This window comes from Mustela erminea, chromosome 6 (genome assembly GCF_009829155.1).
Source record: "Mustela erminea isolate mMusErm1 chromosome 6, mMusErm1.Pri, whole genome shotgun sequence".
Taxonomy (NCBI): Eukaryota; Metazoa; Chordata; class Mammalia; order Carnivora; family Mustelidae; genus Mustela; species Mustela erminea.
Window position 1 is genome coordinate 7882712 of NC_045619.1, and position 255718 is coordinate 8138429.

Genomic DNA, 255718 nt, shown 5'->3' on the forward strand with positions numbered 1-255718 from the left:
GAAGAAGCCAGAGCTTGTAACATACTCATTATTTTCATTAAAAAGGGAAATTCAGGGGCGCCTGGGTGGCTCAGTGGGTTAAGCCGCTGCCTTCGGCTCAGGTCATGATCCCAGGGTCCTGGGATCGAGTCCCGTATCGGGCTCTCTGCTCAGCAGGGAGCCTGCTTCCCTCTCTCTCTCTGCCTGCCTCTCTGCCTGCTTCTGATCTCTCGCTGTCAAATAAATAAATAAAATCTTAAAAAAATAATAATAATAATAAAAAGGGAAATTCACATGTTTTATGTTAGAGGGCCTCAAAAAACTCCACAAATTTCACTGAAGCAGTTTTATAGTTGAAAAGCAGTCACCTCCCAGGAGTGAGGTGGTACAGCCAGCTGGCACACAGCCCCCGGACTGCAGGGTGGGGAACACTTGGCTGAAAGTTGTTAAATTAAGTTTTGCCTAAGGTCATTTGCATTTTCATAGTGAATCAAAGGGCTTTATGATAGCTTCTAAGTGAAGTGTTTTAGAAAGAGGCAAACCAATTATTGTTTTTTTCAAAAACACACGCAAAGAAAAACTGACTGTAGTCCCTTCTAGCGCTGGCTTCAGTTCTTTGCCAGTTAACTTAAGAAGAGACCCTGTTTAGAAAGAAAGGCTTTCACAAGTCACATTTCTTTGGTTAAGTTTTTATTTAGAGTAAAATCGTGAGATGGACGAGTAAGATGTATTCCATAATCCAAACGTATTTATTGCAGACTTTCCACATCTTTAGTTCTCTACTGAGTGCTATGAGGAAGGGATTCAAAAGAAGTATGAAATAGCCCATAAAGAGCAAAACCATAAAATTGGGTCACTTAATACTAGCTTTGGGTACCACTTAAGAAATGACTTCATTCATTCATTCAATAAATAAACTTGTTCCTTGCCAAAACATGCCACGTGTCTTTTTTTTGTTTTTTTGGGTTTTTTTTTTAAGATTTTATTTGAGAGTGAGAAATCACAGAGGGAGAGGGAGAAGCAGACTCTCCACTGAGCAGAAGCCCAGTATGGGGCTCCATCCGAGGACCATGAGATCATGATCTGAGCCCAAGGCAGATGCTTAACTGACTGAGCCACCTAGGTGCCTTGCCAGGTGTTTTTTCTAAAAGCCAAGGTTTCCAGGATAAGTGTGATATGGTCCCTGCTCATAGGCGCTCACAGTCTAGTGTGAAAGCCAGAAAATGACAGATAATTGTAACACACCGAAATAAACTCCAGAACTGTATGGGAAGGTCAAGGGAACTTTTCCTTTGCACTTGAAAGAGAAGGTGGCATTTGAACCGAATCTTAACTTACTAGACGAAGAAGAGGAAGATCATTCTTCTTACGGTTACAGAAGTAACTGAGCTTGGAAAGGTTTCCTGAAAGATCCGCTGACTGCAGGTATAAGCCCTAGGAAAGGGGAAGGAAACTGATGTTTCTTGATGCCCACTATGTAATAGGCATTAAGCTGGGCTTTTAATGTTACCACTTCATTAGTCCTATGAAGTAGATTTTACCTCCACTTTAGGACAGGAAAACTGAGGCTCATTATAGTTAAATGATTTGTCTAATGTTACACGGTTAGTGGCGGAGCCAGGACTTGAATTTCTGACATTAAAGTATGTATGCTCTTTTCTTTTTAACACTGTAAAAATAAACATGAATGAGGTGGGATAGTTCCTTCTATATATGTCATTTTACTATATCAGTTACAAATTACTTTCTGTGAAATAAATGTTCATATTTGATTTAGAGTTGCTAGAACTTGTATAATACAAGCTATCAAATGGTATTTCTTTTATAAGTTTGAGGTTTGCTAAAAAGTGTGGTTCATGGAAGCATTTAATGGAAGACATTGATACATATAGATTCTGTATGGGGCTCTTAACAAAGCTGTTAAACAGGTATGGACTGCCCTTGAGACAGTAGCTTAAATATTTAAGTGTATAAAGTGGTGTGCAGATATATGGCCAATAAAATAGAAAATGAAAGGGATAAAATGGTTTTGAGTAATTTTTATGAAAGGGGAAATTAGAATTTTGAAGTCATTAACAGAGATTGTTATATCTAGAGAGACCACTGTGGACTATAAGCTCCACAAAGGCAATTTGTTTCTTTTATTCTCAGCTCAAAGAGCAATTTTTGGGGGATGCCCGTGTGGCTCAGTTGATTAAGCATCTGCCTTCGGCTCAGGTCATGATCCCAGGGTCCTTGGGATAGAGTCCTGCATTGGCCTCTGCCAATGCCTGCTTCTTCTTCTGTCTGCTGCTTCCCCTGCTTGTGCTCTCTCTCTTTGACAAATAAATAAATGAAATCTTAAAAAAAAAAAAAAAAAGCAGTTTTGGGAACATGGTAGATGCTCAGTAAATATTTGTTGAATAAAAGATGAATGTGAGTATATATTTACAGTGAGCAGTGTGTTTATGTAGATGCTCGTGTTGGTAGAATTGGTTGACATAGGAACATTTTCATCTGCTGAGAAAAAACTTTAGTCGGGAGGTTATATTTCAGAAAGTCTTTGAAAGGAAAGAGGGAAGGCTGACAGATTACGGATGAAGTGGCACAGGCATACACCATATAGGTAGTTTATAAATGGTTATCCTTTGGAAGAAAAGAACATTGAACAAAGGGAGTGGCCCATTGGCAGCGTTCGAATAGAGACACTATTTATTGATAAGGCTTTAATGAGTTTTCAGAGTCAAGGAAACAATCTCTGCTCTTGAACTTACAGTTTTAGAGACTAGATGTTAGCTATCTATTACTGTGTAACGTGTTACCCCAAAAATTAGTGTTTGAGATAAGAGTAAACATTTATTATTCCTCATGGTTTCTGTGAATCAGGAATTTGGGAGCAGCTTGAGCAATGGTTCAGTCTCAGAGACTCTCAAGAGATTGCAGTAATATGGCATCTGGAGTTGCAGTTATCTGAAGGGAGACAGGCTAGTGGATCGTCTTCTAAGGTGGCTACTCAGATTGTTGGCAAGTTGGTGTAGGCTGGTGGTGGGAGGTCTCCGTTCTTCTCCATGTGGGACTCTCCATAGATCTACTTGAATACCCTCATGGCCTGACAGGTGGCTTCCCCCAAAGCAAGTAATCCAAGCGACCAAGGTGCATTGTCCTTTATGACCTAGCTTCAGAGGTCACATACCATCATTTCTCCAGTATTCTATTGGTCACATATTGTGGGAAGGGATTACATAGGGGTGTGAATAAGAGGAGGTGAGAATCGTTAGGGGCCATCTTGGAGGCTGGCTACCACAGTGGGTAGCATAGAACTAGAAGTGGTGGAGGGAGGTACAAAGTGCTGAGGGAGGGGAGAGAAGGATTCAGGTGAGGGAAAGCTTACTTTTGGGAAAATGAGAGGAAAGATTTAAGTCTTTTAACAGATATTCGTAGGTATTTATTGGGTGTTCACTGTGTGCCTTCAACATGGTAGGCTAATATGTGGGAGTGAATTGGGGCTGTATGAAATGTTTTAAGTAGTCTAGGGCAGCTTTGGTACTAAGGACAAACACTTGATCTCTGTGTGTGAAGGTGCAGTAATTTTTCTGATACTGTGGAGAACACTAACTTGTCAGAGTGATAGAGGAGCAGTTAAGAGCATAAATACTAGAGTGAGACTTCCTGCCCTACCTCTGCCACATGCTGGCTGTGTGACCTTGGGTGTGTGACTCTGGCAGTCTTAACCACATCTTCTTGGTAACTCACAATAAAATGGGGATAATAATAGTGGCTGCTTTATACTGCTGCTATAAAGATTAAATAAGTTAAAAATTTGCCGAGTCCTTGGAACAGGTTCACATGCATCATCATTACCACCATGATTGTTCATTTTGGGCAGTAGTGTAGAACTGGCTGTGGGTGGATGAGGTTCGACTCAGAGATGAGTGAATGTGAAATGATGTCGTATTCAGAGGCTTTTAAATGTCAATCATTTAAATATAATCATTAAAAAAATTTTTTTTAATTTTTAAAATTTAAAATTTTAAAATTTTAAAATTTTTAAAATTTTTAATATCATTTAAATGTAATCATTTGCTGCTTCAGCATCAGTTTTTCCAGTTGGAGTACTTATGTTTAGATAATTTTTATTTCACAAATTGAGTGAACCAGTGATTTCATTTAGCTGAACTCCACAGGTACACCACCTCGGGAGATGCACAGTTGCCTGTGAGAGGTATCTTGCATTCTCTTGTTGTCCCTCTAAATTACTGGGCCCTCTGTCTGCAGAATGGGTTTAGCCAGAAGCAATACTTAACGGTGCAACTTCACAAGAGCTTAGTGGTGGAACCAGGACCCATAGTAAAATACCAGAGTGAGCACTTTTGTGACTGAGTCACAAAAGAATCCTGAGACTGATACTTAACACTCAGTCTGTCACCTCTGTGAAGAGGGAAGATCATTGAACCCCATGTTTTTGCAGGTGTTAAAGCAGGAGTTGGGTGCTCTGCCAGGGTGCCTTAGGTGGAGCTAATTGCCCAAGTTGCCTTCAGTTCTGTGGTTCAGGGACTCCAGTCCAACTCTCATTGTTTAGTTGAACAAAGGTGCTGAGATATTAAGTGGTTTGAGACTCCACAACATTCTAGCAGCTGAGCCTGGGCACTTCTTCACCCTGTGTTTAAGGTTGGCTCACATAGTCATGATCTGCAGAATCTTTGGAAGATTGAGCATTGTGAAAATGCCTTTCCTTCAGATACTGTATTTTTATTTAGTGGTATTATCGGATTTGTTTGCTTTCCTAGTAACTTTTATTCATATGCCATTTGCTGTTTATATGAGTCCTGGTAACAAGTAATTTGGGTAGCTCATTTTGAAATGTGGAATGTATACTCTGTTACTGAATTCGAAGACAGGTGGGCAACTTACAGGTCTTTGACCTCTAAAATTATGAGTGGGAATTATGGGTAACTTGAAAAAAATTAAAAACGCCGTAGTATGAGGGAGTAAAATAACTAGTGAAGTAACATGTCAAGTTTGAGGGCATGAGCAGAACTAGGTACTGGCAGTTATCAGCTGTGTAACCATAGGTTCACCACTTAACCTTCTTGTGACTGGTTTTTTTCATCTATAAGCTGGGGTTAAGGATTCTTACAACATGAGGTGGTTATAGGGATCGTGGAGTCACAGTGGACTTGTTGTGCTACCTCATTAATTTTCACACCAGCTCTGTGAAGTAATAGCTCCATTTTGTAGATGAGGAGAGAGAAGCTTGGAGAGATTCACTAATTTAGGAAGATTTCAATCAGGGTTTGAACCAAGTTCTGTCTCTTTCTCTCTCTCTCTTTTTTTTTAAAGTAGGCTCCATGCGCTATGTGGGGCTTGAATTCTCAACCCTGAGATCAGGAGTCACATGCTCCACCAAATGAGCCGGCCAGGCATCCCCGTAGGTCTGTTACTGAATTAAAAGATACTAATTCCCTATGATAATGTGTATGAAGTGCCTAACTTTGCCTTCAGTAAATGTCTGTTCCTGTTCACTTTCTTTTGCATAGTTTGTGAAAATGTTACTATGCTGAGAATCCTTTACGGTAATAATCAAGGTGTTGCAGCTTTCAAAGTGTTCTTTGCAGTATTCCTTATATGTATCTTGTTGCTGTTCCTGAAATAGAAAGCTATAATAGTGATTTCACATCCAAAATTGCTCAATAAATACTAAATAAGGACATACCATAGTGTCCAAATTCTAAACATATTTTGTCAGTGTTTCAGTTATCTTTATAACTGTAAATGGCATAAGTGATGCCAAAGTCTCCTAATTGTGGTTAATTTGTACATATTTTCACAACCACAAAATTTATAGGAACTTGGAAAGTTGTCCTTTCCTCATATTTTAGGACACACCATGTTGCATTTTGGTTTGTGAGTGGTGTTAACGATTTCATGGTGAAACTGGTTTTATCATCGACTTTATATTTTGTTATATGATGATTGTATTTTTTTGTAAGATTATTTTCATTTATTTATTTATTTACTTATATATTTCATTAAGTAAGTTCTACACCCAACATGGGATTCGAACTCGTAACCCAGAGATCGAGTCACATGCTCTACCGACTGAGCCAGCCAGGTGCCTCTGTATGATGGATGTACTTAAAAGTAGTCTTTTAAAATTTGCTTTATATTGATGGGCTTGCCTTTCAAAACAATTTAGAAATCAAAGGTAAGGACCATTTTCTTTCTTATCTCTGTTTCTTGGGATAATCATTTTTTATGGAAAATCAACTGGACTAAAGCTTCCGTTTACGAGCTTTTCACTCTTTAATATTCCAGGTTAATGCCCTAAGGTGGCAAGGGAGGCAAAGATGTCATGGTATTTTAAATTCCCCATTTTGTAGATTCAGTGGATCATTTCTTTCTTTTTTTTTTTTAAGATTTTATTAAAAATCTTTTTCTTATTTAAAAGATTATTTATTTATTTATTTATTTGTCAGAGAGAGAGAGAGAGAAAGCGTGTGCACAAGTAGGCAGAGCAGCAGGCAGAGGTGGGGAGAGAGAAATAGGTTCCGTGCTGAGCAAGGAGCCCCAAGCAGAGCTCCATCCCAGGACCCTGGGATCATGACCTGAGCCAAAGGCAGCTGCTTAACCGACTGAGCCACCCAGGCGTCCCTCAGTGGATCACTTCACATTCTGGTTGACATTTCCCTTCTGTTCAGATTTTTTTTTTTTTTTTTTTTGCAAGAGAAGATGGGGGAAGACCTGGAAGGATGGAAATAGGAAACCAGGAGTACAATGAAGATCATGGATTAGTGATTTGACTTGAAATTAAATAAATTTGAAGCTTCCCTTTAATGCAGTAGAACATCATAGGATGGTGTGGCTCATTTTTGTAATATCTGTCATGAATCTTTGTATACATTGAGTAAAATCATTATTTAGTCATTTTCCTAAGTCACTCTGTAGCATGATCAACCTTTTTTTTTTTTTTTTAACCCCTTTCACTTTTACCTAAAGCTGATTCTGAAGGTGAGCCTGGCAGAAACAATTTGTATGAAAATTTGGACGTGGTATTCATGACATTTTACTTTCAATATGTTTAATAACCTGTTGGATGCCTGAATAAAACTGAGTTAATTATAGTGTAATCTTTTGTTCTATTTGGAGAGTGTTAAGGGACTTTTGAATACCCTCCAAAATTCACCTTCATCAAGTGAGCTTAGAAGGCTCTTTCTAGAACAAGGATCCTCAAAACTTTACCTTTATGACTTTCTATTTCTTCTGGCCACTTCGTTTTCTTTTGAAAAAGCATAGTAGATTTTTCCTACTGTTTAGAGATAGCAGGGATGAGTTTGGAGTTGAATGCACCTGTTTTCAATTTGGCTCTACTGCTTGCTGGCTATGTGATCTTGGGCAAGGGAATTAATCTTTCCAAATCTGTTTCCTCATAGTTTAGTTGTATGAGGTAAATAAGTTACATAGAAAGCATTTAACACATAATAGGCATTTTGTGCATGTTAATTTTCATAACATCCAGAACTTTTCTTTTGTAGCAGTAGCTACAATTAGAGCTAAATAATTGTGTAATTTTTAATGTTTTCTTAATAAGCTTCATGAGGCCAGGGACCATGTCTCTCTCTTCATTGCTATTTTGTCAGCATTTAACATCATGCTTGGCACAGCATATAACAGATGCTCAGTAAATACTTGTTGAATGAGTGGAAGTGACCCCCCCCGCCCCGTCCTCCCTTGCCTTAAAGGACAGTGTCCTGAACTTAGTTCCTTTGGCCCAGTTGAGAATTAACCAACTTTTTCCTTGATACTTGGTCCATTAACAACTGGAGCTAGGTAAAGGGGAAGGTAATGAACAGATGAATGACAACCACAGCATAATAATATTCAAAGTAAATATGATACTCTAAGATCCTCGTACTTTGGATTTTCTAACCTTTATAATCTGATGTCCAGTCCCAAATTCTACCAGAACAGTTTCCAGTGAGGCCACAACTGACTTGCATGTTGGTGAGCCAGTGGGTTGTCCCTAGCTTAGTAAAATGGTTACTCTTATAGTTATTCAGGGAAGTACCTTGGCATCATTTTCTCTTCCTTTTCCATTCCATCAGTGAATCCTACTAGTTCTGTCTGCTAAATATATCCATATCTGATCACTTCTCACCATCTTCATTGTAATCATCCTTGTCCAACCCATCGGATTAGTTTGCCGTGGCTGGTTACTATAACAAATCACCACAGACTTGGTGGCTTAAAACAGCCCAGATTTATTCTTTTAGAGTTCTGAAGCCTAGATGTCTGAAATCAGTTTCATTGGGCCAAAATTAGGATGTCAGCAGGAGAGCTGCCTTTCTTCTGGATGCTTTAGGAGAGAGTAAGTTCCTCAGCTCTTCGGTTTCTGGTGGCTGCCAGCATTCCTTGGTTTGTGGCAGTATCACTTCAGTCTGCAAGTGCAGCATCTTCAGGTCTCTGTGTGCATCTCTTTCACCTCTGTGTTTGTCACATCTCTCTCTGCCTCCTTTTTTTTTTTTTTTTTTAAAGATTTTATTTATTTGTTTGACAGACAGAGATCACAAGTAGGCAGAGAGGCAGGCAGAGAGAGCCTGATGCAGGGCTGGATCCTAGGACCCTGGGACCATGACCTGAGCCACAGGCAGAGGCTTTAACCCACTGAGCCACCCAGGCACCCCTCTCTGCCTCCTTTTTATAAAGATACATGATTGCATTAGGGCTCACCCAGATAAGCCAGGGTAATCTCCCCATTTTAAGATCCTTAATTTAATCACTGCAAAGATCCCTGCCCTTGTTTTATTTGTTTGTTTGTGTGGGTTTTTTTTTTGCTATTTAAGGTGACATTCACAAGTTCCAGGGTTTAGGATGTGGAAAATGTGGGTATGTTTAGGGTGCCATTTTTCAGTCTTCCCACAGTCTGTCCTTTGGCCCCCAAAGATTCACATTTGTCCCGTATGCAAAGTACATTCATCCCTTTCCAACATTCCCCCAAATCCTAATCCACTGTAGCGTCAGCTCAAGCTTAGGATCTCATCTACATGTCATCAGCTCAGAAGTGCAAAATCTCATTTGTATAAATTCTCCAGATTAAGTATATGTGAGACTCTGTGGGTATGATCCATCTTGGGGAAGAATCCTTTCCCCATCTTGGGGGAAAATCTAGTTTCTGTGAAACTAGAAAACAAGTTATATGAGATAGATATATATATATATATATATATATATATATATATGATGTGTTATATATGTGGTGGGACAGGTAAAGACATTCCTGTTACAAAAAAAGAGAAAATGCAAGGAATAAGTGTGTCAGTAGTCCCAAGCAGTTTCAAGGATCCGGCAGGGAAAATTTCATTACGTTTCAAAGCCTGGGAGGAAACCTGTGTGGCTTTAGACTCCATGCCCAGGGCCCACGGCTCTGGCTTCTGGGCTCAAGGCTCAGCTCTAGTTTTCTTCTTTTTTTCCCTTACTTTTTTTTTTTTCTTTAAGATTTTATTTAGTTGACAGAGATCACAAGTAGGCAGAGAGGCAGGCAGAGAGAGAGGAAGGGAAACAGGCTCCCCGCTGAGCAGAGAGCCCGTCGTGGGGTTCCATCCCAGGACCCTGGGATCATGACCTGAGATGAAGGCAGAGGCTTAACCCACTGAGCCACCCAGGCGCCCCTTCCTTTACTTTCTTAAATTGAGTTATAATTGAAAAATAACATTATTAGTTTCAGGTATACATTGTAATGATTTGATATTTGTTTATATTGCAAAATGATCACAGTAAGTTTAGTTAACATCTGTCACCATTTATAGATAAAATTTTTTTCTTCAAGATTTGCTCTCAGCAACATCCAGATATGCAATACAGTATTATTAACGAGAGTCACCATGCTGACATTACGTCCCCATGACTTATTTTTGTAACTGGAAATTTATACCTTTCGACCCTCTTCACTTTTCTGTGGCTGAAAGGTGTTTATGTATACCACACTTTTTTTATCCGTTCATCCCTTCGTGGATATTTAGGTTGTTTTCATCTCTGGCTATTGTATGTGATGCTTGCATTGAACATGAGGTTGCATAGGTTTTTTCGAATTAGTGTTTTTGTTTTCTTTGGATAAATACCCGGAAGTGGTAGTTCATGTGATAGTGCTATTTTTAATTTTTTGAGGAATCTCCTTCATACTGTATTCCATCCTGGTTGTGTAAATTTACACTCCCACCAACATTGCACAGGTGTTCCCTTTTCCCCATATCCAAACAACACTTGTTATTTTTTTGTCCTTTACTTAAAGTCAGCTGATTATGAACATTAATCACATCCGCAAAATATCTACAAATATCTTCACAGAAACACTTAGTGTTTGAATAACTGGAGATGGTAGCTTAATCAAGTGACCCATAAAACTGATCGTCACATAATCACTATTATTTCTTGCTTGGATTACTACAGTAGCTTCCCCTGAACGGAATTCCCTGTTTCTGTTTTGAATTTTTTTTTTTTTTTGATCTGCTGTCCACATAGATTATAGATCTTATGATCTGTTTTCCAGAGTCGGTTTCATGATCTACCACTCAACCACCAGCCAGAAATCTGGATTTTTTAAAATTGTAGATTTTCTCTATTTTATATTAGCAATGAATTTAAAATTTAAGTTTCTTGGGGCACATGGTGGTGCAGTTGGTTAAGCATACAACTCTTGGCTTTGGCTCAGGTCATGATCTTGGGTCATGAGATGGAGGCCATCCGTCAGGCTTTGTGCTCAGTGCAGAGCCTGCTTGAGATTCTCTTTCCCCTTTACCTTCCCCATTCATTATCTCTCTCTTTCTAAAATTGATAAATCTTTTAGAAAGTTTCTTAGGAACAAATTTAGTTAAATATATGTAAGATCTTTAGACTGAAAATCACAAAACATTGCTGAGAGAAGTTAAAGAATACTTAAATATTTGGAAATACATCACGTTCATGGTTTGAAAGACTCAGTAATGTAAAGTTGTCCTGTCTTCCCAAAATAATCTATAAAGATTCAGTGTGTTCACAATCAAAGTCTCAGCAGAATTTTTTTTGTAGAAATTGACACCCTGGGGATGCCTGGGTGGCTCAATTGGTTGGGTGGCTGCCTTGGGCTCAGGTCATGATCCCAGCGTCCTGGGATTGAGTCCCCCATCAGACTCCTTGCTCGGCAGGGAGCCTGCTTCTCTGTCTATCTCTGCCTGCCTCTCTGTCTGCCTGTGCTCGCTTGCTCGCTCTCTCTTTCTGACAAATAAATAAATAAAATCTTTAAAAAAAAAAGAAAAGAAATTGACACTCTGAATCTAAAATTCACATGGAAATGTAAAGGATCTGGAATATCCAAAATAATTTAGAAGTGGAAGAACAAACTTGGAGGAATTAAATTACCTGATTTCAAGACATTGTAAGGCCAGAATAATCAAGATGGTGTGGTATTAGTGTAAAAATAGATATGTGGATCATTGAAATATAGTAGGAAGTGCTGAAATAGACACATATGGTCATTTGATTTTCAACAGTGTTAAATGTAATTCAGTAGAGGAAAGGATAGTCTTTTAAACAAATATTGCTGGAAAAATTGGATATTTGTTTGTAAAGAAGTGAATCTCAGTTCCTGTCTTACACTATACACACAAATTAACTTGAAATGGCTCATAGCCCTAAACATACAAACTAAAACCATAAAACTTACAGAAAAAATTATGAGAAGATATTTGTGACCCTGGGATAGGCAAAGATTTTTTAGGAAACAAAAATACTATGGAAGAAAAAATTGGTAATCAGACCTGTCAAAAGTAAAATCTCTGTTCTTTAGAAGACACTGTAAGAAAATGAAAAAGTGAGCCACAGACTGGGAGGAAGTATTTATACACACACGTGTATGCACATGTATATATAATTTCATATATATATGTATATATGAATATCTATACATATATCTATAGATACATTCATCAAAGAATTTATATTTAAAATATGTAAAAAAAAACCTTTAAAACTCAAAATATGAGAAATTACCCAGTTAAGAATGAACAAAAGATCTGAATAGATATTTCATAGAAGGAAATATATTTGAATGTCCAAAAGAATGTGAAAAGATGCTCAACATCATTAGGGAAATACAAATTAAAACTACATGCCATGCCATGCTATTTCACAACCACTGGAATAGATAAAATTTAAAAATATGGATAATTCCAAGTATTGGTGAGGTTGTGAAACAACTGGAATTCCTGTATGTTGTTAATGAGAGTGTGAAGTAGTACAACTGGTCAGTTTTTTGTAAAGTCAAATACATACTCACCATGCAGCCTTGCAGTCCTGTCCCTTGGTGTTTATTACCCAGGAGAAATGAAAACATATATTCCCAGCAAGATCATGTGACTGTACATGGCAGTTTTGTTCATAATGGCCAAAAATTGGAAACCACCCAAATATTATCAACAGGTGAAAAAAATTGGAAACCACCCAAATATTATCAACAGGTGAATAGGTAAACTGTGAGTAGACAGTGAATTAAAGATACATACAACAATGTGAATGAATCTCAAAAAGTATGTTGGGAGAAAGACTCATTTATATCAGTTTCTTTTTTTTTTTTTTAAGATTTTATTTATTTGACAGTGAGACAGTGAGAGAGGGAATACAAACAAGGGAAGCGGGAGAGGGAGAAGCAAACTTTCCGTGGAACAGGGAACCTGATGCGGGGCTCGATCCCAGGACGCTGGAATCATGACCTGAGCCGAAGACAGATGCATAACGACTGAGCCACCCAGGTGCCCCTATATCAGTTTCATTTTTTAAATAAAATTTTAAAAGATTTATTTAACTATTAGTCTACGAGTAGGAGGAGCAGAGGGAGAGGGAGAGAGAATCCCAAGCCGACACCATGCTGAGGGTAGAACCTGAAGCAGGGCTTGATCCTGCAACCCTGAGACCATGACCCGAGCAGTCGGATGCTTAGTTGACTGTGCCACCCGTATTGGTTTCATTTATATGTTGTTTCATTTATATGATGTTCTAGAATAGGCAAAACTAATTTAGGGTAATAGAAATTAGATCAGTGGTTGCTTATGGCTGGAACGGAGTGGGGTGGGGAAGATGGGCTACAAAAAGACAGGAGTGATGGGAATTTTTCTTGATTGGGAGTGGCGATCACACAAGAATGTGCATTTGTCAGAACTCATTGAACTGTACACTTAAAATGGGTGCACTTTATTGTAAGTAAATTATACATCAAAGTTGACTTAAAAAAATACTGTGGTCAGCATTCTGTGGACTAAACCCAAGGTGTTTGTATGCCAAATTTCACTGAGGTCAGCCAGTATCTAACATCTGATATATACACTCCCCAACACATGTGCACACTACAAAAACGCCTGGCCCATAATAGGTCTTCAGATTTCTGTTGACTGAGTGGGTGGACGAATAATTGCAGCACCATACAAGAAAATAACCCATTCTTCATCCTCCTGTGGTTTTCTAGCTTCATTCATTTTACGGAGTTAATTTGGCTTCTCCTGGCAGTAGTACCTTGAGTACAAATGAGGTTATTCATTCATTCAAATAGTTGCTGAGCATCTACCATATGTAAAATCCTGTCTAAGTAAAGTAATTGCTAACTCTGAAGAATTACACAAATGTCCCTTGATTATATGAGTGAAATTAACATTCAATTTAAAAAACAAAGGCTGGGTAAGTTCTTCTTGCTTAGAATTTGTTTCAGCTACCGCTTCTTTGTCTTGTGGATTTACACTGCTGTGGAAAATAGCATGGGCTTAATAATAGACTCTCTTCGTTATAACTTCTTAAATGAGATAAAGGAAAACATTTCAGAATGTCATTCTGGTATAGCTATAGAAATGGCAAATTTCTTCCTTTCTGATTTAGAGTCTGTAAGGGATGAGTGACAATTTCGTTGCTAGAACCATGTTGTTTGTTCTTAGTCTGTAGTTATGTGCTGTCTTCATCAAACTTGATTTTGAAGATATTTATAGGTCACGAAGCAGAATTATTACATATTTTTTCAATCAGAACTTTAAGAAGACTGGTAATCATTCTGTATTGATAATTGTTACTTTCTTGACTGTGATCAGACTGCCCTGAATATTCTGGACAGCTTTCTTCCTCCTAATTCTCCAAACTGTGTCCTGGCCCTCTTTTTTTTTTTTTTTTTAACAGTGGTTGGAAAATTTTTTTTTTTTTTTAAAGTTTATTTGTTTAAGTAATCTCTGTACCCAACGTGGGCCTCAAACTCATAGCCCTGAGATGAAGAGCCCTTACTGAGCCAGCCAGGAGCCCCCCATCCTTGCCGATTTTTAAAGTTAGCCTCAGGCTTAACTGCTTTACAAAACAACTCTCCTTGATTAATACAATGAGTCATCTGACCTCCAAGTTGTTTTCAGACTTTCCTCTCCTCATAATACTCTTTTCCAACTTTTCTTTTTTCAGTGTCACATTTCTTTTTTTCATTAAGACCTTTTCTTCCCGTTAATATTATTGTTTGTTGAGTGATAGTAGCTGCACCTGATACTGTTTTCTTTTCCATGTTACCTATTGTAAGAGCTGTACCAAGTGAGTTTAGTTAAAGAAGATGGATGATAAATTCTAGCGTGAAGCTGAATATGTAGTGCTTCGTTCATAATGGATGGAAGTGTAGTGCTTTAGATAACTGTGGACCCACGTCTTCTCTCCTTCATTTTTCCTTGGCACGTTCCCCTAAAAAGGAAGCCAGGGAGAGTAAGAGTTGCTTCTATCTGATAATACCCCAGAAACTTAAGAGGAGGCAGTTCCCATAGAAGCAATCTGAGTCCAATTCCAGAGCTTAATGAACCGCCTTTACCTGTACAGCAGTCAGAGAGTATGTCTCTGTGCTGAGACATCAGGGCGACTTGAGAGAAATTTAACAAGAACCTAAACATGAGGAAAAAAGAAGTGCCTATTTGGAATTGCATATGTGTATAATCTTGGTAGTTTATTTTAATTGGAAAGAATCTGTTATCCTCATCCATAACATTCCTCTGATTTCTCTGACAGAATGGTTTCTTTTTAAGCCCAAGCTAGAATTAATAGCAAACTAAAGAAGGACATTTGTTTATCTGCCATTCTGAATATCCTATTTCAAATACCTCTTATCTTTGGTGGGTTCACAATCTTATTTAGTCATTTTCATTATTCCCAAGATTAACTATACTTTCATTTTACATTCCTGCCTGCAGTGCACGAAGGTTCCAACTTTTCCACATCCTTACCAGCCCTGGTTATTTTGTGTGTGGGGTTTTTGTTGTTGTTGTTGTTTGTTTGTTTGATTTCTGGATAGTAGATCTCTTGATGGGTGTGAGGTGATAGTCTTGTAGATGTTTAGTGATTTCATGTATGATGGGTAGCATAGTGTTGTCTCTGTTGATATTATCACGTGACTGTTTTTTCCCACAACAATTATCACTCATGCCTGAAGTGGTTATTACTGTTATTATTTTTACTTGTTACCATAAACTCCGTAATGGCAGAGACCTTGTCCATTTTCATCACTAGTATCCCTAGGGCTGAGATAATGCCTGATACGTTACACTTCCTTGGTGAGTACTTGATGAATGAATGAAAGAGTGAATAATGGAAGTAGACATGGTGGAGTGGCTAGAATCAAAGATGCGGCATCAGACAGACTTGGGTTTGAATTCTTATTTGCTTGTGTATAAAATAGGCTTGATAATGCCTTCCTCACAGGATTGTGGTGAGATTAAATGAGATCACACATGTAAAACCCTTAGTATAGCACCTGGCACATTGTAATTATCTGATGAGTGGTGGCTAATATTATTAGATATTATTATTAGAGAGAGGTCAGCTGGCCAGCAGGGCATCAGTGGAGTTGGGGTTTAAAGATCCTCATTCAGTCAGTGATAAGTTACATAATACTGAAATAAGTTGTCTAATCTCTCTGGTCTGAGTTTTTTTTGTCTGTAAAATAAGAGCATTAAGTTAGATGACCCTTAAGGGCCCTCCCTTAATTTTCATTTGATCCTTACTGTTGTGACTGTATTCATTCCAGCAATCACTACCACTTTATTTATTTTAAAAATTCAGTTCTTTCTTTTTTTTTTTTTTTGAGATTTTATTTATTTATTTGAGAGAGAGAGAAACAGTAAGAGGGCACACAAGCAGGGGGAGTGAGGAGGGAGAAACAGGTTTCCTGCTGAGCAGAGAGCCTGATGCAGGGCTTGATCCCAGGACCCTGGGATCATGACCTGAGCCAAAGGCAGATGCTTAACTACTGAGCCACTCAGGCACCCTCACTACCACTTTATAGTATCCAACTTTAACTATAGATCATTAATTCCAGAATCTGAATCTCAGAAGCATCTAAATAATAGAATTAACTTAAAAGAACTTTTTATTATTTTAGAGGGGAAGAGGGACAGAGGGAGAGGCAGAAAATCCTAAGCAGGCTCCATGCCCAGCATAGAGCCCAAAGTGGGCTCTTGATCTCATGACTCTGCTGTGATCATGACCTGAGCCAAAATCAAGAGTCAGACACTTAACTGACTGAGCCACCCAAGCACCCCCACAACAATTTTTTTTTGAAGAAAAGATCATTTCATTTCAAAAATTAAATCGTTGAAATAGTTGAAGAATAAGTTGCTGAGTGAGAGAATAGTTGCTGTAGTGAAAAGGTGTTTAGTAATGATTTAATATGCCAGGTTGTGTATGACCACTCAATGGGCATGGAAGTGGAGAAATGCGGATTCTAATGAAGATTGCAATGATAGTTTGGTGGTTTGCTGAGTTGTGTTGTACTCATTTACTGGAGAGACTTAGTTTGAAGATACCTTTCTGTCCATTTGCTGTGGTGCTGATTGATGGAGGAAATAAAATAATCCTAAGACTTCCGACTTCTGAGATGTGGCTGGTTGTGTCCCTGCTCTTAGCAAATGTGGGACCAGATAGGCAAATTCAGTCTGTCTGAGTTTGAGAGAAAGAACATTTCACCAATTTGCTAAACTAAGTAAGATACATGGCTACATCCCGCAGTTAGTATTACTATTTTTTATACAAATAACTTGGAGCAGAGAGTAGAAGAAACTAGTTTTTAATAAGTATCTGTTTGCTAGCCACTGCTAGGTGCTTTCATTTATGCTGTCTTTGTTTTTGTTGATAGAATGGTTGTTTTTATTATGTACATGCTACTCCTTGTCACTAACGGCAGTCACTTATAGTCTTTCCTGGAATTGGGAATGGTCCTTGTGTATGATTCTCCCTATAGCTTTTGTTAGGGACTCATTGTGGTTACTGCAGCCTGAGAAAGTATACACTGCCTTTAAGGAGGAGCTCCTTCGGCTTCATTAAGAGCAAATAACTTGGGGTGCCTGGCTGGCTTGGTTGAAAGAGCAGGCGACTCTTGATCTCAGGGTGGTGAGTTTGAGCCCCATGTTGGGCATAGAGATTACTTAAAATCTTGGGGCATCTGGGTGGCTTAGTTGTTAAGCGGCTGCCTTCATCTCAGGTCATGGTCTCAGGGTCCTGGGATGGAGCCCCAGATTGGGCTCCCTGCTCAGCAGGGAGCCTGCTTCTCCCTCTGTCCCTCCCTCTGCTTGTGCTTGCTCTCTCCCTGTGAAATAAATAAATTTTTAAAAACCTTAAAAAAAAGATTACTTAAAATCTTAAAAAAAAAAATAAAAAGAGCAAATAACCATGATAGCTTGCCACAAACACCCTTATCTCTTTGGAGGTGTTTTCTGGTGGTATGTCTCCAAGTAGGAATCCTTTTTTTTTTTAATCTTTTTTTCCCCCCAAGATTTTATTTATTTATTTGACACAGAGATCGAGAGACAGTGAGAGAGGGAACACAGGCAGAGGGAGTGGGAGAGGGAGAAGCACGCTTCTCACTGAGCAGGGAGAATGATTCCAGGTAGGAATCTTACATGCTTTCCCCACTGAAAGATGTCACAGTTGATGGTTAGGCCTCCAAATGAAACACATACATGTACATATATGTATATAAACTTATTTTATCTATTAGTACATTGGTCATGTGATAGAATTTCTGTAATTTAGATCTTTATTTATAGATTTGTTTAATGGAAAAAGTATGGATCATTGGAAGCCACTTAACATTGGGTGACCAGGTATGAGCGTCAACTTCTCTGGGCCCGTGTCCTCATCAACAAAAGGGGGATGTACTCATCTTGTAGGGATGTTATCCAGATTGAGGGAAATCATGTGAAGAAATCTCCTGGGTATTTTACAGATGTTAATACTGCCTCTCACTTCTTACATTCTGACTTTTAAATAACTGGGTAAAAGATCTTGGCGCCTGACTTAGTTTGTTAGTGCTTTTATTAAGATTGTTAGCCACATGCCCCAGGGATTGACAGTGGAATTTATTTTTCTTTGCTTATCAATTGCAAATGCTATTAGCGGTGTATTCTTGTTCAGACTTTGGAATGAGAAAACTTTTTTAAAGCAGAATTAAGTGGATTTGCTTCAGGTGGCTTTCTAAGATCTGGCAAATTTGGATAGGAAAATTAGAATTGCTTTCATAGTAGAGTTCCTACGTGGAACATAGTTTGCACTGAGAAGAAAGGTTGTACAATTACATACATTCCTTATCAGATGTTTGGTAACGCGTATTTTTGCCTGAAACACTGGAGGAAGTCCCTGCTCCCTTCCTTTCAGTCCAGAAGCTGATTGTGGAATAGGAGATGAATAAATGAAAATTAATCTGACTTTGGCAATTGAAGAATGAGAAGAATGCTAACCCCAAGGCATCTGGGCTTGTTTCTGTTTTCCGGAGATCTCAGAGGTTATGACCCATTAGTTGTAAGCATTAAAAAAACCCAAACATCCCCCCCCCCCCGCCCCCCGCCAACTTGTAGGTGAAGCCTGGACTGAGTAGCAATTTAATAAAGATTTTAGGTTGGTAATGGAATTGTAGAGGTGATTTCCACTGGCCAAAATTTGATGTTTTGGTTTTACTCATCTACAGTTCTTGGTAAAGATTATTATTCTTTTTCTATCCCTTCTCCCCAGAGTGGCAGGAATGATCTTAAAAACATAAGCTGAGGGCACCTGGGTGGCTCAGTCAGTGAAGTGGCTGCCTTCAGCTCAGGTCATGATCCAGGGGTCTTGGGATCAAGTCCCCACGTTGACTTCCCTGCTCAGTGGGGAGTTTGCTTCTCTCTCTACCCGTCCCCCTTGCTCGAGCTCTCCCTCTCTCTCTCTCTCTCACTATCTCAAATAAATAAAATCTTTAAAGCAAAACAAAACAAAACAAAAAAAACAAGCTGAATCACATCACTTCACTGCCTAGAACCCTCCCCTCAGATGGTTTCCTGTTGCATTTAGAATAAAACCCAGATTTCTTCTCACTACCTACATTGTATGCATGCTTTATCTATACTGCTCTCACCACTTCTTTGATAGACATTTCCCCTTCAGTCACTTCCATTATCATCAGCTGGTTTTACTTTCATTCTTTCAACTTTCTTTACCACCATATCTAAAAAATACATTCTGCCCACAAAGTCCCTCCTTTGTTTCCTTTATAACTTAGAGAAATTTATAATTACAGTTGACCCTTGAACAGTGGTGGCTTAGGGGCACTGAGCCCTGTGCAGTTGAAAATCCACATGTAAGTCCCCCCCCTTCCCCATATTTTGTCACATTAAAAATCTTTTTAATCTAAGTTTTTAATCTACCTGAAGTTTATTTTGTAAGTTGGGGTTCTAAATGAACTTTTCCCCCATGTAGATATCCAGTTGCCCTAACACGGTTTAGTCCATCTTGTCCCGACTGGTTTTGGAATGCCATTTCTTTCTTTCTTTTCTTTTCATTAACACATATGTAAGTTTTAACTCCCCCCAAACTTAATAGCCTCTTGACCAGAAGCCTTGCTGATAATATAGCCTTACTGATAATATACAGCCTTACTGGTAACATGTATTTTATATGTTACATGTTTTAACTATTATGTTTATACAATAAACTAAACTAGAGAGAAGAATATCTTCTATTTTTCTATTATTCTTCTATTTTCTTCTATATTTTCTAAGAAAATCATAAGAGAAAATCTGTTTATGGTACAGTACATTATTTATTTTAAAAATCTATGTACAAGGGACCTGTGCAATTCAAACCCATGTTGTTCAAGGTCCAACTATAGTTTTCTGCTTGATGGCTTGCTTACTTATTTGTTTTTGTCTTCCTGTGCTCCAAGATTATAAATAACCCCATGTAGATAGAAACCACGTTTTATCCTTTTTATCTAGCACATGCCGACACATGCTGGGTATTTAATAAATATCTGTTGAGGTAATGACTTATTTGATAAACTTCTGCTTTATAGAAAGATTCTTTAGCTCATAAAGGAACAGGCATTTACTTGTTGATCTGACAATCTATAAAATGATAAAGGTCAACATGGGCAAAAAAATGATTTGGTGCTTTTTTTTTTTTTTTTTTTAAAGTAATGTCTGCATCCAACACGGGGCTTGAACTCACATCGCCAAGATCAAGAGCTGCATGCTCTACTGACTAAGCCAGCCAGGTGCCCCAAATAATTTGTTTCTTTGGGTTATCTTTCACAGTTAGTTAAGATGGTCCTTGGGAAGCTTTTCCTGATTGATCAGGGTTGGATTAGATCTCCCTGTTGTTTGGGCTAGGACGCCATGTGTTTGCCTTTTAATTACAAAATTATAAAAAACCTACTAGGTTCCCTGAGGGAGGGAGAATTCAGTTTATCATTTTATCCTTAGCCCTCAGATTGGTGCTTGGCACATGGTAGTTGTGCTCAATAAATACTGGTTTGGTGAGAAATAAGTGTTAAAATTAGGTGTTTCTTAAGAAAAGAAAAATTTTTACACTGGTAGCTTATGGAGCTCATTGGTCCCAAGACTTTGTTCTTTGTTTTTCATGTATCATGATGTAGGGTTTTTTTTTTTTAATATTTTATTTATTTATTTATTTGACACAGAGAGAGAGATCACAAGTAGGCAGAGAGGCAGGCAGAGAGGGGGAAGCAGGCTCCCCGCTGAGCAGAGAGCCCGATGCGGGGCTCGATCCCAGGACCCTGAGATCATGACCTGAGCCGAAGGCAGCGGCTTAACCCACTGAGCCACCCAGGCGCCTAATGGCATAGGTTTTTAAAAGATCTTTATTATGGAAAATTTCAAACACATTAAAAAAAAAGAATAATAAAATGAACCATCACCATGTGCCTATCATCTAGCTCCAACAGTTATCAACATATGACCATTCTTGTTTAACCTTGCTCCCCCTTCCTCTGCAGTATTTTAAAACAGATTGCAGACATGATATCATTTCATCTGTAAATACTTCAGAAGGGTATAATCACTTTAAGAACTAGTTAACTCTTGGAAAAACTTGATACAAAAATTCCATTTGTCTCCTTGAATCTAATTGTAGATGCCAGCTGGTGAATTTCCATGTGTTAAACCACTCCCAAGGCTTGACTCACTATTGAAAGCATACACACTTCATTGTAATTGCTTGAGATAGCAGTAGTTTGTTAGAGTATGTTATCATGGTTGTTTCTATTTGGGTAGAGAGAGGTTACCAATAAGTAAAAACTCATATGTCAGAGCTAAGTTGGGAGATGTATAAAATCAGATGATATTTTCTGACCATTGTGCATTACAGGCCTTTGAGATTTTGTCTGGAAAATGAAAATGAAATATGGTTTGTGGATATATAGAGTAAATTCCAGTAGTTCTTTGTGAGTGAATTTCCAAGAGTCGCATTTAGCAGTAAAATGAAAAGGGTGTCAGAAGACTCAGAGCAAGAAAGACTCCTAAGCCTTAGAAGGTTGAGGGTTTAGAACTTGGGCCAGAGGAAAAGTCACACGGCATTGGAAGTGGTTATGGTTAGTTTTATTCCGGAAGTTAAAGTTGTGGCCTAGACCTCTGTAAATAGCCTATTTAAAAGACATTTCCTTTGGGAAGAGAGGCATTCTTTTCTTTTAGAAAATATTTTAAAGGATTAAGTACTATCTTGTAAAATTTGAAGATTGGCACTGAGTGAATGGTTGGACTAGAACAGTGTTTTCTCAAGATCCCAGTTTTTTGTGGAAAAGAAATGAAGTGGGGATGGAAAAGCTCATAAGCACCTTTAACTATTTAACTGGTCACATGAGAGAACAAGACTGATTCTAAGAGTTGCAAGACCCAGCCCTGTTAGGACTGCATGCAGCCTTGCTTCCTCCTTAGCTTGAATCACCACATGAGTCTTTTGGTAGGAGATGGAGGAGGTGGGGATCATCCCAAGTTAATTCGTGGCAATTTATTTTGAAAATCCATTCTTTTATTCTTGTCTTTTACTCCCATAACAGTTAGGTAATTTCTCTATTAAAGTACTTAGTACACAGTGCTTTGACTAGGGATTTTGTCATACTCATCTGTGTATCCGTAGCATCTAGCACATGGTCACTTGGAAAATATTTGTTGACACATGATGATCCCTTTTTCCAGCCTTGAGATGGTATGGTTTTGTGATTTCTCCAGTGGCCTAGACCAGAAAAATATGGGAGTAATGCTGTTGTGATGTAGGCTTCTCTCTGAATTGTTTTTCTTCCTAAATGGTGTTTGTTCTCAGACTCTTAGCCATTCTCTTCTTCTGGGACCTTCCAGGGAACCAGAAGGAGAGACGAATTTGTGTTTAGAGTAAGCAGACTGTGTCAGACTGTAGTTGGTATGTTAGGATCCCTGGAATCCTCCAGTCGCAGTCAGGATGCAGAATTCCGTGTTGATAACAGATGCCAACAGCTCATTCTCTCGTTATTCTTCCTCATTTACTGAGATTTGACCCCATTTCTGTGAGGTGGAGTGGATTTCAGTCTTGATCTTCAAGCTTTAAAGAGTGTGGCCATTGGGAATTAATTGGCGTAAAACGATGAGTATTTATTTTTTCATGTGTGTGGTAACTGCTGAAAATAATTTGCTGTAAAACTGTAGGATCAACATCAAATTAAACCTATGGTTCATTATCTAATACAGGATAGTAAAAGAAATGTTAAAAAACCATTATTTCATCAACCTGTGTTTGTTGGTTGGAAAGTTGGAAGCTGTCTCAGACTCAACATATACAAAACTAAGATGATTCATTTTCCTTCTCTACTTTTCCCTGTCTTGTTTTATGTCACATCTACTCTTTTAGTTGTTCTGGCCAAAACTTTGGACCCTATATTTCTCTTATACGCCATATGCAGTCTGCCAGGAAAACTTATGGGGCCTGTGTACAAAATATATCCAGATCAACAACTTCTTACCGTTGCTCTTGCTACCACTGTGGTCTAAGCCACTGTCCTCTCTTGCCCAGATTATTGTAGCATTTCCTGATTGATTTCCCAGCTTCTACTCTTCCCTTTATTTTCATCCCAGCAACCTGAATCATTATACCTGAGTGAGAAATGTCTCTGTTCAGAAACCCTGCAGTGGCTCTCCATTCCACTCCTGAGGAACTACCCCTAAGGCCTTATTTGATCTGGTCTTCTAGTAACCTTTCTGACCTTACCGACTGCATCCCCTCGTTCACTCTGCTGCAGCCACCGTTGCTTTCTTGCTGTTCCTTTGAACAGGACAGTCCTGCTTCTGCCTTAGGGCCTTTGTGTTGGCTGTTCCTGTCTCTTCCTCTAGATAGCCGTGTGGCTAACTCTCATCACTGTCAAATCTTGCTGCTTTTGTCACTTTCTCAGTGAGGCCTACCCTAGTCATCTTATGTAAACGTTGTAGCTCCTTTGCCTCAGACACTTCTGATTCCCTTTATTGTGACCTTTTTTCCCTAAAACATTCATTATATTTTAAGATCTGTATGCTTCCTTTTTTTTCCTTGAGAGTGAGTTTCATGTATTCATTTTGTTTATCTATAAGCTCTGCTTAAATGCTGGTAGACTTAGACAAAACTTCGGTTATTTATAGACCTGTCATGTTCAAGCATCCCAAAGAGTGCTGAACCTAAAACCAAGGAAAAGAAAAGCAAGTGCCTTAGATAGTCAAGAAAGAATTTTTGAGCATTGTTGACAATTCCTGAGAAGACTTAAAGTGCCAAAAGTGCTGGCAGTAGTTGGTTCTTCTACAAGTTGAAGAAGTGTGTTGATGGTGCTGGCATTGTCTGGTTATAAACAGTTCAACATTTTTTGAGATGCAGTGGTGAAAGGATATGCAAGGAAGGCAGAGAAAGCAGAGTAGAGTATAGTGGTGGTCACAGTGGACTAGATTTGAAGTGAGAGAGCAGTGAATGAGTGGTAGACTCTTTTTTTTTTTTTTTTTGACAGACAGAAATCACAAGGAGGTGGAGAGGCAGGCAGAATGAGGGAGAGAAGGAAGCAGGTTCCCTGCTGAGCAGAGAGCCCAATGTGGGGCTTGATCCCAGGACCCTGGGATCATGACCTGAGCCACCCAGGCACCCCATGATGGGTAGACTCTTGAGAACCATGATGGAGGGCAGCCAGATAAGACACATCTTTGTGGAATGGAGATGGACCAGTGCCATAGGAACCTCTTCACATACAAAATGCTTTAAAGCCATAGGCAGAAGGACCCTTTCCTTTGAATATAAATGAAAACCACAATAAGAGACTGCTTGGGGGCGCCTGGGTGGCTCAGTGGGTTAAGCCGCTGCCTTTGGCTCGGGTCGTGATCCCAGGGTCCTGGGATCAAGTCCCGCATCGGGCTCTCTGCTCGGCGGGGAGCCTGCTTCTTCCTCTCTCTCTTTCAGCCTGCCTCTCTGCCTACTTGTGATCTCTGTCTGTCAAATAAATAAATAAAATCTTTAAAAAAAAAAAAAAAAAAAAAAAAAAAAAAAGAGACTGCTTGGCACTTGTTAGGATAGCTATTATCAAAAAAACTGCAAAGAGAAACTGGAAATTTTATGCATCTCTGGTGAGAATATACAATGGTACAGCCACTGTGGAAAACAATTTTGTGGTTCCTCAGAAAGTAAAATATAAAATTGCCATAGGATCCAACAATTCTGCTCGTAAGTAATACTCAAAGGAATTGAAAGAAGGGACTTACACAGGTACTCATACGCTAGTGTTCACAGCAGCATTATTCCTAAGAGCCAAAAGATGGAAAACGAAATGTCCCTCCACTGATGAATGGATAAATGAAATGTGGTAATGTACATACAGTAGACTTTAGCCTTAAAAAGGACATTGTCGGGGCGCCTGGGTGGCTCAGTGGGTCAAGCCTCTGCCTTCGGCTCAGGTCGTGATCCCAGGGTCCTGGGATTGAGCTCCACATTGGGCTCTCTGCTTGGCGGGGAGCCTGCCTCCCCCTCCCCCTCTGCCTGCCTCTCTGCCTACCTGTGATCTCTCTCTCTCTCTCTCTCTGTCAAAAAAATAAATAAAATCTTAAGAAAAAAAAAAAGGACATTATTTATTTTTTTAAAAAATTTTATTTTTTTGTCAGAACGCAAGTAGGGGAAGCAGCCGGCAGAAGGAGAAGCAGGCTCCCCGCTGAGCAAGGATCCTGATGTGGATTACCAGGACCCTGGCATTACCAGGACCCTGGCATTACCAGGACCCTGGCAGTCCCAGGACCCTGGCATTACCACCCGAGCCACAGGCCGACTCTTAACTGACTGAGCCACCTAGGTGTCCCAAAAAGGAAATTCTGGTACATGTTACAACATGAATGAATCTTAAAGACATTATGTTAGGTGAAAGATTCTGGATACAAAGGGACAGATGGGGCGCCTGGGTGGCTCAGTGGGTTAAAGCCTCTACCTTTGGCTCAGGTCATGATCTCAGGGTCCTGGAATTGAGCCCCGCATCAGGCTTTCTGCTCAGTGGGAAGCCTGTTTCCCTTCCTCTCTCTCTGCCTGTCTCTCTCTACTTGTGATGTCTGTCTGTCAAATAAATAAAATCTAAAAAAAAAATTCAAAGGGACAAATATTGTATAATTCCTCTTACACTTAGAATAGGCAATGCATAGACAGAAAGTAGAATAGAGGGAGGGGAAATGGGGAATTCCTGTCTAATGGGTATAGTTTCTGTTTTGGATGATGAACCATTCTGGAGATGGATAGTGGTGATGGTTGCACAATATTGTGAAGGCACTTAATGCCACTGAATTGTACACTTGAAAATGGTTAAAATGGCAAATTTCATGTGAAGTATATTTTAACACCCCCCCCCACTCCGCCCAAGAAGCCCTCTCCTTTAGGTGTAGCTATGTATACACGTGGGTAGGAGTATGCATAGGGAGGGCACAGATAGGCTGTGCCACACTGAAGGCAGGTGTCCCCGTATAGATGCTCAGACTTCCCTGATGGTGGAGATGTGCTCTTTCTGGTAATGCAGTAACCAGCTCAGTCATCTGATTCCTTCTCCTGCAGTCGCATCTGTAAGCATAGGAGAGTCATTCAGTCATTAAGAAAATGTTACATTTTATAAGAAACTCGATGGGGCACCTGGGTGGCTCAGTCCTTAAGCATCTGTCTGCCTTGGGCTTAGGTCATGACCCCAGGCTCATGGGATCCAGCCCCGCATAGGGCTCCCTGCTTGGGAGAGCCTGCTTCTCCCTCTGCCACTCCCCCTGCTTGTGTTGCCTCTCTTGCTGTCTCCCTCTCTCTGTCAAATACATAAAACAAAACAAAACAAAACTTGAAATTGTTTCTGGAAAGGAGTACTGGAAGGCTGGGGTGGGAAAGAAGCCTATTTTTTACTATATACCTTATTGTGTGTTTAATTTTTTCAAAATTTGATAGAGAGAAAGACCACAAGCTGGGGGGATGGCAGGCTGACAGAGAGGGAGAAAGAAGCAGGCTCGCTGCTGAGCTTGCAGGGCTCAACCCCAGGACCCTGGGATCATGACCTGAGCCAAAGGCAGGGGGCTTAACTGACTGAGCCACCCAGGCGTCCCTGTGTTTAATTTTTTTTTAAATCATAGTTATATATTAACAGTTTTTGAAAATTAAAATAATCTATTGTTGGGGCGCCCTAAATATTAATTGTTCTTTAAACTCTCTTTCCAGGTTAAATTGATTACTGGAAAGGAAAGCTTTTTGGTGGATGTGAAAGGGAACAGAATACTTTGCTGCTTGGAGGTTTCTAGTTTCTTCTAGAGGAGCTTATGGATACTTCAACAGTGATCTTTTTTGACTGTCTCCTTTTGAGACTCTCTAATAGCTCCAGCCTGGGCTAGACTCTGAGGGGCTGTGTGGGCTGACCTTTCTGACTCCTCCACTTCCTCCAGGAGGCCCAGTCTACTTATTGCTCTTTGTAACTGGAAGAAAGACTTAAGCAGGGAAATGAGCAGAATGAGATTGAATTTTTTCTGGTAGGTGTTCAGTTTGAGAAGGTAGGAGGTAGGTGACCACACCTTGTTAAGGCTGCTGGCTTAAACACTGCGCTTCACTGATTTAATTAGGAATTGTTTATTCTCTTCTGTTTTTGATATTGGAATCAAACCTTTATATTGATTTTCTTTCCTCTTTCTTTATTTCCTTTTTTCCTCTTTCATCCCATTTTTTGCTTTCTTTTTAATTCTTTGCATCTTTTGCTCCCCAAATGAGGCAGTAGCCTTCTTTCAGGTGAACTGCTTGTTTGAAAGAAGATTCTGAATTTTGTGAAATTATTTATTTTTGTGTGTATGAAGTTTATATTTTAGAAGATGAGGACGATCTCATCTTACTTAGATTGTAAAAATTATTCTCATTTCCTTTGGAATGTAAGGGAAACTTTTTAAAGCTGCATTTCCAGTGGAGATTCTCTGTGAGCGTGTTTTGAGCCAAAAGCCTTGAAAATAACTGTTAGAATTTTCTAATGCCTCAATTTTTAAGGAGCAGCCTTTCCAGAACATCAGGGCACATACATCTAATTTTTAAATTTTTTTCAAAAGTTAGGGAAAGTATAGGTATTTACATTTTTTCTTGTGTTGTAATTTCCAGAACATTTTCTATCTTCATAAAGCATTGTGTTGTGTAGTATGTAGTAGGATAAATACACTGGGCTAGTGATCAGATTTGGGCCCAAGTGTTTCTGTTATCAAGTCACTGAACCTCTTCTAGTCTGGTTTCTCAACTGAGAATAAAGGGATTGGATGTGTGGGCTTCCACGGTCTGATTATAAAGTTTTAGTCATTCTAGGTTTTATTGGCATTTCTCTAAAGCCAGTAATATAAAAGATTAGAAGAACTTTGCTTATAAAACTGTTCACATGAAAACTCATTTCAGTGTAACATAAGACTTGGTTTCTAAAGGGGATGACTGAAACAACGTTTTTATAAGATGGTCTCGTGTAGAAATCAGTTTCAGAATACATTCTCTGGCAACATTGATCTAAAAATCCTGGATCTCATTTTGATATTAATAATTGTAAGTAATTTGTCATTATCTTTTATCATCTTTTTCTTCATCTATTTTTAAAAGATAACCCATCACTCTGTAGGAGTTGACATTTTCTGTTATGGCTTCCCTTGAAATACTACTGCTTTCATCTTTCTCCCTTAAGTGTCTTTTCCTGAGAGTGCAGGATTGAGTTCATACCTTTGCATAATGATTTAGGGAGTATTTTAAGCTTGGCATGTTAAAACCTGGCTGACTTCATTAATATGTGGGCAAACCAGCACATTAGAACATTTTTAAAGTTCCAAGCCACACGTTGTGCTTTAAGTGAACTTGGGCATGTATAAAAATTAATATTTAAGCATTGAATAGCACAGACATTCGAATTGCCCGTTGTCCTGGGTGACTGATTTTCAGTAAGGCTCTTGCTTGCCCTGCACATTTCTTCTATGCTTTAAACAGTGCCAAGAGCAGAGCCAGTAGAGGGTTTATTCCTTTGGCGCTCTGCTACTCCCTGCTTTCGGCAGGCAGAAAGGCTGCTGTTTTACATCTTAAACTCCTACCATATGGAAAGTTTCTATAAATAAATCATGGATTTATGATTGGACTTCTAAATCTGTACCTCTACGATCCATGACTAAAGCCAATATGAACACCTACTTAAACATACAGACTGCGAATGAAACTGGCGCTATTTCAGTGAGTATGGTCTCCGGCCACAATATCTAAATTATCAATTCAGTTAATTTCTTCTGGCTCAGTTGGCATGAATGGGACCTCATTTTGTTGTCAAGCAAAAACTAGTGAGCTCGGTAGTTTTTAGTGAATCCACTTTGACTTTTTGTACCTGAGTTGTTAGCATAATTATGTGGCAGATGTATTCATGAAAATGTAAAAGTGCATTAGATTTTGACACACTGAATCATTTAAATGTATTAAAGGAGCTGACATTTTAGAGGAATCCTATTTTTATTTATTTTGTAAACAGTCAGTTGGTATTTCCGTCAACAAGAATATAATGGGCACCTGTTATATGCCAGACACTTGTTAGGTCTTAGGGAACACTGAGTTATATGAAAGATGGTTTCTGTTCGGACATGTAAGAGAAAAGGAAAAAAGGAAACCTGGGGACCATAAAATATTTTATTGCTCTAATGGAAAGATGGACAAATGCCATGTGAGTGTGGTAGAGAGGCGAGTAGATTAACTCTGGGGACTTGGAAAAGGCTTTAGAAAAATATTTCAATTGGATCTTTAATAATTAAAATTATTTCCAAGTGGCTATATTGTATTGAGTGCCTACCATATACTAAGATTAGTTGATGTTACTTACCAGGGAAAAGTGGGGAAGAACATTTTATTATGTAGTAGGAAAACATTAGGACTATCAAAGATTGTCCCAGAAGTAAGAAGTTTGGTATTAGCTAATGGGACAGGGGAGGGAGATGAGTGGCTGGGTGGGATCAGACTATGACAGATCTCAGATACACGGTGTCTGTCCTTGCCACCGTGTTTTTTATATCATTTCCTTGCCTGAAAAGCCTTTCTCCTCTGCTGCTATACCTGTTTTTAAAGGTCCAGCTTTTATGTGAAGCTTTCCTCCCCTTTTTTCAAAGCTTATTATTTTTACTGAATGATTGTACAAAAGGATGTACCTCAAAAGGGCATTCTATTTCTTGAAGCATTTCTTCTATTATAGTCTGATCTTCCCAACTAGTTTCTCCTAAGGGTCAGAGGATGAATCCTCTTTAGAACACTATGGGGACTCAAGGAATACGTAATAAATGGATGAATATGAAACATTTCTAGATATGTCAACCATTGAAACAGCCCAGCTGCAGTAGTTGAGATCACCTGTGTTTATTTAAAAGCCATTTTTTAACACCAGTAAGAGCAATTTTCAGAGGTATAGGTCAGTTGCAATTTGGATGTAAAATGACTTAATAAGAGTAATTATCTCATAGGGTTGTTGAGGATTAAATTAGTATTTTTAAGTGCTTAGAACAGTGGCGTAGCATATATAGTAAGTGCTCAGTCAAATGTTAGCTACTGTTTAACTCCACCTATTTGGGCCTTTTTGCCAGTGACAGAGCTCAACCACTGTTGTAGGCATGAAGAAGATAGGAGATAAACAGCTTTATACCTTTGAAACCAAATGCCCTTTAGGAACTTCAAGAACTGCTTATATTGCATGAACTTTTATTTTTCTCTTTGTGTTTTAGTGATCGAGGGGTATGGTTGGCATGGAATTGAATTTCATCTGTCTGTGGGAGTTGTAAACAAGGTAGGTCCCAGGTTTATTTGCTTTTTCCTGCTCCTTGCCTAAGCTGTTTTGTTAGTATTTTCAATTCTACTGAGCTAGAATAAATCATAGCCCCATGATGGGCTGTCTTTGTTGATTATCTAATGTTGTAGACTATGTCTAGTGTCTTTTCAGAATTTATTGAATGCCGAGAAACAGCACAACCAGTTAAAAATTTGGGGGATTATAGAACAGAACCATGAATTCACACACATGCATGTACAAACCATGATTCAATCGTTGGGAGGCCAGAAGTTCTTGTATTATAGCCATTATGTAAACCACCTTGGGGTAATGGCTAGTGACAGGCTAGCTAATTCTTCTGGTTACTCTGACACTCAGTAGCTTATGTGAATGGTAGACTAAACGCAACAAAAGGCCTGTTTTGACAGTAGCCAGGCAATCATGGCAATTATAAATTTTGTTACTGATGACAGAATCTGTCTATCTGCACCCACTAGAGTTTGATTTGACACATTATGCTTGTGTTCCTAGCTTCAGCTCTGTGCTAAACAAAAATACACCAGATATGGCTTGGGCTCCTATATCTGTCTTGTGTCATATGCCCACAAAAAAGCTATAGATGGCAGCTTCACACAGCTCTGCAAACCTATTTCTGTCAGAACATTTCCTGTCAAAGTAAGGTAGGGCTAGTTCACATAGTTCTAGTTTCCTGTAAGGTAGGGCTAGTTCACATAGTTCTAGTTTCCTGTGGTCTTAGGTATGTGGAGATCCCATTGCTCATTGGTGCAGGAAACTTGGATCACTCAGAGAGTGAACTTGATAGCCAAAAATAATAATAATAATAATAATAATGACACTACTCCCTACAACCCTCCCAACCAGGAATCCTGTGAACTTGAATATAAGGTTCTGTGGGTTGATGACAGCCTTGGACTCTTGCACCTAAAACAGCAAAAGTTCTTGAGACAACTTGCAAGAATAGCAATCATAAATACATTGCCATAAGGAAAGACAGTCGAGTTACCATTTTCTTTTTTTAAGTAATCTTTATGTCCAGTGTATGGCTTGAACTCACAGCCCCGAGATCAAGAGTTGCATGCTCTTGATCAGGTGCCTCACTGAGCTACTTTTCTGTAGCAAAGGGAACCATGGTCTTTGGAATTGACACTACTGCCTAGGCAGCAAGGTAGGGAGGTTTGATGAAAGTTTAACTTCTGCAGATGATTTCCCTTCATTATCATGTAGAGACCTGAATGTTGGGTCTGGTCTGGGTGGTCACTCAGGAGATTCTCTTCTGTTTTCCTGCTTTTTTTTTTGGGTAGTAATAAACAGGAACTATTTCATGGAAATACTGTAAGAATTAATGGAAAGGAAAGAAACTAAAATTTACTGACCTCCTACTAAGGATTAGGCATACTACTGTAAATGCTATTAGGCATGCTATTTTCACACTATGTTCTTTTATTGAAATATATAAAGTTCATTGATGTTATACTTTTTCAAGTGTGAGTGTTTATAACCTCATTGATATCACCACCTTGAGCTATTTTGACCTTTATTGTAGCCATTTAGAGGAAAGCGAGTTAGATATTGGTACAAATGTTGCTTCATTTATGTTATTTATGTCTTAATTATGTCATTTATGTCTGCTAGAACCTTCTTTTGTGAAGAAGAAAAAAAAGAAAATGCCTACACGGATTAGGGGAATTTTTTGTTTTTGTTTTTATCTAGAAAATAAAAACAGACTTGCTACTGATTTAGCCAAAGGCAGAAAGGAGACTAGCAGGTCTGAAATTAGAGACACCTGTGCTGTTTTGGGAAGTTGAGACTTTTGACCCAGGCTTTGCTGATGTTGATGCAGGGGAGGTCAGAGTAGGTTAATATTTTCATAGCTCAAAGCAAATGTGAATTGTGGTTGTTTATAGGTGCAGTTTCGCTTGATCTCTGTAGTTGCACGTGGGTAAGTAAAATACAGCGCTGCTATCTCCGGCAGCTTCTGCAAAAGCCCCTGAACCAATGCAAATTATTATTCTTCAGAAATACCAAAAAATCCCCCATTTGGATGTTTTGCTGGCTGAGGGAATTGACTGTTGTCATCTTACTGGTAAAGAAATTGTCTTACATTCTTTTAAGATGATTCTAGATTTGATTTTCTGCTTTTAAATTTCCTCTTGAAATTCTGTTCTGATAGGAGGTACCATCTCTACATCTCACACCTATGCAAGGGCGTGGGATTAGAATAAATTGTTACCTCTCTCCTAGGTGAGAGGACGTTAAGTCGGAGTTTTCCTTCCCGATTCCACATTGAACGTCTCCCAATCTATTGTCTTTTTACTCTTAAGACGGTAAGCTTTTGTGGTCTTAGCAAGGTTTATAGTGAGTAACCCAGTGACACAATACTGTCCTTTATTGGGCTAAAATGGAAACATTAGTATTTCTGAATCTGTGCAGTTTTCATTTTTATTTTCCTGTCTGTAGAATGAATTATTGTACTTTTTCTCCTCACTGCTTTCTTTCTTCAGTCAGAAACTCTAATTCCCCCTTCTTGCTTCAGCAAACAAATACCAGTTTTTAAGAAACAGCTTTATTGGGGCACCTGGGTGGCTCAGTGGGTTAATGCCTCTGCCTTCGGCTCAGGTCATGATCCCAGGGTCCTGGGATCGAGCCCCGCATCGGGCTCTCTGCTCAGCCAGGAGCCTGCTTCCTCCTCTCTCTGCCTGCCTCTCTGCTTACTTGTGATCTCTCTCTGTCAAATAAATAAATAAAATCTTTAAAAAAAAAAAAAAAAGAAACAGCTTTATTGATACGTAATCTATATACTGCAAAATTTGCCTGTTGGAAGTGTACAAGTCAATGATTTTTAGTAAATTTGTAGAGTTGTGCAACCATCGCTACACTCCAGTGTTACAGTCCCAGGTCCCCCAAAAGATCTCCGTCAGATTCTTAATTGTAGGAAACAAACTGAGGGTTGCTGGAGGGAAGGGGGATGGGGAATTGAGTAACTGGGCGATAGACATTACGGAGGGGATGTGATGTAATGGGCAGTGGGTATTACGGAAAATTGGTGAATCACTGATCTCTAGCTCTGAAGCTGATAATACACTATATGTTAATTGATTGAATTTTTAAAAAGTTTCTTATTATCGGTCACACATTTACCCTTTTGTTATTTTTATTCCTTTTTTTCTTTTTAACCACTTTTTGAAAGTGTAACCTTTCTTAAAGAGTGGCTTTAGCTTTTATTTGAAGTGTTGTCCCCCCCCCCCCCCCCCCGCAAAGACACTATTCTATAACACTTCAGGCCTTTCAATAAAAGGTTTTATATTGGGGCACCTGGGTGGCTCAATCGGTTAAGTGTCTGCCTTTGGCTCAGGTCATGATCTAAGGGTCCTGGGATTGTGCCCTGCATCGGCCTCCTTGCTCAGCGGGGAGGCTGCTTTCCTTCTCTACTGCTTGTGCTCTCTCTTGCATGTGCTCGCTCTTTCAGTCTCTCAAATAAATAAACAAAATCTTTTTTTTTTTTAAAGGTTTTGTTTATTTGACACAGAGAGACACAGTGAGAGAGAGAACCCAAGCAGGAAGAGTGAGAGAGGGAGAAGCAGGCTTTCTGCTGGACTCTGGGATCATGACCTGAGCCAAAGGCAGATGCTTAACTACTGAGCCACCCAGGAGTCCCATAAATTAAAAAAAATCTTTAAAAAAAGTAAAATGCTAGAATATTGCCATTCATTCATTCATTCATTCATTCATATTAACATATAATGTATTATTTGCCCCAGGGGTACACGTATGTGAATCATCAGACTTACACATTTCATACCACTCACCATAGCACATACCCTCCCCAATGTCCATAACCCCACCATCCTACACCTACCCCCCACCCTGCCCCCAGCAACCCTCAGTTTGTTTTGTGAGATTAAGAGTCTCTTATGGTCTGTCTCCCTCCTGATCCCATCTTGTTTCATTTTTTCTTTCCCTACCCCCCACAACTCACAAATTCCTCATATCAGGGAGATCATATGATAATTGTCTTTCTCTGATTGACTTATTCCGCTCAGCATAATACCCTCTGGTTACATGCATGTCATTGCAAATGATTGCCAGGCATTTATATATTAAACAACCCAATAGATACTAGTTACTTTTTTGTGTTACTATTAGGCCTAGAGATATTAAGTCTGTGAAGATATGGCTCCTTCCCTCAGGGTGTTATAATCTACCTGAAGAAACAAACAAGAATCAATGTCCAGAGAACAGCGTGATAAGCATTATGGTAAAAGTATTGTAACAGCACAGAGAAGGAGTATTTAAATTAAATAAAGGGGGGCACCTGGGTGGCTCAGTCAGTTAAGCATCTGCCTTTGGCTCAGGTCATGATTGCAGGGTCCTGGGATCTAGGCCTGCATCTGGCTCCCTGCTCAGCGGGGAGTCTGCTTCTGCTTCTCCCTCTGCCCCTCGCCCTTGCTTGTGCACATGCTCTCTCTTTCTCTCTCAAATAAATAAATAAAATGTTAAAATTAATTAATTAAAGGTAATAAAGTTTATCACTAATGGAACCAGAGCTGATTTCTAAAGAATAAGTAGTTATATTCCATTCAAAGAGAGTGATAAACCATTCGAGACAATGGTAGAAGCATGAAAACCTTAATGGGCAAAAGCATGACATCATTTGAGGTTAAGTGAATAAGAATAAAAAGCATGGCATGAAAATCTTAAAGGAAGGCAGGAGCCAGATCATAAATGGCCTATGTGATAAGCTGAGTTTGGATTTTTTCCTGAAAGCTACAAGGAGCCACTGAAAACACAGAAATAGAGATAAGATGTGATTAAATCTCCATGTCAGAAATATCACTTGGATAGCAAAGTGAGAGACCAATTAAAGAGGTGACAAGTCCAACTAGAATTCTACTGCAGTCGTACAGAGGGATAAAATAGAGGCTTCAACACTTAGATATATAACTAAGAACTACAAAAACATGCATCCACACAAAAACTTGCACACAAATGGTCATAGCAGCATTATTCATAAGAGCTAAAGAGTAAAAACAAGCCAAATGTCCATTAACTGATACATGAATTTTTAAAATGTGGTTTATCCATACAATCAAATATTATTCGTCCTTAAAAAGGAATGAAGTTCTGACACCTGCTACAGCACAGATGAGCCTTGAAAACATTAGACTGAGTTAAAGAAGCCACTCATAAAAGGGCACTTATTGTATGATTCCTTTTATATGAAATGTCTAGAACAGGCAAATCCATAGAGACAGAAAGCTCTAGAGGGAAGCCAGCTGCTATGTCTTGACAAACTCAAGCAGTCCTATGTAGAGGTCTGTGTGGTAAGGAACTGAGCCTCCAACAATGGCCAGTGAGAAATCATGGCCTGCTGCCAACAGCCGTGTGGGTAAGCTTAGAAGCGGATCCTCTAGCCCCAGGCAGGCCTTCAGATAGCCTGAGCCCCCAGAAACATGACAGCCTTATAGCCAGAATCACTCAGTTAACCTGCTCCCATATTCCTGAGCCACAGAAACCATATGAGATAATGTTTATTGTTGTTTTAAGCTGCTGAGTTTTAGAATAGTTTACTATGCTGAAATAGAGAACTGATTCTCCAATAAAACTTTTAAAAGTTTGGGGTACATGGCTGGGTCAATCAGATCATTTCACTCTCGATCTCAGGGTTAAAGTTTAACCCCCATGCTGAGTGTAGAGATTATTTAAAAATAAAATCTTAAAAAACAACAACAACTTTTCAAAGTTCAGGTGTACTAGAATATCATTTACCTTATTTACCATGTGCAGAGCAGAATTCTCCAGTGAACAAATATCTAATCTATATATACAAAGAGAAATAACCAGATAAACGATTCCCTTTAAAAACAAATAATAGGGGCACCTGGGTGGCTCAGTGGGTTAAGCTTCTGCCTTTGTCTCAGGTCATGTTCTCGGACTTCTGGGATCAAGTCCCACATTGGGCTCTCTGTTCAGCGGGGAGCCTGCTTCCCCCCTCCCCTAGTTGTGATTCTGTCTCTCTCTCTCTCTGTCAAATAAATAAATAAAAATCTTTAAAATAAATAAATAAACACAATAAATAAGCAAGAAATAAAAGAGCTTTTTAAAATTTTTATTTTTTTTAAGATTTTACTTATTTGAGAGAGAGAGAGCACAAGCTTGGGGGGAAAGGTTGGGGGCAGGGGAACGGCAGGAGAGGGAGAAGCAGACTCCCCTTTGAGCTGACTGAGCCACCCAGGTGCCCCATTTGTTATGTCATCTTCATAACAACCCTTTAAATTAGGTGTTGTTATTATCTTCCCTTTAAAAATGAAGATGTCAAAGCACAGAGAGATTGAGTAATTTGCTAAAATATACGCAGATAGCAAATGGTAGAGCTGGGATTTGGTAATGCTGGAACTTGAACCTGCACACGCTGATTCCAGAGTCTGTGTTCCTATTTCTACTGCTGTGCTGCTGCCATAGAGTCTGACACATAGATATTTAATAAATATTGGTGGGTGAGTGAAAACCCAGTTTCTGCGCACAGAGCCTTGCTTACTTGGTTCTTGCCAACAGGGTGTTTGTCCTGGGGGTTACAAGGACAGGAAGATAGAGATCGGAGTCACAGTGGTCTGAATTCCTATCCTGCTTCATGACTTCTGCTTCTTAACTCCTTTCTCTGCTTTTCTTACTTTTACCAAAGATTTATTTATTTATTTTAGAGAGAGGAAGAGAGAGCACAGAGTGTGGGGCAGAAGGAGAGGGGGAAAGAGAGAATCTGAAGCAGACTCCCTGCTGAGCACGGAGCCCAACGCAGGGCTTAATCTCCCTGAGTGAGATCACGGCCCAATCTGAAACCAAGAGAAACTGAGTCTGGTGCTAAAATGACTGCACCACCTAGGTGCCTCATGAAAAAGAATGATTCTCTTATTCTGCCTTAATCCTTAGGTAATATTCGTTAAGATTCCTAAGTTTTGTGTCTGGGAGTATTTTCTGCCCCAACCTTTTATTTTGATGACATTTAAATGTTCAGAAAAGTGTTAAGAATGGTACAGTGGTTACCCATATACCCTTTTGACTAAATTGATCAGTTTTGGACATGTTGCCACATTTTTGTGTTCTCTTTCCACACACACACGTGCAGGCATGTTTATATTTTGCTGAAACATGTAAGGGTCACTTGCAGATATCATGACACTTTATTCCTAAATATTTTGGCATCCATTTCCAAAGAATAAAGAGATTTCTCCTACACAACCACATAGAGTTTTATACTCCGGAGCTTAAGTGTTGACATATCATCTCATATACCATCTCTAATATGTATTTTCTTGGTTTGAATAATGTCTTTTAGTTGTCCTGGCTCATACCCCAAGACAGTTCCTAAAGCCCGATTTTAGGAAGGAAGATGTCTTTCATGACATTGACATTTTAAGAGATGAGTTGTTTTGTAGACTATCCTTCAATTTGAATATATCTTTTTCCTCTTGGTTGCTTCAGGGTAAGTATTGTGGGCAGGATGTTTTGTCTTTTCTTAATGCTAAACATCAGGAGGCCCACAATGGTAGTTTCATTAATGGTGATGTTAAATTCACATTTGGTTAAATTCCTGTCTGCCAGATTTGCCCATTGTGTAGGTGCCTTTTTCCCTTTGTAATATATAATTGATTAGAGTAATACTGATTTTTCTTTTAAAGATTTTATTTATTTGACAGACAGAGATGACAAGTAGGCAGAGAGGCAGGCAGAGAGAGAGAGGGGGAAGCAGGCTCCCTGCTGAGCAGAGAACCGGATGTGGGGCTCTATCTCAGGACTCTGAGACCATGACCTGAGCCGAAGGCAGAGGCTTTAACCCACTGAGCCACCCAGGCGCCTCAGAGTAATACTGTTTTTAAAATACCTTTTGTACAGAAGTACCATGTGGTTATCACAATAGAAATGACACCTAAGCAGTAAACTAAATAGGCTAATGGTGTTTAAAAGTTTAGTATTATGTGCAAGGTGATATGTATGAAATGGAGTTCACAGTTCATTTAATTTGAGCTTTTTTGTAATATGAACAACTAAGTGAGGAGTTTAAATACTGTTGCTGAAGAGCCTTGGGATGAAAATCTAGTTTTTTTGGGTCATAGGAATTTTTGCTGATAACCTTTTCATAGTTTTCAGACAGATTATTTCCTGCTTTTATTTATTTTATTTTTCCCATTTATTATTTTTATTTATTTATTTTTTAGGTGGGGGAGGGGCAAAGGAAGAAAAAATCTGAGACCGATTCCTTGCTTAGCACAGAGCAGGGCTCAGTCCCCTGACCCTAAGATCATGACCTGAGTGGAAATCAAGAGTTGGACACTCAGCTGACTGAGCCACCCAAGCACCCCTCTTTTTGCTTTTAAAATCTCTTCCTCCCACCTTCTTCTTCTTTTTTTTTTTTTAAAGATTTTATTTATTTATTTGACAGACAGAGATCACAAGTAGGCAGAGAGGCAGGCAGAGAGAGAGAGAGAGAGGAGGAAGCAGGCTCCCCGCAGAGCAGAGAGCCAGATGTGGGGCTCGATCCCAGGTCCCTGGGATCATGACCTGAGCTGAAGGCAGAGGCTTTAACCCACTGAGCCACCCAGGCGCCCCTTCCTCCCATCTTCTTATGTGTCCTTTGAAACAATACAGCTCTTTTTTTTTTTTTAATATTTTATTTATTTATTTGAGAGAGAGACAGTGAGAGAGAGCATGAGCGAGGAGAAGGTCAGAGGGAGAAGCAGACTCCCCGTGGAGCTGGGAGCCCGATGTGGGACTCGATTCCGGGACTCCGGGATCATGACCCGAGCCCGAAGGCAGTCGTCCAACCAACTGAGCCACCCAGGTGCCCCAACAATACAGCTCTTAAGGAGAGCTCTGGAGTTAATCTGGGTTTGAACCCTGGCTCAGCCATTTAATCACTAGGTGATCTTGAACAGGTTATTTAACTTCTCTGTACCTCAGTATTCTCCTCTGTGTACTGTGGAAAATAATAATGCCCTTGTAAGCTTGCTGTAAGGATAGAATAAGCAGTGGCTACTGTTTCTGGTCACAAGTATTTAGTAAGTATTAGATATTCTTTTCAACCTGATTAAACTTGTCAGGTATTACTCAGTGACTTTTCCTTTAAATCTGTGCACTAGACATGTAGACATGAACATATACATGTACTTATAGACTTTGTTCAAGGAAATGATCTTAGACATTTCTTCTAGAATTCTCTCTATCCTGTCCTTTCTTTGTGAAACTTGAGGGAAAGGAGATAAACATTTAACTTAGAATACTTGTAGAATCCATATGTTAACCTTTTATTTCTTAAATGTTTACATTTGCTGTATACCATTTTAAAAATAACACCCAAAGGACTGCCTGTGCTAGGAAAAAAAAAAAGTAAATATTCTCTCTACTTTAGACCATATGATCTTTTTTTTTTTTTTTTTAAAGATTTTATTTATTTATTTGAGAGAGAAACAGTGAGAGAGAGCATGAGCGAGGAGAAGGTAAGAGAGCGAAGCAGACTCCCCATGGAGCTGGGAGCCCGATGCGGGACTCGATCCCGGGACTCCGGGATCATGACCTGAGCCGAAGGCAGTCGTCCAACCAACTGAGCCACCCAGGCGTCCCTAGACCATATGATCTTAATGCTGCCTTGGAAATGGTTAAATTCAAGGCATTGATAGCTGACTGACATCTCTACCCTGAATTGGAGGCCACAGTTCATTATGGGACAATCTAAGGAGATACTCCAAGGAGGGTATCAGCTAAATTTTTCAGGGGTTCTTAATGGCAGAGGTGCCGTTATCTCCAGAGAGTATTTGGAAAAGTATGGGGGCATTTTTGGTTGTTGCAGTGACTATAGAGGAGTGAGGATACACCACTAGCATTTAGTGGTCAGGGGTCAAGGGTAATAGCCCAAAACAAAGAATTATCTACCCCACATGCCAATAAGATTGCTCAGAGAGTGAACTACTCAAACCCAAAGACTTGGTGAATTGGTAGATACAGTTTTATTTTATCTGTTGTTAAGAAAAGATTATTGCTTAAGGCAGGAAGTTTTCTGAAGGAATATTTCAGAGCTATAGTATATACTTTGTATTCTTCAAGGAGAATTAGGTCATATTTTCTCATTTGGGAGAGTAAGGTATTTTCCTGAAAAATCAGAAAGTAAGTATACATTGGTGGTGTTTATTCCCTAACATTAGGAGTAGTTGAATGCTTAAAATTGTGTGGTGGGGGCGCCTGGGTGGCTCAGTGGGTTAAGCCGCTGCCTTCGGCTCAGGTCATGATCTCAGGGTCCTGGGATTGAGTCCCGCATCGGGCTTTCTGCTCAGCAGGGAACCTGCTTCCCTCTCTCTTTCTCTGCCTGCCTCTCTGTCTACTTGTGATCTCTCTCTGTCAAATAAATAAATAAAATCTTAAAAAAAAAAAAATTGTGTGGTGGTTAAAGAAAATTGGTGTTCTATTTCTTTAGTAATCTGTGTATCTCCATGATTGGTAGAAATAACATAATTTATGCCTGGCATTCCAGTGATGCTTAAATATTGCTTGCACTGTTCTCTTTCTTTCTTTTTTTTTTCCCTCCAAAGACCAAATGATGTATTTTTTTGGCAGATCAATAAGATTATAGTAGGAATGTAATTAAACTTGTTGTAGCTTGTTTTACTTGAGCCTAATGAAGGACTTTCACAGAGATTTTAGGGAAGATAAGTATTCTCAGCTTCTAGTCAAAGTTTCTCAAGCTTTTTTGGGATGTAACTCATAATTAGAGACATATTTTATATCGGTACCCAATTGTATGCATAAGTATATAGATAGCTGTAACAAAAGTTTTATGAAATAATACCCTTACTACATGTGGTGCAATCTGATAGTTTTAACTTTATTTAATTGCAAAATGTTGATCTTAGCCTATTAAATTGATTATGTGACCAAGATATTACAAATTATAATTTGAAAAATACTGTTTTAAGATATATGTTCATAAGATTCTAACCCAAGCTTTAAAATATATCCCATTTGTTACTGTTTGTTTTTCTTTTTAAAATTATGTTTTATTATGATAACATTTAAGATGAGATCTGCCCTCTTAATAGATTTTTAAGTGTACAACACAGTAATGTTATCTATATGCACAATGTTGTACAGCAGAACGTATTCATCTTGCATAACTGAAATTTTATACCCATTGATTAGCAGCTTCCACTTTAATCTTCTCCTTATAGCCCCTTGGCAACCATTATTTTATTCTTCTATGAATTTGACAATTTTTTAAAAAAAGATTTTATTTATTTGACAGACAGATCACAAGTAGACAGAGAGGCAGGCAGAGAGAGAGATTGGGGAAACAGGTTCCCTGCTGAGCAGAGAGCCCGAAGCGGGGCGCGGGGCTCAATCCCAGGACCCTGAGATCATGACCTGAGCCGAAGGCAAAGGCTTTAACCCACTGAGCCACCCAGGCACCCCAAGAATTTGACATTTTTTTTTTTAAAAGTTTATTTAAAAATAAACTGGTCGCCTGGGTGGCTCAGTCGGTTAAGCATTTGCCTTTGGCTCAGGTCACGACCCCAGAGTCCTGGGACTGAGCCCCGTGTCAGGCCCTCTGCTCGGCAAAGAGTTTGCTTCTCCTTCTGCCATGCTCTCTCCCTCTCTCTCTTTCTCTTTCTCTCTCTCTCAAAAAAAAAAAGTTTATTTTTTTAGTAACTACACCCAATGTGGGGCTTGAATTTATGATCCCCAGATCAAGAGGCACATGCTCTTAGCCAGTCAGGAGCCCAAATTTGACAATTTTAGATACCTCAAATAAGTGAAACCATGGTATTTGTGGTGGTATTTATCTTCTGTGACTGACTGGCTTATTTTCCTTAGCATAAACTCTGCAGGGTCCATCTGTGTCATTGCATATTACAGGATTCCCTTCTTTTTTTAAGACCGAATAATATTCCATTGTGTGTATATACCACTTTTTAAATCCACTAATCTGTAGATTGTTTCCACATCTTGCCTATTGTGAACAGTGCTGCATTGACATGGTAGTGCTGCTACCTCTTCAAAATCCTGACTTCTGTTATTTTGGAAAGATACCCAGAAGTGGGATTGCTGGATCATATAGAAGTTTTTTGTTTTTTTTTTTTAAGATTTCATTTATTTATTTGACAGACAGAGATCACAAGTAGGCAGAGAGGCAGGCAGAGAGAGAGGAAGAGAAGCAGGCTCCCTGCTGAGCAGAGAGCCCAACACGGGGCTTGATCCCAGGACCCTAGGATCATGACCTGAGCTGAAAGCAGAGGCTTTAACCCACTGAACCATCCAGGCGCCCCCATATAAGTTTTATTTTTAATTTTTTTTTTAAAATTTTTTGAGAAAATTCCATGCTGTTTTCATGATGGCTACCATTTTGCGATCCCACCAATAGTGTAGAAATGTTCCAGCTTCTCTGTATCCTTGTCAACATTTGTGTCTTTTGTATTTTTGATAATAGACATCCCTACAGGTATGAGGTGATAACTCATTGTGGTTTTATGCTGTTCTTTGGAGAACTGTCTATTCAAGTCCTTTGCCTATTTTTAAATTGGGTTATTAGTATTTGAGTTGTAGGAATTCCCAATATATTTGGAGATTAACCACTTACCAGATATGTGATTTATAGATACATTATTCTCATTCTGTAGCTTGCCCTTTTCCTCTATTAATTGTTTCCTTTGCTGTGCAGAAGCTTTTTAGTTTGGTATATAGTCCCATTGGTCTGTTTTTGTTTTTGGTACCTGTGCTTTGGTATCATGTCTGTGAAGTCATTGCCACGACTCATATCATGAAGCTGTTCCCCTATGTCATCTTCTAGGAGTTTTACAGTTTCAGGTGTGTTACATTTAAGTCTTTTTTTTTTTTTTTTTAAGATTTTATTTATTTATTTGACAGAGACAAAGCAAGAGAGGGAACACAATACAAGCAAGGTGAGTGGGAGAGAGAGAAGCAGGCTTCCTGTGGAGCAGGGAGCCTGATGCGGGGCTAGATCCCAGGACCTGGGGATTGTGACCTGAGCCGAAGGCAGACGCTTAATGACTGAGCCATCAAGGCACCCCTTGTTGAGAACTTTTATCATGAAAGAGTATTGGATTTCATCAGATGCTTTTTCTGCATCTATTGAGATGATCATTTTTTTTTTTTAAGACTTATTTTTAGAGAGAGAGAGAGCGGGTGCCTGTATGTGAACAGAGGGAGGGGCAGAAGGAGAGGGAAAAAGCAGACTCCTCGCTGATTAGAGAGCCTGACATGGGACTGGATCCCAGGACCCTGAGAACATGAACTGAGTCAAAATCAAGAGTTGGATGCTCTGACTGAGCCACCCAGGCACTCCGAGACGATCATGTGGTTTTTACCTTTCATTCTATTAATGTAGTCCATCATATTAAATAGTTTGCATATGTTGAACCATCTTTACATCACAGGGATAAACAAGTCTGACTGTTGCTGACTATCTCCTCCACTACTGCCCTTGGCTGAGCCACCCTCACCTCTCTCTCAGACTTCTTCGGTAGGATTCTTATTGTACTCCTGGTTTCCTCTCATGCTTTGTTCCCACCCAGCTCTGTCCTTTCTGTTCTAAATGATGGTTTAAAAATGCTGTCTGTTGTTTTCTTGTTAAAAATCGAGCCTATGTGATTTAAAAAAGTTTATAGAATATTGTAATAAAAATTTAAAAATCAAAAGTTAAAGTAATAATCCTTGACCTCAGATATCTAGAACAAGTTATACCATGGGACTCCCTTGCTCAGTAGTATTGAGGCCTGAACAGAATCTCTCATCACTGTTTCATTTGCTATCCGTATAATCCTGCTGGATTCATTGTAATTCCCGTGCATTGCCTGGTCTGTTTTATTGAGCTACTCTTCCCTTTCAGATTGGCAGAAATGATAACAGGTCTGGATTTTATTGTAACTTTTTTTTTTTTTTGGTAAGCCAGTATGAGGAAAGATTTGGCATTTTAAAAGACTGGGGCTCCTGGCTGGCTCAATTGGAAGAACATGCAACTCTTGATCTCAGGGTCATGAGTTCCAGCCCCACATTGGGTGTAGAGATTCTTAATTAAATAAACTTAAAAAAAAAGACAAAAGAGGGGTGCCTGGGTGGCTTAGTGGGTTAAAGCCTCTGCCTTTAGCTCAGGTCATGATCTCAGGGTCCTGGGATCGAGCTCCACATCAGGCTCTCTGCTCAGCAGGGAGCCTGCTTCCTCCTCTCTCTCTCTCTGCCTGCCTCTCTGCCTACTTTTGATCTCTGTCTGTCAAATAAATTAAAAAAAAAAAAAGACTAAAAAAAAAATAAAGGGCTTAAAAAAAAAAAGACAGTGTGCTGAACCAAACAGCCCAGAGTCTTCCTTACCTATTCTGTTATTTACAGAAAAGGAATGTGCTAATGTGGAAATCCTGAATTGGAAATCAGGAGGCCAGGGTTTTCCTCTTGCCTTTGCCCCTAATTTGCTGACATTGAGGAAATTGTTTATAACTCTTCCGGGCTTTTACTTTCTTCATCATCTGAAATCATTGGATACTCTAGGTTTCCTCAAACCCTAAAATTCAGCAATTCTGCCATCTTTTTGACAGGGTTTTGAAACAAAGGAAGTCTTCTTTATCTATTTTACCATGCTGATGTTCTCCTATCTGTTGTAATCCAAATACCTAGAAAAAGGAAAATAAATTTTAATCTGTCATACTCAGCTATTATGATAAGTAACTCCAGAATCATGATTATAAAAATAGTCTGGGCATATAATAAAGTACTATGCAGATGACAGATGATTACATATCACCATGGTGAAAAATGTAGATAAGCAATCCCTTCCTGCGTACTTTCTGTGAACTGCTCTATGGTCGCAATGTTAAGGTCCACTTCAGAGAGCTTCTGGGACTTTACTGTGCTTTCCTTGAGTTGCAAGACTAGTTCCTTGCAGTAGTCTCTTCGTATTATATTTTGTGCCTAGAGTGTGTGTAATTCAGCCAGCGGTAGTACGGCTGAGGAATTCATTGCTTTGGGCATTGGAAGCCTTCCTCTTTCATCCCAAAGCAGTTTTTGCAGGAAAATTAGGCACCAGAAAAGACAAGATTACCAACGTTATGGCTGTCTTTTTTGTGAGCTGGGCCCCTGGTGTCATGTAGGGAGCTGTGGTTTCCTTATTGCACATTTTGTTCTTCCCTAGACATTGTAGCTCGTTTTCTGAGATACTGGTGAGCTGTCTTGTGACTGTGTTTGCTTTCAGGTTACTGGGAGCACTGGTAGACATCTGTTCAAATCCTGTGAAAATAGGCAAAACAAGGCTCTGGTGTTTTAATCGGGTGAGTTGTTCAGTGGCCCTTAGACTCTTCAGGCTCTTTTGCAGCACTATTTCTTAAAGGCATTTTTTTTTTTTTTTTTTAAATCTCATTTGGTAAAAGAGATAGAACATATGTCCTAAACTCTCTGAGCTGCCTCAGTCCAGCGAGGCATTGGGCATGGCAGTGCGTTGTGTTCAGCTCACGCCTTTGTACGAGTGGCCCGATTACCGTCAGCGTTTCTCGAGAAAAAGAATAGTGATGTGCACACAGTGGCAGTGTAACTAATGAACTGAATTTGGGGCAAGTATAATTGTAATAGCAAAGGAGGTAATGGTGTTCATATGTTGATAGGTAGGTTTTACCCCTGATTTTAGAACAAATTGTGCCTTTTCCTCAGGGAGTCTAAGTTATTAGACAGCCTCCCTAGTAAAGAAAGGTGTGTGTATAATAGTTAAAAGTGTTAGTCAGTGGCTAATTGAAGGAAGTGACCCAAAGAAGTTTCTTAAGACTATGAATAAGAATATATCGATGAATTTCTGTACAGAAAGTAGATGAGTGGTTGCTGGAGCTAGAAGAGGGGGATAATGGAGAGTGACTACTCACAGGCATGGAGTTTCTTTTAGGCTAATGAAAATGTTCTGGAATTAGGTAGTGGTGGAACTTTGTGACTATACCAAAACCCACTGAAATGTACACTTTAAAATGTAGAATTAATGGTATGTGAATTATATCCCCCCCAAACTGTTATTTTAAAAAGATAGGACCAAATTATTTGTCTCAGTAAGATATTTACCTCCTTTGTTCAGTAGAAGAATATGAAAAAATTTTAAAAAGATTTTTAATTTTTAAGTAATCTCTCTACTCAACATGGGGCTTGAACTTACTGACTGAACAAGCCAGGAGCCCCAGAACAGTATGAAAATCTGAAACATGGAATGTCCCCCCACTGCCGATTATTTATTTATTTATTTGCGTGAGAGGGAACAAGCAAATGAGAGAGAGCCCAAACGTGGGAAGAGGCAGTGGGAGAGGGACAAACAGACTCCCACTGAGCAATTTGCTATACCCAACTCAAGGCTTGATTCATGACCTGAGCTGAAGGCAGATGCTTAACCGACTGAGCCACCCAGTGTCCCTGGGATGCATTTATTAAAGATAGTCTATATTATCATTTTCCTAGGCTCATGCCAACTTGAAAATCATAATTATAAAGAAAAAATTTTGTTTTGTTGAAAGACTGAGTGTGAAATTTAAAATTCTATAGTATATGTCTTTATGGGTGAACACAAGAGGAAGAAATTGTATATTACATATTGGATATCTATAATCTAGAAATAGAAATATGACAAAGAGAAAGCCCATTTGTCTAATAAAACTATAAAAATTGTGTCATTCTTAAATAACAAGATACTATTTCTTTTTCTTTTTAATTTTTTAAAATTGATTTTATTTATTTATTTGACAGAGATCACAAGCAGGCAGAGAGGCAGGCGGGGGCGGGCAGGCTCCCCACTGAGCAAAAAGCCCAAGGCGGGGCTTGATCCCAGGACCCCGGGACCATGTCCTGAGCCGAAAGCAGAGGCTTTAACCCACTGAACCACCCAGGTGCCCCCGAGATACTATTTCAAACAATTCAATTTGTGCAAATTTCATCAAGTCTAATAGTATCAATTGTTAAGGCTGTGGGGAAGAGAAACCCTAATACACTGTTGAAGGGTGTCTAATTTTTGGCAAGATTTTGTGAGGTATATATACCCTACGGTGGAGCCTTGAATTTTTTTTTTTTTAAGATTATATTTATTTATTTGAGAGAGATACAGAGATAGCGAGACAGAGCACAAGCGAGGAGGAGAGGGAGAAGCAGTCTTCCCCCTGAGCAGGGAGCCCGATGCAGGTCTCAATCCCAGGACCCTGGGATCATGACCTAAGCCGAAGGCAGACATTTAACTGACTGAGTCACCCAGGTGCCCCGTGCCTTGGATTTATACAACAGGAAATATGCACTAGCATTTTTTATTTCAGTTATGTATTTTTTTAAAAGATTAATTAATTTATTTATTTGACAGAGAGAGAGATCAAGATCACAAATAGCAGCAGGCAGGGGCGGGGGAAGCAGGCTCCCTGCCGAGCAGAGAGCCGGATGTGGGGCTCGATCCCAAGACCCTGAGATCATGACCTGAGCTGAAGGCAGAGGCTTAACCCACTGAGACACAGGCACCCCTTCAGTTATATTTGTAAGAGGAAAAATTTGGAAACTGTCCCAACTGTAGAGGAATGGATAAGTAAGCAGTAGTATTTTAATGCAGTGTATTACTGTAACAGAATGGACAAATGAGATTTTTGTGTGTCTACACAGATAAATCCTGGAAACTGTCGAGGAAAAAATAAGTTACAAGAAATTGAATGTGATACCCCTTCTGAATGTTAAAAACAAAATAGTGCTGTGTTGTCTATGGATCCATACATGTATGCTGCAAAATACTACTTTTGAAGATTTATTTGCACGAGCTGGAGGGGTTGAGGGAGAGGGAGAGAGAATTCCAAGCAGACCCTGTGCTGCGCACATAGCCTGGTGTGGGGCTTGATCCAGGACCCTGAGATTGCCATCTGAGCCAAAACCAAGAATTGGATCCTCAACTACTGTGCCACCCAGGCACTCCTGCAAAATTATTTATGAAAACCCATGGATTAGAAGAAGATACATTAATTTCAGTAGGAATTTTACTTCTGAAAGGGGAGAGAAGATAGTGGAATGAGCAAGGAAATCAACTAACTTGCAATTTTCTGTTTCATAAAAAAACTGAAGCAAAAATGGCAGTATGTTTTAATTGTTACATTTGGATTATGTATCATTTCACTTTTCTGAATTTTAGACTCATAATTAAAAATGAAAAAGAAAAGTGGGAACATTGTATGGCATTGGCTTTTAAAAAACCAATCAGCTTATACATGTTTCCTCAGATATTTTCATATTTACTGTCATAGAAATAATTCATCCTAAAGGTCATGAACATTAGTTTTTGAAGAAGTGCAGTGTAAGTGCTGTGGATTATATCATATTTTTATTTTAAAATCTTCACATCCCTATTTTTTCTTGGTTGAAAAACGCTTGATCAGTGCAAGAACACATTATTGTGTTATTGACATAATTGAGTTCTTATTAAATGTACACAGGTTTTTTGTTTGTTTGTTTTTAAAGATGTTATTTATTTATTTGAAAGAGAGAGGCACAGTGAGAGAGGGAACACAAGCACGGGGAGTGGGAGAGGGAGAAGCAGGCTTCCCGCTGAGCCTGCTCTACTGAGCCACTGAGGCACCCCCCACATAGGTTTTTATGTTTTATAGTTAGGACCTGGCTTTTCCTCTGTGCGAGCCCCGTGTCTTTTGGTTGGTGGTGTGAGACTGCTGCCTGCAAGTGTGCCCTTAAATTCTCTCACACACTTTGATTCTAAAGAAGGCTGTGTACTAGTATGGTGTTGGCAGGCAGTTACAAATTGTTTGATGACTTAAAGGTTTATTGCTACTAATATTTTTAATAAACATTTATTGTTTATAATAAAGTGTAAATTACCATATGGAAGTGTGCTTTTTGAAGAGCTTCTTGGAGTAGAACTTTTTAGAACTGAACAATGGAATGAAGGGTGGTATTTGTTTTAGCTACTCATCTTAAATCTTAGCACAAGATTTGCATGTCTTTATAAAAGTTGGGGATTCTTTAGTATTTATCTTTTAAAGAGAAGACTTGGTTCTGAATATTCTCCCAAATACTGTCAGTTTCCTTTCTGTCATTCTTAGAGGAAAGAATGTTACTAGGATCTCTTCTGTTTACTATGGAAAATGTTCCCTTCCTAGGTTCCTTGTTTCCCAAGAAGTGATTGAGTCTTTGTATTTTAGATTGAGTTTTCAAGTTAGACTTTCCTCTAGAGCAGGTTTTTTTTTTTTTAATTATAGTATAATTGGCATTAGTACTATATTAGCTTCAGGTGCACAGCATAATGAGTTGATAATTTACAAATGTTGTAAAATGATCAGTATAGAGCGCCTGGGTGGCTCAGTCGTTAAGCGTCTGCTTTTGGCTCAGGTCGTGATCCTAGTGTCCTGGGATCAAAACCCACATTGGGCTTCCTGCTCCATGTGAAGCCTGCTTCTGCCACCCCCATCCCCTGCTTGTCTCTCACTGCGTCTTTCTCTGTTAAATAAATAAAATCTTTTTTTAAAAAAATCACTACAGTAAGTCTAGATAACATCCGTGACCATACATAGTTACAGTATTTTCTCTTGTGGTGAGAACTTTTAAGATTTACTCTCTTAATAACTTTCAAATATATAATACAGTATTATTTTTTTTTAAAGATTTTATTTATTTATTTGATAGAGATCACAAGCAGGGAGAGCAACAGAGAGAGAGGGAAGAGGGAAGCAGGCTCCCCGCTGAGCAAAGAGCCCCATGTGGGGCTCGATCCCAGGACCCTGGGATCATGACCTGAGCCGAGGGCAGAGGCTTTAACCCACTGAGCCACTCAGGCACCCCTATAATACAGTATTATTAACCGTAGTTACCATACTATACATTACATCCCATGACTTATTTTATAACTGGAGGTTTGTGCTTTTTTGACCCCTTATTAACTCATTTGGCCCACCTCTCCATCTCGGGCAGCCACCAGTTTGTTTTCTGTATCTATGAGCTCCTTAAAAAAAAAAATTTTTTTTTTTAAAGTAGGCTCCACACTGAACATGGGTCTTGAACTCATGACCCTGAGATCAAGACCTGAGCTGAGATCAAGAGTCAGCTGCTCAACTGACTGAGCCACCCAGGTGCACCTCTCCTTTTAAAATTAAAAAAAAAAAGTTTCTCTCTTTCTCTCAAATAAATAAAATCTTTAAAAAATAAATTAAAAAAAACTTTTTAGATTCCACCTATGAGTGATATCGTATGATATTTGTCTTCCTCTGTCTTATTTCACTTAGTATAATGCTCTCAAGGTCCATCCATGTTGTTGCAAATGACAAGATTTCATTCTTTTTTATGGCTGAATAATATTCGTGTGTGTGTGTGTCACATGTTCTTTATTTATCCATTGATGGACACTTAGGTGTTTCTTTGTCTTGGCTATTTCAGATAATGCTGCAGTGAACATGGACATGCATATATCTTTTTGAGTTAGTGTTTTCATTTTCTTTGAATAAATACCCAGAAGTAGAATTGTTGGATCATATGGTAATTCTATTTTTAATTTTTTAAGGAACCTCCATAGTGTTTTCCCTAGTGGCTGCACCAGTTTATATTCTCACCAACAGTGCCCAGGCATTCCCTCTTCTCCACATCCTTGCCAACACTTGTTTTCTTCTTGTCTTTTAAAAAAATTTTTTTTAGATTTTATGTATTTATTTGACAGAGAGAGAGAGAGAGGTCACAAGTAGGCAGAGAGGCAGGCAGAGAAAGAGAGGGAAGCTCTCTGCTGAGCAGAGAGCCCGATGTGGGGCTCGATCCCAGGAACCCAGAGATCAAGACCTGAGTTGGAGGCAGAGGCTTAACCCACTGAGCTGCCAGGCGCCCTTGCATTTTTTTTTTTTTTTTTTTTTTAATGCACCTGTTGGCTCTCTGTATGTCTTCTTTGGAAAAATGTCTATTTAGCTTCTCTGCCCATTTTTTTTTTAAAGATTTTTATTTATTTATTTGACAGAGACAGCGAGAGAGGGAACACAAGCAGGGGGAGTGAGAGAGGGAAAAGCAGGCTCCCCACTGAGGAGGGAGCCAGATGCAGGGCTCAATCCCAGGATGGTGGGATCATGACCTGAGCTAAAGGCAGCCATTTTAACGATTGAGCCACCCAGGTGCCCCTCTTCCCATTTTTAAAAAAAGATTTTATTTATTCATTTGAGAGAGTGAGGGAGAGTGTGAGGGAGAGGGAGGGGGAATCTGAAGCAGACTTCACACTGAGTTCAGACAGAGCTAGATGTGTGGCTTGATCCTCAATGGTGAGATCACGACATGAGCCAAAACCAAGAGTTGGGTGCTCAACTGACAGCACCACTCAGGCTTCCCCTCTCTGACCATTTTTTGTTCTTTTTTTTTTTTTTTTTTTTTTGAGCTGGTTGAGGTTTTAACATATTTTGGGTACTAACCCCTTGTAAAATATATGATTTGCAGTGATTTCCTCCCTTTCAATAGCTTGCCTTTTCATTGTATTAATGGGTTCCTTTGCTGTGCAGAAGCTTTTTCTCTTGATATAGTTCCACATGTTTGTTTTTGCTCTTACTGCCTTTGTTTTTGCTGTCAAATCCAAAAAAAAAAAATTGTCAAGACTGATGTCAAGGAGTTCACTGCCTTGTGTTTTCTTCCAGGAGTTTTATGGTTTCAGGTCTTAATTCAAGTTGATTCCATTTTTGAGTAAATTTGTGTATATGATGTAAAATAGTGGTCCAGTTTCATTCATTTGTATGTGGCTATCTGGTTTTCCCAGTACCATTTATTGAAGAGGCTTTTCTTTCCACACTGTATGTTGTTGGCTCCTTTAGAGCAGTGTTTTGGGGCTAGGGTATGTGGGTGGGTGGGGGGTGGTAGTACTATTGAAAAGATCATGAACTTTGAGCAGAGTTTTTCCAGGGCTGTAACTGAAAAGAAATCAGTTTTAGGTCGAACAGGGATTTTCTGTCTCCGTTCTTTCCTTTTCTGTCTAGGTTTTGAAGGCATGTCAGAAATGGGTAATTTCTGATGTCTAGAAATGACATTTCTAATGTCTAATTTCCCTGGAGGTGTGTAGAAGTGTTTCCATAAACATGCCATGTTGGGGCCAAGGTGGTATTTTATTTATGCATGCATTTTCCTGCATATAGTCATTATCAACTGAAATGGCTAATGTCTGCTGTGTACATAACATTCTTTAAGGATGTTCTCTCTCTCACTCCAAAATCAGGTCCTTCAAGTTGGAACCATACTCATGTCCAGGATGTTTGTGCTTCTCGCTGTTGTGTTCTGTTTCATTATGATTTTAATGGTGACAGCAAACAAACTACTTTAGTTGACTGTTATATTGGAGTTTTTTTTTTCCAAGTAGACAATTAAAGATACACTTGATGAATTAAAGGTAGGGATCTGTTGGTGTGCACGGAAAATTTATGTAATCTCCTCGAGCCCCATTTTTGGAATAATTTGAAGTTGCAGCCAAATCCTGATTTGGGAACATAGTTCTCTTCTTAAAGGAGTAATCTAAGGAATTCCGGATTAATACCATCATTTAGAATCTCTTGGATTGTTCCACTGAAAGGCGGGGAAAGTAAGTTTATGGTATAGATGGAAAACTTTAATACCATAAGAGGTTTATCAACATTCACCCAAAAGTTACAGAGATCCATAACTTATCAAAGAGTACCTTGGGGTTTTTTTTCTTATTTTTTAAAGATTTTGTTTATTTTAGAGAGAGCACGAGTGGGAAGAGGGGCTGAGGGAGAGAAAAAGGGAGATTCCCAAGCAGAATCTCCACGGAACATAGAGCCTGACATGCGGCTCAGTGCCAGGACCCTAAGATCATGACCTGAGCTGAATTCAAGACTCAGATGCTTAGCCGACCGACTGAGCCACCCTGGCGCCCCTTTTTTCTTTTTTTAAAATTACGTTTCTATATGTTGCCAGGATACTATATAAGAATTATACAAAAGAGTATCACTGGATTATAATATACTTAAATTAGAAAAAATTGCTTAAAAATAATTGTTGAGTTCTTACTCTGTGTCACCATTGTTATGAGTACTTCTCATGTGTTATCTAATCCTCACTGTAACTGTGAGAGTTATTATCCCCATGAGGAGTAATAATTAAACTAAGGTCACACAGTCTGGTAAGTAGTAGTGTAGGCATGTAAAATCAGGCTCTTTCACTAAAGTACTTAGGCTCTTCTTCACCATAGTGGCTTAATAAAGTTACCATAGATTGTTTATATCACCTGGAGAACAATTAATTTTAAAAATCGGACTAATTTTTTGGGGCGCCTGGGTGGCTCAGTGGGTTAAGCCACTGCCTTCGGCTCAGGTCATGATCTCAGGGTCCAGGGATCGAGTCCCGCATCGGGCTCTCTGCTCAGCAGGGAGCCTGCTTCCTCCTCTCTCTCTCTGCCTGCCTCTCTGCCTACTTGTGATCTCTCTCTGTCAAATAAATAAATAAAATCTTAAAAAAAAAATCGGACTAATTTTTTTTAAAGAGTAGGCATTTATTTTTTAATTTTAATTTTAATTTATTTTTAAAAAGATTTTATTTATTTATTTGACAGAGATCACAAGCAGGCAGAGAGGCAGGCAGAGAAAGGGGAGGAAGCAGGCTCCCCGTGGTGCAGAGAGCCCAATGCGGGGCTCCATCCCAGGAACCTGAGATCATGACCTGAGCTGAAGACAGAGGCTTTAACCAACACTGAGCCACCCAGGCGCCCCCCAAAATTGGACTAATTTTAAAGAGGAATACTTTTGCAGTTTACTGTAAGGTGAACATAGTATTTTTGTGAAAAATATCTGGATATATCTCCAAGTATCTTAATCAAGCATTTAAGTTTCATCTTAGAACTTGGACGTATATAGATCTGTATGAGGTAACTTAAGGGAAATTAATTATGAGGGAAATTAAGTTCTACCAATGTTCACTGAGCAACTGAGCATCTTCTGTGTACAAGGAACTGTAGTAGCTGGTTGGGAGCAAGATGGAGAGGGGAACTAACATTTACTGAACGCCTGTTATATTTCAGACGGTTTTAGATGACTTTATATCTTCATTTCATTAATCCATACAGTAATTAATCTAGATAGGTATTCTCATTTTAGGAAACTTAGTTATAGAGAATTTAAACTCTTATAACCCAAATGGCAGTTGTAGAATTTGAACCCAAGTCTGCCTGACAAAAAGACTGTGCTCCTTTTCTTACTCATCTGTGTTTTCTTTTTTAAAGATTTTTATTTATTTGACAAGGAAAGAGAGATCACGAGTAGACAGGCAGGCAGAGAGAGAGGGGGAAGCAGATTCCCTGCTGAGCAGGGAGCCTGATGCGGGGCTTGGTCCCAGAACCCTGAGACCATGACCCTAACCAAAGGCAGAGGCTTAACCCACTGAGCCACCCAGGCGCCCCTCATCTGTGCTTTCTTTTGTGTAAATTTAAGGTGTGTTCCCTGTTCCCTGTTCCCTGTTTCTAGGAGTGTATAATCTAGTCCAAGGGTTCACAAAGAGGATTCTGTATGTAGATGGACTGGTGGAAGTCCCTGGTTTAACTTGCAGAAAGTCACAAGTTCAAAATGATTTTTATAATAATACTAAGATGTATATACTAAGATGTTCATTTTACTGTGTTCATATATGTACTGATGATGCAAAAGCCATGGTGGGAAAACTTGCTAGTACCTTAACATGAATTGAGGGAGTGGCACCAGACTGCACTTAAGAGTCATTGGATTTTTTTACCGTCTTGTGCCTGTAGTGTGGAAAAAAAGCAGTTTCACTTACAGATGTCCTTGATGCAGCAGTAAAAACTTTTATGAAATTTGGACCCTCTAGTGTACATGTCTTTTAAAAAATTGAGATGTAAGTTACACATACACATAAATCACACATTATACACATTCTTTTCCTTTTTAAGATTTTACTTTTAAGTAATCTCTACACCCAGTGTGGGGCTTGAACTTAAAACCCAGTGATCAAGAGTCACATGCTTTACTGACTCAGGCGACCTGGTACATTTTTAAAAACATACAGTTCAGTGGTTTTTATCATATTACGAGGTTGTGTAGCTGTTACTACTATGCTGTTCCAGAACTTTTTTTTTTTAAGATTTTATTTATTTATTTGATAAATAATTGGGCAGTGGTTTAACCAGGTGTTTTGCCATTGCATAACAAGGACCACTAGCTTTTCAGTCTTCAGTTGTGAGTGCTCACACTTTCTATTTTATGAAGCAGTGCCACATATGTTACATTGTTTCTCATGAAGCATCTCATTCATAGCACCAGATTCTGTATTAGGATTATATCCAACCATTTGTGACCCTCCCCCGAAAGTAGAATAGTAGTGGTTTTAAACATGATACAAGTTTATTTTTTTCTTTTGTAAAGGGAGTCCAGAGGTGGACTGGTGGGGTGCTCTCTAATGTTAAGGAACCATCTTCTTCCTATTTTCTCTATTTGCCTTGCCATTCTCAAATGTGGCTTCTTTCTCATAATCTAGTACAGCTGCTTGTTCCAGCACCACATCCATGTTCTAGTCAGCAGGAAGGATGAGGGGCCAAAGAATATTACATGTTTTCTCTAAGGACATTTCCTGGAAATCACACTTAATACTTTCACTCTTACTGTCCCATTAGTTTAAACTCAGTCACATGGCCTTGCTGTAGGAGTGGCTGGGAATTGCAGTCTTTATTCTGGCATGCACTTAGCTAAAGCTCAGGTGATCGGCTGCTAGAAAGGGGAAAGTGGCTATTGGGTAACAACCTCCAGTGCCTACCACAATCATTCAGGTAAGATTCTTTTACTTCCTGATTATTGGCAGTTTCTGATATTTAAGAGTGCTCATAATTCTCTTCTCATTGTATTCTTCTTTTCATGTCATCTAAGACTTCTGAGTTACTATATTCAGATGATTTCTTCTCTTTGAGATACAAATCACCAGTGTGCTTTCTTTTCTCCTTGATTGATTTAGAACCTTGCTATTTTAAGATACGCCAAAGAAGGTTTTCATGCTGGTGTGCATCTACCTTTTCTTTTTCTGCTACCCACACTGTGCATGTTGCCCGTACAGATGCCTTCAAAATGTGCAGCACTGACTGCTGCTGCTGTATGTCTTAGCATTTTATAAATTCTCCAAAAATTGCTTTTTCATGTAGTTGTAATGTGGAAACTCCTGCAGTCCTTTGGAGAAAACTTTTGTTATTACTTGCTTTGCTTGGGAAATGAATCTTCTTGTGTCTACTCTCTCTCCTTTATTTTAAAGCTTTAAATATAATTGTATTGAAGTTAAAATTGTATTTAGTTATGTTTTATATTTTACTCCATCAGAAATTCTCAGCACATTTTTAGAAATAACAATTGGCTGAGAGTAATACACTTTGAAGCAAGAGGCTATTTGGAAGGGAAGATTAATGACCTATGACTTGAGAACTGTTTTTGTTTTTGTTTTTTCTTAATTTTCAAGTTTTGTTTATGGGGGGGGGGGAATCTGAAGCAGACTCTGTACTGAGTACAGAGCCCAAGGTGGGACTTGATCCCACAGCCTTGAGATCATGACCTGAGCCAAAACCGAGAGCCAGACACACTGAGCTACCCAGGCTCCTCTTAAGAGCTGTTTTTATTTAAGTTTTGCTGAGATTCATTAGGTTTGCAGAGATTTTACCTTGACTGAAATATTTTTAGGACTGTGAGAATCTAAAAATTCATTTTTATTTTTTTTTAAGTAGGCTCCACCCCTAGCGTGGAGCCCAGTGCCAGGCTTGCGCTCCTGACCCTGAGATAAAGACCTGAGTTGAGATCAAGAGTCAGGCACTTAGGGATGCCTGGGTGGCTCAGTGGGTTGAGCCTCTGCCTTTGGCTCAGGTTATGATCTCAGAGTCCTGGGATTGAGCCCTGCACTGGGCTCTTTGCTTAGCGGGGAGCCTGCTTCTCCCCTCTCTCTGCCTGCCTCTCTGCCTACTTGTGATCTCTCTTTCTGTCAAATAAACAAATAAAATCTTTAAAAAAAAAAAAAAAGAGAGAGATACTTAACTGACCAAACTACCCAGGTGCCTCCTAAAGTGCATTTTAAAGCATAATCTCTGCACCGTAGACCATGAATGTAATATAATGAGTCCGTGCTTTTGTATGGTAATGGATCTTGCTTTTATTATTTTTTTAAGATTTTATTTATTTGTTTGACAGAGATCACAAGTAGGCAGAGAGGCAGGCAGAGAGAGAGAGAGAGGGGGGAGGAGCCAGGCTCCCTGCGGAGCAGAGAGCCCAATGTGGGGCTTGATCCCAGGACCCCGGGACCATGACCTGAGCCGAAGGCAGAGGTCTTAACCCACTGAGCCACCCAGGCGTCCCTAGAGTAGATTAATTTAATTAATAAGGATGCTTTTATAATTATTCAGAAAAATAATTGATTAGTATGCTGGTGATACACGTTGGTATTTGGAGTTCTGAGCTGCTTTCATAGGAATGTGCATTGTCCTAAGGGTCCCTCACTGTGGCACCAGCATATGCCTAGGAGCTGTAGCCTGGCCTCTTCTGCTTAGCCCACAGACATGCTAGTCTTAAGTATACATTTTCTCAGAGTGAGGGTTTCTGTGTTTGGATTTTCCTAAAAATTGTAACAGTTTCTGGATTTCTTTTCTGTGGCAAGCTAGTTCAGTTCCAGTGTTAAGAAAAATTTGGAGGTGCCTAGGTGGCTCATTCGGTGTATCATCCCACTCTTGGTTTCAGCTCCGGTCATGACCTTAGGTTGTGACATGGAGCCCCATGTTGGGCTCCGTGCTCTCTCCCTCTTCTTCTGACCCTCCCCCCACTTGCATGCCCACTCTCTTGCTCTATCTTAGTAAATAAGTAAATAATAAATAAAATCTTTTAAAAATATTTGATAGAGGGTTCAGGAAAGTGTTCATGGCTCCTTTTACAAAGAGGAAGTATATCGATTTATGGGGGTAGAGCACATTGGGAAACCCAAGGATATGAGGCTCTGGCACTGGAAAATAGGGCTTCTCTTCAAACACTCTATTGTAGTGTGGAAACAAAGCACAATACTGTAAATGTCTTTCCTTTCCCCCAACTGCTGCATGTCTTCTTCCTAGGTGAGGTTTGTCTCAACAAGTTTTTCATTCCAAAGTTAGTATGTTCAAAAATAACTACAATTGACGCTTGAAAGCACAGGTTTGAACTGTGCAAGTTCACTTACATGTGGATTTTTTTATAAATACAATACGTACTCTGTTTTCCTTGTGATTTTCACAATATTTTCTTTAACTTTATTGTAAGAATACAGTATAGAAAATATATAAAATATGAGTTAATCACCTATTTATGTTATCCAGAAGGCTTCTGGTTAAGAGGCTATTTAGTAGTTGAGTTTTTGGAAAATCAGAAGTTTTATGCAGATTTTCAGCTATGTAGAGGATGGCACCCCAAGCCCCTGCATCGTTCAACAGTCAGTTGTAGCTTTTTTTCCACATTATTCATACCTGAACAGGATAACTACGGCAATTTTCTACATTGTGGCCTGGCAATGTTTCACGTTGTCCTGGTTTATTGGAGTATGTTTTTGTTGCAAGAGTGGAAGTGACCAAAGAGTTCCTAGCTTGGAAAAAAAAAATTCCTGGCCTGTCTCATGATGAATTACATGATGTTGAAGGTGACTGCACAAGATACATTCAGATCCTATTTAAATGTATTCTGGTCTTTTATACGTAGCCTGTAGACTCATAAACACATCATCACATCATCCGCCATCCATCTGTTCCCCTTACAGAAGCAGTCTCTAAAATACAATTCCACATTTAAAGATGGGAGTGCAGTTGAACACCACAGAAGTGGGATTAGGAATTGTAAGGAAAGCTGTAGTGTTGGAATATAACAAATTACCTTGTCAAAATAGTGCTTTCAATTTCAAGCAGACATTTTGTGGTGAAGGGGCAGTTTGGATTAGGGATTAAGGCATACTGTCAAATTTCTGTTAAATGTTTCCAATAAAATACCACCTTGTAGTTAAACTCTTTGTACTTTTCAAAGTAACTTCCAGAAGACCCTTTAAGATAATAGGACGGGATGACAATTTAAATTTTTTAAAAAATTTATTTATTTGACAGAGAGATCACAAGTAGGCAGAGACGCAGACAGAGAGAGAAAGAGAGAGAGAGAGAGAGAGGAAGAAGCAGGCTCCCTGCTGAGCAGAGAGCCTGATGCAGGGCTCAATCCCAGGACCCTGAGATCATGAACTGAGCCGAAGGCAGAGGCTCAACCCACTGAGCCACCCAGGCGCCCCGACAATTTAATTTTTGTTCAGAGTTATATGCTCAAGGTCATATCAGCAAACTCAGTAATAAGACATTTTTGTTTGTTTATTTGTTTTAAAGATTTTATTTATTTATTTGACAGAGAGAGAGACAGTGGGAGAGGGAACACAATCAGGGGAGTGATGAGAGACAGAGCACAAGCAGGGGGAGTGGATGGGAGAGGGAGAAGCAGGCTTCCCGCTGAGCAGGGAGCCAGATGCGGGGCTTGATCCCAGGACCCCACGATCATGACCCGAGCCAAAGGCAGACGCCTAATGACTGAGCCACCCAGGTGCCCCAGTAATACAATATTTTAAGATACAGATCACATGTCATAACTTTTCCCAAAAATATTATTGCAGTAATTACTAGGGGGCCCAGCAAAATGGTAAATCATATACCAAGTTCAAAGTTGGGCAGCAGGCTAAGGTTTTCTTTTTCTTTTCTTTTTAAAGATTTATTTATTTGAGAGAGAGAGAGCATGCATGCCTGTGGGTGAGGAGGGGCAAAGGGAGAGGGAGAGATAATCCCAAGCAGACTCCAAGCTGAATGGGGAGCCCCATGTGGAGCTAGATCTCAGGACCCCAAGGTCGCGACCTGAGCTGAAACCAAGAGTCCGGTGCTTCACCTGCTGTACCAACCAGGTACCCTCAGGCTATGGTTTTCTACACAGCCACCAAAGTGATCTTTTAAAAATAGACTGCTGGTCCTGTCACTTTATTACTTAGAAAAAACCTCCCAGTGTCATCCAGTTTTTTGAAGACTGTATTTCTGCCTCCCACTCTGCTTGCTGGCCATGCTGGTCTTTCCTTGAAGATGCCAAGCTCATTCCCACCTCTTGGCCTTTGAACTTATTTCCTCTGCATGGCAAGCTGCCGCTTATCAAAATCCGGGAGTGCCAGATTGTGTGGTGGCTAGGGGCATAGGTTCTGAAACCCCTTGCCTACTTTCAAGTTATGTGACTTCTCAGTGCCTTCATTTCTTCAACTGTTAAAAATTGGTTGAGAAAAGTAAATCCATCTTGGTGTTTTAAAAATTGAATATATACACATGAAGTGTCTCACTTAGAGTAAGTGCTCATTAAGTGTGGGCTATTAATAAGTCACCTCATATAACTCCCTCCTCAGTGAAACCTGTCTTGACCATTTCATCAAAATTAGCCATCCTGGCCCCTACACTTGATACTTAGTTATCTCAAATTATTCTGTTGTATATTTATTGCACATATTCTACTTATCTTTTTTTTTTTTTTTTAATTTCTGCTGCTTCCAGCTGGTAAGTTCATGTCCCTTCATAAAAGCCCTTGAGCCTACTTGTGTCTTTAAGTTTGGGGACAGCTGGTTGTCCCTCTGCATTATAGAGTTACAGCTTTATTGAGCTTCTTCTAAAATAGTATGAGTAGAAAGTACTGATACATAATTAGATACTCAGCTGTATATGATAATTTTAGTAGTCAGAGGGATGGTCTAAGACTCAGAGTAGGCAATCTGAGACTAGAAATTCCTGAGTTACCAAGGGTATCAGGTGTGCTGGCAATTTATTGTTCCCTTATATCTGTACCTCTTCCTCTTACTCTTACTCTCCCTACTTTTTTTTCTTTTGTTCTCTTCCTATTCTTGTATCCTTTTCTGTTTCTCTCATCCTACTTTCATTTCCATGTTTTCCTTCCCATGTGCCTAATGGAAGCTCACATATGTTTCCATTACAGATTTACCCTGCTATCTGGAAGTAGAGTGTTCTATGAAACCTTTTGTAAGCTGAAATAGCATATAATGAAGAAACAATTAATTTATATAGGAACATTTTTTTAGCATTCCCAGACCCCAAAAATAATGTTGCTTAGGCTTTTCTGACACCTTAGGACACATTTTACCAATGGATGCACAAAATAAATTGTGGTAAAGTACGGAAGTGCTCAGACAGAGTTCTAGCTGTGGTGGCTGGATGCTGAGATGCCCAGTGTGGTCCCAGGGAAGGAACTTGGTGTGCTGTTCTCGCCACTTGAGTATGGGCTGCCTGGAAAACAAACGCTGAGCGCTATTTTCAGTTTTCACCTTTTTCCTAAAAGCAACATTCCTCTTCAGATTTCTTTTGGTCAGCAAAAACAGGAACTAATGTAGGTCTTTTGTGAAAGCAGGTGTCATAATGCAAACTTATGAAAGCTGGGAGATAACCCTTATTTGGGTTTGGCTCCTGAACCCAGCATCCAGAATCAAATTCGGCATCTCCTCATATAAAATTCCTCTCCTTTCTTCCCTCTTAGCAGTCACTCTGGCTTAAAACTATGAAGTCCTATTTAACACCTTCCTTTCCTTCACCCTCTGCAACCAAACACAAACATATCCTGTCACATATAAATTCTATCTTATTCATTCCACATGAATTCAACAAAGATCTGAGTTCCTGCTCTGTGCCAAGTATGAAGTAGCTTTGGAACTTTTCCCCTAGTCTTGTGTTCCTTTTTTTCAACCTAGTGTTTATCTCACTGCCACATTAATTCTCTAAAGCAGATTTGATGATGTTAAACCCAGCTTGCTGGTCCAGGTACATCTCCTATAACTTGTACTTGAACTGGACTGCCCTTCTAGAACATAAGTACACACTTTCTCACATGATGTTCCTATTTATGCTGTTCTGTCTCCTGGGATAACATAAGCTCTCTGAGGACAGGAGCTTTGTTTTATTCACTGTAGTATCTCTACAACCCAGAATAATACCTGCCACATAGTACAGACTCAGTAGATATTTGTTGAAAAAATAAATGGTTTAAAAAAAAAGTAAATGAAAATTAAGTGAAACCTGTCAATCCTATTCATTTTTTATGGTTATTCTCAAATATTACCTCTCTTAGGAAGCCTTTTCTGATCTTCTGTATATTTCTATTTAAACATGAATAACCACCTGTGACAAAACTTTCTTCCCTCTTTTCTTTTTTTTTTTTTTTTTTTTTAAGATTTATGTATTTTATTAGAGAGAGAGAAATAGTGAAAGAGAGAGCATGAGAGGGGAGGAGAGGAAGAAGTAAACTCCCCGCTGAGCAGGAAACCCAATGCAGGGCTTGATCCCAGGACCCTGGAATCATGACCTGAGCCAAAGGCAGACTCTCAGCTGACCGAGCCACCCAGGTGCCCCTCTTCCCTCTTTTTTCTATATTAGTGCTGATTTTGATCGTGTATGTGATGTGGTTTCTGTAAGGATAATATGGTCAGTAAATTAACAAATATTTATTGAGTTCCTGTTCTGTGTCAAATATCCTATCTGGGTACTTGAGTTAAAAAAGGCAAAGGAACCAAATTTCTTTGCTCAATAAATTTACCGTCTAGTGGAGGATCAATCCATTATAATAGTAGTAAAAGTAAGCAGTAACAGTAGCGAGCCTGGGATCTGGGAAGCTGATCTGTAAGAGGGGGATGGATAATAGGGAGATGAGGGAGATGAGGGTAGATTGTGGAGGAAGAAACAATATAGATGGTCACACGTAGAGAGCAGCATAGCAGGTACATATGGTTGGAGCTTGAGAGAAGTGGTGAGAAGTGAAGCAACTACTGTTGCTTGTACTGTTTCAATGGTATATTGTTACCATTATCCATTTTGTTGGGAGAAGAAGGAAAACTTGGATGACTGATTCCCTATAGAATGACCAGGTGGAGCTGAAAAGGTGAAGTGAGCAAAGGCCATAGCTTCGTGGAGCTTCCTGGAAAAAATTACTTGGGAGATAAAACTTCTGTAGCTTGGAATGTCTACTCACACTTGATTGATAGGCTGTATAAGCAATTCTCATTTGAAAGTACATTTTTCTTTTCAGAATTTGAAGGCATACTCTACTATCTGTTTCCAGTATTAATGTCATCTGTTATATCTCCCAGTTTTGTGGCTTAAAGAATTTGGGCAGGACTTAGCTTGGGGATTCTTCTGCTCCACATGGTATTAACTTGGGTCCACATGGTGGCATTCAGCAAATGACTGGGCTTGCCTGGACAGACCAAGAGTATAAATGCCTGATACCTTGGTGGGCATGTCTATAAAGCTAGTCTCAACTGGATCCCTGTTCCTTTTAGGATAGTCTTTAGACTTTTTTTTTTTTAAGATTAGAAAAACATTAAAATTTTTTTTTTAAAATATTTTATTTTTAAGTAATCTCTATATCCAATGTAGGGCTTGAACTCACTACCCCGAGATCAAGAGTTGTGTACTCTACTGACTGAGCCAGCTGGGGTGCCCCTTGACTTATTATGGTCTCTCCAACAGAGTAGTTAGACTTCTGTATGGGGACATAGGGCTCCAAGAGACCAAGAAAAAAGCTAGTCGTTTCTCAGAAGTCTGTATCTGGAACTGGCTTAGCATCACTTCACTGTACTCTGTTGGTGAAAGCAGTTAGGCCAGCTCACTTTCAGTGTAGGGAAAATAGACCTTTTTCTGCCAACGGGACAATGTCAGAGAATTCACAGCCACACCACTCTTCCGTGTGTGCCTTCTCCTGTTTTTAGGCAGATGTTGTATTTTTCTGTTTCTTGTATTCCTTGGTTTTAGATGATTTCTATGATGAAGAGGGAACAGAAAGGCCTTATACTGCCATCCCTAGATGTCTGAGTAGTTTTTAAGACATCTGAAGATGATGGGGGTGATAGTGACAGAGATAAGGGCAAGATTGATACTTTCCTCACTCCCTGTAGGACCCAGGGCAGTGCCTAGTTCATACATAGTATGCTGTCAGAGAGTACATGTTCTTGAATTCCTTTGTGTCAAATTCATCTGTATAAATGTATATATATGTCTGCTAAGATTTTGGTTTCTCTATTATTGAAGATAAATCAAGGAAAATAACCTATCCATCTAAAAGGAATTCATTAATTGATTGAAAACAGCTTTAAAAAAATTTTTTTTGACAGAGAGATCACAAGTAGGCAGAGAGGCAGGCAGAGAGATGGAGGCGGGGGTGGTGGGGGAGCAGGCTCCCTGCTGAGCAGAGATCCCGACGTGGGGCTTGATCCCAGGACCCTGAGATCATGACCTGAGTTCAGGGCAGAGGCTTAACCCTCTAAGCCACCAGGCGCCCCTGAAAACAGTTTTTATACAGAAAAATTTTTTTCAGGAGAACCATATCATTTAGTTGCATGAAATGAACTCTGTCATAGGTCATACTTTTTAAAAATCCTGCTAATACATACTTATTTAGAGTTACCAGCTGTCTGCCTGAGCTCTTCCATTTCTCTAACACATTTTGTGCTGTTGCTTCTAGTTACATATGCCACTGGGCACCAGCAGAAGGCATGCAGCCCCAAAAGGGGGTGGGGTGGAGAAAAGATGAGGCAGCATCAGGACAGCAAGAGAGTGAAACAGATGGGTTGTGGGAGATGACCCTGCCCCCATGTTGTTTTTGTTCTGTCTGCTACTGATCGTATGCGAGTCAGCAGCCAAGAAATTGGAGTTGGTGATCCTATGATGTAAAAGAAAGTTTGATCTCGGACTGAGTGGAATTATAAATTTACAACACCAAAACATGGCGCGGATTTTTTTCCTTTTGGTTATTATTATTATTATTATTATTTTTAATTTCTTTATTTGACAGACAGAGATCACAAGTAGGCAGAGAGGAGGAAGCAGGCTCCCTGCTGAGCAGAGAGCCCATGTGGGGCTCGATCCCAGGACCCCGGGATCATGACCTGAGCCGAAGGCAGAAGCTTTAACCCAGGCACCCCGTCCTTTTGGTCATTTTAATTACTTTTCCTCTGAGACATTTCAGAAAGTATTTTGTTTGAGATACAACTTTTACATTTTCCTAAATAACATAATACATATAGTCTAAGATAAATATTATGCTTTTAGATTCTTTTTCTTGCAGGTTATACAGTAAATAAAATTTTAGGAGTATTTAGGAATTGGTAGAGGAGACATTTTAATCCATAGTGACTGTACCTCCACACTTTTGGATATTGTGTCTAGATTGTCAGAGTTTACTAGGACTTTCCTCTGTGGGCTGTTTAAAAATGAGTAGAAGTAATATGTTTGCTAGAGAAATAAATCTTCTATATATGTATATATTTTATGCTAAATATTCTTTTCTTTTGTCAGTGCTTGATTTTGACTTTTGTTTGGCTTATTTTCTAAGGTCTAGATTGAGGACATGTTGCTTTATGTCTTACCAGGTCTTCACTTTGTTCTATGCAATAACCTTATTTTTTTTTTTTTTAAAGCATTATAAGCATGTTGTCAAGCATACACAAATGCAGAGAGAATGATAGTTTAGTAAGTCCCCATGTACCTAGTCAGTACTCTGCCTTAGCGGCTACCAGCATTGCCACTCTTGTTTCACCTACCTCCCCATCCCGTGGCCCATGATTTTATGGAAGAATTTTGTTGTAATGCAGTTTAATAATGGTATTTTAAAAGTATATATCCTGGAGGCACCTGGGTAGCTCAGTGGGTTGAAGCTTCTGCCTTCAGCTCAGGTCATGATCCCGGAGTCCTGGGATTGAGCCCTACATCGGGCTCTCCGCTTCTCGGGGAGCCTGCTTCCTCCTCTCTCTCTGCCTTCCTCTCTCTCTGCCTGCCTCTCTGCCTACTTGTGATCTCTGTCTGTCAAATAAATAAATAAAATCTTTAAAAAAAAAAAGTATATATCCTGAAGCTTTTGAAATCATTGAAATAGTAATTACTGAAAACATTAGTAGACCACCATAGCATGTAATAACTTACCCAATAAAACTATGTGGTGAAGTATATGTATGAAAATTTAAAGTGATCTCCAAGCCCTTAGTGATTCCATAAATATGGAACTTAATCAGTTACTAAGCTATTAAAATAAATTCTGAATGGAATAAAGCAGTTTTTCAGATTTTCTCAATAAAGTGTTTTTCGGATTGCTTTTTCTTTCATTCCAGACATTGACAGGCACAAACATAACTGCATCACTACAGAATTTGACATGCCTTTCTTTAATCTGTTAAATAAAATAAATAAATAAGTATTTTAAGATTTTATTTATTTGAGAACGTGAACAGGAGCAGGGGGAGGGGTAGAAGAAGAGGGAGAAACGGACTCCCTATGGAGCAAGGAGCCTGATGTGGGCTCAATCCCAGGACCCTGGGATCATGACCTGAGCTGAAGGCAGACGCTTAACCGACTGAGCCATGCAGACGTCCCTAAAAATGTATGTATTCTAAGAAAATTACTTTATAAGCTCAGTTTTTCCCTTCATGCCTAACACTAGACCTGGGTTGACTTTTTTAGGGGGCCATTTTCCACACTTCAGTTTTTTTTAATATTTTCTGCAAGTACTGGTTATGTGCATTAAGTGCATGCCAGAATTACAGACTGATGCAGTTTAAATTCAGGCTTCATTTAAAAAAAAGCTTGGTATTCTCTGATAGATCTTTATTGTCCCTTGAGTAGTAACATGCATAAATATTGAATCTCTGAATGTCAGCAATCATCATCATCTAATCCAAAGTAATAGGAGGAAGGTTGTTCTGAATTAGTGAGACCTAAATTAAAGAATAGATGTTTTATTCTTTCAAGCTCAGTGAATAATATGAATTAGCCTAGTAAATTACTTTTTTAGGAGAGATCTTGACAGACCATTTTGAAATAATTGTGGTAAAATACATATAACATTAAATGTACCATCTTACCCATTTTTAAGTGTACTGCTCAGTAGTGTTACATAAATTCACATTGTTGTACAACAGATCTTTAGAACTTTATCTTGCGGGTGCCTGGGTGGCTCAGTGGGTTAAGCCGCTGCCTTCGGCTCAGGTAATGATCTCAGGGTCCTGGGATGGAGCCCCACATCGGGCTCTCTGCTCAGCAGGGAGCCTGCTTCCTCCTCTCTCTCTCTCTCTGCCTGCCTCTCTGCCTACTTGTGATCTCTCTCTCTGTCAAATAAATAAATAAATAATCTTTAAAAAACAAAAAAAGAACTTTATCTTGCAAAGGACTGAGACTCTATATCCAGTAAGTACTAGTATCAGACCTTTTTTAATGAACTGATAACTCATCTGAAATAAAAAATACTTATGTACGTAATAGCGTTCAATATGTTCATTTCCTTTGTAATCAGGGAAGAATTATACATAATGAAGCAGTATTTTAGTTCATCTTTTTTAAAAAATACATCACTTGCTAAAGAAGGTTTTTTTTTTTTTTAAGATTTTATTTATTTATTAGAGAGAGAGCATGAGCAGGGGGAGGAGCAGCGGGGGAAGGAGAAGCAGGCTTCCCGCTGAGCAGGGAGTCTGAAGCGGGGCTCAGTCCCAGGACCCCGGGATCATGACCCAGGCTGAAGGCAGACGCTTAATGACTGAGCCACCCATGTGCCCCAGTTTTTCTCTTAAAACTGCTGGCACTCTTTTATTCTATCATCCCTTCCCAAAAAGAAGTGTAAAATTTTGCTTAGTTCTCAAGTTATAGTGCCCCAGATATTAGTTAAGTCTGAAATCATGGGGTTTTGCTCTTTGGTGAAGAACTTTTTATATGAAACTATGATTCTAGCCCAGAAATTTAACAGGAGTTCCTGCCCTTGAGTTCCAAGCATTATTTTTAATGTTTCGTATCTTTCGTGCATTCTTCCTTATACCATTCAGATTTTCCTCAAGACCTCCCTGTCTTGGTCCCCAGATTATCTTTAGGTATCTTTCATTTGCTTCTGTCTTTGTTCAGACAAGTATATTTGTATGTATGTATTAATGCATATATATATTATTTTTTAAGGTAGTTTATAATTTTTTTTAAGTGAACTCTGTCCATAACATGGGACTTGAACTCATGACCCCAAGATTAAGAGTTGCATGCTCTACCTACTGAGCCAGCCAGGTGCCTCCAGCAAGTATTTATTGAGTGCTAGTTAATATGCAAATACCGTTTTATAAGGTCTGTCATACGCAGTTGTTACCATCTCCGCTAAATTTCATTAGTTTTCTAATGAGCGGTATGAACTCTTAATGAGGAATAACTTCATAATTTTCCCTAGTTTTATTGAGATAGAATTGACATGCAGCACTGTGTAAGTTTAAAGTGTACCGCATAATGATTTGACTTACATATACTGTGGAATGGTTACAACCATAAGTTTGGTTTTAACATCCATCATCTCATATAGATACAAAAACATTCTCATTGTGATGAGAACTTTCAGGATTTACTCTCAACAACTGTCGGGTAATGAGAACTTTTAGGATTTACTCTCAACAACTGTCGGGTACACCATACAGCAGTGTTAACTGTAGTCGTCGTGTTGTATACTACATCTCTAGTACTTCTTTCATCGGAAGTTTGTACTTTTGACCACCTTCATCCAGTGCCTTGTAACCATAAATCTTAAGCGAGATCATACGTTGTCTTCTTCTGTCTGACTTACTTCACTTAGCATAATGCCTTTGAGGTTCATCCATGTTGTTGCAAATGGCAGGATTTCCTTCTTTCCTTATGGCTGAACCGTGTTGTATATTACCAATTGTTTATACAAACCCTGTTACTGTATATGAACCTCCTTTTCCTCTGTCTTAGGGCTGAAGGTTTGATACTGTCCTACTTTAGTTTAGGACTCACTTATGAGTTCTTGTTTTTTAAAAGAACACACGTCTCATGGCATCTGGGTGGCTCAGTGGGTTAAAGCCTCTGCCTTTAGCTCAGGTTGTGATCCCAGGGTCCTGGGATCGAACCCCGCATTGGGCTCTCTGCTCAGCAGGAGCCTGCTTCCCTTTCTCTCTCTGCCTGCCTCTCTGCCTACTTGTGATCTCTGTCTGTCAAATAAATAAATAAATAAATAATCTACCAAAAAAAAAAAAAAGAACACGTCTCAGTGACATCATCCATGTGCGTGTGTGTGCATGGGTGAGCACATGTGCGTGTGTATCAGGGCGAGAAGGGTATTGAGGCCTGAGGCCTGCAGTCCTAAGGAGTTTGGGTCTCAAAGGATCCTTGCATATCACTTTAAGTCAAAAAAGTCTGCTGTTAAGGAAAGCAGGCATGCTCTTTCAGAGTCTTTTGCAAAGAGTACTGAGCCAGATGGACTAATCACGTATAACACTTTTTCCCCTAGTGCACACAGAGACACAGCTTAAATGGTTAAGTCACAGGCAAGATGGGAAAAAATTCTTTGAAGATTAGATTCTGAATTTGCTTAGACATTTGCTGTTTTATAATTCCTAAAATTGTTCAAACCCTAAAAAAATCATTTTCCATTGTTTGCCCCTTCTACCGCTTAGAACATTAAGTTCCTGGTATTGAATCCCTAATATTTTTTCTCTTGAACTTGCCTCATTCGTCTTCTTCCAGCCTTTTTGGAGTAGAGTCCTTCTCAATATCTTCACTCTTCTTAATGTCAGTCCCCCATCTTCATTGCTGTAATCTGGATCTTTTCCAGTTTATCTTATACTTATGAGGTGTATCAGTCAGAACTACGGCCATGTTTGGGCACACTGTAGCCTTATATGAAGATAGGATGTGATGGTCTTTTTATTTTTTAGGATTTTTTTTTAAGATTTTATTTATTTGACAGAGATCACAAGTAGGTAGAGAAGCAGGCAGAGAGAGAGAGAAAGGGAAGCAGGCTCCCTGCTGAGGAGAGAGCCCAATGCGGGGCTCGATCCCAGGACCCTGAGACCATGACCTGAGCCAAAGGCAGAGGCTTAACCCACTGAGCCACCCAGGTGCCCCTATTTTTTAGTTTTAGTTTTTAATGCCTTTCTTCATTTCATAGTTTTCTAGTATTTTATTGGTTTCCTCATCTCCAAATTAAAGTGTTCACTGATGTCTGCAGGGAGCTCCTAGGTCCTTTTTCTAGATGAAGAACTATAGGTTTTTGGGATGCCTGGGTTGCTCAGGCAGTTAAGCGTCTTCTTCAGCTCAGGTCATGATCCTGGGTTCTGGGATCCAGTCCTTGCTTGGTGGGGAGCCTGCTTCTGCCTCTCCCTCTGCTCCTCCCCCAGGCTTGTGCTCTCTCTCTCTCTGACAAATAAATAAATAAAATCTTAAAAAAAAAAAGAACTATAGGTTTTTCAATATACAAACAATATATATGTGTTTTAGTGAAAATTTGGAAACGAAAGAAAGTAAAAAAGAAAGAAAATTGTTCATAGTCCAGTCAAGACCCATTTTGTGTTTTTGTTGTGTTTCCCTATTATCTCTTTTTCCTCTGGATGATATTTTTATATATGAGTATGCATTTTCATATCTTTTCCTACATATTAGTCAGCATTTTCCACACTTTAAATGCTTTATAAAATTTTTTCTTAACTGCATAGTAGGATTCAGTGAATGAATAAGTTCCTAATTCACTTAACCATTAGTCCATGCTATGGTTTAATGAAAAGATGCTATTGAAAAGACTTTCGGGGCACCTGGGTGGCTCAGTGGGTTAAAGCCTCGGCCTTCGGCTCAGGTCATGATCTCAGGGTCCTGGGATTGAGCCCCGCATTGGGTTCTCTGCTTAGCGGGGAGCCTGCTTCCCCCCCCCCCCCACCTATTTGTGATCTCTGTCTGCCAAACAAATAAATAAAGAAAAGAAAAAAGAAAAGACTTTCATGTTATAATGTATTCTATATCATTTTTAAAGATCTCATTCTTACATTGCCAGCTGTTTAATAACACATTTCTGGATATTATGATTAAATACTCATGTAAGTTAAAATATTTGGACAAATATTTATCATCAAACATACATCTCTATATTTTTTTATGAAATCTAATGGCTTGGACATTGTTTGTTTCTTCCAAATAAGCTATACACTCAGTGGGGGGCTTGAACTCACAACCCCAAGATCACTTGCTGTACCATCTGAGCCAACCAGTCGCCCCGGGGATTGTTTTCTTAAAGAAATTTTCTCCCCTAGATAATGTTGGTACACTATAAGACTTTAATACCTTTTGGATACTCATTAAAAGGATTATTTCTCAAGGTACTTCCCCTTGGTAGTTGGAGGATAACATCTATTCCGTAACTATTTCTGCTTGGTCACTGTTTCCTTTTATCCCATTAGAGGTTGTGTGTGCTGCTTTTATTTCATTTGTATATTGTCCTCCTGAGAGATATAGTTGGGGACAGCATCAGACTTGAAATCACATGCACTCTGTGAGCATAGTAAATATCAATTACTTAATTTAAAAAAGATTTTATTTATTTTAGAGAGAGAGACCGAGAGAGCACAAACAGGAGGGACAGGAGAGGGAGAGAGAATCTGCAGTAGGCTTCCCGCTGAGTGCAGAGCCCATTGCGGACCTTGATTTCACGACCCTATGATCGATTCTGAGATCATGACCTGAGCTAAAATCAATTTTCAGATGCTTAACTGACTGTACCACCCAGGTACCCCAGTAAACATTAATTTAAAAATGATTCTGACTTGAGAGAAAATGCTTAAGATCAGTGGTAGCTTGCCAGTAGTACAATTTAGAATAGTATTCAGCATATGTCCGGTGACATAGTCTGTCGCTTCACAGTGACATCTCAACTTTTGTCTGCCCTTCCATTTCCAGATTGCCGTCACGAAAGCCAAAGTGGATTTCTCCAGTGTAGTGTGCCTGCCCCCTTCCGTCATTGCTGTGAACGGGCTGGACGGAGGAGGGGCTGGCGAAAACGATGATGAACCAGTGCTGGTCTCCCTGTCTGCGGCTCCCAGCCCCCAGAGCGAAGCTGTTGCCAATGAACTGCAGGAGCTCTCCTTGCAGCCCGAGCTGACCCTAGGCCTCCACCCTGGCAGGAATCCCAATTTGCCTCCACTTAGTGAGCGCAAGAATGGTGAGTACATACGGAATTCTTGCATTGCCTAATTCGAACCAAGGTCTTCATGTGCGTGATCATTACTTTATTTCACGTCCTTGAAAGTTTCTTTACTCTTACTATGCTTATGGCATAGAGAAATAGTAAGTTTAGGTGATCATTATAAGCCCAGCATTTCCTGCCTGGGTTATTACAACTGCTTTCTGAGTTGTCTTTCTACTTCTCTGCTTCTCCCTCCCAACCCCTTTCATAAATTCATTAATTCAGCAAATATTTATTGAACATTCCTATCATAAACTATACTAATATTAGGAGTTAAATGATACATAAGCCTTTGTCATTAGGAAAATTATCCTATACCTTGTCAGAGTAATCTTTTAGACCTCCCTAGCTTAATAGTTTTCAGTGACTGCTCTGGGGGGCAAAAACAAAAGCCATGTTTTACAAGGTTTGCAGGGTCTGGTCTCTTTCTGTTTCATTAGCTTCTCTTTTCATTTCCCCATTCCTAGTCTTTGGTTTTTAAATTAAAAAAAAAAAGTTATTTACTTATTAGAGAGAGAGAGAGCGCGCACACCCTTATGTGTGAGTAGGGGGAGGGGCAGAGGGAGAGAGAGAGAGAATCTTAAGAAGATGCGGCACTGAACACTGAGTCTGGCAATTCAGGGCTTGATCTCACAACCCTGAGATCATGACCTGAGCTGAAATTAAGTCGGATGCTTAACCGACTGAGCCACCTAGGCACCCGTAGTTTTTGCTTTTTATTTTATTTTATTTTTAATTTTTTAAGATTTATTTATTTTGAGAGAGAGAGAGGGAGCATGTGAGCATGGCAGGGGTGGCACAGAGGAAGAGGGAGAGAGAGAATTTCAAGCAGACTCCAAGCTGAGCGTGTGGAGCCCTGCGTGGGGCTCAATCCCACGACCCTGAGATCATAACTAGAATCAAAACCAAGAGTTGGACATTTAACCAACTTTGCCACACACGTGCCCCAGTTTTTGCTTTTTAGTACTGTTTAAAAGAATTCAGTCTTGGGACGCCTGGGTGGCTCAGTTGGTTAAGCAGCTGCCTTCGGCTCAGGTCATGATCCCAGCGTCCTGGGATCGAGTCCCGCATCGGGCTCCTTGCTCAGCGGGGAGCCTGCTTCTCCCTCTGCCTGCCATTCTGTGTGCCTGTGCTCGCTCTCTCTCCCTCTCTCTCTCTGATAAATAAATAAAATCTTTAAAAAAAAAAAAAAAAGAATTCAGTCTTTTTTTCTTTTAATTTTATTTATTTATTTGACAGACAGAAATCACAAGGCAGGCAGAGAGAGAGGGGGAGGCAGGCTCCCCGCTGAGCAGAGAGCCCGACGCAGGGCCTGATCCCAGGACCCTGAGATCATGACCTGAGCTGCAGGCAGAGGCTTAACCCACTGAGCCACCCAGACGCCCCTAAAAGAATGCACTCTTTCTCTTTCTTCAAACTTTTGTTAATTATAAAAACTGTAATTTGTTATAAAAACAAGATTTCAGAAAAGATGGGAATAGTAATATAGCAAATATTTATATACGCACAGGCCATCTGGCTTATGCACTGTTCTCCATGGATCTTCATCCATTCCCGGGGTAACTACTGCCCTGAATTTGATATTTTATTGCCAAGTATTTCTGTATTTTTTAACATATGAATATATTCCTAATAATTGTAAAATATTATTTCTCCTTTAAATATTGATTTATATTTAAATATAAAATAAACAAATAAATATCAAATAAATAAATATCAAATAAATTTGATATTTTATTGCCAAGTATTTCTGTATTTTTTTAACATATGAATATATTCCTAATAATTGTAAAATATTATTTCTCCTTTAAATATTGATTTATATTTAAATATATTTAAATATTGATTTATATTTAAATATTGATTTATTATTTCTCCAATAAATATTTATTGGAGAGAGAGAATTATGTGTATTCTTCTGCAACTTGTGTTTGTTCAATTTTTATTTTCCTGTGAGTTATTAAAAGTATTCTGTAAGTGCATGTCATCTAATCTATGAATCATTATTTATCAAAAAGTCTTACTTTTCGGGGCACCTGGGTGGCTCAGTGGGTTAAAGACTCTGCCTTTGCCTGAGGTCATGGTCCCAGGGTTCTGGGATCGAGCCCCGCATTGGGCTCTCTGCTCGGCAGGGAGCCTGCTTTCCCCCTCTCTCTCTGTCTGCCTCTCTGCCTACTTGTGATCTCTGTCTGCCAAATAAATAAATAAAATCTTAAAAAAAAAAAAAGTCTTACTTTTCTGTAGTGATTTTTTTTTTTAAGATTTTATTTATTTGGGGACGCCTGGGTGGCTCAGTCGTTTAAGTGGCTGCCTTCCGCTCAGGTCATGATCCCAGCGTCCTGGGATCGAGTCCCGCATTGGGCTCCTTGCTCCTCGGGGAGCCTGCATCTCCCTCTGCCTGCCACTCTGCCTGCCTGTACTTTCTCTGTCTCTCTGACAAGTAAATAAAATCTTTAAAAAATATATATATATATTTTATTTATTTGACAGAGAGAGCACAAGCAGGGGGTGTAGCAGGGAGAGGGAGAAGCAGGCTCCCTGTGGAGTAGGGGAAACCCAATATGGGACTGGATCCCAGGACTGCGGGACAATGACCGGAGCTGAAGGCAGGGGCTCAGCCAACTGAGCCACCCAGGCACCCGACTGTATTGATCTTTAGTGTCAGCTTTATCTGTTTCTCAGTGTGCATGAGTTCGTTTTTATGTCCTCTGTTCTGGTTTCACTGGTCTCTGTTCATCTGTGTTACTACTAGTAACTAGTCATCTTAGTTATTACTGCTTAATGATTAGTTTTGTTATTTGTTAGGACAGTCTTTTTCTTGCCTTTTCTGTCTCCAGAGTTGTCTTGACTGTTCTTGCCCTTTTTAATTTTTCATAACTTTAGAACCAGCTTGTGGCGTTCTGCAAAAATAAAACAAAACCAGAAACCTCATTGGGACTTTTTTTTCCTCCAACATTTTATTATGAAAAGTTTCAAAATAAATGATAGAGTTTTACAATGAAGATCTTTATGTCCGCCTCTTAAATTCTGCCATTAACATTTTGTTATACTTGCTTTGTCACATGTCTATTCATCCCTCTATCAATCCATTGTGTTTTTTTGATGCATTTCCAAGGAAATTACAGACACTAGCTGTTTTATTTTTATTATTTATTTATTATTTATATTTTATTTATTATGTTTATTGATTATATATTTATGTATATATTTATATATTAAATATTTATTATTTATTTATATTGTATTTAGTTATTATTATTTATTTTATTTTATTTTTGTTTATAATTTTATTGAAGTATATAACATTAGTATAGAATACCTCACAAATTGTAAGTGTCCTGGTTGTTGAATTGTCACAGAGTGAATACTGTGTATAATTGCTGCTTTGTGAGGAAATATTTCCAGCATCCCAAAACCTCAAAAGTTTCCCTCTTTTTACCCAAAGCAAACTACCATCCTGACTTACAACACCATGAATTAGTTTTGCTAGTTTCTAAACTTCATGTAAATGGAATCATGCTATATATGTTCTGTTTCTGGCTTTTTTTTTTTTTTTTAAACAGTTTATTTATTTATTTTATTTGACAGACAGAGTTCACAAGTAGGCAGAGAGGCAGGCAGAGAGAGACGGGGTGGGGAAGCAGGCTCTCTGCTCCATGGGAGCCTCTGTGGGGCTCGATCCCAGGACCCTGAGATCATGACCTTAGCTGAAGGCAGAGGCTTTAACCCAGTGACCCACCCAGGCGTCCCTGGCTTACTTTGTTTTAAAATTCGTTTGTGTTAAATTGTGTGTGGCTCTAGTTTGTTTTCATTGGAATATAATTCATCTGTTTTATGATTATAGTGGAATTTGTCTATTTTACTTTTGGTAGGTATTTGGGTTTTTTTAGTTTGGGGCTATTACAAATCATGCTGCTATGAAATTCTTGTCTGTCTTTTGGTGTACTTCTTGGGATTTTGATTGGAACATATCATTTGTAGGTTAGTTGGGAGAACACACATTTTACGTATTGGGTACTAGTTTTATCTGTCCGTTAGTTTTCTCTCTCCAGTTAATTAGGTTTTCTTTGATGTCTTTACACAGAGCTTTGCAATTTTCTCCATAAAGATCATGCAAATATTTTATTAGGTTTATTCCCAGGTGTCTTCTTTGGGGGGTAGACATTATCAGTGGTATATTTTTATAAAATATTTTCTGACTGTTTGATGCTGGGGATTGAAATACTAAACTTTTTAAAAACTCCCTTGACTTTTCTACATTTGTGCCTTCTATTTGAGTTACCATTCTGTCCCTGCTCTTCTTGTCAACTCTTACCTGTCCTTCAGTATTCTGTTTGGGCATCACTGCCTTTGAGAAGCCCATCCTAACTCAGTCAGTGTTTGGTATCCGTCTTTTGATTTGACAGATTACTGTTTATCGGTATACTTCATCACTATATTATAATTGGAATTCTCTTGTCAGCAACACAAGTGAGCCTTTGGAAACTGAAATCAGACTCTCTTATGCTTGTCACAATCCTCAGTGTCTTTCTGTGAGGGTTATGATGAAATCATGTTTTTTGTTTTTTGCTTTTTTTCCAAAGATATGTCTATTTATTTTAGAGAGAGAGAAGGTGAGATTGTGTACCGGTGAGTGGGGGAGGGGGGGCTGGGAGGAAGGAGGAGAGAATCCTTAAGCAGACTACCGTGCTGAGTGCGGAGCCTGACGCAGGACTTGATGTCGCAACCTTGAGATCAGGATCCAAGCTGAAATCAAGAGCCAGCCTCTCAACCAACTGAGCCACCCAGGCGCCCCAGTATCATAGTTTTAATGACGTGGGCCTGGTATCCTCTCTGACCTGTTTTTTTCTTACTTCTGTCCCCTTGCTCTACTCTGCTTTTGCCACATTGACTTTCTTGAACACATCAAGTATGTTCCTGTCCCAGGGCCTTGGTACTTGCTGTGCATTTACTGAAGTTCCTGCACAAATATCATTTCCTTAGAGAAGCCTTCCTACCTGTCTTACCTAAAATGGCACCTCCCATTACTCTCTGTTCTCTGTTTTTTTCCAAGCACTTATTATTATGATGTGTGTGTATGTTTGTATATGTGTGTCTATGTTTATTGTCTATATTCCCCTGCCTTTGATAGTCTGTTTCAGGAGGCTAGTGGGCAACCAATAAATATTTGTCAAATGAATAGATGAATGGTTTACTTGTTTGTTCCATAGAGGCAAGAATTCTGTTTTTACATCCATAGCGGGCAGTGTAACAGAAACTCAAAGTTTTTATTTTGGGAAATAATGGACACTCAAGCATTTTTTTGGTTTTCTTTTCCCATTTCTTTTTTTTTTTTTTAAGATTTAATTTTATTCATTTATTTGACAGAGAGAGAGAGATCACAAGTAGGCAGAGAGGCAGGCAGAGAGGGGGGAGGAAGCAGGCTCTCCAAGGAGCAGAGAGACCGATGCGGGGCTCGATCCCAGAACTCTGAGATCATGACCTGAGGCGAAGGCAGAGGCTTAACCCACTGAGCCACCCAGGTGCCCCTCTTTTCCCATTTCTAAATTCTGTTTTTCTCCCCCAAGGTGGCAGAGACTTCAGCTTATTTATACACTAAGGGGAAAGAGTTAGTCTGGAGGGAAAGCTGAAGACAGAAAAGGAGGAAGGATAGGCAAGGAGGTGAGAGGATGGGGTTCAAAGGTATTGGCTCTGCCTGGAGCAGGGGTAGGGTCCACGATTGCTCTGGAATAGGAGCAATGGCAGTGAAGGTGATGACAGACAGCAAACAGCAAACCGCTAAAATCTTGGGCAGGAAGTGGAGGAAATTGATGCTGACAGCTGTGGTGGTCTCAGGGGAGTCAAGAGCAGCTGTTGCTGTCGGGGCAGAGGTGTTGGTGCATCTCGGCCTTTCTCTCTCAACTCTTTGGCATATAAATCAATTGAGGTAATCCCCCTCCCCCATTTTGAACAACTCTCTAACCTTCCCAAGATCCTGAAAGAGCAGTTTATATCCCTTTCTCTGCTTTCCCACATTCTAGAGACTTCACTGTTCTGGCTTCTGTCCCTATCTCTCTCTTCAGAAGCTGCCAACGCAGAAGTCGTCAGTGTTCTTCTAGATCACATAGGCGCTCCTAATCCTGTTTGACCTCCGTGTAGCATTTGACCTGACTGGCCGTTCCCTCTGACCTGCAGCTTTACCTCCACTGACATCAGTGACATCACTCTTCTTGACTTTTCAAATCTGCTTTTATAGCCACTCTTCTCTGCTCAGACCTTTGCCAGCTTTCTCTACCCCCTCTTAAATTTTGTTATTCCCCAGTGTTGGGCTCTAGGGCTCTTTTACTTTTTACTCTGTATTTTTATTTTGAATGATTCCCCCCAGAACTTTGGCTCTAACCACCATCATATGCTGTTGATCGATGCCTGTATTACATCTCCAGGCTTGTTTTGTCTTGCCCCCGAGCTCCAGACCCCTATGCTCCGCAGACTCCCTGTGCTCAGAGCCCGGCTCCTCATCTATCTGCGGTTCCTGCTGGGTTCTCTGTTGGAGGAGTTGGCACCTCCCTCCACTTGGACATTCAGATATGGGGTTGTTTTGTTCTGTTTTCCTCCTCAATGGAAACTTTTAAGAGTTTTGTTTTATAATCAGATAAAATGTAGGAAACAGAAAGTTCCCTCCTAGTTACACAGTTCAGTGAGAGCCAATAGCAGCAGTTAACATATTTTTCTGTCAGCTTTTGTGTGCTCATTTATTTATTCTTACACAAATATATATTGTATAACTTACTTTCATGTGATTTTATTTTCACGAGATTTTCCTTTATCATTCAGTCGTCTTAAAAAAAATTATTTCCTCTGCTTCATATTTGAATTGTGTATTGAATTGTGTATCTATAACAGCCAGTCTCCTATTATGAGACCCCTAATTGTTTTTATTTTTTTCTATTCTAAATAATACTGCAAGAAACATCTTGGTGTATAAATTTTGGTGTAAGTATCTGAAGAACAAACTCTCAGAAGTGGGTGACAAGATATGGACATAAAGAACATTTTCCCTTTCTTGTTGTGAAAGTAACATGTTTGAGTGTGAAGTTTTTACTTTCTTTAAGTCACTGTTCCCAAACTGTCCCGCAGAAAGATGATAGCATGCTAATTTTGGAAGTAATTTTTTTCTTCCATTGCCCTTCTACCTGCTTCCTCTGTCTTTCTTCCCAGCCACCAGTCACCACCTTTTTTACATTCTGCAATGTTCATATCTACTGAATTCATTCTTTTCTTGCCATCTTTATTACTGCCACTTAGTGCAGACTCTTGATAATGCCTTTCTTGGATTACTGCAATGATGGCCTTTTAACTGGTCTCACCTTGTTTCTAATCTTGACCCTTTGGCCACTGGGATGATTTTTTCTAAATGATATATGAGGTTCCTGCTCTCCAGGTTGAAATCACTTCATGGTTCCCTTTTCTCCGGGGTAAAGCTTATTATGCGTCTCAGGATGGTAAACCAGCTCCTTCAGAACCAGTTCTGCCCCACCTCTCATCTCTTCCCACTCACACTAAAAGATTTGGGATTTCCCAAAGAGAGAGAGACTTTCATATCTCAGTTTCACTTTGTGTCCTATTTTTTCTTTCCCCCTTCCCTGAATGACCTTTCTCCTCCTGACATTTCCACGTCGTCAAGAATTAGGGGAAGGTGCCGCTTCCTTCAGGATTCTTCCTCCCACTGCCAGCGAGGGCTGAGGGTTTGTTCTGACAGTGTTCTTCCAAACTACCCTACGAGTAATATCTAGTTGTTACTGTGTTTGCCTAGAAGAGAAGCTTTCTGAACACAGGGATTATGTCTGTTTTTACTTATTGTGGTATCGTTAGTGCCTAGTCAGAAATTCTGGTGTGTTGATGAATCAGCTGGAGTGCCCGTTAAATGCAGACTCCAGGGTAAATCCGGGAGAGGCCTGAGGTTCCACGTCTCTAACCAGCATGCGGGTGATGCCAGTACTGTTGGTCTGGAGGACCACACTCTGAGTAACACCGTCTTAGAATGTGATAAGAGTTTGATGAATGTTGGTTGAATGTACAAACAAATGAATAAATGGTGAAACTGAAACTATTAATGCACTGAAACATTGATTTTTTTTTTTTTTTTTTTAGATTTAAGCAGTTAAGAAGGTGATTATTGACTCTGTTGCTGGACAGAGAGGGACAAACCAGTTTAATTCAGGGTTTAGAATCCATTCCTATATAGGTGAAATATGTTATGGAATAATTCTTTTATTCTCTTAATTAGTGATAGAACATTTAGATCACAAGTCTTAACTATCTTTTTAAGTTGATCCCTATAAATTTCAAATTTTCTTTTTTTAAAAAAGATTTATTTGAGAAAGTGAGCTTGCCTGCAAGTGGAGGGAGGGCCCGAGGGAGGGAGAGAGCGAGCTTCTCCAGCAGACATCCTGACGATCTTGGAGACTGATGTGGGGCTCGATCTCAGTACCTTGAGATCATGACCTGAGCCAAAATTAAGAGTCGGATGCTCAACCAACTGAGCCACTCAGACACCCCAAATTTGAAATTTTCAGTATAATCCTAGTGTGTCAAAACAGCTGTTCTGGTTGAAGAAACCTGAATGGAGAAGCCAGACCCCCACTTACTTGTCATCCTTCTTGCTCCTCAGGAAACTCTTGAAAAAGCACCAGTTGAAAACTTCTGATCTGGATTGCATATCCCTTATAATTTGAGCTGTGTCTGATACAACTTCAGTTGCTAGAATGGTTTCCTAACTGCCTGGGATCCCAAATTGATTACCTGTGATCACGCTTAGGAGGGAATATGGATACGTGAAACTGACAAATATAACGTTGTATACATAATTATCATTTTGGCAAGAGAAAAGAAACCCAAGAAGGTGGAATTGTGTTCAACATTAGAAAAGAACTAGTGGGGGAAACTGATAATTAGAACAGTATTGAAGGGGAGGAAAGGGGCTTAATAAAAAAAATACTCTAGGGACCCCTGGGTGGCTCTGTCATTAAGTGTCTGCCTTCTGCTCAGGTCATGATCCCAGGGTCCGGTGATCAAGCACTATATCGGGCTCTTTGCTTTGTAAGGAGCCTGCTTCTCCCTCTCCCACTCCCCCTGCTTGTATTCCCTCTCTTGCTGTCTCTCTGTGTCAAATAAATAAATAAAATTTTTTTTTTTTAAGATTTTATTTATTTACTTGACAGAGAGAGATCACAAGTAGGCAGAGACAGGAAGGGAAGCCGACTTCCTGCTAAGCAGAGAGCCCGATGCGGGGCTTGATCCCAGGAACCTGAGCTGAAGGCAGAGGCTTTAACCCACTGAGCCACCCAGGCGCCCCAATAAATAAAATCTTTTAAGAAAATACTCTATAAGAAGGTTGATGACTACAAAATAACTTACATGATAGAATGTATGCCAGTGACCAGAAATACTAATTGCTTAACAAAAAATCAGTAGTTACCAAAATAAGATTCTTTTACTATAGGGAAAAAATAGGAAATATTGATCAAGTTTCTTTTTTATTCCATCCTGCAGCCACAAGTTAAATGTCTGGACAGGGGCAATATTGTCAGTGTCTAGTTGCAGGGCCTTCTACTTGTGCACCTTAATGGTGCTTCTTCCTGTCAAGAGAGGGGTAAGTGACTGCTGTATGTGCCAGTGAGATCATTACTATATTCTACGCCAGGTGTTCTTTACATGGCTGTTTATAGGAAGGTAAAGATAAGAGTAGAAATGGAAAATCCTTGAGAAGATTGTGAAATTGTAAAGTGTAGCGTTCTAGACCAGAATAAATTCTAGAGTTAGGTGCTTTTTCATGGATGGTATACTGTGTATTGGAAGAGTGGAGTGAGAAATTTCTTTCTTCTCAGATCAATTTCATTTAGAACCGTATCTCCCCCCGCCCCAAGCTTCTGGGCTGTTTAATGGGATTGATGTTAGTGAAAGTTTTGTAAATATGTATATGGTAATCTAATCTAAGTACAACTTTACTTTCTAATGACGTGTTTCCATGAAGTCTCATTTATTCTGGATATGTAGTTCACTCACCGTTTAGAAGGCCTGCCAAAGATGTTTAGATTCTGGTAATACCTTTCCTTTTTTCTTGACCTGGAATTTTCTGTCTCTTCTTTTCCTACATGATAATTTAGAACCGTATCTTATATGAAAATTCAGTGGTTTAGCAAGGGTCTTTACAGGGCATTAGGCAGTGAAGGTCCGGATGTCTCTGTTTCCTAAACAGAGGAAGTTGGAGCCCTAATGAGAAGAGGAGCCTTTCATTAACCCAGCCATTATTGGCCTAATTGGAAAAAGTTAGTAGAGAAGTTTCAAGATATATTTTTTTAAGATTATTCCTCTGTCATCTTCTAGGCTGAGCAGTTACTTTTAAAGGTAAAATTGAGCATGGATGGATCAGTGAGTTAAACACACAGCTCTTGATTTTGTCTCACTCAGGTCTTGATCTCAGTGTTGTGAGTTCAAGCCGCATATTGGAGCCTGCTTTAAAAAAAAAAAAAAAAAAGGTAAAATTGATCTACCTGTGGATCCTCTCCAATCTGGACTTGGAGAAGCCTGGAAGTACCTGTTTAATGATTAATCCCATTGGCTGCAACTAAGAGTTCTGGCCTATGTTAAATGAGTTTATCCAAAGCGAAATTTAAGTTTCACTTTTGCTTCTTCCTTTAATGGCATGGTACTCTTTGGCTATTCTTACATATCCACTCTTTAACACTAATCTGATATTACTGGTTTTTTAAGTATGAGTTCGTTTCAGAACTGGCTGAGTCTGTTTAAGGCTTATTTCAAGAGCCTCTAGGTTGGGAGCTGAGATAGTTTTTGCTTCTTTTCCTTATTACAAATATATTACATTTCACTTATCTTACAGATTTTTGTGGGCAAGCATGGGAATTTTGCCAGAATTCGTATTTCAAGGCTTCTGTTGGAAAGTGCATTCCATGTTCCACATGATCAAATTACAAACGGACTTTTGAAATATAATCTATTTATAAGTTGAGGACTTCCTTATATCCTAAGAGATGTGCCTCTTCAAGTTTGGGAATCATAGACTTAAGACACAGTGAATAATAATTAGCTGGAATGTGTTACTCAGAAGGCACTGCAGACAAAAGATAAATTAATGATGATAAGTTCATAAAGGTTTCTAAGAGAAAGCTCGTATTTGGGAGATTATATTCTTGACCTTTTATTTTGTCCTTGACTTTTAAAATTTTATTTCATACAGTCATTTGTACCTTCCTACAATTCTGCTGTGGTACTGCCATGACCACTATGGGAATTAGTATTCAGCAGATACTTATAAAGTGCCTATAGTAAGGGAGACACTGAGAAAAATGTTCAAAGGTATAAAGAGGAGTAAGTAGTACCAGTTACCAATTTTTGCTCTATTCCCTCCTGTTCCTTTAATGAACAAACCAGTAGCTTTTCTCAGAGCTAATCAGTGTGATCCACCCCGCCCCCTGCCTCGGCCATTTTGTGCTACAGACTAAATTTGAGGCTAGTGGCCTGTTTATGGGGGATAATTTCTTTGGGACATTGATAGCGGTTGACTACCAAGCAACCTTTTTGAAAATGATGAGATTTACCTTTCCACTGTGCTTTCTTGTCCCCTTCGTAAGCATCCCATAGGCAGCTATCCTGCACTTCTTGTGTTCTGGCCAAAGAATCCTTGCTTGTATATTAAAGCTGATAAGAAATTTGTAGGATTTGAATTTTTGCACTTTGAAGGAGGTCTCATTCTCATTATTCTCCAACTCACCAAGGATTGAATAAATAAAGACTTGAAATAATGCCCACAAAAAAATTGCATGTATCTTTACTTACAGGAACCTTAATTTCTGAAGCATGATCCTACAGATACGAATATACTTAGAGAACAATGGGATAGAACATTTCAAAATTATGTCTTTGGAGCTGAAAAATCTTATACTAATCACACACCTTGAAATTAGATTGGTGACATATATTTTACCATTCAAGTATTTTTTCTTTTTGGGGGGAAAGATAATAACATATATAGAGAAAAGTATGTAAATCATAGGATAGTTTACAGAATAACCATAAAGCAAGGAAAGAGTTGTGTAACCACTACTCAACAGCAGCTCACTGTGAGCCCCAGAGAAGCCTCCTATATGTTCCTCTCTGAACACAACCCCATCTTTCCTTTTACCAATTTTGTAGTTCTAAACAACATAGTTTAGTTGAAGTTTATATGAATGGAGTTCTCTATTCTTCTCTTGCTCAACATATGTGGTCATTTACATATATGGTTTTAGCTCATCCATTTTCATTACTGTATAGTGGCTGCAGCTGTGGAAAAGTACTCCATAATTTTAAGAAATCTAATCTGCTGATGGACATTTGGGTTGTTTCCAGGTGTAGGCTATTACAGTGTTGCTCGGAATGTTCTTCAGCTATCCTGGTACCTCAGTATGTGCATACATACACAGGAATGGAATTTCCTGTAATATGTCTAGTAATATAAAAGTATTGGGTAATACTAAACTGTTTTCCATAGTGGTTGTACCCAGTTTATATATCTTTCAGCAATATATGAAAGTTCTTTTGCTTCATATTCTTGCCAGCATTTGGATTTGTTAGATTTTTAGTGTTCACTACTTGCTATTTGTATAAATATCATATGTTCTTAATTTTCATTTTACTGTTTTCTAATGAGATTAAATATCTCTTCTGATATTTATTGGCCATTTGGATTTCTTCTTTTGTGAAGTGTCTAGTGAAATCTTTGTTGTTTTTTTCTTGTTGACTAATAGACATTCTTTGTATATTCTAAATACTAGTTTGTTGCTGCTTAAATGTGTTAAAGGTGTCTTTTCCCACTCTGTGATTTGTTTTTATTATTCTCGTTATGGTATCTTTTGATGAAGAATTTCTAATTTAATGTAATTGATTTGATTTATGAGTCTCCTGGTAAGTTTTGTGTTCTAATTTTGTTGTAGGGGGTTAAGGTAAGGCCCAACTTAATTTTTTTAAAAAGATTTTAGTTTTTTTTTTTTAAGAGAGAAAGAGAGCATTCCATTGGGGTGGTGGGGAGGAGCAGAGGGGGAGGAAAGGGGGAGGGAAAGACTCTCAAGCAGATTCCACCCTGAGTATGGAGCCAATGCAGGGCTTATCCCAGGACCCCAACATGACCTGAGCTGAAACCAAGAATTTAACTGACTGAGCCACCCAGGTGCCCCTTAATTTTTTTTTTTTTCTAAATGTGCTCTCCTTAATTGAAAATACTCCCACTTCCTTCAACCACTGATCAGCAAAGCTACCTCTTTGGTATACCAAGGACTTAACTTCATGTGTGGGTGTGTTTTTGAGTTCACTGTTTGTGAACTCATTGGTCTTTGTGTTGGTGCCTGCACCAGGACCTCACAGTCTTAACTATGATAATTATGCAATAAGCCCTGTTATATGGGAGAAGTAAGTCCTCTCACATTATTCTTTTTCCAATAGTATCTTTCTTGGCTTATTCATTTCCCTTTGCATTTCCATATGAATTCTAAAATCGCTGGGATTTTGATTAGGATTTATTGCATTAGCTCTATAAACCAATATGGGGAGAATTAATATCTTTGGAGTATTATACTGTGAACATGATATATTTTTCCATTCATTTAGATTTTCTGTGAGGTCTCCTGATGAGGTTTTATAATTTTTTTGTATGTTGATCTTATACTTCTTGTTAGATTTATTTTTAGAGCTTTCATATATTTTAATGCTTTTGTGTTACCCTTGAAACATTTTTATTTTCTCACTGTTGCTGATTCCTTCTCCCCTTTTTAAAAAGGAATAACAGAGTTTGTATTTGTTTTCTGCCATGCTGGGTGGAATAGAAAGTAAGAAGGAGAGAATTGCCGTGGAAAGGACACACTAGGTCCCCCTTCATAGGCTTTTCTCCTTCTTTGTGTAAAGCTGAGGAAGTACTCATTTGTTCTCCATAAGTGTTATAGCCTGTGGAAGAAAGGGCAGAGCATGTATTCTTTCTCTGTAAGGGTACGCACTGTATCCTTTCAGTTTTCAGTGTTGCCAGGAGGTACTAATTAACTGCTGAGAGAAGTAAAAATTTTGAGTGGGCTGTTTCTGATCTAAATTACAGTTTTTTCATGGGGAAATGAAAGAGATTTGTTACTTATGTTCCTCAGGAAGCCCGGTTGTCAGGGATTTTCTAGAGTAGGTCTCCCAGCTAATGTGAAAATGCCCAAATCTTAAGTATGTCAATTCATTAAGTGATTGTTTAAAATGTGATTTAGAGAATTTCTCAACCTACTTCATCTCAGCACTTTGAAATAGTTTCTCATTCTCAGGCATTCATCAAAGGTTTTTCTAGGTTCCTGGAGAAAAACAGATACCGGGTAGAATCTCCCTCTTAAAACAGTGAAACCGAGGGACGCCTGGACGGCTTAGTCAATTAAGTGTCTGACTCTTGGTTTGGGCTCAGGTCATGATCTTGGGGTCCTGAAATGGAGCCCATGTCCGGCCTCACACTCAGGGTGGAGCCAGCTTGAGATTCTCCCTCTTCCTCTGCCCCTCTCCTGCTCATGTGCACTTTCTCTTTCTCTCTCTCTCTCAAATAAATAAATGAATCTTTAAAAAAAAAAAAAATCAGTGAAACAGAAACAAAATGAATGGATCTCATCTCGCAGAGTAAATAGCTGTTAGCCTATAGCTTATTTACCTCATCTTCTGCCAAATGTACATTTTAAAAATAACTGAACTAATACTATGCTTTTTTCATTTAGCATTACAGCCTTAAGATTTTTCAGATGTCATTGAAATGTTTTTAAAATTAGCCTTTATAATGGGTGTATGACATTACATTCTGTGCCATCACTTACTTAATTTTTCCCCTCACTGGACATTTGAATCATTTTCTATTTTTCACACGTAACGCTAGTATTCAGTAAAATCCTTTAAAAACCTTTTTCTGCATTTTGGATTATTTCCTTAGAAGTGGAAATATTGTCTTAAATAGTTCCACCATTTCAGTGTTGAAAAATTTATTTGGTGTCTATTGAGTACCATCTGTATTTTAAGTATTGGAGAGACAGGTAAGGAATAAGACAAAGTTCACATTGTCATGGAATTTATATTTAGTGAAAGATTAGAGTTATCAGTCAATTCAAAGTTTAAAAACTTTGATAAGTGCTTTGGTAGGGGGAGCACAAGATATTATAACAGCAAAGCAAATCTCATAGAGATGGTTCTAATTTAGGTGGGGGAAGGGAGGAGAATTGGCTGGGGCCTCTGAGGAAGGGATATTTAAGCTAACAGCCAAAGCACAAGTAGTGGTTGTCCAAACAAAGGAAAGAGGGAATAGCTTGTGTTAAAGCTGGGGGAGATCGGGAAGTAGGAAAAGGGACAGGGAACAGGGAAGGACTGTTGGGGAATACTCAGCATAAAAGAACTTAAGGAATACCAGTGTGTCACTGCACAGGGGAGAAAGAGATGCAAAATGAGTAGGGAGATAGGAGCCAGATCACCCAGGCCTTTGTAGGCCTGGTGAAGAATTGAGGTTCTTGGGAAATACCTTGTCCTGTTCCCTTCCAAGCTGCCTGCCAATTTATACTTCTGTCAACCCTGTGTGAGTGCCTGGCTCACTTACTAGCATTGACTATCTCATTCATATAAGACTTCACTAATGTGATAAATGAAATATTTTCATTTCAATTCATCTTTCTTTGATGACTAGTGAGGAAGAACCATTCCCCATTTGTAGCCAGTGGGTATTTCATTGTTTTTGACCATTCAGTTCATTTCCTTGTCCATTAAAACAGTATTTGTAAAGTTTCTCTAAAAGTACTGTCTTAACAGATGGGGGACCACTTGTCGGGAATTTTGGAAGAGTTTCTTACATGTCTTTCAGTATATACTCTGGATAAGGGGCTGGATCAGGTCAAGACTGGGTTTCTTTTGTCTTTGTCATTTTTTGATTCATGGGTATACATCTGTGGAGTTGGGAATTCAAAAAGTAACTGATAGGGTGCCTGGGTGGCTCTGTCATTTAAGCATCTGCCTTAGGGTCAGGTCCTGATCCCAGGGTCCTTCGGCTCTGGTCATGATCCCAGGGTCCTTTGGTTCAGGTCATGATCCCAAAGTCCTGGGATGGAGCACCACGCCCAGCTGGCTCCTTGCTCGGGGGAGCCTGCTTCTCCCTCCCTGCCACCCCCCCTTCCCCCCACCCCCCCCCCCATGCTCTCTCAAATAAATAAATAAAATCTTTAAAAAAAAAAAAAAAAGGAAAAGATAAACTCTGGTTCCTTAATTTTCTTAAGCAGCCGGCTCACATCATCTTTCCTCTAAGAAGCAATCCAAGTCTCTTGTAGCCAGAACCAATTGCTGCCTCTCTCACATTTGTTTAGCACCTCGTTTGTACTCTTACTTGGTACTTCATTTTTTCCTTTTTCTTTTTTAAATTGTTGGTAAGAGATTTTCTGCCCTACTTCTTTATAAGGAAGGCCCTGAAGGGCAGAGGCAGTGTCAGTCTGATTCACCCCTGTCTTTGTGCCCCCACTGTCTTGAGGACAGTATTTCAGACAAGCAATGTGAAGGACCTGGCTGTTTATTTATAGCTGTGATAGCCCTTAACATTTACTGTTCTTTGAAAAGTTACCTGAAAATACTGCCTCCATGTATTCTGAGGCCAGAGAGTACCTGTAGTAATGTGTGATCCTCCCAGGGTTGGCGGGTCTCAACTGGGTTTTCCATCAGTAGTAGACTTTGGTCACAGGAGATGGAAGCTGCGCAGGACCTCTAGTGACTTGCTTAGGTGTTAGGTTGTGTTATCATTGGGTTTTCACTTTACCCAAAACCAGGTATCTGGGGGAGAGACTGAACTGGTTGGGACCTATACAATTTCATTATGATGATTGGATTTTTGTAGAGCAGAACCTCAGCATGCACTTGGGAGAATCGAAGTCAGATATGGACATAGGAACAAGATTACATGTTAGTGTACTGAAATCCCACAGAGATCATAAAAGGCATTTGTTACTTTGTATATAGTACCTGTGTATGCTACATTCCATCATAGAAATTAATACCAGTTATTGGTGAAGTTGACGGATTTTGATGGTTAAAGAATTGCTTCTTTTGTAGGGAGCTAGGCTCTCTGTTTTTCTGGTTTCTCCCACTCATTATCTACGGTTTGGGCATTTTCATTGTCAATGATCACTTAATATCCCTAAGGGTATTACTGTGGTTGTCCTTATTTACGTTAACTCTAGACTTGAATGCTGTGGATAATTTTCGTCTTCCTCGTGTAGTTTTCCAAATAGTAGCACCTTCAGCATGTGCTTTATTGAAAATTGTCAGACAACTAACTGCCTTTTTCTGGATAGATAGGGATTCTTTAGTTGTTATGAACTTTTCCCATACTGTTAGACTTTTCTGCGCTATATAGGACTTTTCATTGCATTTGGCATGCATCTGTGAATGCTGTCACATGTCAGACACTGTGCTCTGTTAATGCAGAGGCATTAAGCCATGTGGTAAAGAGCAGTGATAGAGGGGCGCACAGGTTCTGGGGGAGCATAGATGGAGGTTACTTAGCCTATCCATGGAGAGTGTGAGGAGGGTGGGGAGAGTGCCAGGATCATTGGAAAGCAGAGGTTAAACCAAGTTTTGAAAGATTAATTAGAATTATTCGGTAACAGGGATGGTTTTTAATCAAGGCAAGGCTGGAGAGACGGAGCACAGTTTTGAAGCTATCGCTGAAGTACACACTACCACCTTTGCAGTGTTCTTGTGAAAAGCTTTGCGCTAAAGTGGATCAAGCCTCTGTATTTAACTCGTACTAATTTACTGAAAATCTAGGGGATGGAGCAGCATTAAATGATACCATGGGGGTAGTTAGCAAAGTCCACAATGTGGGAAAACAGCCTGGGTTTCTCAACAAATAAACTGCAAAAAGAAGGGAGGGATTATGCATTAAAGGAGATTTAAGAGACACAAGTGAAATGCAGTATATTGTCCCTGTTGGACTCTCATTTGAGTAAATCAACACTAAAAAATTTATGAGACAGTTGGGAAAATTTGACCATTGTTTGGATAGTTGATGATATTAAGGGATTTTTAAAAATTGGGGTGGCAGTAATACTGTGGTTATGTTAAAAAAAAATAGTTCTTTTAGGTGTACAGAATAAAGATGAAATGAGTTGATGACTAGAGTTTGCCCCAGAGATAGAGTGTGGGTTGGGTGCTGTGTGTGGTGGGAGTGGGTAGGGAGGGTAGAAGGGCCACGAATTTTGAAACTAAGTGATAGAGGTCCATAAGCAGCTTATTATGCCATTCTTCCCACCTTTGTGTTTGAGTGTTTCTGTAATTTTTTTTTTTTAAAGCTGTTGCTATACTCGGGGCAAGAAATTTGAAGGACCTGAAATAAAGCACTGGCTGTAAAGACGAAAGAAAGGATAGGTTTGAGAAATAAGTTATGAGACAATTAGTTATACTTAGAGACCTGGGGCTGGAGGGAGGGGTGTCTAAGTTTATGGTTTGGGACCTGAGAACTGTTACCTAACGTAGGGAAAATGGAAGCGATGTATCTTGAGTGGTTGGTGCAGGGTGATACTGTGTGCTTGTTTTGGGACATACGGAATTTCAGATAACCAGATAGAGATGCACAGTAAATTCACAGCTAGATGTGGATGAGAATGTGGGTATTAGTTAACCCTAAGAAAGGATGAGATTGCCCAGGGAGAATATGTAAAAGAGGGAAGGAATGCCCCTGATAGCAGCAGAAAAAGAGAGAGCTACTTAGGATTCTGAGAAGAGAGGTCAGTGAGCGAAGGAAGTACAATTTTTAAGAAAATCAAGGAAATAGGAAGTTTTAAGAAGAGTATAGGAACTATGACAAATCCAGTAGGAAGTCAAGTAGGATAGGGACTTTTCCAGTTCCTCTTGATCATGGGGGTGAGGGGAAGCTTTGTGAATATACTGTATTGATATTCTGTAGTTATCAAGTCCTGTTAGTGTGGATTAATAGAGGCTGTAGCATATTTGTGTTGATTAGAGTTATGACTAAAAGCAAAAGAGCTTTTATTTAATTGGAAATCAAGATCATTACCCTTCATTCCCTTGGTGCCATTAATTTGAAAATCATGTTCACTTGTTCAAAGATCTTATCAAAGTTTACTTTAGTTCTCTATGAAACTTTGCTAATTGGCACAAAAGATAGTGGCACTGAGGTTGTCATAGGAGTTCAGACTTAGAATTGTGAACCTGTCTTAAAGCCAGTTTCCCAGTGAATCTGGTGCTGCGTGGATACTCTTCAGGGTAACTGCAAAATCTTAGCAGTAGGCAAAGATGATGTACCTTGTTGTTTACTTCTTTTAAAGATTAATTTTTAAGATTTCTGTCTTTAAAACTGTTTTCCTTTTCTTTAGCTCTTTTTATCCCACATTGCAGAGGAGAAAATGGGAGTGGACTTCCCAGGAAAAAGCTAGCCGTCAGTCGTACTGTGCTGTCTTACTGCTCCCACCACAATGTGACTGTCCGCGTCTCTGTCGGGCTGCAGTCTTGACAGTCCTGGCCTTCTGGCACTCTTCTACAGCCAAGCGAGACATTTTGGCAGAAAGGACATAGCCCTCTGCCCTTCTTGTCATCCTCTGTACAGGAATCTTATAATTTTATGTTTATTTTCCAGTAAGTACAGAACTGTGAGAACTTGTTTAATTTGAAAAACCCTCACACAGCAAACTGTACAGCCCACATAGGGACAATAGAATGATTCACCCTTTTAAAGATGCTTTTACTTTAGTTGCTAACCTCTGACCAGAGTACCACGTAGCCTGAGAACTGAAATTTACCCATTTTTCATAAGACAGTTGAGAATTTGGTTGCCAGAAGGGGCCAGTGAGAACGCTTCTGTCTTCCCAGAGCAGCATTTAGCCCACACTGGCTGCCACTCGGCTGCCTGTTGAGTCATTCCCACAGTGCTGTATAGAGCTTTTCTGGCTTTTCTTTTAAACATGGTGTTCTTGGAGTGAGAAAGAAAGGAAGTTTTTTCTCTCCTCCACAAAATCTCCCCCACCCCAGATCTGCATTGCTTTCTTTTTTCTAACAACAGAATATTGCCCTCAATCATTCTGAGGCTGTTTTCTCTTCTGAGGTCTCTTGGTGCTCTTGGTGCTCTCATTTATCATTGGTTTGACTGTGAGTGTTTTGGCATTTGCTGGGCTGCGTTTGCAGCAGCAGGCTTTCCAGACACGGGCTGCTACTTAACCAGAAAGATTGAGGAATTCTAACATACCAAACATGGATTTCTAGTTTTCAGATGTTTAGAAGTCAATCAGATATGCCAAAAGGCATCTTTATATCCTTATTATGATGATCAGTTAGTAAAAAGGACTGTAAAGGAAATGAATGAGCTTTTCACTTTAGATAAATGAAATTGCTGTGATTTGAACGGATTTTGGTGTGTTTTGTTTTTGCAGTGGAAGGTAAAATGCCCGTGTTTGTTCTGATTCAGAAGAGCCTGCTCTGTGCTAGTGGAAAAGGAGTTGAAGTTTCTTTCTCAGGAAAGAGAAATTGTTATATATTTGAACTGTTGTCTTATGTGTTCCATACGTCTAGCAAGGTCATACGCATTTTAGAAAAGTCAAATAGCATCAGTAAACTGTTGACAGCCCACATGTCTCACAGAGGAACAAGTTAAGGGGCTCTTTCAGGGGATTGGCAGATCTGAACGACAGATTACAGCTCCAGAATGTATTCAGATGACTTTTTGAAATAGATATTTTAATTGAAGTCCAGGTGGAGAAATAATTGTGCTTCTGTAGTTAAATATTCAACTTCCTTAGCCTGTTATCTATAAATATCACAGCTGAAAAAGCCCCTAGAATTCTTTTTCAGAAAACAAAGTCACCGTCCATACTCACCTGTACGCATGTATGTGCATGTGCCTAAGTCCCATCCCCACCTCCCAGTAATGGGTCAGTAGTTGGGCTGTTTGTTTCAAAAGATTGAGTTTAGTTTGTGTTTAATCTGTTGCTCTACACTGCATTAGCAACAAAGTCCCTTATACTGAAGGTTTAGAACAAAACTTCATCTTCTCTTCCTGAAAAGAGGGGGAAAAAGCAGTTGATCTGTGTTCTGAAGGTCTCTATGTCTCTCCCCTCCCCCCAGAGACGAACAGCAAGGAGGAGGAGCTCGCTCGCTGTTCTAACCACACTTCACAGGGCTTAGCTTGAGCGCCTTTTGGTTTCCTGTCAGCAGTAATTCAGCTCTGTGCCATCTTGACTTGCGTGAAGGGTGCATGAATTGCTAAGTGCACTGAGAAGAGGAGTGAGTTCTCAGTACGAGCATAAGGCACGAGACTGAATTTATGAAAGCTTTGGTAGCCTCTGAAGACAACATCTTCTGTGACTTTGAATTTTTTCATTGATTTGTGGGCCGCTGTTTCTGAGAAGCATCTGTCATGACTCTACTGGAGCCTGAGAGGTTAATGATGGCTGTGCAGTCCGGTAATTCCGTATTTCCTGCAGATTCTATTTTGCCACAGGTTTCTTTAATAAGGTTGGGTATATGTGTACTAGGATCGGCTAGAGACGGGAGGAAGATAGATGGGAGCAAACATACACTGTCCAGTGACTACTGCATGTTCGTATTTCTGCTGTAAAAAATTAGTGATTTTTTCTAGCTGCAAACTCTAGTTACTCTAGTTATTCAGACAGAGCTTTGCTTTAGATGTTTACTGACTTAAGACTGTTCAATGAGGGGAAGAAAACATTTCCCTTTAGTTAAGTGTTTTATTATTATCTGTAGCACTGCTTTTAGTGTAGGATAATTGAGTTGCTTTTGCTGTTTATACATTACTGTCTTTAATCCCTAATCCACACTCTATTTTTATGTCTCTTCGTGAAAGCATGTTTTTAAAATTTTCCTTCTTTCTCATTTTGTGGTATATCCTTTCTGAATCATCTTTTGGTTCTTGGAAATGCTCTTGATAATACAGAAGATTGAGACTCGAAGTTTTGGAGATGGAGAAGTTTGAGCAAGAAAGTAGTCAAAAGAAAAAATGTAGGATTTTTAAAATTCTGTCTCTAAAAACAGTTTTCTCAACTCAGAAATGTCTTTTACAACAGTTTAAAATTCTAGTTTGTTTTTAATGGTTTCCTTTACTTTTAGTGTTTTGAAACTTGTAAGTTAGATATCTAAAAATAGGGAATGTTCTTTTGTTATTTTTAGACTTCTGCTAAAATGTAGTCTGTAGTGTTTTCCTGTTTCAGAGCATATCTTGAAAGATTCATACAAGTGACATTTGCGGACCTCTTCCCATCCCCTGGCTTTCACTCATTGGAATGAGATAGGCTGCTTAGTTTTGGCAGATACTGTCTCTGGCAGAATTGGTCTTACTGTTCTCCTTGGGGAACACTTAGATAGTATGTTGAAAGAGACAGATACCCATCTGAAGACAGGATCAGATGCTATCAGCTTAAGCTTTATGGACAGGGAAGGGCAAAGAGGAAAGATACTGCTACCATTCTGTTCTGTCTGGTTTTACAAATAAGACCATGATGAGTCATTTATTATTTGAGAACTTCTGTTCATACACACTACACTTTTTAGGTTGTTGTCTTTCCTTTTTCTTCCGGGATCTGTTGAGCTCTGTGTTCTAAACAAGATAGTATTATCTGACTGTTTCCTACCTGTCTTTGATGAAATAAGTCCCAGTTAAACAGACTCTCGGGGTTTGTTTTGTTTTGTTTTGTTTCCCTTCTCTGTGTTCTAGTTGTCTGTTGTATGTGGATATTATTGTGGGCAAGTGGATATTTTATCATAGGCAAAATAAGCGAGTATTTGAACTCTCTCTCCCTTCTTTCATTGCTTTGTTGCTTACAGATTATCTCAGTCCAGTAACTTTTCTTCATAAAGGTTAAAGAGTTTTTGCTTTTCCTAAGGGGGTCTCAGTGGTTCCCAGCTGGATAAGGGAAAGGGACTTACTTGTCTTGCCTAAGAGCTGGTTTTCATGTGACATATGTTGGGCAGGGCTAGCCACCCATCTGTTGGACCAACTACTTCATAAAACTTTCAGAGGATAATAGTATGTAAGACAAGTATGGATAAAATTGACAAGGGTGTTGGGTACAGGTAGAATGAAAGATCTGCAGAGAATAAATAACATGTATGTGTACCTCTGTCTTTTGCTTGTGTTCATAGAAGAGAAACTGGGTACAGCAAACTGATTTCTCTAGTACGAGTGTTTCCTAAATGCTCAAAATTTTTGTAAAATTGTTACTGTTTTCTTCTGAAGCTGTAGTCATTATGCTGTACTGCAACAGTAATATGACAGTTGTGTTTAGGATAAATGAAAAAGCACACTATGAAGCCTTGATGAGCTAGAAGCCAATCATTCTTTCTAAAAAGTCAAGACATTAGGGGCTCAGTGGGTTAAAGCCTCTGCCTTCAGCTCAGGTCATGATCCCAGGGTCCTGGGATCGAGTCCCAGATCTGGCTCTCTGCTCCACAGGGAGCCTGCTTCCTCCTCTCTTCTCTGCCTGCCTCTCTGCCTACTTGTGATCTCTGTCAAATAAATAAATAAAAATCTTAATAAAAAAAAAACTTTAAAAAAAGTCAAGACATTTAGACTATGTGAGCCATAGGTTATTCTAACAATACATAGAATATTTGGATTTCCATGAATATGTACTTTATAGATGAAACTACAATTTAATGAGATTTTTAAAATAAACTCTTTTAGACAAGATTCAAGATGCAGTCTTTACCCTATATTAAACATTAGGCTACTGAGTATGAGAGCAAAGTTTCAAGGTATGTTGTTTATTTATTGACGGTTTTCATTTTTCTTTTAAGATTTTATTTATTAGAGAGAAAGAGAGAGAGTACAGAGGGAGAGGGAGAAGCAGACTCCCTGCTGAACAGAGAGCCCAATGTGGAGCTCGATCCCAGGACCCTGAGATCTTGCCCTGAGTGGAAGGCAGATGCCTAACCAACTGAGTCACCCAGGTGCCCCTGCTGATGGTCTCTTACTGACCCTTTGAGATCCAGTTCAGATGTTGCCTTTATGTGACCCCTGTCTGAATAGAGTCAGCCCTTCCTTCTCTCTGTTCCTACAGCACCATCTTTACAATGTAGACTAATTACCATTTTTACCTGTCTCTCTAATTAGATTATTGGCTTCTCAAATGCATTATATTCATCTGTATATAGGTACATGGTAGACACTCAGTAAGTATTTTTTTTTAATAAATGAAAAAATTTCATTTGGCATACTTCCCCTATTAAATAGGCATAAGCCTTTAAATCAAGATTTTATCAGAAAATTTTTGAAATCTGTTTTGCATTAAGAAATGAATCCTCCAGGGCACCTTGCTGGCTCAGTTGGTGGAGCAGGTAACTCTTGATGTCAGGGTGGTGAGCTTGAGCCCCACATTGGGTGTGGAGATTACTTTAAAAAAAAAAAAAAATCCTAGAAAAGAAAAGAATCCTCCAAATACCATCTCATACCTTAGCCAGTCCTTGCCCAGAGCTGGTCCTGTTGAAAGCATGGCTTTCAAAACTGAAAATCTTACACATCTTTGGATGTGCAGTGTGCCGTCTGTCTTCCTGTGATGTGTATTGTTAAATCTAACTGTTCTGATCCAGCCACGATTAGAGGATTAAATCCTCCATCACCACTGTGCAAACCTATCTAGACCATGATTAGAAAACTAATGATCTGAGATAGATATATGGGATTTTTGAAGTTAAGAGTAAGGGTGTGTTGGGGCATAGCACCAACTGATGTAGTTTACAACAGAGGAATGAGGGGGCTCAGCTCTTGCCAACGAATATGTAAGACTTTGACCAGGCAGGCCTTGTCCCTATATCAAGCCAGTGTGGTCTTTGTAGTCTCTAACTCTACAACAGAGGGACAGAGTTCCCTTGTAGAGAAGGGGATTAAGGCAGTTCCCTAGGTTTTTATTAGTCCCTTGACATTCACTTGATCTTGAAGAGGCACAATTAGGGAGTCTGTTTTTTCTCTTTTGTGCACATATGTGTGCACAGCCCCCCCCCCACCAACCCCCATACACTGGACCCAGACAAACCTCAAAGCTTGTCTGTGTATAGGTTATGTCTGGAAGGATCATAAGAAACTGGTAACAGGGGCGCCTGGGTGACTCAGTGGGTTAAAGCCTCTGCCTTCAGCTCAGGTCATGATCCCAGGGTCCTGGGATAGAGCCCCGCATCAGGCTCTCTGCTTAGTGGGGAGCCTGCTTCTACTCTCTCTCTGCCTGCTTCTCTAACTACTTGTGATCTCTGTCAAATAAATAAATAAAATCTTTAAAAAATAATAATAATAAAAAAAAGAAACTTGTAACAGTGACTAACTACTTTAAGGCAGGGGAATGGAGAGCTAGAGAACTGGGATGGAAGACTCTTTTTTATTCCACAAAACAGTCGAGTTCTCTTCCAATTTTACTATGGTATGGAATACCACATAAATTGAAAGAACATATAGACTGTGTATTACAACAATATTTAGAGTACATAAACCCATGGGTACATTACCCAACCCTAGAAATGGAGCACAATATGCACTGAAGTCCTCTTAGTGCCCTTGTTGAGTTATCCCTTAGAAAACTGTTTTCTTTGTTTTTAGCCGTATCTGCCTTTTGAATCTTTCATATTTTGTATGCATGCAAGCTGTTTAAAAATATTAGTAATTGAATAGCATTCCTCAGTCCATTTACTCCCTCAAGAGTGATGCTTATATACTTAATTCTTTTTTTTTTTTTAAGATTTTATTCATTTGAGAGAGAAAACATGAGTGGGGGGTGGAGGGGCAGAGGAAGAGGGACATGCAGACTCCCTGCTGAGCATGGAGCCTGATGTGGGGCTCAAACCCAGGACCCCAAGGTCATGACCTGAGCTGAAGTCAGACACTTAACCAACGGAGCCACCCAGGTGCCCCTTCTTAATTCTTGCATGTTTCTTTAACTTCTAGATCCCTGATTATTCTAATTGCTTCTAAACTGTATATTTTATAATAGTTCAGGTTGGAAGTAGGGGAGTAGTAATTCATAAAAATAAGCTTGAAGGAAGATGGCGGACAAATAACTTTTGCCGTTTTTGGGTAATAGGTTAACTTCTATTCAGAAGGAAAGGCCCCTTGTTTGGGTTCATGTCACTCAGGGATCTATAAGAGCTGGTGAAAAACTTCAGAACTTTTAAGATCCTTTAGAATCTCCTAATAATCTAAATATTAGTGTGGGCTTTTAAAAAAACACAGGTTTGTTTATATTCAAGAGATTTTAGAGCTTGAGGAACCCTTAGGTGTCACAGGTGAGGAAATTAGTCCATTGAGGATAATTTATTTCCTGAAGCCACGTAATTAATTAGTGACAGAGATGGAAGGAGAATTCATTTCCTTACTCCCCTGACTGTGCTCTTCGTGCTGTAACATACTTACAAGAAACCATCAGAGATCTCTGATATATGAGATTGTTTATAATTTTCCCTGGAGATCTTGGTTTTCCTTGGGTTTTTCCATTGCAGGTTTCTATCACTGCTCAGATTGACTCGCATCTTAAGAGTTGGGGATAAAAACCAGTGCCTGAGTGTCTAGCACCTGTCCCTGAGGAGTGGAGTCAGATACTACAGGCCCCAGTGGTTGTCTCCATCTTGGCTTTTTCTTCTCTGGCCTGGTTGATGATCTCATACCTTGATGGTGATCTCAGAAGACAGGTAGGCAGACAGACGGCTTTTGTCATCAGTATTCTGGATTACATCTTACTGCCTTTTCTCTGACTCACTGATTTATCTGGGATCCCCTTTGAGTTAGGACCCAGATCAAAGACATTTGAATTCATCTGTTTGTCTCTATCTTTTTTCCTCCTTTTGTATGAGGCAAACTGTCAAGACCATGAGCCACAGTTTTAGCTTTATTAAATCAGTGCCAAATGAAATAAAGATGAGTTTCATACAGTCTTGTTTTTTTTGGAACTTCATTTTTATGATTACCACATGCATTGTTTTTGAAAGGATTTTCTTTATAATAACAAGGAAAAAAAGACTAAAAACCCTTGCTTTGCCATTAACAACAAGAAATATCTTTCTCTGCCTTTCTCTCAACAAGCTCAAGGGCATTTTCCAGCAGGACTCATAGTTTCAGGGGCCTGGGGCATCCTTAATCTCACAGCAGTCACATAAATGGAGAGGTGGCTGCAGAAATTGGGTAGGTATAGAGGGCCTAGCAAAGAGGAATACATGGCAATTACATAGTGAAAATAAACTTAGTCATGAAATGTTTATAGTGTGTTATAATTTTAAAGTGTTTTATGTGTATTACCTTATTTGATCTTGACAACACCTCTTTGAGGTCTCTGTGTCTTCATATACTACAAAGGAGGAAACTGAGGCTCAGAGAGGCTTCAGGACACACAGTAAGAGATGGAACTGATGTTTCTATTCAGGTTTTTTACTTTAAGCCCTAGTGACTTATATTTTCCATTTAAAATGAAAGTCAGATCAGCTCCCTTCTCACTTAAAACCTTCTAGTGGTTCTCATTCGCAGGAAAAGCCCAAGTCCTCGTAGTGCCTGCAGAGTTTATGTGATCTGTCCGCGGCTCTGTAACTCTCAGACCGCATTTATTCCTCTTCCCTCGCTTGACCTGTCCAAGCCTTACCACTCTCTTCGCTGTCCCTGCATACCTTAGGGAATGCTCCTGTTTCAGGGCTTCAGTACTTGATGATAGTCCTTGCACTTGGGGCACTTTTTACTGGGTAGCCTCGTGGCTTGCTCCCTCACTTCCTTCAGGTCTTTGTTGAGACGTCACTTACTTGGGCCTTCCGTGAGTGCCCTTAGGCAGATACGTTCCTGAGACCAGGCCTTTCACTGGTTTCGTGTAGTAGGCACTATACTAACTGGTGCAGTAGTTCTCCGAGTGTGGTCTGGGAAACCCCTAGGTGTCCCTGAGACCTTTCCTGTAGGTGCAAGAAGAAGGCTTTTTATATATTTATATTAAAATACTATTTACCTGTACGTTGTCCTCATGAGTGAACACTGTAGTTTTTCAGAACTACATGATGTATTTCAACAGGTTGAATGCAGTATATAGGAAAATTCAGCTGTCTTTTAGTAAATTATACATTAGAGAGATTTGCAAAAATGGTAAAACGGTTGTACTCTTTTTACTACTTTTTCTCGGTTTGGAAAATCATCATATTTTTCATAGAAGCATGTCAACGTAGTAGGTTAATTGTTATTTTTTAAAGAAATAATAAATATTTCAGGGGCTCCCTGTGGCTCAGTCAGTTAAGCATCTGACTCTTGATTTTGGTTCACGCATGATCTCGGGATCCTCGAGCCCTGTTTTGGGGTCTGAGCTCAGCATGAAGTCTGCTTGTCCTTCTCCCTCTGCTCCTTCTCCCCCCACCCCACCTCAAATAAAAATAAATCTTTTAAAAATTTTGTAAAGAAGTAACAAATATTTAAAATTTTTTCAGTTTTAATTTCTTACCTGAAATATACTGATGGATATAATCCACATAAAAGCTCTTTGAGGTTCTCAGTAACAATAAGAGGGTAAAGGAATTGTGACATCAGAGTTCAAGAAGAGTAGGTATAGTGTTTGAGAGTTAAGAGTTAAGACTTTGGAACCCAGGTTTCTTAGCTCTGCCACTAATAAACTGTGTGACTTTGGACAAATTACTTAGCTTCCCTGTGCCTGCTATTTCATCTATAAAATAGTAATAATAATAATGATAATGGCAACAGTAATTGTGCCAACCCTAGATAGTTGTTACAAGTATTAAATGAGTTAATATATGTAAAATGGTTATAAAGGTTCTGGCATATAGTAAGTGCTTTATGTTTTTATGTTATTGTGGTTATTTTTGTCTTTTGTTGTTGGGATTTTAAATACTTTTAAATGCAGATAGTTTTTTATTTTTTCCTGTACATTCTGACAACGTGCTACAAATGTTTGACATTTGGCAACTCTCAGGAACTTTTAAAAAAATGCTTCTTCTTTAACCTTGAAAGACTTCTGGGAATTTGTTCTTAGGAAATTATAGAAGATATAAGATTTATGTATAAGGATGTTTATAGCAGTATTATTTATAGTAGTAAAAAAACCTAAAACAAACAGAAACCAAAATTTTAACAGTAGGAGATTGGTTAAATAACTTACAGTGCACCCATGTGATTGGAAACTAATGTAGTCATGAGATTATTTAAAGATGTGGGAAAATATTTACTGTTTATCCATTTAATCCTTAAAAAAATGGATGTAAGGATATATACTAGAATATTAGTAGCTGTTGCTGAGTAATAAGATTTCATAAGGGTCTTTTTTGTCTTTGTTTTCCTCTATGTGATTTTCTATCATAAGTATACATTTCTGTTGTATTTAGATAAAAGCCATATTTAATTGTGTGTGTGTGTGTGTGTGTGTGTGTGTGTACATGTAGGTATAGTTAGTTATAAGAGGAAGAAAATGGCTGAAAGTGTAATATCTTGGATTTGGAGCTGAAACTGTTAATTTGGGACTTCTGAAGTCAGAGCACTGCATTGACCAAACAATGCATGCTGAGGAGGCACTCCATCCCATTAAACTGTTCCTTGTGACCAGTCTACTTTGTATAAATCCTTTTTACATTTTTTGTCTTTGTTTCTATTTTGTAAGATTTATTGAAATTGATCTTTGCAGTGTTTATATTTAGACCATGTTCTTGGCAGAGCTATAGATCCTTCTTGTGTATGCTTAATTACTCTCAATTTGCTGAACCTTTCTGAAGTTTTTATAAACCAAAAACACACTAAGTCATTTTTTTGTTTTTGATGGTAAGAAGAATCTGAGTTCTCTAGGCATTTAATAATGGCATTAGCATAAAATGTTTTAATTATTTGATAGCACATCTTCATTATGTATTTTGTTCTTTGACCCTAGGGTACATGTGAAATCCTCTTGACAATATCTGTTCTTTATCAGAAAGGCAAAACGCCTGTTGCCTCATCTTTATCTTGTAAATAGGACCTGGAGCCCTTGATGAAGAATTAAAATGTTAATTGAATGGATCTTGATTTTGTGAACTGTTATCTTAGTTTACTCTTTTGAGAATCAGTTAAATTATATTTCTCAAATCAGTGCTGTAAGACTAATTTATAAAATATTTGGTTGCGTAGAGAGTATTGAAACTTACAGTGTGAACATTAATTAGGCTGCCCAAACAGAAACCATGACCTCCGTCTTCTAACACCTTGTTACTCAAAGTGTGTTCCGAGGACTAGCAGCATCTTTATCACCTGGGAGCTTGTTAGGGAATGCACAGTCTCAGACCCCCCAACACATACAGTCCAAAGCCTCATTTGAACAGTGTCTTTAGGTGCATGTCAAAGTTGAGAAGTATTGTTTCAACAGACATTTTTATTGACTTTGACTTGTTGGTGTATTTCCTGGATAGGAAGCACTGTTCAAAATGATAAAAATGAGAAGATGATAATGCAGTGGTTGAAAAAATTGTATGTTGTGTAATTAGTATGAAAGCATTGGATAAAATAGGAAACAAAAAAAAAAAGAAGAAAACTTGCTTTTTTTTTTTTTTAAAGATTTTATTTATTTATTTGACAGAGAGAGATGACAAGCAGGCAGAGAGGCAGGCAGAGAGAAAGGAGGAAGCAGGCTCCCTGCTGAGCAGAGAGCCCAATGTAGGGCTCAATCCCAGGACCCTGAGATCATGACCTGAGCCGAAGGCAGCGGCTTAACCCACTGAGCCACCCAGGCGCCCCAGAAAACTTGCTTCTAGTACAGTATTCTGCATCTGAGAATGTTCACAGTTTGCCACTTTCTTAGCCATTTTTCCTTGACTTTTGAGAGAAAGAACAAATAGGTTTCTCCTTGGCATTCTAGAATGTTTACCTGAAAAGGGATCTTAGAGATGATTCTTCATTTTACAGATGAGCAAACTGGGAGCTAAGAATGTTAAGCGACTTACCTAGATCACATAGCTTGGGTTCCCCATGTCCTGACTTTCAGAGCGCTGTTCTTGATACCTCCTGTGCTACCCCTCTGTGTTGCTGAAAGCTATATTGCTAGTTGTGTCTGTTGATGTTGGTTGAAATCATACTGAACAGTTATAAGAATATATCTAATATGCCTCACAACATTGTGGGAAAATGGTGGGGGCTTATGTCTCCTTTCCTTTTTGTGAGCTCATGAATAGCTTCAGAAGAAGACGTTATTTGTCTGGAAGTTAAACTGCTTCTTCTCTGAAGCAGGTGAGCTTGCTGCAATAGACCTGTGCTCCCTGAAGTGGGAAGGCACAGGAGTGTGGGGGAAGGTGTGGTAATCTCCTGTTCTGCTGAGATGACAGTGGTTTTGAGTATTTAAAAGTAATGTTATTTTTCTTTATATCTCTTATTTAAATACAAGTCTATAAATCAGGAAAGGAAACTTTTCAACAAAGAATGCTGAAAGAACTGGGCTAACTCTGTACTCCCCTCAAATTAATCCTTTTCGCATACCATATGCAAAAATTCACTTCAAATGGGTCATAGGCCTAAATGTGAAAGCTAAAGGACACAAAAGGTATGAACTATAAAAGAAACACTCTTTTTTGTTTTTAAATATTTTATTTATTTATTTGACAGAGATCACAAATAGGCAGAGAGGCAGGCAGAGAGAGAGGAGGAAGCAGGCTCCCCGCTGAGCAGAGAACCTGATTCGGGGCTTGATCCCAGGACCCCAGGATCTTGACCTGAGCTGAAGGCAGAGGCTTTAACCCACTGAGCCATCCAAGCACCCCAAAAGAAAAACTCTTAAATTGGACTTTATCAGGTTTAAATACTTTTTAATTTTTGTTTAATTCCATTTTGTACATTGTTGAGAAAATTAAAAGACATGCTATAGAATGGGAGAAAATATTTAGGTGCGTCTGTCAAAGGACTTGTAGAATTCTTAGAACTCAAATAACAAGATAACCTCTGCACCCCGCCCCCCCAAAAAAGAAAGAAAATGGGAAAAGGGGGCGCCTGGGTGGCTCATTGGGTTAAACCTCTGCCTTTGGCTCAGGTCGTGATCTCAGGGTCCTGGGATCGAGTTCCGCATCGGGCTCTCTGCTCTGCGGGGAGCCTGCTTCCTCCTCTCTCTCTCTCTTTGCCTGCCTGTCTGCCTACGTGTGATCTCGGTCTGTCAAATAAATAAATAAAATATTAAAAAAAAGAAAATGGAAAAGACTTGATCAGACACTTCAGAAAATATGGAAATGGCCAATAAGCATATGAAAAGATGCTCTACATCATTGACCATCAGGGAAATGCAAATTAAAACCACAGTGAGGGGTGCCTAGGTGGCTCAGTGGGTTAAAGCCTCTGCCTTTGGCTCAGGTCATGATCCCAGGGTCCTGTAGCATCGGGGCATCGGGGGCATAGGGTTCATAGGGTTCTCTGTTTGGCGGAAAGCCTGCTTCCTCCTTTCTCTACCTGCCTCTCTGCCTACTTGTGATCTCTATCTGTCAAATAAATAAATAAAATCTTTAAAAATAAATAAATAAAATAAAACCACAGTGAGACACCAGTACCTACCCACTATAATGATTAAAATTAAAAAGACTGGCAATACCAAGTCTTTTTTTTTTTTTTAAAGATTTTATTTATTTATTTGACAGACAGAGATCACAAGCAGGCAGACAGGCAGGCAGAGAGAGGGAGAGGAGGAAGCAGGCTCCCTGCAGAGCAGAGAGCTCGATGCGGGACTCAATCCCAGGACCCTGAGATCATGACCCGAGCCGAAGGCAGCGGCTTAACCCACTGAGCCACCCAGGCGCCCCAGCAATACCAAGTCTTGACAAGGCTACAGAGCAATGGGAGTTCATACACTGCTGGTGAAATATAAAATGGTATAATCACTTTTGGAAAACACTTTGGAAAAGAAATTTGGCATTTCTTACAAAGTTAAACGTATTTATTACATTACACAGCAGTTCTACTCCTAAGTCTTTTCCCATGAGAAATGGAAACATTCACATTTGCACATGAAGGTTGATATCATCTTTATTATTAGTGATTCCAAACTGGAAAGAACATAGATGTCCATCAACAGATGAATGGATAAATTGTGGTATATCCATAAAGTGAAAAATTAGTAGCAATAAAAATGAACAAACTACTGATATATTCTGAAACATGGACAAATTTAAAAAACATGCTGAATGTAAGAAGCTGTACTCAAATGAGTACATACTGGCTTATAGCATTTATATAATATTCTTAAAAATGCAGACTCTAGTATCCTTTTCAGTAATAATAATAATAATAATAATAATAATAGACCAACTATTGATACATAAAACACCCTTGGTGATTGTCCAGAGAGTTATGCTGAGTGAAAAAACCAATTCCAGAGGTTATATATTGTATGATTCCATTTGTATGACATTTTTGAAATGATAAAATTATGGATAGGGAAAACAGATTGATGGTCGTCAGGGGCTAAAGACGGGGGGCGGGGCTGGGAGGAAAGTAGATGTGGTTATAAAAGGTCAGCATGAGGAACCCTCGTAGTGTTGGAAATGTTCTGTATCTTGCCTCTTCTGTATCTTGACTCTGTCAATGTCAGTATCCTAGTTGTAATGTTGCACTATAGTTTTGCAGGAAGTTGTCATTAGAGGGGACTGGGCAAAGGAAACATGGGACCTCTCTGTATTATTTTTTGTAACTGCATATGAATCTATAATTACTTCAACATAGAAAGTTTACTTGAAAAATGCAGACAGTTTGGCAGCTTTTCAAAAAATTAAGCATAGAATTACCCTGTGACCCAGCACTTCCACTCCTAGATGTGTACTCAAGAAAACTGAATACATTCATCCACACAAAAACTTGTAGTGGTGTTAGCCAAATATGGAAACAACACAAGTGTCCATCAGTCGATAAATGGATAAACAGAATGTGCTAGATCTTTACAATGGAATGTTACTCAGCCATAAAAAGGAATTAAGTACAGATAAAGTCTATAAAATGGGTGAACCTTGGAAATACTATGCCAAATGAAAGAAGAGAGACATAAAAGGCCATGTACTGTAAAATTGCGCTTATATGAAATGTCCAGAATAGGCAAATTCATAGAGAAAATATACCATTGGTTGTCAGGGCCTGGTGTTGGGGGGACGGGATGGGGTTTGGCTGGCTGCTAACGGAGAAGGGGTTTGTGGGGAGGTAATGAAAATGTTCTAGAATTAGACCGTGATGGTTGCACACCTTTGAGAGTGTACTAGAAACTGCTGGATTATACACTTTGAATATGTGAATTGAGTGGTATGTGAATTCTGTCTCAATTTTAAAAATTGTATAAGAAAAAAACGCAGGTTTCTCTGGAGTGTCAGACAGCAGATCAGTTGTTGCTTGGGGCCGGAAGTAGAGAAGTTAACTGCAAAAGGGTATAAGAGAACTTGAGGGGCTGAAAATGTTGTATGTCTTTATTGTCATAGTAGTTGTGCAGGTGTATGCATTTGTTAAAACGCATTGAACTGCATGCTTAAAATGGGCGAAGTTTATTATATCTAAATTAAACTAAAATTGATTTTTAAAACTTACAAAATTATCTCTAATTGTTATAAGCTTTAAGTTATCTTTAGCTTATCTCTTATAATGTAAGGCTTAACAACTGTTAGGAAAATTAACCCAAGGACTCTGACTTCTGTTGCTAATTTCTCTTACTCTTTTCCACCTAGTCAATTTACAAAGTGAAATTAGATTGATCGGTTTCAGTCATACTACACTCTTGTGCTTTGAATTAGTATGATTCTGTTGCTCCTCTTTTCAAAAGTATGAGTGGGTGTAATTGTTGTAATTTTTGTTAAGTTTATGGAACATTCTGTTGGTTTGTACTGCTGTTTTCCTTTTATGTGCAACAGAAGAATGTTCCGTTGGGTATAACATACCAGATTGATTGCCTTTCACCTCTACTCTGGAGTACCCAGAGCTAATTTGGGAACCAGGAGATTGGAGTTTTAAAATCACTCTTGAAGGAAGTAAGCAAAAGGAGAATAGTTGGTAGCACAGCTAGGTAATGCTTAAAATAAAACCAAACAAGTGTGTGAACTTCTTTCCCACTTGCACCCATCCCTGTCTCCCAGCCCCTGATCTGTTGTGAGGAAATGTGCTATATTGCACAAAACCCTTCAAGGGAACAGTTTTGGGAGATAATTTCTAAGTTAGAAAAACCAGCTTTGTTAGTTGGTTTCTGAATTTTCTGCCTGAGGTTTCCTTCCCCTGCCCTCACTCAGTTCTTGGGCCTAACAATACCTAACCCCGGGAAGAGTGTTTCCTATTGAAAATTCTGCCCTACAGGTGGACAGATCTTCTATTATTTCCCTTAAACATAACCAAGATAGCCATATATTTTTTTTTTCTAATTCCAGTACAATTAACGTACAGTGTTACATTAGCTTCAGGTGTACATCACAGTGATTGAGCAATTCTATACATTAGTCGGTGCTCATCATGGGAAGTGTACTCTTCACCCCCTTCACCTGTTTTACCCATCCCTCTGTCAGCCTCTCCTCTGGGAACCTCCAGTTTTCTGTACTTAAGAGCCCATTTTTTTATTTGTCCTTTTTTTTTTCTTTGTTTTGCTTCTTAGATTCCACATATGAGTGAAGTCCTACAGTATTTCTCTCTCTCTGACTGACCTATTTGACTCAGCATTGAACCCTCTAGATCCATGTATGATGTTGCAAATGGCAAGGTTCTGTTCTTTTTTACAGCTGATATTCCACTGTATCTATGTATACCACATCCTCTTTATCCATTCGTCTGTCAGTAGATGCTTGCATTCATAATTGGGCTATTTTTGAATATGCTGCAATAAACATAGGGGTACATATATCATTTCGAATTAGTGTTTTTGTATTCTTTGGGTAAATATCCAGTAGTGTAATTACTGGATTATAGGGTGATTCTATTTTTAATTTTTTGAGGAACCTCATACTGTTTTCCACAGTGACTGCACATTCCCACCAACAGTGCATGAGGGATCCTTTTTTTCCACCTCCTCGCCAACACTTGTTACATCTTGTGTTTTGATTTTAGCCATTCTGACAGGTGTGAGGTGCTGCCTCATTGTGGTTTTGATTTGCATTTTCCTGATGATTAGTGATAGTGAGCCTCTTTTCATTTTTCTGTTGGCCATCTGCATGTCTTCTTTGGAAAAATGTCTGTGTTTTCTGCCCATTTTTTAATAGGATTACTGGGGTGTTTCGTTTTATAAGTTTTTTTTTTTTTAACATATTTCGGATACTAACTCCTTATTGGAGATGTCATTTGCAAATATCTTCTCCCATTCAGCAGGTTGTCTTTTAGTTTTATTGGTTGTTTCCTTTTCTGTGCAGAAGCTTTTTATTTTTATGTAGTCCCAATAGTTTATTTTTGCTTTTGTTTCCCTTGCCTTAGACATATTTAGAAAAATGTTGCTCTGGCTGATGTCAGAGAAATTACTGAGAAATTGCTCTTTTAGGGTTTTTATAGTTTCAGGTCTCACATTTAGGTCTTTAGTCCATTTTGAGTTTATTTTTGTGTATGGTGTAAGAAAGTGGTCCAGTTTCATTGTTTTGCTTGTAGCTGTCCAGGTTTCTCAACACCTTTTGTGGAAGAGACTATCTTATTCCCATCGCATATTCTTTTTTTTTTTTCCTCAAACCAGCAGTGGCTCAGGGCCCTGTCAAGTCTTTTTTTGATACCACTCCCATTGCATTCTTGCCTCCTTTGTTGAAGATTAATAGACCATATGGTTGTCGATTTATTTCTGAGCTCTGTATTCTGTTCCATTGATCTACGCCTCTGTTTTTGTGCCAGGACCATACTTTTTTTTTTTCATTTTTTAAGAAGATTTTATTTATTTATTTGTTTATTTGACAGAGAGAAGCACAAGCAGGAAGAGCAGCAGGCAGAGGGAGAGGGAGAAGCAGGCTTCCCCAAAGAAGCAGGTTTCCCAATGTGGGTCTCCATCCCAGGACCCCAGGATCATGACCTGAGCCAAAGGCAGATGCTTAACCAACTGAGCCACCTACGTGCCCCCATATTATTTTAGTTACTGCAGCTTTATAGTGTATCTTGAAATCCGAGATTGTGATACCTCCAGTTTTGTTTTTCTTTTTCAAGATTGCTTTAGCTATTCTGGCTAAAGGTTCCATACAAATTTCCGGATTATTTGTTCTAGTTCTGTGAAGAATGTTGGTATTTTGGTAAGGATTGCACTAAATCTGTAGATTGCTTTGGGTAGTATGGACATTTTAATAGGATTTGTTTTCCTAATCCACGAGCATGGAATATCTTTCCATTTGTGTCATCTTTAGTTTCTTTCATCGGTATTTTATAATTTCCAGAGTACAGATCTTTCACCTCCTTGGTTCAGTTCCTTCCGAGGTATTTTATTATTTTTGGTGCACATGTAAATGAGATTTTTTTCTTTATTTCTCTTTCTGCTACGTCATTATTAGTGTATAGAAATGCAACAGATGTCTGTATATTGATTTTGTATCCTGTGACCTTACTGAATTCATTTATCAGTTCTAATAGTTTTTTGGTGGAGTCTGTAGGGTTACTTTGTGTAGTATCATGCCATCTGCAAATAGTGAAAGTTTTACTTTTTCCTTAATGGATTTGGATGCCTTTTGTTTCTTTTTCTTGCCTGATTGCTGTGAGACAGCCTTATATTTTAAAAATGAACCATTAGTTGGGGCGCCTGGGTGGCTCAGTGGGTTAAGACCTCTGCCTTCGGCTCAGGTCATGATCCCAGGGTCCTGGGATCGAGCCCCACATCGGGCTCTCTGCTTGGCGGGGAGCCTGCTTCCCACCCCCCTCTCTGCCTCCCTCTCTGCCTACTTGTAATCTGTCAAATAAATAAATAAATCTTTAAAAAAAAAAATAAAAATGAACCATTAGAAACTAGTAGAGACCAAACAGGAAAATGCAAAGACAAATCCCAAAACATTCAGAGGCATATTTCTAGAGTATGGAATTCTAAGTGGATTTTGTGAGAATTCCAACAAAAACATGAAAATATATTTAAAATAACATAATAGTAGCCAGCACTCAAGTAGGATTTACCATGTGCCACAGTGTTCCAGGCTCCTTACATATATTAACTCTTTTAATGTTTGCAGCAACTATGTAAGATGGATGCTCTTACTATCCCATTTTACAGATACTGAAATTGAGGGGCAAAGTAGATAAGGAACTCGGTCAGTGCCACACACCTGGTAAGTGGTAGAGCTTAGATTGCACCTAGGTGGTCTGGCTTCAGAAACTCTGCTCTTTATCACCACATTATATTGTTTTCCATGGGTGTTTCAAATCCTTTTATCCTCCAAGTGTATATAGTATCTCCTGACAGCCTACCCAACTTATCTAAGTTCCTTTGTCCTGTTCTTGGAGTACTTGGCCTACCTGTATTTTTTGCCCCCTTCTCTTCCTTCCTTATCCCTCTTCCCAGAATTCTGTGACATAACCATTAAAAACAACAACAAAAAACCTTTAACCTCCTTGTCTTTTATAATACTTGTATTTTTTTTTTGAAGGGATTTTTATTTATTTGACAGCATGAGTGAGGGAGGGGGGGGGCAGAGGGAGAGAGAGAAGCGGACTCCCCACTGAGCAGGGAACCAGCCACAGAGCTCGATCCCAGGACCCTGAGATCATGACCTGGGCCAAAGGCAGATGAGTAACCGACTAAGCCACCCAGGCGCCCCGTGATGCTTGTCTTAAATTCTGTTGTCCTCGACTTCCTTTCTGCATAGGGATGACATTTTCTCTACAGTTAACCCTATTTAGAAAGTTTCTGTGCTTTTAACAGTGAGTCTTGTACCTGTTCACGAAGATTGGAAAGGATGCTATTTTGAATTACAGCATAGTAAGATTTCTGACTCTTCTACCCATGGCCAAAAACTAGTGTCATATGTTTGAAACTAAGCAAAACCTCTTGAGTGTCTTGCCATAAATGTGCATTAGAAATTTTTTCCGATGTAGCGAATAGTTTCTGTGGATAGGAAGTAAATTTAAACCTGTATATCTTTAGAGTAGGAACATTTTCCATGTGAAGGTCCTTGTTGGCTCTGTTAAGAAAAAGGTCCCTTGCCTCCTTCTCCCTTTCCTGCTGAGCTCTGTAGTACAGAGCTTTTAGGACTTCTTAAAAGGTGAGTTTTACGTCTGCTGAAGTCTGTCCTTGAGATGTTTGTAAATATTCTTCCATTAACTTTATTTTTATTTTTTATTCTTTTCCATTAACTTTATCCTGAAGATCCCTTGCAGTTAGGCTTTTGGTCAGCTCACTCAGTGTTGCTAACTTTATGTTTAATCCCAACTAACGTGGCAGGGTGAATGTTTTTAGAAAAACCTTGATTAATTTGAAAAAGAAGTATATTTTTGATGTACTCATAGAATTTTCCAGGTATTACTTGAAAGGTGTTTGGGAACCCTGTAAAACACAAGGTCCCACTTGCATAGGGATCATATTTCATTTTAGGTAGTTTAGAGTAAGAGCTTAGGTAATATCCAGTTCTGCAGTCAACACTCGTACTCTTGGAATAGTCAGTTTCCCAGTGTGCTTAGTTTTACCAGCTTAACTCCTTAATCACCCTCTCTACCACGCTTTTCCCTTTGGCTTTCTGGGTTTTATCTACCTTTCCTTCCTTCTCTCTCTCCTATTTCCCATCTGCTTTATTTATTATCCTATTATCCATAGGTCTCCGAGAATGCCCTGCTCCTCCTCCCCTTTTCAGCCACCTCCCCCCATTCCCCTCTGGTTGTTTTCATTTTTTCTCATTCTTCATGTATGTATACTTTGAGATTATATGTTTATTTATGGGATTCTTTTGTTCAGTGTGTATTTCCCTCAATAGATTATAAACTCTGTGAAGAATGTATCTGCCTGTTACTCTTTTTTTGCTTTTAATTTTTTTTATTTATTGAAGTGATCGCTATATCCTACATGGGGCTCGAACTCATAGACCCTGAGATGAAGTGTCGCATGCTCCTCCAACTGAGCCAGCCAGCCTCCCCCTGTTACTGTTAACTTTGTTTTACTATTTTATATCCAGCATCTCTTTAGCTTGATGCGAAATTACTGATTAAATGTATGTTGATGAATGACTGATACGAACATGAAATACTGGAGAGACTGGGAAGAAGAAAACCACTCCCGGAACATTCAGTATTCAGGTGCTCCAACCCTGTTTCTCGTAGAGCAAATACAGACCATCCTGCTAATGGATGACCCTCTGGTTCCTTTATAAAATGTAGAGGGTCATCTTTTTTTTGGTACCAGCTCTCCCTCTCCCTCATTCATTTTGAGAAAAGTCATTCTCAATTTTTGTGAAATGTCGAGCTATATAAACTAGGGGGAGTATTCTATGCCTGTCACTGGGTATATGTCTGTCTGGGGTTGAACCAAAAATTTTTTCCTGTTTCGAGTAAGGAGCTAGTACATATTTGGGAGCACTGTATGGTTCAGCTCATTAGTTAGAGACTTAAATGTTTTCTTTTTAATATACTAGTTTTGTTTCAGGCTTTGGGAGATCATTGTGGCATATTTAAGTCAGAGGACTTACCAGTTTTCATTAAAATGGCAGGTGTTCATTTTGAAATTTAATAGCTCAAGCTCAAACCAACAGTGTTAGTGTCTCTGTGCTCTGTTCCCTGCCCACTGCTTTCTTCATCTCAGAGTACTTTCAAGGTGAAGATTGACAGTTTTCGGTGAGATATGTGGTGCTCCGGAAAGCTCTTGGCTTAATGTCTCAGTCTCACAAATTGTTTTCATAAGGACGTCAGACAGTTTTAAACTTGGTATGCTGGTAGTGGGATTAAAATCCCACAAACAAACTTTATTTCTTGGAAAACTTCCCTTTCTTCTGATTTCTTTTCTTTTGATACTTTAAGCTTTCTAAATTGTCTTTGTTTGTTGGAGGTGCTTAAAATTTTCTTTTTCTAGTAAAAGAGATTTAGAAATTTAGGTTCAGAAAATTTACAGTTTAACAAATGCTCTTGTAAACTATTCATGAAAAAGATGGGTCGTTTAAGTTTAGAAATTATTTTTAAGATGCAAATTGCTAAGTGGTGGTGTTATATGTTTGAGTTTCTTGGCCTTTCAGGATGTCATCCTTTCAGCCCCGTAGCTAAATATCAAGAGGCTACATGTTCAACCATAAAACATTAGCCTCTGCCAGCATTACATCAACTCCACAAAACCTTATTGGCTAATTATCCCCTGGGACTAGGACATGGATTTGGCAGCTTGTGAAAGCTGCTTTTTCCAATTTCTCCCTTCCTGGCTGTGACATATCCCAAAGGAATGAAGTTGAGAAATAATCATCTTCTTTTGAAAGCTCTCAGCCTCTCATTCCCACAGTGGTTCTCATGGTCAGGGATAGAAGATCCCTTCTTTCATTTGAGGACTTCTTGTTGCTGATGATGTATTCTTTAAGTAGTGACCACAGCACCCCGAATGAGCTGTGGAAGGTTGGTGGCAAGGAGACTTATGCTTCTTGAAGTGTGTTTCTGGATGGTTGTCTACATTGATCCTAGTGCTTTTACTAAGATCCTCTTATATTACCAAAATTACAGAAGCTGGAAGTCTAGGATTGAGAAGTCTGTGTGGTCATCATCAGTTTCAGTTGACACATGGTATGAAGAATTAGTATTGACATTTAAGATTTCCTTTCATGAAGATTCATAAAGTAACTTTCTTGAGGGCAACATTAGATAGTAAGAACTCTCTGACCTTAAGCAATCCTCTTAGTGTCTTTTAGCCTCATTTTTTTTTATCATTAAAATAAAGATGTAGTACTTGCTTTATTTTCCACAGAAGGTGTCGTAAGGATGAATGAAATAACATGTGTACAGTTTCCCCAAGATCACCAGCTGAGCTGCTAGTTAGCCTATGCAGGAGGCCCATTTTAGGCTTCCTCTTACCTGACCTTTCTTTACCATTTGACCCTATTTGATGTTCTCTCCTCATTCTGTGTTCAGGGTTCTTTGTGTAATCTTGACTAATTTAGGCATAAAATACATTTTTGGGAAGAGTATTGTGTACCACACAGTCTTAAGAAGAAATGAGCAAAAAAAATTGAGTGAGGCAGCACACAGAAGAACGTGTCATGGGACCAGTCTGCTGAGGACTCTTACTGGCTCTGCTCACTGGACCTTCTCTGCTACTGTTGCTGTCCTGATGTCCCACAGACACTTGGTGCCACTGGCACTGCCACCAATAGACATTTGCCACTGTGCCATGAATAATTTCTGGTTGTATTTTCGACCTTTGTGTCATTCCCCCAATTTTCAGGGTTCTAGATGGGAGGGTCTGTTTGGCCAGACTTGGGTCATATTTGTGAGCTAGAGGCCAAGATGCTGAGAGGGATGTCCCTCTTCAGTTTCTGTACTAGGAAGAGGGCCTGCCTTCCCCGATCTTGGAATTTCCCCCAAGTAGGAAAGGTATTCAGATCCTGGGCAGGTAAACTGTAGATACTGTTCTTTTTCCAGCTTGCCTTCTGCCTCTCTGTGTACTATGCAGTCTCTTTGCAGTCTTCTCTTCTTCCTGTCCCCCAAATGTATTTTCCAGGATTAGTCCTTGACCCTTTTTTCTCCTCAGTCTGCACATTCTCCCCAGCAATCTCATCCTAGTATGTGGTTTCAGCTACCACTTACTCAGGATGTCTGCATCTGTATCTCTAACCCCAGCTTACTTCCTGGGCTCTGGGTTCATTTAATCCACTCATTCTTCCTACCTGGACATCTGGGTGACTCACATGTACTTCAGACTTTTACATATTAAAAGATGATGTCACCATTCCCCAAGACTGCCCCTGCATCTCCTAACTTGGTGCCAGTTACCTAAGCAGAAAATTAGGAGTCATTCTCAATTCCTCATCTGTTTGGTCTCTTGAGTTCTGTAGATCCTAGTTCTGCTTTGACTTCTCATATTTTGTCTCACTCTCCTTCATCAGACTCCCCTCGTTTCTCGCTGTGGTTTCAGTAGCCTTCGGATTGGTCTCCTGGCCTGTAGTTGGACTCTTCTCAAACCTATCCTACATATAGCTGCCAACATGCTTTTTCTAATAATCACTTCGAATCATTTTTAATCTTCTCAGACTTCTTTCCTTCCTTCCTTCCTTCCTTTCCTTTCTTCTTCTTCCTTTCTTTCTTTCTTTTCTTTTTTCTTTTTTCTTTCCTTTTATTCCTGCCTTCATTCCTTCCCTCCCTCCCTCCTTCCTTCCTTTTTTTCTTCCTTTCTTCCTTTCTTTCTTTCTTTTGTAGGGTCCATGCGCAGTGTGGAGCCCAGTACAGGCCTTGAACTCATGTCGCTGAGATCAAGACCTGAGCTAAAATCAAGAGTTGGAGTCTTAACTGACTGAGCTACCCAGGAGCCCCTTCTTCCATTTCTTTTGGGGTAAAATTTAAAACTATTATTTTCGTATCTTCGGCCTCCGACTAATTACTCAGTCATCTTCTATCACTTCCAACTTCAGAGTCTCCAGCAATGCTGAACTGCTTTTAGTATCCAGACCATTCTGTGCTCTTTTAATTTTCTGTTCCTTTGCATATAATCTTCCCTCTGCCTTGACCATTCCTTTTTCTGCTTGCCTGCCCACCAGCTCTTCCTCTTCCAAGTCCCAGCAAGGGCTGCCTCTTCTGAGATGCGTGTGGTCTTTCGCTCCCAGACAGGCTGACGTCCTCCTTCCACTATGTTCTCCCTGTGTCTAGTACAGATCGTCAGAGTGACTATGACCTAGTTATTCCTAGTGGATCTCATCATTAGAAATAAGTTCTTTGAATGCAGGGGTGGTGTCTTAGTTTTGTATCCCCAGTTCCTGGCACACAGCAAGTATAAGATAGTTTTTATTTAAGAACTAAGTGCATGAAAGCACTTTGAGAAGTAAAGCACTGTAGGGGTGCCTGGGTGGCTCAGTTGTGGAGCCTTCGTCGGCCTTTGGCTCAGATCATTGTCCCAGGGTCCTGAGTTCGAGCCTCGAATCGGGTTCCCTGCTCTGCGGGAAGCCTACTTCTCCCTCTCACGCTCTCCCTGCTTGTGTTCCTATTCTCGCTGTCTCTCTGTCAAATAAATAAATAAAATCTTAAAAAAACAAACAAACAAAAAGTAAAGCACTGTACAAATGTTAACAGTATTTTCATCATTGGCATTTTCTTATAAGGATTAGACCTTTTTTAAAAAAATTTTTAAAGTGGGCTCCACCCCCAGTGTAGAGCTCAGGGGGCTTGAACTCACAACCCTAAGATTCACAACCCTGAAATCAAGAGTTGGATGCTTCATCAGCTGAGCCACCAGGTGCCCAAGGATTAGACCCTTTTTAACTCTAAAGTTCTATGATCTATAAATCAGTTCTGTTTTTATTTCATTCTTTTATCTCTGCAGGTGGCCAGAGGTCCAAGAGCCCTATTAGCCCCTCAGATGAGCTTGCCTTCTCTATGATCAGCCCCATAGTCCTTTCCCAAGTGTTCTTTTCTTTAGTTTTCCCTGCCTTCTACCTAATACACATTTGAATCCTGAATGATGACTTGTGTCATGTAGGACTCCATTTCCTTACCCCACACCACCAGTGCAGTCACTTTGCTTTAGCTGCTCTAGTTATCATAAGTTATATCATGACCGGAAATGTACGCATTATTAATATTCTGGAGATTCCCTAGAGAACCTAGAGGTTTATCTATTGATCTGGCTGGACTGATGGCTCTGTGGTTGCCTTTTCTTCTACCCCACAGCTCTCATCCCAGTTCTGTGCTCCTCCTGGGGGGCCTTAGCAGAGCAAACAGTATGTAGTTTAACTTATACTTCATTTTTTTTCAGGACTTGGCATTGCCTCTTGATTTACTGCACTGGGAAGAATAAGTTCTAATTTTTTTTTTCTTGTTCCTCCCTCTGAGGGAGCCTGCGTCATTGAGAAATGTTTAACCTCATGGCCTTGACTGAGGCTGGAAATTTGCCTAAGGGAACTTGAAGCAGGCAGTGTTTTTACTCAGATTCCCCCTTATGGGGAGGGGGATTTCAGCAGAGCCTGCCAAAAGAGGAAGATGTTGGGAAATTTTTTTAGTAGCAAAACTGTTGCCATTAGTTTATTAAAAGTATTTGAAGAGTTTTCAGGAGATAAGCTCAGGCATTTTAAAATCCTTCTGGGAGAAAACTGTAGCTTCTACCAGGTATAAACAAAAATCCAGGCTGAGAAACTTAGCTTTTCAGTTGTGGATATGTTGTTATAAGAAAATTTGACCAGTTGGATGAGAAAGAGAAGCAAACCAAAAAGAATTTTAGTTCAGAAACTCTCACTTAGGGAAAATAGCTGTAGGCCGAGGCAAATCTCTATGGACTATGGGAAGAATTTGGCTTTTTATCAATTCTGAATTATCCTAATAGTAGATCATCACAGGGGTTTTCTTTGGCAAACTTCTCTTTCAAAATTCTTATTGGTATTGTCACTGTGTTCTATTTACAAAAGCATTTTGTTGATACAAATAAGATATTTGCCCAGTAAGAGTTAGAATAGTTGATCTTTTGTGTCCAAACAATGATCTCCCTATTAGGAGAAGGTGTGAACCAGCAAATGTTTAGAATATGACTACCTCTGCTTATTTTTATCTTTGTGTCACAGATGAGAAAAAGTTATACAGTTGTTTGCCAGTATGGAATGATAAGCTGAGCAGACTCTGGGCCCTGACAAGAGAAGAATTGTGCAGTTAGACCATTTGTGGCAGCTTTGCAACTTCTGGAAAATTGGAAACAAGTACACAGTACTTAATCCAAATACAGGCATTCCTCCCACCCTGAAAGATAGTTGGACTCTTCCAGTAGGTTGTCTTTCTGTGCAGTGGCTTTCCTGTTAGCATGGATGATTGAGGGTTGATAATATGTGTGACTAGTGTGAGACTAACTTTAATCAGCAAGTATTTATTAATTGTTGATCATATATTTAGCACTCTGATGGGTACTCTTGGGGGATTCCCAAGAAGTGGAAGGAATGATTCAGAAACTCGGGAAATTTATATGCTTATTGGAGGTACAGGGGTTAGAGAAGATTATTAAGTTCCTAAGAAAAAAAGATGTCAGTGAGATCAAGGAAACTTCACAGTGGAGGTGAGATTAAGGCTGGACTGTAGGGGGAAGAGTGCAGTTTGAATAGGCAAGAGGAGTCAGAGGAAGAAAGGGTTAATCAGATGGTATTCAGATAGGAAGAGTATCCTAAGACAGAATGTGGAAACTGGACTAGGCATGGTATGTGAGGAAGACTAAAGTTTTCACTTGATTCAAGAAGGAGCTGTAGGGTAGTTGCAAGAGAAGATTGGGTTTAATAGGTAACAAGGAGCTGGATTATTGAGGGCCCTGAATGTTAGATCACAGAGTTTGTCCTTCACCAGGACATAGTGGGGGTTATTTTAAGCTCCTGAGTAATATATTTATCAATCTATTTCTTTCCATAATTACTTTTTAAATTGGAATTTTAATTGAGATATTGTTGATTTATAGGCAGTTGTAAGAAATAATAGTCATCCCTTGTACACAGTATTTTAAGTGCTAAGTTTGTAATAGTCACTTCAAAGTTCTTATCAATGTATAAGACAACCTGTTTTTCTTTTTTCTTTTTTCTTTTTTAAGATTTTGTTTATTTGAGAGAATGAGAGAGAGAGCGAGCTTTAGATGGAGGAGATCAAAGGGAGAAGCAGGCTTCCCGCCAAGCAGGGATCCCAATGCAGGATTCGATCCTGGGACTCCAGGATCATGACCTGAGCTGAAGGCAGTCGCTTAACGAACTGAGCCACCCAGGCACCCCAGTAACCTGCTTTTCACAAGCATACAGAAAAATGATATGTATATATGTGCTTTTTAATAGCTATATGACAAAATATGATGCATAAAACTTGTGTTGTATGAGCAGAGTTCTTAAGAGAAACAATGAGTGACTTTTGCAAGGTGGTTAGGAAAAGCTTCATGGTGCTGGCGCCATGTGGAATTGTTCCCTTGGCCCCTCGTGTGTTGCAGGGTGTAGGCCAGATGCTAGGGATACAGTGTGAACAAGACAGACATGGTCTGTGTCCTTGTGCAGCCTGAAACTTACTGGTGAGAACAGACAAGTAACCATAGTAAAGCAGAACAGGGGTTATAATGGGAAATTCAGAGTGCCATGGAGAACAGGGCAGGCGATCCAAACAATGCTGGGGAACATCACAGAGAGGCCTTGCAAAGGGTGGGATGTTTACGCTGTGACCTGAAGGATGTTCTAGCACAGAGAGAGATGTGAAGGCCTGGAGGTGTCAGGTGAAAGAGTGCATTTGAGGAGCTGAGGGACTTTTGTTACAATTGGTATGGAGAACATAGGATCATGGATGTGAGTGAGGGCTCAGTAGCCTGACTGCCTGGGTTTACATCTTGGCCTTACCAATTACTAGTTGCCCTTGGACAGTTACTTCTCTGTGCTTCAGTTTCCCCATCTGAAAATAGACATAACTCCTACCTCAATTTGGGAGTACATTATCTAGGATATATAACGCCCTTAGATTAGGGCCCGGCACACAGCAGGGCACACAGCAGGGCACACAGCAGGTGCTCAGTACATGTTAGCTGTTACTGCTACTTCCATGACTGTAGTAATTAAATTTGAGAAGATAAGTGGTAAGAACATAACTTTGAGATTCACGGGGGTCTTAGAAGCCACTTTAGGAGTTCTGACTTTATCCTAAGAGTGGGAGGTCACTAAAGGGTTTGGAGTAGAGATGTGGCATTAGATTTGCATTTTAGAAAGATGATTCTGGTTTTAGTGTAGAAGATAAATTGAAGGAGGCTAGGAAAGGGGGCAGGGAGACCAAATAAGAGGGAGTTGCAGAAGTGCAGGTGAGAGGTGGCTGTCATGAGGGAATGGTTAGATTGAAAAGACATTTGTTCTCCAGTCATTTGACACCTAATTATTGAATGCTTACTGTGTGCCGGGTAGACCTCTCAATCTGCACGTAGAGTTCTCGTGGGGTTCTATTCGTAAGGGAGGTCAGTAACGACAAGCAAATGTGTAACATATTATTAGGAATGATGTGTGTTATTAGGAAAAATAAAGCAGGAGGGGTACCTGGCTGGCTCACTTGGTGGAGCAGGCGACTCTATCTCAGGTTGTAGGTTCAAGCCCCATATTGGATGTAGAGATTACTTTAAAAAAAAAAAAAAAAAAAAAAGGATCTTAGAGAGGGAGACAAACCATAAGTGACTCTTAACTGTAGGAAACAAACTGAGGGTTGCTGGAGGGGAGGTGGGTGGAAGATGGGGTAACTGCGTCATGGGTGTTGAAGAGGGCACTGGAAGTAATGAGTATTGGGTGTTGTCCCCAACTGATGAATCACTAAATTCTAACCCTGAAACTATTAATACAGTCTATGTTAATAAAAAATAAATGAAATAAAATCTTAGAAGGGGAAGAGACATGGGTGGTGAGAGTCTAATAAGGACGGTGGGGGAATGAATATGAGGGAGGAACATATGTACCCCAAGGACAGGGACCTTATGCACCTAGAATTGCTCTGAGCAGTGTCTGGCACACAGTGGATGCTCAGGGAATACTCGTTGAATGGATTGATGGTCAGACAGAATTTAAAATGAATGTACAGATAAATCATTCTTCCAAACAAGCCTGATATCTAGGAAGGGGAGAGAAAGTTGTGGGTCAGCTTCCTAACTAGCGTCTTTATTTCTCGTGAAAGGATAAGAAGAGAGACTCTGGAGCAGCTACACTATTAGGTTCAAATTTCGGCTTTGCCGTCTGCGAGATCTTGACCTTAGCCAAGTTACTTATCTTCTCCGTGCCTCGGTTTCTTTATCTGAAAAATGGGAACAACAGTAGGACCTCCCTCATGGCCTCACTGCAGGGTGTCTCAGCCTGAGCACTAGTGATATTTGGGGTGTTGTCTGGGGCTCTCCTCGTTGCAGGGTTTAGCAGAATTACCTGGTGCTGCCTCCTAGATGCCAGTAGCTACTTTCCAGCTGTAACAAAAAGAAGTGTCTCCAGATACTGCCATTTTTCCCCTTGGGGACAAAATTGCCCTGGATTAAGAACCACTGGGCTTTTGTGAGGGTTAAAAGTATTGATACGTGTAGAGCCCACAGAACGGTATCCGGCACACGGACTTGAGCATAGTGGCTTCTAGGAAATAGTGTTTCTCCTAGCAGCGGCTGAGGACACTTTCAACTCCCATTTGATTAGTAAGAGAAACTTAAGGCACAGTTGCTGATGGAGTGTGAAAAAATGGTTTTATCTATTCCCAGTAAGATTTATTTCTGCACACTGCCACTTTCTGTGGATCTTCTGATATATCTCAATTGGAAGTTTATTTAAGGTGGAGGAACAGTCGTGATAGTTTTTTCTATACTAACTAGGGTTTGGGGACACGTTTTTGTACCTAAGAGTATGCTTCTCTTCAGGTGTGTGGTAGATTTCAACAAAGTGCTGATGGAGGCCAACATCTATTCTAGTCAGAACTCACCAACCATAATAAATGTGATCGGTATTTACTGTATTTGGCCACTAAAGAACTGAAACAGTAGTGTACTCAACAGTGTTTCATGGTTATATTTTATAAAGTAAATTTTTGTTGTGTATCACCTGTGCTTGCTGGTAGCTAATGCAGTGCATTAGCTGTTTGCAAGTGGTCTTCCCGCGGGAAGCTGTGAAGGTGGTGGTAGCTGCGGGTTCTGCTTACTGTGTAAAAACCATCATCTAACAAAGGCAGCAATCAGAATGAGGTAATTGCATAAATTCTTTAAAGTCATGATTTGTCACTCTCCATTTAGGAGATTATTATTATTTTTAAAATTGGCTTAAGTCCTTATACCTCAATCTATGTGTAAACAATTTTACATAGATGCATAAATCTGTAAATTTGCATCCTTATTTTTTAAGTGCAGACTTTTTCCCTTAGCATTCCCTCACTTCTTCGCCATTCCCTGTACACTGGTGAATCTTTACCCCAAACCATGTAAACAACCTAGTGTATATCCTTCCATATTTTTCTCTGCACACACATAATCCTATTATAGATCCACATGCACATACAAATACACACAGTGTTTTTTTCTTTTATTGGTTTGTTTTTAAATGAAATTACATGCTTTTTTTTTTTTTACCTTTTATTATTCTCACTCAACAATACTTCATGAGATCCTACATCATCTGACATAGCTCAAATTAGTTATTTTAAATGACTGTATGTTAGTTATGGATAATATATTCATTTTACTTCTTTCCTCTTTTGCTGTGATGAAAAACACTGCAATAAACTTCTTTTTTTTACATATGCTTTATGTATGTAGTTCTGTCGTGCATTTTCTTAGGCATTGAACTGATGAGTTAGGGAGAACATGTATTTTCCAGTTCATTATATGCCTTAGCCAAATTACTTTTTTTTTTTTTTTAAGATTTTATTTATTTATTTGACAGAGATCACAAGTGGGCAGAGAGACAGGCGGGGGATGGGGGGAGGAAGCAGGATCTCCACTGAGCAGAGAGCCCGATGTGGGGTTCGATCCCAGGACCCTGAGATCATGACCTGAGCTGAAGGCAGAGGCTTAACCCACTGAGCCAGCCAGGCAGCCCTTTAATTAGGATTCTGAACAAGTTTGCTGAATAAGCCATATGAAAGCTCTTTGGACACTGTAGCCACATCTTGAAATGCTGTTGAGATGTGGATTGTGAGGGATCAGGGGACAAATGCAGTAGTTTGTTAACAGCGAGAAGCTGGTATTCAGGTTTTAAGGCATCTATTAATATGAAAATGTTGCATAAAACTGAGTTTTGCTGGAAAATATGTCTTTGCATCTATGCAAAACCTTCTTCCCCAGATCCTTGGCAAATTACCATGTAGCAAAGATCACTTTCTGTGGAAGTTTATCACAGTGGTAAGGAGATCACATTCAAGAAGGGTTTACATTTTATGGACCATATTTAACCAGAAAATTGATGCCAGCGTACACTTTAATGCAGTACAGTTCATATTATGAATAACTTTTCTTAGCCTTCTAACTAGTCATAATTTTAACAGTATTAAAACTACCCCATATTGACTAACACCCTTCTTCCCCAGTAGTCGGTACTGCGGCAATCCTGCGTGGTAGGTACTTTGAGAGAAACTAGAACCTCGTTTTAAGTGCTGGAGGTAGGGGTCACACCTTCGACTTCAAAGCACTTCCCTATTAATACTATGCAGTCTCTTAATTAGATACAGTATGGATGAGCTGGGATAAGACTCATGGCTAATTTTTAAGCTTTATCGTAACATAAATATAGACCATCACAGGCATTATCAGTACCCAGGGATTAATTGAATTAATTGAATATGATCTTTTTCCATTTCCCTTCCCCTAGACTCTGACAATGAAATAATAGTACCAAATGTTTAATAATTGGTGAGCATTGGGTGAAAGATAGTAGACTGAAAACTCTAGATATTTAATAATGTTTATTGAGTATCCATTGGGTAGAGCCCTATGGTAGGTAGAGCCCTATTTTGTGGCAAAATAAGAAAAGAAAGAAGATACTAATCCTTTTCTTCAAATAGCTTAGCATTCAGTTGGAGATAGATGTTGTCATGCTACAAAATAAAAGAAAATTTTATGCTGAAAGTATAGCAGGTGGAGTGACCAGAGTTTTTTGAGGTTAATTAGGGAAAGTTTCTTGGAAAAGTTAAGTTTTGAGCCAGGGTTTTAAGATGATGGACATGAACAGGTGGCAGATCTGTGTTTCTTAAAAGATATTATACTCAGTCAATTCCAAGTTTGAATATTTCATAATTTTAAAAAGAAGGGAGTGTCCTTTTATCACACATCTTGTACTTCTAAATTGAAGATTCTGTTTGACCAGACTCTTTTCTAAGGTTTTCCTTACTTAAGTGACTGCTTTGCTATGCTTCCCCTTGTCATTTTGATTACTTAAATTTGTGGGAATGAAGTTTAAATACAGGATCTGGGTTCAGAAAATAACTTTTAGTTTTCTGTTGCTTTTCATAAAAATAAAAGGGTTAAAGATCATTTTAATTGTTTCTCACCATTTACCTAGTTTTATTAATTGAAAAGTTACTGTTTCCTAATAGAAAGGCTGATGTGTTGATATGTTCAGAATCATGGCCTGAATTCTGAGCAGATGCAGCATTTATCCTGAGATTATCTGAGAATTTGAGACCTAAGAAATCTGAGAAATCTAAATTAATCTTTTAAAATTACAAAGCAAGTTGTGGTCATTTTTTAAATTTTTAAAATCAATTTTCAATTATAAAATAATGTTTTCTTTCTTTCTTTCTTTCTTTCTTTCTTTCTTTCTTTCTTTCTTTTTACGATTTTATTTATTTGACAGAAAGACAGCAAGAGAGGGAACACAAACCAGGGAAGTGGGAAAGGGAGAAGCAAGAAGCAGGCTTCCCACTGAGCTGGAAACCCGATGTGGGGCTCCATCCCAGGACCCCAGGATCATGAGCCGAAGGCAGCCACTTAATGACTGAGCCACCCAGGCACCCCGAGTATATTTGTTTTCTTAAATATTGAACTTTTACAAAGAAGGCTCATTATCCCCAATCCAACTTCGAGTTCTTCACCATTTACATTTAAAGCTATGAAATGTATTATTTATCTAAATTTCACTGAATCTTTACAGTGGGCCTATGCAGCCTTAGATGTTTTATTTTTTAAGAAAAGTATCCTGGGAAATGTTGGTACCTTCTTTGTAGTACAGTCTTGATAAAAAAAATTGGTGGGGGGCACCTGGGTGGCTCAGTTGGTTGAGCATCTGACTTTTTTTTTTTTTTTTTTTAGATTCAATTATTTACTTGAGATAGAGTGAGTGGGGGTGGAGAGCGTCAGAGAGATAGGGAGAGAGAGAATACCAAGTAGACTCTGCGGAGCATGGAGCCCGCCATGGGGCTCAATACCAGAACGCTGAGATCATGACTTGAGCTGAAACCGGTGTCAGACACTTAACCAACTGAGCCACCCAGGTGCCCTGAGCATCCAACTCTTGATCTCCGCTCAAGACTTGATCTTGGGGTTGTGAGTTTAAGCCCTGCACTGGGCTCCATATGAGCTCTGGAGCCTACTTTAAAAAAAATTTGTTGTTGTTGTTGTTGTTGAATAGTATCAGAGTCTCAAGACATGTGACAAAGGACGTCACTTTTTTAAAAATTATGAACCATTCCATAGGAACCAAGTCTCTGAGTACATTTTAGGGAGCTCAATAAACTCATTATCTTAAAGGGCCAAAACTTGTTGCAGATTCCCAGATTGCAGACACTGTGTAGGTAAGTGGCTCTCCTGCTTGCACTGTTTTGAGATTGGAGCTTCTGCGTATTATGTGAACTAGAGCATTGATGTCTGTGAAGCAGCGTGTGTAACCCTGGTGAGCAAGTGACTGCTGGGCAAGCTGATTTCTAGGGAGACTGTCTAGACTGGCAGAAAAATTAGCCTGCAGTACTCTTGCTTCAGAGGAGATGAGTGAGGGGAGACAGCCTTATGCTAGAGGAGTTCTAGCAGCTTTCAGCTTCGACCTTCTGATTTTGTTGCCAGTTCGTGATGTGGAGAGCGCTTGTTTGGCAGGTGACACCTGGATCACTGAAAAAGAGCAAACAGTAGTGTGTTCTGGACCTATCACAAGCAGCTACAGGGAAGCCCCGACGAACAGATCTCCTCATTAGCTCAGCTTTCCTGCACCTACAAGGAAGAACCTGTCTTTGTGTTTTCCTTAGGTTCTTCTTGCCAGTACACAGTACGAGGCACCTTTAAGCAGAGTGGAGCATAGCAAGGGGGCTTGGGTGATTCAGAAGTTTCACTAGCTGCCAGCTTGCCGTGGGCACTGATGACAGGAGGGAGAGTGAAGGGGAGTAACAGGGTGTCCTCTGTGGGATTAGGTAGGCAGAAAGATCCTGGGGTTCCCTGGTAGCATGAGGATTCTCTACAGAGACTGGTTGTACACTAATAAGAGAAAGATACGAAAGTATGGTGTTCTTTTGCTTATAGGCATAGACTTTACTTACATATAAGAAAGTATAGACTTGAAAAACTGTACTTGAAAATCCTACCCAGGTTCTCCTCTGCTTGTTAAATCTTCTGTTTGGACTGAAGTATCACTGCTTGGTTTCATTGCGAAAGGAACTTTATGGGGGGCAGTTTAAATAAGATCATGTTCTAATATCACACAGACATTTTCTTTTTGTGTGCTATGTTCTTTTAAAATCTTAAAATGACCACTCTAGTTCTGGAAGTCATCTTTAAGAAATAAACATCTTTAAAAAGTAAAGTATTTTTGAGTACGTGTGATTATAGGGAGGCAGCAGTGGAGAAACTAATCGCTTTCCTGAAAGACAGGATTACTAAAAGGTGCAGCCAGTAGAAGACTCCTTCCATGCTAGTTTCTCTGTTTCAGAAAGTTGGCTTGCAGTAAAGCGTCGGTCTGCAGTGTGCCGGGCACCCCTGCTCCGCGTTTGTGTTCAGACTGCTTGTCAGTACTCTGCGTTGTCTCCATTCTTTAAATGACTCATTGTTAGTCAGAGTCAGAACGAGGAATCCCAGAAGAGATTGTGACTGGCTCCCTATTTTGGGTGATGGTTTTTATTTAATTTCCTAAGTCATGTAATATAGGCAGATATTAACAGTTTGAGAAATCCTTCAGGAATGTTAGTTCCAAGCATGACACCTTTATGAGAAAACAGTTGTGAATTCACTGAAATGTAAATTCAGTAATGTTAAATACACCTTTATACATTACTCCCCCTGTTTTCTACCTCGTTAGTATATTTGTGTCTGTATAGTGGGAGATTTTGAGCTGTCCCAAGATGGAAAATTAAAATTAGTAAAAGGAACCACTTCCGGAACATTTTCTGGGTGGCTGATATACTTATTATTGCTTGTTTCATTAAATTCATCCTAAATCATAATAATTTGATGATGTTACGCCCATTTTCAGGTGAGATGAAAGCTAAGTGAAGTTAAGTGACTTACCCAAACTCAGACTGGAGGTAGGTGGTAAGAGCAAGAATTTATACAAAGGTTTTTCCAGTTCCAAGTCAGAGTTCTCAGCCACCATAGCACATTGTCCCTGCCCTGCTTCTGAGAGGTAGAAGATCGCAGTGGGTCCTGGGTAGAAGAAAAAGTGAGTCTGGTGCTCTTGCTTTCTGTGTCTCCCTTCTTCCTCAGCACCACGCATATGTAGAGCATACAATAGCTACTTACTGAAGAAGCAAGCATATTCAATTAACCATGGGATATGGAAGTGAACTGACTTCTTTTGTTTGTAAAATTTTTGTAAGTGTATAGCTATATTTCTGACTATAGTAAAGTACGTCTTTGTCTCATGTTTGCTAGGTTTCTTTGTTGCATATATAGACATTTGAGTAAGAATAAACAATTCAGGGTTCCATATGATTTCTGGAAATCATCAACAGTCTGAGTACCCGTTTCCCTCTTCCTGACCAACCTCCCCCTACTGGGATCGGCCCTCTTTGTTTCCATACTGCTGTCAAAGTGCCCTTTCTCTGTTTCTTTTCTCTCTGTTGTCTGTTCCCCAAGAAGTTGTTATTTTCACACCCTTTGCTTTTGTGTGTTCTTCTCCCTTTGGTTGCAGGTCCCTTTCCCTTAGTTTGACTTTTTTTTTTTTTTCCCCTTTTAATCCAGCCAGGTCTCAGGTCAGGTGTCTTCTCTAACTCCTCCAAACCCAGCTAGATCTTCTTTTTGAGTTCCCATCAGAGCATGTATCATGCTGACGGATTGTATGATTGAGTACAAGTCTGTCTCTGTTTACGAGCCTGTTGTAAGCCCCATGAGGGCAGGGGCTTGGCCATTTCATCTGTGTCACACAGCCTGGCACATGGCAGGCGGACAGTAAATATGGAAAGAAAAATGAAACAAAATAAAGTGTGTAGCTTGCCCAGTCCCACCATAAATCTTAGAGAACCATTCCATTTTCGGGATGGAGGACACCCTATCTGCTCTAGCCCCTCCTTTTTAGAGATGAAAGTGACACCTTGAGGTCATACAATGAAGTAATTAGCACAGCTGAAAAACAGAACTGCTGAGTCCCAGCCCAGTGTTCTTTCTTTCGTTTTGAAAAAATGGTTTTTTTGAGAAAAAAAATTTTTTTAAATTTATTGCAAAGGCAATAGTTGTTTACTGTAGAATATTTGGAAGATACAAAAAACAGAAGGGAGAAAATAAAATCAGCGTATCCCCGACACGCAGATGGTAACTATCCTTCCAGTCACTTCTGTGCACAGTGACATGTATGTATGCGTTACGTAATTGGGTGATGACAACAGCTGGCACTTAGTGAATGCTTGCACTGTTCTAAGTGCCATATATGTGTCGACTCATTTATTACAGCAGCACTATGAGGTAAATACTATTATCCCCACTTTACAGATGAGGAAATGGAGGCACAGGCGTGTTAAGGATCTCAGGTCACTCAGCTAGTAAGTGGTAGAGCCAAGATTTAAATCCCGGCTATCTAGTTCCAGAGCATGTATTCCTAACTGCTATTCCATTCTGCCTCTATGCATGTTATTTCACAATCTACTTTCTTTTAAAAATTGGGATCAGTTTATAGGCAGTAAAAGTAATCCCTTTATAGGTACAGTTTGCTGAGTTTTGATAAAAAGTAAACCACCACCAGGGAGCCTGGGTGGCTCAGTGGGTTAAGCCTCTGCCTTCAGCTCAGGTCATGGTCTCAGGGACCTGGGATTGGGCCCCACATCAGGCTCTCTGCTCAGCATGAAGCCTGCTGCCCTTCCTCTCTGCCTGCCTCCTTGCCTACTTGTGATCGCTCTCTCTCTGTCAAATAAATAAATAAAATCTTTAAAAAAAAAAAAAAAAAGTAAACCAGCACCATAATCGAGATACAGGGAATAGGTCCATCAAGAAGTCCCATCATGCCTCTTTGTAGACAGTCTCTCCTCGCCCATCCCCAGCCTGGTACCCACTGATTTTATTTCTGCCCTTATAGTTTTGTCTTTTCCTGAATTTCATATAAGTGCAGTCATTCCGTGTTGTAGCCTTTTGCATTTGCCTCTTTCACTTAGCGTAATGCTTTTGAGGTTCGTACATGTTGTTGTCTGTAGTAGTTCATGTGTTTCCTCACCGTTAGTACATTCCTTCATATGGAGGTACCACCATTTTTTATTCTGTTCATAAGCTGAAGGACATATTGGTTGTTTCTCATTTTTGGCCATTAAAATAAGGCTGCTATGAATATTCATGAACAGCTCCATATGTGGACGTATGTTTTCATTTCCCTTTGTGTAAGTATTCAGGGATGAGATTACTGAGTTGTATGGTAAATCCATGTTTAAGTTTGTAAGAGACTTCCGGACTGTTTTCCCAGCTCATCATTTTGTATTCTCCCAGTAATGTCTGAGAGTGTCAATTGCTCCTCATCCTCCCCAGCAAATTCTTTTTTTTTTTTTTTTTAAAGATTTTATTTATTTATTTTACAGAGAGAGATCACAAGTAGACAGAGAGGCAGGCAGAGAGAGAGAGAGGGAAGCAGGCTCCCCGCTGAGCAGAGAGCCCGATGCCGGACTTGATCCCAGGACCCTGAGATCATGACCCGAGCCGAAGGCAGCAGCCTAACCCACTGAGCCACCCGGGCACCCTCACCAGCAAATTCTTTATTGGTAGTGTTTGTTTTCTGACATTGGCCAAATTATTACCTTCACATGGTCTTTGGGGGGAAAAGGTGTTGCTTATGTTAAGGCTTTCTGATAAGTTTTTTCTTTATTTTTTTTTCTTTTTCTTTCCTTTCCATATTACAAATATTTATTGAACATCTTACAGTGCAAGGGGATGGATGAGTATGAACAACTCTTACCTCAAAGCCCCCTGGTTGGCCCTGTGGGTAGGGGCCGTGGCCAAGGATGGAGACACCTGTTTTCCCCTAGAACAGATTGCTTCACTAGAGGTTTTTGCTTCCATGCCTCTACGTTTTATGCCTTGCTCAGCTTTCAAGTGCAGGGGAATCTTGTGGGGAGAAGAAAATGGTGGCCCATCTGACCCTAGCTGTGCCGTCCGCCTTACTGACCACCTTAGGGGAAAATGCCCACGAGTGTCAGGATGGTAGCTCTCCCCATAATAATGAGCTGTGTAGGTTTTTCAGTTTAGTCTGTTGGTGTAGCTGCCCTGATTTTCTACCCAGTGATCTGAATGATGGGGTTATGATAGCTAAGTAGTAGAATCAAATGGTGAGCTGAGTTGAGATGGATAAGGGTGTGAATCTCAAATTTTTGCCATTGCAGTATATTGTCTCTGACACTAGCTATCATCTTAAGAGGCTTTATTATTTTTTTTTTGTAAGTGAAAAAGTCAGATATGTACTGAGCTGTATCTTTTTTTAGAGACTTTGTCGCTAAAACATCTGCAAATTGCCAAGAAGTGTCTGTTCACTCATTTATTTGTTCATTGAGCACATTTGCTAATTAACCATTACGTTTATGGTACTGCTTCTTGATGCTGTCATGTGGCTTATTTCAAAGTAAATTCTTCCCGAGTTTTTCCCTTGGTACTGCCCTTCCTCCCAATTTGGTATCTTTCATCTGTAAACATTTTAAAAACAAATGTCAAGTGAAATAAAATAGTACAGTGTTACAGGTCCTTGTTCTACTTTGGTGCAGACTTTACACAGGAAGGGAGGGAGGCAGAGGAGAGAAGAGGGAACCTGGTCATGTGATACCACTTGTCTGGCAGAAGCCTTTTGGTTCTGAGCAGAGAAACCAACTGTTTACTATTTTGGGTGAATGAGGTTGGTTGGTTGCTACGAGCATTTTCTCTAAGGGAACCCTCTTCTCTTCCAGCTCTACACATTGAAATCATCCCAGTCCTGCTTTTTGGCATTTGGGTAGAGGAGGGAGGTGTCTGTGTCGAGGCCCAGTGCTGACAGGAAGAAATGTTTTCCAGGAGACTTACTGATTCTGACCTTCTGCTGTCACTGCTTCTAATGCCTCGCTCCCTAAGTAAACTTGGGATCTAGCTGTTCTTATACCCTCAGCACTGCAGAAACAAAGTGCCCACTTGAAGCTAAAGAACAATGCTAATCAGATTTTCAGCAAATAATAAATGGCCTCTTTAAGGAGTGAGGTAAGGAAGACAGGTTTATTGCAACACTGGCCTTTGGAGCCTCACATCTCCCCCAGCATGCTGGAGGAGAAGACCAAGACTCATCAACCCACCTGCAGGATTCTGCCGCTCTCATGGATTGTCCTGGAGCCCGGAAGGGACAGCTGCTCCGCAGTGCGACTGGCCCCTTATCACAGTTTTCGGGAAGGTTGGCATATTTATCCTCTTGGGGTTTGCATGCTTTTGTTTCCTCCTTAATTCACTGTAGGCTTTTTATCTCGTCCCTGTTCCTCGGCAGCCAGCCAAGCTTTGACTCTGGGTAGTTTACTCTCCCAAGGTTTTGACTGAAGCTTGTAGAGCCCTCAGCAGGTAGACGACTGAGCATGGTACCATAGGGTGCACTTCATGACCTGATGGGGATAGTGTTTATGATGTTTTTCTTGCTCCCTTCCTTCCACCCTTGCAGAGCCCACATACTGAACCCAGATTATGGAAGAAGGAAGAAAAACACTTTGTAAGGTGGGATTCTTCCCATTTATGTGGGTCACATGCAGTGTTTTAGCAATAAAACATACTCTGGCCATAGGTTCTAGACAAATAAATAGGGAGCTAGTGATGAGGACTTTAGTTTCTTCTGTTAAATACTGATAGTGGATAGATAACCTCTGAGATCTCATAACACTAAGATATCATAATTTAAAACAAAATAATATTTGGAAGGCTTTTTCTTTTTACTTATACTGAATGTTAGTTTGGGTTGTTGGGGCTGGCCTTACCAATCTTTTTAGTAATTGTAGAGTTATATTAGAATTACATCCACATGTATGAAAGATAGCAGGAAACTGTTTATTAGGTTAATACCCATGAAGGATTTTTCCTTTGTAAACATCCCTCTTTTGTGTTTTGAAACTGCTGGGAAAATATTGTTTGGGAGTAGAATGGACACATTTGAATTCTGCAAAAAAGTTCAGTAATTCTTTCAGGAAAAACTCTTAAGTTATGAAAAAATATGTGGGGGGGAGTAGAGACTTCATTCAAATTCTAACAGATATGAATGGAAAAGAATTGTCAACATTTTCTCTCTCCTAGCTTGGGAAGCTTCTCCACTATTGTTTATATAACTGCTACTTTTCTAAAAACTTAGACATTTCTTTTGATTTCTTAAGATCTCTTTGGGACGTTACTAACATTTGACAGGATGGTTTGAGCTTGTGGTATCAGCAGTGAATGAATCCACTGACGAGGAGATGAGTGATTATCAGTGCCCAGTTTGCAAAGAATGATTTAAAAAATGGACTGAGGGGCGCCTGGGTGGCTCAGCGGGTTAAGCCGCTGCCTTCGGCTCAGGTCATGATCTCAGGGTCCTGGGATCGAGTCCCATATCGGGCTCTCTGCTCAGCAGGGAGCCTGCTTCCCTCTCTCTCTCTCTCTGCCTGCCTCTCTCTGTCTACTTGTGATTTCTCTCTGTCAAATAAATAAATAAATAAAATCTTTTTAAAAAAAATAAATAAAATAAAATAATAAAAAATGGACTGAGAGGCAGTTGATTTTTTTTTTTAAATATCTAAAAGTGTTATAATGTCAAAGAAACACCACAGTAACATTTCAGGGAAGGTTATTTGAAAGGGAGAGACCGTATGGCTTAGGACCTAAAGCTTTGGGATGCCACTGTTAACTTTTTGTAACCAGAAGATTATAGTGTTTCAGATTCCCAGTATGAATATTAAATAGCTTTGTTTCAAGAGTAGCCGTGTATAGGAAATAGAGATGCAGACTTGGCATAAGTAGGATCAGAATGGCAATTTTGGACAACTAGCCATAGCAATTGACTATATGTTTTTCTGATTTTATACTGTACTTGGAAATTTGTATCTAGAATTCTTTGTCTGTTGGATCTTGAGAGAACTCACATTGTTTTCTACCAGTACACATTGTTTTTTAAAAATGATTGTCATTTTATAAGCTGCACAGGAGAAATAGATTGTGCATTAGATAGTGAAAGTATAAAGGATGTCCAGGATTACTCCTTTTGGGCTGAAGCAGGTGCTTGAGGGATAGAGACAGTTCTTCCTTCAGATACACAAAACTACCCAGCGAAAGTGACTCTTCTCAGTATTGTGTTTTATTATTATAGATCAATGCCTGATGATAATCTTTTCCTTCTTTCATATTTTTCTTAGCTCTTTATTTTTCCTAAGTTAAAAAAAAAAAAGGATTTTGAAAGGTGGCACACATTTCTCAAGAGAATTGTTTAGGACCATAGGAGGCTATGTGTGATACTGTTCCTGCTGTTTCAGTTGACAGCACAAGGATAGAGACCACACTTTAATTTACCCTTTATGGTCTTAGGACCTGTGGTTTTCTTGACTTTGGCAAGGATCAGAACTGTATTTTTTTTTTAGAAGTCTTGTGGGAGGTTGGGGTACCAGGTGGTGGGTATGATAGAGGGCACGGATTGCATGGAACACTGGGTGTGGTGAAAAAATAATGAATACTGTTTTTCTGAAAATAAATAAATTGGGAAAAAAAAAGAAGTCTTGAAAGATTGATGTCTTGGGGGACCTGGGTTGCTCAGTGGGTTAAAGCCTCTCTCTGCCTTTGGCTCAGGTCATGATCCCAGGGTCCTGGGATCGAGCCCCGCGTCGGGCTCTCTGCTCGGCAGGGAGCCTGCTTCCTTCTCTCTCTCTCTCTGCCTGCCTCTCTGCCTACTTGTGATCTCGTCTGTCAAATAAATAAATAAAATCTTTAAAAAAAAAAAAGATTGATGTCTTGAAGTTTAATGCAGCTTTCTGGTACAGCACTGCCCAGTACTGTATCAGCACTGTCCAGTACAGTAGCTACTTGCTATATGTGGCTGTTGAGCCTTGAAATGTGGCTGGAGTGACTAAGAAACTGAATTTTTTTTTTTTTAAAGATTTTATTTATTTGACAGAGAGAGATCACAAGTAGGCAGAGAGGCAGGCAGAGAGAGTGAAAGGAGGAAGCAGGCTCCCTGGCGAGCAGAGAGCCCGACGTGGGACTCGATCCCCGGACGCGAGATCATGACCTGAGCCGAAGGCAGCGGCTTAACCCACTGAGCCACCCAGGTGCCCCAGAAACTGAATTTTTGGTTTTATTTAATTTTAACTGAATTTGAAGAACACAGGTTGCAAGTGGCTACCATGTTGGATAGCATAATTTCAGACCCTTCGCAGCCTGACCTTCACCTGCCTTTCTGGCTACCTTCTACTCCCCTTTCACAAACTTCATTCTCCATCTAAATTGGAATACATTAGTTATGTATATAACATATACATATAAGAACATATGTATATATGTTCTTAACCTTATAATATTTCCTACCTCTGGGTTTTGGCTCCTTGCTAGTTTTTGGGTTTTGTTCATACCTAGTGTATAAAGTCCTCCAGAGAAGGTTTATATGCTGCTGTTCCTACAGAGCTTGCCTGATCCTTTTTGTACTCTAGTGATTTATTCTCTGCAAACTCATAGCACTTACAACACTGTCCTTGATTACAGTGATTTATTTCATATTTTTTATCCTCTCTATTATATTTTTAAATTCCTTGAGGGGTTTAGTTTTTATGGTTGTATGTATGTAATTGGCTTACCCTTTTCTCTTTTTTCTCCCTTTGAAAGTGCTCATTAGTGAAGTGTGTTTATACACAGTAGGTGGTTAATAATGCATTAGCTGAGTTAGTCTGCTGAGGGTACTGTGCTTCCTGGCACTAGAGGGCAGTATCATGCCCGTAAGCAAAAATGTGTTCATCCTAAATGAGATACATTTTGAGCACTCCATCCTAATTGAGTTTTATTCAGTATTTCATAGTAATAATTCTGGCCTTCAAAAGAAACTCTGATCCTTTTAAAAAATATTTTATCCATTCGAGAGAATGAGAGAGCGCACGCACGAGAGCACAAATGGGCGGGCATGCAGAGGGAGAGGCCGACTCCTTGCCAAGCAGGAAGCCCGACGTGGGGTTCTATCCCAGGACCCTGAGATCATGACCTGAGCCCGGGCAAACGCTTAACCAGCTGAACCACCCAGGCACCCCTCAGATCTTTTAATTGTCAATGATATTAATAAATAACCTTTCCCCACAATTGTCTTGAATTAGATTTAGAATATGACCCTGGTCCAGGAGATTGGTGAGATTCTCACTGGGAAGAAACTTGGTACATCTGAGAAACACTGGCCAAGGCATTAGGTGTCAGAGATAATTCCTTGAGGGCTGAAAGCCCTTTTGTGGTAGGCAGCTAGCGTTCCAGCACTGAACTGATAGGCAAGAACCTGAAGTTCTTGGTTTGATCTTGCCAATGTGAGTTTGGCTAAATTACTCTAAGCTTGGCAAACCAGTTTCTTTTGTTGTATCATGGGTATAATGTCTGCCATCCTAACTCATAGAGTGAAATAAGATCATATGTATGCAAATAACATTGTAAAGTATTATATATTATTTTTAAGAGCTATTTTTATTATATTTCTTATTTCTCTTCTCAATTCCTACTGTGTAACCTAGTACCAAGGCACGTACATAGTAAATGATTGATTATAAATATTTATGACTTTTTAAAAATATTTTCTGTAAAGAATATACTCTGGTAAAGGCTGATGAGAGATGCATTTGCTCCCACCTAGGCTGTGCACACTGAGAAGTGACTATAGTCACAATAGTTTGGTTGACACATATCCTGTCCTTTGGTGTTATGCAGCCTTAAAATGAGCTGTATGTGAGATAGATCTGTATGGGTGTGTATAAACTAAATATGTATATAAACTTTTTTTAGTCTCCTCTCTAGTGAATTTATTTTGTAGATGTCCTACCCTTCCTAATATTAAGTTAAAATACTCAGAATAAGCCAATTATTGCGGGGGTTTTTTTGAAACCATAGAAAACCCTGTTCAAATAGAGTTATGTAGCCAAAACTGATGTAGTTTGGAAATACGCACGAACATATTTTCCTACAGGTTTGTGAGTTAGAAAAGAAGCCATTCTAGGGGCGCCTGGGTGGCTCAGTGGGTTAAAGCCTCTGACTTCGGCTCAGGTCATGATCCTGGGGTCCTGGGATCGAGCCCCGCATCGGGCTCTCTCCTTGGCGGGGAGCCTGCTTCCTCCTCTTTCTCTCTATGCCTGCTTCTCTGCCTACTTGTGATCTCTGTCTGTCAAATAAATAAATAAATCTTAAAAAAAAAAAAAAAGAAGAAGAAGCCATTCTAGAAGAGGGCAGCGTAGGGGTGCTTTTGTTGAGAGCAGGTATCAGCATGGAGCCTTCTCTAGTAAATCATTAGATGCATCAAATAAAATGTTCAGCTGAAGTTCCTGCAATCCCACAGTTACCAAACACTCTTGCTAAAGAGAGTTGCAGTCAAAATATCTGCAATCGAATCATTTCCTGTTCGGGCTTGCAGGTGGGGAACTGTCTGAAACTGCAGTGCTGTGAGATTAGTTATGCAGAAGATGCCTTGGTGGGATAGGCCTTGACATTCAATGACAACCTAGCATGTGTGAGGGCGAAGAGGGTACCCCGGGATCCTACAACTAACTGGACCAAGGCATGGAGATCAGGATATGCAGGCCCACTCCCATGGAGGGATCTGAATAAAGCTCCTGTAGGGCATTCAGATATGTGCTGAACACACTCGGGCATCGGGCCAGGCAGATGGCACATTCCTGTACTGACCTTCGGAGGCCTGGCAGATTACAAAGCTAGCATTGGAGGCGTGTTTGTGCTCTGGCACGAACAGCCCCAGCAGCCTGCATTTCATCCAGCATTTGGTCCTCCCCAGTTGAAAGGATGCCTTGGGACTGGGTAGGTATCCGAGTCCACTTAGGGACTGGCCTGTATTTTCGTACCCCTCTCCCTCTTGAGTTGACTTTTACTGTCAGCACAGCACCAGAAATGACTCACATCCTCTAAGAGATTCCTCCAGACTGGGGATGACCCAGCGTTAGCCTTTGAGATGCATTGACTCCCCTACCTTCCTATCCCAATCTGTCTTGACTAACTCACATTTTTAGGTTTGACTAAGCCTTTCATAGGAAAGATAGGTGGGGGCTAGGCAAGATAAGCTGCAGTCACCTGTCCCTTCTTTGGTTCCAGGGCATCCCTTTGGCTGTGTAAAGGAAATTAGGTATGATACACTTCTTAGGCTTCACCCCCATCCCCCGCCTTTCCTGTTGCCCTTTTGATTTTTTTTAATCTGATACTGAGCCTCTCCTCCCCCCACTCACACACCAACGGAGTCTCCTAAGCTATTTCTGTCGGTTTAATGATCTCCAGCTGTTGCTGTAGTTCTGGCTGTTTTCATGCTTTGATGAGGCAGAAGAACCAGAAAAAGAGGGGTCTTGCTTGGGTATCACACGGAGCGTAAGACAAATGTAATGCTTTTTTTTTTCCCCCCAAAAAAACTGGGGCGAGGCTTCTTAAAGAAGGCTGTTAATACTGGGATGATTTGAAAATGCAGGAGGAGGGAAACTACAAGCTAGTCTTTCTGGGACATTTTAAAAATAAGCATTCTGCTGAGAGGTGTGGCACCTTCTGCATCGCTCAAAATTATGTTAGAAAAATGTGGTATGTGGTAACTGGGTAATTGTTTCATTACTCTGCATTCTACTTCCATTTTAGCTTTGGAGCTGGAATGCCCCCTCCACCCCTGGTCTGTGTTGAAGGAATCAAGCATCTAAATCCAAAGGATTCTGTGATAGGCAAATGTATGGAAATAATTCCTGAAGTGGCCAGAAAAGGCATTGATTGCAGTTCTGCTTTAACTTAATGTAGGTTTGTTTCGTAAAATTTTGTGCAAAACCTGTAGTAATGACATGTTCTACTTGCAAATTTGACCACACAAACTTCAGGAAATACAAAGTTGCAGTTCTTCAAACAACATGAACTCTCGTACAGTTACATATACATTTACTTCTGAGATGTTTCCACTAAACCGGAGAATGGGGAGTAGGAAAATCCTTCAGTAGTTAAATGGGCTGCTGTATTTTAATAGACTGGCTTTCCCTTTATGTATTTGATCTTGAGAATTGTAACTCTTGCAACAATTTTCGCTGATAGACTTATAGCTTTCATACTTCACATGCTGCATGAAATTTAACTCTCCCTCTTTTCTGCCTTTCTGTCTTCTACAGAAAAGAACAATTTTGCTGTAGCTTTGCCAAAGTTAATTTTAAAATACTTTAATTTTTTTTGAGACAAATAGATACAATTTTACATCACCTAGGACTTAAGGAAATAAGCTATTATTTTTTTCCCTTAAGTACCCATAGAGAAATTTACATATAAATATTTTAAGAACTTTCAGATTTTGTGTGTGTATTTTTAGCACATGTGGCCAAATTTCTCATTTCTAATCACCTGTTTCTTAATCCTTGCCCTCGAGGAAATTTGTTTTCATTTATTTATTTTTTTTTTAAGATTTTATTTATTTGACAGAGAGTGAGAGAGCACAAGAGGGAGAGCAACAGTGGGAGAGGGAGAAGCAGGCTCCCTGCTCAGTAGGGAGCCCAGTGTGGGGCTCTGTCCGAGGACCCTGGGATTATGACCTGAGCCAAAGGCAGACAGACGATTAACCAACTGTTGATCTCAGATCAGGTCTTGATCCTTAGGGTTGTGAGTTCAAGCCCTACATTGGGCTCCACACTGGGCATCTAGTCTCCTCAAACAACAACAAAAATCAGGATTTACCTTTTTATTTTTTTCTCAAAATGTCGGTTAAATAAGCTGTCATTAATTACTGCAAACTCTTGAAAGTTAATTTAAAAAATGGGAAGAAGCTAAATAGGATAAGCCTGTCGGGAGAGTTTAAAGTACATTGGTAGGAAAAAAACTAACTTACTAAATATTTACAGAAATATATGGGGATATAGGCCTCCCTCATTATTTCAGTCCTGAGTATTCTACCATGCTATGTCTTTCAGGGCCACATTATTATTAGAGATCTAGAAAGAGTAAGTACTCTAATACAGTTTTTTTTTTTTTTTTAATATTTTATTTATTTTATTTGACAGAGAGAGAGATCACAAGTAGGCAGAGAGGCAGGCAGAGACAGAGGGGGAAGCAGGCTCCCTGCTGAGCAGAGAGCCTGATGCGGGGCTCGATCCCAGGACCCTGAGATCATGACCTGAGCCGAAGGCAGCGGCTTAATCCACTGAGCCACCCAGGCGCCCCTCTAATACAGTTTTAAGGGAAAGAATTTTTGTCACTTCTGGCTTGCTGTAGAATAACCATGCCCTGTTCCAAGTTTTGAATCTGTTCACCTGTCACCTACCCTTAGCAAAGTTGGGTGCAAAATGTCAGCACCAGTAATACCCACAGAGAATAGCAGATGAGATTCAAGGCTGCCCACATTTCCTGGGTGAACGTGCAGAACTAATGCTGCAGGGAAAACACTGTTCCTGGTGCCTTTAACTTTGGAAGGGTTTGTTCAGATGGCCCTGCCAGTCTAAAGGAAGCACGTTCCCAGTGTACCTTCACCCCATTCAGATGCCTCGAGCAAGTACGTGTTATGCTCAGATCTTGTGTGATGGAGTTAGCTGTCTGAGCACTGTGTTATGGATCCTCAGGAAAGAGACCGATGACATCGAAGTAGCTGGCAGTTTGAGATCTGCCCGCTGCAGTTAAAGGAGGACCTTACTTCACGGGGGAGATGAACAGCTACCCAAAATGAAATGGTGAGCCCCAGATTTTGAGGATAGGGGAAAGAGTTTGATTTATTTACTTACTTACTTACGCATATTATTTTTGTTATGGCTCTGGCATTAAATGTGTTATAGCAGAAAAAGCATAGGCTTTGATATCAGGCCAACTTGTGTTTGAACTCTGGCCTCTACCTCTTACTAGCTGTGCACACAGTTACTTTACCTCTTCGAACTGCTGCTTCTTCATCTGTAAAATGGAGGTAACACATACCTCACATAGCTGTTGAGATGAAATGAGTCACCGTAGTGGTACATCCCACTGAGAGTTCAACAGACTAGATTCCTCATCTCTTACATCTGAGTTTCCTTCTCGACAGGCCTCCTCTCACTCAGTGCCTTTGTACATGTTCTATTTCTGCTGCCTGGAACACTCTCCAGATCTATTCAAGGTTTATCATACTATGTAGGATTTTGTGTAAGAGTCATCTGTCTCTTCCTCTTCCACAGGCCTTCCATGTGTACTTTGTAGAATTACCACCCCCAGTCACTCTCTGTTCTTTCAGTCTGCTGTACTTCTCTTCACATAATGTACCATTGGAAATTATAACATAAATAACTTACTATGTTTCTCCCACTAGAACATATGTCTGTGAGGGCAAGGACTTCATCTATCCATTTTCCTGCCTTATCAACCTGGAATAGTGCCCAGCGTATAGTAAGTGCACACTGAGTATCAGTTCAGTGAATGAATGAATCAACTCAGAATCTCTACGACAGCAGGAAAAACCCCTGGCAGAATGCAGGAATGAAGTTGTACCAGGAAGCAGGTGCTCTCTGCTTTTCAGTGTGGACGTCTCTGCACTGAGAGCCAAATGGGAAGTAGGCCTGTGAAGTTCTCTTGTGTCCTTCGCCTTCTGTCTCTGGGAGGAGCCCCTTTGAATGACCTTTACACGTTGGCCACTATCATCCTGTTAGTCTCTATTACTTCTGGAATTTTAATATAAGGAGCGTTTTAGATTCTAGATTTCTGAAATGCCCTGTGCTATTCACCGAAATCACCTGGATTTTCCCTACTAATAAGTAGATAATTTTTTTCCAGCCACATCATGCAGAAAGCACTATTATTAGTGTCATTTTTAAACATGAGGAACTGGTCTGTTTTATGAAGGAAGAGAAACATAACCTATAATAGTGGCTGAGAGCTCTGGCTGCAGATCGAAATGGAGCTGGGTGACCTCAGGCAAGTTGCTTAATGTGTCTTATGCTCAATTTCCTCAGCTACAAAATAGTATAATAATAGCACCTTCCACATAGCTTTGTTTTAAGAATTGAATAAGATGGGGTACCTGGGTGGCTCAGTCAGTTACGTGACCTTGATTTTGGCTCAGATCATGATCTCATGGGTGTGAAATTGCGCTCCATGTCAGGCAGGCTCCAGCTCGTCACAGAGCCTGCTTGAGATTCTCTCTTTCCCTCTCCTTATGCTCCTCGAGGTCCCAGCCCTCTCTTTAAAAAAAAAAAAAAAAAGAAAAGCTGCCACATGCATGTTTTCACTATTTTATTATTTCATAATACAGAGACCTTTTATATTGTACATAGCTCAGTGGCTCAAGTTAGATTTTCATAAGCTTATCCTTTGTAAATACATGTCAGGATAGATACACAAGTAGCCTACATTTGCCACCCCAGAGAGATATCTGATCTCTCTGCCTGAAGGTCTGCGAGTATTCAGGTTAAATAGATAATATTTATCATTTTTTGGTATTACTTCTGATATCTAAAGCAGATTATTTGAGAGATCACTTAACTCATGTTTATACAATACATACAGAGGTAGAAGAGAAATTTATAGGATTGTGAAAGGGTTGAATAATTGAGGATATTGATAAAACAATCCAACTTGAAATCTCATAGGTGGTGTTTTGCATGTGTGATTTTATTTTTTATTTTTTTAAGATTTATTTGTTTATTTCAGAGATAGAGAATGAGCACATAAGTTGGGGGAAGAGCAGAGGGAGAAGGGAAGCAGACTTCCCCCTGAGTGGGGAACCCAGAGGAGGGCTTGATCTCACAACCCTGAGATCATGACCAAGCTGAAGTCAGTCACTTAACCCACTGAGCCACTCAGGCACTCCTCGTATGTGCAATTTTGGAAATAGGAATTTTTCTTTTCAGGATTACATTGTGGTTCATTCTGTTTGTTTATGCCACAATCGTTTTATATTTTGAATTTATTAGAAGCCCCATTATTATTCTTAATAATTAGTCATGTATAGGAATGAATCCATAATTTCCTTCTGTCCAGTAGATGGTAACATTTCAGTTTGAAAAACCTGACCCTTAAAAGATTTTAGTAATTGATTCATAAATTTTCTGAAGGGAGAGCAAATCCATGTTTTTTTTTTTTAATAAGCTTTTTATTTTACAATAACTTTACGCTTACAGAAAAGTCACAGATAGTATAGAGAGTTCCCGTATACTCTTCACCCAGTTGCCCTATGTTAGCTTCTTATATAATTCTGGTACGTTTGTCAAAACTAAGAGGTTAACATTGGTATACTACTAAGTAAATCCCAAACTTTTTGTGGCTTTTGTATGCTTTCCTACAGATTTCCTTTTTCTGTTCTAAGATCCAGTCCAGGGTACTTCATTACATATGATTTTTAATGGTGAATCGTTAGGATCCTAGAGAGAATTACCTTTACTTTTCTTACTCCACCTCCTTTTGTCTTAACTCTGGATCTGCAGGTCCTTTTTTCTCCGGCAACAGATGAATGATCTTTCTGGGTCCTTTAACCACTATTTCTGTATTGACAGCTTGGAATTTCAGCAGCATGCTTTGAGCAATCATCATACGTTCAGTTTTATTAATGAACGGTACTGATCCTTCTGCTTTTCTCTGGGTCTTAACTCTTTAGACATACCAGATTGAAGAGAGTCTGGGAATAGAGGGTGCTTCTTTGCTGCCAAAACTGTCTTCCAAAAGAAAACACTTCCCCCCTCCATTTTCCCCTCCCCTCCAACTGCAGCTCCCTCCTGGTTCCCCCTGCTCCAGAACACATAGAATATGATTTTATTTTTTTTTAAAGATTTTATTTATTTATTTGACAGAGAGAAATCACAAGTAGATGGAGAGGCAAGCAGAGAGAGAGAGAGGGAAGCAGGCTCCCTGCCGAGCAGAGAGCCCGATGCGGGACTCGATCCCAGGACGCTGAGATCATGACCTGAGCCGAAGGCAGCGGTTTAACCCACTGAGCCACTCAGGCGCCCCTAGAATATGATTTTAAATAAGATGTTTTGATAGAAGGCCCTTTTACTTTGCAAAATAAAACATGTAATTGGAAGTGTGGTACCAAATTACTAGCAGTGTCCATTCCTGTCCTAAAGAAAAGCTAGCTGAGATAAAGATTTATATTCTAGGAAAATGTTTATAGTCCATGTTATGGTTTTATAGAGCAGTTTTCACATATGTTGTAGTTTTTTGGTTTTTTTTTTGTTTTTGTTTTCTGTTTTTTAGCTCAAAGCACAGGACTTATTTTTAGGAGTTGTATTATAGAAGGAAAATTGAGGCTAAAAGAGGTTAAGTGACTTGATTAGGTAGCAACAGAGCCAGGACTAGAACTTGTGTTTTCCGATTCTTTCTCTAATGTTCTTTCTTCTTTCCTTATAGGTCAGTTCTATAAATGTATTGTATTCACTTGCAACTTATAAAATACTCATATAACCAACCCAGTATGCATTGCTTGCCCCATTCCCTAGAAATTATAGTTCGGTTAAGAGTAAACCATTCTGGGACGCCTGGGTGGCTCAGTTGGTTAAGCAGCTGCCTTCGGCTCAGGTCATGATCCCAGCATCCTGGGATCTAGTCCCACATCGGGCTCCTTGCTCCGCAGGGAGCCTGCTTCTCCCTCTGACTCTGCCTTCCACTCTGTCTGCCTGTGCTCGCTCTCGCTCACTCTCTCTCTGACAAATAAATAAATAAAATCTTTAAAAAAAAAAAAAAAAGAGTAAACCATTCTGGTTAAGGATAGGACTAATTATAGAATACATTGGGGCCTTTAAAATGCTCTTGTTTGTGGTGCCAGGGTGGCTCAGTCAGTTAGGTGTCTGCCTTCAGCTTGGATCATGATCCCAGGGTTCTGGGATCAAGCCCTGCATCAGGACCCCTGCTCGGCAGGAAGCCTGCTTCTCCCGCTTCCACTCGCCTGCTTCTATTCCCTCTCTTGCTGTGTCTCTTTCTGTCAAATGAATAAATAAAATCTTAAAAAAAAAAAAGGGTCTTGTTTCTATCAAAAGCCCAAGCCAGAAACACATTTTTGGTGCAGTGTACACTGTGCTAACACATTCAGGCTGGTCCCCAAGTTAAAGGGAGAACATTAGTCATGAAAGGGTCTAGAGAAACTTAGAGGTGAGAAAGTGCAGAGGAAGAGAACAGTCCCAGGGATGCTGGAAGACGGAGTGGGGGCAGAGAGCCGGAATGCGGGAGAGGTGATGGGAAGGAATAAGGGAGCGCAGACACATCACTTTCTTTTTATATCTTTCTCATCTCTTTCAGGAAAGATTTGTGGGAAATTAGAATAAATAGGGACTTAGAGAAGTGTTTTACTTTTGGGGAACAATCTCAAGAAATTAATTGAAACTTTAGTAAAACTGATCATGAGGATAAAAATTTTTAAGGCCCCATTTGTTGTGTTCACTCTTCTTACCCCAGGTAGCAAAGATTTTGTTTTCTTCGTGACTTCCAGTGTTGGCACTGTCACCTTTGTGTTCTCAATGTGTGTTTAAAAAAAATATAGATAGATAGATAGATATAGATATAGATATATAAAACTATTTGGATTTTTATTATTTTTAAGATACCAACACTTCTTTTTATTATATATGTATACATGTATATCACACATAAGACCAGATGACTGAATTTGATAGGGACCCTTAATATAGTAGGGCATATGTATTAGCTAAGTTGCATTTTCCTATAACTTTTTTTTTTTAAAGATTTTATTTATTTATTTATTTGACAGACAGAGATCACAAGTAAGCAGAGATGCAGGCAGAGAGAGAGGAAGGGAAGCAGGCTCCCTGCTGAGCAGAGAGCCCGATGCTGGGCTCAATCCCGGGACCCTGAGATCATAACCTGAGCCGAAGGCAGTGGCTTAACTCGCTGAGCCACCCAGGCGCCCCTTCCTATGACTTTTTAAGTAAAAGTCTAGATTACAGGCATCAGATCTTTTCTTATAGCATCGTAGTTACTCATTTTGATTCTCTCTTAAGAATTCCATGAGAGGGGCGCCTGGGTGAGGGCAAAGCAGGGAGAAGGAGAGGGAGAGGGAGAAGCGGGCTTCCCACTGACTGAGCAGAGAGCCTGATGCGTGGCTCGATCCCAGGACCCTGGGATCATGACCTGAGCTGAATGCAGACGCTTAACAACTGAGCCACCCAGGCGCCCTACATTAGTTGTTTGGTAAACATCTGTTAGATGAATGGAGAACCGTCCCCCTATCCCAGCTCGGAGTTTGTATTTTGCTTGTGATGCTATAGAGTAACCCAGGCAGCAGAACATGTGGGCTAATCCCCTCTTCTGGGAGCACCCTTCACATGCTTTTAATCCTATATTCTAAGGATGAAACTAGTGAGTACTTGGAGAATATAGCCTTTGGTTCTAAGTGATACGTGATGTGTTTTTATAAGTTATAAAATCACTAAATGATTTTTTAAGGCATACAGGATAAACTGAAGTATAAAGTACACCAATAGGTATAATTCATTGCTACACAGCTGAGTATTTGAATTATTAGCATGCTAAGCTTCACCTAAGGCTAAAACCTACTCTGTTCCTTTTCTGATCTTCCCAATGAGACAGATTTTCCAGTTTGGAGGTAGAGGTAGTGATGTCTGTTGCTGAATTAAATTATGTTTGCTTATTTATTCTAGGACTGGGACCTAAAGGTTATTGAGGAGAAAGTTTTAATGGATGAGTTACTGGGAGATCAGGCTTTGGAAATGCCCTGGCCGTTAGAATCTTTTTTGAAGAGGTCTTCCTGAGCAAAGGGTGGTTCCGAGGGAGGGATTTTGTTCTTTTGCTATCGTTCCCATACTAATCTCTTTCCTGTTCTTTTCTGCTTCCCTCATAAATACTTCATCTCCCAATTCTAGAAGCCTTTGTGGAATCCGTAATGGACAAGTATCAATAAGCTGAGAACAGCGTGCCAAGCTGCACATCTCCCTCCCCAGTGAAATCCAGGACTACCAACCAGTGGAAGCCACAGAGCTGGGCTTGAGGACATACCACTTATTTTTGGCTTTTTCTTTCCAATCCTGATTGATCTGTTTGTTTGATGTGGCCATTTCTTTGGCATTCCTCTTGAATGCCGTCAACATACTTCCATGGTTTTTACAGGGCAGAAGCATATGAAGTTTACTCCTTTACTTTGATTTCCCAAGAAGCCAGTTATTCAGACAGCACTGGATCAATCACCTTTGTTGGAAACAGGTGGAAATTTTGATTAATTCTGTGGGGAGTGCGGAACCTAGGGTTCCCTGCTTTATTGATTTGGTTTCTTTTTATTCCAGTCCTTTTTCTGGCAGGCAGCTCAGTCGATGCACCGTCCATCAGCTTTAAAGACATCTGCTCATCTATATATAGGCTGCCTGCACAGCCCCATTTAGAAACAGATGATACATTAAATTTGTGGAATTCAATAACAGTGAAAGTATAGACTCGTGCATGTACCCAAATAGGTATTTCTGTTTAGTTTTTATCCATGTGGGGAGTGGAGAGGAAATCTGAGTATAATGAATAGAAAGATTTTGTCGAATTCCTACTCTTTTGAATCTCCTTGGTCTAGCACCGTCGAGGAGTGTAACCATCTGAAACTAGTGCCCGGTATTCCTTGGTGGTGGTGGATGTACATTAAATGTGTGGCCTCTGAAATGTACCCCTGGCTGGAGTACCTTCTGTAGTAGACTCAGCACATATGGCTCTTATGCTGTGTACGGAAAGTGAGTTATTAAATGTTTTCTTCTCCAATGAATAATCCCTCAACTGATGAATTACTGAATGCTACCTCTGAAACAAAGGATATTAGTTATGTTGGCTAATTGAATTAAAAATAAGTAAAATGAATAATCCCTGCATTCTGGAAACATAAACATGAATAATCCCTGCATTCTGGAAACATTCTGCATTTCATTTAGAGTGTTTAGAATTAAGAGGAATTGAGCTAGACTAAGGAAAGCAGAAATTCATATATATCTATTTCTTTGTAGTTGTAAGTTTCAGAAGTGGGGTCCTTGCGTCTATACACAGCCAAACAGATCATTTCCAAGGTACAATGGTGTAGAGGCTGACAACGATCATTTAGAGTTTACTGCCTAGGTCTTTTTTTCTTTTCCTTCTTATAAACATTGTTTGAGTTAGCAGGAGAGGGTTTGGCAGTGTGTAAAGTACATGCCTGTAGTCAGGTTGTAGCAATACCCCAAGATACTACTGATAAAGGGCGCATTCTATTATGTGAATGCGGAACTTGGTTGGATTTCAGATAAGCACAGAGTTGGGAGTTCACCGCTGAGAGGGCACAGGATAGAATTTTCAGATAACTGAACTTTAATTTCATTTAGTTTTGCAGATGGAAAGATTTGTTAGATAAGCCTTCCTCTTTGAGCTAGACCTGTTGAAAAACAAAGGCTAAATCAACCTTTACTGTGTTCTCATAAAAAAAACTTGAATCATAGTCTTAAATGTTTGCTCTCATGAGGCAATAAGCTTTTCAGTCAAGAAGTTTGCATAACACCCCTTATGCCCATATCTGTAGATGAGCTATTTAGGAGATCTTCTGATTGGAATTTCAAAATTATTTTTGGATAATGGCCAGAGTTTTCATTAGTTATTGTTTCGTTGAAGTGTTCAGACTTACTGAATTGTATTTAGGTTTCTCTGTTCTCAGAAATCAAATCAACTTGTTATATTTCATTGTTTTCTAATAACTCATATTACACTGGGCTTTAGGAACACTATATATGGGGGCACCTGGATGGCTCAGTAGGTTAAGTATCTGCCTTCAGCTCAGGTGATGATCCCAGGGTCCTGGGAACGAGCCCTGCGTTGGGCTCTCTGATCAGTGGGGAACCTGCTTCTCCCTCTGCCTGCCGCTCCCCCTGCTTGTGCTCTTTCTGTCAAACTGATCAATAAAATCTCAGAAAGAAAGAGTACATATACAAGATGACAGGTATTTTCCCTTTCTTCCTCTCATTTTCCTTCCTCCAAGGAGGCATATGGCCTAGTATTAAGTGCCCCACACTGTAGAATCACAAAGGGCTGGGTACGAATTCTTATGCCCCTACTTTTGAGCTGTGTGACCCAAGGCAAAGTTTTAAAGGTCTGATCCTTAGTTTCTTTATGTGTAAAATGGAGGTAATAATTGTACCATCCTCATAGGGCCCCCCCCCTTTTTAAGTTAAAAGTGTGTTAATCACTTAACACTGGGCCTGATACATAGTGACATTCAGTGACTCCTAGAAGTTAACTATTTGCATTTTATTGTTATTATTAGTGTTGCTGCTAATCTGTGGTTCTAATTTATCTGAAATCACATTTGTAGGTTAGTTTAAATTTATTTTACTAAGTATCACTCAAACTTCTTTCACCCTGGCCTGAACCACATCCTTTTTCCTTAGTCCCTTTGTCTATCTCACCAGAGAACCAACCCAGGTGGTCACATCCCATGCCTGTTGTCTCGGCAGCATAGGCTGCAGAAGACCCTGAAGAAGCAGAGAAGTAAGAATCCCATGTTCTGGAATCAGAATGTTTAGGTTCAAATTCTGTTGTACCTCTTATTAGTGGGATAATCTTGGGTAAATTACTGGATCACTCTGGGCATTATTTTTCTACCTGTAAAATGGGATTAGTAATGTCCATGTCTTTCCATAGGTATGTTAGATTAAATGAGTTAAAATATGAGAGTACACAGAACAGTGTCTGGCACTGAGCACATCGTCTATAAAATGTTAGCCATGAGTGTGTCTGTTGTTTTATCCATTTATTCTAAAAGTCTTTGCTTTTAAGTTTTAATTTGTAAAAATAATAGTAAAAGTTCTAATTTCCTGATAAGATCTCTCAGACTGTATTACTTTTTTTTTTTTTTAAAGATTTTATTTATTTATCCGACAGACAGAGATCACAAGTAGGCAGAGAGGCAGGCAGAGAGAGAGGAAGGGAAGCAGGCTCCCAGCCAGGCAGAGAGCCCGATGCGGGGCTCGATCCCAGGACCCTGAGATCATGACCCTAGCCGAAGGCAGCGGCTTAACCCACTGAGCCACCCAGGCGCTCCTGTATTACCATTTTGAGATACAGTTCAGTTCAAGAAACAGTTATTAAATACTTACTGTGTATTGAGTGTATATGGAGGGCATATATTAATAAGGTATATTCTCTGCCCTCCAGGAGTTTATAAACTGGTAGGAGAGATGAGCTATATTCAGGGGGTAACTATTACACAGGGTAAAATACGACTATACTTTTTATTTTATTTTTTATTTCTTTTTAAGATTTTATTTTTTTAGACAGCGGTCACAAGTAGGCAGAGAGGCAGGCAGAGAGAGAATGGGAAGCAGGCTCCCTGCTGAGCAGAGAGCCCGATGCAGGACTCGATCCCAGGACCCTGAGACCATGACCTGAGCCGAAGGCAGAGGTCCAACCCACTGAGCGACCCAGGGGCCCCACAACTATACTTTTTAGAATGGACGAACGGTAGCTCACAGGAGGTCTAGAGTAGTTCTGAATGCGTGGGAGTCAAGAAGGTAGGTGAAAAGCGTAGGCATTTCCAAGTGAGTGAATAAACAGTTAGGCCAGTACATGGTACCTGAGGAAGAGTAGTCCGACAGGCTTGACGGGGGCACTGGCAGCGGGAGGGGTCCTCCACAAGTAAGGTCGCGAGCGAGGAGGCTGTCTGTGCAACATGGCGAGGCTGTGGCGCCAGAAACTTGGTAAGAGGAGGAGCGTGAGGGAGGTGGAGGAGTCGAAGGAGCCTCAGAAACCTGAATACGAGTTTGGGGGTGGGGAGGTACAGGGATTGCAGATCGTGATTCCATTTTTTAAAGAGATAAGAAAGATGGAAAGTGGGTTGGGTTTTTGGGAGAAAGACAGCTTCTGCTTTGGACCCGCTGACTTTGACATGGATTCGGGATCCTAGTTATGGTTCCGCCATTCCTGGAGGCCTTCTTAAAAACTGCTCTAGCTAGGAGTAGAAAAGGCAGGTAACCTAAGATAATAGGATTCCTGTTAGATGCAGGTGTCCCTCAGATGTGACTTGCAGAGACCTTATAATTGAAGACTCAGCACGTCAACAGGCTTTCCCTGGCTCCTAAGCCTCCTTCTCTGAATGTTTGCTCAGTTACTTAGCCTTCGTATACAGGCCTTGCCATGGTCACTCCGCACGGTAAGCGGTGGTAACGCCCTTCACGTTTCATTGGCATCTGAACTAGAGATCACTTACTTTTAACTTTAGAAAAGTTCTTTCAGGTATTTGGTTAGGTAGTGCTGCCAGACTGGAAACGGGAGACATACTCGTCACCCTCCCCTGTCCCGGGTGCGCTCTGACTCCTGTTGCTTGGTGGTTTCACCCCAGCAGGACAAAGCTCGACGTGAACAGTGAGAGGAAGAAAGAGTTATGTTGATGGTAAAATGGTTTCTGGTATAGAGAAATGAATTGTTTAGTGAAAATAGGTGTAATTTTTAGGTACAAAAGACAAGATTTTGCAGATAACCTATACTTCCTCATCTGTGTGAGCACAGTATCATTCAGGACACTCACGATGGTAAACTCGTGCTGCCAGGAAGACAGTGCAGAACATCTAGAAAGCTTTTCCTGCTGGGTGTTGGTCCTCATTATATTTCCTTTGAGTTAAGAACTTGTGTTTTTTTAGTCTTTGGAGGAGGATACAGTGTTGTAGGAGGTTTTGAGCAAGAGACAAGACTTGGGTACTTTGTGGATTGTTATCGCCCTGCAAGACCCTTCGCAACTTCCTCTCGCCGCCCACAGCAGAATACGGAAACCCTGCTGTATCAGGCCACTTCTGCAATTACAGACAGTCACGATTAAAGGGATCCTTCTTTCACACTACACCCTTCTGTTCTGAGACTCTCTTTGTATTTGAAAATGTGTCTTTTATGGTGGAATGCCCAACTGAGCCTCGGTCTCTCCTCTCTCTTTGCCGCCCTGCAGTGCTGCAGTTGAAGCTCCAGCAGCGCCGGACGCGAGAAGAACTGGTGAGCCAAGGGATCATGCCACGTAAGTGCCTCTCCCTCACGCTCCGCGTCTGCTGGAGCTCGGGGTCCACAGTGCGTGTGTGCCTGCTGTGCCGTGGGCCGCATCTAACGGAAAACTGGGGCGACAGGTTTCATTTGTCCCTCTCTTACTTGTGCTTTTCCAAGTTCAAGGACTTTCGATCGCTGAATGCTAAGATACTGCCCATATTAAGTTCAGTGAAACAGACCGCACTGGGTTGAACGGAGCCGTTGAACCATCCTCCCCTTTTGAGTTGCTCCTTTTGGGGTTTCTGCTCCCTGTTACCCTCACTTCCCTTTACAGGAGGAGTACATCTTGAGCTGGGGTATTGTGAGAAAGAACCCACATCTTGCATGTGTTTTGCCTTTGTGTTCAGGTGCTTGGGATGAGAAAACCCTTTTCCACCTGGTGTTTTGAATCAACTGCAGTTTTATTTAGAGTGAGATTCTCCGATCCCTGCGGCTGGCATGGGTGTGAGTGTGCTTGGTGGGGTTCCTGCCGAGCTGGGCGTAGTAGGTGCACAACTACACTTGGGGAGAAATGAAACCAACACTGGAATCTCTTAGAAGTAAGAAATTTTGGTTTTAATACCAGTAGCGTTATAAACTGAGTGGATGCTGGAGCCACCGAGAGCGAGATGTTGCACTTTTTGACATTTCTTTTGAAGTCATCAGCAGAGAGCTTAGGCTCTCCCTCTTCTTTCTTTTCTCTTGAGCATTGCTGCTACTTGGACACACCCTGCAAAGTGGAAAGAAAAAAAAAGAGTCCTGCAACAACTTCTAGCCTCAGAGTGAGAGAACCGATGTTTTTCTCCTTAACTCAGTGCTGACCTACTGCCACTGTGTTTTCCAAATCCTCATTCACTTGCTCATGCAGAGTATTTGAGAACCTGGTGTGTGTCCTTGATGCAGCAAGAAAAATCAAGCTCCTGCCCTCAGGAGTTTTATGTTTAAAAGGAGAATAGTGATAATAAACAGAGACAAATAAGATACTTTCAGAGTATGGTAAATGTTACAAAGTAAATTAACCAGTTGGCATGTTAACAAGAAATAGGAAGGAGATGGGATCTCTTTGGATAGGATGATCAGGATAGACCTCCCTGAGGAGGAAATATTTGGGCTGGGGTCTGGAGGATGAGATGGAGTCAGCCATGCAGAAGCAGGCAGAGGGTCAGGGAGAAGCGAGAACAAATGTAAGCGCCTAGTGCAGGTAAGAGCCTGCCATGTTTGAAAACATTAAGGAAGTGGGTATGGCTGGGGCCTAGTGAGTGAGGGGAGCCTAGGCCAAGTTAAAATCGGCAGGGTGGGCGGGGCTAGGAAGAGGGCTTCCCAACTACGGGAAGAGGTAGATTTTATTTTAGGTACAATGGGAAGCCTTGAAACCTTTTAAGCAAGTGAGAATGGGATTTGATTCATGTTGTGGTGATGGCAGGTCTGTTTCTAAGGGCTAGAACTGTATAGCAGGTGGAAGAAAGGTGAGGTCTGTTTTAATCCTAAGCATCAGCCAGGAACTTAAGTCTCAAATTCAGCTTTTTATTTACTGCAGTTAACTTCCAAACCATTTACCCACATTATGCTGCTGTCTTCTCTGGCTTTCCAGTGAAGGACTTCCCACCTGCAGCCCTAAAGAATCAGATATAGCGACTGTTTGTGTGGTGGGTCAGTGATGTGATCAGGTAGGGCGCTACTTTGCTTTACAGAACACTCCAGATCTGCCTGGATAAACCCTTCTGGAAGAACAAGTCACCCAGACTCTCATCTCCTTGTCCCTTTCACCAGGGACATCATGTGTTTAATGTCTACTTTGTGCCCAGGGTAGTTAGTCCTGGAGAGATTAAAGAAATATCAAGCAAGGTACCTGCCCTCAGACATTTAACAGTTTATTTGAGTAGCTAAAATTTACCCACATACAAAATAAAGAGCCCTTCAGCATCCTGTGGGGGTGCTGACTAATTACAGTACTAGTTATGAGAGCATAACGCTATTTCTCAAGATCCGGGAGATGTTTAGGGTCTGAAAGCCTTGCAGAGAGGATGAGGGTCCCGCATTCCTGTGCCTGTCTCATACTTGGTACCAGGGACTACTAGAGCTCACTGCTTAATACAATTGATGGAGTATGGTGTCCTTGCTCAGCATTTCTTGTCGTGTTCTGTGTTGTTTAAAGACAGGTGATGCTTCCATTACTGGAGTCACCTGCTTATACATTTCCCTCCAGCCATACTCTGAACTCATTGAGAAAGTGTCTTATCCAGAACTGGGCACTGAATGAATGACTCAGGACAGCCGGTTTTAAAGTGTGATGTGTGTGTGTGTGTGTGTGTGTGTGTGTGTGTGTGTGTTTGTGTGTGTGTGTGAATGACAGACAGGAACAGATACAACTCTCTTGCAAACTTGTTGGAATTCTAGACATGGAATATGGAACAATGCTTCTGTTCTGTTAGAAGCCCAGATTCTAAGATGTTCTGAATACCTGATTGTATCCTCTGCACTGTTCTCTTTATCTGTGAAGTGAGAGTAGCTGCCCTTCCTATAGGAACAGGAATTACCTGTTTCCGTGAGAACACCACATCTTCCTCCTACCAAAAGGTCACCTTCAGCTACGGACACAGTCTTGGTTTTCAGCTTTTCTAGTGAAGGAAGTAGGTCACAGTCTTAGATTCTGAGGGATTGTTAATGCCTGGCAATAGTTTCAAGTGTGAAATTCCCTGTTCATCTGCATACCAGATGATACTTGGATAGGGTCCTGAGGTTCTCCCCTCCGCCTTGCCATCAGCGGAGTCAGCCCTGCACCCTGTGAGTAAATTCTTCCTCATCACAGCCCTGCACTCTCTACCCTTATCCTGTGGTAGACTCCAACACCCTCAGCCACCCTGACCTCCCCACCACCTGCCAGCCTCTCACCCTCCATGCCACAGCTTCCAAAGAAAATAGAGCAGGATTGGAAGCAGATTGTAAGTGACCAGCAAATTGTTGATTGTTGGAGATTTGGAGGCCTGAAAAAGTGACATCTGGTTCGAAGGGTCCATTTCCATTCCCATCTTGCTAGCCTAAGGGGTTTCTCTAAAGTGCATTTATACATAAGTTTGTTGTACAACTGAGGAAGTAGGTACACCCTCGAACTGTTGGAAGGGAGTGATGTAGTCATGGCTGTATTCTGCCTCATCATTTCTTTGTTTATATCTTTTATCAAATTCTTCTCATTCCAGTCTTACTTATAGCTCTGGGAAGAAAACCCACCCACCTCATCCTCCAGAATACTCCTACACAGTTCCCATGTAGGACTGGCTTTCTGTTCTGACAGCATAATCTGTAGGACACCATGTCTTCAATGGCTCCCTTACCTTCAGGGTGGTTCATGTTCTGCATATCGTTCAGAGCTGAGGTATGGCCTTTAATAAAGTGCAGGGGATTAAAGCATCTCCCAATTCCTACATACCCCTCTCTGCTGCTTGATACGCTCTGCTCATGGCATCTAAACTATGGGGTATGGAAGTTAGTTTCTGATGTGTTTTTTTTTTTTTTAAGATTTTATTTATTTATTTGACAGAGAGAAATCACAAGTAGATGGAGAGGCAGAGAGAGAGAGAGAGGGAAGCAGGCTCCCCGCTGAGCAGAGAGCCCGATGCGGGGCTCGATCCCAGGACCCTGAGATCATGACCCGAGCCGAAGGCAGCGGCTTAACCCACTGAGCCACCCAGGCGCCCCTCTGATGTGTTTTTAAACAGGATCATTTACCAGCATCTGTCATTCTCCTCATGTAAGCTTGTGTCTCAAATTTAACACTATATAAACCCTACCAAATACAGAGTGGCAGATAGCAAAGGATTACATATGCCAGGCCCTGAGCCTTCTTTAATAATGTCTGAAGCTCTGCATGTCTTGAGGGAGATGAAAGATGGCACAGATAGGAAGCTTGTGCTTAAGTCCAAGATTAAGACCAGAAATGCTGCTGTAGCCAGAGTGAAGATTCATAGAAAACACAGGTCATGTGTGGTACACTCTGTTCTCAAACAGAGCTTTCCCCACAGCCTTTCTCTTTGACATTTAAAGGTGTACTAGGTCATAAGGTTTAGGTGAAAATGAAGAAAATGTTCTGAGCACTGCTGCAGAGGAATAACCTTTTTTAGGAAAACATTGAAGTTCTTCTGACCCAGAAAAATGAGAAGAAGTCTCCTGTAATCTTTCTGGATTTGAAAGAAGAACCTTGTCTGTCTCTTCCTTCTCAGCCTTCTGTTATTCTCTTTTGAGTCCTTGAGAAAAGCATAGAGTTGCATGTTTCTGTGCTTGTGTGAACCCTCAGTTCACTGTTTTCCCATGTGTGTGTAGTGGAAACACCTTGGCAGCATGTGAAGAATTAGGTCCTAGATTCTCTAAGGACCTTGGTCCATTGCTTGAGTGAGCTTGTTTTTTTTGTTTGTTTGTTTGTTTGTTTGCTTTTGTTCTCATTTTAAATGGCGTTTTTGTAGGGCGCCTGGGTGGCTCAGTGGGTTGAGGCCTCTGCCTTCGGCTCGGGTCATGATCCCAGGGTCCTGGGATCGAGCCCTGCATCGGGCTCTCTGCTTGGCGGGGAGCCTGCTTTCTCCTCTCTCTCTCTGCCTGCCTCTCTGCCTACTTGTGATCTCTGTCTAATAAATAAATAAAATCTTTTATAAATAAATAAATAACTAAATAAATGTCGTTTTTGTGCACCAAGTGGGTGTCATTGGTGACCTTAACCACCGAATAGTTAGAAGAATCCAAAGAGTGTGAGGGCATCACAGTTCAAAGAGGGCAGCCAGTTGCTGTCAATCCAGAAGACTCACAAACCGCCTAGCTCCTGAGAGGTACTCACATGGGTTGCTAGGTGAAAAAGTGAACCATTTGGTCAGCTAGTTTTGACTAGCTTGTGGGTGTGCAGATAGGTGCTGCATATCTCAGATTGAATCTGTAAAGAATGGCTTTATGTAATGAATCCCCACCACTCTGTATTTTCAATAAACTTGGCTGTATCTTGACTTCCTAACCCTTAATTCTGCAGTCTGATCCCTTCCTTTGTCACGTTTCAGCTGTCCGTGTTAGCTCAGTGATCTATGTAGAGACAGTGTGCCCAGTTGTAGCACTCATGGCTAATCTGTCATGTCATAGGGCCCCACGGTTAGCTGGAAACCTCCTGTTCATCTGATTATAGCAATCTCTGCACCAAAAAGAAATTTCTTTTAAACTCTGACAAGAGGTTATTTAATGGCTTAAAGTATTAGGATTGAGCACTATGATCTTTTACCTTCTGAAGCTAAATTTCTTCTTAATATTTTTATTTGTAACTTAGGAATTAGTACTTCTATTATTCTTCACCAAATGTACAAACTGAGTTTGCATATTCTCTTTCCTTATATGTGGATCAAATCCATTTTTGTAAAGCTCTTTTAAAACTGATTTTTGTGGGGTGCTTGGGTGGCTCAGTTAAGCCTCTGCCTTTGGCTTAGGTCATGGTCTCAGGGTCCTGGGATGCTTGCTTACAGGGAACCTGCTTCCCCCTCGCTCTCTGCCTGCCTCTCTTATGATTTCTGTCACATAAATAAATAAAATCTTAAAAAAACAAAAACAAAAACCCGAAATTTGGGAGTGCCTGGTGGCTCAGTGGGTTGGGCCTTTGCCTTTGATTTGGGTCATGATCTCAGGGTCCTGGGATCGAGTCCCACATCAGGCTCTCTGCTCAGCGCCTGCTTCCCCCTCTGCCTCTGCCTGCCTCTCTGCCTACTTGTGATCTCTCTCTCTGTCAAATAAATAAAATCTTTAAAATAAATAAATAAATAAATAAATAAATAAATAAATAAATAAAACAAGCCTGATTTTTGTTTTTGTAACCCCTGCAAGGATAAACCAACTTCCTGAAGCCCCAGAGTTTCTTGTAATGAGGAGGCTACAATTTAGTTTTGTCATCTAGTGACTTGGAGACATAGCATGGGATCTTTTCCCCCATTACTAGAATTCAAAAGAACTAGCCATGGGGCTGCCTGACTGGCTTGGTTGGTGGAGTGCACAACTCTTCTCCCAGTTGTGAGTTTGAGCCCCACATTGGGTGTAGAGATTACTTAAAAATGAAATCTTTTGGGGAGGTTATGTGCTATGGTGAGTGTTGTGAAGTGTGTAAACCTGGCGATTCACAGACCTGTACCCCTGGGGCTAATAATATATGTTTATGAAAAATTTTTTAAATTTAAATTAAAAAAAATAAAATCTTTAAAATCTAAAAACAAACAGGGGCGCCTGGTGGTTCAATCAGTTAAGCATCTGACTTTTTTTTTTTTTTTTAAGATTTTATTTATTTGGGGCGCCTAGGTGGCTCAGTGGGTTAAGCCGCTGCCTTCGGCTCAGGTCATGATCTCAGGGTCCTGGGATCAAGTCCCGCATCAGGCTCTCTGCTCAGCAGGGAGCCTGCTTTCTCCTCTCTCTCTCTGCCTGCCTCTCTGCCTACTTGTAATCTCTCTCTGTCAAATAAATAAATAAAATCTTTTAAAAAAAAATAAATAAAAAAGATTTTATTTATTTGACAGAGCAAGCATGAGCCAGGGGAGGGGCAGAGGGAGAGGGAGAAGCAGACTCCCTGCTGAGCAGGGATTCCCTATGCAGGGTTAGATCCCAGGACCCTGGGATCATGACCTGAGTTGAAGGCAGACACGCCAAACATCTGACTCTTACTTTCGGCTCAGGTCATGATCTCAGGGTTGTGAGATCAAGTCCCGCATCAGGCTCCACACTGGCTGTGGAGTCTGCTTAAGATTTTCTCTCTCCCTCTCCCTCTGTCTGTGCACCCCCCCACCCTGCAAAATAAGATAAAATAAAAATTAAAACAAATAAAAGAACCAGCCATAAGATCAGTCCCATCCAATAGCACTTTTAGCAACAATAGAAATATTCTATAACACTAGCCACTAGCCATACGAGCTGTTTGAGCACTTGAAATGTGGCTAGCTTAACTGAAGAGCAGAATTTACAATTTAATTTAATTTAATTTTAATTAATTTAAATAGTCAGATGTGACTGTAGCTATTATATTAGTGAAGTTTTAGACCTTATTTTGCCACTTAGGAACAAGGTGAGTTTGGGCAACCCTATTAACTTCTGAACTCAACTTCTACTTTTTATAAAAAGGAAATAAGCCTTCTCACCTACCCCACAAAGTTAGTTTGGAAATAAATGAGGTGTTCATGCTTTTGAAATATAGGCAGTGTTATTCTCAGTTAAGAATGGGAGGATTTGTGACACCCGGGTGGCTGAGTCAGTTAAGTATCTGCCTTCAGCTCAGGTCATGATCCCAGGGTCCTGGGATTGAGTCCAGCATCGGGCTCCCTGCTTAGCTGGGGGTCTGCTTCTCGCTCTTCCTCTCTCTCTGCCCCTCATCATTTGTTCATGTTCTCGCTCCTTCTCTGTCTCAAATAAATTCTTTATTTAAAAAAAAAAAAGAATGAGAGGAGCATTAGCTTGGATCTATGCCCCCCACACATATATCTCATTAATTTCTCTCAAAACCAGTGTTTGGGAATAGGAACTATTTTTCAATAAATCCTCCATTTTTCTTCCTACCCACAGATTAAAAAACAGTTGCTGAAAATTGTTGAATCAAAGAACCACTGGATAACATAGTGTTCTGTTAAGACTATTACTATTTTGTTAAGGATTGTTCCTATTTTGGTCCTATATTAGCAGGACTATGATTTTATTAGCTTAAGCTCTCGTGGCAGTGGATGTTTCTTCTTTAACCTCTCTTAAACAAAACAATTATGTGTCTGGGTTGGAAATGTTTTTTTAAATTTCTGGGCAACTTGCCAAGAGACAGAAATGTTCACCCATGGGGATACGGTGGTGATTCCAGGGCAGATGAGGGTCTGGTTTGAGACTGAATTGCTCTTTTCTTTTAAAACTTAAATTTAGGATGACAAAAGCATTGGCTTCAAGGAAATGTCATTTGTCTAGTTTAAAGCAGAGTGTTACAGTGTTCAAGGCTAGTCCCAGCGGCTACTCGGTCTAGGTGGGGGCTGGGGTGAGAGCAGATCCTCACCCCGGCTTCCATCATTTCCCATTTGCTCCAGTCCACTTGGGATTTGCTAGAAGCTCTTTGGTAGTCTCTGTGGCCTGCGTCCCCTTCTGGTAGGAGCCCAGAAGAGGCGTCCCCTAACCCCCACAGTTTGCCTGCTGCCTCTGGTCCAGGTCATGCCCTCAGGCTCATGCTTCTAGATGCTGACCCTCACAAATGTTCCTGTGGTCCATCTGGCTCCTTTGGATCATTGATATCTTTGTATGAGAGAGCTAGTCACCTGTTTCCTTTGTAAAGTTGAGGTAAAATTAGGGCACCTGGCTGGCTCAGTCAGAAGAGTGTGTGACTCTTGATCTCAGGATTGTGAGTTTAAGCCCCATGCTGGGTGTGGAGATGACTTAAATATTTTAAAAATAAGATTTTAGGGATGCCTGGGTGACTCAGTTAAGCATCTGCCTTCGGCTCAGGTCATGATCCCAGGGCTCTGGGATCGAGTTCCACATTGGGCTCCTTGCTCAGCAGGGAGTCTGCTTCTCCCTCTGCCTGCCATTCTCTCTCTCTCTAACAAATAAATAAAATCTTTTAAAAAAATGATATATAATTAACAACATATTAGTTTCGGGTGTACAATATAGTTGTTTTTTTTTTTTTTTAAGATGCAGAGAACCCTGCCTAATTGAGATGATGTTTCTTTAGCCCAGAAATGTGACCCTTTCTCTGTAATTGAATACCAAGGTGACATGGCATTTGAGAAATACCATTGTAAATTGTGTGTCCTAGGATTGGGGCTAACCTGACCCTAGATCTGAAGCCCAGAGAAAATTGTGTCAGGCATGTGGACTCAGGAGTACTCTCTTTCATCTCAGGAGATCAGCTGATCGTGTCACTCAGGGGTGTTATATGTTTCATTTCTGATAGATACTGCGACCTCTTCCCTGCTATCATAAGGTATATTCACTCAGTGGTCAGTGACTAGCACCATACATCCTCCTTGACCAGTTGGTAACAAATCCCAAAATAGGACTCTGGAGTGAGTTGTATATTCATGTTCTCAGCATATTCATTGTTGAATTTAAAGAAGAATCCAAAAAAAGAGGGGGAGGTGTGCCTGGGTGGCTCAGTTGGTTAGGCGTCTGCCTTTGGCTCAGGGCATAACCCCAGGGTCCTGGGATCAGGCCCAACATCCGGCTCCCTGCTTGGTGGAGAGCCTGCTTTTCTGTCTCCCTCTGCCTCCTGCTCTGCTTACTTGTGCTATCTCTCTGCCAAATAAATAAATAAAACTTTTAAAAAGAAGAAGAAGAAGAAGAAGAATCCAACAGGGAGCCCTGTTGAACAGGCCATCAAAAGTCTTCTTGGTAAGAGTTCTTGATAAAATTTAATATCTAAAAAGTTCAGTAGGTATTCAGTTTTATTTAATAGTTCTTGAAGTGGGGACACCTGGGTGGCTCGGTTGGTTGGGAGTCTGACTCCTGATTTTGGCTCAGGTCATGATCTTGGGGTCATGGGACTGAGCCCTGCCTCCAGCTCTGTGCTCACAGCAGTCTTCTTGTCCCTTTCCCGGTGCTCCTCCCTCTGCTTGCTCTCTCTCTCTCAAATAAATTAATTTTAAAAATCTTTAAAAATAATAATAATTCTCAAAGTACCTGAGATATCCAAGACCAACTTCTTTTCAAGGTAGTAAAGGGAGTGAGGGAGTTTATAAAGTTGCTTGTTGAAACTACTCACAGATTTCACCTGCACCATTACAGACTTAAAGAATCACATAGGCGAGGTGGGGGTGGGGAGTCCTCATAGCCCCCACTGGGGCCCACTGGGATGCGATCTCTAGAAGGGCAAAAGTGATTTGGAGTTTTTATCTACACAGATGACTTAAGCCTGTTGATAATGGGACTCGGTAAGAGGCAGTCGCTTTTGGGGGCATGTGTGCTTCACCCGGGGAGCGGGGAGTGTTGGCGGGGCGGATAACTGACTGATCCAGAGCGTTAGGCTAGACTGTGATGGGAGAGCTGGGTATGAACGTGCTCGCCGTAGATGTCAAAGGTAAACTCCGAAGACCAAGTTAACCATCTTTAGCCCCTCATATTTTAACCTTTTGGAATTCAGTGAACCTGCTGATACGCATGCCATCGAAGATCGCACACTGACCTTCTTTCCCTAGTCTGAGTCTCTCTCACTGGGTTCAAGGTTGTGACACTCTGGAACAGCTTGCGTTTCTGGGAAGGAAAAGATTCAGCATCCCGAGTCTCCTCTTTTACATTGATTCTTGGTTGCTGGCTTTCCTGCTGGTTTGGGTGGCGGTGACAGCCCCGGTGCCAAAACAGGGGTGGTGGCAAGTCTGAGAACCAAAACAGGATGTGCACGCAGCACTTTTTCTGACTGTTTGGATTCTCGCTTGCACACATGCCACCATCCAGCTCTTTCTTCAATTCACATGGATTTAGTTCTGGTTTCTCTTGTCACGGCCAGCCCCCGGAACTGTCGACACAACTCTTCAGTTAGTGTCTTTGTTGCCGGATAATACCGTAGGCATTTTGGTATGACAGCTGAGACAGAAGTTGGAAGTCCGGCCCAGTTAGCTGTCAGCATTGGATTCCACATGCATGCTGTTTCCTGCAGGAGGATGGACCAGAGAAAAGCTGAACCAGTAACAGTGCCTCAGGTTTAACAGAGCCTCTAGCAGCTGGCAAAGCACTTTCACTTTATTAGTACCAACGGCCATCGGCGCAGTGGTTCGTACAATTGCCATATTGTAGGTGAGGCCATTGAGGCTCAGAGGGGCCATGTGACCACCACTGAAAGACAGAAGCAGAGCCAGTCCTGTCTCCCTTCTCCAAAGTCCATGCTAACTCCTGAAAGTCACAGACTAATGTTTGTTGTGTTTTTTTTTTTTAAGATTTTATTTATTTATTTGACAGACAGAGATCACAAGCAGGCAGAGAGGCGGGCAGAGGGAGAGGGGGAATCAGGCTCCCTGCTGAGCAGAGAGGGGCTCGATCCCAGGACCCTGAGATCATGACCTGAGCCGAAGGCAGAGGCTTTACCCACAGAGCCACCCAGGTGCCCCAAGACTAATGGTTCTAAATGACAGGAATTTTATGGTGATAGCCTGCTGTACTCCCCCTCCCCACCCCCCACAGTTTCAGTAGTGAAAGTTGAAAACAGCATCAGATCAGGACCCACAGTTAGTGAGGTAAGGTGAAAGCTGGTAGTGGGTGGTGAGAGGAGCACTAAAATCGCTTCCAAGTTGCTGTCCCTTTCTGCCTGCTGTTTGAAGGCCAGGGGCGTCTTTCCATTTCTGTCATAATAACCTTTAGTTAGATCAGAGCTGCTTGATTTTCTCTGATGCCACTGATGCTCCTTAGACAATCTTACATTGTCCCTTCGCCGCACAGTTGCGTGGGTTTCCGAGGTTCAGCACAGTTGTGGGGCTTCACAGATGTTCTGCGGCAGTACAGTGTGCCCCAGGTCAGGAGGCCCTGCTCTGCCCAGATACAGAGCCCTTAGATTCTGATCACACATAAAGGTGGTGGAAACCCTCACTCACCAGTGGCATGGCTGACCTCTGTGCTTTCATCACTCAGGTGTGTAAGGGACCCTCCCCAGATTCCAGTAGTCCTCTGGGCTCCTCACACTTCCTTTCTGTAGCTGCCTTCTATGGAGTGTGCTCGCCGGGCTCCAGAGGCAAACAGTGGGTACTGGGCCCTCCCTGGGGTGGGAGGGGAGTTGCAAAAAGACCTGATCCTTTGACTCTTAAAAATGCATGCTTTGCAACCCAGAGCGGTGAACCTGAAAAGGGCTCAGGAGATTTGTGGGCACCTACATAGCTAGTAGAGCTGAAATTTGGAACTAAGCTGTTGAAAGAGGATTTATCAAGTCCTTACTAGGTATACTTTATGGTCACTTAGCCCCTGGTGTTGGAGAGTGAGCAAATGAAAATCCTTTCTCATCTGTGCTGACACCTTTCCTCTGCCTTTTGGACTTAGGGAAACAGTGGGTTTGGAATTTTAGTGGCACCGGAATCCTCAAAGAACTTAATGAGTAAAAGTCTTGAAGCCCAGGAATCTGCATCCCAGAGAGAGTCTTGCACTCCAGAGTCAAGCTAATGCCAGTGACTCTCCAGCTGCACCCAGAGGGACACTGGACCAAAGGCTGCTGATCTTTTCCCTTTTCATTTTTAGTGGCAGCATAGATCACTGTTACTGTCTTCTCGCACTAATTCTCAAGTAGAGGATAGCTTGTCTGTGTGATTCAAGAGTGATGACAAATTTCTAGGACCTGTGAGGCTGCTGCTTATGGAATGACCCAGTTTGGACAGCTTGTGAGTCCCTTGTCTCCAGGGCTGGGGACCCCGTACCATGTCAGTGGTCCCTTGACCAAGTTAGCAAAATGCCTGAAGCAGTGTGACAGACTAGTGCTAGGCCAAGGGATGGGACAAAAGGCTCCATTAACTTTGGAAAGAGTTTGTTTATATAGAGACCCCTTCTGCTATGTTGGCCCCTTCAGGGAGGTCTGGAGGGAACAGGAATGGCAGAATGTGTGTCCACTTGGACATTTTTTGAGGTTCTATTTGAAGTCCTCCCTCTGTCCCATTGCCAGTATTAGAGAAAAGGATAAGGCGGCATCTCTTAGAGGACTGGCTGGGAGATGAAAGCAGAATGCAAAAGGTCAGATTAAAATCACCGAGGTTTTTGTTTCTTTGTGTGTTTTTGTTTTGTTTTGTAATTATCACATTTTGGGGCCAGGGGCCTAGAAACGTGACCAGAGATGATCTTTGTGTCCCGGTCCCCCTCCCCTCCTCCTGCCTCTGTTGTGCTGAAATAGAGACAAGTAAAAAGATACAAATTTTGGAATCAGAAGAACCAAAGTCTAATCTCCATTCTGTAGTTGATTGGGATGTGATCTCAGGCAAGTCAGGTCTCCAGTATGAATTGTGGAAAATAATAAGTTCCAAGAAGCTCAAGGAAGATCATTCCCAACATCCTGTACAAACATCAGGGAGAACGGGAGGCCGTTTGCAGCAACTCTGTGTTGCTCTCGGGAGCCTTTGTGTCCATTCCTAGGTTGGCAGACACAGTCCTCCTTTATTTCTTCTCCCCGCGTCATTTCCTCTAGTAGCACTTGAAGACAGAATCAAGCCCGAAGTCCTACAAAGGCCCGGGGGTCGCCCCTCTCGGCCTTCCCTCGGTATCTCCTGCCGCTCCTGTTCACTCTGCTCTGCTGCCCTGGCCTGACGTCCTCTGTCGCCCAGGCCGGCTCCCACCTGGGGCCTTTGCTCTCCTTGCCTGGAGGCTCCTCCACGGATGCCTGTGGGGCTCCCTCCTTCCTCTGGGCTCTGTTCAGAGGGTGCTCCAGAGCATCTCCTGACCTTCCAGAGGGAGAACTGCTCCTGCCCCCACAGAAGGACTCTCTCTCTCTCAACTCCTCCTTTATATTTCTTCGTGGCCCATAGCACCTCCTGCCAGTGTTCGATGTTCATTTGTTCTCTGTGTCCTTCACTAGCATGTAGGCTGAGGAGAACATGGCTGTCCTAGCACCGAAACAGAGTCTGACGCATGGGCTCTCAGTAAATATTTCTTGGGAGAATGAGTAATTAACTGTTAGCACATCCTAACCTCTTAGGAGACATAAACCTCTGGACCCTACTTCCTCACCTCTTCTCCACCTGGTGCATTGTGTGCCCCAGCAGCCTGCTGGCCTGGCTCCGAGACCAGCGGCCACTTCCTAAGTGTCAGTAATCCTGTGGACACTGTGTAAGCCTTACTTTGTCTATCCTGCCCACTGCTGCTGTCTCTCTTCTCCTACTCTCGTTCTTTTTTTTTGTTTTTTAAAGATTTTATTTATTAGAGAGAGAGACAGTGAGAGAGAGCATGAGCAAGGAGAAGGTCAGAGGAAGAAGCAGACTCCCCAGCTGGGAGCTGGGAGCCCTATGCGGGACTCGATCCTGGGACTCCGGGATCATGACCCAAGCCGAAGGCAGTCGTCCAACCAACTGAGTCACCCAGGTGTCCCCCTACTCTTGTTCTTGAGGCTGACTCCTGAGAGCAGCTTTGCGTAGCTCTCTTCTGCCTCAGAGAGCCACCTCTGTTTCCTTTGCTGGGCTCTCTTCATCATTAGTGATGAACTGAATCACTTAAATTCTGGGATTCTCTTAAGATTCAGCACTGGCAAGGATTTTCTTCTGTTTCTACATAACCTATCAGATAATCTTTGAATGATATCACATACACACACACACACATGTGTACACACATGCACACACTTGCACATCTCTTGGTAGGATGTCTCATGATCAACTTGTACCAGCATGCCCCTAACTGAACAGTTTCCCACCCTATCCCAAGCTTGCTCCTCCTGTAGTCTGAGAGGGTTAATGGCATAACCTTTCACCCAGTCATTCCACTTGATTCTTCCCAATGTCCTCTTGATCACTACTACACGATCTTGAAAAGATGCAGGTCTTACTATTTTGCCATTCCCAGTGTCATAATTGATTTCAGGCGGGGGTCCTCAGTAGATGCTGAAACAATGAGGTAACTGATGGTCAGGGAACAGGATTTTCACATGGCCACAAATGACATTAACTACAAAGGAGGAAGTGCTACTTTTAAGATGGAGACATCTCCTGTCACCTTTCGAACTTCTAGCACCATCAGTGGTTGGGCAACATGGTATAAGTGTTTTCTAAACCAAGAGTTACACATCACCTGGAGTCTCCTTGCCAAAAATTTTTAACCTAAATCTAATCATGAGAAACAAATTCAGAATATAGGACATTCTGCAAGACAGATGGCTTAGATACTCAGGTTAGTGTCACAAAAACCGAAAAAAGGCAAAGACGTACTATTCTAGATTGTGACTGAAGAACAACCAAATAAGGTGCATGTTCTCAACTAAATCCTAGATTGGGGGGAAATCTAAAAGATTATAAAAAACATTTTGGGGGGGCAACTGAGGAAATTCAAATATGGACTGTAAATTAGATTATATTATTGAATCAGTCTTAATTTTCTTGAGAATGATAAAGGTATTTTTGTTCTATAGGAGAATATCCTTATTCTCAGGAAATGCACATTAAGGAATTTGGGGATGAAATGTCTCGGTATCTGCAACTTTCAAGTAATTCTATAAACAAAAATCGTGTGTGTATATGCTTGTGCGTGTATGCTGGAGAGAGAAAACAAATCTGGCTAAAAGATAGCTGGTGGATCTAGGTCATAGTTACATGGCTGTTCACTGTTCTCTCGGTGTATTTGTAAGTTTCATAGATTCAGAATTAAAGGGATACAAGGAAGGGGAGCATGTAGACATGGGGGGTGGAATGAGTGTGTACCAATTACCAGCTGTGTTTCTGCTTATTTTATTTTTTCATATAAATCAAGTAAGAGGTGCCTGTGTAGCTCAGTGGGTTAAGCCTCTGCCTTCAGCTCAGGTCGTGGTCTCAGGGTCCTGGGATTGAGCCTCGCATCAGGATCTCTGCCCAGCAGGGAGCCTGCTTCCCCCCTCACCACCGCCACCCACCTCTCTGCCTACTTGTGATTTCTGTCAAATAAATAAAATCTTTTAAAAATATATTAATCCAAAATTGCTGTAGAAAAAATTTTAAGTCTATTCAAATAAAGTTGTCTAAGGTCAGCATAGATAATACAAAAATATACATATTTTAAAAATAAAACATCAAGTAAGAAGTACCCCCCACCCACCCTCCATGCAGGTCTGTTTTTGTCACTCCCTTGGTTAATGTGGTGGCCACATACAGATCTCTGGATACAGTTCTTTTTTTTTTTTTTAAGTTTGTATTTATTTATTTGACAGAGATCACAAGTAGGCAGAGAGGCAGGCAGAGAGAGAGAGAGGAGGAAGCAGGCTCCCCGCCAAGCAGAAAGCCTGATGTGGGACTTGATCCTAGGACCCTGGGATCATGACCTGAGCTGAAGGCAGAGGCTTTTTTTTTTTTTTTTTTTAATTTTTTATAAACATATATTTTTATCCCCAGGGGTACAGGTCCGTGAATCGCCATGAAGGCAGAGGCTTTAAACCCACTGAGCCACCCAGGCACCCAACTCTGGATACAATTCTTTTTTCTTTCTTTCTTTTTTTTTTTTTTTTTAAATATTTATTTATTTATTTATTTGAGAAAGAGACAGTGAGAGAGAGCATGAGTGAGAAGGTCAGAGGGAGAAGCAGACTCCCCATAGAGCTGGGAGCCCGATGCGGGAATTGATTCCGGGACTCCAGGATCATGACCTGAGCTGAAGGCAGTTACTTAACCAACAGAGCCACCCAGGTACCCCTAGATACAATTCTTAATAGCACTTGAAAAATATCATGCCACTTTCTGCTGGCACCCTTGGTTTCTGATGAGAAATTTGCTGTCATTCAAATTGTTTTCCCTCTGGTTGCTTTCAAGTTTTTCATTTTCAAAAGTTTAATTGTGATGTATCCTGGCATGAATTTCTTTGGGTTTCTCTCTTCCAGGTTGCTCATCCTTTGAACCTATAGACTTAGGTCTCTTGCCACATTTGGGGAGTTTTTAGCATTTATTTCTTTAAGTACTTTTCAACCCACCTTTTTTCTTCTTCATCCAGGGCTTGGATGATATGATGTTAGATTTTTTTTTTCTTTTTCTTTTTTAATGAGTACAGGTGACCTTGTTATCCCTGAGCCACGGTGAAAGTCCTGTCTCTTCAGCCCTTCCCTGACAGCAGGGAGGGGAGAGGTGTCTTATTTCTCCTAGGTGGGTTATAAGTCCAGGCTCCCTGTTTGGTCTCCACTTATTCCTTGGGGTGTGGGGAGGGTATTTGTTACTGGCTGGTGAGAATGAAAGCCCCAGCTTCATACTTGGCCTTCTTTGACACCTTTGGGCAGGGAGTTGGAGAGCTATATTATAATAGCCTTGCAAGGCGGGGGAATCTAGACTCCTGGTGGCAGATGAGGTGTTTGTTGTGGTGTCTGTCTGGAATAGAACGATTATTGTCTAAAAGTTTTGTTTGGTGAGTTTGCCTTTTTTTCTGGTCCTTTGGGCAGTGAGAGTAGGTTTTGTTGCGGCTTTTTCGTCTGCCTCCATTGGCGTTTCCAGATTGTTGGTTTCTTCAGCTCCAAGTCTGGGATGTATGAGATAAAGAGGAAACCCAGGGAACTCACCACTGCATCGTTCTTCGGGTCCCAAGGTCTCTAGCCAGTTTGCCTTCTTCTCTTCACCTTTCAAAACCTACTTAGGTTGGTTTGTTTTATTGTTATTTTTTTTAATTAAATAAACTCTACCCCCTATATGGGGCTTGAACTCACAACCCCAAGATCAAGAGTCACATGCTCCTTCACTGAGCCAGACAGGCACCCCTACTTATGTTTGTTTTATATATAGCATCTGGAGTTTTTAGTTGTACTTAGTGGGAGGAGTAGAGAACAGTATGTCTGTTCCATCTTCCCAGATGCAGAAGTCCCTGCAGTAGCACATGAGGGTCTTTGTGCGCTGGGCTGTCCTCCTCTCCAAACTCATTGTCGCCACATGACGTCCTCCTTGGTCCCACCATATCAAACTACTTGTAGCCCCTTGAACTTGGTGTGCTCCTTTCTATCTTCCTGCTCTTGGGTGTTCTTTAGCCTCAGATGACCTCCCCACTCGCTTTTTTTTTTTTTTTTAGATTTTATTTATTTATTTGACAGACGGAGATCACAAGTAGGCAGAGAGGCAGGCAGAGAGAGAGGAGGAACCAGGCTTCCTGCTAAGCAGAGAGCCTGATGTGGGGCTCGATCTCAGGACCCTGGGATCATGACCCGAGCCGAAGGCAGAGGCTTTAGCCCACTGAGCTACCCAGGTGCTCCCCTCCATCACCAACTTCCGTTATCTGTGTTGTTTCTGTTTTGTTTGTTTGGGTACAACATCTCTGTGAGATCTACCTGGACAGTTCATACACTCTCGCCTTGGGCTGAATTTTGCCTCTTCTGTCCTATGTGGCACTTTATTTATTTATTTATTTATTTATTAAAAGATTTTATGTATTTATTTGACAGAGAGAGATCACAAGCAGGCAGAGAGGCAGGCAGAGAGAGAGGGAAGCAGGCTCCCCGCTGAGCAGAGAGCACAATGCAGGGCTCAATCCCTGGACCCCGGGACCACGACCCAAACCCAAGTCAGAGGCTTCAACACACTGAGCCACCCAGGCACCCACTATGTGGCACTTTAAATTACCTCTGTAGTTGTAAACACAACTTTCCATCTTGTGTTGTAATTATTTGTCTTTTTCTCTAACCAGACCATGAACTACCTTGAGGGCTGGGACCCTATTCTGTTTATCCTTACTCTCAGTGACTAGCATAATACTTCAGAATTGTTTATTGGATGGGTGGATGAGTGACTGTATTTTTAATTTCCTTCCCGGGTTATTAAACGCATTTATCTCCTGCACCCCACCCCCTGCCCAAGCCCCCAACTTACGTATCCAATGTGTGTTTGCCTGCTGCTTCTATAGTGGCAAAAGAAATCCAGCAGGCTTTCCTGAAGGAAGGTCTCCTCAGACCGTGGCACTCCATTGACTGCTATTAGCTATACGGTGTTCATAGGCTTCTTGAGTTCCTGTGAGTGTAGACTTGGTGGTGAGCTTCTGGCAAAAGTATCTTATCGAGGATGGGAACCATCATTTTTATTATGCCAGCACCTAATAAAGCGACATTCTGACACAGGCACTTAGTAAATACTCCCTAATGATCATGAGGAAATGAGTCTTGATGGCTAACTGCTGTCTTTCCTTGCTGACATGGGAGGAAAGAACAGAGCTGTTCCCGGAACTGTTTTGTGGATCTCAGAAGATTTTCCCTTGCCTACATGTTTAAGTAAATCTCAGGTTGTTTAATGTCCTAATTTGATGCTATAGGTTGGTTTTTAAGGGTCCTTATACTCCCTCTGTAAGTGCTAGATTAAATCCGGACTGCTCGATTTCTGTGCTCCTGCACTGTAGGTCACAAAGTTCAGTGGACACACTGAGCATGGCATTGAACTTCCCCTTGGAAGCTGATGGCAGTATAATTTTCAAAAAATTAAAACTAGGGCACCTGGGTGGCTCACTTGATTAAGCGGCTGCCTTTGGCTCGGGTCATGATCCTGGAATCCCAGGATCGAGTCCTACACTGGGCTCCCTGCTCAGCTGGGAGTCTGCTTCTCCCTCTGACTCTCTCCCCTCTCATGCTCTCTGTCTCACTCACTCTCTCAAGTAAATAAAATCTTTAAAGAAAAATTAAACCGTTTTTCTTTTTTTAGTTCACAAGGCCCTCATTTAATTAAGGCAGCAAACATGTAAGGAGAGAAAGAAAATGAGCATTGGAGAGAGGGAACAGAATATAAATTGGTGTTATAGCCAGCCAGGGGTGAGACCCACATCTAGAACTGAAACTGTGATGAAGCACGTCACACCTCTTAGCCACTTCTGTACATTTGATTTCCGTGAGGAGCTTGGTTATTTTTCCTTTCAGTACGTGCTGCCCACTTCCCTTTGAGCACACAAAGCAGTGAAGGGTCCCAGTGGAACCGGCTTCCAGACGGTGGGAGTAAAGGGTCAAGAAGTGCCCTCACCCCAAACATGTCACAAGCCACATGCGGAGTTCTTCGGTATGCATTGGTTTTGGGGGCTTCTTTCAAAGACTGCCTTCTAGGAGTTTCTGGGGAAATGAAATTTCTGAGTAACATCCTGGCTCTTGTGGCAAAGCTGTTAAGACAGCAAGGAGGAGGGAGATGGAGGTCTGAGGCAAATGTAGCCCTCCTCATCGGACACACATTTATGGGTTAACTTTGAGTCTTTTAGGGTTTTTCCACAAACAGAGGCCTAAACTTTAAAAACTATTTTCTGCTTTGTTGCACTTGGCTTGTGAAGCCCCAGGTGATTTTGACTACACACTGCCACTCACTCCTCCCAGGAAGCCCAGGGCTTACCTTTATAGCCCTGTGTCTTGGCTGCCCCAACTCTAGTCTCTCCCCACGGGAGCCCAAGGAACATCCTACAGGAATCCTGACAGCGACCTGGAGGAGGAATAGCTCCCTTCTTCTGTTGGAAATAGCTCTGGAAGTTGCCGAACCTGTTCTCAGAGCAGAGTTAACAATAGGGAGAGAGTAGCACAGAGCGAGCATGGGCTGCTCACGGACTGGGACGAACCAGCACAGGTGTCAGAAGGTTGAGACCAGAGAAGAGAAGGCGGACAGAGCTAGAGCTGGGCTGGGGCCCGCCGCTCAGTGAGTGACCGCGCAGGTGACTGTGCTGTTAGCTCCGCCACATCAAATAAGAAGGGTCCTATCCTTGTGGGTTGGTAAGAGGATTCAGTGTGCTGATAATGTTAAAAAGTGAAATAGTCTTGTGGGAATGGTAATGACTGTCTTGAATTCTTTTCTTGTCCTGATTTCTGGTTTTCTTGATCAGGCCCTGAGCAGCTGATAAATTCCTCTGGTTTCTCCTTACCCCTCCCACTTGTTTCCTAGCATCAGTGCTGAAGGCTGCCCTGAAGCTCCACAGGGAGCCCCAGGCTTCAAACCGTGGCTTTCTGTGCCTGCGGTCGCTTTGAACCCCTCTTCACACCTGTTGTGCTCAGTGCTGTGGTCAAGCTGACCTTTCCCATTGCCGGTACTCAGCCCTCGCTCGCGCAGTCCGCGTAATTGAAGCCTCCTCGCCTCCCCATCCAACAGAGTCCTCCTCCTCTATTTTCTGAAGTTAAGAAATCCGCGCAGAGGAGTGGGAAGAAGTCTACTGGACGGTGTGTAGAGTGAGGTTGTCATCCTAACTCTGCCACCCGCTGGCCTTTCCTCTCCCCACGAGCGTATCCTTATCTAGAAAGTGGAGTATTACCTACCACATGGGATCATTAGGAGTATTAAATCAGATAATGTGTTTAAAGTATCTGGGACAGGCCGACCACATAAGTAAGCACTCCATAAATACTCATTTCTCCTTTGCTGTTACGTGAAAATTCCCTTACCAAACAGGAAGTCATATATGCAACAGCCACTTCTCCTGCCTCTTATCCCCCTTCATGCTGCATCACCCTTGATGGACTCCCCTTCCATCTAGAAATCCTATGCGTTGTGGGTGGTTTTTCCAGAAATTGGATTTGTGCCTTACCCCTTGGGATAGCCAAGGTAGGTTGTTGGGGCAGCAGACTAACCAGGGTTTTAGATAGGTGTGTGGCTGCACTAACCGGGGTTTTAGATAGGTGTGTGGCTGTGGTACCAACACTAGCAGGCGTGTGTGGGAATCGAACCTGTGATTCAGCTATGCCGATGCATCCGATGACAGCAGCGCTTCTCGTTCATCTTTCTGTGCTCTGCTTGCTTCCGAGCACTCTGCTTCCATCCAGCTCTTCCAAGAGTCCTGAGAGGCAGGCAGATTCTCACTCTACAGAAGAGGAAAATGAGACCCAGAACGCAGTCCCCGGTGTCGCCCTAGTAATGATTGGGAGAACCCAGGAAGACATCCCAGTTGCCTTGATTTTTCTTTTCTTTTCTTTTTTTAAATATTTTATTTATTTTTTCGACAGAGAGATCACAAGTAGGCAGAGAGGCAGGCAGAGAGAGAGGAAGAGAAGCAGGCCCCCTGCCGAGCAGAGAGCCTACGGGGCTTGATCCCAAGACCCTGGGATCATGACCTGAGCTGAAGGCAGAGGCTTTAACCCACTGAGCCACCCAGGCGCCCCTGCCTTGATTTTTCTATCTGGGACTTCTGTGAAGTTTTGAACCCAGATAAGAGCCCAAATTCTGGCCATTCAGGTGAAAGTTTAGAAGGTGTAGCGCTCTACCACAGAACCTTCTTGCTTTGCTGTCACTAGTATATACCTTGTACCGTTTCTTACAGAATATTCATTAATTAGTTCACTGAATGAATTATGTGCTGGGCTCCGTAGGCACCAGGGATTCTGTCAGAAACAAAGGAAAGAGTCGTGCCCTGATGGAGTGTGTCCTTGTGGGAGGCTGACAATCAACCAGTTAAAGAGTGTCCGTGGTGATGAGTGCGGTGCAGGGGAATAAGGCAGAAAGGAAGCTGGGGGTGGGTTGGGGCCGGCACTGAGTTTTCACTTTGATTCTTTGTATTTACTGTTTGCTCCATGACAGTGGTCCGTCACACCCTACCCCCAGATTCTGGCATGTCAGGACTTTTGGAGACTGGTTTTAAGAGGTGAACCAGCTTTACCCAGTAGAAGCAGGTGCAGGAGCTGTCTGCTTACCCACTGAATTGCCCAAGACCTCCCCAGCTTAGGGCAGAGATAGCCTGGATAATGCCTTGGAATGCTGTGGTAGGTGGGGAGGGAGGCCGGCCATGCTGGTTTTTCTTAAGAGACTTTTTGTTAAATCTAGAGCTCCCCCTGCCGTTAGAAGACAGGGAGGGCTCTCAACTCATCTTTTAAAATGATTCTTTTTCATCCTAAGAGTTCAGAAATGTTTGTTAAATAAGGAGTGCTGGGACATTTAGATCTTTCTGCTGGGACTGTTGTTGCTGAGGCCCAACCCCCAGGAGTGGATGGGGGGAGGAAGCACAAAGGCCCAGGCAGGATAGGTCATATCTGTGCTTTTGCTACTTTTAGCGTCTCCCCTGTGCTCCTACCACAGCCAGCAGCCTATCAGAAGTCACCTCCACACACAGTTTCACAGCTGTTCTGAAATTCTAGGGCAGCAGAAGTGAAACAGACCACTGTCTTGTAAATTTCTCTCTTATTGCTCTTGTTCCCTACTTGAAGTGAGTCAGGCCTTTTTCCCTCTCACCCTCATGGTGTCCCAGTTCATCCTTTGTCTTTATAGCCAAGTGTTTGATACAAAACTCTCTTCATTGTGCCGCATTTGAGATTTGGTCCCGGTTTGGTCTGGTTTGCTGCCTCAAGAGCTATGGTCTGTGTAGCGGTAGGCTTCAGGGTCTGTAGGGAGCCCTTCCTGTCAGCTGCTGGTTGTGTGCACCGGGGTCAGCCATACACTTACTGTGAAGTTCTTTTAGCCCTCAGAGATGAAATTTAAGGTAATTTTAGCAGCACTGTTATATTAGCTGAAGTGAAGGAGGAAATGGCATCCAAGCAGACGTAGGTCTTTCTGGTGGAAGTTTGGTCACTTCATGATTCCGAATTAGGTCGAAAAAGTAAGGTGAACCCAAAATACAGCCGTGGTCCTGTCTGTGTCCCTGTCTTTACCAGAGTGAGCTGGGGCCCAGCGCAATTCTTGGAGGGTTGACTGGTCAATAAGGATTATGCAGCTAATGGCCAAGTATTGGGTCCAGGATATTTTTTTACGTTGCATTCCATTTGTGCACTTTATAGAGCCCGAGCGTAGGCAGTGACTGTTCTCATTAGGAATGAACTAACCAAAACTGTTGTAATGGGGGTAGCTGAACCGTGAAAGATACATGCTTACTCAGGTGCCATGTTCTTCTTCACTTCCGCTGATAAGATCTGGTGTTGCTAAAATTAACTTGAATTAAGATGCTTTCTCCAGTGTAAATTATAGCTGTACACATGATGCTTCATAAAAGTAATTGTTTTATGATTCTTTTCCCAACAGCTTTGAAAAGTCCAGCTGCGTTTCATGAACAGAGAAGGAGCTTGGAGAGGGCCAGGGTAAGGCCTTTCTTCCCCGAGGGCCTGCAGAGCCCAGTGCATCCATGGCTGGTGTGTTCCTTCCAGCCAGCCCACACCTCAGTTCCAGACACAAAGCGTTGCCTTTTTCTGTTCCGTCCCCACCCCCGCCGTCGCACAGCATGAAGAGATACGGGATCAAGATTTCTCCTTTTCTGCATTTAAGGGTGTATCATTAGTCCTCCCTTCTGTTGCTTTGGAGACCACTGGTCTGTTCCCATCTTTCATCCCACCCGCCCTTTTATAGATGTCAGGGTGCGAACACCAGCCGTGGGAAAGCCTGCTGAGGACTGGTCTTCCACATCCTCGGCTGCCGTGCCTATGCCTCTCTAGGAAGGGCATTCTGAGGGGCAAGAAACCTCACCAGTCTCCATGTGCCCTGAGTAGCCACTGTCCACTGGAGGCAGTGAATGCAGAAGCTGAGCCCCCAGTTTGAGCCCCGGTTCCTGCTACAGCACCTGGCCTGCTGCCTTGCCCCCCCTTGGTTTCAGTTCCCTCAGGGGCCTCAGGGGGATATTCTGCTGCCCAGTGTGGGCAGAGATGGGGAAGTCGCCAGACATGCTTCCCCTCCACTCCCTTCACTTTTTTCTTTTACATAAAAGACAAGGGAAGAGAACCTCCCTAGTAGAGGACCATACAGGTCAGGCTCCCTAAGACCCACAGCTCTTGCAGAGACTGAAATACTTACTTGTGAGACATTTTTCTGTCTTTCTTATTTTATTTCTTTAAAATTTCTAAGGAAAATTATGATTCCTAGAGTAAGTGGGAAGAATGAGGTCATACACCAGGAGCCAAAGCAGTAACAAGCTGCACTGGTGTAGTTACTGGGAGGAGTGGAGAATATGGGGCGGGGGGCCTCGTCTAGGCCCCAGACCCAGCTGTAAGACTTGGTGCCGTTACCTGGCCTGCTTCGCGAGTCGGCAAGGAGCTAACAAGCTCGGTCGAACCGCTGTTACTTACCGATTACTTCCACATGCCAATTGATATCGTTCTCCTGGTTCTGCTCACTTGGGCTCTTAGGGATTAGGTTCTCTTCTCTTCATTTCGTAGTTGCACCTGGGAGAAGTTAACTCAGTTGTCCAGCTAGTAAGTGACAAAGCTGAGACTCAATTTTCTTAATTAGTGCTGCATTCTAGCTTGTCCACAGTTCAGAATGTTGGGTGGCTTAGAAAACACGGCTCCCTCTGATGCCTGGGAAGACCTGTGGTGTCCGACTCCTGTTCTGCCATCTTCTGCAGCTGCTGTGGCAGTCCCAGTGCCCTTTGCAGGTGGGGCAGAGTGACAGACGCAAAGCTGTCCCCTGCAGGGCTCCACACTGCCCGGTCAGGGCTCCGAGGCAGCAGGCGAGCGCCCGGGCTTTACTGTTCCCACAGGCAGTGCGCTCTGGCTTGTTATTTTCTGCTCAACACTAGTCTACCTTGTCCTGTGCTGTTCTGTGCTGGCTTTGACCTACTCGTGGTCTTGACCTGTGGTTTGAAAAATTCTGGTGCTGTAGTTAAGAGCCACAGACTCTGGAGTCAGACGGACTTGGGGCCTCTTGGGTGTTCCAGCAGTGGGCTGGCGCTGAGACTGGTCAGGGGATGCTTCAGTTCGCCTGGCGTCTCAGAAATGCAGAAATGAGGGCATTGGACTTGGAGGAACTACACCCATGACACCATGTATCAGAATTAGTATTCTGTTGGGCAGCCATTCAGAATGAATGGAAAATGCTCATGATATCATACGTTACAGTTTTTGAACAAGATACAAAATTATGTTCACTATGATTACAACTCTGCAAAATGAGACATCTGCATGGGAGAATGATTAGAAATAAATATCCCAAAATACAGTGAGTGATTGAATTTTTTATTATTGTTTTACCGTGTAGTTTTCTACATTTTCCTTAATGAACATGTATTACTTTTATGATAGTACAAGTAGTAGATTTTTAAGAAACACTTTAGTAATTCAGCCTCAGAGAAACGAATAGTCTTGACGGGAGAGGGGTGGGTAGGCAGGTGCACTGGGAGTAGATACAGTGCCCCCAGACCTCCCCTTGCCTCCGAACCCTGGCAGCTCCAGGCTAAGATGGGGGGGCGGGGGGAGCCCACAGAGGATCCATGTCATAACTTGTATCCTGGATTTGAGATCCTCTTGGTATGTTTTTTCTGTAGACAGAGGACTATCTGAAACGGAAGATTCGTTCCCGGCCGGAGAGATCGGAGCTGGTCAGGATGCATATTTTGGAAGGTATGTGAGGTTGGAACTGCTTTCTCCCCATGCCCTTGTTGCTTCCACCACGCATCCCCCACATTTCTTTGTCCCCCTTCCTTACCGCTCCCATTTCTGTGCACAATGCATAAGCCAGGCCTTTTACACCGTAGAACAGCAGAGCCATGTTGCCACACTGGTTCTGCAGATTTCCAGAGCAGCACAGTCACATTCTCTTGGGTTGCCTTGCCCTTTCTCAACTCTAGCCATGTGGTGGCCCTGGATCTTGTCATCCCTTGGTATGAAAGCCTTTTCTCCAGAATCTTCTGAAAATGCAGTTCCTTTCTGTGTTCATCCACTTCCTCACTCTCACATCCATTCGGCATTCACGTGAGCACCTGCGACACCCGAGTGAGCGCGTCCTGGGTGTGTCCGCCTGGCCAGGCGCACACTTCTGTCCACGTTCTAAGGAAGGAACTGTTTCGGCTGCTGAAAGCAGTGTGAACGTATCCAGTCGTTTTTAGTTTTGACTCAGCTTTGAGTCTGGAGGAGAACTTCCTTAGTCTGAGCCCTGCATCGTGTAGACAGAGACACTGAGACCCAGAGCAGGGACTGAATTGCCTTCGTAACCAAGGAGGCTTGAGGGAGGGCGAGGAGTGCTCCATCATCTGCTGGCTTTCCGCTCTGTAGCCCCCGTGCCCAGTGACCTTGACTGGCTGTGCCCACGCTCTGTCTGCAGTCAGGGCCCCTTCTGTAGAACTTAAGGCTGGGCCGCTCTTCTCTGCCTGGGACACTCTCTGCATCCTGATGGCTTCTGCTCCTTCCCCAGAGGGAAGGAGAGCTGCTCTGGAGTTCCCAGGGTAGAGCCAGGTCCGTTCCTACATCCTCCTGCACTCCATTCTCTCCCACGGGCAGAGACCTCGGCCGAGCCTTCCCTCCAGGCCAAGCAGCTAAAGCTGAAGAGAGCCAGACTGGCTGATGATCTCAACGAGAAGATTGCACAGAGGCCGGGCCCCATGGAGCTGGTTGAGAAGAACATTCTGCCTGTGGAGTCCAGCTTGAAAGAAGCCATCATTGGTGAGGAGGCCCCAGGCACCCTGAGTGGACGTGCGGGCTGGATGCAGGAGGAAGGGGCTCTGGGCTTCTCGCTGCTTGACCTCCTGCTTCACCTTGGGGAACTGAGGCGCACAGTGTGAGAGCCTGAGAAGCAGGTTGTGTTAGCTTGGGACAGTCCCAGCGGCCTCAAGGACCACGCCAGAGGCAATAGCTGTGCCAGATGGATCCCCTACTGCTCTGGGCACACAGAGGAGGGTCCCCATCGTGGCCCTGCCAGGGGGGTGGTTCGGGAGAGATGACGGCCAGGACTGGGGCTGCGGGATGAGTTGGAATTCAAGTCCACTGTGGGCTCCAGGGATGGGGAGCCTCTCAGGGCGAGGGGCAGCCTGGGCACGGAGCTGGAAGGAGGTGGGAGGTGGGCAGAGTCCAGAACGTGCCAGGGCCTTGTGTGCTACAGGTAGGTGTTCGGACCTGATTCCTTAGGATTTTGGTCATTGTTAGTACAAGCATGTCTTCTAAGACCTGGACCTGGGCAAGGCTGTGCATTCCTGCCCCTGGGAGGTCGCCATGAGGCTCACCTGCTCCCTCCAGTGTAAGGAGTTAGATCTTCTGGGCAGAGCACCAGGGGGGTGACCACAGACCCCAGAGCAGGCCAAGTTGGGCTGTGAGCTCAGGGTCAGAGGGGGCTTTGGTTTCTCGGGCCTCTGCGCTGTGGGAGGAAGCCAGTGTGCCCTGACAGCCGCTCTGCCAGTTGGGCCCATAGCCGCTCCCAGCTTCGCCCGGCGTTCATCCCACCACGTCTCCGTGTTCTCCTGCCCTGGTCCTCACTGAGTTCCATAGCAGCCCCTAATGTCGGGCCTGTGTTTAGGCCAAAGTCAGTTCTGGACTCTTCAGCCACCCAGACTGTGAGAGTCGGCATGGCGCCAGGCCCTGTGTGAAGTCACGCAGTTTACAAAGATGAACATGGTATGACGCTGCCCTCCAAGAATTCAGTCTGATGCAAGAAGACTGTCGTAGGAACATGCGATTTCCGAGCCTGGCTCCTGGTCAGATGCCAGCGCTGTGTAATGAGAAGGCCACGGTCCTGTGACCTAGTAGCTGAGTCACCTGGCTCACGGGACAGGCTGCAGGCCCACGGGCTATAATGGGTATAAAGGGCCCGGAGGTCCTGGGCGTCTGGAGGGACTCACAGAAGGGCTGCTGCCGTCAGCAGTCTCGTTCGTTACGGACCAGGGGACAGGCGCTGTGGTGAGGGCGTGGGGGTAATGGTGTGTCAGGTACAGTGCGAGCCTGGCCCGTGCAGGCTTCTCTCAGAGACGGGTATGGTGGGAAGGCCGGGAGAAGTCGGGCAGACGGTAGGACACGTGTGGGCTCCACCTTGCCCAGTGGAGAAGGTACAGAAGCACATTCCAGGCAGAGGGGACTGTGTGGACAGTGGCCTAGAGGTGCAGCAGAGCGGGGCTTGTTTGAGGAGGGGGTGTAAGCTAGTTCGGTAAGCAGCTGTTAACCCTTAGTGACCTGAGGGACAGGAGCACTTGCCTGCCAAAGCCAGATCCTGCGGGTTGGGGAGCGAGTAGGTGGTGGCAGCAGATGCGGGCCGTTTGTTCAAGAAGGGAGGGGGCAGGAAGAACGAGGGAGACAGTGTCTGCGAAGGAGTTTGAGGCCAGCAGAAGTGCAGGTTTGTGGCTGAGAGGCAGGAGGCAGAGGAGCAGATGGGTCCTGGGAGGGGAGAGACTCGGCCAGGTCTGAGGAGGAGGAGGAGAAGGGGAGGGGGCCGAGGCGGTCCTAAGCCCTGGTAAGGATGGGGGCAGGAGGGGGGCTTCGCAGAGGCCGACCTCCCGCGGTCTCACCCGCGCGGTCCCCACAGCCGCCCACAGCACGCCACCGCCCGTGCCTCCAGGCCACCCCAGCTGATCTGGAGATTCGCGTCAAGGCCCCTTCTCCAAAAAGTCTGCCCTGAGCATCTCCACAGAGTCTGTGTCTCCCTTGAGCAGAGGGGACTGGACCAAAATCAGAGGGCAGGGACCCTGTCTCTCGCAGCCTGCCCCTGGCCTGAAGCTGGTCATAGTAGGGAGGGAGATGGACTCTGCTGGGCCACTGGCCGGCCGCTGGCTCCGGCTGGACTGCGCTCTGGGGAGAGGCCAGAGGAGGAGCCCCGCTGTCCCAGATTCCACCACCCCTGCTGGGAGCCGTGTATAAAGGGCCCGGTGGCACCTCCGGCGGCACATCTTGCTGGGAGGACGAGGTGCCGGGAGAACCCAGATGTGTCAGTGGCCTGGGCTACACAGCAGTCACGGCGCTGCGTGCGCGGCCCCTGACAGGACGGAGGAGAGGGAGTGTGGGAGCCAGCCCTGGCAGTGCGTGTGACTGGCGCCCTTGCCACTGCTGCCTAGTGCAGGTTCGAGCCCAGATTTGTCCTTCCCTCGTCCCAGGGGAGGGAAGAGCCTCGGGTTGTGGCTCTGGAGAGGAAGAGTCTGCTGGGAGAGTTCCTGGTTTGTTCTCGTTCCCTATGCACGGTCTTCTCACCGCTGTGCATTTCCCCAGGCGCCTCAGACAGCTAACCTTGGCCTTGACCCCCGCCTCCACTCCTCCCGTGTGAACAGCAGGCCCCAGGCAGAACTTCTTACCCCAGCAGTGCGTGCGGGTGGTTGTGATGTAATGTTTTGAGATATCCTACTTGTCTTTCCTTCCTTTTGTGACCTGGGATGTCCACACTAGGGCCCTGGCCGTCCTGCTCCTCCCTCCTGGCCTGGCCCCAGCCAGGACCCTGGCCGTGCAGCAGGGCAGGGCACTTGGAGCCAGCGGGATGGGTTTCCTTCTGGTGGCTGCCGCTGCCGGGCCTTCGATATCCAGGAGCCACAGGCCACTAAAAGGAAGGCCCCACTAGTCCAGTAACCCTGTTCCACCTCTCCGGGGAGGCGTACCTTTTCCTGGAGGCCCTTAGCCTGTCCCTGCTTTTCAGGGGGTTGAGGCAGCCTGGAGAGGAGCCGGGCGCTCGGGCTGTTGGTCCCTTTGAGCCTTCGCTGCCGGGTCCACGAGCCTCTGAGGGAAGAGGAGCGTTTGTGCCGCCATAGGATGGACATGAAGTGCCTTTAACAGCAGGGAAGCATCTAGATGAGATGGTGGAGGTTACAGGCTACAGGGAGGGAGCGTGGAACTTGACTCTGAGGATGGGACACAGTGTAGAGTGAAAGACGAGGCAGCACTTGGACAGCATGGTAGCTAGCGCTCTCCTGCCTGTGTTTCTGGGTCGTGAGGGGCTTTCCTGGAGCTCTTTTGGACCCAGCAAGCAGGTCAGCTGCTGGGGTTTCTCCTGTCTGCCTCACTGGAGTGGAGGTGGGGGCGGACACGGCAGGCACCTTGCTGGGACAGGCCTGGCTGGGGGAGGAGTCTTACGCCGGCTTTGGCTTTCAGTGGGCCAGGTGAACTACCCGAAAGTAGCGGACAGCTCTTCCTTCGACGAGGACAGCAGCGACGCCTTATCCCCTGAGCAGCCTGCCAGCCATGAATCCCAGGGCTCCGTGCCGTCGCCTTTGGAAGCCCGAGCCAGCGAGCCACTGCCCAGTGCCACCTCTGTATCCCCTCCTCAGGTGAGCTCGCCCCTCTGATGCTCTCCCTGCTCCCCGAGGGCCCAGACTTGCTGGAGCTGCCCAGAGCGAGGTCTCACCTGGGCCAGGTGGGGCGGGGACTCCGGGGTGTTGTCTCGGCTGTTGGGTCCTGGAGCTGTTGGCAGTGGGCCCTGTGCCTTAGTCAGCCCGCCTGCCTGGGGCTGCCTCCCAGTGAGATCCCTGAGGCTCCCTGGCCTGTGCCTGCACCACCCAGACCTGCTCACTTCTCCTTCATACAGTTCAGTGACCTGTTCCCTGCCCTCTGTGTCTCCGTGTTCCCGTTCCCTCTGCCCTGCCCCCCTCCCCGGCTGCTCCTCTCACCTCCCCTGGTCTTTGCCCACCATTTGCACCACCTGCTCCCCCCGCTTCCCCGCCAGCAGTGCCGGTGCTGGGGGAGACACGTGCGGCCCCATCCTGCCTGATGGGGCCACGCCACCTCCTCCTGTGTCAGGTTGTGTCCCAACTCCCATTGGGCCCGGAATCCGGAGAAACACTTTTCCTGGCAGAGCAGCCGCCTCTGCCTCCCAGCCTCACCAACGGAACTGCAGCCCCCACGGCCAAGGCCACCCCGACGCTCATTAAGGTACAGGTCTCCAGCCGACTGCCCTCCCTCCCCTTTCAGGGCCCTTCCAGGCCCTGCTGTGACTTTGTCCCAGTGCAGGGGACAGCTGCAGGGAGTGGGGTGCATGTGTCCCCCCGGGTCGGGGACTGGCGAAGGTCACTGAGGGAATGTGGGAGTTTCTCCTCTCTCTGCGGCTGTCACACGCCACTGCTTACTGGGCGCGGCGGGCCTGGATCTGGATGGGCCCTCCTGGCTCTTGCTCCACTGTCCCCCGTGAAACCACCCCCGGTCCACCGCCTCTGGTCCACCGACCCCGGGTGGCGGTCGTAGTCTGCTCTGTGAGGGACGCAACCAGGAAGGGACATGATGGGCCTGAGGTCACAGGAAGGCCACTTCGGGCATTTTGTTTTTTGAAAGATTTTATTTTGGGGAATCTCTGCACCCAATGTGGAGCTTGAACTTTGAACTCCAAGATGGGACGGAGCCAGCCAGGTGCCCCTGGGCATTTTTTATTCTCCTCCAAGGTCTAAGAGAACACGTCTGAGGGGCAGGGCTCACCACCAGCCCGTGAGAGGCCACCTTCGTGGGGGGGACACTGTGTCGGGCACTGAGGTGAATTAAGTGCAGCAGCACCAAGGCCCAGTGCCCAGGGCCCCCCGCCCCCCGCCGCCTGCCTCCAGGGTCTCTGGGACTTGGCCCCCAACACAGACTCTAGCCCGGCTGGGGGTCTCCAGCCAGCCGTGCGCCTCTTCTGTGGCTGCTCGAAGCCTAGGAGCCATCCTGGCTCCCCTTCCCTTGCTGGAGCCAAGCCCTCCCGGGGGCCTCGGGCTGCTGCCTCTGTGTTTGTGGGGCTCCCTGGTGCCCCTCTGGGTGGCACCCCCACCCCCAGGCCTTCCCTGTTTGCACCATACTGTGAGGCCCTGAGGCCCTGCTGCTGGCAGGAAACTTCAGGTTTTGTAGCTCCCCCGTCCCAGAGGAGGCAGTGAGCCGCACTGGGGTCCCGGTGCCCAGGCCATCCTTCATCACGGCCCCTCTCGGCCTCTCTGGTGTGTTCATGGTTGGCCACCGAGGTCCGAGTGTTTGCCCCCAGAATCCTTCCTCAGCTCTGCTCCTTGTCACACAACTGGTGCCCTTCTTTGAGCACTGCGTGGTTGAGAGACTGGTGTGACTAGATTGTGGACCCTTCCTCTGTTCCGGGTAACGCCTTGGCCTCTGCGGCGCGGCCCCCCCAGGGCCCTGAGCTGCCGCTGCGGAGGGCAGGATCCCGCCAGTCGGCTGCTGCTGCCTCATCCTGTCCACGCTTTGCTCCAGGCCATGATGACAGTGGCATTTGCTCGATTTTTCTCTCCGGGCTAGAGGCTCTTTTAAGTCAGTGGGGCTGCGCACGGTGCCCCCCCCACCCCCGTCAGCTGCGCACCCCCCGTCCCTGGCACGCAATATGGGCGCTGACAAGGCCGCTGCTGCTGGAGGAGCCGCCCGGGAGCGGAGAGTGGCACCAAGCTGGGCAGAGGTCGGGGGCCTTCTGAGAAGCCCCTCACTGCCCCCTGATGGCGCCCCACCCCCCATCTCCTGTGTCCCCAGCAAAGCCAACCCAAGTCTGCCAGCGAGAAGTCGCAGCGCAGCAAGAAAGCCAAGGAGCTGAAGCCAAAGGTGAAGAAGCTCAAGTACCACCAGTACATCCCCCCGGACCAGAAGCAGGATAAGGGGGCGCCCCCCATGGACTCGTCCTACGCACGGATCCTGCAGCAGCAGCAGCTCTTCCTGCAGCTGCAGATCCTCAACCAGCAACAACAGCAGCACTACAACTACCAGACCATCCTGCCCGCACCGCCCAAGTACGCGCCCCCGCCACGCCCGCCCGGAGGCGCCCTGAGCAGCCGGTGCCAGGCCCGGGCGGGTGAACCCCAGATCTTTAAGGGCCCTTTGGTCTGAATCCTCCTGCCCCGCACCCCTCTCTTCCCCGAGAGCGCTGCCGGCCGGGGCTCACACCTGCCTTTTATTTGCAGGCCGGCCGGCGAGGCCCCTGGAAGCACCGGGGCCCCCCCAATACGCAGCCTCTCCGCCCCCAGTAGCGGCTCCAGCTCGGGTGCTCCGGGGCCCGGCGGGCTGGCGCGGCAGAACAGCACCTCGCTGAGCGGCAAGCCGGGAGCCCTGCCCGCCAACCTGGATGACATGAAGGTAGATGGGCACCCCCTCCCGCGTCCCCTTCCCGCGTCCCCTTCCCGCGGGGGCCGCCAGCAGCCTCATCTCCACGGGGCCCAGCCTAGTGTTCGTCCGTAGGGAGAGCGGCCGGCGCCAGGCCCACGGCCATGGAAGGCAGAGCCGAGCTCCGGACTCTGGCCTCCTCCAGCAGAGGCCGCTGGAGCCTGCTCCGTGGCTTACCTGGCCCCGTCCTCCACGACGCCTGCCTTGTCATGGTGGTCAGTACCATCAACCGCGCAGCCAGCGCCTCGGGCCTTGGGGCCCACCGACCTCGTCTGTATGGCTTGTCTTCCTTGGTGTCTGCTGTGCAACATAGACACAGGAGTGTCGCCCCTGCTGAAGGGCGAGCAGGCGGAGTGTTGAGGGCTGGGGGGCTTGCCTGAGGTCGCAGAGCTTGGCTGTTGGTGGTCAGGAGTCACACTTGGGGCTGTCCGCTTCGGCTCCCCAAACTTTTCCATTTCCACTTCGTCCACTAACGCCCACTGAATCTGCTGCATCTCCTCGGGAAAAGAATGGCCCATTCTTGGGGCACGGACCCTGCTCAGGTCCTGTGGCCTTGGAGGGTGGGTCATGTCCGGCGCGTGGCCTGTTTTTTCTGCTCCAGGCAGAAGGTGGAACAGAGCAAGTTCTCCCTGGCATGTTTGTGCTCCGGAGCAGACCGACCCCCGCTGAGTCAGGCTCCGACCCCAGCAAGGCGCAGCCCCTGTGCGGGTGGCCAGATGCGGCTTCAGAGCCCATCAGACCGGGGCTAACGTCCGGCTCCGCTGCTCGCTAGTGGGGGTCCTGAAATTCTTTGACTTTTACGAGCTTGGGTTCCTCATCCATAAAATCCGGTTGATTCAATTAAGTATTTAAGTACTCGAGCACCAGTTGTCGTGCTGGGGCTGGGGACAGCTGAGGCTATGTCATGCCCAGAGCAGGGTGGGGTACGGGGGGCAGGCATTCCAGGCAGGCCCCTCCTGTGGTGAGGACCGGGAGAGGGAGGAGGCCGGGCTCAGGGTGCACATGTCCCACCCCCTGGGGCTGCCGTCCTGCCTAGACCCAGTTGTCCCCATCGCCCTGCCCCCCTGACTCTCGCCCCTTGCAGGTGGCGGAGCTGAAGCAGGAGCTAAAGCTGCGGTCACTGCCCGTCTCAGGCACCAAGACGGACCTGATCGAGCGTCTGCGTGCATACCAGGAGCAAGTCGGCCCTGCCCCGGGAGCTCCCAAGGGCCCTGCCACCCCCTCCATCCTACCCAAGGCTGGGGAGGTAGTGGTCGCTTTCCCGGCTGCCCGCCTAAGCACGGGGCCTGCCCTGGTGGCCACAGGCCTGGCCCCAGCCGAGGTGGTGGTGGCCACGGTGACCGGCAACGGCGTGGTGAAGTTCGGCAGCACGGGCTCCACGCCCCCCGTGTCTCCCACCCCCTCGGAGCGCTCCCTGCTCAGCACCGGCGACGAGAACTCCACGCCCGGGGATGCCTTCGGCGAGATGGTGACCTCGCCGCTGACCCAGCTCACCCTGCAGGCCTCGCCGCTGCAGATCCTGGTGAAGGAGGAGAGTCCCCGGGCCGGCTCCTGCTGCCTGAGCCCCGGGGTGCGGGCCGAGCTCGAGGGCCGGGACAAGGACCAGATGCTGCAGGAGAAGGACAAGCAGATCGAGGAGCTGACGCGCATGCTGCGCCAGAAGCAGCAGCTCGTGGAGTGGCTGCGGCTGCAGCTGGAGCAGGAGAAGCGGGCCCAGCAGCCGGCCCCGGCCCCCAGCCCGCGGGGCGCCCCCGTCAAGCAGGAGAACAGCTTCTCCAGCTGCCAGCTGAGCCGGCAGCCCCCGGGGCCCGTTCACCCCTTCAGCCCCAGCCTGGCGGCCCCCGCTGCCCACCACGCAGACACTTGTCCCCCGGCGCCCCCGGCCGTGGTAGTGAAGCAAGAAGCCGCGCCGCCGGAGCCCGAGCCAGCCCCTGCTCCGCAGCTGCTTCTGGGCCCCCAGGGCCCCGGCCTCATCAAGGGGGTCCCGCCTCCCACCCTCGTCACTGACTCCGCAGGGACCCACCTTGTCCTCACCGTGACCAATAAGAACGCGGACAGCCCCGGCCTGGCCAGCGGGAGCCCCCAGCAGGTACCTGGGTGTGGGGGGGGTGGGCAGCGGCTGCAGGGGAGCGTGAGGACGCTGAGGGGGACAGCCCCGTCGACCGGGCCGCCCCGTGGCTGGGCAGGTTGTGCTCGCTTCCGTCCCCTTCCACTCAGTCCTCCGGAGGGAGCGCTGGCCATCCGCGTGCGACCAGGGGACGGGGAGAGTCGGGAGGATGGAGGGAGCCGCCAGAGGCCCCGCGCTCGTGAGGCGGAGCCATCGGGGTCTGCCCATCTCTGGGCCCGGGCCGAGGGGCCCCCCGGCAGCCGCCACCCAGGCCTGCCTTCGCGCCGTGGGGGTGGGCCAGGCCCCATGGGGGCGGGGAGAGGCCAGCTGTCCCCAGACCAGCATCATTGGCAGTTGACTCCCTGCTGCTGCCACCCTCACAGCCCAGCCCCTCTGCCCAGCCTGGGCCAGGGGTGAGGCTACTTTAGGCTTCGTGTGGCCTCTCGGCCCTGCAGAGCTCGGGGCTGGAGGAGGGGACAGTGGACTGTGACAGGAACTGGGCACCTCAGGATGGGAGACCATGGCCCTTGAGCAGCCTCCAGCAGGAAGGGAGGGGAGGGGACAGTGGACCCAGCACCCCTCCCTGTCCCATGTGCCTTGTACCAAACCCAGGCAGCCACATGCCGGCCCTGTCCTCTACAGCGTCGGCGGTCGGCAGGGCCTCCCCCAGCCCGGATCCCTTCTTCCTCAGTGGCTTCCATGGAAGCTTCCTAAAAGCCAGTGCCGCAGCAGGTTGTCCTGGCCCAGAAGCTGGGCGCCTCCTGCCTTGCCTTCCTGGAATGTGCTGGGCCCCGGGCCTGCTTCCCTCATCCCAACCACCAGTTCTCTGCCCGTTCTGCCGTCCAGCCCTCGTCCCAGCCTGGTTCTCCAGCCCCTGGCCCGCCCGCCCAAATGGACCTAGAGCAGCCATCACAGCCCCTCTTTGGGACCTCTGCTTTGCTGCTGAAGAAGGAGCCGCCCGGCTATGAGGAAGCCGTGAGCCAGCAGCCCAGACAGCAGGTGAAGAAGGTAGACTGAGGCCTGGCCAGGGTGGGCGTTCGCCTAGGCTGCTGGGCTGGGCTCCCCCAATCCCCCTACGCCCACCAAGCCAGCTGGAAAACGGGGGCAGAGGAGGCCTTGCCAGGCCGGGTGGGTGGAGGGGGCATTACGGGCAGGTGGGCCAGAGCCTGGCCCGACCGAGGAGCGAGCTCTGGGAGCCTCACAAGCCCGCCGGTGGGCTCTGCGGGTCCGGCTCTCAGCTCCCAGCTCCAGGATGGAAGTGAGGGGCTCTGCCCTGAGCCTGGCTGGGGGCCTCCTGTTCTAGATTTTCATCTTTCTTCCCCCTCTGCTCTACAGGAGAACGGTTCCTCCAGCCAGCAGATGGACGACCTGTTTGACATTCTTATTCAGAGCGGAGGTAAAGCCCAGACTCCCTGCGCCGACTCCCCAGCCAACCTCCTCCTCGCCCCGTGGGTTGCATTCAGCCCTGGCTGCTCCATGTGTTGCTTTCTGTTCCGTCACGGAACGCGTCAGGGGCCCACGGGTCTTGTCCTTTGGACGTAGCAGCAGCTGAGACGTACACCGTCTCCAGGGCTTGGAGTACGGCTCCCCGGCAGGGATTGCTCTACCCAGCAGCCCCTGCGTGGTGGGCCCTGTGCCCGCAGCCTGGGGGTTAACGATGTGCAAAACAGGTGTTTGCCTTTGCACAGTTGTGTGAGGAAATGCGTAGTAGACAAGTAGCTTACACCGTGTGTGAGGAGTAACTACAGAAAGCTGGGAAGGGAGAGGGGAGGGTCTTAGGTGTGCGGGGCATTTGGGTTGACCTCGTCGAGCTCTCTGGGAGGCCAGGAATGCTGGCGGAGCGGCACGGGCACAGGAGGGAGAGAAGTCGTGGGTTGTTCAGGTGGAAGGGGAGGAGCCAGGAGGCAGCTCTGGGGATCCAGGGGGCCTGGGCCCGCCATAGCAGGAGGCAGAGAAGGACCTGAGTCTCGGTGTACCTCAGAGAGCCCGTCAGTTTCCTTCTGGACCAGCGTGTGACGTGGCGAGACAGCAGGAGGGCAGCCATGGAGGTCACCAAGGGCTCAGCCTGAATTGCCCGGATGTGGCTGCTCCAGGGCGTGCTCTGGGCGCTCCAGGGCGCTCCAGGGCGCGCAGCCTCGGGCTGATGTGTCCTGAGACCGCCAAGCAGGGGCATCACATGAAGGCAAGCAGGGCAGTTGTTGGCATCTAGAGTGACATTTGGAGCCATGAGATTGGGTGAGATTGGGGAGGATGAGGCATAGTCCCAGGGCACAAGCAGATGACGCTCTGCAGTGGACAGAGTGGGAGGGTGCCCTCGAGACCGTGAAGTCCTAAAGTCCGGGGCTGTCAAGGGGTAGCCAGGGGGAGAAGTGACCTCATCCTGCTGCCGTGGGACTGTGGGTAAGGGCCTGGGGCTGTAGGAGCCAGCAAGCCTGGAGAGCTCTCTGCACAGGGTTTCCTGCAAAGGGACCAAGGAGCCGGCCTGTTTGCGTGCTGACGGAGGGGGTCCCTTCGTGCAGGTGGGGGGGCTCGGCGTCTGGTAGGAGCTGGGGGAGTTCATAGGTGGCAGCGGCCAAGGAGGCAGAGCGCGTGTGTAAGTTCTCTGAGTGCCCCGCTGCAGGCCGTAGGGACAGGGTTCGCAAGACGGTACGGATTAAGCGAGAGCTCAGGCGTGCAACTGCGCGCTTCAGAATGGTGAACTTTATGGGCACCTGGCTGGCCTCGTCCGTGGAACATGCGACTCTTGAGATTAGGATTCTGAGTTCGAACCCCTTGTAGGGTGTAGGGATTGTTTATTTTTTAAAGATTTTTAAATAAGTAAAGTGGTGAGTTTTATCTCAAAAAAGAAATCCCACAGAGTTGAAGAGTTGATGTTACTCCCAGGGTCACGGATTCTGACTTTACGGAGGCTCCTCGGATTCTAGAGTCTCCAGTGGGACCCAAGGCCCATTTCTAACAAGCGCAGGTGGGCACGGAGGCTGCTGGGCCGGCGGTGCTCGCGGGCAGTCCCAAAGGCTAGTCTCGAGCCGGGGAGAGAGGCCTGAGAGCAGACTTGGGGAGTTCCCGGTGTCCAGACAGGAACCCAAACTGCGAGGGCTCAGGCTTCTTGGGGGAAAAAAGGTGACGCCAGAAGCAGAGAGAGAGCAGGCCAGCACGCTGGGCCTGGAGCGCCAGCCCTGAAGACAGAGCAGAGAAAGGGAGCTGGGGGTGCTGCCCGCCCCCTAAGGAACACGGAACTGGCCAGAGAGGTGGCACCAAGCCCTGAGAAGGCATTTGCGTGGGCATCTGGGGAGACTGAGCGTGGGGAGACCGGCTTGGTGAGATGGGCAGGCGTCTCCGGCTGGGTTGGGAGGAGAGCGGGAGGCAGGACAGGCCCCAGAGGGCCAGGGAGGGAGCAAGCCTGGTTTGCGTCTGCGTTACTTTTTTTTTATTGTGGTTAAATACACAGAAAATTTGCCATTTTAATAATTTTAAAATGCAGAATTCAGTAGCATTAAATACATCCAGTGTCGTACAGCCATCACCACCATCTGTCAGTGGAACGTTTCCATCATCCTGGACTGACACTTGGGTCCTGATAGGCCGGAGCGCCCCGCCTCCCCTCCCCAGCCCCAGGGAATCTGTCGAACTTCCTGCTCGGAATCTGCCTGCTCAGTGGAATCCCGTGGTGTCCTTTGGTTTCTGGCTTGCTTCACAGAGCACAGCATGCTTCAGGTTCATCTGTGTTGTGGCAGGTGTCAGAGTTTCCTGCCTTTTTATGGTCACATGAGATCCCACTGTAGGGACAGAACACCTTGTGCTGATCTGCTCCCCCACGAGGGACACTCGGGTTTTCCCTTGGGCTGTTGAACCTAACACTGCTGTGAACGCTGCACACTCGCAGCTGCTGGGAGCCCCTGCACGTCCGCGGGGGCTGCACCGTGTTGTTCACACCAGCCGGGCGCAAGGGCTCACATCTCTCTACATCCTCACAGGCACGATTACCAATACTGTTATCGATACTGTTATCAGTAACTATTATTACCGATGGCTAAAAAAGCCGCCCTACTGGGTGTGGGGTGGTGTCTCCTTGTTTGTGGGTTTGATTTGCATTTCCCTAATGACTAACAAGGTCGAGCTTCTTCTGGCCTTAGGGGTTTGCAGATCTTTGGAGAAATGGTGCCATCCTTTTCCCGTTTGGTTTTGTTGTTGAGTTGTAGCCCTGTAGTCTGGGCATGAGCCACCAGATCCGTGGTGTGCAGACATTTCCTCCCTCTCCGCGGGTTGTCTTTGCTCTTGATGGCATCCTTTGGTGCATAAAACTTAGAAATTTTTGTATGGTCCAATTAATGTTTTTGTTGTTGTGTTTTGATGTCGTAACCAAGAAATCATTACCAAATCCAATGAAGATTTCCCGTTTTCCTCTAAGAGTTTCATAGTTTCAGCTCCCGAATTTAGATCTTTGACCCATTTGGAGTTCGATTTTTGTATGTGATGTGAAGTAGGGCCAGCCCCTGGTCCTATTCCGGCCTGGTTCCTGACACTCATTCACTTTCTCGTTTGCCAGAAATCTCAGCAGATTTCAAGGAGCCACCACCCTCCCTATCAGGGAAAGAGAAGCCCCCCTCAACCTGTGGGTCGCCCCTGGCCACACCGTCCCCGCCCTCTGCCGAGCTCCCCCAGACGGCGCCGCCTCCTCCCTCGGGCTCACCCACCCTCCCTGGGCGCCTGGAGGACTTCCTGGAGAGCAGCACGGGGCTGCCCCTGCTGACCGGTGGGCACGAGGGGCCAGAGCCCCTCTCCCTCATCGACGACCTCCACAGCCAGATGCTGAGCAGCTCTGCCATCCTGGACCACCCCCCCTCTCCCATGGACACCTCGGAATTGCACTTTGCCCCTGAGCCCAACGGTGTGGGCCTGGACCTGGCCGACGGCCACCTGGACAGCATGGACTGGCTGGAGCTGTCGTCGGGCGGCCCCGTGCTCAGCCTGGCCCCGCTCGGCACCACCGCGCCCAGCCTCTTCTCCACGGACTTCCTCGACGGTCACGACTTGCAGCTCCACTGGGATTCCTGCTTGTAGCTCTCGGGCTGCGGAGCCGGGCCGGGAGGGGCTGGAAGTTGGGGAGCCTCGGGAACTCCTGGGAGCCCCACTCCCTCGGCCTGATCCCGCCTCTGCGTGGTCACGAGTCCCGACAATCACGAGCCCTGCTCTCCCCTCCCCGGGAGGCTGGAGCAGGTCGAGCCGCCGCCTGGCTCAGGCTCAGCAGGGAGGGAAGCCGCCCGGGACCAGCTCTGGTGTCGGCCTGTGGTCAGGCGGCCGGGACAGGCCAGGGCCATTCCGCCGACCTCCTGTGAGGCCGGAGGTGCAGTCTGGCCACCGTGTGCTCGGGCACATGAGGCCCGGGGTGGGTCTCCTTCCTTCTCTCCCCTCTTCCCTGTGAGGGAGAAACTAGCTGGGCCTCTACCTCCCCGTTCCCCGTGATGCCAACCCCAGGGTCCCAGGCTTCCTGGGAGGGGAGCCCCTTGCCATTTTAGTGTCTTGGTGTAGTGTAGCCCGTAGCAGCTGGTGGCGGGCGGTTCCTGTGCAGGTGTACATATCGCGCTACCCCCAGTCGCCATCCGTTCATGTCCGTCTGTCCTGGGGGCTGGAGGGGGCTTGGCGCTCCCTCCCGTCCTGTGCCCCATACAGAAGGGCCTGGAGACCACCGCTCCTCGCGTTGGACGCAGCTTACCTCAGCCCCGTCACGCGTGTTTGACATGCAGACACCCTGCCACGGCCTGTGCCCCGCCTGTGTCCTGCTCCGTACTAGTGCCACGAGGGCAGAGGTGCTTCCTGGCCACCCACCCACATTCCGTCCCGCTGCCTCACTGCAGCCACCGTGGCCCTGGGATCAGAGGGGCGGCGGCCCTTAAGCTGTGGCCTCCTCTTGCCCTAGGGCCCAGCCTCTCTTCTGGCCGGTCACTGTCATTAACGGGATTAGGGATGGAGCCCCAAACCAGGGCTGGGACAGAGGTTGGGAAGCTGTGTGGACTTTTTAAAATAAAATTAAAAAACACTGATTTGGGTCCATTTTTGTTCAATCCACAGAAAAGGTGGGTGGTGTGGCTGGGTCCTAGGCTTTTTAGACCATTCCAGGAAGGACAGAACCTGGGACACACAGCTCTATGGCCCTAGCTGAACAGAAGACGGGAGATGCTTTCCCAAGGACATAATTTATTGACAAACCAGAGAGACCAAGGAGCCCTGAGCCACCCCATCCCCTTCCTGAGCAAAAGCGGACAAAACCGAGATGGCTGTCCACCTCCTCACACGGTTTCTGGTTGGTACAAACTCTGAAACTGGGGCCGGGGTCTCTACGAAGACCCGGTCCGAGCACTCCCCTAGGCGCTGCAAGGAGCCCGCTCAACCCCACCTTCTGCTCCTGCCACCCCTGGCCTCTGGGGACACTCGGCGCGTTCCAGGTGGGGTCCCCGCTCACCATGCCGCGGTGCCTGGCCAGAGCTCCAGGGTCGCCTCCCCTTCACCCCCACAGCCCGGAGTGGGCCCGGGCCGCCTTGGACCCCATCCCCAAGCAGGCCCAAGGCCGGCCAGGACCGCGCTGTTCTCTTCTTGCTTGAGGAAGGGGCTGCTCGGGAGCCAACGGGGTGGGGGAAGCCCGGGCCTGACGAGGCCGCAGGAGGAAGCTCATCACCCGTCTATGTCCCAGCTGAAGAGGTGGTGCTTCACCAGCATGTCCTGAACACCCTCCTTCAGTGGCTGCTTCTCCTCCTGCACACAGGGACAGCCTCTGCGTGCGCGGCAGGAGTGCAGGAGCCCACAGCGAGGGAACCCGAGGGGGCGGAGGGCAGAGGGGCTCGGGGACCATAGGATGCCGGCACTCGGGGTCCCCCCCCCCAGGCCCTGCCTCGGCCGCCTACCTAGGGTCTGGGGTGATCGGCCACGGACGCCTGGCCTGCCCCGCCCCAGGCAGAACCCACAGGGGGACGGCGGGCTAAGGGGGGCCAAGAAGCAACCCCAAGCGCACACACCTCTCTCTTCACAGGAAGCTCCCAGTCCTGGGAGAGGCTGAAGGCGAAGCAGCAGAGGACGCTGGAGGAAGGGAGCGGGGAGGCTGTCGGTGGCGCTCAGGTCAGCTCTGCCCCCGCCAGCCCCACCCCGGAGCACGGGGCAGGGGCTCCCGCGGCCCTGGCAGGGCACTCACCGGAGCTCGCACTTGATCTGGACCCAGCCGGGGCTGCGCAGGAAGGACCAGGGCTGGTACCACTTCTCCACGGTCGGCAGGCTGGAGCACAGCACCTCCAGCCACAGGTGCAACACCTGCTCGCTGGGGACAGGGGGCAAGAGTGGGCCGCCCCGCCCCCCCAGCCCTTCCTCCCCTCTGCGACCACCTCAGCGGATCGCACCTTCCCTCAGCCAGGTCTCTGCAGAGGGGGTGGCTCCGGCTCCGGTCCTCTGGAAGACTCTCGGGCCGCTGTCCCCACGGCCCCCCCACATCCCCTCACCCACGTGCCCCTCGGTCCTGTCCCAGCTCTTCCCTCTGACACTCGGCCGCCACCCTCCGCAGGGAGCCACACGCAGGAAGCACTCACGCTGGCCTGGGTCTGGGCCTCAAATGCCCAAGCTCCCTTCAGGCAGGCGCCCCCCTCTCCGGGCACAAAACCTGTGAGTGGCTTCCCCGGCCCACAGAACAGCGGCCGGTGGAGTACTAGAGAAAGGCCTTTGGGAGTCACACTTGCTGCCTTGTCTTTCCAGGTCCTGGGCCCGAGGCCCAGCTCACGGGCACCCCGCTGCCCCCCAGAGCCACAGCCCAGGCTGCCGCTCGTCGGACTGGACCGTCACTGGCTCACAATGGGCAGAGATACTCACTTGAGCCCCACGCAGATAAGGGACCGGAGCTTGACGTCCATTTGTGCGTGTGCGGCATCATGGGTCACGTTCACAGACTGCACAGCCTGAGAGAGCACGGCTGTCACTCGGGGGGCTCCAGCTGCCAACCCAGATGGCCGGTCCCACCCAGCACCCCGCTTACCCGGTAGAGCAGCTCCTCCGGGGTCAGGACTTTGCCATCTTCATCCAACCTGAGGGAGGGATTGCAGCTGCCGGCACTGCCCTAGGATGCGTGGCCCGGGCTGTGCCCTCCGCGCACGGGGACCGCCAGGGGGCCGCGGGGTAGGGGACGGGGCCCGTTACCTGTACGTCTTACACAGCACCAGGCGTGAATACACCGAGTCAAAGTCTCTCTCTACCTCCCGGCCTGCTGCCTGGGGGGCAAGGTGAGTGTAAGGGACACCAGGGAAGGCACTGGGTCCAAGCCACAAGGTCCAGCTGAGAGCATCCTGCCACCCCCACAAGCTCTAGAGGGCCCGGGGGCTCAAGAAGAAGGATGGTGGGGGATGGGGTCCAGCCATCGACTGACCTCCTCAATAAACAGCCATGGGTGGCAGGCGCCCCCAAGCAGGGACGGCTTCTTCAGCCCATGTTCAAACAGGGCCTTGAGAGCTGGGCACAGGGTCCCTCGTACAAGGTCCGTGACGCCTTCTGTCACAGCATCATCCCCCGCGATGGAGTACTGACAGTGGGGGACAGGGTCTGAGAGGCGCCAGCCACCCCCTCCCCATCCCCACAGCCACTGTCCCAAGACAGCACGTGCCAAGGTCAGGCAGCAGCAGCTCCCACGGGCAGCCAAGCCTCGTGCACCCTCACCTCTTTACTCCGTTCATCCAGGACTTCCACAAACTTGGCTGGAAACCAGCCTGTGGGAGAAGCAAGTCCCCGTGAGAAGCAGCCGGCCGGTGTCCCCACACCTCCCGTGGCGTAAGGGCCTAAGGGCAGGCTGGCCGGCCGAGAGAGGGCAGCTCCTGCTGGGGCCAGAGGCGGCGGGGAGGGCGGCCCGGCTGGCGGGGTCCCTGCCCAGCCCGCCCGTCCTGCACACGGAGGCCTCACCTCTCAGGCCGTTCAGCTCCCCGACCCAGCAGTGCTCGTCCTTCTGAGAGATGATCTGCATGTTCGGCCGGCGGAGAAGAGGAGGAAGCAGAGCTTTGGTTGCCCAGGCCCGGGGCCCGCAGCCATACAGCTGCACCCTCAGCCGGGGGCGGGGGACAGCCCAGGGGCTCCTGCTCCCCACGCCCCACACACCGTGATGATGTCATTCTTGCGGAAGCCCAGCTCGTCGTCATCGTGTCGCTCAAAGTCCAGCAGGGCCTTGGCCCGGCGCCGGTGGCCGCGTGAGCATGCCACATAGTTTTCGTGGTCCCGCTGGTGGCTCTCCATGCTGTAATCCGGGCTCAGCTCCTGCCCGAGTGGCAGAGAGGCCTGCTAAGGGGGAGGTGCCTCCTTGCCAGGGCCTTGGCACCTTAGAATGAGGCTGGGGAGCCAGAGCCCCCACGTGGAGCCCACAACTCACCACACTACAGTTTTTGGGGTCTGTGCACTGGAAATGGCGTGCGACGCGCAGGATGGCTTCCCGGAGGTCAGCTACCAGTTCCGTCTGCTTGATGTTCTTGGCCTTGAGTGCCTCCAGGTCGTCCTCCCCTGGAAGCCCCAGAGAACTATGGCAGCCATGGCCCCCGCCAGCCTCCCCCTACAGCCCCAAGTAAGCTGTGGGTCCATGCAGGGGTCTGAGGACGGATGTCCCCAGTCTGCGCTCCCATCCCTCCGACTGGGGTGGGGAGCACTCTGGTCCCTGGGAGGGAAGGAGCCACTGGGTTCAGCTCCCGCAGCAGTTCTCACCGAAGAGCAGGGAGGTGATGCCGGACTTCCTCCGCTGGGTCCTGCGACGCACAACCTGCAGGGTGGGAGCAGTCGGGGGTAGCCGGGTGGGGCGGTGGGCGCCCCAGCACTGGAGGGAACTAGCAGAGCTCCTCCCGGGGCCAGGGTCGCACGCCACCTCATCTGAAATGGCCGCGGCCAGCTCCAAGCATCAGAAATGTGGTCAGTTCATAGCCAGGTGTGTCCTACACCCACACAGGGCAGGTCACAGCGGAGATGCACAGAAGGCCCAGGCAGCGGGTCCTGGCACAGCTGTGGTCTGGCCGGGCCCCCAGGGGCCGGGCTAGGGAGGGGGCAGCAGAGCAGGAAAGGCTGGTGGGTTCCCCGCAGCCTCTCTCAGGGCTTCCTCAGGGAGCCCCACCCTGTGGGTGAGGTGGGGACTCCTCCCTCATGGGCCTACCTGCGAGAGGTTGGTGGTGGCAGTGGTCCCCAGGAGCTGGCCCTGATCTGCAATGAGGTAAGCCAGGTGCTTGCGACGCTGCGTCTCCACGGCCACATCCGTGAGGGAGCCGGCCAGCCGCATGGCCTCCCCCAGCAGCAGCTCCGCGTCCTCAATCTGTGAAGGTATGTCTGACAGTGTGTTGAAGATGGAGGCCGAGTTCTCCGACTGGATCAGCTCCTCTTCCTGGGCCATGCAAGGGAAGGAGGAGGGGAGGGGCCGTCACTGCCAGATGCCAGGCCTGCAAGTGGCCCCAGTGACCTTCCTGGATAACCAAGCTGACACAAGGACTTCCGGGCCCTGGGGGACCGACCCCACCACATCGTGGGCCTCCCAGGAGGGGCCAGTGGTCAGGCCACATGATGCTGAAGGCGAAACCCCACGGCAGCCCCCCAGAGGAGGGGCCCCGGGCAGGACAGGGCTCCAGCAGCACCTTGAGCCGCAGCATGCCCAGCGTGGTCTGGAAGAGCACCAGGGAGCCCTCGTAGAAAAACAGGTCCCAGAGGCGCAGCAGCACCCTGATGTGCACCACGCTGGCGAAGGCCGTGAGGAACCAGTGCAGTGTGATCAGGGACAGCTCTGTGGACACAGACCAAAGCCTCTGTGTCCTCCGTGGCTGGAACCAGGGACAGCCAGCATGGGGCAGCCTGCAGTGGGGGGCATTCCCCAGGTCCACAAGCTGGGGCGAAAGGGGAGGGTTGCTCCCAAAAAGCAGCAAGTGGCCTTGCCTGCTCCAAGAGGAAGGGCGACAGGCTGTCGGGGAACATCAGAGCACAAGAGCACCACAAAGACTCCGTGTGCTGCTGTGTTCAGGGCCTGGCCCTTGTCAGGTGAGCTTCTTTCTTCCTCCCAACACGGCCAGCTACCCGGTCCCCCTGCCGGCCGGGTCCGGAGGCCTCAGATCTGCAGCGTCTGAGCCACAGTCACAGGACCCCTGACTCCAAAGAAGAGGGTGGGTACGGGCCCCTCACCAATGTCGTGCTCCTGGAGCAGTTTGTCCAAGCGGGGCAGGTACTGCACGATGAGATGGCGCAGGACCCGCTGGTCAGTCTGGACGCCCAGCAGAGTGGTGCTGAAGTAGGACGCAGGGAGCAGGTCCTCGGTGATGGCACACATCATCCAGAAAGCGTCCTCCTCCTCCAGGAACAGAAGGAGGCAGGCAGCCACCTGGCCAGAGCAGGAGGACAAGGGGCTTGTACCCAGGTCTCCATGTGAATTAGAAGAGGTCCCCGCCCCCGCCCCGGAGGTCACCTCCCAGATGCGTGCTCTTCTCGGGTGGAACCAACGCATGTGGCAGCCCCAGCCCGCTGTAGGGTTTCAGCCCCTAGCCCCACCGCCCATCCTACTGCCCTGGATGGCACTGTTCACCTGCAGGGGCCTGGCGAACACCCCTGGGGACACCCCCTGGCCCTTCTGGGCTGTGCTCACCATGCCGGTGCCCTGGCAGTAGCCGATCTCTGGGTAGAGCCAGGCCAGGGCTCGGAGAACCCTGCGCAGGCGGGGCACCCCAATGCTGCTCACGTTGGCGAAGCAGGCGTTGCTGGGCATGGTGCGGAGCAGGTCCTTCTCAATCTGCCAGCGGCCCACCCACAAAGAGCCCCTGTGAGACGCAGCTGCACGCCTGGAGGCGCACACCGCCCTCCACGCTGGAGACATCTAAGGCACCCCTGTGAGGGAAGCTGGGGAGCCCCTGTGTGGAACAAACCCCAGGCAGGCCTTTCACCCAGGAATGAGGATTCCTAAACTCTGGGTCCGAGTTGACCTGTCTTCAGGATTAGAGCTCGGCTAGTGTGTAGCGGATGCCACCAGATTCACCAGGGGTCACTTAGGAAAAGAAAATTCCAGCTCCCTGGGCCTCAAACCAGAGCTACAGAATTTATGATCTCTGGAATGAGGCCTGGAAATGGGTATTTTAAATGTCCAGGTGATCCTCATGTACACCCAGGGCTGGTCTTTTTGACAATTGTCCCTGCTGCCTACAGAGGACCCAGAAAGTGCAGGCGTGATCCAGACACGTGTGAGTGGAAGGGAGCCCTGTGAGGGCAGCAGCTGCCTGCTCTCCCGGGCCACCCCCCGCAAGAGACCGACAAGGGCAGGTTCCGATAACCCCAGGCAGCTCACCGCCTTCCTGCAGGCCCACACAGTTTCTGACCAGAAAGTTCTTTCTGAGGGTCCCCTGGTGCTGGCCCAGCCTCACCTGTTTGGCAGCAATGGTCTCGTCATTGGAGCTGTTCTTCACCATCTCTCGGTAGGACAGCTCGGAGCTCCGCTTCTTCTGCAGAGCCCCAGAGAGCCGCATCCACAGCTGCAGCGGGAGGCGGCATGAGCTTCCGCGGGACGTCTGCGCGCCCCCACCCCCCGCTTCCCCGCTGCGGGCCCTCGGCGGGTCCCTCCCTGCTTCACCTGCGGCCTCATGCTGTGTGGGATGCCGGCCAGCACCAGGGAGCGAAGCTTCTCCGAGCGGGGCAGAGACACGGCGATCTTGTCCCAGGTGAGGTCCCCCACGTCGTGGTTGTGGGTGAACTCCAGGTGGGCCTGCCACCGCAGCCTCTGCGGGGGGTCCTCCAAAAGAGCCGCCCCCGGCAGCTTGCTGGGACTGGGGTCCGCGCCATCTGCCAGGAAAGAGCCGGGAGAGGCAGCGGTGAGCAGGGGCGGGCTGTGGCCTTTGCGTCCAGTGCCCAGGTCTCCCCACTGAGATCCAGAGCCACGTTTCCGACAGCGTCCCCTGGCTCCAGCCGCACGTCCCACAGGCAGACCAATGAGTGAACGCAAGCTCCTGAGTTTCGGCCCCAAACCTGGCCGGCCCGGTCCCTCCCAGGTCCGCAGACCCACCTCCATCTCCAGCTGCTCGCGCTGCGAGCTCCGAAGCACCCCCGGCTCCTCCTCCGCTTTCCCCCGCGTTCGTCCCCCAGAAAAGTCCTGTTGGCAGATTCTCACTGCTCTTCCCACCTCCCACTACAGCCCCTGACGAAGCCATCAGCTTCCACCGGGGTCACCGTCCAGCCTTCTCACCCTCGTTCGCACCCGTGCCCTGAAGGCGTTCGGCCGGCAGGAAGCGCTCGCGCTCAGACACAGCCCGGCGTCCCCGGCTCACGGACGAGAGGCCGCACGATCCACCACCGCGTGCTCTCAGCCCGGCCCTCCGTCTGCCACCGGCTCTCCCCTCACTGCCCGGGCCCCAGCTGTGCCTCGCCAAACCCACTCCCACCCCAGGGCCTGGGCATGGGTTATTCTCCTCCCCCAGCTGTGCTCCCCGCCGCGCTTCGTCCTAGTCTCCGTCCAGTGTCTCCCGGGAGAGGCCTTCCCTTCTATCCCCTCGCACACAAGCCACCCCCTCTTCTGCACAGCCCCCGGTTTCGTCACGGCCCTTGCTGCCGGCATGTATCTGTTCACTGCCCGGGAATTCCAGAAGACCAAGACCACTTTAAGGTTTGTTCGAGGCACGGGGGATGCAGCAGGGCAGAGCGGACAACCCGCAGGCGGTCCCCGAAGTGCTGGCACGAACACGGCCCAGAGCTCCGGCGCCCACCAGGCGGCCTCAGAGCGCGTTAGCCTCCCACGTCCTCACTCGTCCGAAAGCCACGCCCTCAGCCTCAACTTCGCCAAACTTCACCTTCAGTGAATTTATATGCAGTAAAATGCACAAATTTTAACTGTACGCTCTGGTGAGTATCAGTAAATAAATGTCTAAATGTCGTCCCCATCAAGATAGAGAATATTTCCATTATGCCAGAGAGTTCCCTGTGTTTCTCACAGGCCCAGCTTTTTAACTTCCAAGTACCCGCCTGCAAACCAAAGATTAAGGAAAACTTCTGTCAGAACTGGAATATGCGTGACCTGAAGAGGACCAGTTTCAGCCCACTGGAATCTTCTAGTCATAGTTGTATCCCGGTGACGGGCTGTCCTGGGTTCTAGCAGGCAGCCTTCCTGACAGCCCGTGTGGAAACCAGCAGGTGTATTTAGAGTAGAAAACAACGGAAATGGCCTGGAGGCCCACTCAGAGCAGAGTGGTTACAAAACATTATGATCAATGCATTGTAATGGCATATTATGCAGCCACTGAAAACTAAGCTTTTAAAGAGGTCTTAACTGACAGAAGAGATGCTCATGGTAAATAACATTAAGAGACAGAAGAGCTGTAGAAAGACATGTAGATAACATGTTATGAGAAGTACACACACACCTGCGTGCGCGCGTGCGCGCACACAACCACACACACACACAGAGCCAAGAAAGGAACAAAGTGAAATGTCTGCAGTTATCTTTAGGTTATGGGATAATGGGTTAATTTGTTTTAATCTTTATTCTTTTCTGTATTTTTCAACTTCACTACAATAAAACTATTGCTATTATTGTCCTATGAAGATCAATAAAATTTACCTAATTCGGTAGATCAATAAAATTTACCTAAATTCGGAGGCTTCCATACATTTAGAGCTGCTCTGAGGGGGATACTGTTAGGTCAGTTCAGGAGCAGATGAGACCCCCAGAGCCCAGGTCGCAGCGGCACGAGGCAGAGTCACCAGAGTCCTCCCCACGGAGAGCAGCAGGATTACAGACCAGGGGTTCCATCTTACCTTCCTTGTCCATGCGGAAACCGAACTCATCGTAGCAGAACTCTGGCTGTTCCACTGACTCTTCCTTCTAGAAGCAGGATTAGGAAGAGTCAGTTGTGTGGCCACCAGTCCGGGACCAGAGATTCTGGAAGGTGCCCCCCACACTGATGCCTGCTGAAATCCCACCAGCTTTCAAGACTCAGATCAAAGGCTACACCTTCCTTGAAGCCTCTGGGTCATCACTCAGCTGCAGGGGCCGCCACCTCCTCAGACTGGCCCAGCATTTTCCTTGCTATCCTCAGAGGTCAAAGATAATAAGATCAAGGTAAGAAAGAGGAGATTTTATGCATCTCTGTGTCTCAATAATATAATGAGCACACAGTGCCTAATACTTTTCCTCCAACCTAATGACTAATTCCCAGAAGACATGAAGCTAAGATGCCATCTCTGATGGTCGCTTCTGAGCCCAAGTGAACACAGTGGGGTGGCTACCCCCTACCCTCCCAGGAAGCCTAAAGCAGTGGGTTCCCTTTGGTGCCACAGCCTGGGCACAGAGCTGTACCTGCGTATACTTGGCCAAGATCTCCTGGGGCCACATGCTCGGAGTCAGGGCTGAGAAGGGGCCACTGGCAGAAGGTATGTGGTTTCCTAAAATCAAGGAGGATCAGGAATAGGAAATTGAACAAATGCAGGGCATTCAGGGGGAAAATTCAAGGTGGGACATCCCCCACTAACCCCCAACAAGGGCCTCAGCAGAAAAGGGACTACTCCATTGAAAGTGGGGTGGATGGGGGAGGGGAAGACACCTAAAAATAAGCAACTTTCTGGAAAAGAAAAAAAGGAGCATGTTACAAAACATAACCAAATTTCATCTCCTTGCTTCTTCTCCCCCCAAGTGTGAGGATTTGCAGGCTGGAGGGAGGCATTCGGAGAACCTGGAGATCTGAGCCATGAAAAGTTGTGGTGACCCTGATGCCCGGTAGGAGGACCTCCTCCTTTCTTACACTCTCATCCTCAAAGGTCTATCCTGTTTCCACTCCACTGGATGGGCCCTCCAGTTGAGACCCTCCCCTCCTTCTGGACAGCCTCTCACCCATTTCCAGCCCAGGGCCTGCCTCCCACCTGACATTGTGTGGAGAGGTGGGGCAAGTCTTCTGCAAATCCACAATCAGAAGGCTTCCTGGCCTATTATTCTACAGCTGGAAGATTCCTCGGGCTTCATCTGGTCCAGAAATATCTGCCCTGGTAGGAGAGCAGAGGGGAAAGTCATTATAATGCAGCCGCTCTCCTGGGAGTTCTTCCCACCCACTACTCTGATTTTGCTGGCCAAGGGGCAGTGAGAAGGAAAAGTCACACTTGAAATAAACACCTCCTATTCTGAACATTTCGTCTAGGACAGGATACATGAAACACGCTGAAGAAACTATAAAACCAATGTTACCAGCTCCGTGAGCCAAGAGGAGTGCCTGCTCTGTTCATTATTAAAGGAAAGAATTATACACACAGGCTTCCCGATGCCCTAGGCTCAGGCAAATGCTTTTTCAAAAGCAAAGGCAAAACAACCAAACCTCCATGAATAGGTTTTCCGAGCTAGAATGTTTGAGGAACCATTTAGCAGAATACAACTTAGCTTCTGAGTCAGTACCTCGACTTCAGCCCAGCACTGACATTTTCCCTGTCACCAAACCATTCGCTCTACCACATTCTCCGCTAACCTTGTAGCTGGGAAACCAGGAGGCTGTGATCTAATCCAGATCTCTCCTATTACCACTGAAATTCCTGCCTCTGTCCCTTTTTTGTCCTCTCAAAAAATGAGGACTCGACAATAAAAAGACAAAATGGGTGAAAGTTCCACATACACTTTTCTCCAAAGAGATGTAAATGGCCAATGAACAGGTAAAAAGATCATTCATCAGGGAAATGCAAACTGAAACCTCAGTGAGGTGCCATTTCACACCCGCTAGGAAGACTGTGACCAGGAAGACTGTAAGTGTGGGCGAGGACATGGAGAGAGCAGAACACTTACACTGCAGATGCTGCGTGAGATGGAAAATGAGGAAGCTGCTGCTGAGAACAGTCTGGCTGTCTGTCAAAAAGGTAAACACGGAGTTCCCACATGCCCCAGTACTTCCACTCCTGTAGTCACTACCCCAAGAGAAATGAAAGCATGTCCAACCACCCAGAAACTTGGACATGGATGTTCACAGCAGCATTATTCATCATAATCAAAAAGGAGAAACAAGCCAATTGATGAATGGATATACAAAATGTTTGGATCATACACATACAGTGGAAAATTATTTAGCCATAAAAAGGAGCAAAGTACCAGGGGCACCTGGGTGGCTGTTGCTAAGTATCTGCCTTTGGCTCAGAGTCCTGGGATCAAGCCCCACATTGGGCTCCGGGCTCAGAGGGAAGCCTGCTTCTCCTCCCTCTTTTGCTGTGTTTCTGTCAAATAAATAAATAAACTCTTTAAAAAAGAAAAAAGGAGGGAAGTACTGACACATGTGGCTCTGCCAATGAACCCTGAGAACATTACGTCCAGTGAAAGAGGCCACTCACAAGAGGGTGAAGACTGTATGATTCTATTTAAGTGAAATGCCCAAAAGAGGCAAATCCAATGGTAGAAAGTAGGCCAGTGGCTACCAAGGGTTGGGGGAGACAGAATGACCACTAACAGGGTTTCCATTTGGGGAGTGATGAAAAATGTTCTAGAATGGGATGCTGGTGATAGTTGCTTAACAGTATGAAATACGAGAACCACTCAATTGCACACTTTAAATAAAAATGGTGGGGACACCTGGGTGGCTCAGTGGGTTAAGGCGCTGCCTTCGGCTTGGGTCATGATCTCAGGGTCCTGGGATCGAGTCCCGCATCGGGCTCTCTGCTCAGCAGGGAGCCTGTTTCCCTCTCACTCTCTCTGCCTGCCTCTCTGCCTACTTGTGATCTCTGTCAAATAAATAAATAAGATCTTTAAAATAAATAAATAAATAAAATGGTGAATTTTATAGCATGTAAATTATATCTCAATTTTAAAAAAGAAAAAAACATCAATTTGAGGTGTCCTCTAACTCTCTAACTTCTCATTTGTAACCTGCTCCTAGTAGATCTAGAAAGAATCTATTATTACCTGAGCTTCAACAGAAATGTAGTTTCTGGAGCAGTTTCCTCAGCCTTTTCTGAATATTAAGGCTTTTATTCCCAAGTAGGGAATAAAGGCTTGGACTCTGAAAGAAACGAGGGTAGCTGAAATATTTTGGGACAAGCTGCCTTCCAGGTTTGAAACTATGTTCCTCCAGATCCAGACCTCAAGAAATGTCTTCTCCTTCCATTTTTCAGGAGGCTGCTGCTGCTCTGGCCCATAGCAGTGCCTCACCTTCTGCACACCCTCTGCCACAGAATTCTGGTAGACCAGAAGTATCAGATGACTGACAAAGAAGCAAAAAAGAAAAATCAAAGGGAGCTTTGGGAAAACATCACCCTATGGACCCTTAACTTGAGCATATATGTTCATAGTGGGCAGGCGACAAAATCCCTGTTCTCTTTAAAGACACATTTGCAAATCTGGGAGCAAAAGAGTCATCTTGTAGCTCATATGGGCACAGCTCAGGTCGTGACCAACCTCTCCTCCTGCCTCAGACACAACCCAACCATGCCACATTTGGACTAACTGCTCATCAGGGAGGCCTTGCTGCCTAATAGGAGAGCTGCTCTGTGCTGCTTCCAGACAAGAACCACTGACAGCCAGATGGCAGAATCAACTTCCCTAACAGGTTGGCCATCCTAAGCTTGTCTGTTCTGCATAAGGATAATACTGAAAACAGAATGTCTTCCTGGTACCCAGGTGGCTCAGTGGTTAAGTGTCCAACTCTTGATTTTGGCTCAGGTCATGATGTCAGGGTCATGGGACTGAGCCCTGCATGGGGCTCCATGCTCACTGGGGAGTCTGCTTGAGGATTCACGCCCTCTGCCCCTCGCCGCCACTTGCGTGTGTGCATGCACTCTCTAATAAATAAATCTTAATAAAAAGAATGTTTTCCTTCAGTTTAACAGATATGTAGGGCCAGGTTTAAATGAGAATTTCATGCTGGATGGAGCAATTCCTATTTTTACATTAAAGGGAATAAACTAGAAGTTTTAAAATCCCGTCATCATTCAATCCTTATAACACATTTTGAAGTAGGTACCTCTACATTCATTATACAGAAGAAAATAAGAGACACACATACAGTTTTCCAAATAAACTCCAACCATGTACCCTCCTACAAAACCATGCCACCTCTCTATCCTGCCTGGTGAACAGATGTCACACAGCCACCAGCTAGATCGTCACCAGCGTCCTCCTCATTGACGCCACAGAGGAGGTTTCTTCCGGAGGGACACAGAAACTGTGAAGGAGGCAGGCGTTGCTGACAGTGGAGGAAATGAGCTATCTCTGGTTGTGGAGAACTGAGGGGAACATGAAGACAATTCTCATCTTGGCTTGCCTCCCACTCATTCACTCAGCAAACATGTCCCGAGTGCCACCACAATCCAGGCATGGTTCTAAGGGCTGCGATGCAATGGTGAAAATCAGAAGCCCCAGACATTATATTAGAGAATCAGACAATAAGCATAAAAATAGCTGAGTCAGATCACGATAACTACAGTACAAGAAAAATAAAGAAGGTAAAACTACAGTGTAGAGAAGACCGGGGTTATGTATAATAAAATGGTCAGGAAAAGCCTCTGAGGGTAAGGTTGCATGTGAGCAAAGTCCAAAACAGAAGGAAGGGAGGGATCGAGTCATGTGACCATGGGAGGGAAAAGGGATGCAGGCAGCAGGAATATCAAGCACAAAGCCTTTGAGGCAGGAACATACTTGGGAGGCTGGAACAGCGGCAAGGTGGCCAGTGGACTGGGAATGAGGAAAGCGAGAGCAAACTGGGGTGGGAGACACCGCAGGAGTCACGAAGGACCTGACCACTGTGTGCAGACTTTGGATCTTATTCTCAGTGAGGTGGGCATCACAGCAGGGTTCTGAGCAGAGGTGAACCTGAATAAGACTTGGGTTTTAAAAGCTCTCTGGCTGCTGTGCAGAGAAGGCTGCAAACAGGAGGCTTGCCTGTGTCGCTGGTGGGAATGACACTGGCTTTGCTCTGATGGGACGAGCAAGAGATGGTCGGATTCTAGGTCTGTTTTAAAGAGTCTTTGCAACAATATATATTTTCCACATCTCCCACCGACTGCTCTGAGTCTCCAAGTTCCCAGCAGGAGCCGGACATGATATTGCTAAGCTGGGCGGGCAGGTTTTTCCAGCCTCTGGTTGCTATGGAAACCTTCCTGAAAGCAGCCATCTGGAAGCCAAAAAAACCGGATAAGAAGTTAGCCACGTCACCAGTGGCCCTGTTGTTGTCACAAAGGTACTGAGAGGCAAACTTCTGAAAACCAGGATAAATGGCAAGCAACTTTGAGGTGCTACAGAAGGAATTTTTTAAATTAAATTTACATGCTTAAAGGCATCTTTTTACTCTGCCTCCAGTATATTTCTCCCTAGTCTGCCAATCTTACGATTTCCTGTAAGACAAATTTTGCTCACAAAGCAAAGACTGTCAGATATCACTGTAAATCTGTGTGTGTTGACAAGGGGTGCTCACTCTTGATACAGATCAAGGAGATTTTATACTTCATCCACTCTTGACCTACTATTTTAATTTTCTTGACAGTAATTCAGGGTTGCTATAAGTATTCTAAATGGCTGAGATCCTAAAGACTATTTTTCTCTGTAAGAAAACGAAAGGACACAGAAAAACTATTGATAAAAACTAACTGGGAGAAAGAAGTGCAAGGCCAGGAAAGTCCCAAGAAAGGCTTGAGTAAGATAATAATGGAACTACTATAAATGCTTTAAAAATTAAAATCTTGGGGCACGTGGGTGCCCCCGTTGGTTAAGTGTCCAACTTTTGATCTCAGGCAGGGCTGTGAGTTCAAGCCCTGACTTGGGCTCCATGCTGGATGTGGAGCCTACTTTAAAAAAAAAATTAAAATCTTAAAGACCTAAATATGATATCTGAAACCATTAAACTCCTAGAAGAATACATAGGCAGTAATTTCTTTGAAATTGGCTTTTGCGGGGAGCCTGGGTGGCTCAGTGGGTTAAGGCCTCTGCCTTCAGCTCAGGTCATGATCCCAGGGTCCTGGGATCGAGCCCTGCATCAGGCTCTCTGCTCGGCAGGGAGCCTACTTCCTCCTCTCTCTGCCTGCCTCTCTGCCTACTTGTGATCTCTGTCAAATAAATAAATAAAATCTTAAAAAAAGAAAGAAAGAAAGAAAGAAAGAAATTGGCCTTTGCAACATTTTTGTAGATAGGTCCCCTGAGGCAAGGGAAAAAAGCAAAAATAGAAATATTGGGACTATACAAAATAAAAAACTTCTGGGCAAGGTAAGAAACCATCAACAAAAAGAAAACAACCAGTTAAATGGGAGCAGACATCTGCAAATAATATATTTGATAAAGGGTTAGTATCCAAATTATACAAGTAACTTACACAACTCGACACCAAAAAAACCAAATAATTTGATTAAAAAATGGGCAGAGGACCTGAACAGTTTTCCAAAGACAACATACAGATGGTCAACAGACAAACAAAAAGAGGTTCCACATCACTCATCATCAGGGAAATGCAAATCAAAACCACAATGAAATATCACCTTATATCGGTCCGAACAGGCAGAATAAAAAAGGCAAGAGAAACAACTGTTGATGAGGATGCAGGGAAAAGGGATCCTTGTGCAGTGTTGGTATGAATGCAAATTGGTGTAGTCACCATGGAAAACAGTATGGAAGTTCCTCAAAAAGTTACAAATAGAAATACTATATAATCCACTAATTACACTATTGGGTATTTATCCATTAAAAAGAAATCTCAATTGAAAAGATATATGCACCCCTATATTTACTGCATTATTTACAACTGCCAAGATAGGGAAGAAACCCAGCTGTCCATTGATAGATGAATGGATAAAGACAACATACTCTTCACCCACAGAGACACATGCACACACACAAACACAAATGGAATACTACTCAGCCATAAAAAGGATGAGATCTTGCCACTTATGTCAGCATGGATGGACCTGGAGAATATTATGCTAAGTGAAATAAACCAGAGAAAGACAAATACATGATTTCACCTTTATGAAGATTCCAAAAAATAAAACAAGAAAACAAACAGAAAGCAAAAATAGACCTGTAAATACAGAGGACAAATTAATGGTTGCAGAGGTAAAGGGGGTTGGGGGGGGTGGGCAAAACGGGGGAAGAGCAGTGGGAGATACAAGCCTTCTGTGCCTGGAGTTTTCTTTGTGGAAGGGTTTCCAAAAATAACTTATTTAATAGAGTTAAGGCAATCCAGACTGTCTTTTTCTTCTTGAGTTTTGGTAGTTTGTGCACTTACAAGGAATTTGTCCATTATCTAAGTTGTTGGATGTATTGGTGAATTTAATGCAAAGTAGGCAAAGAACAAACAAAAAAAAATCATAGGTAACAAAGATAACAGAAATTAGGTAAGTGGAAACAGAAATCTAGAGGAAAAACCAATGAAACCAAATTCTGCTCCTTTGAGAAGATCAATAAAGTCTATAAACCTCTGACAGTGAACCAGAAAAAAAGTGAGAAGACACCGATTATCAAAATCAGGAATGAAAGAGGATATATCACTACAGATCCTAGAGGTTGTCATATATATATATCTTCATTTGTGCTTGTACATATATGAATGCTTCCATCACCAAAGGGGCTGACCCCCCGTGGGTCTCTAGGCCTCAAATTCAATACATCTAAGAAGGGACTCGTTAGGCCATTTTGGGAAAAGTGCTCATGCCTGGTCTTTCATGTTTGGCAGTGGCTGTTGAGTATTAATGATTGGTCCAGTTCAAGTCTGCTTTCACCCAGAACCAAACGACTAGGCTCAGAGAAATGAAGTCATGTAAATGTAAATAGCTTCCTAGAATTATGTAGTCAGAAAGAGTAAGTAAAGGAAGCAGTCTCAAAAAGTGTGGGCTCAGTGTGGTAGGGAGACTGCTGTTTTCCACACACCCAGAAGAAGGGAGAATATGGGGTAAATCAAACACCAGTTAGTGATTACCTATAAATTTGACTTTTATTTACTTTTTTTTTTCATTCGCTGATGTTCATTCATTCATCTAATGTATCTAACACATGCTTATTGAGAGACTTCTGAGTGCCAGGGTTGTGGAGGGAAACAAGATGCAGTCTAGTCATGTGGTGTCAGTTGGCCAAAAAAGAAAAAGGGATAAAAATGCTAAGAGGGAGCCCCTGGGTGGCCCGGTGAGTTAAGGCCTCTGCCTTCGGCTCAGATCGTGATCCCAGGGTCCTGGGATCAAGCCCCGCATCATGCTCTCTGCTTGGTGGGGAGCCTGCTCCCCCCCCCCCGCCTGCCTCTCCGCCTACTTATGCTCTCTGTCAAATAAATAAATAAAATCTTTTTTAAAAAAAAAAAGTAAAAAAAAATGCTAAGAGGTAAGTCTGTGATAGACTTAATTCACAATACTTTATAGGAACATATGGAGAAAACCCCAACTCAAGGCAGGGAAGAATCATGAAGGTATATTAGGTATCTCTGATGCATAACAAATTACTCTAAAGCTTAGTGGCTTAATACAGAAATAATCATTTACTATCTCTTATTGGTTTCTATGGGTCAGAAATTCAGGAGCATCTCAGTAGAGAGATTCTGGTTCATGAAAGAGGAGAATCTCTCCTGACATTACTGTTAGATGTTGGCTGAGCCTACAGTCATCTGAAGGCTTGAGATTAAGGGATCTACTTTCTTTCTTTTTTTTTTTTTGTAAGTTTTTTTTTTTTAAAGACTTTATTTATTTGACAGACACAGATCATAAGTAGGCAGAAAGGCAGGCAGAGAGAGAGGGAGAAGCAGGCTCCCTGATGAGCAGAGAGCCTGATGCGGGGCTCAATCCCAGGACCCTGGGATCATGACCTGAGCCAAAAGCAGAGGCTTTAACCCACTGAGCCAGCCAGGCGCCCCAGGGATCTACTTTCAAGGTGGTTCACTGAAGTGGCTTGCAAAGTTGGTGCCCCTTCATGGGGCCCCTTGAGTGTCCTTACAGCTTGGCAGCTGACTTTCCTCCAGAGCAAGTGATTCAAGAGACGATGGAAGCTGCAATGCAATTTATGGCCTGTCCTTGAAAGTTACACATGGTCACTACTGCCATAATTGGTCACAGAGGTTAACTGTGGCTCATTATGGAGAGGGCCTACACAAGGGTGTAAATACTAGGAGGTAGAAACATTTGGTGCCATCTTGGAGGCTGGCTACTATAAAAGGCTTCTTTCTATGACAAGGTGTTACTTTGAGTCAGTATGAACAGGAATCTACCTGACAGATAAGGAGAAGACCATTAGAGACTAAAGAATGGAGACATTTGGGCAGCTGATAGGAGTAGGCCAAGCTGATTCCAAAATTTAAATGAATAAGCAAAGGAATCAGAGTACTCAAAATAATTTTGAAAAAGCAGAAAGTTGGAGAACTCACACTACCTGATTTCAATATTTACTATAAAGCTATAGTACATTGTGGTATTGGCATAACGACAGACATATAGAATAATGGAAGAGAATAAGCAGTACAGAAATAGATCCATACATATGGCCAATTAATGTTATGGGTTGAACTGTGTTCCCAAAAAAGATATGTTGATGTCCCAATCCCCAGTACCTCAGAATGTGACCTTATTTGGAAATTGGGTCTTTATAATTTAACCAACTTAAGATGACATCATTAAGGTAAGCCCTTAATTCAATATGACTATTGTCCTTATAAAAAGGGGAAATTTGGACATAGACATATACAGAGGAAAGACAGTGGGAAGAGATACAGGGAGAATACTGTGTGAAGAAGAGACTGGAACTACACTGTAACGAGCCAAGGAATATGTGGGGCTAGCAGAAGCTGGAAACAGCAGGGAAAGATCCTTTCAGAGTGAGCAAGGCCCTGATGACACCTTGATTTCAGACTTCTGCCTTCTAAAACTGTGAGATAATATTATTGTCATTCTGAATCACTCATCTGTGACACTTTATTATGGTAGCCCCAGAAATGATTACAATTAATTTTCAGCAAAAATATAAATATATATATAATATAAATATATATAAATTTATAAATTAATATTTATAAGTATATATAAACATAAATAAATATAAATATAAAGACAATACAATGGAGAAAGGATAGTCTTTTCAACAAATGGTCCTAGAAGAACTGGATAGCCATTGGTAAAAAAAAAATTTACCGGGGCGCCTGGGTGGCTCAGTGGGTTAAAGCCTCTGCCTTCAGCTCAGGTCATGATCCCAGGGTCCTGGGATCGAGCCCCGCATCGGGCTCTCTGCTCCGCAGACAGCCTGCTTCCTCCACTCTCTCTCTCTCTGCCTGCTTCTCTGCCTGCTTGTGATCTCTATCTTTCAAATAAATAAATAAAATTAAAAAAAAAAAAATTTACCTTACTCCATACCTCACACTATATACAAAAAATTAAATGGATTTTTTAATCCATTTAATCTCAAAATGGATCACAGGCCTAAATGTAAAACCTAACATTAAAACTTTATTTTTTAGGGGCGCCTGGGTGGCTCAGTGGTTTGGGCTGCTGCCTTCGGCTCGGGTCATGATCTCAGGGTCCTGGGATCGAGCCCCGCATCCGGCTCCCTGCTCCGCAGGAAGCCTGCTTCCCTCTCTCTCTCTCTCTCTGCCTGCCTCTCTGCCTACTTGTGATCTCTGTCTGTCAAATAAATAAATAAAATCTTTAAAAAAAAAAAAAACTTTATTATTTATTTATTTATTTATTTATTTTAGAGAGAAAGAGACAGAGAGAGAGTGTAGGGTGGAGGGGCAGACAGAGGTTCAAGCAGACTCTGCCCTGAGAATGGAGTCCAATGTGGAGCTTGATTTCCCCACCATAAGATCATGACCAGAGCTGAAACCAAGAGTCAGACGCTCAACCAACTGTGCCACCCAGGCACGCATATACATACATACACACACACACACACACATTTTTTTTTTTTTTTAAAGATTTTATTTATTTATTTGACAGAGAGAGATCATAAGTAGACGGAGAGGCAGGCAGAGAGAGAGAGAGAGGCAAGCAGGCTCCCTGCTGAGCAGAGAGCCCGATGCGGGACTTGATCCCAGGACCCTGAGATCATGACGTGAGCCGAAGGCAGCGGCCTAACCCACTGAGCCACCCAGGCGCCCCTTTTTTTTTTTTAAAGTAAGCTCTAAGCCCAATGTAGGGCTCAAACTCATGACCCTGAAATGAGGCATTGCATACTCTATGGACTGAGCCAGCCAGGTGCTCTAAACACTAAAACTTCTAGGAGAAAACAGGAAAAAATGTTTGTGACATTGGTTAGGCAAAGATTCCTTAGATTTTAAACTAAAAGCAAGACTTATACACACACAAAAAGATTAATTTGACTTTATTAAATCAAAGCCACAGATGGTAAATATGTTCAAATCAGATATCTGGTAAGGGACATGAATCCAGAATATTAGGAATTCTCAAAACTCAGTAAGAAAAAAAAAAATTTAAAAAGGTAGGGGTGGGGTGCCTGGGTGGCTCAGTGGGTTAAAGCCTCTGCCTTCAGCTCAGGTCATGATCTCAGGGTCCTGGGATCGAGCCCTGCATCGGGCTCTCTGCTCGGCAGGGAGCCTGCTTCCTCCCTCTCTCTCTGCCTGCCTCTCTGCCTACTTGTGATCTCTGTCTGTCAAATAAATAAATAAAATCTTTAAAAAAAAAAAAAGGTAGGGGTGAAGATTCAAATAGAAACATTTTCAGGGGTGCTTGGCAGGCTCTGTAGGAAGAGCACAAGACTCTTGATCTCCAGGTTGTGAGTTTGAGCCCCACAATGGGTGTAGAGATTATTTAAATGAATAGACAGATAAAAGAAACATTTTCAAATTAGATATACAGATGACAAGTATGCAGACAAATACTCAACATTATTAGTCACTAGGGAAATGCGAATTAAAACCACAATTAGATATTACCACACAAATATTAAACAGTTAAAATAAAAAACCAAACACTACCATCAACAATATCAAATGCTGACGATGATGCAGAGCAACTAGAACTCTCCTACAGTGCTGGTGGGAATGCAAAATGGCACAGCAATTTTGGAAGAAAGTTTGGAAGTTTCTTATAAAGTTAAACATAACTTAGATAACCCAGCAATCCTACTCCTAGGTATATTTGAGTGAAATGAAAACTTTAGCTTCCCAAAATCTTGCATGTAGGGGTGCCTGGGTGGCTCAATCTTAAGCATCTGCCTTCAGCTCAGGTCATGAGCCCAGGGTCCTGGGATCAAGCCCCACATTGGGCTCCCTGCTCAGCGGGAAGCATGCTTTTCCCTCTCCCACTCCCCTTCCTTGTGCTCCTTTCCTCACTGTCAAATAAATAAAATCTTTTTTAAAAAAATCTGTATGTAAATGTTTGCAGCAGCTTTATCCATAATTGTCAAAATCTGAAAACAACCCAATGTCCTTTAACTGGTAAACAGATAAAGAACTGTGATACATTCATATAATGGATTGATCAGTAAACAAACAAAAAAACAAAGAAACTACTACTGACACACTCAACAACAGAGATGAATTTCAAATGTATTAGGCTAAAGAAAAGAAGCCAGGGGCGCCTGGGTGGTTCAGTGGGTTAAGCCTCTGCCTTGGGCTCAGGTCGTGGCCTCAGGGTCCTGGGATTGGGCCCTGCATCGGGCTCTCTGCTCCACAAGCAGGGAGCCTGCTTCTCCATCTCTCTCTGCCTGCCTCTCTGCCTACTGATCTCTCTATGTCGAGTAGATAAAATCTTAATAAAAAAAAGAACTTAAAAATAAAAAAAGAAAAGAAGTCAGACTGAAAAAGATACATACTGCAGGATTCCATCTTTAGGACACCCTGGAAAAAGCAAACAATAGGTAAAGAAAATAGACCAGTAGTTTCTACAGGATGGGAGGAGGAGGAAGAGTTAACTACTTAGCTCTCCAGGGTAATTTGGGGAGGTGAGAGAACTGTTCTACATGTTGACTGTTGGTAATTACATGACTCTCTGTATTTGCCAGAGCTTGCAGAACTGCACACGAAAAGGAGTGAATTTTATCATATGTAAATTATACCTTAACATAAAATTAGAAAAGAAACATCATGCTTAGTGAAAGAAACCAGACACAAGAGTATAAAAATTCCAGTTGTGGGGACTAAGGAAATATGTACACTATTTATTGTCTAACATTAAGTGAAAATATTATAATGCTGCAATGGACACCCAGAAATGTGTAAATCCTTCAGTCATTCACTCCCCAAATATTTCTCCAATACATATTATGTGCTAGGGCAACAATGATTTACAATCTAGAGGGGAAAAAAATCAAACAGAAAACAAACAGATGGAGAAATAAATGAAAACTCCCTAGTGTGGGAGGTACTCTGAATAATACAAAAGGCTGATGTGATATAAAATCCAGGGAAGGAATCTTGGAAGTACTATTTGGGTTGATACCTGACGGACAGGAAAGTAGCCTTGCAAAGATCTAGGAGTGGAGGAAGGAATGGACGGAAGGAATGACAAATCCAAATGCTCTGCTCTGATGTGGGCAAGACCTTAGGGAAATAGGAAAGAGCCCAGTGTAACTGAAACACAACGAACGAGAGGAGCAATAAGAGGAAATGGGAGAGGTAGAGGCACCTAGATCACCAAGGGATTGTAGGTCACGGTAAAGGATTCAGATTTTGAGGACACTGGGAATCCATTCACAAAGGGCCCTAGATGTGACTGTTGTACGGCAAATGGCTTGTAGAGAGACAAGTGTAGGTGCACGGTAACAAGTGAGGAAGGGCAAGGTCCAGGAAACAAGTGATGGGAGCTGTGACAGTGGAGGTAGAGATGAAGAGACGTGAATGGATTCAGGACAGAATCAGAAGAATCAACAAGCCTTGCCACTGGATGGGATATGATGAACAAAGAAAGGAAGCAAGCAAAAGTGAGGCTTAGGTTTCTGGTCTGAATCCTGGGATTATGAGGATGCCCTTATATGGAGGAGGGTGGGCAAAAAAAGGTTTGAGGGAAGAAGGGATTATGAGTTGAGGGATAATGTAAATGTTTCTTAGATATCCAATTGGAGGCAAGAAGTTGGTAACTGGATATAAAAGTGTACATCCCCGTAGAACTGTCAGAACTAAAGAGATGAAGTTTGGGAGTCTTTCGTTCATCTATCCAACCTTTTTTTTTTTTTTTGAGCAACTACCATGTGCCGGACACTGTTCCATGTTCTAGGGAGTAAACAAGTGCTATCACGTAAAGCAAGATAGACAAAATTCTTGCTCCTGTGAACCTGCAGTTTTCTCATCTGTAAAAGGGGATGACAAATGAGAAAAAGTAAATAAATACTTATCACAATACCTGGCACATAGCATGTCTTACTAAATGCCGGCTATTAATATTGGTGACAGAAAACAGACAATAAGTAAATAAGTGAATAAGGTAATTTCAGAGTAATAGTATATACTATGAAGAAAATAACACAGACGAATAGGTTTCAGAGTGACACATAGGGGCAGAAGGGCTACTTTTGATGGGTGGTCAGAGAAGGCCTGAGGAAATGACATTTTATCTGACACCACAGAGATGGTAAGGAACCAGCTCTGCAGAGACCGAGAGGGACAGTCCAAGCAGAAGAAACGGCTTGTGCAAGGGTCTTAAAGAACAACAAGAGTTTATTACACTGGAGAAGTAACAGGCCAGTTGGAGGGAGAGTGATGAGGGGAACATAGCAGACAGCACTGGAGATACAGGAAGGAACTCACCTTCAGGGCCCACTACCCACGGCAAAAATGCTGGATTTTATTTTAATGGAAAGCAACTGGAGATCTTTGAGCAGGGGCATGACATGGTCTGACTTAGGTTTTAAAGAAATCAAAATGGCTGTTGTGTGAAGAATGAACTACAGATGGGTTAAGGATGGAAGGTATTATAGTTGTCCAGGTGAGAGACAGTATCTCCAGCCAAAGTAGGTGAGGCGGTGACAAGTTAAGTAGATTCTGGATATAATCTGGAGGAGCAGAGGTAGATAACAGAAATAAAGAATAAAGAAAGAAATCAGTGATGATCTCTGGGTTTTGTGTAGGTCCTATTAACAAAGATGAGGGAAGACTCGGGGGAGAGCAAGTTTCAGAGTTAGGAATCAAGAGATCTGCTTTGGTCATGCTAAGTTGGGATGCCTATTAGACCTCTAAGTGGAGATGTCATGTAGACAACTGTATATATGAATATAAAGTTCACAGAAATCAGAACTACATCTGGGAATCATTAGGACTAGATGTCATGGCCAAGGAGAGAATGCAGAATAGGGGGCCTAGAACCAAATCTTAGAACATTCTAATACTTAGAAGTTAGGTAGGAAAAGAACAGGAAATAAAATTTGAGGGGTAGCCAGTGTAGTAGAAGGAATACTAGTATTGTGTAGTGCTATAGAAATCAAAAGGAGGGGGCACCTGTGGCTAAGTGGGTTAAAGCCTCTGCCTTTGGCTCAGGTCATGATCCCAGGGTCCTGGGATCAAGTCCCACATTGAGCTCTCTGCTCAGCAGGGAGCCTGCTTTCTCCTCTCTCTCTCTGCCTGCCTCTCTGCCTATTTGTGATCTCTGTCAAATAAATAAATAAAATATTAAAAAAAAAAAAAAGAAATCAAGAGGAGGAGGAAGAAGAGATCATCAGTGCCATGCACGATGTAGAGGTCAAGTGGTATGAAGACAGAGAATGGCTTGCTGGTTCTGCAAGCTGGAGGTTTTTGGTAATCTTGACTAGAGTTTTAAATTTTATTGCTGAAGGTGAAAATCCAACTGGAGTGAGTTGTAGAGAGAACAGAAAAGTGGAGTCATCAGCATAAAGACAGTACATGATTTCACCCATTTAAAATACAATACCTACATGTTGAAGGTACTAATAAAAGCAACATTGCTGGGTTAGGTGGTAGGAGTATGGATGTGGCTTATTGGTCTTGATTTTTAATGTTTTCCTTTTTGAAAAAATACAGAGGTATTGCTTAAAAATAATTTTATCACCTGAAAACTTGTACCTGCACATTCATGGCAACATTATTTGTAACAGCCAAAAGTGTAGATAATCCAAATGTCCATCAGCAAATGCATGGGCAAACAAAATGGATGCATCCATGCAATGGAATACTATTCAACCATAAAAAGAAATGAAGTACTGACTGGTACAGGCTACAACATGAAACTTGAAAACATGCTCAGTGAAATAATCCAGTCACCAGTCACAAAAGACCATGTACTGTATGATTCCATTTATATGAAATGCCCAGTATGGGTAAATCTATAGAGATAGTAAGTAGATTAGTGGTTGCCAGGGGCTGGAGGGAGGGAGTAATGGGGAAGGACTGCTAATGGCTGTGGGTTTTCTTTTGTGGGTGATGAAAATATTCTGGAACTAGACAACAGTGATGGTTGCACACAGAAACTTCTGAACTGGAAACTTTAAAAAGATGACATTTAGGGCACCTGGCTGGCTCAGTAGGTGAAGCATGTGACTCTTGTTCTCAGGGTTTTGAGTTCGAGTTCCATGCTGCACGCAGAAATTACTTAAAAACTAAAATCTTTTTTTTTTTAAGTGACTTTTATGGTGCATGAATCATACCTCAATTTTAAAAATTACAGTTTCGTATAGTGGAACCCTGAGGACTAAGGAAGTGTCCTCCACAAGCTCCGAGGTCTACAAACAGAACCTTGAACTCACAGCAGCTATGTAGATCCTCTGAATCCTGCCTTTCTCTTCCTCCAAAGAAATACTACTTATTACCTCAAATCTCCATCTCTGCAGGATTTAATGTTTACACAAAACCATAAAAAGCAAAAGTGAAAAAAAGGTGCAAACTATTAGAAATAGCTGATCTATAACTGTGAAAAGGAACCCTTTCTCTCTCATTTGTAACTAATACTTTACTAACACAGCTCAGCATGAATTTTACATCTTAGCATTTTAGCAACCTGTGAAGTTAGGAACTGCCTAAGTTGCTAAAAGGTAAAGTCTGTCATCTTTCAACTTAGCAAGTTTCCCCCCAACAATCTAAGTCATCACTGGAAAAACAACTGACAATAGTTTAAAACTCATATTTCCAAGACACCAGGTTTTTGTTGTTTTGTTTTGTTTTGAAGGCTGAACTAAATCCCCAGGGGTCTGACTTCACTTGCACTGCCTAGCTTTCTATTACATTCAAGTGCAAGACTTTCCAAAGGCAAAGCCACTGAAAGCAGTTTAAAGGACAAAAGATGCTTATAAACCGGGAAATTAGAAAAGCACAGCAATTTTAAAGATAGGCTGTAAAAGAAAAATGCTATTTCCACATCCAAAACTTTTACAGATATTTCCCTATACCCTGAATTTTCTCCACAGTTCAGGCACCGCAACCTGAGCTGGGGTCAAGTGGGATTAGAGCCCAAGGCTCAGGAGCACTTCTTTCCATTTCCTCTGGGCATTTTGCACAAGATCACTCTTTTCCACTGAGAACACAGTAAGATACAAACACATGATAAACGGTTGCAGGATAAATCTGAGATAGGTCAAAGGAAAATCTCTGGGGTACAGACACAGTTCTTGGGTTTCTCATGGGAAGGGAAGTTCTGCAATCTTCTCTGAGTTTTGTACTTACACAACATTAATGGAAATTAAAATTTTTTAAAATTCTGCCATAAGTCTGCCACCTCATCAAATCATTTTCTTCCCTTCTATGTTTTCTTTTGGTTTTTCCCTATATATATACACACATAATCTAACATTATAGATTTTAAAATATTTTTCTCTACTGAACACTAAATAATCAGCATTTTCCCTAGTAACTGTGCAGTTTTTATAGTGCTACAGTCTGTAACTGACTAATCTAGTCATCTGTTGATACATTTAAGCACCTAGGAGCAATATCTGGATTAAAAACAATGTTGTGAGGAACTTTCCCTTTGAAAAAAATTTAAATGAAATTAATGAATCTTTTTTGGGGGGAGAAAAAAAGATTTAAAAAAAGATTTTAAAAAATCTTTATTTGGGAGACGACGTGGATTTTTTTTTAAATTTGCTTTTTCTACTTTCAGGTGTCAGCTTTATAAAAAGAAATCAAAGGATGAGATTAGGTTAATAACAGATTATTGATATTAGAGTTTAATATGGTGCCATTTGTAGCAAGGTAATTAACCCAATGACCCCTACACTTAAAATTTTACAATATTATCATTATAGTACAGTGAGGAATTACTATTTTTTTAAAGATTTTATTTGTTTATTTGACAGAGACAGAGATCACAAGCAGGCAGAGAGGCAGGCAGAGAGAGAGGGGGGAAGCAGGCTTCCCGTAAGCAGAGAGCCAGATGCGGGGCTTGATCCCAGGACCCTAAGACCATGACCTGAGCTGAAGGCAGAGGCTTAACCCACTGCGCCACCCAGGCACCCCAAGGAATTACTATTTTAATAGTTGGCTCCAGAATGCTTCCCAGAGAGGGGGTTTATCTTTGCTTTGGAAAGTATTTTGATAAGCTCCTTAAAGGCGGAAGGTAAACCTTAAAGGCACAGAAGAAAAAAGTGATCTATCGATTGCCTAGCAAAAGAAATGAATAAAAATTTGGAGGCAGGAGAGAGAATTAGAAGTGGCCCAGAGCATAAAAAGAAAAGGAAGAGAAGTCCAAAACCAAGGTGAAGAGCTGCATCCTTTGGAACAAAGTGACCTATGAGACATTAACATTCAATATGCCTGGGGGTGGAGGTCTGAAGGGTGAGGCGACAGAATGCCTCTCTTCAGGAAAGGACAATCCAAAACCCAGCTGAAGTTGTGTTGTGGCAGGGTAAAATCCCTTTGCCATCTCCTATTTTTAGTAAAGCCTGCCCTACTAGTAAGAGCCTTGAAGGTGGTTTGGGGGAAAACCAAATAAAAGGTCTAAAAGTAGGGATAATAATTCCTACAGTACAGAGATGTTACGAGGACTAAATGAATTAAATTTGAAAAATCTGGGTGGAGGGTGCTGGAATTTTCACATAATGTGGGCTTATAAGGGCTTGCATCCATTTTATTAAAATTTCAAGATAAGGGATTTCAGCTGATTATATGACACAAAAGTTTTATGTATCTCATTTCCTTAGATTTGTATATAAAATAACTACTTTTTGAAAATACAAGCTACATTTCAACAATATCATGGAGTTTATGGCTCCTCCTGAATTTTACAATATTTTCCCTTTCCCTTAAACAATCTCAACCCAGGGTTCTCAAACTGTGGAATGTATCATATTCATCATCTGGAGGACCTTCTAAAACCCCAAAGTTGACTTTTTCCTCTTTTTTTTTTTTTAAAGATTTTATTTATTTATTTGATGGAGATCACAGAGAAGCAGGCAGAGAAGAGAGGAGGAAGCAGGCTCCCTGCTAAGCAGAGAGCCCGATGCGGGACTCAATCCCAGGACCCTGGGATCATGACCTGAGCCGAAGGCAGAGGCTTTAAGCCACTGAGCCACCCAGGCACCCTGACTTTTTCCTCTTTTTTAAAAAAGATTTTTGGGTCACCTGGGTGGCTCAGATGGTTGAACGTCTGCCTTCAGCTCAGGTCATGATCTCCAAGTCCTAGGATGGAGCCCCATGTCAGGCTCCCTGCTCAGCGGGGAGTCTGCTTCTCCCTCTGTCTCTCTCCCTTTCAAATGAATAAATAAAATCTTTAAGAAAAATAAAAATAAAACAATATTTTATATTTTAAAGATTTTATTTATTCATTGGAAAGAGAGAGAACATATAAGCAGGAGGAGAGGCAGAGGGAGAGGAAGAAGCAGACTCCCCTCTGAGCTGGGAGCCCAATGTGGGGCTCAATCCTAGAACCTGGGGCGCCTGGGTGGCTCAGTGGGTTAAGCCGCTGCCTTCGTCTCAGGTCATGATCTCAGGGTCCTGGGATCGAGTCCCACATCGGGCTCTCTGCTCAGCAGGGAGCCTGCTTCCTTCTCTCACTCTCCATCTGCCTGCCTCTCTGCCTACTTGTGATCTCTGTCTGTCAAATAAATAAAAAATCTTAATAAAAAAAAAAAAAAAAAAGTCAATCCTAGAACCTGGAGATCATGACCTGAGCTGAAGGCAGATGCTTAACCATCTGAACCACCCAGGCACCCTAAGATTTTATTTTATTTTTTTACAATTTTACTTATTTTTGACAGAAAGAGACATAGCGAGAGAGGGAACACAAGCTGGGGCATGGGAGAGCAAGAACAGGTTTCCTGCGGAGCAGGGAGCTGGATGCAGGGCTCAATCCCAGGACTGTAGGATCATGACCTGAGCCAAAGGCAGATACTTAACAACTGAGCCCCTCAGTGACCCAAGATTTTATTTTTAAGCAATCTCTATACCCAACGTGGGGCTTGTACTTACAATCCCAAGATCAAGAATTGCATGCTCTACTGACTGGGCCAGACAGGCGCCTCCTAAAAAGCTGAATTTTTTAATCTGAAGGTCTGAGTAGAATGAGACTGTTCATTTCTTACAAGTTCCCAGGTGATGTTGATGCTATGGTCCAGGGAACACACTCTGGGAACTGCTGGGGTAAACCACCCTTTGACCATTCTTTCAAATTCTAGTTCAGATGTGACCTCCTGGAACACCTTCCCTTTCCAACTTCCATGCCCTCTACCTCCCTACTATGATAAAACTAATCACTGTACATGCTCCTACTGTTTATTTCATACTATACTGTAATTTTCATATGTACATATCTGCCCTATATCTGGTACCTAGCCTAGAGCTTGACCCATGGCAGGTGCTGACTGCATGAGGAGGGCATACCATACTCCTGAAGATCCCCAGGTACAACATGCTCCTTTGTGAGTTGCTGTGCCAGGCTCCTTCTGGTTGAAAGGCCCCCCACTTTACCTGACTTCTCATTCTCCAGGTTCAGCCCAGGCATTTCCTCCTGGAGGAAGCCTTCTCTGACACACTCCCTTACCTTAGGTTTGTGTCAGGTGCCCCTCTTCCTGTCTATAACATCATAAAACATATTAATAAACTATTTATAACATATAACAAATCTATCCATAACATATTTATCTTAATAATAGCTACCATTCACTGCAGGCTTTCCAAGTGCCAAATAAGCAGAGTTGAATTAAAATCTTTAGAGGTCCTGGGGCACCTGGGTGGCTCGTCATTACGTGTCTGCCTTCAGCTTGGGTCATGATCCTGGGGTCCTGGGATCGAGCCCCACATCAGGCTCCCTGCCGTTCTCCCTATTTGTGCTTTCTCTCTCTGTCAAATAAATAAATAAAATCTGTGGGGGGGAAAAAATCATCTTCAGAGGTCCTTTTGTCAAGCCATTCCCACTTCTGGTAATTTATCCTATGCTTCAGCAAAATGACTCCTATAGAAAGACACTCCCTACAGCATTGTTTGTGATGACAAAATATTAGAAAACCTCAGTATCCACTGGTAGGGAACTTATATAAGTTACACAACATCTATATAATAGAACAGTGTACAACTGTCAAAAAACAATGGGTCAGTTATTAATGTGCTGATATGGAATGATCTCCAAGATATATTGCTAAGTAAAAAAAGCAAGGAGCAAAACAGTGAGAATAGTAAACATCTGCACAAAGGGGAAGTTTTCACATAAAATTTGGAAGGCTGCATGTGAGAGTAACTGGGTGGCAAAGAGACTTTTTACCTAATACACTTCTGTACCTTTTAAATTTAAAGTATTTGAATACATTACCTATTCAAAGTCAAGCATGAAAAAAAATTTAAAGACCTTCAGAAAGCCATATGATAACAAGATTAGGTATTCCCCTTATTTAATCACTATAAAAATAAAAATGAGGAAGTCCAACAACATTTAGATTTTTTCCAAGATGACTTTTGCTATGTTCCTATAAAATGTCTAATACCGACTTCCTTCCACTTCTTCATTGTATCTTTTGTCCCTGTGTTATTAGTACCCTCAGCACATGCCCGGTCTACTAAAGGCCAGTCCGCAACAGATGTTCATTACATCCAGCAACAACACTAGTTCTTACCATACGAGTGTGCAAGGGTCATGACCCTGTGGTTCTCCTCCTGCCTTGCTGGCTGCTCCTCCTGAGTCTCTTTTCCCAGTTCATTCCCTGCTGGTTCTTAAAATGCCTTAATGTTCTGTCCTGGCTCCTCCTCCAGTTCCCTGCACACTCACTGACTCTCATGGCTTCAATTTATATCTAGCGGCAAATGATCCAATTTCTATCTCCACAACCTATTTCTCTCCAAACTTCAGGCTGACACATCCAACTGCCTCCTGGGCCATTCTTCCATTTCCTGGAAACACCACGCTCGCAAATCAAGTCACTGTGAACCCTGCCCTCCTCCAATGGTCCCTATCTCAGGAGACTGGCATCACAACCTATCTACCCCCTTCTCCAGCCAGAATTGGACCTCATTGTTAACGGACTCTCCATCTTCCCACCTCCATCCCTCAACTCTTAGGATTTTCAGGATGTTTTTCAAACTTCCCCTTCTCTCCAACCATTGCTATCTCCCAGTTGAGGCTGTCATCGTTTGGTTTTTAACAAGTCTTTCAACTGGGATCTCTGCCTCCAGCCATGCCCCCCGCACCCCACACCCCATCTATTCTCCATTCTGCAGCCAGAGAAATCCTTTTAAAAATGCAAGTGGTGGGGTGCCTCGATGGCTCAGTTTATTGAGCATCTGACTCGGCTCAAGTGGAGATCTCAGGGTCGTGGGATCGACCCCTGCCTGGGGCTCCACTCTCAGGAGCATCTCAGTGGAGATTCTTTTTCCCTCTCCCTCTACCCCTCCCCCTGCTTGCATGCTCTTGTTCTCTCCCCATCTGTATAACAAATAAATCTTTATTTTTTTTAAAGATTTTATTTATTTATTTGACAGAGAGATCACAAGTAGGCAGAGAGGCAGGCAGAGAGAGGGGGGAAGCAGGCTCCCCACTAAGCAGAGATCCTGATTCGGGGCTCGATCCCAGGACTCTGAGATCATGACCTGAGCTGAAGGCAGAGGCTTAACCCACTGAGCCACCCAGGTGCCCCAACAAATAAATCTTTACTTTATTCATAATAAATAAATAAATAAATAAATAAATAAAATTGTTTCCTTCCTTTTAAAACCTTTTTTTTCTGGGGCACCTGGGTAGTGCACTTGGTTAAGCAACCAACCCTTGGTTTTGGCTCAGGTCATGATCTCAGGGTTATGAGACTGAGTCATACGATGGGCTCAGTACTCAGCACGGATTCTGCTTGAGACTCTCGTTCTCCATCTCCCTCTGGTCCCCTGAAAATAAATAAATCTTTTAAAAATAAATAAATAAAACATTTTTTTCTTCCTCCTGACTTCAGGAAAAAGTCCAAGTTTGTTAATTTGGTGTACAAGACCCTCTTGACCTAGTAGTCCCCGCTCACCATTCCAGCCTCATTTCTCAACACCTGCCTCTCACTCGCCCTCAGCGCATGCTCTGTGCTCCAGCCACAACATGCTTCTCTCAGACCTCGGAACCCTCTGCTTTCTCTCAAAACATGCTGCTAAATGATACAGATACTTGGCAGTATGTAAAGAAAAGTCCTGAAACTTGGGCCCCACCAAACACCATAATAAGGCAGCAGGTGGTGCTAATCTTTTAAATTGGCTCCCCACTCCAGTCATACAGACGTTCTTGTTGAAAACGTGTATTATTCACTTCACCCTCGGGGCGCCTGGGTGGCTCAGTCAGTTAAGCCTCTGACATTATTTCAGCTCAGGTCGTCATCTCTAGGGTGGTGAGATCGAGCCCTGTTTCAGGCTCTGTGCTTAGCAGGGAGTCTGCTTGGGATTTTCTCTCTGCCCCTCCCCCCACCTGTCCCGTGACGCTCGCACTCTCTCCCTCTCTCAAATAAATGTATCTTTAAAATTCACTTCAGCTTTTATCTCCCTTAGTGCCAAAGACATCTGAAGTGAAAATCCACTGTATCATCTACACTCCTCAACTGCTTCCTCCAAACTGCCATCCAGTAATCAGTTCTCTACTCCTGGGCCCACAGGCTTACAGCTGGGACTGCTTTCCCATCCCTGAGTCAATATTTTCTTTGTGACCAGAGAGAGAGGGTGCTCCTTCAGGCAACAGGTGTGACTGTGCAAGGCTGAGCACAGACTGTGCAAGCAGGACCCTCCCCCCAGAATCCAGCACAGCAGTTTCAGTTAAATGCAGCTCTCCTGTGCAGACTCATGACCCATGCTCAGCCACTCTAGGTCTTTCCATAAAATAATCATCTGAGGCAGTCCGGTCACTTCCCTGAGTCCCTTCCAGGAGCATACGCCTAAGACCTACAGCCTGGCAGGGCCCAGATGAGGAGAAGGAAAGCAAAGGCAAGGTACTACACAGCCCTCCTGTCAGTATGACTACCAGAGGTGGAGGCAACAACCCCTTCAGGAGTAAAACAACTAACGGTTAGCAACTGTCAACTGCAGCTCGGATAGCTCTGAAAAATAGTGATGTGAGTTTGTGAGGAAATAAAGCTCCTCAAGGGCTGTCAAAAAGGCCCCTGAGATGGGACGCCTGGGTGGCTCAGTTGGTTAAGCGGCTGCCTTCAGCTCAGGTCATGATCCCAACGTCCTGGGATGGAGTCCCACATCAGGCTCCTTGCTCAGCCGGGAGCCTGCTTCTCCCTCTGCCTCTGCTACCACTCTGCCTGCCTGTGCTCTTTCTCTCTCTGACAAATAAACAAATAAAATCTTAAAAAAAAAAAAAAAAAGAAAAGAAAAAAGGCCCCTGAAAAATTTGTATTTAAAGTGTTATACTAAGGAGCTTATGGCACTTAAAAGGAACAAGACAGAGAGTTAACAAAGTCCTTATTCCTCATATAGTTAAACCACAGAGATCAACAAACTGCTTTAAGTCATTTATTTGGTCAGGCCATTTAAATAATTACTGGGAATTTCTCATTTGCAGATACAAAAATACCTACATAATAACTCTGAAGGGTGGTAATCCACTCCTCCTTACTCTGTGGCATTGAGCGGATGGAGGTAGGTATTAGAAGGAAGGTGCCAATTAAAGAAGGAATAATGTATTTATTGACTGTTTATCATATGCTAGAAAACCAGGGCTCAGGGTTAAGCATCTCGTCCATGTCACACACCGAGTCAGGGCCGAGTGCTAAGCTGACCCTCTGTCCCACACTGACCAGCACAGCTGTCACTGGCAATTGTGCAGCACAATCTCCAGGGAAGCCCATGAGACTTGTGGGTGTATGAGAACAAAACACCTTGGGCTTACAAGCACCTGGATCAAGAAACTCAATTTTTGCAGACCGATTAAGCAGATAAATCAGGAGAAAATTCCCATATTATAGGAGCAAATGAATTTCTCTAACAGATCTGCACCTATAGAGATCATTAGCTTCTTTGATACCAGCTATAGTGCAAAGGCATTTAGCACAGCCATGAATGAGAGAGTCATGAATGACACAGTTAGAAGGATCTTTTGAGTATGTCCCTCTCGTTTTCTTTTTCTTTCTTCCCCCAGAAAGGAAACTGAGGCCAAAGAAGTAGAAAGACTTATTTAAAGCCAAACTGTGAGCAGGTGGCATAGCCAGACCAGAAGCTAAGTCTCCTATTTCCATGATTCCAACCTAAAATTGAATCAAAAACTTGGGAAAAACACGAGAACAGGCAAACTGGATCACCCTCAGACCAACATCATTACCAACGGAAATCCCAGGAGAGATGTTACGAGAAGTTTTCCTCCTGCTGTTGTAACCTTGGGCTTAGGCAGACCATACTTTTTTTTTTTTTTTTTTGGACCTACCTTCCATTAGATAATCTACCGTTTTGGGCTAGCTCTGTGTGTTTCATATAAACACTGCTGATTTAAACAATCAGGCCCACACAGTTAAAACCTCCACACTGTAGGAATCACACTACCACTCTGAACTAACCACTGAAGCTCTTGCCTCATCCAGCCTCAGGTAAGTTTTCAACTGCTCACTGCTCTCTTAGCCCACGTGACTCCAGCACAAAGTCAGGAAACAAGCTCCAAGCGATTTACCTTCACTGTTGCTCAGCTGGACTTTCATTCTTCTCTAAATGACTTTCTACCACGTTTCCCTTAGTGCTTCATTCAAACTTTTCCCCTGTTTCTTCAGACGCCCAACTGTCCTCTGCTGCCACTTAGTCCCTTCCAGCTGATGACCTGGTTTCTACCTTAATGAAGCTGAGGTCATTTGGCTTAGGCTTCCTCAACTTCTACCTCCTCCGTCAAAACTGCCCCATCTTTTCAGTTTTTCTTTCCAACTTCCTCTCAGAGGAAGAAGTAGCCTTCCTTCCTTCCCAGGCTAAGTCCTCCACTAATAATAAACCTTCCACCATTTCCCTCACTGCATCTCCAGCTTCCTGTCTGCTGGCTTCAAGTGCAGTGCCCATGCTCCGATCCCCCTCATCCTTGCTTACAACAAACCCAAACAAAGCCGCTTGGACCCACTCAAACCTCCTACCTTTCCAGCTCTTCTTCCTCTGCTCTGCACATTTTTTTTTAAGATTTATTTATTTATTTATTTGACAGACAGAGATCACAAGTGGGCAGAGAGGCAGGCAGAGAGAGGAAGGGAAGCAGGGTCCCTGCTGAGCAGAGAGCCCAATGCAGGGCTTGATCCCAGGACCCCGGGACCATGACCCAAGCCGAAGGCAGACGCTTTAACCCACTGAGCCACCCAGGCGCCCTGCTCTGCACATTTTCAAAGGCGGAGTTGAATCCTGCAACCATGCCTCCTCAGTCAACTCATTCCTTGGGCTTTTTCCACCTAGCTTCCTCCCTTTGCACAAAGACTTTCTGAAGTCTCCAGTGGTTTCCTTGTCACCATATGGAATCCTCTTCCTTTGGCTTCATTTCCTTAAATTCCTCGAAGCATCTGACTGCTGACTTACTTGGGTTTCTCGAAACTGTTATACGACTCTGAGAGCACTGAACACACTCGTTTTCCTTCTTTACTTAACTGCTTCTTTGCTGACTCCTCTTCTTCCCCCCTGACTTCCAAAAAAGACATTCCCCAAATCAGCCTCCTCTTTTTCAATCCACTCCTAATGGATTCCTACTTGAGAATCTGTTCCTTCATCTTCTTCAGCGGCCCCCATCTACCTTCTGAGTCAGCTCCTATTTTCTCTGCACGTGCCCTCTGCTTCAGCCACTGGACCACTCACTGCCATCTCAACGTGTCTCCAGATTTTTTTTTTTAGATTTTATTTATTTATTTGACAGAGAGAGATCACAAGTAGGCAGAGAGGCAGGCAGAGAGAGAGAGGAGGAAGCAGGCTCCCTGCCGAGCAGAGAGCCCGATGCTGGACTCTATCCCAGGACCCTGAGATCATGACCTGAGCTGAAGGCAGCGGCTTAACCCACTGAGCCACCCAGGCGCCCTGTCTCCAGATCTTTACTCAGATTGTTTCCTGCTTCAAAGGCCACCTCCCATTTCTGAATGTCCTGATTCTTCCTATCTTTCAGTGCTCAACTCAAATGCCACTTCTGTGATGCTTTCTGGAGCCCCTCTCAACATTTACTTGTCCCCATCTAATGCAACATAGTTACATTTCTCTCATTTTTAACTAGTTGTGTCTACCTTAACTCTAGTAACGTGGAAGCTCCTTCAAGCCTCTTTAGCAGTTAGTACTTAATACAGATTCAATACATGTTTGCTTAGTGACATGAATATACCTTCCTTAGAATTTTTGGATTTGGTGAAGAAATCTATGTTCATCTTATTTATACATGGTACCATGGGAGCAAGAAGTCCTAATTTCGACGATTTGTTTTGCTGTGTGACCTTTGGGTAAAATATTTAATCTCTCATGGCCTCACCTTCCCTATCAAGTAAATTACAGTATATAGTGCCTACCGATTGAAGTACAGAGAAAGTACTTAGAACCTCACCACAGTTATACATACTTAGCATAGAGAAAATATTTTCCAAAGATGGGCCACAAGAATATAACCTATCCCATATTCCCATATGCTTTTTTTTTTTTTTTTAAGTAGGCTCTATGCTCAATGTGGGGCTAGAACTCTTGACCCTGAGATCAAGAATAGCATGCTCTATCAACTGAGCCAGTTTCAAGACTACTTAAAAATAAAATCTTAAAAAAAAAAAAAAAAAAAAAAAGATCAACATGCTTGGGTGGCTCTGTCCATTAAGCATCTGCCTTTGTCTTAGGTCATGATCCCACAGTCCCGGGACTGAGTCCCATGACAGGCTCCCTGGTCAGTGGGGAGTCTGCTTGTCCCTTTCCCTCTGCCTCTTCCCTCCCATCTCACATCCCCTCCCTGGACTGTTCTCTCTCTCTCTCAAATAAATAAATAAATAAATAAATATATATATATATATATATTTTTTTTCTTTTTTTAAGGATTTTATTTTTTTGAGAGAGAGAGAGATAACAAGAGAGGGAACACAAACCTGGGGGCTGAAGAGGGAGAAGCCAATGTGGGGCTATCCCAGGATGCTGGGATCATGACCTGAGCTAAAAGCAGATGCTTAATGACTGAGCTACCCAGGTGCCCCTAAATAAATAAAATCTTAAAAAACAAAGATTGTTGTTTTGAGCCAGTAAGTTCTGGGGTGACTGTTACACAGCAACAGATAAACTGAAGAACTGGTAATACATCCAGCTATTATTTATATAATGTCACTGTAAATTCCAGTCAGTTTCCTCCCACCCTTTACTTTTCATGACAAGACCTCATCTTTTTACTGTAATCTCATATGGCAAGCATCACTCTTTCATTTAACATAATGAGTGCTTACTCTGGGTCAGACCCCATTTTAGACTCTGGAAAAGAAGAGAACAAAACAAAATCCCTGCCTTGTAAAATTTTTAGCCTAGTCGGGTAGAGAGACAGCCAAATGAATCCATAATGTCAAATAACAATTACTGTAATTTAATAAATTACACAGTAATTTATATATAATGTTAGGTAGTGATAAGGGTTCTCATGCTTATTACTTATCCTTATAGAAGCTAAACAAATCTATATTCTACCAGAAAAGCACAAAGTACTCAGAGCGATCTCAGTTTAAAATAAAGGATGGGGGACGCCTGGGTGGCTCAGTTGGTTGAACGGCTGCCTTTGGCTCAGGTCATGATCCCAGCGTCCTGGGATCGAGTCCCGCATTGGGCTCCTTGCTCAGCAGGGAGCCTGCTTCTCCCTCTGCCTCTGCTGCCACTCTGTCTGCCTGTGCTCGCTCTCCCCCCACCGATAAATAAATAAAATCTTTTAAAAAAATAAAATAAATAAAATAAAATAAAGGATGGAGTAATATTTTCTGTTTTGTTTCCAAAACATTTCTGAACAATGCCCCATGCATTTGTTGGTCTTTGTGGCCACAGTGGCCAAGCAAAACTATAAACTCCAGCTCCCTCCATTAGATCTTAATTGCTCATTTTATCAAAGTAATTTGGGGCTCAGTTGTTAAGCCTCTGCCTTCAGCTCAGGTCATGATCTCAGAGTCCTGGGATTGAGCCCCACATCTGGCTCCCTGGTCAGCAGGAAGCCTGCTTCTCCCTCTCTCACTCCCCCTGCTTGTGTCCCCCCTCTCACTGTGTCTCTCTCTGTCAAATAAATAAATATTTAAAAAACAACAATAAAGTAATTTGGAATTTTTTTTGTTGTATCAGTAAGCTTCTAGATTCACCTCTTAAATGTTGTATAGTTAATATTTTAGTTAATATTATAGTTAATATATTTTAGTTAATATATTTACACTTTCCAGTTCCTAAATGCAGTTATCTTGTGTTGTTAAAATACTTGTGATTTTCCTAATGGTTTAAATAGATTAGTAAAATTTTCCTATAACTTTCCCCCAAGGACTTGGTTCTTCTCCATATGGATGAATATAATGTGCTTGTGTTCTTTACATTAATGTGAAAAGAAAATATAATTTACAAAAATAAAAGTTGTAGCAACTCTTAAAGAACAGACATACCTCATAAAATTAAATACATTTCCATTCTGTGGTTTACGTTTATTTAAAAAATGAACTTTAACTCACTTCCAAAGTTTACTATTCTGTTTATTTGCCTATAGCATTTTCTACCTATTCTTGAATCTCAAAATAAAAATAAACCAAACACACCAAAAAAACACCACTCACACAAATCTACTAATACATTTTCTGGTTATAAAAGTCATAGATACTCGTTGTGGAAAAGTTGGACAATTCACAATTAACAAATGAATAAAGAAATGAATGCCCAAGGGCACCTGGCTGTGCCAGTTGGAGGAGCATGCAACACCTGATCTTGAGGCCATGAGTTCAAGCCCCAAGCTGCATACAGAGATTATAAAAAATAAATAGGGGTGCATAGGTGGTGCAGTTGGTTGAGTATCTGACTCTTGGTTTCAGCTCAGGTCATGATTTTGGGGTCACGAGATTGAGGCCCACTGTGGCCTCTACGCTGAGCATGAAGTCAGCCTGAGATTCTCTCTTCCTCTCTCCCCACCCCTCCCACTCATGTGATTACTTAATCTCTTTCTCTCTCTCTCTCACTCACACACATACCGCATAAAGAAAATGTTAACAATCACACAAAAACATTTCCATCATCACAGAAAATTCTACTACATTGTGTTTCACTATTACACTGCCTCCCAGGACTAGGTTTTATAGTGGATACATCTGGTCTGTGTCCACGGGATTACAATTCCATTGACCAAATATACACACATGAAATAACAAACACAAGGCCAGTTAAAAATAAGAGAATAAACCACAAATATTAATCGAGTTTCAAAGAAACAAAGAGATAACTATAGGTTGATATGGAAAAGCCTTCATAAAGGAGACAGATATTTATTTATTGGCTGAATAATTCATTAAGGGATATGTATACATTGCACTAGGCACTATAAGGAACTGACAAGATTCAGGGACATCACAGTTTGATAAAGAGATTAACTGTCAATCACCACCCTCTCCCCATTTCTGTCATTACTGAGCTATATGATATTGGGATCTCTAGTCCTTATGAGGGGACCATATCAGACTTCTAGTCCTAAAGTGCTATGATCCAAAGACAAGAAAAAGACACCAGAGAGTAAGGAAAGCAACTGAAAAAGATCCAAAGTTGAGAGAATGAGGTGTGCTCCCAGAATACAAAGCACACACAATGGAGATTTTGTGTTGAGGAAATAGTCACTCATGTATGTCAACATACATTTACTGAGTATCTATTATGTGCCAGGTACTGTTCTAAAGTGATAAGGATACAACAGTGCTCAAAACAGATTTAAAAAATCCCTTTTGGGGCGCCTGGGTGGCTCAGTGGGTTAAAGCCTCTGCCTTGATCCCAGAGTCCTGGGATCAAACCCCATATCAGGCTCTCTGTTCAGCGGGGAGCCTGCTTCCCCCTTTCTCTCTGCCTGCCTCTCTGCCTACTTGTGATCTCTGTCAAATAAAAAATAAAATCATTTTTTTAAAAATCCCTTTTTTTCCTAGAATCTGGCATTCTAGAGGGGAAACAAGTAATTAAAAAAATAAATAAGATACTATATTGGTTGCCAGGTGATTAGTGCTACAGAGTAAAATGAAACAGGAAAAGGAATAGGCAGTTTCAGAAAGTGGCTCTTTTAAATGAGTTCAGAAGCACCTGGGTGGCTCAGTCAGTTAAGTGTCTGCCTTCAGCTCAGGTCATGACTCTGGGATCGAACCCCCATGTTGGGCTCCCTGCTTGGCAGAAGCCTGCTTCTCCCTTTCCCTCTGCCCCTCCTCCTGCCCCTTCTCCCTGTGTGTGTGTGTGCATGTGTTTATGTGGGTGTGTCTCTCTCAAATAAATAAAATATTTATTTAAAAAATAATAAATGAGGGGTTCAGGGAAGACTCCATGAGAAAATGAAATCTGAGCCAAGACCTGAAGAAAGTGAGGGGCCAAGTGAAGCAGAGGTCTGGGACAGAGCTAAGAGCAACAGATAGCTGTAGTGAGGCAGGAACAGAGGAGACCAAGGTGGGAGAGTAGGGAAAGGCAAGAATGGTTTGTTCTAGACTGATCTCTATGTCTCCAAGTCCAAAAACACAGATTTCAGAATTGAAGGAAACTTTATAGGTCATTTAGTACAACTACCCATTAGATTACTAAACCCATACTACTCTTTCCAAGTGACCATCTTGTCTTGCCTTGAACTATTTTATTTTTTTATATTTATTTATTTTTAAAGATTTTATTTATTTATTTGAGAGAGAGAGCACAAGTAGGCAGAGTGGCAGATGGAAGAAGCGGGCTCTCAACTGCGCAGGGAGCCCGAGGCGGGGCTTGATCCCAAGACTCTGGGATCACGACCCGAGTAGAAGGCAGCCACTTAACCGACTGAGACCCCAGGTGCCCCAAAGTTTTCAAAGTTTAAAGTGGTAGAGCAGAATCTGAACTTTGCTGTAGCTACTCCTTATTACTATACTCCACAGACTTTGAAAGTGGAAAAAAAAAAAAAAAGTGGTATTTGGACTTTAACCCTAAACTCAAGTCACACAAATTAAGGGTATTTACAAATGAAACTCAAAACTCAAATACAAGAAGAGGGAAATGAACTGCTGATACATATCTTTAGAATATTAGCTAGAAGCCTAACCAGATATCTAGAGACAATGAGGAATACTCCTATCGTTTTGTTAAGAAAAAGTCTTCTCTTAGCTTTACTGGAAATCAGGCCCTTCCCAAGTGTAAGCCTTCTGATTAGAGCTTTCAATCTCTCTTTTTTTTAAAAGATTTTATTTATTTATTTGACAGACAGAGATCATAAGTAGGCAGAGAGGCAGGCAGAGAAAGAGAAGGGAAGCAGTCTCCCCGATGAGCAGAGAGCCCAATGTGGGGCTCGATACCAGGACCCTGGGATCGTGACCCGAGCTGAAGGCAGAGGCCTTAACCCACTGAGCCATCCAGGGACCCCTCAATCTCTCTCTTTTTAAAAAAAGATTTTATTTTTGGGGCACCTGGGTGGCTCGGTCGGGTAAGCATCTGCCTTCGGCTCAGGTCATGATCCCAGGGTCCTGGGATCGAGCCCCGCGTCGGGCTCTCTGCTCAGCAGGGAGCCTGTTTCCTCCTCTCTCTCTCTCTTTCGGCCTACCTCTCTGCCTACTTGTAATCTCTATCTGTCAAATAAATAAATAAAATCTTTAAAAAAAAAAAAAAAAAAAGATTTTATTTTTAAGTAATCTCTATACCCAACATGGGGACTGAATTTATAATCCCCCAAATCAAGAGTTGCATGCTCCAACTGAGCCAGCCAGGCATCCCTTAATCTCATTTCTAATGTTACTCTCACTGACAAAGTTATTTAATGATTCCAAAGAAGTTAACCTCCCAAAACAATTCACATTAGCAGAGGAAAAGAAACACCCACAGAACACATGCATCACACTGAGAAGTAGTAGAAATATGTTTATAACTGTGAGAGGCATAATGTTAGAAGACCCAGTTAACTGTGCCTACCAAAAAAAGGTAAATGTCACTCCTCATTTATGAATATGACCATCAAGGAACCTAATGTTCAAAAAAAGAAGGAGAGGTGATTATATGTATACTGTTCAAGCAATGGTGTCTTCAAAATCAGTTCATAAGCCATACTAACAGTAAGCTTCATTCAGTCATGGGGTGCTAAGAGTACTATTCATGTTCTGAATACAATATCCTAAGAGGTATTCATCCATCAAATATTTATTGATCACCTACCACTGTTCCAGAAGACAGCGGTGAGGTGGTAAAAAAGATAAAGGCTCTACTCTCATAGAGCTTAACACTGTAAGCAGGTATTATAAAAAAGAAATTGAGGCTCAGTTCCCAGGTCTGTTAGACTCTAAGACCGACACTATATATTTTGACGGTATCAGCTCCCACAGGCAAGACACTGCTTCTCCTAAAACTCCACACCTAACCATGCAGTCCTGACAGCCCTGTCTGCAACGGTTTAGGGTTCATCTCTGTCAGCAGTCCAGTGTCACTTTCTCAGTGAAGTGTTCTTCTTCCAAGTCCCAAGAGCAAAGATTGCCTGGTCAGCAGTTTAACACATCATACTGACATGAGTGAAATTCTTTTTCTCCTTCATTAGTCCCTAAACTCCCTCAGGGCAAGAACCATGTCTTAGCCTCTTTATATGTCTAGAAGATGGTACAGGAAACATTCAATAAATAGCTGAGTGGAGCTCATGAGAACATTTCCACAGAGTAGAGGGTGGAAGTCAGATTGGAATGAACGAAGGAGTCAAAGAAAGAGAGGGGAACAGTGTTTGCTCTTCAAGAACAAGTCAAGAAAGAAAGGAAAAGGAGGGAAATGGAAGTAGTCTGAAGGAGACATGTGATCACAGGAAAGTTTTATATTTTTTTTAAGAATGAGAAAGATTTTTGGGGCACCTGGGTGGCTCAGTGGGTTAAGGCCTCTGCCTTCCGCTCAGGTCATGATCCCAGGGTGTTGGGATTGAACCCCACATTGGGCTCTCTGCTCAGCAGGAAGCCTGCTTCCGCCCCCACCTGCCTCTCTGCGTACTTGTGATCTCTGTCTGCCAAATAAATAAATCTTTAAAATAAATAAATAAATAAATAAATAAATGTTTCATGTTAGGGAAAAAAAAAGAATGAGAAAGATTTGAACATACTTGTTGGGAAGGTAGTACAGCAGAGTAGAAAGAGTCAGACAGGTGTAAATTTGAATCAGACCCTATCTCTCACTACATCTGTAGGCAAATTACTTAACTTCTGTTCTTCAACTTAAACATAAGAAGAATGATATACCTACACCTCACTGTGACAATGACAGCATGTGGCAAACAGAAGAAATCCAATAAACGCTATTAATGACTACTACTGTATGCAGAAGCCTAGACTCTGGTTTTCTAAGCCCTCCTACATAGCTCGTGCTTCAGTGTGGATTTCCTATCCCAGTCTATGTGCAATATGTGATGACAAAGAAACAGGATCCTTATTTCTTCTGTGTGTACCACCCTCTGTGCTATTCCACTTCTTAATGACAGTCTGCATGAGCTCATGAATGGGTACTATGGAAAATTACTAATGTCATCAGCTGAGGAAATAGAGACAATCTGGAAAACAAGCAGATAAAACTGATGTTAAATCATCAAATGTACAAGATTCTGGGCTCCTGCCAAAACTCACTGAGAGCTAGGAAGAGAGAAACCGAAAACACAAACACACAGAACATTGTTTAACTTCCTAAGCCAACAAGGTGTTCCCAGCATCCACCCCAGGCACAGAAAGATGGCTTTCCGATAAAAGGAAGGGTTCTCGGGATGCCTGAGTGGATCTGCCAGCTGAGCCGTCCAGCAATTCGTTTCAGTTCAGGTTCTGATGTCCTAATCACAGGATCAAGCCCCACACAGATCAAGCAAGCTCTGCACTTAGTGCAAAGTCTGCCTCAGATTCTCTCTATCAAATAATATCTTTTTAAAAAAAAGAGAGGGACACCTGGGTGGCTCAGTTGGTTAAGCAGCTGCCTTCAGCTCAGGTCATGATCCCAGCGTCCTGGGATCGAGTCCCACATCGGGCTCCTTGCTTGGCAGGGAGCCTGCTTCTCCTCGCTCACTCTCGCTCCTCTCTCTCTGACAAATAAATAAAATATTAAAAATAAAATAAAGTAGCCCCTCCCATCTTCCATTAAAAAAAAAAAAGAGGGCGCCTGGGTGGCTCAGGTCATGATCTCAGAGTCCTGGGATCGAGTCCCGCATCGGGCTCTCTGCTCAGCAGGGAGCCTGCTTCCTCCTCTCTCTCTCTCTCTGCCTGCCTCTCTGCCTACTTGTGATCTCTCTCTGTCAAATAAATAAATAAAATCTTAAAAAAAAAAAAAAAAGAGAGAGAGAGAGGGTTCTCTCCTGAGTTCCTTTCTCAATATTTCACCCTCATGTCAGAGTCATTCCTATGAGTTGCTACTCCAGTTCACCAACTTTTCTGTCATCTCGTAAGTTTCCAAATTCACAAGATTAGCACACTTTTTTAAAAAAATATTTAAGTAATTTTTATTCACAGCCTTTTAAAGTTAGTGCCCTCTGGGGCGCCTGAGTGGCTCAGTGGGTTAAGCCATTGCCTTTGGCTCAGGTCATGATCTCAGGGTCCTGAGATCGAGCTCCGCATCGGGCTCTCTGCTCCGCAGGGAGCCTGCTTCCCTCTCTCTCTCTCTGCCTGCCTCTCTGCCTACTTGTGATCTCTGTCAAATAAATAAATAAAATCTTTGGAAAAAAAATAAATAAAGTTAGTGCCCTCATGCTCACTTCAGTAGCACATATACTAAAGTTAATAGTCTGGCCATGGGTCATGTTCACCTGTTACCCATATCTGATGGACAGAAATACCTCACGCCCTTCCTCCTAACCATATCACACATCTCCATGCTTAAGAAGGGACAGCAGGGAAGAGGACTAAAGCCCAGGCTACTGTGACAATTAGTGATGAAAAGCCTACATATAGCTAGGATTATGGGAAGACAGGAAAGATACTGACTTCCATTTAGAATGAGATTACAAATAAATCCCCGAGAACAGATATGAATACGTAGAACAAAGATGATATAATTACTGATTAGAGTTCAGAGAAAACTAGAAGATAAGGAAAAGAAGAAGTAGGAAATATATGTGTTATCTACAAACTTAATCAAAACATAATCACTAAAAGCTACTAGTAGGGGCACCTGGGTGGCTCAGTCGGTTAGTTGTGTGACCGGGTTCGTCTCAGGTGGTGGTCTTGGTGGGGGGAATCAAGCCCCAAATAGGGCTCTATGCTGAGGACGGAGTCAGCTTCAGGTTCTCTCCCTCTCTCTTCATCCCTACCTCATCTCAATCTCTCTCTCTAAATAAAATCTTCCTTAAAAAAAATAATAATAATAAAAGCTACAATGAAACAAGTCAAGGTTGGAAATTCAGTTTTTGTGAATCAGAGTCTTATCAGGAACTTGAATTTACCAAGGAAAAATAAGAAAGAAGGGCAAAGAATAGTTCAGGACACATCTGACAACCCACCAAAGAGCCAGCAACCCACCACAAATGTCACGTGCAGCACAAGACTGGAACCTACGACAGTCACCCGTCACAGAAAAGAAACTTTAAAACATCTTTTCATCCTCCATAGAAAAAGCATCCTGGATCATTAAACTAAGTAAAATTTTCGGAATTCCAACCCTAACCACGCTGAGTGATCTCGGCTAATACATGCCTCAGTTTCCCCAAAGTTAAAACACACACATTAGAGCGAGTCTCTGCCTGCATCTGAGCCTGTGCTCTGACCCCGGACCTGACTCTTCAACGTCAAGTCACGAATTAAGCCTGAGCAAGCCAACAGCTTAAATGTGCCTGAGGAAAAGAAAAGAAGAAGAAAACGCGCCCCCCCCACCCCCGCCCCCGGCCTGAGGTGCGGTTTCTATAAACCCGCTCGCAGCTGCTCCCGGAGAGGTATTATTCGGACTCGAGCCCCCAGGACATGGAGGCTCCGGCGCCGGTGGCCCCCGCTCCCGCGGCCAGCAGTGGGAGGCCACCCCCGCCCCGGGCGGGGATGCGGGGGCGCAGCGACACGCGGATCCGAGCCCCGCGGCCGCCCCGCAGGCCCCGCACCCGCCCGCCAGATCCCGCGCCCGGCGCCCCCGGCCGGCGCCCCCACCCACGCGGGCACCTGCGAGGTCCGGCTCCGCCGCTCTCCCGGTCGCGGGCGGTGCTTCTCCCCGTCGTCTGCCCCGTCTGCCTGTCAGTCCTTCAGTCGGTCGCTCCACAGCCGCCCCCGCGACCCCACCTCAGGGGCAGGTGTGGGCGCCGGGCTTCGCAGACCCAGCGAGTCGCCGCCGACCTCTCCTCCGCACTCACCCGCCCGGCGCGGGATGTCCAGCTGCCTCGCCGCCCCAAATCCCCGCCACCTCAGCGCCAACCCAGGTCCGGCTCGCCGCTCCACCGCTCGGACCCAGTCAGCGATCGGTCGCGCCACCGCGCACGCGCGCTGGGCCGAGCGGGGGTGGGGGGGGTGCCGTTGAGCATGCTGGGGGCTGTAGTCCTCTGGAGACAGTGGACTGCGGCGGCACTGGGGTCTGCGCGCTCCCGGACCCCACACACGAGCCTCCTTTACGAGCTGAGATCCGGTCCCCTGGCGAACGGCGAAGTGGGCAGGGGGCGCACAGAAGTCCTTCAAACCCATTTTTTTAGCTCAGCGATACCCACTGGCCTTCGTCTTCACTGCAGCCCGAGGAGATCAGGGCAATAGGGGGTAGACCAGCAGCTGGGATGCGGAATAGACGAGGCAGGACTCTGGAAAAGAGCGGCTCTTGCTTGATGCTCATTTTCTAAATATTTAAGTGCCTTCTTCACAGGTGTACAGAACCAGCCCTAAAGCAGCCTGAACCACTCTTACACAATTCACAAGCCCTGCAAGGAGCCACAAATTGGAAAAAAAATTTGGTTGAGGGCATGCCGGAAAAATTCACTCTCCCGGCATGTGTAAAGCAGTGGGTGTAGTCAGAAAGCTGTGTTTGGGTCACTCAACCACGCTAACACTTAGCTCATCCATGAAATGAAAATGTGAACCTATGCCTGTGAGAACTAGAGGTTGTTTGAAAATGTTAAAGCACAGTACGAATGAACAGTCCAGGAAGGTAGCAGGCCCATCTCCATTGGATATCCAGGCCTTAGTAGACGGCAGATTCTATCCTGAAGAGAATGTGTTGGGGTGCCTGGCTGGTTCAGTCCGTGGAGCGTGCCACTCCATCTTGGGGTTGACGTTTGAACCCCATGTTGGGTGTAGAGATTACTTAAAAAGAATAAAATCGGGGCACCTGGGTGGCTCAGTGGGTTAGGCCTTCCACTCAGGTCATGATCTCAGGGTCCTGGGATCGAGTGCCGCATCAGGCTCTCAGCTCGGAGGGGCGTCTGCTTACCCCTCTCTCTCTGTCTGCCTGCCTCTCTGCCTACTTGTGACCTCTCTCTGTCAAATAAATAAATAAAATCTTTTTTAAAAATTACAAAAAAAGAAAGAAAAAGAGAAAGAAGGTCATCAAAAGCTACAATAGTATTTCAGGAGTGTTCTCCTACAAATTTCTCCCTACCCGGAAGAGATTATTTAGTTTTAGAGCTGCTTATTAACCTAAGCATGGGCTCCCAATGGTGTTCCAGGGGGGTGATGCCTAGGTGAAGGAATAGACCATTGGCAAATTCTAGAGTCAGCAAGTCAATCTCAGTTGGGACCTCACTGTATTGTACTCACTTTGCAAAGCAATTTCACGTTATTTACATCCCTACGAAAGCTCGGTGAATTTTATAATTTGAATTTTACAGAGTACATTGGCAAAACCAGTAAGTGGCAGAGCAGAGATCTGAACCCTGTTTCTGGGGCTACCTTCACTTTCCTTCCCAAATTCTGCTTTCTTAAAACACCCCCGCCCCCAAAAACACCCATTGTCTTAGAGCAATGAATTCTAGCCTTTTTAATTTGGTAACATCCTTTTTTCTCATCTCACAACTGTGGCAGGGGCTATGTTTCTTAAGTTTATGGGACAACACAATTTCTTGAGACAGTTGTCACGCCAGCTGAGGTGTCAAAACTCAATGGTTAAGTAATGTGCCTTCAGCACAGGCCCCTCAGGTTTTTGCAATAAGTCATTAGCATTTCATTTTTGCTAACTTTCCCTACACACTTAATAAGGAACTAAGGACTTGTCAACACTTGCCAAATAAAGCTTCTAGCCCTCCCCCCGCCCCCGGCATTCCAGTGAAACATCTATCAGAGATTAATACTGGGTAGGCAGGGGCACCTGGCTGGCTCATTCTGCAGAGGGTGGTGAGTTCAAGCCCCACACTGGGTGTAGAGATAATTTTTTAAAAAGTACTAGGTACGTCCAACAGCCACAGGAGATAGAAAACCAGAACTTCCTTTTCAAAACTGGCAGATGACCTAATGATTCTATGAAACTTTCTTAAGTGCTGTGTGAGAATTCTATAGATACATTTCACCTCCATTAGTCAGACAACAAAAAAGAAAGGAAAATGCCAGTCTTAAAATCTTCCTAGGATGCCACTCAAGGCAAAGCCCTTCTCAATTTGTGCCATGGGAAGAGTGGATAGAACCAAATATATTGAAGGAATTCTGCCAGGCACCAGGCTGGTGGGAAAAGCAGTATCTGCAGACGAAGGGAGACTTACAAGGTGATAAAAAACCAAGGGAAGCAGTGTGGATCTGTTGAAGTTACATTTCAAAAGCGCCTTTTCTCAGTGGTGCTTTAATGGACTTTACATGTGTTCAGATGTTAAACAGTGTATGTCCCATGGAGCCATTCAGCACTTTGCTCCATAAGCTCCAGGAGGGCACTGACATTCACCACTGTACTCCCAGTACACAGTAGGGTGCGGAAAAAGAAAACGGGTTAAACCATGAAATCTGGGGGCGCCTGGATAGCTCAATTGGTTAAGCAGCTGACTCTTAATTTTGATTCAGATAGTGATCTCTGGAATTGAGCCCATGAGGATCCACACTCAGCGAGGGAGTCTGCTTGAGGACTTTCTCCTTCTCTCCCCCTCTCTAATAAATCTTTTTTTTTTTTTTTAAGATTTTAGTTATTTATTTGAGAGAGAGACAGTGAGAGAGAGCACAAGCGAGAAGGTCAGAGGGAGAAGCAGATTCCCCGTGGAGCTGGGAGCCCGATGCCGGGCTTGATCCCAAGACTCCAGGATCATGACCTGAACCGAAGGCAGTCGTCTAACCAACTGAGCCACCCAGGCGTCCCTCTAATAAGTCTTAAAGTATGACATCTGAAGCAGAGTAAAAATACCTTGTAAATACCTAGTTCCTCTAGGTTATCACTAAAGAAATGCTTTCTAAGTGTAAGGTATGATTTAACTCCTTTCTTGAAAGAAATGAGCAACTTATTTAGAACTAGGAAATGGACCCCTCTGAGATCTGCTCTTTATGTTTGCATTTCTGCTTCATATATTTTGGTTTTTGGTTGTTTTTTTAAAAGATTTATTTATTTATTTGACATACAGATCACAAGTAGGCAGAGAGGCAGGCAGAGAGAGAAGGGGAACCAGGCTCCCTGCTGAGCAGAAAGCCTGATGTGGGGCTCCATCCCAGGACCCTGGGATCATTACCCGAGCAGAAGGCAGAAGCTTTAACACACTGAACCACCCAGGTGCCCCTATATTTTTTGTTTTGTTTTTTTAAAGATTTTATTTATTTGACAGACAGAAATCACAAGTAGGCAGAGAGGCAGGCAGAGAGAGAACGGGAACCAGGCTCCCTGCTGAAGAGAGAGCCCGATGTGGGGATGTATCCCAAGACCCTGGGATCATGACCGGAGCCGAAGGCAGAAGCTTTAACCCACTGAACCACCCAGGTGCCCCTATATTTTGCTTTATTTTAAAGATTTAGAGTTACCTCTACCCCCAACTTGGGGCTCGAACTCACAACCCTGAGATCACAAGAGTCACTTGTTCCACTGACTGTGCCAGCCAGGTGCCCCTGCTTTAATAATTTTAAGTACACCTGGCCTGTGCTCTACGACTGGCATTATCCTAATTACAGCTCTTTGAAGTTTAAAGGAAACCCACTAAGTTAAACAATTAGTGTTTAAAGCCGTGGGAGAGGTATGACGTTTTCTCATGGTTTTAAACTTCTCAGGACCATAGAGCCACAGCAATGAAAGGCTAGATCATTTATGGATAGAAACACTGGGCTCAGTCATGCTCCCCAAATTCTGTCTTGACTTCTGGTTATGTTCCAGATAAGCTAAATTTGAGCTAAAATTTGTGTCCATTAGACCACACCTCTGATAAAGAATATAGCTTGTAAGCAATATATACGAATCCCAGCACTTAAAAATATTATGATGACTAAATGTAATTTGTTCTAAATGGGAATTCTAGAACAAAAAAAGGACATTATCTAAAAACTTAAGGACTTTTTTGATAACATATTAATAATATTGGTTCATTAACTGTGATGACTGTACTATACTAATGCAAGACGTTAATAAGGAAGATGAAGTGTGGGGTATATGGAAACTTTGTATTATCTTTACAATATAAAAATATTATAAAATTCAGTTTAAATAAAAATTGCATTAAAAACCTGAAAAAGGGGGCGCCTGGGTGGCTCAGTTGGTTAACTGGCTGCCTTCAGCTCAGGTCATGATCCCAGCATCCTGGGATCGAGTCCCACATCAGACTCCTTGCTTGGCAGGGAGCCTGCTTCTCCCTTTGCCTCTGCTGCCCCTCTGCCTGCCTATGCTCTCTCTCTGACAAATAAATAAATAAAATCTTTAAAAAAAAAAACAAAAAACCTGAAAAAGGGGGCACCTCAGTAGTTCAGTTGGTTAAGTGTCTGTCTTTGCCCCAGGCTATGATCCCAGGGTCCTGAGATCAAGGTCCACGTTGGGCTCCCTGCTCAGTGGGGAGTCTGCTTCTCCCTCTGCCCCTCCCTCCACTTATGCTAATAAATAAAAATCTTAAAAAGAAAAAAAAAAAAACCTTGAAAAAATACACAAAACTTAAAATTAAAACCACCTTAAACTAATCCCCCAAGAAACCACACAGTATTTCATTATGTAACTTTATTATTATCTTTTCTATTTTCTAAGTAAATGCTATGCCAGCACGGGGCTTGAACTCATGACCCCGGGATTACGAGCCAGTCCCATGCTCCACCAACTGAACCAGCCAGGTGCCCCAACTTTTCCTATTTTTTATGTTGACTCATTCCCCGTTCTTTGGTTGGTTCAAGTTCAGTACTCTCTTCCATGGCGGGCAAACCAAACAACAGCCTCCTCCTCAAATTTTAACCTGCTCTCTGACTGGCTGGTGAACTCTCCCAGGCTCAGAAAGGAGAATCATTTCCTGAGTACCTTCTTCAAAAATGTCAGACCCTATGCTACACAATTTCAGCCAGCTAGTCCTCACATCCATCCAGGATTTACATCACCAATCTGGAGTCACTTACCCTCTGTGCTTCCACTTAAGGACAGGAGACTCTCCGGGTTATCAGATGAAATCTACCATCAGCCTGGGGAAAAGAGCAGTTAAGTACCAGGTGTCTGACTGCAGCTGAACAGAAGATGGTTACCCCACAGCTGCCCAGATCCTGACTTCTACATGACTTAGATCGTGGAATTCAAATCACTGGTTAACTGAATTCAATCTAATTTTGAGAAGGCCTGAGTGTTCTCTTCTCAGCCAAACTGCAGCCCACCCAAATGCCCTTAATTAATGTTAACTGGGGTTGCGGGGGGGGGGGAGGCCTGACTGGCTCAGTCAGTGGAGCATGTGACTCATCTTAAGAGTCCTAATTATTTTTTTTAAAGATTTATTTATTTATTTATTTGACAGATCCCAAGTAGGCAGAGGCAGGCAGAGAGAGAGAGAGAGAGGAGGAAGCAGGCTCCCTTCTGAGCAGAGAGCCCGATGTGGGGCTCGATCCCAGGACCCTGGGACTATGACCTGAGCCGAAGGCAGAGGCTTTAACCCACTGAGCCACCCAGGCGCCCCGAGAGTCCTAAATTTGAGCCCCATGCTGAGCGTAGAGATTACTTAAAAACATTTTTTTTTTAATTTTTTAATGTTAAGTGGGAAAATAAGAGCAGATAACAAAATTACATTTGATAGTATAACTTCAGTATGTTAATATAAAAGCAAAAGAGACTAGAAAAGGAAAGAAGACACAATAAACCCACCCAAACTGCCCAGGAAGAAAAACCAGCCAAATCACCAACTACTAAAGATCAGACGTCTAACATTCATCACAAGACTGTCACCTTATTTCCTTATTTTCTGTGAGAAAATTTAAGTAAAATCCGTGGTACGCGTGTCTGGTGTATAACCTAAATTCTGATTAAAGACACATCGACAGTAGCTACTTCCTCTTAGGTGGCCCAGACTAGAGAAGGAAGTAGACAGAATGCTTGGGAAGTAGAGCCCAGTGACTTAATTCCTTGCATCAGACCTAGCAGTGTCAAACGTCCCCTCAAGATTCACACAAGAGGGGCACCTGGGTGGCTCAGTTGGTTAAGCAGCGGCCTTCAGCTGGGTCAGAGCAAGTCCCGCACCGGGCTCCCTACTCAGTGGAGAGCCTGCTTCTCCCTCTCCCTGTGCCTGCCGCTGTGCCTACTTGTGCTCACAAATAAATAAAAAATCTTAAAAAAAAAAAAAACCCGCAAGAATAACAAACTGTTTCTGAAGGAGTTGAGACCTTCTATGGCTCCAAGCTTCCTTACCACATTGAACTGCATTTAGAATCTGGGTTCAAGGATTGTCTCCTATTCTCCCTTCTAATAATTTGAGCTCTTTACTCCGGACTACCTTTAATTGTATATGGTTGGAGTCAACTCAGCCTCTTTCCTCTCAACATCCCCATTCCTGACAACTAGGCAGTTTGGCTGCTGACTGAACTGAAAAGAAAGAATGAGGTAGGGCAGAGGGAGAATCACTAACTCAGAACAGCTTCACTGTATGGGCCCAAACCGGCCTGATTCTCCACAATGGATGTGGGTCTCAATTGTACCTCTTGGGGTCTGCTTGGGTGGCTCAGTTGGTTAAGCATATGCCTTCCACTCAGGTCATGAGCCCAGGGTCTTGGGATCGAATCCCACATCAGGCTCCTTCCTCTGCAGGGAGCCTGCTTCTCCCTCTGCCTCCGCTTCCTGCGCTTGTTCGTTCTGTCAAATAAATAAAGTCTTTAAAAAAAAAAATTGTGGGGCACCTGGGTGGCTAAAGCCTCTGCCTTTGGCTCAGGTCATGATCTCAGAGTCCTGGGATCAAGCCCCGCATCGGGCTCTCTGCTCAGCAGGGAGCCTGCTTCCCCCTCTCTCTCTGCCTGCCTCTCTCTCTGCCTACTTGTGATCTCTGTCTGTCAAATAAATAAATAAAATCTTTAAAAAAAAAAAAATTGTGTCTCTTGGGGCAACAGCTACTTAAGCCACTCTTCTTCCTTTAAGTGGTATTTGAAGCACTGATAGGTTTTCTCCTATAGGATCGAGTGTCCTAACACTCCTTTACCACTCCTCATAGCATGACACAGGACAAGGCTGGCTCTCTAGTTTATCTCTGTTCCTCAGACTGGCTGTCCAAAATAGAACATGGTAGAGCAAGATGGGAGAGGAGCAGGAGGCCTAAATTTCGTCTGGTCCCAGTTATTCAACTAGATAGTCGCCGACCATTCTGAACACCTACAAACCCAACAGGAGATCAAAGAAAAGAATAGCAGCAACTCTATAAACAGAAAAGTGACCACTTTCTGGAAGGTAGGATGTGCAGAGAAGTGAATCTGAGGTGATATAGGGAAGACAGACCGTGGGGGTTGGAAGCCTGTCAGCAGGCTCCCGGCAAGTGACAGAGCAGCAGGACACAAAATAAGAACTTTTAGAGGTCTGCTCCGCTGAGGGACGTCGCTCTAGTGGCTAAGCAGGGGGTGAGCCCTTGCAGGGACAGTAAAGGGGTCACAGCAGGACCAGGGGTGCCTGAGTGTGGCAGAGCTCCCAGGTATCAAAGCAGGGAAGGGGGCTGCAGAGGCAGAGCTGAGGCGTGGCTCTCAGCTCGGGGCTGCCATAAACCGTGATCTGCAGCCCAGTTCGGCTACTACTCTTCGAGCAGGGACCCCACAAACGGCAGATCTAGGAAGACTCACCTTCCTCCCCGGGGAAGGAGCGGTGTGGGAGCACACTGCAGAGATCGGCTGGGTTTCGAGACTCTGTATACAGTCGTGTTCCAGAGATAGAAACGCTCGGTCACAGGCTCGGTCACAGGCTGGGTGAGCCCGGAGAACAGCCGGAGACAGGGAGTGAGTGACTGCTTATCTCTGAGAATTTACTGAAGAGGGGGCTCTAAGCTCTCGGCTCCTCCCGGGCCACAGACTGGGCGGCCACCATCTTCATTTCCGTCCTCCAAAGCTCTGTGGAAAGCGCTCAGGGAACAAAAGCTCCCAAGGGCGAACCTGGGCAGGTTGCTTAGCCTGGCCCCTGGCAAGGGCGGTGCAATTCCACGTCAGGGGAAGACATGAGAATCACTGCAACAGGCCCCTCCCCCAGAATATCAGCAAGAACATCCAGCCAAGATCAAGTTTACCAGTCAATGAAAACTGCAAAACTCCAGCGTGAAGGGAATATAACACATAGAATTCATGGCCTTTTCCCCGATTCTTTAGTCTTTCCAAGTTAATTTTTTTAATTTTAAATTTTCTTCATTTTTTCTTTTCTATTTTTTCGAATTTTTCTTCCTCACTTTTCAACCAACATCTTATCAGTTCCTTTTTAAAAATCTTTTTTTTTAATCTTCACTTTTACAGTCATATTTTATCCCTTCATTGTATTTAACCTTATTTTTTGTTTATGTATGTTTTTTCTTTCAAATTTTGGCATGGTTTCTTCTAACAGACCAAAATATACCCCAAATCTACTGTATGGCTTTGTTCTAGTCTCCCACTTGATAATATTCTCTCCTCCCTTTTTTCTTTTTTCAACAAATTTCTTATCAATTCCTTTTTAAAAATCTTTTTTAATTTCCATCTTTACAGTCATATTCCATCCCTTCATCATATTTACCCTTATTTTTGCAAAAATATGTTTTTCTTTAAGATTTTGGGAGGCATGTTCTTCTAACAGACCAAAATACACCCGAAATCTAGGTGGGGCTCTGTTCTGTTCACCAGCCTGACCATATTCTTTTTTCTTTTTCTTTTTTTTCTTTTCCCCCCAGTTTGGGGTCTTTTCTTATTCATTTAGTGCTTATTTTTCTGGGGTCATTGTTGCCCTTTTAGCATTTTGTTCTCTGATTCATCTATTCTTCTCTGGACAAAATGACAGAACGAAAAAAGTCACCTCAAAAAAAAAAAAGAACAAGAGGGGCACCTGGGTGGCTCAGTGGGTTAAGCCTCTGCCTTCGGCTCAGGTCATGATCCCAGGGTCCTGGGATCGAGTCCCACATCGGGCTTTCTGCTCTGCAGGGAGCCTGCTTCCTCCTCTCTCTCTGCCTGCCTCTCTGCCTACTTGTGATCTCTGTCAGATAAATAAAGAAAAAATCTTTAAAAAAAAAAAAAAAGAACAAGAGGCAGTATTGACTGCCAGGGACCTAATGAATACAGACATTAGTAAGATGTCGGAACTAGAGTTCAGAATGACAAGTATAAAGATACTAGCTGGGCTTGAAAAAAGCATAGACAATAACAGAGAATCCCCTTCTGGAGAAATAAAAGAACTAAAATCTAACCAAGTTGAAAACCAAAAGGCTATTAATGAGGTGCAATAAAAAATGGAGGCTGTAACATCTAGAATAAATAAGGCAGAGGAGAGAATCAGTGATACAGAAGACCAAATGATGGAGAACAAAGAAGCTGAGAAAAAGAGAGATAAACAACTACAGGATCACAAAGGGAGAATTCAAGAGATAATGATAATATAAGACATAACATCAGAATAGTATTTGGGAATAACTGGGATCCCAGAAGAAGAAGAAAGGGGGGGGGGCAGAAGGTATACTGGAGCAAATTATAGCAGAGAACTTCCCTAACTGGGGGAAGGAAACAGGCATAAAAATCCTGGAGGCACAGAGAATCCCCGCTCAAAATCAATAAAAATAGTGGTGCCTGGGTGGCTCAGTCGTTAAGTGTCTGCCTTCAGCTCAGGTCACGATCCCAGGGTCTTGGGATCAAGCACCACCTCAGGCTCCCTGCTCAGTGGGAAACCTGCTTCTCCCTCTCACTCCCCCTGCTTGTATTCCCTCTCTTGTGTCTCTTTCAAATACACAAATAAAATAAAATCTTTTTAAAAAAATCAATTAAAAATAGATCAACACCCCATCATCTAACAGTAAACGTTGTAAGTCTCAGAGACAGAGGAAATCCTGAAAGCAGCTTGGGACAAGGGGTCTGTAACCTATAAAGGTAGAAACATAAGATTGGTCTGGGGTCAAGGGGTCTGTAACCTATAAAGGTAGAAACATAAGATTGGTAGTAGACCTATCCACAGAGACCTGACAGGTCAGAAAGGACTGGTATGATAGATTCAGAGCACTAAACGGGAAAAATATGCAGCTAAGAATACTATATCCAGCTAGGCTGTCATTGAAAAGAGAGAGAGATAAAAAGCTTTCAGGACAAACAAAAATTTAAAAAATTTGCAAACATCAAACCATCCCACAGGAAATATTGAAAGGGGTCCTCTAACCAAAGAGAGATCCTAAAAATAACATAGACTAGAATGGAACAGACACAGCATACAGTAACGGTTACCTTACAGGCAATACAGTGGCACTAAATTTGTATCTTTCAATAGTTACCCTGAGGGTAAATGGGCTAAAGGCCCCAATCAAAAGACACAGGGTATCAAAATGGATAAAAAAACAAGACCCATCAATATGCTGTCTGCAAGAGACTCATTTTAGACCCAAAGACACCTCCAGCTTTTAAGTGAGGGGGTGGAAAACCACTTACTATGCTAATGGACAGCAAAAGAAAGCTGGGGTGGCAATCCTTGTTTCAGATAAATTAGATTTTAAACCAAAGACTGTAATAAAAGATGAGGAAGGACACTGTATCATACTTAAAGGGTCTGTCCAACTAAAAAAATCTAACAATTTTAAATACCTATGCCCCTAACATGGGAGCAGCCAATTATATAAGCCTATTAATACCAAAATCAAAGAAACACATTGATAATACTACAGTAATAGTAGGGGACCTTAATACCCCCTCGCTGAAATGGACAGATCATCTAAGTGGAAGATCAACAAGGAAATAAAGGCTTTAAATGACACATTGGACCAGATGGACATGACGGATATATTCAGAACATTCCATCCCAAAGCAACAGGATATACATTCTTCTCTAGTGCACAAGGAACATTCTCCAGAATAGATCACATCCTGGGTCACAAATCAGGTCTCAATCGGTACCAAATGACTGGGATCATTCCCTGCATACTTTCAGCCAACAATGCTTTGAAACTAGAACTCAATCACAAGAGGAAAGCTGGAAAGAATTCAAATACATGGATGCTAAAGAGCATCCTACTAAAGAATGAGTGGGTCAAACAGGAAATTAAAGAAGAATTTAAAAGTTTCATGGGAACAAATGAAAATGAAAACACAGCTGTTCAAAATCTTTAGGATGCAACATAGGCAGTCCTAAGAGGAAAGTATATAGCAATACAAGACTTTCTCATGAAACAAGAAAGGTGTCAAATACACAACTTAAGCCTACACTTAAAGGAGCTAGAGAAAGAACAGCAAATAAAGGATAAACCCAGCAGAAGAGAAATAATGAAGATCAGAGCAGGAATCAATGAAATAGAAACCAAAGAACAGTAGAATAGATTAACGAAACTAGGAGCTGGTTCTTTCAAAAAACCAGTAAGATTGATAAACCCCTGGCCAGACATACCAAAAACAAAAGAGAAAGGATCCAAATTAATAAAATCATGAATGAAAGAGGAGAGATCATAAACACCACCAAAGAAATACAAACAATTATAAGAACATATTATGAGTAACTATGTGTCAGCAAATTAGACAATTTGGAAGAAATGGATGCATTCCTAGAGACGTATAAACTACCAAAACTCAACAAGGAAGAAACAGAAAACCCAAACGGACTGATAACCAGTAAGGAAATTGAAGCAGTCATCTAAAATCTCCTAACAAACAAAAGCCGGGGCCAGATGGGTCCCCAAGGGAATTCTATCAAACATTTAAAGAATTAATACCTATTCTCTTGAAACTGTTCCAAAAAATGGAAATGGAAGGAAAACTTCCAAACTCATTTTATGAGGCCAGCATGACCTTGATCCCAAAACCAGACCAAGACCCCAATCGAAAAGGAAAATTACAGAGGCATGTGGTGGCTCAGTCGGTTGGGAGTCTGCCATTGGCTCAAGTCATGATCCCAGGGTCCTGGGATAGAGCTCCTCATTGAGCTTCCTGCTCAGTGGGGAGCCTGTGTCTCCCTCTCCCTTTGCTTGCTGCTCTCCCTGCTTGTATTCTCTGTGTCAAATAAATAAAATCTTAAAAATAAAAAAAAAAAAAATTTAAAAAACCCAGGGGAAAAAAAAAAAGAATTACAGACTAATATCCCTGATGAACACGGATGCAAAAATTCTCACCAAAATACTAGCTGACAGGATCCAACAGTACATTAAAAGGATTGTTCACCATCACCAAGTGGGATTTATTCCTGGGCTCAAGGTTGGTTCAACATCCACACATCAATCAATGTGATACAATATATTAATAAAAGAAAGAACAAGAACCATATGATACTCTCAGGGCACCTGGGTGGCTCAGTGGGTTAAAGCCTCTGCCTTCAGCTCGGGTCGTGATCCCAGGGTCCTGGGATCAAGCTCCGCATTGGGCTCTCTGCTCAGTGGGGAGCCTGCTTCCCCCCTCTCTGCCTGCCTCTCTGTCTGCTTGTGATCTCTTTCTGTCAAATAAACAAATAAATAAAATCTTAAAAAAAAAAAAAAAAAGGAACCACATGATACTCTCAATAGATGCAGAAAAAGCATCTGACAAAGTACAACATCCTTTCTTGGATCAAAACTCTTCACAGTGTAGGGATAGAGGGTACATACATCAAAAACATCAAAGTCATCTATGAAAAGCCTACAGCGAATATCATTCTCAATGGGGAAAAACTGAGAGCTATTCCTCTAAAGTCAGGAACACAGCAGGGATGCCCACTCTCACCACTGCCATTCAACATAGTATTAGAAGTCCTAGCTTCAGCAATCAGACAACAAAAAGAAATAAAAGGCATCTGAATTGACAAGAAGTCAAACTCTCACTCTTGGCAGATGAAACTTTATGTGGAAAACCCCAAAGACTCCATTCCAAAACTGCTGGAACTCACAGAAATTCAGTAAAGTGTCAGGATATAAAATCAATGCACAGAAATCAGTTGCATTTCTATACACCAAGAACAAGACAAAAGAAAGAGAAATTAAGGAGTCAATCTCATTTTCAATTGCACCCAAAACCAGAAGATACCTAGGAATAAATCTAACCAAAGAGACAAAGAATCTGCACTCAGAAAACTATAAACTCATGAAAGAAACTGAGGAAGACACAAAGAAATGGAGAAACATTCCATGCTCACGAATTGGAAGAACAAATACTGTGAAAATGTTTATGTAACCTAGAGCAATCTACACATTTAATGCAATCCTTATCAAAATACCATCAACTTTTTTCAAAGAAATGGAACAAATAATCCTAAAATTTGCATGGAACCAGAAAACACCCCGAATACCTAGAGGAATGTTGAAAAAGAAAACAAAAGCTGGTGGCATCACAATGCCGGACTTCAAGCTCTGTTTCAAAGCTGTCATCAAGACAGCATGGTACTGGCACAAAAACAGATACAGATCAATCAAACAGAACAGAGAGCCCAGAAATGGACCCTCAACTCTATGGTCAACAAATCTTGACAAAGCAAGGAAGAATGTCCAATGGAAAAAAGACAGTCTCTTCAACAAATGGTGTTGGGAAAATTGGACAGCCACATGCAGAAGAATGAAATTGGACCATTGCCTTACACCACACACAAAAGTAGACTCAAAATGGATGAAAGACCTCAATGTGAGAAAGGAATCCATCCAAATCCTTTAGGAGAACACAGGCAACCTCTTCGACCTCAGCCACAGCAACTTCTTCCTAGAAACATCGCCGAAGGCAAAGGAAGCAAAGGCAAAAATAAACTATTGGGACTTCATCAAAATAAAAAGCTTTTGCACAGCAAAGGAAACAGTCAAAAACCCAAAAGACAACCAAAAGAATGGGAGAAAATATTTGCAAATGACGTATCAGATAAAGGGCTAGTACCCAAAATCTATAAAGAATTTATCAAACTCAACACCCGAAGAACAAATAATCCAATCAAGAAATGGGCAGAAGAGGTCTCGGACGTCTGGAAGCAGGGCCGCTCCGCCAGGAACCATGCCGCGTGGAAGCCGGAGCCGCACCTCCCGCATGGCCCCTCCGGCCAGCTGGGCTCCTCAGATGAGAGCTGCACCGAGACCAGCGCCTGCAGCTCAGCCACCAGCTGCGGCTCCCCCATCTGCTGTTGGCTCACCTGCGGCTGCACCCCGGCAGCCCGGTCTCATGGCCCAGATGGCATCCACTGCAGCTGGCGTGGCTGTGGGCTCTGCTGTTGGGCACACGATAGGTCACACCATCACTGGGGGCTTCGGTGGAGGAAGTAGTGCTGAGCCTTCAAGGCCTGACATCACTTACCAGGAGCCTCAGGGAGCCCAGCCAGTGTACCAGCAGCCACAGCAGCAGTTTGGCCCTTGCCACTATGAGATGAAACAGTTTCTGGAGTGCGCCCAGAACCAGGGTGACCTTAAGCTTTGTGAAGGTTTCAGCGAGGTGCTGAAACAGTGCAGATTTGCAAATGGATTAGCCTAATCAAGAAGTTCAAATTGAAGACACGGAAAATCATCTCTCATGACCAAGTTAATTTAGCATAAAAATATATAATTAACAGTGAATATATAAAGTATAAAATCACCAGTTAAGCCTTTCCATCTTTAATTACAGCTTTCTTCAGAATTGAGATGAAAAAGCATGTTCTTACTGAATAGAAGTTCATTGAGATGGTTTGAGTTTGGGGCTGCAAGGATGTTTGTGTGCCTCCTTAAACCACCTTTTGTGATGTTCCCATTTGTGAACTAATTAATAGAATAAAGTGATTTTCTCTCAAAAAAAAAAAAAAGAAATGGGCAGAAGACATGAACAGACATTACTGCAAAGACGACATCCAAATGGCCAACAGACCCATGAAAAATTGGTCAACATCACCTGGCATCAGGGAAATACAAATCAAAACCACAATGAGATATTTACTACCGCACACCAGTGAGAATGGCTAAAATTAACAAGTCAGGGAACGAAAGATGTTGGTGAGGATGCGGAGAAAGGAGAACCCTCCTACAACGTTGGTGGAAATGCAAGCTGGTGTAGCCACTCTGGAAAACAGTATGGAGGTTCCTCAAAAAGTTGAAAATAGAGCTACCCTTTGACCCAGCAATTACACTATTGGGTATTTACCCCAAAGATACAAATGTAGTGATCCGAAGGGGCATGTTCACCCCAATGTTCATAGCAGCAGTGTCCACAATAACCAAACTATGGAAAGGGCCTAGATGTCCATCAGCAGATGAATGGATAAGGATGTGGTATATATAAATATACAGTGGAATATTAGGCAGCCATAAAAAAACCACATACACAAAATCTTGCCATTTATAACAACATGGATGGAATTAGAGGGTATTATGCTAAGTGAAATAAGTCAATCAGAGAAAGACAATTATATGATTTCACTGATATAAGGAATTTGAGAAACAAGACAGAGGATCACAGGGGAAAGGAGGGAAAAATGAAACAAGACGAAACCAGAGAGGGAGACAAACCAGAAGAGACTCTTAATCTCAGGAAACAAACTGAGAGTTGCTGGAGGGGACAGAGGTGGGAGGGAGGGCGTGGCTCAGTGATGGTCACTGGGGAGGGTACGTGCTGTGGTGAGTGCTGTGAATTGTGTAAGACTGATGAATCACAGACCTGTACCCCCAAAACAAATAATACACTGTATGTTAAAAACAAAATAAACAAACAAAAAAACTAGAACATAATGCCATAGGTATAGAACAGTAAGACTACTGTGAAGTTTAAGCCAAATTTATTTACATTTATCTTAATTTTTTCTTCTTAATTTTGGCAACATCATTTCAATCTATTTCAGGTTAGATAAATTTTAGTTATCTTACCAAATACATGTATTGTCCTAATTTTGTGTTATCTGCAAATCTGATAAATATACTTTCTTCATTTTCATCTATGCTGAAACCATTATGTGGAATTGGACAGGGCTGAGGATGGAGGTTTATGGACTAATACCCTTCTAGGTGCCGGGCAGTTCCTAATACCTTTGGCTACAACTGGTTCAATCACCTATCGATCTGTATAACCAG

At 43.1% G+C, this 255718-nt stretch overlaps 4 protein-coding genes across 18 annotated transcripts; 3 read left to right on the forward strand and 1 right to left on the reverse strand.

Annotated features, from left to right (window-relative positions):
• Positions 1–32496: 32496 nt before the first annotated feature.
• On the forward strand, positions 32497–192975 carry MRTFA (myocardin related transcription factor A). Of its 10 annotated transcripts, none has more exons than XM_032346174.1 (14): positions 32497–32633; positions 72306–72567; positions 151537–151602; positions 175130–175185; positions 177360–177435; positions 178312–178473; positions 181867–182042; positions 182512–182643; positions 184204–184457; positions 184629–184800; positions 185912–186916; positions 187781–187942; positions 188270–188330; positions 191481–192975. In XM_032346174.1, the coding sequence occupies exons 1-14, from the start codon at positions 32592–32594 to the stop codon at positions 191993–191995; spliced, it is 3141 nt and encodes a 1046-aa protein (XP_032202065.1). In that variant the 5' UTR covers positions 32497–32591; the 3' UTR covers positions 191996–192975. The 10 variants fall into 10 exon arrangements, with proteins under 10 accessions (XP_032202065.1, XP_032202066.1, XP_032202069.1 ...); XM_032346175.1 differs by having other exon boundaries at positions 187781–187933; XM_032346178.1 differs by lacking the exon at positions 32497–32633 and adding an exon at positions 110757–110811 and having other exon boundaries at positions 72502–72567.
• On the reverse strand, positions 192672–239725 carry SGSM3 (small G protein signaling modulator 3). Of its 6 annotated transcripts, none has more exons than XM_032346186.1 (22): positions 239594–239725; positions 202802–202921; positions 202242–202327; positions 201701–201767; positions 199527–199735; positions 199321–199428; positions 198552–198695; positions 198095–198290; positions 197557–197702; positions 197085–197309; positions 196646–196700; positions 196320–196447; positions 196052–196207; positions 195860–195914; positions 195620–195669; positions 195333–195485; positions 195107–195177; positions 194946–194994; positions 194783–194868; positions 194118–194240; positions 193834–194027; positions 192672–193684 (listed from the first exon to the last, which is right to left on the reverse strand). In XM_032346186.1, exons 2-22 carry the CDS (start codon positions 202806–202808, stop codon positions 193437–193439), a joined length of 2556 nt encoding a protein of 851 aa, XP_032202077.1. In that variant the 5' UTR covers positions 202809–202921; positions 239594–239725; the 3' UTR covers positions 192672–193436. The 6 variants fall into 6 exon arrangements, with proteins under 6 accessions (XP_032202077.1, XP_032202079.1, XP_032202076.1 ...); XM_032346188.1 differs by having other exon boundaries at positions 193945–194027; positions 239406–239725; XM_032346185.1 differs by having other exon boundaries at positions 239406–239725.
• On the forward strand, positions 199734–201710 carry LOC116592736. Its single transcript, XM_032346192.1, has 2 exons — positions 199734–199930; positions 200053–201710. Exons 1-2 carry the CDS (start codon positions 199882–199884, stop codon positions 200673–200675), a joined length of 672 nt encoding a protein of 223 aa, XP_032202083.1. The 5' UTR covers positions 199734–199881; the 3' UTR covers positions 200676–201710.
• Positions 239726–253645: 13920 nt separating the features above from the next.
• Positions 253646–254288, forward strand: LOC116592738 (coiled-coil-helix-coiled-coil-helix domain-containing protein 2-like). The gene has a single exon (XM_032346195.1). It carries the CDS (start codon positions 253683–253685, stop codon positions 254151–254153), a length of 471 nt encoding a protein of 156 aa, XP_032202086.1. The 5' UTR covers positions 253646–253682; the 3' UTR covers positions 254154–254288.
• Positions 254289–255718: the final 1430 nt, after the last annotated feature.

What these genes read in the sequence shown, in the direction of transcription:
- MRTFA (XM_032346174.1), top strand. Translation starts at nt 32,592, where the DNA reads ATGTTTTGCTGGCTGAGGGAATTGACTGTTGTCATCTTACTG. An exon ending in GAGCCAAGGGATCATGCCAC is followed by an intron (nt 151,603 to 175,129) that starts GTAAGTGCCTCT and finishes TTTTCCCAACAG; the next exon opens with CTTTGAAAAGTCCAGCTGCG. An exon ending in CCAGACAGCAGGTGAAGAAG is followed by an intron (nt 187,943 to 188,269) that starts GTAGACTGAGGC and finishes TCTGCTCTACAG; the next exon opens with GAGAACGGTTCCTCCAGCCA.
- LOC116592736 (XM_032346192.1), top strand. Translation starts at nt 199,882, where the DNA reads ATGAGTGAACGCAAGCTCCTGAGTTTCGGCCCCAAACCTGGCCGGCCC. An exon ending in CCCCAAACCTGGCCGGCCCG is followed by an intron (nt 199,931 to 200,052) that starts GTCCCTCCCAGG and finishes TCCTGTTGGCAG; the next exon opens with ATTCTCACTGCTCTTCCCAC.
- SGSM3 (XM_032346186.1), bottom strand. An exon ending in GCTCCAGGAGCACGACATTG is followed by an intron (nt 197,703 to 198,094) that starts GTGAGGGGCCCG and finishes CTGTGTCCACAG; the next exon opens with AGCTGTCCCTGATCACACTG. An exon ending in CATGGCTGTTTATTGAGGAG is followed by an intron (nt 195,178 to 195,332) that starts GTCAGTCGATGG and finishes CTTGCCCCCCAG; the next exon opens with GCAGCAGGCCGGGAGGTAGA.
- LOC116592738 (XM_032346195.1), top strand. Translation starts at nt 253,683, where the DNA reads ATGCCGCGTGGAAGCCGGAGCCGCACCTCCCGCATGGCCCCTCCGGCC.